The 243,793-nt window shown below is 40.8% G+C and overlaps 6 protein-coding genes, 2 long non-coding RNA genes and 1 pseudogene across 11 annotated transcripts; 3 read left to right on the forward strand and 6 right to left on the reverse strand.

The window, feature by feature from the left end:
- Positions 1 to 30,072: 30,072 nt before the first annotated feature.
- Positions 30,073 to 31,986, reverse strand: LOC119740490 (G-protein coupled receptor 84-like). Its single transcript, XM_038215812.1, has one exon. The coding sequence runs from the start codon at positions 31,389 to 31,391 to the stop codon at positions 30,282 to 30,284; it is 1,110 nt and encodes a 369-aa protein (XP_038071740.1). The 5' UTR covers positions 31,392 to 31,986; the 3' UTR covers positions 30,073 to 30,281.
- Positions 31,987 to 36,875: 4,889 nt separating this feature from the next.
- Positions 36,876 to 55,560, reverse strand: LOC119741288 (annotated as a pseudogene).
- Positions 55,561 to 60,448: 4,888 nt separating this feature from the next.
- LOC119742099 lies at positions 60,449 to 69,967 on the reverse strand. Of its 3 annotated transcripts, none has more exons than XR_005272813.1 (5): positions 69,754 to 69,967; positions 64,815 to 64,888; positions 64,337 to 64,405; positions 61,580 to 61,719; positions 60,449 to 61,382 (listed from the first exon to the last, which is right to left on the reverse strand). It is a non-coding gene; the product is annotated as an uncharacterized LOC119742099 (long non-coding RNA). The 3 variants fall into 3 exon arrangements; XR_005272811.1 differs by lacking the exon at positions 69,754 to 69,967 and adding an exon at positions 65,153 to 65,406; XR_005272812.1 differs by lacking the exon at positions 69,754 to 69,967 and adding an exon at positions 65,089 to 65,158.
- Positions 69,968 to 78,720: 8,753 nt separating this feature from the next.
- LOC119741289 lies at positions 78,721 to 101,326 on the reverse strand. Its single transcript, XM_038217041.1, has 13 exons — positions 101,293 to 101,326; positions 94,210 to 94,344; positions 92,963 to 93,085; positions 92,314 to 92,463; positions 91,435 to 91,557; positions 90,770 to 90,934; positions 89,565 to 89,810; positions 86,713 to 86,847; positions 84,818 to 84,928; positions 83,834 to 84,019; positions 81,279 to 81,462; positions 80,262 to 80,473; positions 78,721 to 79,239 (listed from the first exon to the last, which is right to left on the reverse strand). Exons 1-13 carry the CDS (start codon positions 101,324 to 101,326, stop codon positions 79,004 to 79,006), a joined length of 2,040 nt encoding a protein of 679 aa, XP_038072969.1. The 3' UTR covers positions 78,721 to 79,003.
- Positions 82,177 to 83,672, forward strand: LOC119740907. Its single transcript, XR_005272707.1, has 2 exons — positions 82,177 to 82,670; positions 83,502 to 83,672. It is a non-coding gene; the product is annotated as an uncharacterized LOC119740907 (long non-coding RNA).
- Positions 101,327 to 119,623: 18,297 nt separating the features above from the next.
- On the reverse strand, positions 119,624 to 192,153 carry LOC119740268 (multidrug resistance-associated protein 7-like). Its single transcript, XM_038215529.1, has 19 exons — positions 192,006 to 192,153; positions 170,021 to 171,610; positions 168,857 to 168,960; positions 167,169 to 167,396; positions 165,566 to 165,722; positions 164,022 to 164,236; positions 163,516 to 163,767; positions 153,036 to 153,134; positions 151,279 to 151,468; positions 149,847 to 150,104; positions 136,015 to 136,129; positions 134,503 to 134,704; positions 131,540 to 131,755; positions 130,399 to 130,526; positions 128,719 to 128,888; positions 127,120 to 127,280; positions 125,822 to 126,075; positions 124,421 to 124,664; positions 119,624 to 121,839 (listed from the first exon to the last, which is right to left on the reverse strand). The coding sequence occupies exons 2-19, from the start codon at positions 171,597 to 171,599 to the stop codon at positions 121,573 to 121,575; spliced, it is 4,839 nt and encodes a 1,612-aa protein (XP_038071457.1). The 5' UTR covers positions 171,600 to 171,610; positions 192,006 to 192,153; the 3' UTR covers positions 119,624 to 121,572.
- On the forward strand, positions 139,532 to 148,435 carry LOC119740266. 2 transcript variants are annotated; one of them, XM_038215528.1, is made up of 3 exons: positions 139,532 to 140,090; positions 140,352 to 148,103; positions 148,365 to 148,435. In XM_038215528.1, the coding sequence occupies exon 2, from the start codon at positions 141,340 to 141,342 to the stop codon at positions 147,325 to 147,327; it is 5,988 nt and encodes a 1,995-aa protein (XP_038071456.1). In that variant the 5' UTR covers positions 139,532 to 140,090; positions 140,352 to 141,339; the 3' UTR covers positions 147,328 to 148,103; positions 148,365 to 148,435. The 2 variants fall into 2 exon arrangements, with proteins under 2 accessions (XP_038071456.1, XP_038071455.1); XM_038215527.1 differs by having other exon boundaries at positions 139,532 to 148,103.
- Positions 192,154 to 200,887: 8,734 nt separating the features above from the next.
- LOC119741527 (mediator of RNA polymerase II transcription subunit 6-like) lies at positions 200,888 to 213,796 on the reverse strand. Its single transcript, XM_038217319.1, has 6 exons — positions 213,692 to 213,796; positions 210,701 to 210,860; positions 204,313 to 204,487; positions 203,222 to 203,336; positions 202,534 to 202,652; positions 200,888 to 201,179 (listed from the first exon to the last, which is right to left on the reverse strand). The coding sequence occupies exons 1-6, from the start codon at positions 213,708 to 213,710 to the stop codon at positions 200,952 to 200,954; spliced, it is 816 nt and encodes a 271-aa protein (XP_038073247.1). The 5' UTR covers positions 213,711 to 213,796; the 3' UTR covers positions 200,888 to 200,951.
- A 1,829-nt stretch (positions 213,797 to 215,625) lies between these two features.
- Positions 215,626 to 234,762, forward strand: LOC119742004. The gene is made up of 12 exons (XM_038217998.1): positions 215,626 to 215,761; positions 221,194 to 221,322; positions 226,208 to 226,360; positions 226,915 to 227,105; positions 227,909 to 228,086; positions 228,749 to 228,946; positions 229,457 to 229,705; positions 230,107 to 230,291; positions 230,728 to 230,960; positions 232,044 to 232,345; positions 232,759 to 232,993; positions 233,548 to 234,762. Exons 1-12 carry the CDS (start codon positions 215,698 to 215,700, stop codon positions 233,978 to 233,980), a joined length of 2,550 nt encoding a protein of 849 aa, XP_038073926.1. The 5' UTR covers positions 215,626 to 215,697; the 3' UTR covers positions 233,981 to 234,762.
- Positions 234,763 to 243,793: the final 9,031 nt, after the last annotated feature.

The raw sequence follows: 243,793 nt of genomic DNA on the forward strand, positions 1-243,793 counted from the left end.
TGATGTGTGTCCCGAACACCTTCGAGAGTTGTGAGTATTTCTCCCAAATTTCTGAAGTAGGAACATAATACCATTGGGGTCTATGGAAGTTTATTTACTGGTCTGCAACCTATAAGCACAAAACACTGCATAGCGAAGTAACGGATTTAGCTGTCACCGGCTTCATTTGCCAACAGGGCGATGGGGATGAGCGAACGTCAGGGATGACTATCCCGGAGTTTTTTCTTTATCATTCCCCATTGGTCAAAACAAATCTCAAGCAAATCTCAATTTCACTCTGGGCTCGAACGACACTGTATCGCTGTCAAGTTCGACGCTGTGATTGCATTACGTATAATACACGCAATTACAGAGCTACAATCGAATTTCCCCGAGCAACTGAAAAAGCCAATAACGTTTCCATTGTTGTACGGGACATTCACCCTTGTAGTTGACAATAGCATTTTTTTTAGTGAGTGTACAAATAAATATTTTCTGCAAAATCGCAACAGCAAGCAATTAAAGTGCAGATTTAAGGAACTGTTGACGGTCTAGCCGTTGGCTACCAAATGTTTACCGGAAAACGAGGAGGAAGAACACAGGCAAAATATTCTCAGCAGAATCAAAATAACTTGCAGAAACGTCCGTAAACTACAATGCTCTTGTCACGTGTTGTATCATGTAGGCCTATACAGGGTGGGTAAAAAAAAAAAAAAATGAAGAATTTTTTTAAAAAGGAAACTGAAACCAAGATTAGGTAAAGTAGTTTTTGTTCTAGAGCCTATTTTGTGAAGTAAGGTTGGGATAAGTTTTGTCCCGATGAATTACTAAACCGCGCCCGGGAATTTGAGTTACATTTTAGCCTAATTGATAGAGGGATAGGGTCCGCTCATAAGTCCGACGCCTCATAGGGGCTAGGTCCGACGCCTCATAAGTCCGACAAAATCGCATCCCCCAGCCAAATAAAGGCCCATAAGTCCGACGCCTCATAGGTCCGACAGCTCATAAGTCCGACGCCTCTTAAGTCCGACGCCTCATAGGCAGGGCGTAGCCAGGAATTGTTCAGTGGGGGGGGGGGGGGGGGGGGGGGGGGGGGGGACATTTCATGGGGGGGCGTCAATCGCTTTTCAAGAGTGTGGGGGGGGGGGACATACCTTGATCATAACTGATGCAAGCGCGAAGCCCTTACGGCGTGGGGTTCGGGGCCCGCTTAAGGGCCCCGAAAAAAAATGGATTCTAGATATTCTGTGGTGTGATTTGAAGCAATTTCTTACGACTTTCCTCCATGCTTTAACTAATATTTTCTTGGCAAAAGATAATTATTTGAACATCGTTTTCGAGGTTGGAGACATTGAATCAGCTATCGGTATTCTGAGCTATAGGCGTGGGGTTCGGGGCCCGCTTAAGGCCCCGAAAAAAAAATATTGGATTTTCGATGCTCTGTGGTGTGATCTGAGGCAATTATTTCTTACCACTTTAACCAATAATTATCTTAGCACAAAAGATAATAATTTAAACATAATTTTCGAGGTTTTCTCAGCTAAAGGCATAAGAACATTTTGTGAACATTGTTTTCGAGGTTGGAGTCATTGAATCAGCTACCAGAATTCTGAGCTATAGGCGTGGGGTTCGGGGCCCGCTTAAGGGCCCCGAAAAATTTTGGATTCTAAATGCTCTGTGATGCTATCTGAGGCAATTTCTGACCACTTTAACCAATATTTTCTAAGCAAAAGATACATTGTAGTACATAATAGGGCCCATGGCGTCATGTAGATCAATGATAATTGTTTTAGAAACTCAAAATCTCAGTTGGGGGGGGGGGGGGTCGACAAGGTTTCATGGGGGGGGGGGGGGGCGGTCGCCCCCACGCCCCCCCCCCCCCCCCGGTGGCTACGCCACTGCTCATAGGTCCGATGCCTCATAGGTCCGACGCCTCACACGCTTCGTTTATCCGACGTCGGACTTATGAGGCGTCTGACTTATGAGGCGTCGGACCTATGAGGCGAAATATATAAATTATTGTATGCCTCATAAGTCCGACGCCTCAAAAGTCCGAAATTTTGGACCTATGAGGCGTCGGACTTATGATACGGCCCCGTTATCTACCCACATGATGGAAGAAGTATCTTAGGCTCAGCAGCAAAAACTATTGGACCGAATCAGCATATTTTGGTATCATAATTCTTCTAAAAGGATTCTCCATCAATCGGTAGGCCTACAGGTGGTTTGAGTCTCAAGGTAGTGGAAGTATGCCGTTCCGGGTTTTTTCTTTTGGGGGGGGGGGAACCACCCTGTATAGTGCGAAGGGAAATCCCCCTACAGAGTATGATGGTGGCGTAAAATTTGCGGAGGGTTGGGGAAATTGATAATCTAGAAGAACACAATTTTGGCTGAAAATGACAACAGGGAACACTCTCGAGGAATAAAATTGCTCGCCAATGCTATACTCAATGCTTAGCCCTTGTTTGTAAAGGAGGTATTTTTGACGAACCGCGCCTTGACCGCGAGCGCACGTTTAAAGGTTACCATGACAACCGTAGGAAATCAATTCCTGCTGCTTTAAAAAAGCGCTACCCGTCAATGTATGTAAAAGTGCAATGGCATCCTTGCATGAAGAGATGGCAAAACAATATGGCAATTAATGAGGATGAATTAATTTCCGTTTTAGTCATCATTGTTGCACTAATTGAAAACACGTGAAAAAAAGCAAGCTGCGCACGCTTTTCTATATTGTACAAAAGTATCAGCCAGGCTGAAAAACCGTAAATAATTGAGATCTGACTTCATAATAAGCTCGTAATGGGAATAGCATTGTCAAAAGCGGGCTAGTGCCAAAAGGCCTTTATACAATTTTAATAGATGATACGTTTCCTTATTTCGCTTTCTGTATATTTTTGGAGGGGAAAATGAACTTGGCTAATTTTCATGTGGTAAATACAATCTTTGCAATAAATTCAGCTCCCAATTTCATGTAATTATACTCAGCCGAAATTATGCCTGGCAACGGTTCTGCTTAGATATTAAAAATAAGGGGGTGTGTTATGATTGAAAAACAATCAATTTATATTGGGTGTCATGTACCATGTTGTTCCTCAGCAAGTCTGGTTGAGCATTAACATTCTTGATTTTTTTTCCTTTTTAGTGATGTTTGGAATCACAATTCCAAAATTGGCGATGCCTTGTCCGAATCGGTCGTTTTGTGACTGTTACTGCTTGATTCTTGCCAATAGTGCGCTGCAGTGAATAGTCGCAGCCGTGCATGGTCAATGCTTGCCATTTCGGTCCCCGGAAAAAAAAAAGCTTTAGGTTTGGGCGCCCTATCGACGTACAGAATCGACCGCGTGTTCGCTTTGCAGCATGCCAAAACAGAGACCTAGTCTAATGGATGGCCAATTATTCAAACATTTCGATCTTTGGAATAGGAAAGCTTAATTATCTCTAGTCCATTAATGATAGTTATCATAAGTGCTCCATATACGCTGCGAAAACAACCAATTAAGGTCTAATCCTCTCTTAATTGCAACTCAGCACTGAACTACAGCTTTATCCTCTGCAAATTAAAGATCTGCGCTGGATTCCCCCTCCCCACCCGCCCCAACCGGAAAAAAAGACTAGATACAATAAAAAAAATGGACATTTAATGACTTAAAATTATTTCTACTAATAAAGAATGGCACCTTGCCAGCTCGGCTTTTATCCTTATCATGAAAGCTCTTTTTGGGGGGTCAACCTCATAACACTATAGGGTATTGGATAATTTGGCTCCCTTTTAAAATTCACTTCAGTGACTGAACACTTTAAAGGTATAGTCCATCATTTGTAATTTGTGCATTTAGTTCGTTTGAAGCAACAAACATGCTTAAAATCTAAAGAAGGGTATATTGAACAACTAACCTGATGAGGTTTCAGCTCAGCTTCAGTTGTATATTCCGAGAAAAACGGTATTCTAGGATCTTGATTTCAAATCAAAAGTTGCTGAATCATGTTTAGAATTGGGCCTGAATTCAGCGTCCGAGACACGTTCTCAATGAGCCGATTGCAGCTACGCAATGTCGCGCACTGATCCGACGAATTATAGCAACCGTGCCTATGCTTGCGCGCGCTTCGCTGCAAAACAAAACAAACTACTAATTTAAATTTCCTACGGTGCGTCTTAAGAAGCAACGTTGGAAAGGCCTTCTTTTGTTGATTTCTTCAAAATGACAGCATTCCAGAAAGAACAATTTCACAGGGAGATTAGTCCTCTTACTATCTTTCAACCAAGTATGTTTTTTTAACAAGAATTACCCCAATTACTCTTTGGATAGCTGCAAATGATGGACTCCAGCTTTAATAATACCCTGGAATGAAATTGTGACTTCTCATCATGCATGTGAAATGGGCCCTTGATCTCCATATATTGAATTGAAATTTAGGTAAAATCTTAATTTTTTGGAACTTGCCAAGAGAAATGAAAGCAAGTTAATAACTAATTAATTCCTTTCTGCTTCAATGAATAATTTAAAATGTGTAATTATACATTCCCTAATGTTTTAAGCCGTATTTAAAAAAGAATAATGACAGTAAAATAAGGCTGTGCCTGCATATATAGTCTGGCGCCATCCCATTTAACAGTTAACAATTAATGAAATACATAGGGAACTAAACAAAAATGACCAACTCGTGAAAAAGGCCAATTAAGCTTTACTTCGTGCAGGGTAATTAAACACACAAGCTGAGATTCCATATAAGGTCAAACGGGATATTCCAAAGGAGTCAAAAGTGCATATGACACCAAAATGAACAAACAACGGATGCCTTTAGCAATTTTAGCAATTTCAAGCACGCAGAAATATTTCCGTCTTGCATATTTCCAAATGAACTGTGAAATGTCAATTACTGTTGTCGTTCACTTGTCTTCAAGGTCACTCCTCGCAGGATGACACTGTGATACAAAATAATATCCAGCCTATAAATTAAGCGGGGAAAATTAATAAAGAATATGAACACTAATGGTTCAAGGAGGTCGTCAACACGACGCGGAAATAATAACCGTGTTCTGGCTGAATGCCGTTGGTAATTGTATTATTTTTTCGACCTTATTTTTATCTCTCGTGAATTTGTTTGTCATGATTAATTTCATTATGTTTATTTCTAAAGTCCGGGTTCAAACGATACATGTCGTGAAGCGTCAGTACCTTAAAGTATAGCCTAGACTGTATTTAGAATCGATGGATCTTTTTGTCAATGTCCACTTTTTTTTGGCAATTTCTGTTTATTTGCAAAGCTGGCGTTTTTCATGTAGTGCGTTCGGGTGACGGGTCTAAAAACGATCCCTTCTTGCAGCAAGTACAATAATTATGTGCCATGGGTAAATACATTTCATCGGATTTTTTAATGCTATACTGAGACAGTAGTCTTGCAGAAGAACGCATTCCTTGCACTTTGACATTCAAGTCATTAAAGGTTCCGGGTTTTACTTTGTAGTTCGTGGATCAGTATTAGCTACAATTTATTTCACGGTAAAGACATAAAGACGCCAACGGCCGTACATTGCCTATGAACAACTGAAATTGTGGGACCTTTTATGCTACATTTAATTGCCGGGTCGCAGTTAAACGATCGGTGTACCGTGCAATATGACTTGCAATAGATGGGAACAACGATATATTACTTGAATTAAATGTTTCACATTGGTTTGAGAAGCCCGGGCCAATGTCCAAATAAAAGCCTTAGTAATTTAAACATCATATAGGTATACACTTATTTCCATCCCTAATCATCAACTAAAAGTGGTTTATGCTGATTTAAATCATCAAATCGTTGTGCAATCGCTTCCTAGTACTAACTCTAACCCTATAACCCTAACCTGAAACTTACCCTAACCCTATAACCCCAACCCTTGACCTATCCATTTGATCCTTAACACCTTTACCGTTACGGTTAGCCTAGCCCTAACTCTAAACCCAACCGTACCCCGACCCCAAACCTACCCTTACCCCTTAATCTTTGTACCTATACACTGATAATAATCCAGATTTCTGTGTGTGCTAAAGACTGGAAATAATTACGTCATATCGACAATACAGATGGGGCTTGCGCATGTTCCCCCTAGCTATGGCACAAAGAAATGTGTCCGTTTAAACTATTTTTGAAATAACTACAAAAAAAAAGCCAATTTTGAAAAGTTTTATTTAGGTAGCGCTGCAAATTGACAACATTTTTGGACACTGTGACGAAGTTCCTTGCCTAAATCAAGTTCAATGCTGTGTTATGTAAGCTGTGTAAAATCATGCATGCTGTGAAAAAAAAAGGCTGATGTGGTTTGGGATTGGAATCATTTGCCCTTGAGCATTAAACTGAGGTCTTGCCACGATGACTGCTAGCCAGGCAAATAATTCCAATCGCAATCGCAGCACTTTTCACAACATGCAGGATTTTACACAGCTTACATAACACAGCACTGAAATTCGTTAAGGCAAGGAACTTGGTCACAGGATCTAATATTAGCATGAATCCCGCTATAGGGGGACAAGTTGTGCGGGACTTCCTCTACATTAGGGCGACACACCGCAATAGGGCGACAATTTTGGTGTCGCCCTATTGAGGTAACTACCCTTTAGCGAAGGAATGTTGATGTCGCAAATGGGCTAGATCGATTGCTCATGGTCCAAAACGTACACATACCAAACTTGGTTGGGATCAGATAAGGTGTGCACGTTTCTGTGGAAGTGTCGCCCTATCAAATGTTGTTGTGATCAATTGACAATATTGTGCAGTGATGTAGTGACTGAAATTCAATGAAGCTCATGGGGTTTAGACCAAAGATAAAGAGTATCTGCACAATTAGACAATTTCAAAATCGACTTCATGGTTTTGTGGTTATTTCAAAAATAGTCAAACGGACACCTGTTTGACATTATAATTACACCCTAGATTGTGCAAAATCACAATCGTAACTGCCTTAAAAATTTCTCTCTAAAATGTTTTAGTTCTCGTTTATGCGGGCACTCGGTCTGGATTGACATTCGAGGATACTATTTTGTCAGTACTCGTACTTCTCTCAGACTTTGGTATCTAAATACTCGAACCAATAACTTGTCGTTCTCGACATTATCAGGTACACGATACAGTCATTCTGTGCCAACAGGGCAACGAACAGACCTAATAACAAAGATATGACAGTTTCAAGTAAAAATACAGTACCAATTAGTAACACAATTTTCTTCAAAACTCTAATGTGCCAATGTGTTATCAAATTCCCCTATTCATAAAACTGAAGTCTGCGTTTAAAAATGCGCCTGTTTTTACTGCAAAAGAATCCATTAATCTGACCCCTGAATAAAACACAAATGATCTTGCACTTTTGTACACTGTGACATAATGGTTTCATTATCTCGAACCAGTAACCTTCAGAGTATGGACATCATTTTATTATCAGTTACACCTGGCCATTACTTTTTCAGTACGGTTTCATTGTTGCACTTTTTCCCGAGGTGAGCTTATTACCTGAGGCAAATATGCTTGTCTCCCTCCGATCCCCCGGGAACCCATTGAGTGTTATGACGAGGCCGGTGTAGGAGCAGCTCAGGCGAGTTGATAGTTAACCGAAAGTGAGTGGTAAAAAAAGAGACATCTAAAAGCAATGCAATATGTATAGCACCCACATTTCTACCTCTTAGAAGGAATATGTTTTATTGCGAAATGGAAGTCTGGGTTTTTTTGGTGGTTTTTTTAATAAAAATGTGTCAGCACAGATGGGAGTCAGGTCTGTTGACCAACTGAACCACGTTGCGTATTTCAGTTAAAGCAGATTTAACTGGATTTAACTTTAACGTGGATTCATTACAATTTACAAAGAGTGGAACATACAATTATGCCTGTGTGTTCTTTCAGCAAAACGACAACAATTCACACACATCCCTTGGTGAATTGTTTTCTTTTTGCTGAAAGAACACTTACCTATTTTGTGATCCGTGGACAGAACTTTAAAACGGTGGTTGTGTTTAACATTCATTCCGTAACTTAAAAAGTACATGAGTGATTTGAATGATTCTTGTACTAAAAGAAAGCTTATTAACTGGGCTTTCATATAGTCTAGATTTTTATAGTGCTACATGCAGAACTTTATTTTTTTTTAAAATGAGTCTGCCATTTGGGTTCCCTTCCCCCCCCCCCTCACCCTGTGTTCACTGTGTGGACCTAACAAAAGAGGTCCACATACTCCATGTAGCAGCGACGTTGTGTGGACTTGCCCACGTCCACACAAGGTTTCCCCCTCTGGAAAACAGTTTTAGAGGTATTTGTTTTTCCGCTTAGAAGCGGAAAAGCATTGTTTTTGTTCTGATTTTGTTGGCTTTTAACTTGGTGCACATCAAGACCACAATAAAAATATTTGCATTGACAGGTGTTGTTACGATGACAGCATCATGGGACACGTGACGTCATCAAAAACGTGCATATTTTGAATTCCTATATCTACAGAACAGTAAGTCCGATTGGGTTGAAACTCGGTATATAGGTAGACCGGGATGTGTTATAGGTAAAAAATTGAGATGACGTCATGATGACGTAATCTTGCGATTTAATATGAATTTTTAAATGTTTCGACCTTTAAGCGGTATCTCACAAACGCAACATGCAAAATTCAAAAATCCTTTTGTAGTTGGCTTGTCAGGTAATAGGTGACGTCGCGATGACGTCACCAAAAACGCGATTTTTCCAAACGCATATAACAGAAGCTCCCATCGTCATGAAACTTTCTGGATAGGTAGATAATGTCACAAGTATGCAAAATTTGAAATGATGTCACCATGACGTCATCGGTTGATATTTTATGATTTTCTTAATATTTAAGGTTTTATTCCGCTTACACAATTTTACACTTTCTTTCATAAAGACCACAATGAAAAAAATGTGCATTGACATTAATAGCTATAAGACACGGTTGGTTTACTAGATTTGGCAGCCAAATTGATGACGAATCACACATTTTCACACGAATTTTGATGCACGTTTACATCAACATTCAACTAACTAAAATGTAGAGCGTTCAATTTAAATCTAAAAGCACATGCGATTCCACTTTTCAACGATTCAATTTCAAAAATAATGCGTTCAAATTAAAATTTTATATTGGGTCATTCAAATTCACAGGAGCTTCAGCTTCACGTTGCGTCAGTTTGGTGGTTCGATTTTGTCATTAAGTAGGCCTAAGCATTGGTGAAATGTAAGCAAAGGAATTCGAAACCGTTTATGTCATTAATTTGTTGGTCAGAATTCAATGAGGTGTCTTTGTTCGAATTGAAAAAAAAATACAAAACAGCTGTTTCCCACAACATTCAGCCACAAAGCAGCAGTCAACAAAAATAACCATTATATTGATCACTTTTTTGCATAAAAAGAAAGCAGATGTTACTGAAATGAAGCATGTTTACGATAAAGCTTACTGAGAAAAGAGCAAAGGTAAATAATTACGAGCATAATTATAACAAAAAATAAACATGTATGTGAACATGATATGTCAAATCACTCATGTACATTTCAAGTTACGGAATTCTAAACACAACCACCGTTTTAAAGTTCTGTCCACGGATCACAAAAAGTGTGCGTTCTTTCAGCAAAACGAATCCAATTCACACACATCCCTATAGCCTTTCTTTTTGTTCTGATTTTTGGCTTTTCGCAATTTGCGAAAAAGCCTTTGTTTTTGTGCTGATTGAGCGGAAAGCCTTTGTTTTTGTTCTGATTTTTTTTTCTTCGCTTTTTCGCAATTTGCAAAAAGCCTCTCTTTTTGTTCTTATTTTTTGGGGGGGGGGGGGGGGTCTTCTTTTTGTGCCCAAAACCCCATAGACTTTGTACACGATTTTTGTACACGCCACTTTTGGCATTGAACTTCGTCACACATCATTCAAATTAAGCATATGCATTGTCCTTATGGCAAAGTTGTGTCCCGAAGAGTGACGTCATGATAACGTCATCAGGGGTCACGTGACGTCAATACAAACGTGCATATTTTGAAGTCCTATATCTACAGAACTGTAAGTCTGATTGGGTTTAAACTTGGTATGTTGGTAGACCGGGATGTGTTATAGATAAAAAATAAGGTGACGTCATGATGACGTCATCATGCGATTTTCTTTGAATAATTAAATGTTTGGACCTTTTAGGTATATCTCACAAACGCTACATGCAAAATTCAAAATTCTTTTCGTATTTGGTTTGTTATGTAATAGGTATTTGCACAAAATTTTGAAAAAAATGTATGACGTCATCATGACGTCATCAAAAATGCGATTTTTCAAAACACATAAGGAAAGGTCTGATCGTCATGAAACTTGGTGGGTAGGTAGATAATAGTACTAGTATGCAAAGTCCGAAGTGACGTCACGATGACGTCATCGTTTGATTTTTTTAAGATTATTTAATATTGATAATTTTATCCTGGTTCCAAAATTGCACCCTTCCTTACATCAGATTGACTTTAAACTTGGTTAAATGACAAAATGTGCAATGAGAAGGGTTTTCAAGATGACGTCGTCGCAGGGTATGTGACGTCATAAAGTGATAAAGCTCTATTTTTGGAACTATTCTAAGCATTTTGAACAACCTTTAACTGTAACAAAAAGTGACTGCAAAAGGACAAACATATCATAAACATTTATTAAATGCGAGAAAGCCCTATGTTCTGTTTGAACAGACATAGCTCTAGTTTTTCCTCTTTTTGATCTTTTTGGGTCCACCCCAAATTCCATTGACTTTGTACACGTTTTTCGCCAGCCCCCCTCCCCCACTTTTTAAAGTGGGAGGGCCGGGAATGGGGATATCATATCATTTGCCCCCCCCCCCCCACTGTTCTCGTCCCCGAATCAAAATTGTAGCCTACTTGAATGATTATATAGCTCAGATCGAATAGCTGATTAAATGACTCCAAACTCGAAAATGATGTTAAATGATGTCAGAAATTGCCTCAGATCGCACCACAGAGCGTCTAGAATCCAAAATTGTTCAGGGCTCTCTGAAGCGGGCCCCGAACCCCTCGCCGTTAGGGGCTTCGTGCTTCCTTTAGTACTCATCAAGGTACACACACACTTTTGAGAAGCGATTGACGCCCTTGCTCACCGAAGCTTGTGTAATATTATGGAGCATTATAGCCTTATTACAGGGAATGAAATTCACAAGCAGCGATTTCCTTTACCCCATTTGCTTAGCAATAAGGAGCCAGTGCAGAGAATGCTAAATTTGAGGGGAAATACCATAATAATATCACTCATTTTATTTATGGCATGTAGTCCTTTTCACGCCTTTCAGCTCCTTAACTGCCAGGCAAGGTTAATCAATAATTAGTTGGGAGAGTTATACGAGCTGTTGAAGTTCTCTGGAGACGAGCAAGTTGGATTTCTGGTAACGCATAACAGGACGTGTGTTGCACCGTAAAGACGATGGAAGTAAAAAGTCAGTATAAATTTGATCCCCTCGATGTTGGTCATGCACTCATTTCTCATGCAGGAGTATAAAATGAAATGCTGATGTTTATAACTAACAAAGAGAATCGGGTAAAGTAAAGATGTCACATATTTTAATGGCATATACAGGGTGAGTAAAAAAAAGAAACCCAAATGTCGGAACCATTGTTTTAGTGAAGTTCTTCATGTAGCACTTTCGAAATCTGTAATATGAAAGCCCAATTCATTCATACTCTTTTTTAGTACAAGAATCATTCATATCACTCATGTAATTTTCAAGCTTCGGAGTGTTAACACAACCACCGTGTTAACGTTCTGTCTACGGATCACAAAAAGTTCAGTGTCCCTTCACCAAAACGAAAGCAAATCACATAAGTATATGTGTGTGAATTGTTTTCGTTTTGCTGGAAGAACACACACACCTTTTTGTGATCCGTGGACAGAACCACGGTGGATGTGTTTAAAACTCCGTAACTTGAACAGTACATGAGTGATTTGAATGATTCTTTTACTAAAAGAAAGCTTATGAATTGGGTTTTCATATCCTAGATTTTGAAAATGCTACATGCAGAACTTCACTAAAACAATGGTCCCGACATTTGGGTTTCGTTTATTTGACTCGCCCTGTATTTGAAAACTTGTTTACGTGTTCGAGGACCACATCATCCCGTCTCTTTGTAAAATTCCTCGTCATGCTTTTTTTTTTATTAAAGACAGGATGTCCTTTTAAAGAAATTTCATCAGCATACGCATCTCTCTTGTCAAAATAATGTACGTACTCTTGATAAATACTTCCAATCTTTTTTAAACCCAATTGTGAGTTCGACGTTCTAGAGCAAAGTAAAATTTGCCCTCTACAAATCTAATTGTCTAGCTTTATCAAAATATCACGGAAAACATCGCCAAACCTTAATGCGATTTCGGCCTGAGTTGTTCATACTGATTCGAAAATTTTCAAGAGCGCTCTGGATAACGGTTTTGCCATCACAAAAGAAACAAACCAAGTTATAGAGAGACGACGGTGTGAACGTCTCCTCACGAATCCCATGACATTTACGACTCGGTTTTTTTTCTTTTCAAGACTGAGAACGATTACGGATTACATTGATGTGCGTATGTCATTCACGTACAGCCTGCAGTGAAACCGAGTCTGCGCATTTTGGGAATTCCGTGGACAACTTTGTTTCACCACTATTTTTTTCGAAACATTGTAACTTTCAGGAATGTTGTCGTATCGTGTTGCCCATTGCACCAGATGACAGCTAAGTAACAGGGTTTCCACTGATGCACTATTTTAAACTCCATGTCTTCAAAAAATGTTATAAATATTTTTTTTTGATTCGGGCACCCATCTTTCTGACTCTCCCTGTATGCCTAATGTAACAAAGAAATTGAAAAGCCCGTCATCTGCTGTGTATATTATGTTGCTCAGTCGGCATCGATCATTTGTTTTCGGATTCGATATATATGGCATGTATAGCATGTTTCCCAACACATGGAACATTGCAAGCAGGCAGGACGTGCTCTAAATAGACGTACAGGAACACTGGTAATTAGCCGGAAACGCACCTACCAATTTAATGAGAATAACCTTGCTACAAATGAAGAAAAGACTAGCACCATATACCATGTGAAATTATCCCACCTGAAATGGTATCGCTCGGGAGAAAGCAATCATTGAAGATGGCTTCAAAAATATGGTGCCCGCGGGCGTTTCTTTTTTCACGTGTGGTAGCATCGGAATCAGGTTAAAAGACCAAAAAGTTGTGCATTGTGTTTTCTGTTCTTTCAAAAAGTTTTTTTTTCCAAACAGGGTAGTTTTATCTTGCCGCTTTGTATGGCATAGACAATCCAGGCACGCTATCAATTCCATCACGGAGGCCCCCTATTTTGGCGTAAACATTGTGCTATAGCTATGGTTGAGATAATCCATCATGGAGCTCAGTGTTGCTTTGTACAATAGCGTGATAATGGTTTCTCCATTGAAGGGGGCCTTGTGAGTACATGTTCGGATTCGTCTACGGACCCGTTGGAATTTGGTGCTGGAAAAAAAGATGCGATGGCAAGATTAGGCCACTAACACGCAACAGCTCAGGAACCTAGACAACAGTCTTTGTTTCGCAACTACAGTCTCGCTTTTGAGCCACTTTGTGGATTCCGTGCGGAGAGCAATATTAACTATACCTCCTTAGTTCCCCGGGAAATCGGAGCGTTCATCCGGCGAAGAGCTGCCACTCATCGTCGTCTCTTACCAAGAGCGGGCTTGAAAGTGTAGTCGATGTTTGCGTGTGTAATTTTCCTTCTTTAAACGAATAAGAGAAGCTGTGACGAGTGATCCATCACTCTGCCATGGGTCTGTACTCTCTCGACAACAACTTTGCCAAATCGTCAATTTCACACCGGCGCTGCGAGTAAAAGCCTCACTTCCGATAACTAGATTTATTTTCAGTCACTCGAATATCGCCAGGGTAGTATTTGTCCTGTTCGATGAAAACACAGGTTCTCTCTCTACTCCGACTACTCGCATGACGAAACCGAGCCAGGCAGAGTGTACAAGAGGGCAGCTAAGCAAATTCATCAAAGTGAGCAAAGTTTACGTTAGCGATTGCGTCGTTCCATATTGCTTAAGCAGTTCTGTAAATACTCGCAACGAAGCGGTTGGGAGGAGCTAAAAAAATAAGGCAACTATTGACGTTAGTGTAGGGCTTTTTCGCCGAAGGAACATTTAAAACACCAATTATACAGGGTGAGTAAAACTTAACAGCGGCACCCAGACCAAAAGAATTATATTTCATATTGAAAAAAAATTGAGCACCAAAACGAATTATGATTGATAAGACAATAAATAAACTACTCTTAAATAAAAAAAAAAAATCTTCACTTGCTCCCTCCGTTCAAATTACATCACCATTTAAACGAAATGACCATAAAATCAGTTTCGTCCTAAAAAAAAACCCAAACAATTTATTGTGTGTTCTGATGACTGTTTGGAACAACAAAGAAAATGACACAAAATACTTGTTTCAAGAACAGTACGCAATAACCCTGCTTTGGCTAAAAATATGATCTCTAAAATCCACTTTTTTAAAGACAGGCCTTTAAAAGGACTTTGTTGAATAATTATTTTTAACTTTTAAACCGAGGTTTGTATCGCTAGTGATGTTTGCAGACAATTGTAACGACAACTCTCGAAATCGCATTTTTGGACGAAGCAGATTTTGGGGTCATTCGTTTAAATGGTATTATAACACCTCACCCACAGATTCTGTGTCTTGATTGGCCGAGAGCGAGTCACATGTTACTTTCTAATTTTGCTATCTTTCTGTGCACGGCCAAAAGTACTATGCGCATAACAACCAAAGTACTATACCATTAGCAACCAAAGTACTATTTCCACGGCGCGGTATTCGTGTGCAAATGCATGCTGGTGTGTGCGTTGCGCGTTGTGCGTAGCGCGTATTATTCCAAATAGAGCGCACCGCAGACTTGGGTTCAAACATTTCGTGAAGGGTTAGTTTTTAAGAGAGAAATACAAATTTTCAACCAATTTTGTATTGAAATTGAAGTTTATTTCAACTGTGTTCAGATTTAAATAATGTAAAATATTAAAATCAAGCAGAATCTGTGGGTGAAGTGTTATAAAACAAATATTGAATGCTTTATCTCGTGGTGAAGTAAAACTAGCCTCCCTCGGTGATCCATGGACCATTCTATTTTCCCTCGGCTTCGCCTCGGGAAAATAGAATGGTCCATGGATCACCTCGGGAGGCTAGTTTTACTACACCACTCGAAGCATTCAATATTTGTATAATATAATTTGAACGGATAGAGCAATTGAACTAATATTTTCATTTAAAAGTAGTTTACTTAACAGTCATAATTACTGTTGGAGCTACAAAGTTTTTAAATATGAAACATATTTCACTGGGTTTGGGTTCCGGTTTTTTTTTACTCACCCTGTATAGTTTTAAGCCAAAAGAAATGGATTTTTCGGTGTACAACTAAACTAATGTTTCCAGGTATTCTCTACGTCTATTCTAGAAAGCTGGTAATATTCGACGAACAGTACTAGCTCAAAATTGTTGTGTATTTCATGGGGAGGGGCATAGTCTTTCGAGGTTTTATTGTATACACAGTGTTTAAAAAAACTAAGTAACCATCGTTCGTATACATGTGGGCTGTAGATTTTACTGCCTCGTAACCGAAATGTCATAGCTCACTTTCCTTCAGAAAGAAAAACACAAAACCACCTGAAAAACAAGCAAACATCTGCCAACTATATCGATTTTTTTCCCATTTCTGGAAATCAGGAAGCGAAACACACAAGTTTTGTAATACGAGATTTAATGCACGTACATGTATTCTAAAGGAAACATCCTTCAATCGAATTACCGATCGAAACATCTACGTACAAACAATGTGAAACATTTTACTCGTAGGCCTATGCATTGTATTGTCAATCTCGGGACATTTCTACAAACAAATCTTTACTATGTGCAGGAAGAACATTACATGTATGCCTGTGTGGAAAAGAAACGTTTTGAATAATTGTAAAGACTTTTTTAAAAGAGACTGAAAGAAAGACAATTTGGGAATGGGATGAAGTAAGGCACATTTCCTTCGGGACGGATATTTCAATTAGTCTTCATGTAGATTGATTTGAGACGCTTTTATGAAGAGTGTGCATGACTGCACAACGCTCAACCAAATTAAAAAGAACGCGATAACCTTGATGCCCTAATAATAAGGGGATTGATAGCCTGTATTGTATACCTGATTCAAAATTTGAAATCTAATTGAAACCGATTTCTTTGCAATGACTCATTGGAAAGTTTTAGTTCGTTAGTCATAATACTAACAGTGAAATTCATTTTAAAATTACTTTTAGGGCGCCGAACCCCAAAAACACGGATATTGTAACTTTAGATTATGGAATGTATTTATATTCACGAACAAACAAACCAATCTAAACAGTGTTATGAATCTATGCAATCTACATGAGTATATATATTAGGCCAATGCAGTTTTTGAAAAATCCATTAAGATTCCCCTCACAAACAAAATTGAAATAGCTTCCCAGCCTGATCGTTCACCGAAACGACGCTGTTCAAAGGCATTACAAAACGTAGGCTATTATTAAGAGCTAAGCGCACATCGATGTGGAAAATCTAGTCCATTGAAATATGACCTTCAAGTTAATGTGTTTAGAATGGGAATTCGTCGGGAAGAGAAACCAAACCTAAATAAATACAAAGTAGGACACGGACCAATTTCATCTTATCATCCGTGGATGTTATTAATAAGAAAAAAACTGTGACACGAAGAGAATGCTCACATTTTCCTGACATCTATTCTTTTGTTTACGCAAACCATGATCGAGAGAATTAGTAGTATACATTAACTTTTACAACCCAATTCTTTGTAAACAACATAATAATGGAGTATAGATTTTAAAAACACATTGAATGTTTCCTAGAAATAATGACTACACTTTAATTTAAGAAGGAAAAATGAAATTCTTTGTTGACAACATAATAAAGGAGTAGATTTTAAAACTGTTTCCCTAGAAATAATGACTATATTTTTATATAAGAACGAAAAAATATATTCGCAAATTTATTGACCTATACAGTCTCTTTTGCCTTAAGTGACTGTTAAAACAGCACAGGAGGATTATATTGTTCTTCCCGACCTGAAAGATAATACTTATTATTCCTTCAAGATATATATGCACTTGTCCCCGAAACGTATACACGCACAAATACCCTAGCCCCGAGTATAAGCACGGTATTCAGCGTAGCCTCACAGCTGAATGTTCACTCCGTTTTCACGAAAATCCAGAGCACGGGGTAAAGTATGTACCGTACGTGACTTGTTTCGGTCTCCGACAATGCTGTCAAAAATGGCCAGACGGGCTGTCAAGTCACGACATTTTCGATTAATCGATCAGAAGAATTACCGGTACCGGAACCTCGACTGAAAACTCCCACACGCATCATTCGGTCATGTTCGGTCGTGCATGGAGAAAACATGCACACGCAACCAACATTATTACTTTCGTTTGTTTCAATTTTTTTTCGTTCACGTGTTGCTTGTTTATGTCGGCAGCCTTCACATTTTCTTTACCCACTCTCAATAACCTGAGCAACAAACATCTTGGCCTTGTCTAGCCCTGTGGTTACTGCGTGTTCCGTATCTCGCTCGCTTTGCAATAAATCGGTTCGTCGATCACAGAAACCCCTACGCCTAGTCTGTCCAGTCTGTGTTTATACGTTGGTTGTGGACCCGTTCCTCTCTAAAAAAAAAAAAAAAAAAAAAACTGGTTGACGGACGTCACATGCTCCCTGAAAAGAGGATGACATGACTTTCTATTATGAGGAATTTCTATTACGAGGACTCCACTGCCTCCAAAAATCAAAAATTAAATCTCAATTAATTATGTCCACATAGGTAGTAAATGGGCCTCCCTTTAACACTTTAATAACTGTATGCCCCGCTCCTCTTGCTACAACCTCATTCGATCTGTACCGAGAACTGGAGAATTGAAGTTTTTCATTAAAAAAGGAGTAGCAGTAATAATAGTATATGGAAGAGGATGAGAGATATGAGCTTCATTTTTGATTCATTGTACCTGTCTGTAGAGCAAATTTAATACTCTCTTCAATTGTGTTGATACACCAAACACCATGTCTACTGCAGACGCTCTAGTGCAATCTCTGTAACGACGAGACATGCCCACAGTAGCAATATTGATCCAAATTTAAAAGCAATCGTGAAATTTATTCTGGCGAGTGTTTATTTTTTTCCATATTGCTCTTAAGTTCTTTGATCATACAAGAAGTTAAATGATCCTTTAAGAACGAATATGCAGGAAGTCGTCTACAATTTCGCCTCGCCTCGCCTCTGTGCAAATACCGTAATGCAGCGCTTCTATGAACATCCGATAATGTTACAGTCTTGCCAATTCGAGATCGAATATTCCGGCAGTCCCTGCAGGATTTCTCGACTCACAGGATAAGGATCAACATCAATATTAAGACGCTTTCTGACCGCTATTGCTCCTGCAACAAAGCGGGATATCAGATGGCCATGAAAAATGTTTGTTTAAGCAGCCAGAAACGGCATCCTAAACAGCTGCGTTCCCTGATAAACACGAACGCGTTGAACACAAATAACTCTAAAATGGTAACAAACATGCTCTTACATCGATCCTTCAATTTTGAATACGCCTTTCTGCGTTATTGACACTCTCGTGAATTTATAACTAACTCTGTAGGCTATATCTTTCTTTGTAGGCTATATCACTTTCTTAATGCGGTGCGGGATGTTTCAGTCGCATCTTGTTCATGCCGCATATTTTATACCCTACTCGAATCATACAAGGTGGACGCTTAGTTTTATCTGGCCATTTGAAAAATCCAAACAGAAACCTACAAATATCACTGCGAGAGACTTTTAAGTAGTCTCGTTGTGATGTTTGTAGTTTGCAGAACTTTACCAAACTTAAAGTAGGAAAACCTTAGGTGTAACCTAATAAAGTAGTGATATCCTTTCTTGTCGGAATACGCAATGCACTGATGCTGCTTGAATTCATTCATAATGTATGAAATGCAAATGGTCTAGGCCTACAATGGCGTCCAAACCATTCGGGAAAGAAGTTTGAGCAAAAGTACACTATGATGTAAAAGTACACCAGTAATTCACTTAAAGTTTCCCCTTTGAATTGACGTCACACCCACGTGGTACAAAGAATGTAGGCCTACAACTAATCATGTGCTGTACAAAAGTCAACTTCGTTTAATTGGTATATAAAGAAGGATATTAAACATTTAGACGAAAATCAATGCAATCGTGATTAACATTGCCCTTATTTAAGCGCTCAAAGAATTTAAATATTAACAAAAAAAAATCATAAAATGCGAATGCGAAGTCATCTTTTGCTGCCTCCGGGGGATTTTATCCATCTTGCATCTTTCATGCGTCGGTTGTCTCAAAACAGCTCCAAATTTTTGAAGTATGTTCAAGTTACACGAGTGTTCTCCGTATCTTTATTTCTTCTCGGTCTATTTGATATCGCGTTTTGCTTGGCCCCCAGGGCCCTGGCACCATTTTACCCTTCCTGCACTATGAGCGTGCCGTCTCCCACGCGAGACACCTTTCAGGCAGGGGAAGAACCAGGTTAAGCATTCACATCAAAGTACGTGTCTGATGGGATTCGGTAGATATCAGCCGAGAGCCCATAATGTTCTTGGATGACAGGTAACGTGACTTAGAGATTCTGATTTTTTTGTTGAGTGATCTGTTTTGTATCCCCATGCAGCAACGGCTCAATCAAAATACAAACGAAAATCAAAAGTCTGAGAATTAGTTTTGCCGCAACCACGGGAGTGGGTAAGGATGACACATAATCCATTAAAAGAATACCTTCTTCAGGGACAAAGGTGAAGAGTTAGATCAGCAATTACACGGTTGTTTGGCGTGCAGGCGTCTTGCACCACTTAAGGTTATAAAACGTTACCTGTGGGATTCAATTTGATGGTTTTGACCCAAAATTGCTTGACTATGATCGCGCATGCGCGTCGATACTCCCGCGCCGATACACATATACCGATGAATCGGTATATATTGCAAAAACACTCCCCTTTCCATTTTGCTTATAATAATATGTAATGGATACGATTGAAAAAAAAATTAACTTAAAAAACCCCCGTGTTTTCGTAACTCTCGTCGCGACGAATTGGTTCTGTTTTTACCCCAAACACCTCACACAAAATCAAACGCTGATGCATGAACGACCAGGCACCAGACTATTGGATATGTAAATGATCCAATACCAGGGTAAGAGAGCAAGCAGTGGCAGTGGGAGCTTATAACACTGTGGGAACGAGATTGCTATTCTCATTCCCCGACCTCTTCTCATTTTCATCTCACATAGTGATGCTCCATTGGACATAATTTTAGGACCGAATTGTGTAAATCGTACGTAGGTCCTTTCCGAGACCTGAGCCATGATAAAGATTTGTCTATTAAGAAGTATACTGATGTGAATGCCATCCACTCGAATTCACGCAAGCAGACAGACACATTCTGAAATGCAGATGATATTCTACACAAAGATACTTAATTCTACCTCTTCAAAGAAAAATTGCAAGGTCAGTCTTGCCACCTTTTGCAATTCTAGAAGAGGTTTTTAGCGTAACTCTAATTTTGATTCAATTATCTCGCATGCACTTTCATCCCATTATTACTCCACTTTAGTTTCAAATTATGACGTACGCCCGATGGTGGAAGATATGTTTTTATTAGAGTGAACAGCAGTTTCCATTTCTCGTCATGTTTTTATTTCAGATCCTGATAACCAAGTAGTGGTTATCTGAGTTTACTCAACCTTTTTATTGTGAGAGAACTTCCTGAAGATTGCTGACAGTGTCATCACGGTTCCGCAAGAACCATCCATTATAGTACAGAAACTATATACAGAACCTAATACTTTAATGCGCGTGTAAATGGCGTAATGCATCTTCCAAAGGGATAACCTCATTTTGTGAACACGACTTTTTTTCTATACACGAAACTAATAATTTAATATGAGGCTAGAATCGTGGGTGTGTGACGTACACTGGACGAATATCTCTCACTCTTCGTGTTGTTGACATCTACGTGTAATGTTGTCTGCTGGTTGGTTTGACGACACACCTGCCTTCGAACTGAACGGCACTGGTTGCCTTTATTTCATTGGTTGACGACTATCGTAACTCTTTACTTCATACTGCAGCAGTTTGGCCACTGAAATCCCTACTCCAGTTTTTAGATTGAAACCTATTAAAGCATGATACAAGGCAACGATTCATTTGGATTAACTAAATCGTTCATGTAAGTAACATCGTCTCTGAAAAATTCTTGTACCCGGTAACTCATCCCTCGGGCTGAACATGTCACATTCCGTGTTCTGAAATTGAGTCCAATTATGATAGTTTCTGTCAAACAAGCGTGTTCGTCCTTACAATATTCGTTTGACAAATGAAACACAGACGTATATTCACAATGACTATTGTATAAAGTGGTGTGGAGATAATGGCAGGCAAGCTATGCGTGAATTTAGACGTCACAGACAGAGAGGTGTTTTGGGGAAGTAAGGGCATATATGAAGAAAGATTTTTTTTTCACTCTGACGTTTGGAGCATTTACTTAAATATACAAAATATCCTCCAGCCTCTGTATGCAATACTCTTTGTTTCAGAACTATGTGTATCATTTTCCAAATACTATTCCTAAAACTCAAACGTATAACAATGTAGTTTTTGGCAGTGTATTATTCTTAATCAATATCCTAACCCAAGGAGTGCAGTGAAACAAAGGTTTATGTCATACATTGTATTGACATTCTGTTCCGTACGCAGGGCCTTGGGGCCATTATTATGGTGTAATTCGGAGATGTACATGTAGGCTGTCCGTCGATATTGAATAATAATATCCTTTAAAGCGCCATATCCTCAATGTTGGCGTAAACATGCCGATACCGGTATAATTAACCAATAGTGTCACCGACTGCTTGCAGGACACGTTTGATCTCATCAGGTCTGCGCATTCATTACCTAGCTGTATTGGACCGATATATACACCAATTAGTGAATGAAGCGAAACAGTGTGACGAAGAACTTACAGTCGTTATACCTAGATTCCATGGTAACGTGGGAATGCAATTATTTGCGTCGTACTGGCAATTAATCTCAACGCAGTGGGTTCCATTGAGTTGATTGTTTTCCTGACCTTTTACTGGACAGGTAAAAAGCCTGACGCATAAATGGACATGGCATATTGAGATGCAATAACATGACGACGGATCCATAAAAACTCAGCCTATTGTGACGAATCTGACATGATTACCAAGCCATCTGCGAGGGAATTCGCAAATGACCTGAAATCTTCCGCTTGTCAATCCCGATCGGAGGCAAATTAATGATCCGAATGAAAACAGCGTGCAAAGGGTTGAGCTGGAATCAATTGCGTGCATGCCGCAAACGATCCCCGCAAAATCGCTCCATAATACTGACATCATCGGTGTACGGTTGATGTAAACACCTCTTTTTATTGAATTTTATTCTCATAAATTCCCCATCTCTTGTTTCCTTTTAAAACTGTTTCATGACTGGATGTTGGGTTCAATCGACCTATTATGTTTATCGTCTGCACATAAAGAGTGCGCCAACATGATATTGTGCTCTTTTAATAGATTCTGCTACATAATATTTTGCAAACATTTTGCTATTCCTTAAGACATTATGCACGCTTTTATATCAGTCATTGACTCCACTCAGCTTCATTTCGATTTGAATTTTCAGTTAACGGTGTCTTGTGACGAACTTCCCATTCCTTTTAACTATACTTTCATTCAATCAGGATTCTAGAAGCAACCTTGACCGTAGCCCTTCTCGATGGGGGACGGTTCGATAATCTGGTTTATGGGTAGTCTGGTTCCCTGTTCTGACGATCACCCAGGATTGTGAGTCAGGTATAAACCGTTGTATTATCTGGTCCTGCCCTCGTCCGAGAGCACTCTCGAGGTACAAGAGACGTTAAATATAGACACTCGCATTACGCCTGTAGTCGAACTTTGCAAATGCGAGCCTTCATTTTGGTAAACTCCAAATTGTCAGTTCTGATAACAAGCATACAATCCATTTTAAATCCGGATATACCCGGGCTATTGCGAACTTGTATGCGTCCACAAACAAAATCTTTGGCAAACGTCAGACATTTTTGAAACGGGCAGGATCCTGCCTGTTTTTTTCATTGATAATGGCACCTAGGCCTATACTTGACTTTAGATTCGCCAGAATAATTTGAATCTAGTCAGGGAACCAGACTACTTGATGAGGCGCATGCTAGGGGCAAGGATTGAGTTGTCAATGATTAGTTAAAATAATATCATTCGGATTTGTTTTGTCCCTCCATTGCGGTTACTAATTGGCTGGTGGCTTTGTTTAATAGTCAGATTATTGATTCATTGATTAAGCCCTGGCCTACAGTTGGTTCGTCGGTTCAAACAGTGGCTAGTTTATTGATTGAAAACCCGATTGATGGTATAATTGATGACTTCATTAATATTTCTGATTGGGATATAGCACACCTTGCCAAGAGGTCATGCCGAACATTGTTGCTCTTCAGATGCGATGTTGTAGCTTCTGTGATTACACACCTGCATGAAATGCGCCCTGAAGCACGTCTGGTACGGTGTTCTGGACCAGAAACGAAATAACTGCCGGAGAATGTTTGCACTCTTCGCCCCTTTCCGTCAGACTGATGTAGGCCCTACTCTGCTATATTTTACCAACCTCAGTTTCCCGTGGAGCATTCAGTCATCTTGGCTCTGGAGAAGTTGGGTGATCTGCATGGTTTAAATGCGGTAGATTTAAAAGGGGAGCCGCTTGGGAACCAAAGCTGGATTTTTTTTCAAGGTAATTACATTGACTGCACTGATAATACGAGTCGCCCCCGCGAAATGCAGAATAGGACTGTAGAAACACACACGGGTGTCGTGTAGCCTTGTGCGCTGATATGATGATGTACTGTCAGCTTTTAATACGATTAGGTATTTACAATCGGGTTGCGGAAAATTAGCTTGAAGCTTAAAGTGAAATAGCGAATACACAAACAAGTATTTCCGCGTTTGGCGCATTCTAAACCACCTAAAAAGGAACAACTTCAAACTTAAAATGTAACAGAAATGCTAAGTTTTGGACAAAATGGCTGAAATTTACGCACGATTTTTGTCCATTCATTGATGGTTCTGCTCACCATTGTGAATTTCAGACAATCTCTATGATGAACACTATAGACCAAACTTTCCCGTTTGTTATTTCAATCAATGAAGATGATGGATGTGTACTGTAGTTGATGGAACAGGCAAACAAAAATATCCAAAATGAGTTGAAATTTCGTGCCGCACAAAAAGACAATTTCTTTAGTTTTTGCTGGTACCCGCTATGATTTTGTACACAAACGGCGAATTGTTTATCCCCAAAGGAAAATCGTCAAATGTCGGTATGCACATGCGCAGTTGGAATACCGAACTGGATTTATTATATAATATCAACGACCTGGACGCTACTATTTATAGTTCCAGTGCCTCTTTCGTAAGCCAACTTAATTATTAAAACACAATTACAGCAGCAACTTGCTTGAATGAAGACGAAATCACATGTCAACAATATCCGGGAAGCCTAGGCTTTACATGCACTTCAAAGTGTATTCACTCGCAAATACTCAGGCTAGTGCCATTATCGGTCATGGTGTAGGTAGGATGGGTGTGTTGACATAATTTAGAATGTGTGTATTCTCCTTTTCGATCCATTACCAAAGACAACAAATATAAAAGTATACACGAAAACTGTTATTATATATAGTGGACCCAAATATGCAAGTGATAACAATCGAATAATAATTACAGACAGCAACTGTAAGTTATTTCAACGCTACGTTTTGTTTTCGATTTAAGCGATAGCACTGCAAATACAAGTGTGACCTTCAGCCTGACGTAAAGCGGGAAAATAGATATGTGTTCAATATGTTAAATATATACACAAATTAGTACATTGAAAAATATACAACTTTTTTGTTATCTCTTTAGAGTGATATGCTTGAATAGTACGAATTGTTTTACCCATCGATTCACAGTATTAAAAAAAAAGTCCAAAAACTGAATGAGGCCAGATTATCTCCTGATTTTCATCAAGAGCCCTTCAATATTAAAGTTTTTCATGATTTGGATTAAGCAATTTAATTCAGGGAGAAAATAATAACGCCCAGAATGAAAATGATTATAACCTTGCCAATACCTTTACTGAAAGTGGGTCTACCCGTGTTCCCCAATGTTCCCAATACTAGTTCCTCATCCGTAGGGTTAGGGTTAGATTAGATGGTTGGTTTTTTTTGTAATTTTATTTTTTAGTCCTACGACTTGACCTTGGTGATTATGTATGTGGCCTATTTTCGAGTAGTATAATAGGGGTGTAAGTGTCGCCACCAACGTAAAAATAGTCCGCCCCACCCCCACCCCCCCCCCCCCCCCCCCACAAAAACCTCCAATTTTTTTCTGCGGCCAAAATTTGGGGCAACAAATCCTGGGTGCGCCACTAGGGTTAGGGTTAGGGTTTGGGAACATTGGGGAACATAGGTATGCACCCATGGAGAGTAACGCATAACCTGCGCGTTTTGGGGTTAAAAAGTCTTCATTCTACATACAATGTACAACATTACGTATAGACTTTAAAGGCACGTATAGGAACATTGGTACATACGGAGCCGGAAACGTGCCTACCGATGTAACAAGAAATAATTTGCTCAAAGTGAAGACAGGACTGGTACCGAGTACCGCTGTGAAATTATTCCACCTGAAATGGTGGGTGCCCACGGGCACATTTTTTTACGTACTTTAAAAACGGAATCCATTTTAAGCATGGAGGAATAAGAACACTGACCCAATATAATGTGTGTCTCTGTTTTCTGAAAACGTAAAATAGCCACTCAGCTAAAAATTCAGCAGGTTAGTTGTTATGCACACCAAAACAGATTTTTGAGCAATTGAGTTTCTTCAAACCAACACAAATATACTCAAAAAAAGCAAATTGCACTATTACCTTTAAAGTGGACCATATAATAATTACACACTATACATTGTCGCAAGCAGACTAGACTTGCAACAAGATCCAGCTGTTTCCCCGCGAGGGTATACCGTGACAAGGCGCCAATTACGCAATTTGAATGTGTCAAAGTATACTGTTTAGGAGCAAAGTGGAGAACCAGGTGCCGTAATATCTATACGCCAACAAAATGAAAGCAGCACCATCTCGAGTTCAAATCAAATCTATTTACATCCTGCATTTTTTAAATTCAATAATTTAAGGAATCCTGCACATTCCATGACATCACATCGTTTGGACGGGAACAGCGGATTCAATTTATACCAGGAGGCAAGTTATCGACCGAGGTTTTACAAGAGAACTGTCGATGCTTCAATTAATGCTACTTTATAACAAAATAAGCTATACTAAAAAAACAAAATGTTTTCCTTTTCCCTCTTTCACGCTGTGTTTTTCAAACACTGGGACCCAGGGGCACTACTTGCACCATTTCAACCTTTAGACAGATTTGACGGGAAACAGTCAAATTTAACTCCAATGGGGTCGGCCGAGTGCAACTGACTTATATGAATAACGTTTAATCAGGATTGTTGTAATATCCGTGTTAGCTCCGATAAGCGTGTTTCCCCCTCAGCTATAAAAATAGAGCTATACATACAGAATTTCAGTAATTATCTATGTTGTTTTAACAGCATACCTTTTTGATACCACATTAGTTTGATCATTTTGATGACAATGTGCCGATGTTATTTTCTATTTCTACATACAAATTTGGACATAATTATTCTTGTGCCGGTAATGTTGGGTGATTTATACACTGCTTGCAATAACATAGAACAACTAAATAAATGTGATAACCATCATTAATACAGGTGACCAGAAATGTTATTGATAAAAAAAAATCAGTACAGGAATTTTTTGTTAATGGGCTATACTGTGCAGCAAATGACACTTTTTACATATTCTCTTTGGCGTACTGTTTTCAGCCCAATTAAGCATAAACACATTACGAATATCGAATATACAAATTTCTCTGGCGGCATATCCGCGCGTTTATTCGTCATATGAACCACTCGCTGATGCTATTAATACCCATTAGTTTCCCACATTCGGAACTTGCCCGAAATTTCTGCTGAGGGGTGATGGATCTTCTTTGCTTTATCCTAGCAACGTCTACGGGCCCATCAGGCAAATCAATTATCTAAAAACAAGTTACCAAAAGTGGACGCTATACCCTCGGTCCATAAAAGGCCTAACCATTATACCCTTGGTATAATTACTGCAATATATCACCATTGTTCCGCCTTGACGCCACCGAAGTCGCCCTGGGATCCCGGCTCATCTATATCTGTATATATGATAGTCTATTGATATAGGCGCGAGTTCACATAAAAGCCCGAGCGTTCAATATCTCGTTTGCGGGCCAGTCTGCCACTGGGGGATTCAAAATTGGGAAATCAATCCGCACGAGGTTGAACAAATTTGGTGGAATTGCAAATGAATATAAAGAGTCAATACTGTACAGTGGCACATTAATCTCTTTGGAAGAAAACCTTAAACAATTCTAACTTTATGAAGCATCTATTTTGCAATAAATTATCATCTGCAGCTGCATTCAAAAAGGCATCATCTTTTCTCCATCGGCGTGAATGATTAATTATTATACTATAGTGTTCAATTAAAATAGAAATTACGACAATGATGATGAGGATACTGGTATAGCCATTTGTCGTGGGCTCGATTGCCACCAGAGTATACAGAGTGATATTTTCTCGAAAGGTTTCGAGCAGCACCGAGTAAAGTGCTTATAAAAACTACGACGGCGAAGGACAGAACCGAATATTAAATAACCATCGATTCCTTTATACGACAGTTGTCGTTAAACCTCTTTTGCAAGAGCCTTGACATAAAAATGTTAGGCAAACCGAAATGTTTCTTTGAAACCGTAAACAAAAGTGTCCGACATTTTTAATGCTTGCTTCTATTTTTGTAATCACAAATCTATTTTTGTAATCACAAATTTGAAATCACTTTCCTCTTGGTATACAACCTGTGATATTTTGGCCCTTTTTTGTGCTCAGTTAGATGCGACCGGAACATTGTATAAACAATTAGCTGTCCTTATATCATTTTCCCCCTTTTACTAAGTGGTACTTGTGTATGGAGACAAGTATGTAGTATTTTAGCACTTTGTGAGTACAGACATGCTATTCGCCTATTTGTGAAAGACCTTCAGTCGCGTAGAACAAGTACTTATCGAGTCATGAGGTCTGTGAGCGCCGAAACACCTAACTGACACTTCAATGTCATTTCAGACTTATTCACGTTTTCCGCATGAGCAATAAATTGCGTTTTCATTTTCGTTGCTTTGAAAGCAAGACCTTCGACTTCAGTATCCACTTCGAATGACGCGCGTGCAGAGGCGGAACAGCTAATCCAGGACCTCTCATTATGTCTGTTTAACGAGTCATGAGGTCTGTGAGCGCCGAAACACCTAACTGACACTTCAATGTCATTTCAGACTTATTCACGTTTTCCGCATGAGCAATAAATTGCGTTTTCATTTTCGTTGCTTTGAAAGCAAGACCTTCGACTTCAGTATCCACTTCGAATGACGCGCGTGCAGAGGCGGAACAGCTAATCCAGGACCTCTCATTATGTCTGTTTAAAATATTGTCTTATCATTTAAGGCCCGGTTCAAAGCGAAATTCGTGACGTCAACAATACATTCGAAGCGCGTCCGCCATTGTTGACGACATGAATTTCGCTTCGCACATGCTTTCGCGTGAAGTATGAACTGGGCTTAAATGTACAGTAAATTTCGCACAAATATCACATCCGGGCCCAATTTCACGGCGCTGTTATTAAGCACAACAATTTGTTTAGCACAAAAAGTCTAGCTTACAAAAGCAGGTTACCAGCCAAAACTCCATGTGATTTTCATGCTAAGCAAACAACAGCTGAATACTAGAATACTTATCACGAGCAAACAACAGCTGAATACTAGAATGCTTATCACGAGCAATATACATCACGTGGAGTTTTGGCTAATAAGCTGCTTTTATAAGCCAGACTTTTTTTGTGCTAAGCAAATGTTTGTGCTTAGCAGCGCCGTGAAATTTGCCCCTGATCTGTCTGAAAATAGTGTAACCAAACTTTCAATTTGCTGAAAAACATGCACTGACCTCTCGTGCGAGACTGCATTATTCACACGAATGTGAATTTAGCATTGATATAATTAAAATAATGAAATAATAATGAACGAATAATATTTATATGGAATCTATATACGGTTTCACATATTTTTCTCGAGTTGTTTTATCAGCTGCGCGAAATGAGATTCATTGTGAGAAAAAAGTCTCGTATGGTCTGCATGATTCTTGCCATTAATATCCTGCTTTTACCGCAGGTCATTCGAATCAACCAACAACAAAGGAACATTCTTTTAGTGAACTTCATACAAACTGTAGGCCCTACGTTTTCATTTAAGAGTAGCTTTTAAATGCAGAAATCCCCTTACCTCTTTGTTTTAGTAACACTCAAAATACTTGCAAGCCACTACCATTTCAATGAAGCTAGTAACGACCAAGAAGGTACACATGAGGTTAAGGTTAGAATTATATCTTATATAGCGCACGTATCTACCAACAATTAGATTCTCAAGGCGCTGGCGATTATGTCTATTATTAAAGAAAGGTAAATAAAGTTTATGAGAAGTATGAGACCCATTATGTAGCATCTTATAATGGTTTACAAGGTGGTGCGGCGCACATTGCAGCTGCTGCCAGAAACACCGGGGCAGGCAACCCCTTCTCTTAGCGATACGTGTTACTGGGTTCTTTAACGTGCATTACACAACACACGGGACCTACGGCTTTACGTCCCATCCGAAGGACGAAGCAATAATGGTAAAGTGCCTTGATCAAGAGCACAAGCACCATGTTCCTACGGTCAGGATTCGAACCCATGTATCACGGCACACGAGTCGAACACCGTAACCATTGGACCACAGCACCCCAATGATTTACAGCATTTTACCTGCTCATGTCGTGAAGAGGCTTCTTGACGCCCATAGCAAAGTGAAGTCTGTTTCCTGTTCACTTGTGCGTCACACTTGGCTGTATCACACTATAAATTTGCCCTCTATTTTCATAACAAACATGTCTTTTTTTATCAATAAACCCAATGGTTAAGAGTCTAGCCATATAATTTTGTTTTAGAGTCTAGCCTTGCAATTTGACTTCAAGTTCTTCAGAATCCTCCGGTAAGCTTGTCTGAAGTTTCGGTTGGACCACGCGTACAGGTACGGATTGATGGCGCAGTTGACCCATATAAAGAGCGAGGCAACCTTACGGTAATAGACGGATACTTTCATGAAGCGACTGCAGATGTGGTTAATGAGCTGTGGCGTCCAACACACGGCGAAGACAATGAAAATCAGGATGGGGAGCCGGGTCAGGTTGATATCTCGCTTGCTGATGGAGCGGGGATGCCTCGCCGCGTTATCGTCCAGATTGTTGTTCACGGAGTTCGACACGGTGGAGACCAAGCTGACGTCCCCGTCATGTCCAGGCGGGAGCGCCGAGGGCTGCTCGCCCACACCACCGGCAGTGCTACGGGCGTGCACCCGCCGGTGGCTGGCCTTCACCGCGCAGATGGTCAACCCGTACAGCAATGGTACGACCACGAACGCAGGAACAACGACGTAAAAGGACATCATGATTGTGCCAACCAACCAGTTGGTTTCGGCGTGGCAGCCCTGGACTTCGCGGTCGTAAACCACCTCCCGTGTACCGGTGATAGATGGCAGGATGAAAATCATGAAATTGATGAGCCAGATCAGAGCGATGATGAGTACCACCTGTTTGCTACCGCAGCAGGCCCGGTAGCAGGTGCGCGGACGGGTGATCAGGAGGTACCTGTTGAAGGCGATGAACATGAGAGTTGTCAGCGACACGCTGTAGGTGGTGGTGGGCAGGTACACGACCGCCGTGCACAGCGGCAAGTTCTCGGGGAAACCTTTGAGGAGTTGGGTTGGAGTCATCATGAACAGCAGCTGGAGACTGGTAATTAGGTCCGTCACGCACAGATTGCCGATGAGTGCCGTGCAGGTGTTACGAAGCTTGGGAGTCGTAGCCAGGGCCACCAGAGCGATGCAGTTACCAAAGACGCCCAGGAATCCCACCACGATGTAGAAGACGCACATGGTAGCGATCCAGACTGGATGCATCTCCACAAACATCTCCACCTCACCAGTCATGGTTACGTTCGGTAACGTGTCGTTATAATACATAGGTACCCAACCCATTGCGTCATTTGCCTCCATTTTGCTTACAAACGGGGGACCTTACAAACACTGGGTTTTCACTTTGAAGTGACCAAATAGAAACCAAGAAATCGTTTTCACGTTTGCAGGGGAAAAGACAAGCCCGTTGTCCAACTAACGAAATCTCACCTTGATGGAAGTACTACTTGAGATGGCGCGTGTATTATTTTCTTGATTACTTCATCTGCATGGAAAGTGCAGTAGTGATAAATGAAGAAAAATTTCAGTTTTCGGAACATTCATCCGATCGTCGGCAGGCGGGAAGAAGAGTCGTTACTTGAAGTTTGCGTGCCCCTCGATATTCTCAGGTTCTCCCGGTTCACCGGGGAAAAGTAGTACACTTTAGATCTCCGTGCGCCTTTCGCTGATAACGTCCTTAAATTACGGGTACAGTGTCAGCTTGTGAGCACACGAACCGTGGTTGTGACTCCGCAGCAAATGACCAAGAAAAGCCACCCACGTGTATTGTGTAAGTTGTCTCTGAACATTACCACCGAGGAAATTCTCCACAAATCGGTGCAGACGCTTCCTTTCCACGCGCAGATTGCCCGCAACTGCTAATTTCCCAGTCTTTTGACCATCGCATCATTTGATGATGTGCACTATCACGCACGCTGGCTATTCGGATCAACGACGCAATCATCCATGCATCCCGCCGCCCTATCACTGCTTCCATATCCTCACCGACCAATCAAACAAGGCAGGTAACAGACTCTGAAGAGTCGTCAAACGTTGAGGGCGTCATGCATCTCAAAAGTACAGGCACGACGCGACTTTTAATATTTGGAAACCGCATGCCTCAACGCACATTTGGACAGGTTGAAACTTGACTGGCTCGTTCCGGTGTTGCTTTACTCTTCATAAAACGGCCGCTGACAGTATTGAAGCCTCGGTCATTGCTCCTAGTCTTCACAACATCGCGAAAGGACCGGACATTAGCATTTCGCCAAGGCCATCGTGGCTTAGAGCGGCGGAGCTGCGAAGGCACAAAGCGACTGGAGCAAAGATTAAGTCAGCACACACGAGTGGCGAAGCCACGAGGCCTTTTCCAACTTGATTTTGTTGAATTATTCATAGTTTTTTATGCAAATAAGAAGAGTGCTGAAAGGTTATCACACTGACGCGGATTTTGCCTAGTTGCTTCCATTTGTGAAAGAAGGGTGAGTAAGGAAAACGTAAGAGCAAATAACTGTAAGTTCAGATGAAAAATAAGTTCATACACTTAATAATTTCTTGAAATACTTTCATAAGTAAAATTTAAATAAGATAATGTAAGAACAATTACGCGATTATGATCTCGTGGAAAACTAGACTCACATTTCTTGTTTTTAAATTTTGTGCAAGCATCCGGGCGTGTCGACGCGTCTGGGTATAGTAGCAACACGCGCACTAAAAGGCTGATGATTGGTTGGAATTTTGCTACCCTTTTGGGGTAGCAAATCTCGAGATTAAAAAGAAAAACATAAGAAATTCTTTACAAGTTGGAAAAGGCCCTCGTGGCTTCGCCACTCGCGTGTTTGGTCTTCCGCTCCAGTCGCCTCGAGTTTCGCAACTTTGTCTAATGCAGACAAGTTAAGCCACGATGGCCTTGGCGAAAGGCTAACCGGACATAGGCCCTACTACTTTCTGTCTAAAAATAAACGTACTGCTACTTACAAACACACACACACAATCTTTACCAAATAAGCGTTCTCGACATGCATGACGAATTATCGTCGTATGTCATATGACGCCATCGTATTATTGTTGTTACTCAACACGCGTCAACAAAGTTGTAACGGATTGATGAAGTTACAGATTGATCAAATAAAACCATTGGAAATAAATAAAAACCCGACATGACTCAGGGCTGCCAGTCACTATGGCGGGCGCACTCAACATCTTTGGAATAAATGCATTAGCCCGTGATCGCTGTATGCGCAAGGAACACCGCAGTTTTTAACCGACGGATTGTCTCAGTCATCTTGAAATTACTAAGACAAGATAAGTTTGCGGTAGCACCATGTGAATAAATCTCTTTTGTGAGTATGTGTGGTTCTGAAAAGAACCGGAGGGACTCAACGTTTCGAACAGTATGCTCTGCCCGTCGTCAGGAGCATACTGTTCGAAACGTTGAGTCCCTCCGGTTCTTTTCAGAACCACACATACTCACAAAAGAGATTTTTTCACATGGTGCTACCGCAAACTTATCTTGTCTTGGTATCTTTCCACCATGCAAACCTTCAAATCTCATCTTGGAATTACTTTTCATTCAATGCTCCAATGCAAAACTAATCGGGTATGCATAGAAGATGACTGAGGTAATTGATTTTGCAGTCAATCTGCAGAGTTAGGTTTTTTTTATCCAAGTTGCACAAACAGTCCAACGTCTGCTTTCCGCCTTTAGAGAAAACGAATATTTAAAATACATGTATATACCTCAAAGACTGTATAATAGACCCAAATTACAGTGTTTGGAATCCTATGAAGAGTCGTGCAGTTTGTTTCTGAAAATTCGTACTGACAAATTTTCAGCGGAGGTTTGGATGTCAACAAATTTGCAAGCAGGCCTACTTGACATCTTTGGGCTTATCTTCACTTTCCAATCTAACCATGTCCAATCATAACTATAATGCATCATTTTTGTGGAAAATATCATGAAAACCATGCGTTTTCTGATTGTGAATGTGCCACCGTACACCAATCCTGTCAGACCTCCTTTGTTTTATAAATCCTTTAATTTTAAAAATTAAAGTATTCTTTAATTTTAAAAATTAAAGTATTGAGGTGTACGGACATGACCCAATTCAATGAGCCCATTACAAGTACATGTACCGACTCCCATCAAAGGACTCAGGAATCACGGCGGTCCCAGCCCACACACTTCCTTCCCTGTACATAACCCGATGGCCAGGCACCATGCAAAAGGGAGGGCCAACAGGGGCAGGAATTTTTGCGGTGGGGTGTTTCATCAGCAAATCAATGCTGAAATGTAGGCAGTATTTTTGTCCGGACACTTGGCCTCCGTGAAATCAATAGGCGGGGATCGGAGGGGGAGGGGGGGGGGGCGTACCATAGTTCCACTGGGGGCGCTGCTCAAATCCGACGTACGATTATTAACACCACTTGTTTGTGTTGTTGAGCGTTGTGATGTTTGACATGACGTTTTGAACACCCGAGGGGCGCATAGCACCCGAGGCGAATACCCCGTAACTCAGCAGGCTCTGAACGTATTTTGGGCCCATTGGCACTGGCGTATTATGAATACCAGTATAATTGTTTTCTGGTTTCAGAACAGAAGGGCGGGGCCCGTTAGCATATTTTTTTTCAAAAAAAATCTATGGAAAAACTGACGGAGCTGGGGGGGGGGGGGGGGGGGGTTTGACCCCTTGAAGCACCCCCCCCCATCTGCGCTAGAACAAGGTGGCACCCTAAGCCCTTGTCCCCCAAGTGGACGGCCACAAACCTTGAACCTGTGCGAAGATTCCAACCTGGACTTCGCAGACAGTACCAGCACACAAATTAATAAAACAATAAACAAAAATTCATAATTTTAAATAAACATAAATTTTGCGGGTAACACCATGTGGAAGGAAATTTCTTCATGGAGGAAGTGTACATGTAGTTCTGAAAAGAACCGGTTGGTTGAGTGTAGAACTCGACGGACAGAGCACACTGTCTTACCCGCAAGCTTTATAATCTCATCCGCCATGCTAAGCTTCAAGTTTAAATAATTTTATCAAATGCACATAATACATACGGTTCCAAAATACATGTTTTCACTTAATATTTCAATGAATTTTGTTGCAGATTGTATTATAGGCTTAATGCGGATACTGTTTTTGTTTCTTTCCTGCATTAAAAAAAAAAGCGTAAAAAATATTCCGTGAATTAATACTTGCAAGTGTCTGTGATGAATAAAACAAAAAGTTATGTGCTAGTCAAGCTTTCAGGGATCGGTCTGAGCCATAACAATGCCCCAGCATATCCCTTAGTTCTCTTCCGGGGTCTCGGCGTCCCCGACCAATACACACTTCCTTCCCTATCCATCCATATAACCCCGGAGGGCCAGGCACCATGTAAAAGCAAAGAGCTAAGGGAGGAACAGGGCGGCACCCTAAGCCCTGACCCCCGAGTGGTCAGTACGTGCCCTGAACCTGTACGAAGGCGCCAACCTGGAACTCACGGACAGTACCAGCAGCAGTGCTTACCGGTTAAGCTAAGGTACTGTTGGTGATTTACGATGGGAAATTAAATCTCTTATAGTCAATGGCTGAATGCGTACGTTAAAAACCAAAATGACCCCGGCGGGATTCGAACCCGGGGCCCCGCTTACTGTGAACAGCGTATCTAACCGTTAGGCCACTCGGTTACCTTGGAGTCATCGTCTAACCAATGTGTCTTAATGAGCGAGGACACGTGCAGGTTGTTGAGAAATAAGAGTCTTTTGTTTGGAACGACAAAAGAGAAACCGCAGTCTTTAGTTAGCGGTTACTAAACAAATTGTTATGCAACAATTTACACTATACAATACGTACGTCTTGGGTTGAGTTAGGCTATTCCTTCCTCCATGGTTAGGCCATATGCAACGATACACAAGTCTTAGAATGATACGATACATGTGCAGCAGAGCAACACCAGTATAAGATTACGAAGTTTGTGCGCATGTTTCTTTCACAAGCAAATTCATTTCCGAATACATGTAACTGTTAGTTCCATTGAGAGGGCGCTGTTTTCCATCGGCAAACAGGCGCGGATCCAGGGAGAGTGGGTCCCATGTACTGTGTCAAAAACAAAAAACCCAATTCATAGAAGTTCCTTAAAAATAATGCGACACCCCCTCTACCCCATGCTGTGAAACCCTGAAAAATTATAATGGTAATATAATGTCCGCCAGTGCACAACTACCTCCGAGCCAGCTTGGTTAGGGATTATTACATGTACATGTAGTCGGATTTGAACAGCGCCGACACTAAAAGTATTGTACGAGGCGCCCCCCCCCCCCCCCCATTTGATTTTCGGAAGCCAAGGGTCCGGAGAAAAAAAAGCTGTCTACAATTCAGAATGTTTTGCTGATGACCCCCCCCCCCCCCCCCTGCAAAATTCCTGGATTTGCCCTTGGAGGGGCACAGTTGTAATGTTGTGAGCGGGGCACCAATAAAATTGTGCCATCAAGGGGCAGTTTTACTAGATGCTGGATGCTCTGTGGCGCGATCTGAGGCAATTTCTGACCACTTCAACCAATTTTCTTTTCCTTCTTTTTCAGGAAAAAGATCATTTAGAAATCATTTCGAGATTGGGTGATTTCGAGTAATTAATAATCAAATATAGGCTACATGGGAGACAAACCATACATATCTCCTACTTTAAACAAGTGGGGGGGGGGGGAGACATGTCCCCCCCCCCCATTGATTGACGCCCATGATGACGGACACGGCACTAGGTAAAACGCGTGCGTTGTGGGGAATCAATGACGCAAAAGCTAAAGAAATCCGGGAAACAGCGTTTACTCTTTCCAAATTATTCTTCTTTTATTGCATACACAATCTGCAAAACAAATTTAGAATTAGTTTCATCAAGATTGGATGTGCGCACAGAAACACCAGGTATAGCCCGGTAAGCTGACCATCTGTCTTTTCAGTGCTTTATGACTGGAGTATGGACACACATCAGGAAAAAACAATCCTCCAGTACTTCAATACAAAGCTTTACGAATGGTTTTGTGATTATTTTTGTTTACAGTGTGTGAGGTTATAATTTTTTGGCAATAGAGCGAGGTTTAAAAAAGCCAAAAGTAACTGCTATAGAAGGTCGACAAAATTAAATAATAGTAGGCCTACACTCACTACTATCTCAGCCCAACAATGCAAAAGTAAAGTGTAATGATGCAAGTTTTGTTTCTTAAACATTGTGGACTGCATTATTTTTTAATGGCACGAACACATAAAAACATCAGGATGGTTCTCATTCAGCTCAGTTAACCTAAATTATAAAAAAAATGTTTTACTAACAACACTACTTGAAGTTAATAAATATTTACATATTTCTCCAGATTTCAAGTACATGTACTTTCAATGAAGAGCAATTTAAAGAACGCGCTGACAAGTGGCAGAGTATTTTTAACGATTTAAATTTCTCAGAGATCTCGGTACATGTACCCACTATTTTCGTCAAAGCGTTTAAGGCCTGATTAGCTTTTGTCTCTGTGTCAACACTTTAATAACTTTCAATTGATTATTTTATGCTGATCACGAACAGCTGCAAATATTTAAGAAAAAAGTACAAAACGACTTTCAAAGCTTGAAAAAAAGACCAGCATTTACTCACACAAAAATGTGACCTTTGCGCATGGTCAATAACCCTTCACATTGTACTCCAATTCGTTTCAATGCATAAAACATCCTTTAAAAACAACTGTTTTGCTAATCACAGGTTCGACACATGATTATTAAGGTACATTGAAAGTTTGACACGGCATAACAATGAAATATGTACAATTACGAGAACATGTCCGCGTCTGTGATACATGTGCACAGCAAATACAAATGCTGTCCCTTCTGTGCGAATTCTTCGCAGTTTTGGTGTGCATTTCTGTATAAGCTGAAAAGCAAAATGCAATGTTCACGTACATTGTACATGTACATGTATTCATGTAATATGTACACTGCAAACTATTCGTCATCACTTATGGCGTTGTCTCGATATCATGGGTACATTTCTATCTGTATCTAAGATAAACAGGATTTTAAACAGGATTAGGGCATTCGTCGTAATTGCATATAATAATTGGGGAAAACCAGAAAAGCGTACATACGTGTATGTGTATGTTTATTCTTACACAAGGAGGTTGTTTAATCTTTGAAATTACGAAGTATGCTTTTTTACGTATGTGTGCACATGAATGTTTAACACGCAAAAACAGGCAAGTTATTAAACTTTTACATATTTCACCTCCATTGTAGACTCGAAGAAATTCACAGACATGTGAGGCAAACATTGTGTTAACAATACGTTTATGTAAACTTCCATTGATCAAAACTGAAATTCACCCTCAATTTACAATTCGGATATACACGTGAATACAACAACATGACAACATTGCCAAATTCATATTACCATATAAAATTACAAAACCAACGAGATAGAGTCCAGAGTTAAAGTGGAACACATCTTTATAATGGGGTTTAATAATAAAATAATACCGATTGAGGACTCATGGGTAAAAAATCTTTTAAAACAATCATAGAAACACCTTTACCTTTAAAAGACAAACATAAATGTATCAAACGACATAACCTTTAAAAAAAATATCAATCCTGCAGAAAAACAACACTTTTTTTTGTTTTCAAATGTCGCTAGAAGATTCCAAGTATGTTACAAATTAACACTTTTCTACCTATCGGCAACATTTAGTCCAATGTACTCGATCCAAGTCCAGCAGGTACCTATTGAAGTAAACAATAAAACTGATGTTCCTGTCCTTTAGCACGAGGTTCAGCTTTCCGTCCGAGTAACTGCAAGGTTGCTGCATCAATGAATTCGTTTCAATTCAATGACTTTTACAAATCACATCTTGCCGCGCAACACCGAATTACATGTACGTGCATGTGGATTACATTATGCAAGAAAAGTCTTAGGCCGGACCTTGTGTTGTTAATGCTCAGCCAATCATGAATTTAAGCGTAGATGATACTTGGAACCCTCTGCACGGCTCAAGGATGTCACCAGCTATGCCTATGTGATTGCTAGATTTTGCAGGATCGAGGCAGTGGTCAAGGACCACATTCAAGAAATAACGGATGATTATTGAGGATTTTGCAGGATTCATGTTGCATCCTAGCAAAAATGCCTAGGGAGTTTGGGTTAAGGAATTGATCGTCATGAGGAATCCAATAGCAACTTCATATAGTTGTCCTTCCTGTGATAAAAATGAAGATAGAGAACATATGAGTATCACTTCAAAAAAGTGAAAATCATACGTTTATACATGCGTGTACACGCGTAGTGATTATCATTTCAAAGTCACAATTAAATCTCAATCTAATAGTGACGATCAGTGACGCTAGGGTATGGCTGGGATGTATTTTGGATATTCACATTAAAAAAGGGGTCTACGGTGTTCTCCGTTTTGACACTTGTCTGGAAATAACCAATACAATTATGCCATTCAAATTCCACAAGTTGACAACCAGTCTGCCCTCGAAAATTGATTGAAGGGGTTGGTTTTTTTATTTTATAAAAAATATGATTTTAACGAACATGGGTTTGCTCTCAGCTGGTGAAATGCCCAGCATAGTGCTGACCACCATCATACCCTTAATTAATACACAATCTTTTGTGTGATCCTGGAGATAGATATCCTCCTTTCGTGGACTCCAGACACATGCCCAGCAACATTTTAAAACGTGAGAGTTGGGGGAGACCACGGGGAGGGACATTTGAATGCAATGCTGTAAGTGCCTGATGCTCACGCGAAAACGCTATGGGTTTGTGCACATTCAGAGCAAATCGAGTCTCGATTATTTCATACCATACATGTACCAGTGTGTACAGTCCGTGTCTCCCTCCCACTTGGGCTCTTGAAAGTAGTCATAAAGGGCTAAAATTTCTTCAGACACTAAGTCAATATGCAGAGGTTACGGGTTCAGGTCCCACCCTTCGGTAAAGCAAAAAGTGTAAATGTACAATTGTACATGTATCCTGCAGATGATATGATCAGAAAGGGGATCCCCTATCATCAGTTGAACAAAACGACACTTGAAGCAATCTCGTATTCTGGGCCGTCAAGATCATCTCTTGTAGTACATTGTGATGACATTCAAGCCAAAAGATGATTCCATCCCCCCCCCCCACCTCCCATAAAATTAAAACAAAGAATTGGTGAGACTCCATTTGTGGAGAAAAAATAAGTTTGAAAGAAAAAAACCTATCCAGCCATCTGTTCATCTTGGACTAGCACCAAACTATTGTATTAAAGGTATAGTCCATCATTTGTAATTTGTGCATTTTGTTCGTTTGAAAAGCAACAAAAGTGTTAAAAATCTAAAGAAGGGTGCTGAATCACTAACCTGATTAAGTTTCAGCTCAGCTTCAGCTGTATATTTTGACATTAAAAGCATTCTAGGATCTCGATTTCAAATCAAAAGTTGCAGAATCATGTAATGAATTGGGCCTGGATTCAGCGTCCGAGACACGTTCTCACTGAGCCGATTGAAGTTACGCGATGTCACGCACTGATCCCACGAATTATAGCTACCGTGCGGGCGTGTGTCGTGCCAACGCTTGCGCGCACTTTGCAAATAAAAAAAGAACTATTAACAGAAATTTTGAATGGTGCATCTTAAGACGCACCGTTGGAAAGGCCTTCTTTCGTTTATTTCTTCAAAATGACGGCTTGCCAGAGAGAATAATTTCACAGGGAGTTTAGCCCCGTTATTATCTTTCAACCAAGTTTGTTTGTCAACAATAATTACGCCAGTTACTTTTCGGATAGCTGCAAATGATGGACTATAGCTTTAAATGTTATGTTTTGTATTTGAGTTATGTTTATTCTTACCCTCTGATACTTGCTCTTTCAGTCATCAGGCTTGTAGAATATATTGTACAGGTTGCTAGCTGTTGATGATGCAAACGCAGATGTTGAAGATGAAACAGGTGCAGAAGTGGTGGCGGAGACAGGTGGTGGGGGTTTCGGTTTGGGTAGAAAATCTGGTACAGCGTGGATATCATCATCCATCCCAGGAACACAGACATCTTCCTCGTCCATGTCTTCAAGAGACACCCTTTGAGGTGGCGGGAGTGCCGGTCCGAATATATCAGTCCCCTCGGCTTTTGATGATACGGCCTGTTTAACAGGGGGTATTTGCTTGGGCTGCAAAGACTTATCTTTAGCTTTGTCATTAGGAGCAGCATATGAACCTGATCTGAACTGGTCCTTAGGAGAAACGTAAGAACCGGATCTGAACTGGTCCTTAGGAGAAACATATGAACTTGATCTGGTAACAACTGTGCTCGGTTTCACTTGGGCTGTTGACCTGGGAGGCTGTGGTTTTTCTTCAACACTTTTGCCTCCGAATGCATCGGCAATGTCAGACTGGGTCAGTAAGTTCTGCTTGCCGTCATCTTTCTTGACGTCCTTGACGACGGGCAGCGTGTCAAAGGTCAGGGACTTCTTAGAGGAATCTGAGAAGACGTTCTGTGGGACTAGTTTACTGGGCTGAGGGAATTTTGGGGTTGCCGTTTTACGCAGAAGGAACTTGCTAGAGCCTGGTCCCCTCATCTTGCCCACCATTGGAGCCAGTTTAGCAGCCAAGGCTGCTTTCTTTTCAGCAGCTGTTTGGGGAGCACTAGAATCTGGCGCAGGTGGTGCAACTGGCTTGGGTGGTGCAACTGGCTTGGGTGGTTTGGTGTCAGGAGGTGGAGGTGCCTTCTCCGGCTTGCTCTGTGATTGGCTCACGGTTTCACTCTCTATTTTGGGTTTCATGACCTCGCTCTCTTCCTCAGCTTTGCTGAAGTTAAAGACCCCAAATCCCCTCTGTCCTTTGTTGCCCACCATCTTGATGTCTTGTTCCTCAGTCTTGGCCTTCTTGGACTGCACTTCGGTTTCTTCATCCTGATCACTGCCTCCATCCTGTTTACGTTTCTGCTCCCTCTCTTGGTTGACAGCCAACTTCAGCTTCTGCGCTCGTCCAGCTGCTTTCTCAATCTTCAGGCGCTTCTCATAGTAGGTGTTTTCCTCAAGGAATTTCTAGAAGGAAATATGATGTACATGTATGTGTCTGATACATTCTACAATCAATAAAAAAAACCATGCTGTCCCCTTTCCTTTGAACATAAATTACAATATTCGTGACTGCCAACATTCAAAAGAGGATGTCTGCACAGTGATAAATTATTCCTACAAGCTCTCAACATTTTCTTATTTTACAGAATGTCTTCTCAGATTACTCTGGAGTGCTGTGGCATCGTGGTTAAGGGCATTGGATTCGTGGTCTGCAGGTAAAGCTGCGAGTTGTGGGCTCAAGTCCAGCCTGGGGTCGTGGTGCATGTGCCCTTGGGCAAGGCACTTTGTCACGCATTGCTTCTCTCCACCCAGGAGTAAATTGGGTACCTGTGAAGGTACGGGCCATATGCGCTGATATTGAGCTGCTGCAGAAGTGGTCTCGTGGCCTGATGTACAGGGGTAATAATTGTAAAGCGCTTTGAGACCTTTGGTATAAGACGCTATATAAGCACCACATTACTATCACAGTATTACTGTTCAGGCAGCAAATTGTAACTAACAAGCAGGAATCACATCTCAGACAAAATGCAAATACATGCATGCCAGTATTCTGTATGAGTTAAGAGCCCTTTGTCGATGTCCGAAAAGGCGACATAAATGAAAAAAAATTGTTTGAGTTCTTGCTACGCTTAGTAATAAAGTGGTAACTTGTGTGTACCCACAGACTTGCCACTTCCTATTCAATTCCAGCATGCAGCACTTCTCACACATTTACTTGTTGTAAAGTGGCCAACACATGGAGAAGTAAACATCTGTCATTTCTTAGAAGGTTGATCATACCTCGTAGTCGTGATTGTGTTTGGAGGTCTTAAGATGCTCAGTAGCACAGACGCCATCCCCGAAGAACTCCTTGCAGAGTCGGCAGAAGAATCCGTTGACTGGCATCATGAACTCTGTGCCTGGATGCAAGCATAAAAAACACCAAGTGAAATGGGGAAGCTAAAGATAGACTACCTGAGTTCTTTATCAATATCTGATTTTTTTCTCCAAACAAACTTTTAAACTAGATATCTCTGTATCTATCTTTGGCATGTGTAACCCTTGGTGGGAGGAGGGGGCCCTACATGCATTAATATCGGTTGCCTTTGAACACACTCAAAACAAATCCACCATCTGATGAAACTGGTGCGCAGTTCCTACATGTACATTATCAGTTCTGACAGGGGCAGGAACCAGTTATTTTTTTTGGGCGGAACATTTTTGAAAATAATTTAAATAACTGTTCCATAACAACCAATCTGTCTTTCAATGTCTCATTCATAAGTGAATAACTACATTTACTTTGTACTAGAAAAATAGAAATCTGAAATATATATGTCTTTTTCGGGGTAAAACTTTAAAATAGCATAGAAATGTACATTTAAATGCAGAAAATAAATGCTGATATACTGTGACATAAATTTGAATTGTACGCAAACTTATTACAAATATGTGAACTTGTAAAATGCTTATTACAATAAAACTGCTGCCACATATGGCATTTCTTGCATTGGTGTGAATGATGTGACATTTCCAGCAGTATTGGCTAGACACTTAGAATTTTCAATTTCTTTAACCAGTTCAGGCTGGGATTATTTTGACAAAAACGGAACAAGTCACGGGATTACTTTTCACTCGGACCTCAAGCCAGGCGGATTGAAGCCATCACCCTCGGGCAGCACACTCATATTTCGCTGCAAGCGGATCACTGATAGATATTTTCGGCCACGCTCACTGCGTATTTACAAATGTATCTGTCATTCGTTCCGAATACTGCAAAACCTTTGCGTGTATACACGGCCTCTGGCCCGAACTGGTTAATAACTGAAATGTGCAAGATTAAAAATGGATATAGCATTTAGAACACACTCAAATTTGGTTACCTCTAATTGGGGCGTCGATTGTGTTTGCAGCTTTTTTCTTGGTTTTCATGAGGGTGTCTTGCATCCACGGCCGATCGTACGGGTCACAATTCTGGTTGTTACAAGCATCAACACAGACCAGCAACCAAGGGAAAAGAGATGTTGAAAACAAAAGGAGTAGAAAAACATTTTAACTCAGGAATCCATAAAAACAACATACACAAAGCAACACAATTAATTTTGAAACCAAAAAACAAAAAAACAAAATAGAAAAAAAGAATGACATCCATATGAAAGCTTCACTATTCTTCAGAAAGTTTGTAGTGTACAATGCTGCAAATGTTTTTACCTTGTTGGGCACATTTGGTGAATCATCTACATCTTCCATTGTCAGTAGAATTTTACTGTTGTTTTACTGTTGCTGCTGAATGTGTTCCAAAGTTCAATTTCGGCCAGAATTTGGTACAAGGTGTACAATACTGAACCTTGCGATGAGGTGGCTTTTATAGTTTTCCACATGGAGAAAATTAGTGTGGAATTGTTTACATCGTACCTCTAATTTTTGGGGGGTTTTCCAAGTGATGCACTGCACAATTAATACATGTATGTATATTCACAAATGTAAACATTCACAAGTATTTGACATTCACGCCATAACTGGAAAATCATCAAAAAATATCTGACATGGACATTCCCATTCACATCTAAAATAAAAACATGTCGCAAGTTTGATGAGTTTTAACCAGTTTAGGATTCATGGTTGCTGCAATGTCTATCTGAGACCATACAACCAGGATGTTTTCAAAAATTCATTTCCAATAGTGGCACATATTTTGTGACTATTTTTCCATTGATTGTTGGCACTTAAATATTAGCTTTTCAATGAAAAGTTAACGGACAGTCCTTGATTGAACTTGCCTTGGCATCCATGTACATGTACACTTTTTTACACATAACAAATTATTGGAAAATTCAAGGTTAAGTTGTGATTGCAACATGTACAGTGTGTTTGCATTCAACTCCGAAAAAGCCCACTACTGCTGACAATACTTTGCTGTTATCTGCCACAATTGGTAATTAGCTACAATCCCGGCCAAAATGGTTGGGACACTTACTGAGCCTGCCACGGTCACCCACTCCCCCGGTCAATGTTGTTCTCTCCAGCTGATGGAGCACACACCGCGCAATGAGAGACAACATTGAACCGGGGCCGGGGGGTTGGAGGCCCAGCGAGATTTGGCCAGGATTGTAGATTATGATGGAGTTTCGATGACAATCTCTTTCCTGGAAATACATGTACCTCATATATCATCAACAAATGATCACAAATGTATTGTCGACAGATGTTCAGTGACTTTAAAATATTGAAACATTCTCTTGAAGTGGCAGAACCCTTTGCAGATTTGTCAATCGTGTTTCTTTGCAGTTGGACAGCGACACGTTTCTCTGTAAAATTCAAAAAGTGAGTTCATGTTTACACCGAAGACCCTCTCACTGCAAGAGGACGAAGACACCAAGAAATCTGTGCATCGATTCATCAACCACTTGGAAAGAGCCATTCCTAGAGAAAATAAATTCAAAAAATTGAAAGAAAGGGCAAATCAAATCAGCCATTTCCAAGCTTTTAATCAAAAACTTGTAAACTAAATTCAATCTACGAAATGCCATGGCCACCTTACCTTAGCATGCATTTTTGCATGCAAGTGGATGAAAAGTTCATTCAGGGTGCCAGACTGGATGTTACACAGTTTACACCAGTGCTCTCCTGGGTCGTAGTAGTTGAACTCAAAGCGAAGCAGCTTGTCTGATTTCTCACTCGATTCTACCACCTTCTCAACTTTTGGCTTCACATCCTTAGAGGGGGAAAACGGTGAAAGAGAATTGTGACAAATTGTTTAGGGTCGTATAAAGAACCCATTTACTCTAGTCTTTGAAGTCCAATTTTGAAATCTCAAAGCATTCAGGGATAACCTAGAGTTGAATGTCAGATTTAACGCTTTGTAGAATGGAAAATCACCATTTCTGTAAAATAACAGGGGGAAAAAAGAGATGTACATGGGGAACAAGATAATAAATGAAACTTTTGATATCAGGTGGATAGCCAATATTTGATCAATGAATGGCTGCCCTACAGCTTCCAATCCCTTGAAGAAAACCACTTATCCTCCCAAACACGAAGTGCAAGCACTTACCTGCCGGTCCTCTGATTTCTTGTCCTTTAGACCTTTGCTTGAATCCTTGTCCTTGCTTGAAGTCCTTGTAGACTCTTTTGAAGCTTCTTTGGGTATTGTGCGTTCTTTGGAGTCCCGCGAAGAACGTTCAGGCTTGGAAGATTTGGAGCTATCTTTCGACAGCCTCCTCTCCGGTGTTCTACTGCGACTTCTTTCGTTGCTTCCACTCTCCTTTTTCTTTTCGGCCTCCTCACGGTGCTGGTTCAATCTCCGCCTTAGAGCTCTCAACTGATCGCAGATCTTGTCCTGCTGAAGATTATTTTCTGACAAGAGTGAATCTTTGTGGCCAGAGGTAATGTACGTCTGGCGCTTTATTTCTGCATTCTTCTTGTTGAGTTTTTCCAGTTCAGTTTCAAGGGAATCTATCTTGTCCCGAAAGACTTCAACATCTATTGACTCTGCCTCCACGAGCCTCTGAAACTCCCTTTCTTTTTCCTTCTGAGCATCTTTTTTCCTTTTCTCTTCTTCCTCTTTTCTCCTGCGTTCTTCATCCCTCCTCTTACGCTCTTCCTCTTTTTTCTTACGTTCTTCTTCCTTCACTTTTCTTTCCTCTTCTTCTTTACGCTTACGTTCTTCTTCCTCTTTACGCTTTCTTTCCTCCCGTCTACGCTGCTTTTCCTTTTCGATAAGTTCTTCTGCTTCCTGACGTAGCCGTCGCTCTTTCTCTCGCTCTGTCTCAATTATCTGCTTCACCTCATCTGGATTTCTTCCCTGTTGGTAACGACGTTCAATTTCAAGTATTCTCCTCTGCCTTTCAGTCATTTCTGGATCTGATTTTGGAAGCAGAACTACACGGTTAGAGCCCGATGAAGAGTCCCCAGCTGTGTTTACTGAAATGAAGATATTCTCTGGTTGAAAACTCTGGTTGTCTCTGGTTACGTTGGGAGCAGCCACAGGAAAGGAATCATGAGCAGAGCTTACAAACTGCACAGTCTGTTGGATGGGTGGGTATTGCTGGCTATGCTGCGGTGTACTAATCTGAGGCCCCCGTTGGTCTTGGGAAATCTGATAGTGTCCTTCATGAGACTGACCAATTGGATAAGATTCTTGTGTCTGCTGGTCAGCGACTTCATGTGGAAGGTACTGACTATAATCATGCCTTGATGCTTCTTGTCCTGTAATATACTTGTCTTCCACTGACGATCTCTGGGTGCCCATGTGAGTTTGAATTTTCTCTGGTCGTGTCTTTTGCCTTTCTGAAGATTTGTTGTCAGACCGTGTTCCCGAGGAACCAGATATTTGATCTTTACTCTCAGAAACTTGACGTTTGTGTTTTGAGACATTCTTTTTAGCATCACGTATGAAGTCATCCAACTCTTGATCTGTTTTCAGTTTTATACCGCTGTCCAGAAAGGATGCTGTTTTATCAAACCCTTTAAGGTTATCCTCCATAGCAGGTACAGCTGCTGCCTGCACAGGTTCCAGTTTTTCCCTGTCAGAGGAACGAGCTGGCCCTGTTTTTTCAACTGGGTTTGGTTTCTTTGTCTTGGAGGCTTTGCTACTTTTCGTTTTTTCTTTCTGTTCCTTCTGCTCCTGAATTTTCTGTGCGAGACCAAAATCAAAACCAATAGCTGAAAGAATGTTCTTTATTTGATCCTCACTTGGAGCTTCAACTTTGGGTTCTGAGGTAACGGGGTCAGAGGTTCCAGGTTGAGAGGGCTTGGTTACTGTGGAAGCCTGGTCTGGTTGGCTGTGTTTTTCTTCCTCATCCACATCACCATACAAGAAGCGGTCTTCATCATCTACTGAAACGAAACCAGTGTGTGTTGATTTTATTGGCTCAGGTGGCTTTTCCACAGATTGGGCCATGTATGGGTTTGATTGATTGTATTGACGAGGCATCTCTGAATAAGAGATATTTTGCATCTGAGGCTTTTCCTGTACTGGTTGGGTCATGGGTTGAGGCTGATACTCAGTGTGTCCAGGCATCTGTGTAAGATAACTTGATTGTGATTCTGGTTCTCCTTTTGGAAACATTGTTGGGATGCTGGGTTGTAAGCTTGCAGTACCCATGCCCTGGCGAAGACTCTGGGCAAGATCCCTTATCTTACTGGCTGTAAAGTCATCTAGGGCCAATGTAGGAGTAGGTGCAGCTGACTGTTGAGAAAATACTGGATAGGACTGACCAGTATTAGTGGGAAAGATCTGGTGGGAAACAGCAGGATGAGACGGTTGAGACGACACAGTATATGTCTGTGCAGACACATCTGGATGTGATTGATGAGTGATGGGGGAAACATTTGTTGTGATGGGATAGGATTCAGTTGCTGAATGGAAGCTGCGGAAACTGCCTGGGGTACCAAGTGATGCATCTGTTGAGAAACCACAGGATTAGACTGCTGAAACATGTCAGGGTGCAGCTGCTGCGAACTTGCAGGGTATTGATGTTGTGGCATTTGCAGTTGAGACAGTGACTGACTAAATGCAGTCGGCTGCTGCACTGGCAGCTGCACTGGCTGCTGCACTGGCTGCTGCATTTGCTGCTGCATTTGCTGCTGTAGTGGCTGCAATGTTGGCTGCTGCATCTGTTGCTGTTGCATCTGCTGTTGGTATCCAACATTCTCACTCTGACTTTGGTATCCAACATTCTCACTCTGACTGACAAACAGAGCAGCAGGTGCTGCTCCCTGGGGAAGGCCAGTCAGACTACTCAGTAAACTGCTTATTTTCTCAGTGGATAGTTCCAAGGGCAGCGCTGGCTTCTCAGCCACACTTTGGAGAGGGTCATGCAGCTGCATAGGTTGCTGAACCTCAGGAACATGTTGCTGAACCACAGGAACATGTTGCTGAACCACAGGAACATGTTGAGGTTGCACAGCCATGGGTATATATTCCAATTGGCTAGACATGGGCAACGGCTCAGGTTGAAACGGTATGGGCGACTGTGCGGGTGTGGGTGATTGTGTTTGTCTGGGAAGATCAAGTAAGTGCTCCCGCTGGGGAGACTGAGGCGGCTGTTTTTGAACAGTGACAGGAGACTGGCGAGGGGCAGTGGTTGGGGATTGGCTAGGGGCAGCAGTGGGAGACTGTTTAGTGGTGCTCCGTGAAGACTGCTGTACAGGTGCTTCTTTGCTTTCTTCTGGGGCCACTTTAGGCTTCTTCAGAATGGACTTCTTCAAGATTGATTTCAATGCTTTTGGTGGCTCCATCACTTCAGGTGCACTCTCAATAGGTTTGGTTTGGCTCGGATGAGATGATGCTGTGGATGATGCATGTCTTGATTTAGTTGGTGGGGGTATACCAGGTCTTTGAGAGGTAGAACGCTTCTTGTCATCATCCTTTACAGAGCTCTGTTTTCTAGATTCACTTTTGCCAAGGAAATGGAAGAGTGGGGAAACATCGCTTGGTGCCAAGGGAGAAGGTGGATTTTTGCTCCTCTCTGCCAAAAAATCTTTATCTCTTCGTGGGTCTCGGGGTCGGGGGGGCTCCATAGGTTTCTCATCCCGCCAGCTTCTGTCGGGGTCCTTTCCTTTTTCTTTCCCTCTGTTCTTCTCCTTCCAATTATCATCTGGGTGAGATCTGTACTGGCCTCTCTCTCTGCTATTGCTGCCTTCTTCCCTGGCAACATCATAACGGCTTTGTCGACGCTCATAATCCATCTCCTTCTCCTTGCTGTTGTCTCTCCTGGAGGTTCCCCTCATCATGGAAGCAGCCATCTCTTCATGTGCTTTGCCATCTTTGGGAGAGGGTGATGCTGAATCGAATCTGGGCTTTTCAAGAGAACTGCTTCGACTGTGATGCATGTGGTCAGCAACTGGGTCAGCAGGTGTATCTCTATAGTGCTGTTCTTTTTCCAAGCTAAATTTGAAGAAAAAAAAAACAATAAAATAAAAAAAAATATTAGTTTTAGCTTCAATAGCCTGAAGTTGGTCTGTACAGACATATAAATTGCTAAATCGTATCTATTATCTCTCCTGTAGCCAAATACTTGATCGGGAAATATTCTGAAATAATTCTGGCAAGATAATGCCTCCGCATCATGTTACAAACTGCACGAATAATATGTTCTGTGAAAATAACTAGAAAATAAATTATAACTTCCTTGTCCATTTACTTGATGGAAACACTGATTTTGGTACTTTTTAATCTTTAAAAGTAGCTTTTTATATTACTTCATGCTTTTCCATTGATTAAAAAAAAAAAAAAAATCACTGTCACACACCCAGAAACATCTACAGAATCATTGTAAGCATCATATCTCCGAAGCACAGCTTGAGTAACTGACAACAGTTTCCACCACAATCAGTAGAGGAGCAGCAGCGGGACCACTGTCAAACATATTCACTGTACCTTGACGGTCGCTGATGCTGGTTATAGTCTTGAGCACCCACTGGATGCCCGACAGCCATCGGACCAAGTCTGTCCATAGCGGTTGGTTTCTGATCAAGGGGTGCCCGAGAGCTGAAGAAGAGTTCATTGCCAACGGTGATGCGCAATGACTCTGTGTCTACCATCGAAGAACCAACCTGCTGTGCTTGCTGGAAAAAATATTCACATTGAAAAACGATTTACATTTTGATGACACTCTATTCATCAAATCAAAAATACCTTTAGTTAAAGAACTTCAATATATTTAAGATACCTACGCAGTCAAATTTTAAAAACATGAAGACAAATACAAGAACCCTAACAACAATGTGAACTTCCTCAGTCAAATTTCATGGTTTCCATCACATATACATTAAATAAAATTTCATGGAGAAATATGCACAAGCCTGAAGTCATATGCAACATAATAAAAGTTGGAGTGGAAGTAGGCTGATGGAGAGATAAACAGAATTACAAAATGTTCACCTCATCCAAGTGACGGTCTGGTCTACCTCGGTGGATTCCTTCACCAAACGAGGGATGATTACCAACATCACGCCTGGGTGATAAAGATCTGCGGGTCCCAGGACCCCTGTTTCCTTGCTCCATTCCCGGAGGCTGCCTCGGGTGCCTGTCGGAAGGACCCGCTTGGAACATATCAATTGGCTCACGCGGAGGCTGCTCTTTGCGTGCCCTGCGATCATCTTGGTCAGGTGGACCGCGGCGGGGCGACACAGGGCGAGGCTGTTCAGGGAATCTCTCCTCAGCAGGACCGGGCTGAGACTCATCGCCCGGGGGCCACTGGTAGTCAGGGGGCGGCCACTGGTAGTCTGGTATATCCTGCTCAGGAGCCTGCTGAGAGAACCCCATCTCTTGATGATGCGGCGGGTTCTTGTCACCGGGTCCTGGGGTCTGTATAATGACACAGATACATCGATGGGTTTTATCAGTTGCTCCAAAATGTCATCTCCCCCAAAAAGGCATTACTTTCTTCTTCGGTAAATATTTCAGCAGTTACATGTAAATTCATACTTCATGGGGTCTACCTTTTTGGTTTCTGCACAGGTTTGTTCAAATAACTTCGTCCTGGTCCTGATAAAATGGTAATAAAAAACATATTGATCAATTTACGTTTCGTTCTTTGATTGTTCTTAATCACTCCAAAACCTTGTGAATCTTGTACTTACCTCAATAACCAGTGAAATGAAAATGTATGCTTCCAGAACTTCCCTTTTAATTATTTATTTTCACTTTTTGTTTCAGCCATGATTTTGTTCATGGTACACTGTTTCTCTTTCTTTAATAGTATGAATCTGAAGGATCAGATCATACATTGTGCGTGTACTTGATCTTCCCCATATGGCGGTGGTTGGGACCAAAGCACATACATACCGGGGTACATGTACATTAACCCTAACCGCCCTGAATCCTCCAAAATCCTTTTTGCCAATTGGAGGAATTTGCAGGATTGAGGTTACATGGCAAAAGTGCATTGCTGATTTCGGAGTACGCACTGTGTCAAGGTCTTGGGCCGGACCTTGTGTTGTTTATGCTCAGCCGTGCATAAATTTAGTCCTTGATTATACTTGACATCCTCCGCACTGCTCCAGGATGTCACTGCCTCTGCCTCAGCCTATTGACAGTTATAGCCGGAGGATTTTGCAGGATTCAGGCAGTGGTCACCCCTCCATGGACCATATTCAAGAAATAACGGAGGAATTTGCAGGATTGAGGCTACATGCTATTTTTCCATGAGGCCAATTGGAGGATTTTGCAGGATTGAGGCTACATCCTAGCAAAAAGGCCTAGGGAGTTAGGGTTAAACCATCTTGCATAACAATCATTTGTTTTGTTATATTGGAAACTCAACAAAACACTGGTATTTGATCATAAATTGAATAGTCTATCATCCAACAAATATCAAAATGTGTAACGATTTTCCCGATTCGAATATTCAAAAAACATTTAGCAGTTTCGAAAACATGACGAAAGATCAGCTGTGGTGATCTTTTTATCGATATAGTTGCGTGATTCAATTGTTTGTCATCGGCAACACATTCTTGTCAGCAGTCACTTTTGATGGTTTACTTGATCACCACATTTTCAATTTTCAACAGGGCACACCAATACTGATCTGCAGTCGATTAAATTGCCGATCAGCGCGTGCACATTTCAACCAGCACACGTATGCAGAACCTGACCAATTGCAGAACACGCAATTCCTGTCTGGTGCAAGCAATTTAGGCCGACACAACTACAGGTAAAACTTGATCAACACAATCTGAATATTTCAATATTTGATCGAAACAAAGTTTGAAAAGTAGAATATTACTGTAAAGTGAGTGATTGTGCTGGAAACAAAATATGTGTCAGTTTTTTCCTCGGTGAAGCTTACATGTTTATGTACATGTTTTACATAATCCTGAGGACCAACACACAAACGGAGAACAACAAATCCTTTCAGTCCTCGGGTGTTAGGTCTCTTGTTGAAAACGGTCCTCTATCGTACGGTTATGTGCTTAGTTTATGGGAGAGTGTTATAGTACAGGGACGAAGAGAAACACAAAGCACTGTCCTCGTGAGTATAGTGAAACACAACTGTCTGTTCATGTAGGTATGTTAACACATGTATCCTCAAATCAGAGGTGTGGGTTTAATGACTCAAATGGTCATTTTTCCTTTCAAAAACTTCAACAAGAAATTTGCTGTATTCCAAACCTTTCGTATGTACAAATTGTACAGTGGCAAGTTACTTAGCGGCTTTGAGACAAATTTTGAGACGGACACCTTGCGATGTAGAGACGCCACAGATGACTTGAAGTAACTGTACATCTGTCGCATCGCACCTCACTGAAGGCTACTAAATTCTTCACGGAGATGAAACTGGCCTTGGCAAAAAAATCTGAAATTGGACCTTGGATCGGAGCTGCCAGTGTCGCAGTGCAGTGCAGCGCAGCGCAGCGCATCAACGTGGGACCCAGTGAATTTGTCCATGTCATAGGTCAGTATTTAACCATTTCTCTAGCCGGGAAAGGATCTGATCAGCATTGGTCTAGGTGTTTTACACTTGTGCAAATTTTTACTTGCCGTTTTCATCGACTTTTCATGGGCTTTTTTTGAAATTATAATGAAAAAAAAAAGAATTTGTGGAAAAATCGTTATATAATCAGTTTTGTGGGATCGTTAAAAGAATCTGAAATTTCATTGGAAAAGTAAAAGAAATCGGATTTCATATTAAAATCTGAAAAGTTTCATCTCTGTCTTCATTATTAGGAAGCAAAACTCAATGCTGCTTTTAATGCTCTTTGGCATTATAAATGTTGTGCTCTGACATATTGGGTTTTTTTTTAAATAAAAATCCAAATTAATTAATTGAATTGCATTTAAAGTGCTCTCTCTGCAGTACCAAACTGTTTAAGAGTGCATCAAAATAAAAAAATAAACTACATAGAATGGTTATATCCAAATCACATCAAAATATTAATTAGATTTTGCAGAGGCATTGAAAGCAAAAAAATAAATAAATAAAAATACAAACAAAACAACACTACAGCACAAACTAATTTACTCATGAGGAAAACAAAATGAAAAACAACAAAAGCAGACACTATTGATGGCAAATTTGATGATGAAGGACTTACTTAAATTTCCAAACTACATGTCTGCTTATCTGTACTGAGTTTGGTTAAGTGAGTCAAAATTTTGTTGTGTGTTTCATGTACACATGTACAGAAGTTACAACACTAATGGCAAACATACTGTACAACGTGTACATGTACATCAATGTTTTCTAACACATTTCCCTACTTTCCAGGGATAAAGCAATATATTTTATGTACTTACATGTAGGCCTATACAATGTAGTCAATGTACATGCATGCTAGTGTGTGTGTGCACATGTAAATGTATTGATGATAAAATACTAAACTACCTCTAGGCCTAATGTCCACTATGGTTACCATATTCTACAATAATTTCCAGAACAAATGTCCAAACTTTAAGCCTACTACAATTTGATGTGTCATTCCCAATTGTTCATTGAACCATAAATAATAAGACTTCTTTTTCCTCTCTTGCATGTCTTATTTTCCTTTTTTTCAACGTTTTCATAATAACTGACAATATATGGCCTACTATAGTATTTGTAGGATAGTGTATCCTTCTGACATTCCACCACACAAATAGCTTGAAATGTGTACAGCCATGAAAGCAAGTTTTATTTGCACCACGTTTTATTTGCGCCACGTTAGGGAACACCACCATAGGAGTGGGCAGTAGACACAAAATCAAAAACTTCCATTCTCAAGGGCCTCAAATCATGATGTATTTCATCATGTTCATGTGCTGGGTAGGCTATAAATTGTAAAAAATTGAACATTTCCATCAAATTAAATATTCATGACATTTGCTGATCCGAATCTCTCAATCAACAGGGGTAGACTGACGATTTCCAAACCATCTGACCATGCATGGTCACATTTGTTTACTTCCTTGACCACGTTGACCCTTAAGTTGAATTTCATGCTGCGCGCACAGCGCCCTCTACGGCTCTATATCACGGCCGGTTCAGTCGAATTTTGTTCGCATGGTTTTGTAACTTTCCACCATCATGACCATGGCCTACCTGAAAGTCATTCCTTTCCATTGGTCCTCCAGCACCTCCGTGTTGGAATCTTTGATTTTGCGGAGGCCGATCGCCGACATGTCCGCCCCTTTGCTCGCTGCGGTGCCCGCCATCGTGGCTGCCACCGGCACCACCCCGTCCACCACGCGGGGCAAAGCCGCCAGCTCCACCGCCGCCGCGATTCCCTCGATTCGGGCCGCCGTGGAATCCACGATTTCCTCGGGGATGTCGTCCACCTCGCCCTCTCCAACCCCTGTTCATCTTATCTATGAAACCAAATGGTTTAATCGTACGAAAATAACAAGATATATTTGCAGCAAAGCTTGTTATTTCATGTCATTTGCGCAAAGCAAAATGTCAGCGTTGTTTGACAAGACAGCCGCCATCTTGATTCTCGCTTACTTACTTTTAAAAACGTGTAGTTCATGTAACTGCTGGCCGGCGCGTTATTGTGACTCGACCATGCATCAGCAGTCGGCGGATCCAGGAATTGTGGCGAGTGGGGGGTGTCAGACATGTTGGAGCAAAGGCTTTGACCCTCAAGGCCAAGGCTTTATTAACCCTCAAGGCCAAGGCTTTGACCCTTAAGGCCAAGGCCAAGGCTTTGACCCTCAAGCCTTAAAGGGAATGTACAACATTTGCTTTTGCTGCAAGTTTCAGAAATGAATGGATTTGGAGGATTAGTATGTTATAGCAAATATTGTTAAAATGACTTGTTTCGCGATTTGGGCTTGTAGATGCTGGAAAAACCAAGAAAACCAATCATGTTCTTGTAGTCTGGTTCCCTGACCCCACTTAAGATGAAACAGAGCAATGTATAACCTTTGCGGAATTGTAAGGTCAGAGAATCAGTCTAGCAGGCTTGTACCACTTCACAGGTGTGTAATCAATTGCAAAGAAAACGCGGCATAACTAATTATGAAAAATTAGAAGCACTTTTTGAAAAAAAGCCAGGTCGGCCGACCAGCGTTGGAAAAAATCCCATTTTTCTTGAAAATGACAGCACACTATAGGAGCCACGATTTTACAGAATGTTTGAGACTGTCATTCCCTAACAATCCAGTAAGGTATTTCGTGATAATTCGATCATTTCGTTTTGTGATGTTTGCAAATATTGTACATTGTATATTCCCTTTAAGGCTAAGGCCAAGGCTTACCCCTCAAGGCCCTGTTTTATAAAATGACCACTAATTTAGAACTAATTATGGTCACATGACACATCATCACGAATCGCTCATTAAGAAGAACAACTTGTCTTTAATTGCAATCAAAATGCTCACATGCAATGTTTTATGACTGCATTGTATCTATAAGTTCAGGTCTTCATGGATATGGTTTAACTAAAACAAAACAAAATAATGATTTACTTCTATATTGACGCACAATTCTCCCGAGTGTAACAAAAGAGGGATCCAAGAAACCGATTTGGGGAATTTTTATTTGCCGGGGCCAACATGGTCAGAAATATTAGCATTACCTAAACAAACAGATACATGCAAATCTTTAGCACTTATCAGGGAGACGTATATACAACCAATCAGATTGATCATCAGTTAGAAAACAGGTAGCTCACTAAAACTTTTTGTGGCTTTACTTATATAATTCTCTAAGTCCCATCATATTCACTTACAAAAAGTTAACTGACTGAATAAAGACTCCTATATACAGGCTCAGTTATCTGTTCAGTTATCCGTAGTGCAGAATTCGCAGCGGGCTGTTTGTTTCTGCTTCCCATTTGAAGCTTTAAGATCCGTGTAGTCCTTAAAACCAAACTTGATTATCGCTGAATCGGCAGACATTTTAATGTCATACTGTTTATCTGTTTCAGTGATCTAAAATCCAGTGATAGGTGATCAGTTCAATTCTGTATGATGTGCTCAAGATCAAACCATGTGGAAAGCGACCCCAAATCTGACCTCAAATTACATGTAGCATAGTACCAGTTATTGAGGGCAGTGTCTATATTCCATAATTGTACGCAATTTAAGTGATTATCTCCTTAGCCCACAGAAAATTATTGCAGCAAAATGTACTACAATGGTAACAAAATGTGATGCTATCAAAGTGAAAGTGTGCCCAACACACAAATCTAAAGGGTACGTGTTTCCCTCCTCCATGGTAACACGATTAAAATGGTAACAGCAAAATTTCAAACAGATTTATCTGGAAAATGCAAAAATCTATGGGCCTTGAAGAGCCTTGACTCAAAATTGCAAGGCACTGGCCCCTCAAGGTCAAGGCCAAGGCCAAGGCTTTTGCTCTCAAGCCTCGAGGCCAAGGCCAAGGCCCTAAAGTCCAGCCTTAAGGTAGCCTTAAGGCCAAGGCCCAGCATCAAGGCACTACATTCTGGACTGTCAGGCTCGCTAGATTTTTATATCGGATCTTATCATTATTAGAATTTTTAGCCTATTAGAAACGTTATTATTATTTGTATTTTACGGATTTCTTTGTGAACACGGTAAATTCCATTCGCTGTTCCCAATTCGGGCGTTTCACAATATACAGTGCGCCAACAAGAGTTTGCCACGGAGAGTCCATTTTTTAAGTGTACGGTCGAGAAAACAAGGCTCAATTGAACGAGTGTCATGCAGTAGACAACTTGAACTAATTTGTTATAGATTGGGGCATATAGCGTTGTGCCGCCTTTAAACAACCCACCAAATTGATAATAAGAAAAGAAAACAAAAGGACAAACATATACTCGAATCATACACGCTTACGAACTGAACTACTGACCGAACAAACTAACAATGTCAAATATCCGCCGCGCTGCAACCTCGTCCCCAGAGCCGGGCTTATTAATTATTTCCCGAGCCAGGAACTTGATTCCTGTATTCTAATTCTATAGCCCAATTAGCAGGTAATGGATTTATATCGTGTACTTGGTGTTGTTATTTCGTTTATTACGTGTTTTCACCTTCAACTTAATTATAATATCCACAACTCCTTCTGAATAATCCTTTCTTAAGTTGCTCATATTAATACGCAACCCCCATACCGCATATTGGCTGGATACGATTGTAACACTTTAACTTGAAAAACAACAAATGCTGATTTAACGCAAAGCCAGGCACCAGACTATTCCTAATTATCATATGTGTGCAAGAATTTTGAACATGCAAATGATCCAGTGAGAGAGTATAGTAATGGTAGGAGCGTACTGCTCGACTCCCTTGGAACGAGTATGTCCGCGCTGCCAATTTGTCGACAATCCCCCCCCCCCCAAATTAGTGCGCTGGGAAAAATGAATTCTCCGAGGCAAACTCTAGGTGGCGCACTGCATTGTGAATCGCCCGAATTCATGCAACATGTTTATGGTAGCAGACCAGTAAATAAACTTCCATAGACCCCAATGGTAAATGCTCCCACTTCAAAAATTCGGGAAAAATACTCACAACTCTCCAAGGTGTTCGAGACGCACATCAAATTAAAGCTTATTTCATCATCTTTCATTTTCTTTTCAATTTTCGGGGGGTCAACTGATGACTTTTAGGAGAAATTTCCATCTGAAGATGATCACCCCTGAAAAAAGTCCTGAAGCCCATCGCCATTTTGAAAAACGATGCCTACACTCCATTGCAAAATAGAGCGCTCTTAGGGTCCAGATTACATCAAAATTACACAGAACTGCAAGCTCCCAGTCCTGTGCACGGCTTCCACCCATATTTTTTACAAACCCTCAAGTTCATGGCCCAAAGCATGCCCAAATACCGAAGATTTTGAGGGCATGCAAATCGTGATTTGGCCGGCGCAGGCAATTTCGGACCGATTTACTGGTCTGCACCCTATAGAGAAGCGAGGTTTTGAAAAATTTCCCCAAACCACTTGTACGGCACGAGGAAGGATGGATGACTCATATTTCATCAAAAAATTGCAAGAAAAAAAATCTCTGACTGCGATTTCTGGCCTGAAAACAAGCCCTCTGTTTGCGGCTACCTTACTGTAGGGCGCCCCCAACGGGCGTTAATTGAGTTTTTGCTCCTTCCGACCCCAAATTACCCCCCCCCCCCCTTGTTCGCTCGAAATTGCTGTGATCGGACGACGGTCCATCGGCCCTATTCAGATTTTGGGCGCATTTGTTGCGGAACCGCCATTGGTGACCCCTTTTGAAACGCTGCCCCCCCCCCCCAGGTTCCGCCCCCCTGAAAAAAAACACTCCGCAAACATTTGACAACAAACGATGGAAGGCGCCATTTTGAAACTACAGGTAGCAGACCAGTAAATAAACTTCCATAGACCCCAATGGTAAATGCTCCCACTTCAAAAATTCGGGAAAAATACTCACAACTCTCTAAGGTGTTCGAGACGCACATCAAATTAAAGCTTATTTCATCATCTTTCATTTTCTTTTCAATTTTCGGGGGGGTCAACTGATGACTTTTAGGAGAAATTTCCATCTGAAGATGATCACCCCTGAAAAAAGTCCTGAAGCCCATCGCCATTTTGAAAAACGATGCCTACACTCCATTGCAAAATAGAGCGCTCTTAGGGTCCAGATTACATCAAAATTACACAGAACTGCAAGCTCCCAGTCCTGTGCACGGCTTCCACCCATATTTTTTTACAAACCCTCAAGTTCATGGCCCAAAGCATGCCCAAATACCGAAGATTTTGAGGGCATGCAAATCGTGATTTGGCCGGCGCAGGCAATTTCGGACCGATTTACTGGTCTGCACCCTTATCTAAAAAAAAAAATGCTGCTTTTCTGTATTTGCATCATTGCATGCATGGGCAAAATAAAATGCTGCACTGCGCTGTAGAACGATGGCTTCGCTGTTCGGAGCATTACTTTTCTGCATTAAAATATGAGAGGAAAGCTGAGGTGCGATTGCAATCAATTGTGGCGAACGTAATCACAAAATGGACTGGGACATTGCTTGTTATGATAAACGTGATATATATTTTTTCTGTTTGTAGGAAACGTGTTCTCATTCTCTTAAAGCATGGACTGCTATTGGTTGAGCTTCCCATTGCTTTCATAGCCCAAGGGAACACCATAATATTATATCTAGGATTTGAACCAGTATAATGGCGGCAAAGGCTCGCACATCCTCAAAAACAGATGCACTTCTTGACTAGGTAGGGGTCATGATAAAATGACAATAATGCACAGGCCTCCACACACGGATTGTGTACAAAGAGGGCGTCCCTTTTACCTTTTCATGACCAATTTTGTTTCTACTTTTTTCAAGTATGGAAGAAATGAGCCAGAGGTTTGAAAACACAATCAAATAACATGGATGACTATGACAGACAGACGTCTAGAAAATTCATTCATGGACACTGATGAATTATTATGCATGCAAGGGTCAATTTATTTTGCCAAGACGATGTATCATTCACAGTACGTTTACGAAAGAGAAAGCATCGAAGGATGAAAAAGGATAAGACATAGCCTACGTTCACAAGTAATAACAAATGATTTCAAAGTCCTATTTGAAGGATCTTCTTTTACAGTGAACAAACACCTTTTATATGAGAATAAATTCCATCAAGGACAACCTATCTGCGATTGGTAACAAAGATCTACATAATTTATGGCTGAGTATTTTACACAACAAAATGGCAGGTTTTAATCGATAAGGCAACAATCATTCTTTTAAGGAATAGTATCACTTAATATTAGTCCTCAGCGAGAAAAATAAGATTGCATGTGAACATCTTCCTGTATTATAGAACCAGTATAGCTTTTGTGCACCCTTGAACTTTACGGTATTTTCAAAAGTGGATTTTACCCATCATCACGGATAATGATAACCACGCAACACTGATACCCCAAGAGCCCAAGAACAAAAACCATTACAGACAGGAACAAACGTATATTGTTTTAAGACAAATAACAGTGGAAATAATAATTAAGTCCGTATTCGAGCTCACTTTTCGTGCCATTTAAATGACGAGAAGAATTTATCTTTAGGATTTGTATGCGTTCTGTAAAAAAAATCAAATGTACCGATCGTTTAATATATGTCCGTATTCACGGATCGATTATATATATTTTTGTTTCATTTTGATTTCAAAAGTGCTCTTTAAATTCAGAGTGAGCAGCCTTTACACGTGAACAGCACTGTCACAGAATCAATGAAAAAAAAACTGGCTGGAACACGGACCCAGTATCGTAAACAAAAATGAGACAATCTTATCAGGAAAGAAAAAAGCTGAATTAAAGTCAAATCATTTTATTTAATCAGACTAAGGCCTTGCTGTCGGTTAACCATTGACGATCTGCACGGAGATAATAAAATAAAAACACCATGATTATTTCAAGGACTTACAATGGACTTACGAGGACAAAAAGTTTAGACACTACTAATAATTGTTATGTTTGCATTTAAATGTCGTAAAGAGAGAGGTTTTGCAACGCTAGACCTACTTTAGAGAAAAGATGGGAAAAGTTCATCAATTGATAATGATGGGCTTACCATGGTTTAATTCATTCATGTTGATTGTCCGAATTCCTAACGTCCCGGGTTTCCAACCCGCCAGCACATGCCCGTACCTCCCTCGTAGGGAGGGAAAGAACAATATAGTCCTCGACCACATTCGGCACTAGAATCGCAAACTAAAACAGAAACCAACATGGAAGTGAATGACTCGTATAGAAATATTTGTGTGGATAATCTGTTGAAGGAAGCTTTAAAGAGACTGTTCATGTTTAACGTTTACAGGCACCCAGAATAAATTACCATAAAGTAAAAGCCTCAAAATACTTCTTTTTATACCACAAAGAAAAGGGACTTACAGGGCTCTGGAGGTGCCATTCAAGATATTGAGATACTGTGATAACCTTTCACGGGATGACGACATCCTACACGTATTTTTTTTGTCAACGTCCTAAGATGTTTTATCACAAGATGACGACATCCTGAAAGCAGGATTGCTTTCTCATAACTACTTAACAGCATTGGAAGGTATCTGGGGATGTCGACATTCTACTTTCAAGATGTCGTCATCCCGTGATATTATTGTCTCACGATGTCGGGATCCTACTTTCGGGATTGTGCTACCCGTGATAGATCTATCCGAGGATGTTGTCATCCCTCTTAAAACATGTCGTCATAAACGTCATCCCGTGATAAACTATCTCATCAGGATGTCGACGTTTTACGTGTACGATATTGTCATCCCGTGATAAATTATGACAAGATCTCAACATCTAGGATGGCACCTCTGGAGTTCCGTAGGGACTAGTTCCGAACTTCAGATATCGCTATTTCTCAGAATTATGATCTTAGAAAGATATAACTATGGAATATCGGATTTCGGCAAATTTCACCCCCCCCCCCAAAAAAAAAGGTCGTTCAATTTAAAACTCGTCTTTTTCAATCAGTTTCATTTGAAAATTAATACATTTAGTCCCCAACAAACTCTTCCCTATGTTTAGCAATAGCGTTGGCATGACAAATAATTTGGTTCAACTTCAAATTCATTTATTCGAACGAATTCAATTTCCTCAATGGACACACATGATTGATTCACATATTTGCATTCTTTTTTTCTGTGCTATTTGCTTTCAGATTTCAACATGTTCCGAGTGAACAGAAATTAACCAAAAACTAGACTGAATTAAACATGAATTACAAAGTCTACGGGATTGGGGGAGAACTAAAAGCTTTTTTTTTAAGCGGAAAAGCCAATTATAAACGGACCCGTTCAAAGATTAACAATGCAAATAAACAACAAAACATCTTGTTTTCATTTCCATTGAAGATTCATAAGATTCACTTTTCGATTTTCAGAATTTTTGTTATACTGTCTTCCGATTCAAAACAATGCAAATGTTTGTTTATTTTTTAGATTAAGGCAAACAACAGGATAAAACTGATTTAACAAGCAGCAAACGCCAAGAACTTGTGCCCACTGAAAGGAGAATTGTACACTCAGTGTGTGAATAATCAATCTTGATATTTATAAATGAACCATTTGACGGTAGCAATTGATTGCCTATAAACGAAGTAGAACCACGGATCTTACACACAAGGATAAACGACTGTTCTGAGCTCTAGTACAAAATGCACTGAGCGGACTTGCCTTAATTGGTTAGACGCGTGATAACAGGCATGAATACCCTTTGGCTTGTAATCGCGAATTGTCCAGGTGTGCAATTTTGTCGGTTATTTTGCATGACATCTAAAACGAAAATATTCATAAAACTGTAAGCAAAACTACTCCTTAAGATATATTTGTTCCAAAAATTGTTAAAAAATTTAATACTTCATGATATAACAGATGGTATTGTGCAGTTTTTGTTGTCATAGATGAAGTATTTACCCGGAAAATAAATATCAAATTTCAAGAAGAACACCGTTACCCAAATTTCGTTTTTAATGAGGCTTTCATACAAAAGTTTTTTGAGAGATGTGGTCCCGAACCGATGAAATGTGCTCGGCCTTTCACAATTCAAAAATAAAGACCAAAAACGCAGACTCATGAATATTCAAATATATAATTAGCTGGCTTGACCGACTTCGACACCAGATCGGGCGCAGAGCTCTGCAAATAAAGCCACCGCGCGCAGGGGTCTTTGTTGACAAGTATTCATGGTATTTGCCATCAGTACGGGCCGTTATCACGCGTCTAACCAGAAGTTTGGCCGTTCTGACCATACCACCCTTGTGGGGTGATGTTCCTTTCAGGACACATCACCCCACTTTTTTCACAATAGAAAAACATCACCCCAGAAGGGAATCTTTAGAAAAAGGGATAATGGGAACACAATGCTATCACCCCACAATTCCGTCTGGCTGGAACGCCCGAGTCGTTGATCCTTGTAGGATCTGTGGTTGAACAAGCACAAAATGCTATGTTCTTAATTTGATGATTGTCAGATATTTCATTGAACTGGTGGACAGTCAGAAGTGAAATGTCGCCATGAATGCATTTCGAAGAAAATAGAATACTAGTGTGCACACAAACGAAATTTACTGTTTCAATGCAAGAAAACCCTTTTGATTTAACGGGGACAATTTTGTGAATATGAGAGCTTGCTGCATGAAAATGAACAAAACTTCGTTGACATTTCTAACAAAAACAACGGCATTCTCTGGGACAGCATGCAATTGCAACCCAAACACGTGTGACCAATAATATTGTGCCTATTAGCTTTGATTTATGTCGTATAGTGCCAACCTGCGTCAAGTTATTATTACAAACTTATTATGAAAGACCACAGAACTTACAAATCTCATCCATTATCCCGCGACTGCGGCGAGATTTCAGTTCTTGCCTCAACTTCTCGGTAGGCGAGTCTGCATGATATTAAAAAGGTTTTTGCTGCTGAATTCATGAATTGCATCTGCACAGGTATTGAATAAAAAACTAACAGTTGATGTGTCATAGCGTTGAACATTTGTAAAGACACCGAACTTTTTTACACTAATAAGGAGGCCCCTAAGCCTTCGGGAACATGCAAGTTTCGTACGTTTAGGGGAAAATCAACAACAGTCAAACGTGTTTTCTCCTCTACCATGGAAACTTAAACGTTCATTTTAATGTGCGACTATCGTAATTATCAAAACTCGATTCAAAATATATTTACTCCAAGCATGATGTGCGACAGGCCCAAAGGGCTGTGCGAATGTGGTTATAACGTATAAGAATACTTGTATGTCGGAACGGTAGGGATAATGGAACACTGGACAAATTTACGGCACTTACTCTCTGCAAAACACAAGGCACATCCAACGACCATCAGGAGAAGCAGGCACACGTAAACCTTCATTCTGGCTAATCTAGAAAGTGAGGAAGAAAATGAATGACAGTAAGATACTTGTAATGATACCCCCCCCCCCCCGCAGATTAATTCGGCTGTTGCGCGATTTGCACTTTTCATGAAATTGGCACAGGAGCAGCAGTAAAAGTATATCACGGTCGTCATATCGACGTGTATATTCGTGACAAATTATCGTTAAAAATGAAAACATTCAATTACCAGGACGTTTTTACTTTCAAAGCAACTGACATATCCAATCTGGCCACGTTTATGCAAAGCTTACATTTCAGGTTGAAACGAAACTTGAAACCAAATCAAAGCTAGGAGGCGGAAATGCACTGGATGGTTTCAACTTGGTATCTACTGAACAAATGCGCTACAACAGCGCTGAGTACACGTCTTTGTAATAACTGGGTCCAGGCCTATCACAGAACCGTTGTCTATTGCAAGTTTTGTTGAAACACGTACATCTGTATATTATGTACAGACGTTTAAATTAAAGACTACGTGGCTCTAGGGGCGTTGTTTATGTTTGTACCAATCACATCTTGATGTCTACTGAACAACGCCGAGAACACTTCTTTGTAGTAGCTGGGTTCAAGTGTCAGAGAAAAGTTATCTACAGTTATGTTGAAACACGTACATCTACAGAAGTTTAAATTAAAGACCATGTAACTCTATAGTGGCGTTGCTCATGTTTGGACACATCATGCACATCATAAACGCAAAAAAAGGGGAAACTTACAAACAACCCCCCCCCCCCTCAGAAAAAGAAGTTCGCTCGTGGAGGTGGAGCCATAAAATAGAACTAACACACGCATGCGCACAAGCGATTATCGGATGTAAGAAGTAAATATCATTGGTAAACCATGACAGAACGGGGGAAAGGGGGGGGGGGCGTGGGGTCCTATTTTTAAATTTGGTCTTTTTTTCCTGGCAGTTTGAAGGATGTAAACCTTGCAACAGGTGTCGATAAACTGTCAAAATGGATGGAAAAAAGTTAAAAAAAATAATCGAAGTAATTGGTAGACGCTTTCGGTCAGGAGTTTATGTTTAAACCAGGTTTTATCTACATCCCGATGTCACGGTCTCACTTCTCCGGCGTGCCAGCTTCTCCGGGTGGATTTGGCGGATAATTGAGCACGTTACAGTGCACGTTACATGAGCACTATTCATGCTCATGTGTCCGCTGTGCTAACTTTTCCTTGGGCTGAGTTGGTGGTGGTGGTGGTGTTGTAAAGTCTACCGGTCCATACAGACAGTAAAGGACACCCAAGAATGCGTTATGTAACACTTCCTGTTGGTCAAGTCATATTGCAAGCATTCTGAAGTTGTGTTCCCATCGTCATTGCGTGTGCATTTAGGAAAAATTAAGAAGCGTGTTCCTTGCTCGGTCGTGGTCCATCACATACATGTCCAATTTGCAACCACGTTCAACCACGGTTTAAAGTAAATGTGCATCCTTAAAGTCTTGTTGGTTATTAGGATGTTGGGAGTTAATATTGCGCACCCCAACCTCGTCCCCAGGGTGTCGAGCAGTACGCGCCCACCACTACCTGCTCTCTCACCCTGGTATTGGATCATTTGCATGTGCAAGATTTTTGCACACGTATGCAAATGAGGAACAGTCTGGTGCCTGGATATGCGTGACACATAAGCGTTTGTTTTTGTATGGGGTGTCTGGGGTAAAAACAGAGTCAATTCGTAGCAGCGCGAGCACGGCGTGAGTTACGAAAACACGATTTTTGAAATCAAACTGTTACGATCTTATCGAGACAACATGCAGTATCATATTTCATATTAATATGAGCAAATTGGAAAGGAAATTAGTATTTTCGAGAAGGCGTGGACGAATGATCGCGAAAACACGTACTGCACGTTGTGAATATATAGCACCAAGTACACGATAAAAATCCATTACTAGCCAATTGCGGCATCCAATCAGGATACAGGAAGAAAGTTTCCTATCCAGGGTTTAATATTGGAAACGCGGTTGGAAATAAAGTAAGCACTGGGGACGAGGTTGTGCGCACCCCACCATGGCCATAATGCCTAGGTCTGGATTCGATGGTACCCTGTGACGTATACATACACACATCCTAACTTCTTACGTGCACCAGTGCAACCCCAAAGAACTCAGCACACACATAAAGTTGTCGAAAGTGAACACTACTGCGCAATTTTGTGCATGCGTGTTGGAGCGAAATTTCCAATTTGGAGAAGCTAGCACGCCGGAGAAGTGAGACCGTGACACCGGCCTTGACCCGTTTCGGAGAAAATGGTGTTGCTTTTATTTTAAAGGTTCTGTCTGCATTTTGAATTCTCCCTAGCTTAACATTCTGGTATCAACCCGGAATTTCAAGGAAAGCTCAAGCAACTCTTATCAAGGTATGGTCTATCAGACACAAGGTACGAACGTGATTGCTGATTGTGTTCATAGTTGAAGCATGGCCATTTTTGAACTAACAATTACTTGTAACTTGATACTGTTGATGTCGTCGTGTATCATGTTAATATGCACACCACTGTAAAGTCTGTATATCAGGGTTGATGTTTCAAGTTCAAGCAGCTGTGAAAATTTTGAAGAAAATTATTTTAAGGAAAAGGAAACTTAAGAAAGAAATTAAAACTCGAACAATTCTAAAACGGTGGGCAGGTGGTGACCAGCCACGCAACGAAAAAAATGTCCTACTTTTGATCCTAAATAACTCTGTTGTTTACCAATGGAATTAAACCAAAATTTTAGAATATTTAAAACAAAAAACATGACAAATTTAAATATGCAAATTTCATCAGCTTTGTGCTAGAGGATGAGATTTAAACGCCATACGAAAAAAAATACTCATTTTCAGAATCTGCCACTTTCGACTTGACGACCTCCATCCAATGTCGACACAGCGCTTGTGACGGTGGCGGAAGACGCGTGCTCCGGCCGGAAGCTTTTGAAGGAAAACAGGATCATTTCTGATGTCATTGGAGGAGATGTGCAATGACATTAGGGTTGACCCTGCATTTCTTAAGAAGCTTTCGGCCGCAGCACGCGCGCTCCCGAATCCGCCACCATATCCAGCGCTGTATCGTCATTCTGAAAGTGAGGTGTTTTTTTTAGTATGGCGTTTAAATCTCACCCTCTTGCACAAAGCTGATGAAACTCGCTACATAAAATTTGTCATGCCATAATGTGAAATTGTGGTTTAATTTCATTGGTAAACAACAGAGTTATTTAGGATCAAATTTATGAAATTTTGTTGACACGTAGGTAGCTGTTTACTTTATTTGAACTTTGTTGTTGCCTAAACCAATGGAAGTTTATACGTGGCAGACGTGGTCTAATGTTTTGAAGCGCATTCTTGTACAGCAAATAGCTACTCAAAAATAAAATCGGTATCGATAGACTTCAATATTGAGATTGACGGAGCCTCTAACGTCCTTGGATTTAATGCCACATTATGCTTATCTAAAAATAAACGTTTTACGTTTTTGTTATCGCTGCATGGGCATAATAAAATTCTGCTCTCAGCTAACAAAAGAATGGTTATTGGTTCTTCTTGGCTAGACTGTACAAAATATGATTTTTGTTTTTGCATTAAGATGTGGGAGGAAAATTGGCGAGGTATGATTTCAATCAATGAGACGGGAAAAGAAATAAGATAATAGCTTAGAGTGTTAGTGAATGTTTTGTGTGATTTAACACAAACACTAGCCTTCCGAGGTAATCCCAAGAAGACTGGGGTTCTATTTTGGAAAATTGAACGCACCCTAAAAAACTTACACTGTACCCCAAGACTGTTTATATTCTGCCTATTTTCTAGAGATTTCTGATTAATTAAACAAAATCCAATTCAAATGTCTCCATTTTAGGAATTTTCATATGAGCAAAGGCGGAAGTAAAATATTTTATGTTTAAATCTAAAGTAACGGTGCACCAATGATTCTGTTCTTAGCCTCAGAACAGAATTGTGTTATCAGCAAGCAAAGACAAAAATGGCAATTCACTATTTATTTTCGATGAACATAATGTTGCATAAACTCAGAAGTTGTATGTGCAAACACCAGCAATAGCTAGCTATTGAGAACATCGTATCAATGTTATTAATATTCATGAGTATAAAGCCGTAAAGAGAATGCAATGAAATTCTGATGTTGCGGGACTACCGCCGGTAGTCTTTGTCACGGTGACGAGAATGTAAAATAATTTATGTACTGGATATGTGCATAACAGAATGTAAGTGGAACACAGAAGTATTTTACCACCGTACCGCCAAAGAAATATTCAAATGTTCGGTGGGGGGTAGCCTAAACCTGGTCATGAACACCCCCCACCCCCACCCCCTGCTGGCTATGTCACTGCATTAGGCCATCAGCTAGGGGGCTTGGTCAGTATCAAATCAGAGCATAAATGATTATAGTGCGCATGCTCAAGGTATATCGCCCCTAGAATGGTAACAAGCATTTTGATGAACATTTTGAAAAAAAGGGTGATAACACCTAAAAAGCTGCCACCGCTGCAATGCTATCACATATTTTCCAACTCTGGAGATGAATACCTTGCCAAAAATCGCTATGACGATTATTCCCCTCACTTGATACCGGTTGCCAAAAGTTTGGACCGAAGCTGATGGCCTACATCATAAACAGCTTCTGCGACATATGTTTGTCTAAAAATACATGTTTTATTGCTTTTTGGTCTTTGCATGGGCATAATAAAATTCTGCTCTGAGCTAAGGTAGGAATGATGGTTACACTGTTGGGAAGATTACTTTTCTGCATTTAAATATGAGAGGAAAACTGAGGTACGATTGCAATCAATTATTGCGAACGTAATCACAAAATGGACTAGGATATTTGTATTGAGTGCTAAGTGTGATATAGTACAAAACTAACCTTCCAAGGTGATCCCTTGAAGAGTACTATCTGGAGAAATAGAACGCTCCCTTGATCACAGATTTTACTCTTCCCCGCGTCAGAGCAGTCTGTATTCGTTTCATAACGCCTCACCCACAAATTCTGCTTATTTCTGCATTTAAATATGAGAGGAAAACTGAGCTACGACTGCAATCAATTATGGGCGAACGTAATCACAAAATGGACGAGGACATAGTATTGAATGCCATGTGTGATTTAGTCCAAACGAGCATTCATCAGAGGTTCCCTTGTTTTCTCGAGCGTCCCTGCTGCCAGGAAATCGCCACCTATTGTCTGATGGTGCCCATCGTCGTTTTGAACAGCCCCCCCCCCAACTTTTTTGGTTTTTCGGAAGCTGGCTGACCGGTTATAAAATCCAAGTTTATCTGTCAGCATGGATCAGGCGAGTGCCAACACTGAAAAAAATGTAATGCCTGGGTTAATTTTATCCAAGAAAGGGTGAAAACTGCAACTACCCATTGTTCTGTAACCAATTGTTTAATTGGGTTAGAATTTATGTTACATTCAACCAAAAGTTGTAGTTATTCAAGACCAAATTAAATTTGGTCTAATTTAGCTGAAACTCTAACCCAAACAATTGGTTATAGAACAACCCAAGTTTGGGTAGTTGCAGTTGTCACCCTTTCTTGGGTAAAATTAACCCAGGCATTTTTCAGTGAACCTTCCCCCCCCCCCACCTCCCCTCCCCCTCTCATCAAAATGACCTTGCTACGCAACTGCTATACATGTATGTGCAGCACCAGAAATGCGTTGACTGGCTTTCTTTTGAGATCAATGTATCAATGTTATTAATATTCATGTGTATAAAGCAGGAAGAACAATACTTTGAAATCATTTTCAGCAAGTTCGTGGACAATTACCCTTTCATTTATAATATGCCTTCCTGGTGTTGCGGATAGTCTTTCATCATGGTGACGAGAACGTAAAATAGCTTAAGAAGTTGTACAGGAAGTGCAAGGATGTAACCTGAAAACGGAAGTCCTTTACCATCGTCCAAAAAAATTCCAATGTTCGGTGGGGGCGCTTGACATTGGGGTTGACATTGACATTAGGGTTGACCCTGCATTATTCCTTCAGAAGCTTTCGGCCGCAGCACGCGCGTTCCCGAATCCGCCACCGTCTCCAGCGCTGTATCGTTATTCTGAAAGTGAGGGTTTTTCAGTATGGCGTTTACTGCACAAAGCTGATGAAACTCGCTTCATAAAATTTGTCATGCCATATAATCTGAAATTGTGGTTTAATTCCATTGGTAAACAACAGAGTTATGTAGGATCAAATTTATGAAATTTTGTTGACACGTAGGTAGCTGTTTACTTTATTTTGTTGTTGTCTAAACCAATGGAGGTTTATACGTGGCAGACGTGGTCTAATGTTTTGAAGCGCATTCTTGTGCTGCAAATAGCTACTCAAAAATAAAATCGGTATCGATAGACTTCAAAATGGAGATTGACGGAGCCTCTAACGTCCTTGGAGTTTATGCCACATTATGCTTATCTAAAAATAAACGTTTTACGTTTTTGTTATCGCTGCATGGGCATAATAAAATTCTGCTCTCAGCTAACAAAAAAATGGTCATTGGTTCTTCTTGGCTAGACTGTACAAAATATGATTTTTGTTTTTGCATTAAGATGTGAGAGGAAAATTGGTGAGGTATGATTTCAATCAATAAGACGGGAAAAGAAATAAGATAATAGATTAGAATGTTAGTGAATGTTTTGTGTGATTTAATACAAGCACTAGCCTTCCGAGGTAATCCCGAGAAGATCGGGGGTTCTATTTTGAAAAGTTGAACGCACCTTGAAAAAACTTACACGGTACCCCACGACTGTTTATATTCTGCCTACTTTCTAGAGATTTCTGATTAATTAAACAAAATCAAATTCAAATGTCTCCGTTTAGGAATACATTTTCATATGAGCAAAGGCATGAAGTAAAATATTTTATTTCGAATAATTCTTGTATCTAAAGTAACGGTGCACCAACGATTCTGTTCTTGGCTAAGAACAGAATTGTATTATCAGCAAGCAAAGACAAAAAAGCAATAGGCCTACACTATTTATTTTCGATGAACATAATGTTGCATAAACTCCAGGAGAGGCCCGTCAATGAAGTCTATTATCCATACAGATTCTGTCTTGGAGAAGTTGTATGTGCAACACCAGCAGTAGCTAGCTATTGAGATCAACGTTTCAATGTTATTAATATTCATGAGTATAAAGCTGTAAGGAGAATTCAATGAAATTCTGATGTTGCGGTAGTCTTTGTCACGGTGACGAGAATGTAAAATAATTTATGTACTGGATATGTGCATAAAAGAATGTAAGTGGAACACGGAAGTCTTTTACCACCGTACCGCCAAAGAAATATTCAAATGTTCGGTGGGGGTAGCTTAAACCTGGTCATGAACACCCACACACCCACGGAAGAACAAGGCGGAAACAGTATGCCCCTTCGGCTTCGCCGCGGGGCATAAAAAGTAAGTCCTTTGGGTTGCTCAATTTACGCAAATTACTGTGTCGGGGGAAAAAAAATAATTACAATGATTAAGATTTTTTCCCCCGATGTTAAGAAGCCCGTGTCGGGAATAAAATATCCCTAATTTTCTCATTGTATTTTTTTCTAAAATTGTCATGTTTAGAGTCGGCTGGTTCGTACATAATCCAACAATTTTTTTAAATGCTGGCCTAAGGAATTGGAGCATGGGGTGGAGGGTTAAATAAGGTGTTTCACGGTAATATGCGTCATCTTGCCTGCAGGGCAATTTTACACGCGTTGTTGTGTACGCATCGTCATTGACAAGTTTTGGTGCTTCCAAGTCATCATGCATTCATTCCAAAATGCACCCGTGTCTAGCAACGCGTGATCTTTTTGAACCGCGAACAAGACGGCACATATTACCGTTAAACACCTTACTGGGAAAGGGTGGAGGGTTAAATTGGGATAGGGTGTAGAGTAGGGGTGTTGGCATGGAGGTTGGGGTAGGGGTGTAGGAGATATAGAGTGTGAGGGTGAGGATAGGGTGTGGTATGGAAAAGGGGCAAGGGTTGAGGGTGGGAATGGGTGGCTCGGTGTGGACATCCCTGCAACCGAGCCCTCAGTTGTTTGAAAACTGTTTGAAAAACAATGGACAATTTGGAGTGTTTAGTGCACTTTGCAATAAATTTAACCAAAAAGCGATGTCAAATAGTTTCCTTAATTAATTTTAAAGAGGAGAAAGTTGCACAAAATATGTTCCTACGAAAAATTCATTGCATATAGACCCTTTAAACATGGACTTCATCCTTAGTATACACAGCACAACGGTGATTAATGTGGCCCCAAAGATGCAATTTGAGCCACAATATTTCTCAGTAGCTCTTTAGTCATGTGTGTATAAATGACAACCAAAATGTTGCATCCGCCAACTAACCATGCAACTATACAATTTGAATACAGGGGTGTGAGTGACCACTGATAAAAATAGCTGGAAACAGCTGAAAAAGGTGTAAAAAGCTGAACTTTGGGAAAACTACAATGTACTTTTGTACACAGCAAGTGAGAGAAAAAAGCTGAAATAACCTATTAAGCTGACATTTCACACCCCTGTGAATAACACGGACGGTTTTCTTCATCTCCCCGCCTCCCCCCCCCCCCCCACCCCCACCCCCGACCTGGATGTCCATGCCAACAGGGTGCTCCCGATTTGGAATCTTGAACATAAAAATCTACACTGCACCTTTTAAATGATACATTTTGTTTGCATTTCCTGCTTTAGTGCCACTTGAAAAGTTATTGCAACATCAGGTCACCCTAGTTATGCAATGGTGGAACACGTATGTTTCTTTTTGTTCCATATTCTGGCCAACATGTACGTCCCCCCTCCAAGTGGCGTATCCAGAGGGAAGGGGGGGGGGGCCACAGGGGGGCACCTGCACTTTGGTACTGGACAGTCATCTGCAAAAGTCAGTTTTGAACAGAACTCGTACAATATAGAGGTGTCCTAAAAGTAAGGATTACCAAAGTTATCTTATAAGTTTGGGACCCACTTTCACCTCCACGTGAAGGTTACAAAGATACAGTTAATTATATTGGAACAGTACTGATGAAAATGGTAACAATTACCTGTGAAAAACGCACCCTAAATCATGCTTCACCAAGGCATTCAGATCACGGCGCGAAAAAAATCTGCCGTCTATTGAGGGCGCCCTCGATGATAAAAGTAAACGCGCCAGCAGCATCATCAGCCTGGCAAAATATGGATCTAATATTAAACAAAAACATTGTTAAACGTCTCCTGAGAGAGGCTACTAGTTTCATATTTTGTTGGAAGGCAGTCATATACGCATTCAACCCAATAAAAGGTCAAATTTGTCCAAAATTTATATTTGCCTGCAATTTCCTGTGATATTTCACGAGATGGCGCTCCAACCTGGCACATATTTGAAACTATACCCAAAAAAACCCCACCTTGCTACACAACCAGCTAATTGCACGAAGAAAGGACAGAAACAAAAAGTTTCTTTTGCCGAAAGTTCCGACATGATAGCCCTTTACAAAAAAGTTTGAACTTTTGTTTTTAGTCGTAACTGGAATTATTCTCCTGACAAAAATATAGCTGTGTTTCTTCTGAGATTTGACTTGCATATCATGATATGAGTGAACTGCATTCTAGCATTCTTTTTCATTACTTATTTTCGAACTACTTTGACAGGGCAACACTATCTCTAAAATAAAACAATTATGATAAGTGTATTTCGTAAATCTAATATTTATGGAGATTTACATAATAATGCAATTTTTAATGAGACACGATAAAACTGATAAAGAATTAATGAATTAGGAGTTCCATTGAATGGTTCATTTCCGAATAATTGAAATGGACGTCCAAAAACTGCGGTCAAAAGACAGGTCTTCTTGTCACTTTTTAGTTTAGTAAAACTTGTATTTTACCGATTTTTGTTTTGCTTCAGTGTTGCATTGCTAACTGACAGTAAGAATCTTATTTTCTAATTACTATTATCCAAGCGTGGTTTTATCTTTTTAGAATAATGGATTGTTGTTGTGGATTTTGTAAGTTTTAATTTTTCGTGAAATGTGTTTATTTTTTAATTCATTTTATCTTTTTATTGAAAATCACTGTGCAATTCAGCTTTTGAGCTGCTAAATGGCGATAATAAACCCAAATAATAATAAAAAAATAATATCATTAGAACCCTTTGCACATTTCTTCCCCCGAAAATGAATAACTCCTAAAATTGCCCAATATTCCCGTCCTCAAAACATAATCTCTGATTAAGCTTTTCCCAATTATGCACAAAGTTGGGTTGTAATATTTACCTCCAAAAATATAAATTGAAAGTTGAGTTTCGAGCGTTGAAAAAAACCCTGGTAAATATGCTACCACCGTTTTCGCGGTCAATATTGCAATCTTATACATAAAATAGAAAGACACCAAAATAACAAAAACCTTTACTACAATTCTGGCTTTCAGCCATCATTGTAATTTCAATTTATTGAACAAAAATCCAAATCTACTTATTCAACAATAATGTTAACATGAAATAAATTGTAAACAGATTCACACTGTGCAGTGAGTGCAGTTTCAGGGAGTGACTATAAAGCCTACATTTACCAAATTATATACAAAAACCCAAATAAGGAGAAAAATGTTCGAAAGCACTAACATTTATAGCATTTCTAACAATCTTAAGCTACAGTGTTTCAAAAATAGCATTTTTGATGTACAATATATCATTAAAGTTGCTAACAATCGGAGCAAACTTTCTTTGTAAAGATCCCCAACCAGAGCAAAACAATTCAAACATTTTGCGTCCGCAATGCCTTCAAAATCCCAAAAGGGAAGTATGAAAACAAAATTGGAAAATTCAACTTTTGCCTAGTTCTACTACAGTTCTATTCGTCTAAACTAAAAAAACATGCTGTTTCTTCGCATCCTACATGTAATACGGCATTAGTCTGTTAGGCCCCAAAAAAAAAATATTCGGTCTCTGGTCAGACCAAAGTTCCGGAATTGACGCGGCCACGCGGCTTTTTTTTTTTTTTTGGCTTTTTTTTTTTTCTTCAAGCTTGGATTGCACAGACAAGGTGGGTACTATTTTGCTTTTTTGGTGTCCTCATGTACATTGGTGTCCTCCATAATTTGCCTTGGTGCTTTCAATCATTTGCCTTGGTGCAATTTCCCATTCCTTGGTGCTCTTTGGTAAAAAAATTTGAGGAGGTGCGGAAATAGAGGTCGCTGTTGGAGCTACCGCGGAACATTTTGGAAAAAAAAAGATCGACGCGCATGGTTAAAATCGACGCGCGCGCTGACCAGAGACCAACTTATTTTTTTTTTGGCCTTACTTTGAATTTTTGACAATTTTGATAATTTTTGCCAAAAATTAGTCCTAATTCGAAAATACAGATGGAAAAAATATTCATTTAACGGGGTCTATGAAATCAATAAGCATCTTAAAATCTTATCATTATTTTAGTTTAATTCTACTATTATTTCCACATATTAGTCCACTTTTTTTTTTTTTTTAATAAGTGCAGCAAAATAAATTTCTCTAAAATTATTTGACTGTTTATAGTTTGCTAAAAATTACAATTTTAAAACTGGATAAATATAATATATCTGAAGGATTGTTAAACCTTGGCAGTTTATGTGCTCTGAAAGTTGTTATAGGACCGATTTTAGTTCTTTTAAAAGTCTGGTTTGAATGGTGTTGAAGTTTTCAATTATCTTTAAAAAAAAAATATAGACAAATTTAAATTTAACAGTTTAAAGAAATTCTTAAATGTCATTAGTGAAGTGCTGTGGTCCAGTGGTTATGGTGTTCAATTCACGTGCTGTGGTACATGGGGTTCGAACCCTGACAGGGAACATGGTGCTTGTGCTCTTGGGCAAGACATTTACTACAGTTGCCTCTCCCCACTCAGGAGTATAAATGGGTACCTGTGAAGGTAGAGACTAGAATGCGCTGATCTTAAGCTGCTGCAGAAACTGGTCTCATGGCCTGATGAACAGGGTAATAGTTGTGAAGCGCTTTGAGACCTTTTGTTTAAAGCGCTTTTATATAAGCACCACATATTATTATCATCAGAAAGTTGTACATGTATTTTTTTTTAATGGCTGGCAGGTGTCATTCGCATTTTAAGGAGTTGGTCATCAACAGAGAAAAACAGCATATAGGGTAAGTCAGAATGATCAGGACCTAAGTTCACCATTAGAGTATAGGTTGAGAAAAAGCTGAGTGTTTCATATGAATGGTTATTACCTTGTCTTCCCACAGGAATTTTGAAATATTTCGAATGAGTGGCTGTGGTGAGGAGTTATGCCATTTTCATTGAAGTGGCTCATTTTCCAGTCTGCACACGGAATTGGTTTTGCTTTTTTTTAATGTGTCAATGATAACTTCAAGTGAGTCAGTCACCATGACTAGGTTTTTATTATTACACTGCTTCGCATCAGTACGCGATTTCAATACATTTTTAACCATGGAACCGTGGTCAGAGTGTTTTTTTAGCGTGTGTTCTAACTTCTTTGCTAGCGCTTTTCTTCAAAATGGTACAATGGATATACATGAAACTTTCACCAAATATATCTAAGATACCAGCCTAAAACATCTCATTTGCACTTGTTTTGATATTTGCTCCATGTTTTTGATAATTTTCTTTAATCTGGGTCCAGATCATTCTGAATCACCCGGTATGTACTTGAGAAAGATAGAATATCCACACTTGATATACTGAATTCAGCAATTCACAATTGTTATTCAACTCCAAGAAATGTACAATGAGACTTGATAAAAGTCCACTGTGAGGAGACACTTTATGGCCTAAAATTAATCCATTACAATGTTTTCGTCCAGACATGAGATAAAAATAACAGCATTCTATAAACCTTCAACGTTGATTCATTCATTTGTTGACTTAGAAGAGCACAGCCAATCGTTCTAATACAATCTAGAAACAACATTCAAACGTGAACACGCGAGTTCTTGACATTAGGATTACTTGTCAAATATATATATACCTCCTAAATCTGTTAGTTGCGTTTTAATATATAGTCAGAAGTGTTCCTTTGATACAAGGCATAGCACACACACGTCAGGGTTTCGAACTTTTCGATCAGGATCTACAACTACGTATATTTATACCAATATTTAGGGAACTTTTTTTCCAAGTCAGAAATGCCTTGCCTCTGTAAATAAGGTGCCATGGAAAGTGAAAATTGCTAACATTTGTTACAAAGACAATACTGATTGGAATTGTTATTGTTTTTTTTTTTCTGTGAAATCCACGGTTGATTTCAAGACTGCTTTTCCCATTTAGCAATCACTGTTCTTAAACGCTGTCAAACATGTCATGTGACCATTTCTTCCAAGGACACTTGGACAAGCAAAACTAACTTTCGCTAAACTTATTATTTACTGCGCACTAAATTGTCTATCACTTGAAAATATAGGTGGTTTAAAAATATAGACGTTTACTCTGTCATCTAGAGCTGGATGTGATACATTAAATGGTCTATAGGGTGGCCCTAAATGGAACAGCGTACTTCCACCACCCTGAGACTCAAACAACCTATGCCAATGCAGTGGGAATTCTGTTAAAACAAAAATGATAGCAAGATCGCCCGATTCGGTCCAGTAGTTTTTGTTCTAGAGCCTAGTTTGTGAAACAAAGTTGGGAGTCATTTTGTCCTGATGAACTACTAAACCGTGTGGCTTAATTGGACAGAGGGATTCATTGTCATGCAATAGTAACCACATGACAGATGTAAGCTTCACAAAATAGGCTCTGCTGCAAAAACTACTGGACCGAATCGGGAGATCTTGGTAGCATATTTCTTCTAAAAAGATTCTCCATCCATTGGTACAGGTGGTTTGCGTCTCAAGGTAGTGGAAGCATGCCGTTCTGGTTTTTTTTTGTGGGCAATCCTGTATAGGCAAATTCTGCGAATTACAAGCCATTACTCAAGATGAACCACACTCGCACGTTTTCGTAGATGACCTTGTGGTAACCATTTCGGTTGACATAGCATTGAGTGCACGCATACGACCTGCAAGTGAGCATGGTTTCACCACAGTAATGACTTGTAATTGGAGGTTGCTGAATGAGTCTGTTCCGGATACTTCACCAACTGCGTTACCGAGATTTACCTATTACCCCGACACTGCATGACGACCGGGAAGGTCTGGTTTTGGACCTCTTTCTTTTTTGTTTAAATGGAGCTGTCGCCACTGCCAAAGGAGCTGTCGCTGCCCTCGTTGGCCAGCGTGCAGAAAGGTTGGAACCCGCTCCACCTGCCGCACTGCTGGCACACGCGCTGCGAGTTGCCATTGACCCGGTAGGCGGGGTCGCAGAAGAATGAGACTTGATCGCCAAGGCCAAAGCTGTTGCCCGAGCGCACGCCGTTCAGGGGCTCTCCGGGGTTGGGGCACACTCCAGACACACCTTCTGCAAAAGAACAGGTGAGAAAGTCCATATCAATCGAGAGGGTCTCAGTTTATTAAAGCCATGAGAATGCAAATTTGAAGCAAATTTGACGTCACAAAAATGTATTCCTTCCTTCCTTGAAAGTGCAGCCTCATTATGTATGAGAATAAATGCACTTGCCAGAAACACCAGGGCGAACCCCTTCTCTTAGCGAAAAGTGTTAATAGGTTCTTTTACGTGCATTATACAACACACAGGACCTACGGCTTTACGTCCCATCCGAAGGACGAAGCAATGGTTAAGTGCCTTGCTGAAGGGCACAATGTCCAGACCCAAGCTTGAACCCACACCACTGTTGCCCCTGAAACACCAGAGCATGAGTTCGGTGCTCTTAACAAGGCCTTGACACTCACGGTGAAATTAGCCGGAGTCTAAGTACGTCCAACTTTGGCAAATTCAGAGCACAAATACCTGCCGGGGAGTCACACACCTTTATAAAGGTCCTTGGGATTTTACAAATTACCTTGTTATAACAGGTACCTTGTATTATCAGTACTAGAAAACAAAGAAACACAAAGACTTGGGACCTAAAGTTTTGCTTGCTATGAGCAGGATGTTGTATTAACAGTACTCTTCTTATCAGGGTTCGACTGTACGTACTCGTGTTCACTTTCCAAACAAGTATAAACTGGCCTTGATACCTCGAAACCGTCAGTAATGTAGTTCCAAAATATTTTGTACCAATGCAGTATGACTAACTGAATCGTGACTGTCCACCACAAACTGACTGTAACATTAATAAACTTCAAATTTTGAGGTTAATGCTTATTTGGAAGAGTACAACACCAGGTTTAAAATGAAATTGATTGGACAACTACTTTCCCACTGGAAATTATTGTTTTTCATTGTCGATAAAAACGAATTCTTAGTGCAAAATCGACAGCCTAAAAGTACTGGAAGCTCCCAGTTTTGGACTTGAATTTAGTACGGACTTAACTATGGGAATATCTGCAATTCATGATTGTTGTTGACGGATAGCTTACCGGGTATGATGAAGGTGACAACTTCGCAACCGTTGCTTCCGTCGCCGCACTGCGCGTCCCGGGCCGTACTGGCTGTCACCAGTTGCGATTCCCCGGTGCAGTTCTGCAGCACGCCCACCTGGCTCATTCTGTCACTCAAGACGTTGGCGCAGATGGAGCCCGACGCCCCAGTTGTGTATTCTTCGTACAGGAAGAAGTTCTCTCCGTAAATTCTGGAGAGAAAAAAAGAGAAGGAAAAAAAAAAGAAGAAAGTCTGAAATTATTTCACAGCTATTTTAAAATTACCAACTTGGTGCATAAAAACTGTGGTCCCTGTTCATGAATGGTAGATTGCGTTTCGTGACGGATTGTGAGAGCTCCATTTGTGGAACGCACTGAGTGTCTGTGTAGTCTTTGGGCGAGACTGGATTTTGGATTATGTTTGTGTAACGTACAGCCAGTCCCCAGCGGTGATGCATGGCGCAGCTGGCAAGCGCAGGCAACGGACATCAATAGTAGAGGGTGCTATCGACGAGACAAATCAAATTCACTCTTGGCGAATTCGGCATGCCTCCCTGACAAATTACGAGCATACCTCACATGCTCGCTTTAGCCCAAGACTATGCAGACAGGAACATAATCCAAAATCCAAATGCACGATGTCATACCAAAATGTGTCATAGTAAATCGTGACGTAGTAAGCAGGACTTCCGATGCAGCGTAGTATAAACGAGTCCTGTTTATTACGTCACGATTTACTATGTTTTGTTTGCTGCCCCCAACGACGACTTTTACACAAATTGCACGTTCAGGTCAAAACAGGACCTGATAAACAGCTCTCAAAAGTACCTTTGTACTCATTTCATGACAGACACAATAGTCGTTTTTATTTCATCACACCTTCGGCTACATATACCCGAAACATGACGGAAATGTCTTCGAGCATTCCACAACCTCTTTAAAACCCTCCCGATCTTTTTGTGCGTTTTAAATACACAATCACGTGGGAAAAAAAAAATTGTCCTTGCTGCGACTTACATGATGGGTATCTGTGCAGCCGGTCGCGTGCAGCCAGCATCGTAGCAAGTCCTGACCTTCAGGCATTTAGTTGGAGTGTACATGACGGCAACGATCCACCAAGTGAAGTGGTCGGTGTCGTAGGTCCAAGCGGGTCCGTCTACGCTATCCCTGATCGTGCCCGTACCATCCTTGATCCACTTGCCTGCAAAATCAAAATAAGCAAATTCAAGAAAAATAACCGAATGCGTATGCCAGCAGTGAAGAACCACTACAGGGAGAGTAAAATATAACGAAACCCAAATGGCAGGACCAATTTTTGAATGAAGTTTTGCCTGTAGCATTTTCAATATCTAAGATATGAAAGTCCAGTCAATAAGCTTTCTCATAGTACAAGAATCATTCAATTGTACCTTTCAAGTTACGGAACTTTTGAATGCAAACACCGTTTTAAAGTTCTGTCCACGGATCACAAAACAAGTAAGGCGTTCTTTCAGCAAATGGAAAACAATTCTCACACGGATGTATGTGAATTGTTTTCGTTTTTGCTAAAAGAACACTTACCTTTCTTGTGATCCGTGAACAGAACTTTAAAACGGCGTTTGTGTTCAACATTCCGTAACTTGAAAAATACATGAGTGATTTGAATGATTCTTATACTAAAAGAAAGCTCACTGACTGGGCTTTCACATCCTAGATTTTGAAAGTGCAACAGGCACCCAGTAAAGTACGATCTATCTCAACTAATTTGCAGCGCCCACTGCTATGCCAGATTCAAAATGACCAGGGTCCCATTTCATCACACTGCTAAGCACACAATTTTCTGCTAACTGAGCCTCTATCGATTTCATGGCGACCATTAAAAACAGTAAGCACGGCTAAAGGAATTTTCACCAGTACATACTGTAACCAGGTCGGGTTGCAGTACTTACTTTTCCCCGACTGGTTCCTTACTCCAGCATTATTTCATACCAAACTTTTGTAACTTCGTGTTTGTGTAGATTCACATGTGAGCAGCCATTGCGATCATGCTTTTTGCCTAGCGCCCTCTCGCGGCCAACTAAACTTTTTTTAACAGCGCGCGCCGCCTAGAATTTGGCTCAACTATGCGATGGGCGTAGCGAGCGTGCAAGTTTTGCATTCCAACGCGCTTTGTTTAAGCGGAATAGTTGACATTCCGGGCGTTTTGGTATAGTTTTCTTGTAGGGCCTGCTGCGGAATATTGTTGATTTCGATCCAACACATCGTTGAATTCAGACCATCTATTACGAGCGCTTACACTCTCCACTTTTATTGCAATTTTGAGAGAGGCTCCCTATACTAGCAGTAAAATATTTACATCTACATTGTATTTTCACTGCTGATCGTCGATTTTCACATCGGAGTAGGCATGAACGTAGATCTTCCCAAGTGGTGAGTAAATCCTTTGTCTGATATTTCACATTTTTATGCCTGAAACATTTTTATGCCTCAAACATTTTTATGCCTAAAATCTTTTTATGCCATCATGTATGAAACATTCTGGTCTTTTGTATGTTGGTTTATTGCCAGAATTAAAGGCCGTCAAAACGGACACGGCCGGAAATTTGTCTTGTAATCACGACTGATTATTAACTTTTGAAACAAATCTGTCGTCGTGATTTGCAAGTATTTTTGAGAATGATTTTAATGATTCTCTATTTAATTCTTGCATGAGATGGCAAAAAGGATTTTTTGTTGACTTTATTTTATACTTTAAACATTTCGGGTAAACACCGTCCATTTATTTTAACACAATCTCCTACTATTTTAATATTTTTCGGCATTTCGGAAAACAATGTTATTAAGCACTTTATTTTTGTGAACTTCAAATTTTCCTTTTGAAACAAACACAAATTGGAACTTATGAGCAACACAAGTACACTAACTTCAACTGAAATTTTAGTGTTGCCATAATATTTACGTTCTCATTTATCTTTTGAAATAGACTTTTCCCATTTCCCCAAAACTATCAGTTTTCTATTGCTATGATCATTCGGGAATTTGTTATTAGGGCATGGTATTATATTCTGATTTCATTTTATAACATAACTTGGCGAATAATTCATTTCTATTTTTCGGATTTAAAATTACATTATATGTACATAAAATATCCATATTCTTGCATAATTGCCATTTAAATAATTCTCCATTTGGGCAACAGTCATTTTATGCCACAGTAATTCCCATAATTCATTAGACATTTATTGTTTTTATGCATTTCAGATTAATATCCTTGGAGCTACTTCATTAGCCATTTCCCTTTTGACTGTCGTTTTTTATACACCCAACCAAGTTTCTAATATAATTCTTGTGTAAATACCTAATAATTTGTATATATATTGTCTCTATTTGTATTATAAATAAACCATTTCATATTTGTGAGACAACAGAAAACATTCGCTCTACCCAAATCATTTTTTAGTGGAACCCCTCGGACAGAAGGAGAGTGCCACATTTTAAAAACTAACTAATTCCACTCTCCCCGGTTACACATACCTCAGAGAAAAATGTGGTTATTAAATTAGTGCCGTAACAATAAAAGTTAAGATACCCACCTTGCTCCTCATCGAAGTAGTACGCTGCCAGAGTCTCACCGACACCCAGCTGCTCCATGTACATGTACATGTAATCCTTCAGGAGGAACGTCATGGAGGCAGGCCTCCTCAGGTTAACCCTGCGGCCTTGCTCGTCGAGTAAGGACAACTCCGCAGCCCCTAGAGGGATCAAGCGCTGACCTGGCTCTGTGTGGCACAAAGACACAATCACCAATGTGAGTTATTGCAGAGTGAAGTAAGTAAACGGAGCAGTATGGCTCATCAGGCCAGCATTTATCTCCGGTTTCCTTTGTGTGAAACGACCGAGAACATTTCTATTCTACCTGGGTGTGATACCAGTCCATTGCAGGTTGCTTGTAAGGCAATGTTGCATGGCCGTTGATGGATGAGAACCGGGGGGGGGGGGGGGGGGGGGGGGGGGGGGGGGGGGGGAAGAGGAGGAGACATGTGCAATCCCCCCACTTTTTAAAGTGGGTGGAAAGACACATGTCATATTGTTTGTCCCCCCACCTTTTTTGGTCCCTGAATAACAATTGTGGCCTACATTTTATCCTATAACTCAGAAGAGCTGATTCAGTGACTCTTAACTCGAAAATGTTGTTTAAATGATGAAAATATGCCCAAAATATTTGTTAAAGTGATCAGAAATTGCTTCACCTCGCACTACAGAGTGTCTCAAATCCAACATTTTCCAGGGCCCGCTTGTAATTTAGCCCGAATCACACACTACAAGGGTTACTTCTGATCAAGGTATGTCCCCCTCAATGTCCCCTTCCCCGCAGCGATTGACGCCCTTGTAATGTTTGTACCGATTTATACTCCTGGGTGGAGAGAGGGAAGTGGGGGTAAAGTGGCTTGCCCAAGAACACAACACATGCATGTATCAGCAGCAAGTTCTGAACCACTGACCATCTGATCGTGATTCGTAAACTCTACCAACTAGACCCCACTCCCCACAACCACAATTAACGGCAGATAGAGTACCTCCTTCGACTTTGCCAAGGTCCGGCAACGCTGCCAGGGCGTCGGGGCTAGAGACGTCTACTCCTTTGTAGTTGACTTCGACCAAGGTGCGGTCACGTGCTCTCAGGGCTCCTGTACGAACAAGGAGAAGACCAGAAACAAGACCATTTAATTTCAATACATATGGTCCCCAACGGTTCTTTGATTCATTTCCCATTCAGTCTGTCACACAGTTAAATTACTGAAAACCACTGTGTAAAAATGAAACCTTACATTCAAAATACGCAACAGTACTTGCCAAGTAAAACTTTTAGCCAATAAAGTGATAATGGAAAAAGTTTAAGGGAGAAAACAAGGTTTGGGGAGTGTTGCGAACTGATAAACGATCGCTGCCGTGGCTGATTATGCCTTGAATCCCTCCCCATCTGTGAGCCAGACAAACTGCTCTGACATAGTAATCCGGAGTTATTTTTAGGCTTGTACCATGGGGCAAAATCTTCATATTTGATTCAGTTGGTCACATCAAGAGCAAATAGTCTTGTCAGTGAATCTTTTGCAGTGCTGTTCCCGTCTTACTGAGTTGAATTTGTGGAAGGGCAAACAGTTAAGTTTTGAGACCTGACAATAACGCACTACAGGGCAAGTAAAAAAAAAACGCATCCCAAATGGCAGGACCAATTTGGAATGAAGTTTTGCCTGAAGCACTTTCAAAATCTAGGATATGAAAGCCCAATTCATAAGCTTTCTTTTAGCACAAGAATAATTTCAAATCACTCATGTACTTTTCAAGTTACAGCATTATGAACACATGCCACTGTTTAAAGTTCATTGCACGGATCACAAAAAGTGCTCTTTCACTAAAAGTTTTCTTTCAGCAAAACAAATACAATTGACATGCATGAGAATTGTTTTCGTTTTGCTGAAAGAACACGTGTGTTTTTGGTGATACGCGGAATGAACTTTAAAATGGTGTCATGTGTTCAAAATGCCGTAACTTGAAAAGTACATGACTGATGTTAATGATTGTTGTACTAAAAGAAAGCTCATTGATTGGGATTTCTTATTCTACATTTTGAATGTTCCGACAGGCAAAACTTCATTCCAAAATTGGTCCTGCCATTTCAGATGCGTTTTTTTTTTTTTACTCACCCTGTAGGACAACATTGATAAACCTTGGTTACCATTGGTCATTGGTCATCACAACGTTTTAAATAATCTAAATATCTTGGACGAGGATAATAACAGCATTAACGACGGCTGTTTGTGTGAGATTTTGTTCGTTCATGAAACAGTCGTTGAATCAGCTCCGCCCATCATTTTGAAAATAATTTTTGTCCGACTTTCCTCTGAATTGTGCGGCAATTCTAAACACTTTGTCACAAGTAAAATTGCAATTTCATGCTACTTTGCGCACAAAGCTGTGAGTGTCTTGTATCAGCCTTGATAATAACCGACTCCAAAACAATCATGGGATTTACTGGTAAAATAAAGGTCGTTTTTAGTCGCTTCGCCACAACCTACGCCGCCTAAAATGATTGTGCATTAGTTATGTCATAATTTGTAGCGCAAAGTCGCTGACTTACCCACTGAGAAACTTTCATGAAATTGTCATAATTGAAATGTTCCGCATCCAAATTTAGCGCAACTTACGAAATAAATTGGGGTCCAAGTGGAAGCAGGCTGCTCGTGGCTTAATTGTTTTTAGAATTAAAATACAGGGTGGGTTTAAAAAAACTGCAATAATGTAAAGGATCCATTTTTGTTTTAAAAACCAAGTTGAAGTTTTTAACTTTTTTTTACTGATGGTAATGCACAATGCAACAGCAACCAAGTCCTGCAATATGGCTTTGATACAGTGGAGACCATTATTTTAGATTAAGTGAAAGAAAAAAAAAAAGGACAAAATCAAAACCTACCCTCAGGTAAACTCAGTCGGAAGCCAGATTTGTCCTCGTCGATGTTGCCAAACTCAAAGTACTTGGAGGTGTCCTTATTGTAGCGGAAAGCCGCATACTCATCAAAGCTCTTCATGGGAATCGGGACAACGTTCCCTGTGGTGAGTCACAAAAAGCAAGTAAATGAATGTTAAACACCAATAACATTAACGGTATACAAATGCTTCAAAGCTCTTCCAAATTATTACCCTTGATTATCGGGCCGTGAGATTAGTTTTTGGCAGCATTTTGAGATCAACTCAACCTGGTCTCTACCCTCAATGTAACCAGTTTTACCCCTGGCTGGACGGGGAGAGGCAATTACAGTAAAGTGTCTTGCCCATGAACACAAAAATCAAGAGCCCAATTAGACATCGTAACTACACATATATGAACCTCCTTCTGGTTGAACATGATAGAAATTGACGCTGTACGCACATTTTCTTTAAACTCCTTGGTGGAGAGAGGCACTTACAGTAAATTATCTTGCCCAAGAATACAAAAATCAAGAGCCCAATCAGACACCATAACTACACATACATGAACCTCTTTCTGGTTGAACATGGTAGACATTGTCGCTGTCCACACATTTCCATTATACTACTGGGCGGAGAGCAATTGAAGTAAAGTGTCTTGCCCAAGAACACAAACATCATACTTCCCATTTTAAACCACAACTATAACTACCTCCTTCTGGATGAACATAGTAGGACTATTCGCTTTCCACAAAATTTACTTACACTCCTTGGTGGAGAGAAGCCATTGTAGTAAAGTGTCTTGCCCAAGAACACAAACACAATGATTCCCATTTTGTACCATAACTATATGTACCTCCTTCTGCCTCAACACAGTAAAACCTGTTGGTGTCCACAACACCCTTACCAAACTAGACTGCTATAATAGCATGTGCATAGCAGTTCAATAGCATTTAAACAGCATGTGCATGCTATTATAGCATCCACATAGCATTCACAAAAAATGATGACTGGATGACTGCTAACTTAAGCAGTCCATATAGCATTCTCAATAGCATGCAGAATGAAAATAGCATTCCAAATAGCATGCGAGCTTCAAAGCATTCTGCATAGCATGCAAGTGAAAGAGGGAGGACTGCAAATTGAGTACAGCATTCCAATTTAGCAGTCAATTGTAAAATAATTTTAAAGTATAGCATTCCATGGCTAAACATAGCCTGCACAATAGCATTTCAATATAAAAGCCAATCATATCATGGACTACAAGTCACATGATCAGTGATGGCCTTGTGCATTCCACAGATTAACAGTCAGTGTGGGAAATTTGAAAACTGCAGTCAGTTGAATATTGTCAGTGCAGAGTGCAGTATAGGCTGCACTTAGTTTTGCAAGAAATTGTAGAAAGCATGGACATTACCTTATGGCATGAATGCTTGTGGATATAATTTCATGTTCACATGCATGCACTCAACCTGTACATTGTTGTACATGTACATGACAAAATACACTGGATGACTGGCTGAAAGTCTTTGGAATTGACAACTTAAAAGCAACAGTTGAACCAAGCAATATGGAGCCTCCATACACATGTATGCAACACACTCACAAACTGCTTGTATTTGGTAAGTCTACAGTTTGTACTACCAATGGGTCTATATTCCTACATGGTGGGTATTCAGTTTTTGGCTAGATGAAGACAATTTTATTCTGGCTTTGAGTATGTTAGTGTTCATGGTGTATGTGATGTTGAACATTCCTTCATCCAATTGATTGAATTTTTGAATCAGCTGGATATCGGATGATAACTGTTTTTAATTGTGATGCCAACTGGAATAAAAGTGACTACTGGTTGCTTCAAAGATAATTCAAATTATAAGCAGAGAATTGTTGCATTAAATTTCTGGCCATTGCTTTTATAAGCATGACAATGTTAAACAAAAACAAAGAGTGTCCCCATGTTTGTACAGCAATTCTGAGGCTGATAAAGTCTTAAAGAACAATTTTCTTATTTCATATATTGTGATCACAGTCTGTATACATAGGTCTATTAAATTTCAAAATGGTGTTAGCTGTGTTAAATATGGTTCAATACATGAAATTATTAAAGCTGATATAACACAAGTAATTTTTGGTATAAATTGTGACATTGAAAATGTATGTTGTAGGATGCCCGTGTCCATGTCACGGTATAGCAGTCATGATAGCATTCACATAGCATGCATCATAGCATGCGAATGCTATTCTCATAGCATGCGAATGCTATTCTCATAGCATGCGAATGCTATTCTCATAGCATGCGAATGCTATTCTCATAGCATGCGAATGCTATTCTCATAGCATGTGAATGCTGTTATAGCATTCACGTTTGCATGCCTAAATAGCATTCTCCATAGCATGCGAATGCTATAGCTCATTTACATAATTCGGGCTTCTGACATGCTATAAAACTGCTATCTGATTGCTATCCTCAAGGAATGCTATGAAAAATGCTTTAGGAAGTACAGACATGGTTTTTTGTGAATGCTATCAAATGGCAGTTCTCATAGCATTCGCATGTTAATTGCATGCTAAAGGAATGCTAAATGACTGCAGTCAAGTTTGGTAAGGGCTTTTCTTTATTCTCCCGGATGGAGAGAGGCAATTGTAGTAAAGTTTCTTGCCCAAGGACACAAACATCATGATTCCCATTTCCATTTACACCATAAATATATGTACCTCCTTCTGCCTAAACATAGTAAACCTTGTCCCTGTCCACAAATTTTCTTTATACTCCCGGACGGAGAGAGGCAATTGTAGTAAAGTGTCTTGCCCAAGAACACAAACATGAACCCCAGTCAGACATTGTAAGTATACACATACCTCCTTCTGGTTGAACAAAGTAGGACTTAATACTGTGCACAAATCTGTCTTTGGTAGCTACTAGCTGCAGGGTGATGCCGGAGGGGACCTGCAACGTCGCGAGACCGTTAAGATCCGTTGTGGCCTCTGCTATGATAACGGTCTGTCCGTCGCTGCGCTCCACCTGGGCCTTGACGCTGACCTCACTGAGCGGAAGGTCACCCTCACCCTTGTCGACGACGACAATCATGACAGAAATGGTTGAGGCTACGTTGAGAGAGATATATACAATCCATGCATTCATAAAATGAGATTCGTCTGTTGACGTTTGTTATAAATTTTGTTACGGTAATACAAGCATGTCATTTACAGTAAAAAACAAAGCTGTGAATTCCTTGTTTCATTCTTGATAATTTGTGCAACGACAGATTCCATGACAGTCAGTAAAATTTTGCATTTTCACTTTGTATGCCTTAAAGGTAGGGTACATTTACATTGTATATTGTCATTTGTGAATTTTTTTTCGTTTAAAGCTGCAAAAGTGCTAACAATTATACAAGTGCTCAAAAACTAACCTGATGAAGTTTTAGCACAGTGAATGCTGTACATTCTAAGAACGCAATATTCTAAGAGCTCGGTTTCAATTCAAAAATTTCCAGGTCATATTTTGAATTGCGACTGAAATCAGCATCTGGGATACGTTCTCATTGCAGTTACGCGATGTCACGCACTTAACTGACGAATAAGAGCAACCGCGCTCGTGTGTGCGTCGTGTAAACGTTTGCGCCTACCCATACACGGATACCCCAAATTACAAACAAACCACTAAAGAAAATGTCCAAAAATGTGTCACTTGACATATCTTTGGAAATGGCCTTCTTTTATTGTTTTCTTCAAAATGACAGCATGCCAGAAAGAATACTTTTTGGATAGCTGCAAATGATATACTCTACTATACGCCGTTTGAAATGACAGGGCAGACATATACTCAAAACATACGCTTACAAAACTACGGAGGGAAAAACAAACAAGTTCAAATGTCCCCCTCTGCGAATTTGTCTACCATCTCCCACAATGCGCTGGGAAAAATGAACTCTCCGTGGCAAACTCTTGGTGGCACACTGCATTGTGAATCGCCCGAATTAAATCACTGACAAAACGTGAAATGCGTCATGACTGAAACGTTGAACAACTATATCCTATTCAGAGCTACCGGGAGTACATACGATTGCAAGTTTCACCGTCCCCAACAAACGTCGGTGGACACGGCCCGCACTGATACTGCTTGATAGAGGTGACGCCCTCTCTTGGTAGTTCGCGTTCAGCACTGACGGGCATGTCGGTACACTCCACATCTTGGAAGCAAGGTTTGTCCAAGCAAGTCGTGGTATCTGAGTAAAAGATAGAACATGCCAGGGATTTAGTTAAGATGCACAAGTATGCCCAAACCATACAGAATTGTTCTAAATGCCCTGAAATTATTTGGAGGGAAGACTTCAGGTTTATTGCTTAAAGTCTTTGTTCAAAGCATAAATGTTATAAGATCAATTCCCTCAATAAAAATTTCAAAAATCACTATAAGATAATTGGAACAAGTTTTTGTTGCAACAAATTCATTGCAATTACTTGTGATGGGTCTTTAACTAGCAGTGTCTTTTAATTTTCTGTCTGAAGACATATCTTCAGCCATTTTTGTTTGGGGATTTTGAAAGCGTTTCCAGAAAAAATTCAATGACTCTTTACAGGATATCTGATCAATCATTCATTGCTCAAAAAGCAAAGATGTGAAACAGTCTTTGCATTATGCCACACGTTCATTTTTAGTTCATTGAAATACTTTCGAGAAACCCGTCTCCATGTGTGAGATTTCAATCGACCTTTGAGTACCTACCAATTGGAACGCATTTGTTTCCGTCGCCCTGAAAGCCATCATTGCATCTGCATTGGAATCCCCCGACAACATTGACGCAGTAAGCGTTAGGGTCACAGCGATTATTGCCACATTCGTTCTCATCTGGAAAAAAAAAAAAAAAAAAACCTTGAAAATAAAGCTCCAAGCATGCCAAAGCTGATAAACAGGCTTTCAATATTCACACTTTTGTAAAGTTTTGGACAGACTTTATATTGATTAGACAAGACTTTAGACAGACTTCGGGTTTTGCCCCAGGATTGGGCTCATCACATTAGCAGCCAACCAAACTCAAGATGTGCGACAAGTTTGTGGATCTGACTGAAGGTCACAGGTTAAAACCCCGCTCCAGTCAATTTCTTTGCTCAAGTGTGAAAAAAAAATGAATAGACTTATAATTGGAGGCAAACTGAAAAGGTCTTCAAAACCCAAGTAAGGATGAAGCAATTGAGACAAGATAAGACAAGACAGGACTGTACGCGATGATTTTGAATGAGAAGCCAAAGACTTGTGACTTAAAAAAAAAACACTCAAAATGAGACAAAATGATTGAGACAAGATAAGATAAGACTTGATACAAGACTTGTGATTGTTAAGACAAGATTCTGAACTAGAAATAAGCTCATTACTCCCAACAGACTCAATAACTGGAGTGGCGAACTGACTAAAAAGGACTTAAGAACAGACCAAGAAATTGAGACAATGAACTCTCTGTGGCAAACTCTTGGTGGCACACTGCATTGTGAATCGCCCGAATTAAATCACTGACAAAACGTGAAATGCGTCATGACTGAAACATTGTACAACTATATCCTGTTCAGAGCTACTGGGAGTACATACATGTACGATTGCAAGTTTCACCGTCCCCAACAAACGTCGGTGGACACGGCCCGCACTGATACTGCTTGATAGAGGTGACGCCCTCTGCTGGTAGTTCGCGTTCAGCACTGATGGGTACGTCGCTACACTCCACATCTTGGAAGCAAGGTTTGTCCAAGCAAGTCGTGGTATCTGAGTAAAAGACAGAACATTCCAGGGATTTAGTTAAGATGCACAAGTATGCCCAAACCATACAGAATTGTTCTAAATGCCCTGAAATTATTTGGAGGGAAGACTTCAGGTTTATTGCTTAAAGTCTTTGTTCAAAGCATAAATGTTATAAGATCAGTTCCCTCAATAAAAATTTCAAAAATCACTATAAGATAATTGGAACAAGTTTTTGTTGCAACAAATTCATTGCAATTACTTGTGACGGGTCTTTAACTAGCAGTGTCTTTTAATTTTCTGTCTGAAGACATATCTTCAGCCATTTTTGTTTGGGGATTTTGAAAGCGTTTCCAGAAAAATTCAATGACTCTTTACAGGATATCTGATCAATCATTCATTGCTCAAAAAGCAAAGATGTGAAACAGTCTTTGCATTATGCCACACGTTCATTTTTAGTTCATTGAAATACTTTCGAGAAACCCGTCTCCATGTTTGAGATTTCAATCGACCTTTGAGTACCTACCAATTGGAACGCATTTGTTTCCGTCGCCCTGAAAACCATCATTGCATCTGCATTGGAATCCCCCGACAACATTGACGCAGTAGGCGTTAGGGTCACAGCGATTGTTGCCACATTCGTTCTCATCTGAAAAATAAAAAAAAAAATACCTTGAAAATAAAGCTCCAAGTATGCCAAAGCTGATAAACAGGCTTTCAATACTCACACTTTTGTAAAGTTTTGGACAGACTTTATATTGATTAGACAAGACTTCAGACAGACTTCGGGTTTTGCCCCAGGATTGGGCTCATCACATTAGGAGCCAACCAAACTCAAGATGTGCGACAAGTTTGTGGATCTGACTGAAGGTCACAGGTTAAAACCCCGCTCCAGTCAATTTCTTTGCTCAAGTTTGAAAAAAAAATGAATAGACTTATAATTGGAGGCAAACTGAAAAGGTCTTCAAAACCCAAGTAAGGACGAAGCAATTGAGACAAGATAAGACAAGACAGGACTGTACGCGATGATTTTGAATGAGAAGCCAAAGACTTGTGACTTAAAAAAAAAACACTCAAAATGAGACAAAATGATTGAGACAAGATAAGATAAGACTTGATACAAGACTTGTGATTGTTAAGACAAGATTCTGAACTAGAAATAAGCTCATTACTCCCAACAGACTCAATAACTGGAGTGGCGAACAGACTAAAAAGGACTTAAGAACAGACCAAGAAATTGAGACAAGACAAGAAATGAGATTCAGGACTTATTTAATTTGAGTAAACTTCAGAACACTGTTAGGACAAGATTCTGAACGAAAAATAAGTAGGCCTACCTTTACTTGAAACTGACCCAATAAACGGAGATATAATAGGGACTTGAGTACAGAATAAGGACTTAACAACGGACCAGAAATTGAGACAAGACAAGAATTAAGATTCTGGACTTAATTTGCGTTTCAGAACTCTGTTAAGATTCTGAACTGAAAATAAGTACATTACTTCGAACAGACCCAATAAATGGAGACATAATGAGGACTTGAGAACAGAGTCTAAACAGACCAAGAAATTGAGACTTTTGGAAGTCTGTTAAGACAAGATTCCGATTTCATCCGGACTCGATAATATTCTGCAGTTGGATGAAATCTAACACTGCAAAGAACTTTAGGGAAAGACAGAAATTGGGAATGACCCCAGACAAATTGAGACAAAATTCTCAACTTCATTCCAAGACTATCTGGGGCTTCAGGGCATCATCGACGGGTAACTTACCCACGCAATCCAGCTTCCCATTGACGTAGGCAAACTTGTAGCCGACTGGACAAAGACGCATGTAGTTACTGTAGGTATTTTTGCATTGCCTGTCCTGTGGGCAATTAGCAGTGCCCAACGTGCATTCATCAACATCTGTCAGAAAAAATTCCAGACACAGAGAAACACAGAGAAATGGCAAAAGCATTGTGCTAGCTATTGTTCAGATTTCCATCATGAGGTAGTCGCTACAAAAACGCGATGGTTTCTCCATTGATGGGGGCCTTGTGAGAGCACAGTGATCGCTAGTACTTGTCCAGATTCCTCTGTGAAGGAAATGAGCTGGCCCGAGGCTATTTACGGCGCTGGCTATTAAAGCCAAGATGTACACGTTTGCAAGTCTACAAGTTGTTCCTTCTGATAAGGAAGGTCAACTCGTGGTTCATAATCCACAAGCAGACTTATCCTGATGGCCCAATCTTACTGCATCAAGTTCAGTTAGTTTTGACAGGCATCAATAGTATATTAAAGTTACATGTATGCATTTAACATTGCATTTGGTAATACTGCATTGGCTTTATAGATCGGGCCGCGGGGCGGAGTAGCTTCAGTTTTCATCGGTTGCTATGTGTTGACCATTCAGTTTTCACTGGTTGCTAGGTATTACAAACCAGCACTTCATAAAAGAAGCATTGAGTTTCAAGAACATTGGTCTGGGAGAAAGATAAGTAAAAATTTGCCGGATGTCAGCGCCTACCTGTAGCTAATGTGTTGGGCGGTTTTATATTCTAATTTAATTAAAATGGTGTAACTTTTTATTCCACAGCACAATCTTTATTATGTTCAAAATACGAAATTAATAATACATGAATACAGATATTTCAAAACAAAAAAAGGTTGACATTATTTTGCACCTCTGTGTGTGTGCAGTGGAAATTCAACACGACAGTACAGCAAATGATCAACATTTTTTGTGTGTAGTAAGCATGATGTGATCAAGTTTAAAATAAATGGGAAAGAATCAAAGATTCCCATATCTGGTCATCAGTAATTTTTCCCTTAAATGACCTATAGTATCAGCCATCGGAAAGTGATAATTCGTCCTAAAAAGTCAAACTTAGCAGGGACAAATTTTGAGTTTTTACTGAGATTTTCAGACTAGTCCCATGGGTTTGTGCACAGGGTGACAAGTGATGGCCAGATATGGGAATCTTCATGTTGGAAATAATGAAATGTGTCTAAGGGGGCACACAAAAGAGCATTAGGCACAGAAAAATTGAGGCTAAACTGTAACAAACATTGAATTTGATGAACGTATCGATATACAACGACATGATACAGCGCACACTGCATGTCATATTCCTGTGCAGGCGCAGGCCGTGTCAAATTATTATTTTTGTACAGCGATTTCTAAGGTTTTCAAGAGATCGACACGCACAATCGTGAAAGTACAATGCTACTTACTAACGTTGTCATCATGGATAGTTTCACCATCTTATCTGACGATCTGAACGCAGATATTTTTCCTTCCGAAAGTCGAAGACGAGCGAGGTTCCCGAGTAGCAGACGATGCTTATTTTGTGCATTTCGAAATCAACCTGACAAAGAGGGCGCTATTTAATCAGGAAAGAGGGCGCTATATTCATCAGGAAAAATCAGGTTATGTACGGTCCTTTGGTTTTATTGTTGACTTGACATGGTGTATGTATCTTGGCATTTCTCGCTAGTTACAGACCATGTGCCTTTTGTTTACCAATTGGATGTTGTGGTCATGTGAATTTATAACTTATTGTTTGATTTTTTAACTAATTGTTTTATTTTTTTATCATTTGTTGCGTGTTTATTAAATTTATAACTCGAGTGAAAGTGTGCATAGGCTTTCGTAGCTACCACTTTTATAAATAAGATAATTTTGTTGATGCTGTTCTTGGATTTTTTTAAATCCCATTTCCCATAGAAACGCCGAAGGATAAGTTCATAATCTTACTTCATCTCAGAACTTCCGCAGCGCACAACAATTCAGTCATCTTCACCCATAAATAAGTACTCACATACATCCCCACCCGCGCCCGCCGTCCAAAAGTCATACGTACTCATCCGATATAATTGCAAACACATAACCCCATCAAACGTCAAGTACAATCACTAGTAGACACGTTTCCTAAAAAGATTCGCCCTTGTCTCCTCTTGCTGTCTTTATTAAATAAAGGCGGGAATTATCAACGGAGACCTTGACATTTCACTCAAAGGTCCCAAAATGAAACAAATCAATTGCTTCCCCTCTGTGTAGGAGATCGATTCGTATTTGACTTGATTTGTCAATGTTGGAAGGAAATTAACTGGGGAAGAAATTTGGGGAAGAAACTGTGTCTTTTTTTAAAAGAAAAAAGGAGGAAAACATCCGGGGTGCTTTTAAGGGTACACCCTATTAAATAGGCCACAAATCAGTCCGCTTAGCTCATGATGAATACACTCAAATTATATTCTATATAGGAATTTGGGAATTATTATGGCACTGCATCTCTGGCCTGAACTTGGACTTGGGACACTTCTGAGCATTTTGGATGCAATAATGGGTCCAAAGGTGGCGCTATTTAGCCATGTTGTGGATGGAGGGGTGCACACCTGCATTAAAATTCCCATAAACACTAGTGCTAAATGGTCATACTTCAAAATTCTTTTGCATTTTTAAAATTGTGGACATGCACGATTCAAATTCAAAAGGACACTGTAGGGCTATGGGCTTCGGGCACAGGTACCCCCTCAATGGTTGTTGGCGGGAGACCACTACGAGTTTCGAATGCATTGCATACAACGGCTGATGCTCATGCGAAGACACTATGGATTTTTTTAATTGTGCACATTCATAATAACATTAATTGTGCGTGCTTTGCGCTATGCGCGCGAACCAGTACGGACACGAGGTGCGTCATTTGCACATGTATTTAGGTGAAATCTGACGGCGCGCGCTAAGTTCACCGTTAATGTTCTAAACTAGTGCAGACATGCACATTTCTTGGCTTTAGAAATAAATTATGATTTCTAGGCCAGTACAGTGAAAATATACATTTCTAGGAGTCTATCCTGAGTGGCCAATCAGCAAAGATTATCTAGAACCAGAAGTTGAGTAGAGTGAGAACTTGTGATATGCATGTAATTAAAAAAGGATTCTTCGATTTTTGTTTAAAACTGGAAGTGGATCTCAGTACAAACTGGATGTATTGTAATCAATTAAATTAAGTTTAAAGTAACTTTCTTTCCATAGTAGTAGGCACAATTTCTAATGTGACAAAGTCAAAGACATACGTGCTGAATGCTCAGACTCGATCGAGTCGTGAAACTCAAACTGAACAATGCTTTGAACTGCGAACTTTTCAAGCTCTTGATTTCATGCAACCCAAATTCCACAGGAAAATATCAATTTGTGATCAAAACTTTTGAAACTATAAACCATTTTTTTTTGGTTCCAACACCTTGAAATGGCCTTCCTCATAACCATCACCACCAACTGAGCATCACTACTATTGATGGGCAGTAAAACAAAAATAACAAGTCAGGTGTGTTTACAAACACAAATGCCCCGCAACCGTAACTGTTCCCATGACATAACACCACTCTTTTAACATCAACTTACATTTACCTTGGTCACATGGAACGTTCATTGACAGCATAAGTGTCTTCTGTAGGTTTTATATGAATTAATCCCTAATCCCTATGATCTCAGAATAAATACAAGATTTCTATTGTTTTAGCCACTGTGACATTGACCCTTATACCTTTCGACCCCCAATGCGATAGGCCTATTTGGATTACCAAGAACGATCCACAAACCAAATTTGAAGTTCACATGTAAAACATTTCTCAAGTTATCCCCGGCTGAAAAAAATCTTTTGTTTTAGCCACTGTGACCTTGACCCTTGACCCTTCGGCCCCAAATGCAATAGGCTTTTAAGGATTGCCAAGGACAATCCACAAACCAAATTTGAAGTTCACATGTAAAGTATATCTCAAGTTATCACGCTGACAAAATTTCTTTTGTTTCAGCCACTGTGACCTTGACCCTTGACCTTTCGGCCCCAAATGCAATAGGCTTCTTAGGATTGCCTAGGACAATCTACAAACCAAATTTGAAGTTCATATATAAAGTATTTCTCAAGTTATCGCGCTGACAAAATTTCTATTGTTTCAGCCACTGTGACCTTGACCCTTGACCTTATGGCCCCAAATGCAATAGGCTTCTTAGGATTGCCAAGGACAATCCACAAACCAAATTTGAAGTTCATATATAAAGTATATCTCAAGTTATCACGCTGTCAAAATTTCTTTTGTTTTAGCCACTGTGACCCAACCTCGTGCCCCGTGGGTACGATCTTGCAGCGCCATGTTGTTTCCCATCATGCCTTGCGCGATCGTAACCCCTGGAATTGTGTAATTTAAATATACCAAAATACGGTACATTATAATTAGGGCTGCATTTTATCCGTTTTACGTGCCGACGCCATCTTTAAATTGTTAAAAGTTGTGATTTTGAAGAATCAATCCTTTCAAACACAACGTTTGGACGTTGTGTTAATTAGCAAAGATTTGTATTCAATGTACGTACCCCTTTTGGCCTTTACAACCACAGATACAGGGTTTTTTTGGCGAAAAACGCGGCTGACATAATTCATATCGTACAGGCTTCGCGACTTTTGAATCATATTTTTTTTTTCGTACGTGACGTTACGTGCAAAGCTAAGCACGCGAGCGCGAGCGCATTATGGGTGCGCCCGGCGAGCAATCTTCGAAATGCCCGCGCAGCACGCTGTGAATAGCCATTCAGTGTCATTTACGTCATCATCACAGCCATTAGTGTAAGGAACGAGCACGCGCCCCTGGAGTCGAGGCTGGCTTCTTAGGATTACCAAAAACAATGCACAAACCAAATTTGAAGTTCATATGTTAAGTATTTCTCAAGTTATCGCGCTGACAAGATTTGTCCGGACACACCTCCCCCCCCCCCCACCCCCTGCTGGCTATGTCACTGCATTAGGCCATCAGCTTGGGGGTTTGGTCAGTATCAAATCAGGGCATAAATGATTATAGTGCGCATGCACAAGGTATACCGCCCCTAGAGTGGTAACAAGCATTTTGATGAACATTTTTATAAAAAGGGTGATAACACCTAAAAAGCTGCCACCGCTGCAATGCTATCACATATTTTCCAACTCTGGAGATGAATACCTTGCCAAAAATCGCTATGACCATTATTCCCCTCATTTGATACCGGTTGCCAAAATTTGGACCGAGGCTGATGGCCTACATCATAAACAGCTTCTGCGACATATGTTTGTCTAAAAATACATGTTTTATTGCTTTTTGGTCTTTGCATGGGCATAATAAAATTCTGCTCTGAGCTAAGGAAGGAATGATGCTTACACTGTTGGGAAGATTACTTTTCTGCATTTATATATGAGGAAAATTGAGGTACTACAATAGCAATCAATTATGGCGAACGTAATCACAAAATGGACGAAGACATTGTATTGAATGCCACGTGTGATTTAGTCCAAACGAGCATTCAGAGGTTCCCTTGTTTTCTGGAGCATCCCTGCTGCCAAGAAAAGCGCCACCTATTGTTTGATGGTGCCCATCGTTCGCTTTGAACAGCCCCCCCCCCCCCCCCCCCCCCCACCTTTCTGATTTTTCGGAAGCCGGCTGACCGGTTATAAAATCCATGTTTATCTTTCAGCATGGATCAGGCGAGTGGCAACACTGAAAAAAATGCTTGGGTTAATTTTATCCAAGAAAGGGTGAAAACTGCAACTACCCATTGGTCTATAACCAATTGTTTGGGTTAGAATTTATTTTAAATTCAACCAAAAGTTGTAGTCATTCAAGACCAAATTAAATTTGGTCTAATTTTAGCAGAAATCCTAACCCAAACAATTGGTTATAGAACAACCCAAGTTTGGGTAGTTGCAGTTTCCACCCTTTCTTGGGTGAAATTAACCCAGGCAATTTTTCAGTGGACCTCCCCCCCCCCCACCTCCCCTCCCCCTCTCATCAAAATGACCTTGCTACGCAACTGCTATACATGCATGTGCAGCACCAGAAATGCGTTGACTGGCTTTCTTTTGAAATCAATGTATCAATGTTATTAATATTCATGTGCATCAAGCAGAAAGAACAATACTGAAATTGAAATCATTTTCAGCAAAGATTCGCGGACAATTCACCCTTTCATTTATAATATGCCTTCCTGGTGTTGCGGATAGTCTTTCATCATGGTGACGAGAACGTAAAATAGTTCAAGAAGTTGTACACGTACACGAGGTGCAAGGATGTAACCTGAAAACGGAAGTCCTTTACCCGTCGTCCAAAAATATTCCAATGTTCGGTGGGGGCGCTTGACTCTTTAGTCATGATGACGATGTCAGTCGAGAGGGCGCCCCAAGGGGCCCTTTAAAGTTTGAAAAATTGAAAACCATTTGCCAAAATTGCGATCACAATGCACCCAAACATTCTTTGAACATTAACAAAGTAATCTGCAAAGAATTTAAATGATGACTTCGTAGAGACGGCATTTTGTCCGTTTTTGGAGAGATTTGAAAAGGATCATTTTTTACCTGTTGGATTCACACTCATTCAGTGCCCAGTACCGATGATTGTTGCACAATAATTCCTGATGTTATCGGGTTTTAAAAAAAAAAATTATATATGCATCCGGATACTGTGATGACATTAAACCAAAAGTTAAATGTCAATTAATTCATACAAATAAACTTAAAATTCACCCAGTTACTTGTTACCCTAATAAACTATACAGAAAATCATGTGATAACACAATGATAACACCATGATATTTAGCCAAGAAAAAAAGAGAAAAGGAGGTGTCCGTAAATGGGGCTAAACATTAGGCGAAGGGTTGCCTAACGTGGAGGCTTGAACAAGTTCAAAGAAATCCCCCAAAATAAGAGATTATGGTTATGTTTTTTTTTATAACAATATTATGTCTACGTCAAAAAGTTTTTGTTTACAGGTAAACTTCTTTGATTCAAGTCCCCCGCGTTAGGCAACCCTTCGCCTAATTTCAGCCCAATTTACGGACACTCTTTTTCCTACCTTTTTTGTAATCTGGGCTGAAGAACACTGCCATGATCGTTATGGAATGACCTTTTCTTGGTAAGATTGGGGGAAGGGCCACTATATGTGTGGATTTTAAAGGGAAAAAAAAACAACTGAAAGTGGGCGTTGCAAAGGGGAGGGGCAGCTGAATGCCATCTGATTCAAGGGGGGCCCTGTAAAATTAAACATCAAATACATAAACTAATGAAAACAATCAAATAAGTAACATCAATCCATTTAGAATAATTCTCGGTTTATTGAATTCATTTGGTATTCATTTGTACAAAAAGTCGTCAGTTCTCTGTTTGGCACAAGGAGTTATTTCCTGCATAATATGTCACATAATTATGGCGTAATCAAATGGCGTTCCCGGTGCATTTCCATGGAGGTAGCTAACATGTTCCAGGTTTAGGTGAGCCCTGCTGGAAGTTCCTGTTCCCAATAATGCAGGAACACTCAAGGCAAACATTCCGTTTTGGGAATATGGAATACCACCTGTTAAAAATACCATGTGTTGAAGAAACACCTGGTATTTTGAAATTGTGGTATTCCATATTCCCAAAACAGGTGGTATTCTATATAGAATGGAATGTTTTGAAACTCTCACAAAACCCAATTTTTTTTGTATGCAAAATCCGCTTGGATAAAAAAAAAAGGTTAAAATAAACACAGTATTCCAGAATTTCAGCAACTGTTGAGATCTGTCACACAAATTTGGCATTAATTCATACATATCCACTCATTAATTTCATAAAATTTACCTAAGTGCTATTTCGCACTATACTGATTCATTCATAAACAGAAATTGTGTATCAATTTTATTGATGAAAATTGTTCAGAAATGATTAAAAGGGAAATTTGATCCATCATAAAACTTAATTATACCTTAGATAAATAAATATAACATATAACCCTCAAATGAACAAAATATATTGTTTACTTGGGTCATATCCACCTATTCAGAAAGTCTTTAAAATCAGTTTTGTGATACATTAAAACGAATGATATTTGAAATGACATGTTCACAGTATATACACCATTGATTTTATTAGACTTTTAATATGTGCACAATGTTTACACATAATTACGACAAATTAAAACATTTATTTCCATTTTGGTAATACATTTGTTAAAACATAAAAGAATAAAGATATGTTAAAGTACAAACTTATCAAGGAAACTGATAATTTTGTCATGTCACCAAAAGGCAAAACCTACTATTAAAATTTACATCTCCCCAGCACAAAATTACATTATACAAGTCATTAACTGCTGTTAATCTATTGCTGTGTAGATTTGAAACAGCCAGCAAACCCTGGCAGGCTTATAGTAGTTGAGAGGTTAAAACATCTGTACAGTGATTCATTAAAAAAAAATGGACTGCGGGTTTATTGTACATTATATATATATAAACGCGAAAATAATTGTTTTGCAGACAAATAAAGGCCTGTAAGCAAATTCCGATCCTGTTTGTATGTAATTGTTTATCGTTTAATCCCCATGGAGTATTTATTGCGAGTTCCCCCTTATTCCAGGTTACATCAGCCTGTCTCAGTCGTTCCATACAACTTGACAGAGTACAAACACACACAAGTTCCTCACAGGGATCCTTCGAGACATGTTCACGGTGGACCTGTTTTAAAAAAATGTCTATCACCATGTAGAACCCCTCTGTAGAAGAACCCCTCCAGAGTGATGTTTCTCCTGAAGTTTAGTATTGGCCGTACTGATTTAATGGGTTGGTATTGAGGAAACTGACTTTTTTTGTTAATTATGATGTTTGAATAAACACTTTCACATATTTTGGCAAAGTGATCAGAACTACTCACAACAGTCTACACTGTAAAAAATTTGCCCGTAATTTTACGGTAAAAGCACTGTCAAACGGGTTGCCAACAAAAGACCGTAAAATTACGGTCAGTTACGGGTTTCCAAAAATGACGGTGACCGTAATTTTAACGCGAATTTCCCGTAAATTTAACGGCAATTTGCCGTAAAGTAATGGAATACAAAGTGGGTGGCGTCAGAGCTGAGTGTAGGGGTAGGGAGGGGGGTAGGTTCCAGTTGCAGCAGCTGGGAGTGGGGTATGCATACGTCTTGCAGCTTGTCTTTTACACGCATAGTGGTTTTCAAATCACTTAAGGTGAAATTATCTTTAAGTTGTCATTTTCATTTACAACTTTTTACCGATCCCACAGAAAGGGGTCAACCTATTGCTGGTCAACACCGCAGGATTAGCTGCTTGACTCTTCAAATTTCGCAATACCAAAGCTTTGACGTCCCAATGATCAGCACGTAGCGAACGTTGCGTGAGTGCACACGAATCACAGCTTTAAAAACTAGGCGGTTGTGAGGGTTTGAAAGGGGAGGGGTTTTGAAAAGTTACGAATACAAACCATTGTGAATCCCAGCCTGCGTCAGGGCACCAAGTTTTACTGGAAATGCACGTAGCACGTTCTTTCTTGTGACGGTTCGAGCAATAACGGTACTAAACCGTAAACAATACGGGAAATGGACAGTGTTTTTACGGGTTTTGTTTACAGTGTACTCTTTTGTCTTTGCCCAATATAGAACTAACTTTATACCACTATGAAGCCACTGTGCGATGTTACCAGGCACTTTCAGAGCACTGCCCCTTTAAGACTAGTTCATCTCAGTGGTTCAAGGAAGGCCCACTGGTTGCCCTTGCAACAGCCACCCGCTGGGGTTCCTATAGGCCCTGCGATGTGGTCAGTGTGGTCAGTCTGAACTTTCAGCATTTCATTCTTAGCCATCATTGTGAAAGCATCCCACTTTTCTCAAGCTCCAGTCCTAGTCAAGTACTCGGTGCTCTTTTCCCATCCTTGTTCTGCTTACCCGTCACCCCTTTTACTGCTGTTAATTTTAAATAAACTTGTATAAAGAACCAATATCGGGATCACAAGCGTCGTAGACAGGATCAAGTTTACTGTTTCTCAGTGGCCTGGCACTGTGGCCAGCGCTGAAGGGATGGCAAAATTCCATGGACATGATACAGTATAGTATTTGAACTTGAGGCAAGAGATCGAGCCAGAAGTAGACGATGACCAAGGATGGGCTCAAGTGTAAGCAGCCGAGGGCATCCACTACCAGCAGTGGTGAGGCAATTGGTGGTTGGTGTTGGGAACCAGGGTGCACCGCCGGTTTGAACAGAGCCATGTAGTATGGGTCTAACTGAGAAGAAATTCAGGGCCCTGACACCGCCATGATGCAGTATATGCATCATCCTGCCCCTGAGTGTCATGTGGACAGCCTGGAGCAGACAGGGCTGGAGTGTGAAGTTGAAGGCGTTGCTGAGTAAGCTGTGATGAGGGGCAGCCTATAGCCTGGTGTTGGGAACCATCTGCATGGAGGGTGCACCAACGGTTGAAAAGACCTGTCAAGGGATTCAACAAATTAAGTGCAGCCATGCAGGATGGATCTACCTGAGACGCAACTTCAGCCATTTTTTTCAGGGCCCCAGCATCTGGATACACTGTCTGCAAGATTCCCTACTGGGGATGTAGTGAACTTCAATGATATACGCGACCAGCCATAAGATGAGAGAGAAAGAGAGCTGAGAGTGAGTATGCCGTCATGGTCCATCTTGATTTTTGCTGAGCCCCCTGCTTCGTCTGACGAATAATCCAGTCCCCAGTCCCCACCATTGCCAATAACTAGTCGACCCAGTTCTTCCACACAACCCAGGACTCCAACAAGCAATGGAGACCCCATCCCCCATAAGCACATGAGAAGCCGCCATCACTTCGCAGTCAACCTGTCACACCAATAAACCCAGGACCTGGCAGTTGATGAGACCCCGTCCCACATGAACACTGAACCCTTGACACTGTCTGACACTCTTATAAAGATGGTTGACCGAGCTAGACTTCACCACTACGAGCGTACCAACTACCACCAGGTGAATTCTCAACAGGATTGGCAACTGCTGTCTTGCAGTATGTATGTTTATCCGTTTGTTGTGGGTGTACCTCGGTGAGGTACACCCACAACAAACGGATAAACAAACAAACACAAAATCTCTTCTTTATTGCCAAAATCATGAGTACAACGAAATCACAGATTATCCCACTTCTGACACCATTTGTGGCGGAATTAGCTATACATGTACACCCTTTGTGGCGGGAATAACTAGGTGAACTTTTAAAGAGGTTCGGTCCTGGTCGACAGGCTGAAAATTATTTGGGTGGGTTAAGGCCAGGTCCAGTTCCATTCTTCGATCAGGTCAGACTGTCGGGTCACCTAGTTATTCCCGCCACAAAGGGTGTATAGCTCGTTTCGCCACAAATGGTGTCAGAAGTGGGATCAGTTGAAGGTGCGGGACGGTGTCCTATATAGAAGGTGGGAGTCTGAGGATGGAAAGTTGATCAGGTGGCGGCTGGTTCTTCCTGGGAAATTGAAGGAAGTTATACTGCCAAAACTACATAGTGGTGTGACTAGTGGCTATCTGGGCGTCAAGAAGACTTTGGCCAAAGTCAAGTCACGGTACTATTGGCCGGTAATGACCGCAGATGTGAGGTCGTTCATAAGGTGCGGCGAGTTGTGTTGTAGGAGGAAATCTCCTGCAAATAGGAGAATTTCTCCACTACAACAATACCTAGTTGGCGAGCCCATGGACAGAGTGGCCGTGGACTTGCTGGGGCCACTGCCCCGCAGTGACAGTGGTAACGCCTGGATCATGGTAGTCGGGGACTACTGTTCCATATGGATGGAGGTGTACACTCTGCCTGATGCTAAGGCAGAGACAGTGGCAAACAAGCTTGTCTCTGAGTTTGTCTGTCGGTTCGGAATTCCTCTGGAATTGCATTCCGATCAGGGGACAAACTTCGAGTCAGGTGTGTTTGCCGAAATGTGTGAAGTCCTGGGGATTTCCAAAATGAGAAACACAGCGTACAACCCGAAGTCCGATGGACTGGTTGAACGGTTCAACAAAACACTGATCAACATGGTCGCTGTTATGATTGAACCGCGGAGGAGACAGCGTGACTGAGATGATTGTTTACCATATGCATGTTTTGCATACCGGTGCACTCCCCAAGAGTCAACTGGCGAGTCTCCAAACATGATGATGCTTGGTAGGGAGACGAGACTTCCCGTCGATCTGCTGGTGGAGTGTCCTGCAGTAGAGGACGCTACAGCGACAGATTTCACTCACAGGTTACAGCAGAATCTGCAAGAGGCACATGGCAAGGCCAGAGAGTGCCTGAGGCAGAGTGCACGTAACCAAAAGCGAAATTACGATCGACGAGCACATGGCGAAGGCCTGCAGCAAGGCCAGTTCGCCTGGTTGTTCGACAAGTCAAGGAAAAAGGGGAGATCTCAGAAACTTGAACTTAGGTCTCCGATGTCACCTACCGCATCCAGCTAAAGCCTAAGGGTAAGGCTTTTGTAGTCCATGCGGACCGGCTGAAGCTGTACACTGGGGAAGCTCTGGAGGCTTGGGGATACAAGCCTGACATGGTTGAGGAACAACTGGTGGAACCAGAAGAGATTTCTGATTGTACTGAAGTTAGCCACAGGAGGCTTGTTGCTGAAGAACCTGTATTTGAAGTTCAGGAGATCGAGGCTGGGGAAGAGGAACAAATGGGTGTTGAACTTCCTGAGGCTGAGGTTGATCTTAGCACTAAGGAGGAGGTGGTAGTAGATGTTCCTCAAGAAATTCAAAGGAGATATCCCAAGAGGGAACATAGACTCCCAGTGAGATATCGGTAAACTAGGTTAGTCGCTTGACAAAACGCGTTACTAACCAAGTGGTTTTGTTTGTGTTTTTCTTAACAGATCTCTTGATAGCGGTGCGTTGCTACCGGTGTGCCTACCAATTCACGAGTAAGCAGGGTCTGTGGAGACATCTGAGGATAGTACACGGACCACCACTGTTCCTGTGTTGCAGCCACTGTAACTACAAGAATAAACGCCATGATAATCTACGACGACACTACAAGACCTGCCATCTGGCTCACATGGAGAAATGCGGCAGAGTACCCAAGGAGACGCTGGCGAAGATGCCCGTTTCGATTGACCACAGATTGTTGACCGGGAGGTGGGGGCCTGCATCAGCAGCAAGCACCCAGGCATCGGACATCAGCAGACCACCCGATAGCCCGGTGAGGGAGACGGTAATTTCCCTTTCCCCCCAACGCCCATCTCGCCTTTGGTAGGCCGTAGTTCCCCGATCCCTCCCCCCAGTTGGAAGCCGCGATCCTTCCTTACCGTGGAGAGTAGCAGTCCTGGCGAATACCCCCCAGATTCCCCGTCCATGCCGCCCCTCAGCCCCATATAACAGTGGCCAGCCTGGAGGAAGAAGACGATGCCATGGCCGACGTTGCTGAAGAACCCCCGTCCAAGAGGAAGAGGCTTGCGGTTGTGGAGGAGAGAATCGTCTGCAACATCTATCTGGATGGCAATTTGGTTCATGAAGAAGTCAGCCGGCACAAGTTTCGCAAGCCAGTGGACGCGAACCTCTACTGCATCGACTCAGGCAAGAAGTAAGACCGACACCAAGAGGAAACAAGTGAACTCTAATCATATCCTTAGAAGAAAAAAGGAAAATTACTTATATTAAACCTATATTACTTGGAATAACTGGTCACTGAGAAGCTTATGTAGCCCCGCTCTCTGCTGGATATATCTGAATAAGTTAGTCCCCTCTTTTGTCAATAAAGTCAAGTACTTAGTCGCAGATCGGTGGTATATTTCCGCCAAACGAACAGCCCCTAGGCTTAGTCCGCCGTTCGTTAACTATATCCCCTGTTAGGGTAACTGCTCATCCTTGCGCAAGGTTTATAAATATTTTTGTGGGTTAAGGCCAGGTCCAATTCCATTCTTCGATCAAGTGAGACTGTCGGGTAACCTAGTTATTCCCGCCACAAAGGGTGTATAGCTAATTCCGCCACAATATGCCACTTGCTTTTCTTAAAACTTAGATGTTTTTTGTACTTTTTACTGATTTAATCATATTTAGCCTTTAGTTAAATGGTTTTCGCATCATTGTTTCAGAGTTGTTTGGACACTGTTTGAAGAACAGTCACTTAAAAAAATTGTTTTCTTGGCATAATTTGTGTTGATGTGGAACCCAACAATTTAGCAGTGGAGAGATGCAACCAGTGAAATATTTAAAACATATTTCAATCACATTTTTTGGCACGCTTTGGTTTTTCCTATTTTTTTACTGAAAGTTTATTCAATCACCCAATAGTTGGTACTTGGCATTGCTTTTTTCATAAGTTTTGGACTGTTTTCATTTTCAAGCATTTTCCAAGTTTTGAAATTATTATTATCTTCATTGTTTTATGTACATTTGTACATGTTATGCAGTTTTACTTTTGTTCATTCACCTTTTTAGCTCTGTTTATTCATGATCTGTGTGGTTTACCCAGGAATGTGAGGCACTTATGGCCAACATCCTGTGGTTTAGATTAGCTTGATTCAGTCTTGTGTTAGCCACTGACAAGAACACACGTTGTAAAGTCTGTTAAAAGATGAAAGTTTTCACAGCGCTGGTTGCGCACAGCTGCCATGCGGCCACTGAGGAATAAAAGTTATTTTCCATCTCAAACTTGAAGAGCCTGTATTTTCCCGATCACAAGACACCCAATATATGATGAGGAAAATGTTAAAGACCAACTCCAACGATTTTCAAATGTTTTTATATCAATGTTCTATTGAGTAAAGCTATGTCTAATAAAACAGGAAATGTGCATATCCCTCTTGTTACGCTCATTTTTGTGTAAGAAAAAATGATTCTTTTGTCGATCAATACCACTTTTGTGAAAAGGAGCGTGACGTCATGGCTGATTATCATCTTATGAATAGCGAATTCTGTGACGTATAACCGTGGAGAGAGCGCTGCATGCAGCGCAGCAACGCTGGGCGGCCGTACGTGTGCTCTATACATGTACTACTAGTATGCACATGTGCGCGCATATACTGCATGACGAGTGCATACTATTAATGTACAGGATATAACTACCGAAATGCCAAAAGCAACGACTTGTGGGAACAGCACAGCTTTGATGAAGAAGAACTGTATCCTAATCAAGATGAATCAAGTTCAGACAGAAGTTCGGCCGGTTCATCATACGGCGAGAACGTCGATTCTGAGAGTGATGAGGCTCACAGCAAAATATGTGGTGTGGAGCCTTATCGGTACGAGCCCATCATTAAAGTATTAAACTTACCTTCGCCCATTCCTTCAAGGACTATTATTTTGTTCTTGGAAGCATGACGTGGAATCTGGTGCTCTTAAACGAGAACATTTTGTATACTTGCACCAAGTAACAAGGAAGATGTCCACATTTCTTTACCTCCAAGACTGAACCAAACTCACACCTAATATATATAATTCATTATGTAGGGACCCGATCTGCTCTTCCCTACACAAAATTGTTGCACCCCTATTTTTATTTTTGGAATAGTCTTTCTAGCTAGTACTTGTACCTGCTTAACATGTGGTCCATGTGTGGTCATTCTTGAATAAGATCACACTGAGAGAACATCATATTCATCTCTCCCTGTTGCAGGTGTAACATTTGGCGACCTTGCCAGGACGGGTTGTAATTGGTAAGTCTCTTTTGAGAGGAGCCAGTTACACACCCATGCCTGCCTGTACACAAACCTACATGTAACCAAGGCGACGGAGCTGGAAGCAGTCCATAAGGAAGTTAACAGTGCCCTCTACCTTTTGAAGACAGCACAACTCAAGGAGGTTGTGGGTAGCTTTGACGTAATTGGCTTTCAGCCTGGCCTGTCTCACCTAAGGCTGGTGAAGCTCATCACGCGCCATCTAAACCGTGATGAGGTGGACGAGCAGACCTTTCTGATTCGCGCTCTGGTATGGAGCTGCGCCAAAGAGTGATCTTTGCCTCTCAAGAAGCGGGTTCGACCTTCTCTTATGAGCCAGCACTGGTCCAGGGTGTCTTCCGCCACTCGGTGCTTACGGGCCTGCGGGATGCCAGTGTCAGGGCAGAGATGCGTTCTCATCTTGTCAACAAGAGTATCTCTGATGAGGACCTGTTTGAGCTTCTTAACATTGCGGCTACCAACAAAGAAGAAAGCCGGTCGAAACTCCGCAAAGGCAGTGCTTCTCAGGATGCCCGTGTTGATGTGATTGAAGTGCAGAGTGAGCAGAAGAGTCCCCCAAAAAAGTCCAATCCCCTTTTCCAGGAGGTCCGTGACAGCGCAGCTGATATAAATCTGCTAAAGGTCCAGATTGCAGAGATCCGGAAGGCTGTGACATGATGAGTCTGAGACCTGGTCAAGCCCCAAGCCATTCAAGCCCTCCGCCCGGCCTTATGGATGCCGGTCCTGTAGGCAGAATGGGAATGGGCCATCCTGCTCACACTGTTTTAAGTGTGGCTCATCGGAGCACTTTGCAAGGGGTTGTCATCAAAAGAGAGGACCTCCAGGAAATGCCAGTGGACTACTTCCGAGGGATGAGCAGTAGTCTGAGAAGTTCAGGAGTCCCAGGGTACAGGAAAGGCAAAGTCATCCCTTTGTCCAGAAAACCAGGTGCGGGTCTGCCATCTTACACCTAGACTACAGACTACAACTAATCCATTCCATCATCCCCAGTGAGATACAGCCTGACGTCCCAGCCACGACTGACCAAACAAAAGTAGAAGTGTCCTCTGTCCAAACCAGTGGGGACAAGTGGAATTCAGAAGTAGATCTCCTTCATTTCCCTGAGAAACAGCGAAAAGTTGCAGAAAAGATGTTGGAAGATGAGTGTCAAGCCTTTGGAAGAGATAAGAGCGACACTGGATGTGCGCCCAACTTAAAGATGCAGATCCGCGTACATGATTAATAGCCAGTGCTGCGCAATTACTCCTCCATACCAAGTCCCTTGTACAGTGAGGTTAAAAATTACATTCTTGACCTCCTCAGCAAAGGCTGGATCACCAAATCTCAGTCACGCTATTCACGGCTTTATAGTTTGCATACGTAATAAGGATGGAACACTCTGATTGTGTGTTGACTACAGAGAACTCAACAAGAAAACCATCCCTGACAGACAGCCAATTCCGAGAGTACGTGATGTTCTGAATAGCCTGGCTGGGAACACTTGGTTTTCCACATTGGACCAAGGGAAGGCCTACCATCAAGGGTTCATTGACGAGGTCAGCCGACCACCTTGACCAAGGACATTTGTGTACAGAGGAACAGTTTGTGTCGTGAAACAATGTTGCTAGTGATTATGCCTCAGGCAATTACATGTTGAGCATGGCCATGGTGCATAAATAATTAGTTGGCCAGAAACCCTTGCTGGGGTGGACCACTACTGTGTATAGAGGATTTCGGTCCAGCACCAGATGTTAAATCCATTAGCTAAGACACACTTTGTTTATATAAGCAGACCAGTGATCAGTGCTACCAATGCTCTAGGCAATGTTTCCATTGAAACAAGACTTTTGGCCAGAAGAATTCTGAAAGTTGTTACTCAATTGCTAAATAGGCTAGTCTTGTTGTATATACTATGGTCACATCAGTTATTTTAGTTGTTTCCATTAGTTATGTACGTCTGTTATATGTTTAAATATTATTGGATAATGTTATTTTTTATTGTATATCATTGCAAAATGATTGATTCTTGAATAAGACCACACTGAGAGAACATCATATTCATCTCTCCCTGTTGCAGAAGTAACGATTATAAATCCGTATAATTTTCCATTTTGAGGACAGTCGATCGCAGCTACAGTCGAACTCACGGACAAGCAAACCAAGCAATGGATGCCAGAGCTCACAGGACTCTCAACCTTGGAGCTTGTGCCAAGAATGTGAATGCATACACCGGGAACACATGCACCGCAGCATGGGGAGTGTTTTGCTGCAGGTGATCGGGACATCTCGCTAAAGATGGCAACTGCCTAGCAAAGAACAAGGAGTGTAACAAGTGTGGACTCGCCGGAACTTTGCTTCTCCTTGCAAGACAAAACGAGAAACCGGCAAAAGACATGACGGAAGGGAACTAGGCAAGTCAAGTGGACAAGGAAGAAAACCAGGACATGGGAAACTATTGGTCAAGAAAGAGTGAACTCAGTAGACAATGAAAGTGACTCTGTGATCTGGCAGGTTGTAACAGATGTCTGGTGGCCAAACATCTTTCACACCAGTAGCAGTACACCTCCCTGTACCATCCAAAAGCAGTTGGAAAAATGGGTGACTGCCTGGACTACTTGAAAGACCTCATGCATGAAGAAGTACTCCAACATGTACAGACTTAATGATGCACTCTTTCCAACCTGCCATGACTCCACAGTATTCCAGTACCTCAAGGATGAATGCATTAATTAGCAACAGTCCCTAAAGCTACTCACCAGAAAAATTGTTTTCATCTCGGAATGCAAGTTAAGGTAGGGAACACAAGGACAGTTCCATCAGAGAGCATGTCCGAACTCGCTGATGGTAAAAAGTCGATAAAGAAATTTCACTACCTAGGCATACAGATGAAGAGGAACCAAAGAAGCTGAAACACGTGGACAATTGGACAACAGTGCATGGACTATAAAATTCAGAGCAGGACGGATTACTGCTTTAAATGTGCAGTGTGTGGTAACAAGAAATAGCATATTATACGATTATTCTCTTAACAGCTGATTGCAAGCATGATTATGGAGATGCTGCTTCTTCTTGCCCCATGGTCAGCTTTTCTGGATGACAACAACCCTGAAGCCTCATGGAATGGATTCATGCACATATCAGATGCTGCTATTAAAGACTGCATTCAAAGGAAGAAGTGTCGCCAAACTTGATCTCCTTGGATTTTATTGTGGGAGTCCCGATATGATAGGACACCGCCATTGTGTATGGTGTGTTTGTCGTGAGGGAATTTTCCCCTACGACCATGATGACACCGCTATTGCGTGCGGAGGGACTTTCCCTCAATGAGAAATAATTTTGCGTAGAGTGGACGATGAGAAATTCGGACACATGCATGAGAATACGCCAATGTCAGGAACTCGGGAGTGACAACCATGCATCCTAAAATGGGACGGAATAGTGGGATTTTTGGCGATTAAAGTTCCAGGAATGACATGCATACAAAACGTGCAGTCTCCACTCCATTTATGAGACAACAATGAACATCAAATTGGCTTGACTGACCCTGGGGTAAGGTTTTCATATATACATTTTTTGTATTTATTAGTATTTATGAAGACAATTATTGAACTAAAAGTGTGTTTAAGAACCAGGAATGGTTATCAAGCTTTGTGTATCTTTATATACAATGTCATCATGGTCATGTATAGGCACTACTTATTTGTCATTTCAGGGTTTTTGGTTTTCTATATGACCTAGCATCAGATTCATAATAAACAATGAGAAGTGACTGATTGGTGTCAGACTCCAGCTTCATCCCTGTTTAAGTATATGGACGGACCCCAACCCTAGAATAACAGTAGGGTACGTATACCAGCACATTATCACCTGAACTGAAAAAAGCTCATTCGGTTAAAGCATCAGTTATTTGTCAATGCTATGCAATCCGGTCCAGGTACTTAATGGCAATACTATAAACAAATTCACAACAAGGTGCAAATTATGTTGAAATCTTCTTTACCGGAAACACGACAATGATCTGCTCATGGTAGATGTGAGGGATTACAAAAAACCTCGGTGCTCTCCTTCCATCTAGACAGTTGACAAACTCATCAACAAACCTGCTGATATCTGCCAAGCCTTCAATGAGTTATTCATTTCAGTTCATTTGCCACATACATGTACAACACCTCCGCAGACTCCACCCCTTCAATACCTTAACTTCCCCCAAGTTCGATACTTAAGTCAGGTGTCAAACTCATCAACAGCCCTGCCGATATTAGCCAAGCCTTCAACCAGTTCTTTACCTCAGTTCACTCACAGCCTACACCGCCTCCGCAGACTCCACCCCCTAGTTCGCGTCCAATACCTGAACTTCCCCCTGTTTTGATAAGCCTCGGATGGTTGCAGAAAACTATGCTCAATCTCACCCCACACAAAGCTCCGGGATATGATGGTATTTCACATTCTTTACTCGACAAGCAATTTGAAGAGACATCTACAGATGACCTGTGAGGTGCTGCATCCAGACCATCTCTAACCATGTGCAAGGGGTCTAGCAACGCGACGAGAGAGGCACCACCACTTTTGCCAGAGAGTCCTTGTGGGCATGGTCGGTGTAGGGGAAGCGGATGTGTTGGACGTCCATGCAAGCAACAGGGTGCTCGAGGGTGATCCAAGCCCTACGACTCAGTCACCCTCTCCACCTAACCTCTCTTGGCAGGGGACCCTTGACCCTCTGTCTTCTGAAGGGGACACAGCACTGCAGGACGGTCCCCGTCATCACCCCCACAGAAGAAGCGGCGGAGTCCGGAGTCGAGTAGGCTGGAGGACCGTGGCCACTCAGAGGGTCGTAAACCTACGGAATGACCCCAAATGCCTCCACCGCGAGCGGCTGCAACACCGTAAGGACCGTGGAACCTGAGTCAACATCAGACACTGATTTGGCCAGGCCGGAGGAGGGAATGCAGACAGAGTCCCCTGCGTCCACCGAGACCCCATTCCACTGTGGAATGGGCACTCGAGTTCTCCCTGCCAGGTCTTCAGCTGGAGATGGCCGTCACAATCAGGCAACCAAGCGCCACCAGAGAGGCCCCACACACATATGGCTAGTCTTGGTGGAAGACCTTCTCGTGTTGATTTGTCACAATTTTCCCCACGAGAGGGCGCCACCATACACGAACCACTCCAGTACACGAACCGCTCCCACGAGGAGGTCTTGGACCGTGTGCATGATATGCTCGCGAAATTCCGAGCACATTCCAACCATGTCGCTGCAGGGGGCCTGCATAAACTCTGACGTAGCAGTATTAGCATAATTTATCACAGTCTGGTGTCTGTACGTCCAGAAACAGCTAGGCATCCATGCATTGTACAATGTACAGTACATAACGACGACAACAAACGCGTCGATCGTGCTAACACAAAAATGGCATCCGACAGAGTAGATGATGCTATTGATTTTGCTGCAAGAAAGTTAGGTCTAGATAAGTGTAAAAGCCAACAAGTTAACGCTCTTCGGCAATTCGCCCAGGGTAATGATATATTTATCAATTTACCAACTGGGTTTGAAAAAAGCTTGATCTTCCAAGCTTCCACAGTTGTTGTGGACTATTTGAAAGGTAGTGACCGTGTTCGTGGAAACGACAACACCAGCGATTGCGACAAATCATTGGTTATTGTCGTCCTGCCGCTAAAGGCTCTGGCAGTAGATCAGTTAGACCGAGTTTGCAAACTCGGTCTGGAGGCTGCTGATATTACTTCGGATATCCCAGACCATGTTTTGGAACAATCGCCTAAATACTCGATCTTGTTTGCCAGTCCAGAGAGTCTTTGCTCAAGCAAAGGGAAGGAACTACTGCTGTTGGTCAAAAACAGATGCTGTGGATTGTTTGTTGACGAAAGTCATTGCGTATCGAAATGGTATGTACCTTCTTTTTTTTTTTTTAATATTCGGCCATTCCTAATCCTAGGCATATTTTGCAGAACAAAATTAAATAACATTATTAAACAAAATCTGTTCCAACTGATCTGCATAAAAGCCTGGTTTCACAAAAACCTAAGATTGATCTTAAAGAAGTGTGTAGCAAACATGGCTAGCCTAAGGAAAATGTGATTGCCACATAAATATAAATCACAAAGGGGTGGGGGGGGGTAAGTAAGTTGTTTTGTTGGTCATGTAGATAAACTTGAAAGCCAATAGGAAGTTATCAACAGCATAAGAAATGTACACATATTTTTTCAAGTTTTTGTCATTGGCTAACTAGGTAGACATGGTGTCTACACAATAATGGATGTTCTATTCATTGCTCATGAGAGTCGGTGTTGTTTTCAAAGAATTGTTCTGTGTCTGCTTTTATTGCTCTATTTACCAATTGAATATAGGAGTGCCTACCTAAGAGTTTAGAGGGTTATTCCTTTATGTTAAGAGTAAGACCACTTGGGGTTTATGACAGACCTGTGAATGGCTTCTTTGAAAAGCTTTGTCAAGTAATACCCTGCCAAGCTCTTTGCATGCCCATTCATCTTCTTCCTTTCATGTTTTTATGACCTATTCACATGGGTGGCTGAGCTTGTGAACCATCCTTAAACAATAATCTCTTCTTATGGCTTTAGCTTATTAATTCCAAGGATGTGCAAATGAACATTCATTACCCATAGGCCATAAAAGTTTATTTATTTAATTTTGTTTTAGTGCCAAAAATAAGACTTGAGATAAATATCCCGCTTGGATAGAGTCCAAAACAATATATAAAGAAAAAAGAAAAAAAAAGAAGTAAGAGTTAAAGTGACAATCAAGCATTACAAAGTGTTTTTTCCCCCAACTTTTTAAAATACTTGTACATGTAATGGTTTGCAGCAATATCATGGAAGTGATGTTTTTCATTTAAAACCACTACAAAGAGAGCTAGATTATCTCCATGATGTTATTGCAAAGATCACTACATTGTAATTGTAATAGTAGTTTCAAATCCTACTGTAAAAGCCAAAAACTTGTATTATAAAATTAATGGATAATCCACATTTTTTTAATTATCATAATATCCTTTTGTCATAATTCACAGGGGTCATTCATCAAGTCAGAGTACAGTTTTTCGGAAGTGCTATGGCCAGTTATGAGAGTTACGCTCCATCTTGAACCAATCAACGTGCGTTGTAGCGATGACAGCAACTGCAACAACCACAATGAGGCAAACAATTGTTGACAGTTTGGGGCTGAGGAACTACAGCTTAATAGAAGTAAGTCCTGAACGTCATAACATTAAATATGTGATTGTCAAGACAGCTGACAAGAACTTTGAAGCCATCTTCAAGTGGATTGCGGATGAGATCTCGGAGAAGGGCCGTTCGACAGAGAGAGTTATATTGTACTGTCAGTCACGGAAGAATGTCAGTGAACTATACTCCTTATTCTGCTCTCTTCTTCCAAAGGAGTCGCATGCATTCTTCGATATGTATCATACTAACACTGAAGGAGATGTTCAAAGGAAAATTATTAATAGCTTTGCACTAGAGGACGGCGAGGTTCGAGTACTGTTTGCCACCATTGCATTTGGCCTTGGAATTGATGTACGTGGGCTTCATACTGTTATATTGGTAGGTCAACCAACAGAATTAGATGACCTAATGCAGTTGAGTGGGCGGGCAGGTCGTGATGGCAACCAGAGTGTGGCACTCGTTGTAAACTATCCCGGTGCTAGCGCTGGTTTGAAAACTATAGAGGGCATGAAAGCATTCATGAAAGGAGAAGAATGTAGACGGCTAGCCATCAAGAACAACTTCCCATCTAGTGGTGATAAAAGAGTCATACCTAAACACAACTGCTGTGACATTTGTGCAAAAACATGTTCATGTGATGAAAACACATGCTCAGCTGAACCATCACATGCTGAACAGCAGATACGGGATATCATGCTGCATGGGCTAGGATCAGCTGAATGCCAAGTTGTTACTGTGACAGACAGTGCTGTTTCCGAACTAAAGTGCAAGCTGCAAGAATACAAAGAAACATTACTGACAGACAGTAGTGACCACTTGTATACAAGTCAAGATATAGCATGTGGACTTTCCGACTTGACACTAAAAGAAATAGTCAATGAGTGTCACATTGTTTTTCCCTTCAGTGAGTTTTGTGAGCGATACGCATTTGGACGCAAGGAAATCGCCTTTGAAGTATGGACAACGGATGCATGCAAGTTTCCAGGCTGGCCTGCTTATTATGCGGAGAGCGGTTTCCAGTTTTGCGCGTGCGTAGTATTCTGTTGACCCACACGTTGAATATGAATATCAGGTCACATAACTCAATCATGCACACGGCCCAAGACCTTCTCGCGGGAGCGGTTCGTGTCGAGGGAGCGGTTCGTGTATGATAGCGCCCTCTCATGGGGAAAATTGTGACAAATCAACGCGAGAAGGTCTTCCACCAAGACTAACATATGGCCCATAGGGATGAGTGGCACCTGGAATGGACGGTTCACGGGTGGTCCACACCTACGAGGTCACTGGGTGTCTTCTTCAGACATACCAGGGACAGCAGTATGCCCAGTATTACGTGGACATGTGTCTACACAAACCTCACTTGGGAGACTACCCCCACCTCCGCCCACAAGCAACCCTTCCTATGTCCCTCAGGCTTTCTGGGACCAACTGTTGCGGCAGCTTGACAAAGGTACAGCGAGGACCACTGCCTGCCACAAGACCCTAACCATCTACGAACATTATTTTTTTGGTGGTTTTCATTGTTTTTGTGGTTCTCATTTCTTTTCCAGCTTTCTGTATATGAAGACCTGTGTGCGCTTCCCGGACCGGAGTCTCCCTGGTTGTCCGGTTGCCAATGTTCGCCGCCTTTAACAAGGGTCCTCGGAGGGAGCGGTGTGGCATCGGGCGGCCTGCAGAGGGCGTCAGCATGGCACCGCAGTGGAGCTGTGCAGTGGAGCCCTGCTGGTCGGCCTGGGAGACAGTGCTAACTCAAAAGGAAGAAGAACAAAATCAAGCAACACGTTCTCAAAACCCCCACAGTCGGTACCCAAAGCGATAGTGGAAACACCCCGCTAGACTACAGGATTATGAAGTCTAATTCCCGCCAATAAAAGGTCAAGAAAATCTCCAAATGGTTGTGGCAAGGGCGCCACCTATCGGCAACACATGAAAAACTCAAAAACTTCTAACTGGTTCCCGGTCCACTGGTGCCAAACGTTTCACAATGGATGTCCAGCGGCTAACACCGCGCTGCATAGCAACCACGAACACACATAATCACGTGCACGAAACCTAATGGTGAAATATGCGGTGAACGTACGAACGTGTACGTACATACATGTACTGTACGTGTCAACATCACCTCCTGCATTCTCTATCCACCGGTTATCCACCAGTTATCCACCGGTTATCATTTTTCCGCCACTGTGTTTGAAATAAGCCTAGATCATGCCAGGTGGAACCAAGGCGGCGACCACCATTGTCGTGATACAAACCACGGGCAGGCAAGGAGAGGGAATACCCCGACCGAAAACGAGGACAACAACCGGACACCACACCACACCACACAAACACAAGAAACAAAGGAAGGAGCAGAACAGCAGCAGCAGATTCTTGATGTGTTGCAAAGGCTCCTGACAGTTAAATGTTATATTTAAAATGTCTGCATGATTTATAGATCCAAGACAAAATAAATCCCCAAATCCCCAAACAATGGGGAAAATGTAGAAAAAAAAAAGGAATTATACAGTTGAAATGTATTTACATTTCTTTCTTCCTGTTTGTTTTTTCCTTCCACAAATGCAGGTAAACAGGATGTGCTGACCTTCAAAAAAACAAATTCCCCGAAGTCCTTAGTTACGTTTCCTGCCTCAATGAAAGAGTAGCACTTATCGAGACCAAAGTCTTCAATGAGCGTGGCAAGGCAAGAAAAAAAGCGACTCAATTGTTCAAGCAAATATAAACAAAAACCTGATTTAGTAAATACAAATTATTAAACATGCATGGTATTTGTATGTTAGGATGTAGCAAACACTGTGTTTTATTTTGATATCAACGAGGACTTTCCGGAAAGGAACGACTGGCTTTGGTGCAGGGATGGTCTCCATCTCAGCAATGACTACAAATCACCGATGTACAAATTATTTCTGCTGTAATTGTGGAGAGGAGTCATGCCCAAGGAAGCACCAAGTGCCAACTGATCAGGGCACAGTCAGGAGCCTCAGTCTAAACATTTGGTCCCATGGAACTGATTTCTAGCCTGAAACAGACATACCAGTTGGTTTGGTTGGTGGTAATGTAGTGGAGAACTGTTGTGTAGATGGCATTTAGACCCATGGACAAAGTGTTTGCTGGATATCACAGGTGACTCTGACAGTTTCTTCCGACGTCTGGGAACGAAGTTACATACATCCCCTGGGTGATTAATAAACTGGCACTGTAGGGGAGGTCAGACACCATACTTGGGGTGGACAGAAGTTCATGACTTGTAGACATAGGATTCCTTGCTGATATCAACTAGAATGCGAAACCACGGATAGCAGGCTTCATATATAAGTGACGACAAGCCATGCTAACAAATGTGAATAGGTGACCTAAAAGATGGCCTAAATCAAGTTGATGTCAATTCTAGCAAAAGAGAAAATAGCATAGGAGACATAGCACCTACTTCAGGGCCCAGATTGCTTATCGGTGCTTCCACAACTGCCTCTGAACAAAACAGAAGATGTTCAATTAGAGGGTTATTAATATGCTAAGTGATCGTCCACTGTACATATCAGAAAAACTGAAAGGGATGCATACTGAAACAAGAATGACCGGAAACTGGTATATCTTTACACGAAGGATTAACGGCCCTGAATTTAAAAACATATCAACTTTGGACTTTCAGAGCTAGCTATTGCGTGCAAAAACACTCATGGAAAATACAGGGGTGCATCTCCACAATAGAGGTGGAAAAAACGGATCTATGACTTTTTTTAATGAAACACTGTACCGGGGGAGATGTAAATTTTAATATGGAATTTTGTCCTTCCTCGTCGACTCGAATAAAATACTTCAGGCATTGCTGACCTGACCAATGAAAAAGCTACAATGACACAGTTTCACTTTCACATAAAATTGGGAATATATTTCGAAAGACCCTTTTTTAACTTGCAAAGTTTTGTTTGGTGAAACCCTTATTAATGAAAGATAAAATGGATTCTCATTCAAGAAATTAAAAGTAAACATTTTCCTTTAAATGTATTAAAATTTCCATTGTTCACTGAATCTAATCAATGTATAAAATTGCAAACACAAGAATGGTCCACTGTTTAAACAGTTGCTAAACCCTTTGATGCCAGATGACGGCTATAGACGCAGCTCGATGAAAGCAGATAATCTGGGGGACTGCTGTAGCCGCATTCCTGCTGCATAGCCGCATTCATTCATAGACAATGGCCGAATGCCTGCATGTACACATTCCACTCACAGTGCAGCTGTCCGTGGCCGAACAATACGGGCGTAAAGGGTTAATATAATCCCATTATTTTGTTTACATTGTATTACATTATCAAACGGTAATACCCGGATACAAGTGGTGCCCTAATTGCTTTTAGAATGATTGAAGTTATTTTGACAATTTCATGAATAGAAAAATACAGCATTATAAGAATCTGATACAAATTCTTGGGTGGATATTCAAAGGAAAATAAAATACTGTAACTGTAATATTTTACTGACCCTGAGTATTGGATCCTTGTATTATACAAACCTATCAGCTGAATTAGAACCGCTATTAACAAGGCCATAAAACACTGAGGTAGGATCTTCTAGAAGTTCCCCTGGGCTGGCCAGCTCAGCCACCCGGCCAGCACTCATGACCAGCACCCGGTCACTGTCCATGATGGTGTCCAGTCGGTGAGCGATGGTCAGTACGGTGCTGGACGCAAACTCCTGCCGGATGGTCTGCTGGAGGAGGCGATCCGTTGCCATGTCCACGCTGGCCGTGGCTTCATCAATACACAGGACCTAGGGCAGACAGAGAGGGGATAGAGAGGATTATGGAAAATGCATGCCTGACTCGGCAAGAACCAGGGTCTTTCCATACCAGTACAGTAAACTCCGGCTAAACCGACGTCGTACAACTCGTCAAATCGCTCAAGTCAGCCGTCTGAATAAAGTCCCGATTGTCCCTTATGCATTTCCATTGAATTTTTTATTTCTAAGTCGGCTTTTATAAGTCGCCATTTCGCTCAAGTCGTCGTGTTACTGTCAGTCCCCTTTCCATAAAAAGCATTACAAAATCCTTTGCATAAGTCGGCATTCAACAAATCACGCATTGGCATCGACTTCCTGTACTGCGGTTCTAGTCTCGAGTGAAAAGTGGTTTGGCACGGATCATGATCGCTGAATGTATGGGTGTCGAAAAAGGGTGTCCTACTGCATACATCGCATATGCATCGTGAGCATATCAATACCAATACCCCCTCTAGTCTATATGCATGCGCTCTGTCCATTTTGGGGGTCGTCTTATTGAATGACTAGTGCTGCAGTCAATGCGTGCATGGTATACATTGTATACCGCGACCACGAACGCATTTAATTCGTTACTTTGCACGTACATATGCGTCGTGGTCTCCACTATCAATACTCCAAACGTGATGATACAATTTGAGGATTATTTTGCTGGATTCAACTCAAGCATTAAGGAGATAAACCAGGGTAAATCAAAGCCAATTAGCGCAATGAATCTTGTGTGCAAAAGGCCATTCATGAAAGTTGGCAAAATGACGACTTACAGCAGATGTCGGCATTCGCCTAAGTCGTCACAAATTCTCGGGTCTCGAGAATTCCGACTTTGCCGGAGTTTACTGTATTTCATTGTTATCTTTTATCCAGCCCACTGTAACAGTATCTGGTAAATCCCGTCAAGCAAATGGCCAAAACCACAGGTGGCCAGTGACAAACTCTGGATGTACATTTGTACGTGTTCTACATAACCCCTGAGGACCGACACACAACGGGAGAACAACAGATCCTTTTAGTCCTCGGGCGTTGGGTCTTTTGTTCAAAACAGTCCTCGGTAGTAGGTTTGTGTGCTTAGTCTATGGTAGAATGTTATATTTAAAGACAAAGGGAAACACAACAAAGCATTGTCCTTAGGAGTATAGTAAAACAAGAGGGTGTGTCTGTACAAACAGTCGTGTTTTACTATACTCTCAAGGGCAATGCTTTGTGTTTCCCTTTGTCCCTGTAAAATAACACTCTCCCTTAGACTAAGCACACAACCGTATGATGGAGGACCCTTTTCAACAAAGGACCCAAAGCCTGATAGGACTGAAAGGATCTGTTGTTCTCCCTTTGTGTGTCAGTCCTCGGGGGTTATGTAGAACCATGGAGGAAGGAATAGACGTACACACATACACCATGTATGCACACTGCAGGTGTGGATATAGATTCCCACAATTCAGAATTTCCATTGTTCATGCACCATTTTCAACAATTACAAAAATAATAGATGATTTCATTACTTGATAAAACAAATATTACATTGGCTGTTAAATTTTTGAAAATCTGCATGTATTAAAAAGATATAGGCATGTCCCACACATCATTCAGTCTAGGATACTAATCGTTCCCTGCTGCTGTTGGGCATTCATCCGGTACTAAATTCCCCCAAGGGGATTACAGCTTGAGATAAGAGAGGCTTGAAATCCTGGTACCAACTCCGGCGAAAACCCGAATATAAGCCCTATACTTGGGTATTAGTGGGGAGTGTGTGGCTTAGTGGTTAGGGTTCGTGACTCATGATCAGAGGATCTGGGGTTCGAATCGAGCTGCTGGTCATATGTTGTGTCCTTGGGCAAGCCACTTCACCCCCACTTGCCCCTCTCCACCCAGGAGTATAAATGGGTACCAGCATCACCGGCATTAACTGGGGAGTAACCTGCGATGGACTAGCATCCCATCCAGGGGGAGTAGAAATATTCTCAGTCGTTTCATGCTACTGAAACCGGAGATAAACGCCGGCCTGATGAGCTCGCGACAGACTTTACTTTACTACTTTACTCGGGTATTCTGGTATAAGAGGATTCACGGCATGACAAGTTGGTTCAACTTTTCCAGACAAATGCCTTGTAAATTATATTATTCAGATTCGGAGAATAATGAGACATGCCTGCTGTTGACAGGATGGTCTAGTGTAAGGGCCATTTTGTCCTGCCTGTATATCAAACAATCTTTCAGAATAAACTGTGACTGGATTGATGGGAAACCTAAGAGGAAATGTGTTACAGAATTATTTGCATTAGATTGGGGGAATAGTTTAAAAGTAAGCTTTGTCTGAATTCTGCCATCACAAAACATCTGTGAATCCATCTCCAACCCTTCTCTTAAAACAGAAGCATCAAATCCTTCAAATTCCAACACTGTGCAGTACTCAATCAAAATTGGGGCGTCTTAAGGCAGTTGATTGTAATGCACAGTGCTGAGCCCATCAACATACTGCCAAACCAGGTGCTGACTAGGGCAGTTTTGCGACAGTTCATAGTTCATTCTAACTGAATCAAATGAAATCACTTTGTTACTTTCTCTCCATTTCACTTCTCACCTTAGCACCGGTCAGCATGGCTCTGGCTAAGCACACCAGCTGTCTTTGACCAACTGAAAACTTGCGGCCTTTCTCCCCGGCTTGAGCCTCTAAACCTCCCAGGCTCTGAACCGCAGACTTCAGGTGACATTTCTCCAGCACTGACCAGAGATCAGCATCTGAGAATTGTCCCGTTGGGTCCAGGTTTTCCTTGATTGAGCCGATGAAGAGGAAGGGATCTTGGGGTATGATGGCAAGCTTGGATCTGACATTAGGAGAAAGAAAAAAAGAAGAAGTTGTAACACAAGGGTATACATACATCATAGAGCTATATTAAATTACTAGAGCGCTTACTTCGTGTACAAAGTAATGCCTGCTGGGTGCATCCATGTTTGTGCACAAACCTATGGAGACCTAGAAATTTTGTAAGGCTTTTGTACGGTCATTTGCATATCTGCGTTTGTATTCCATACCGGTGCGTTATCAAAGCCAGTACGCCAAAACCGAAACGCATGATCAGCAAATGAGCGTGTCATGTTGCTCTACGCAAACAGCGCATCGCGTGCGCGTATTTGCTGCAGATGCTTTTTGCCGTCACGTTTTTTTAACCGTCAATGACACGCTTAAGTTGTTTGCGTATGTTCTTCTTTCGCGTTGCATGTAGAGTACACTTTCAAAATTCAATCCATCTAATTTCATTATGTTCTACGAACACGTACATGAATTCAAAATGTCTGCGCCCAGGACGGCTTCAAAGCGTCTCCGCGTGCAGAATGACGAGTTAGCACTCTGGTAGTTTAATATAGCTCTATGACATACATCAACTCTTATGCGTAGTGGCCATCTAGGAGGTTGTTACGGTAGTTGTTCCTTTGATTAAGTGTACAAGTTACTTTGATTGGGAATGACTTCTTAGAGGGTGCAGACCAGTAAATTGGTCTGAAATTGCCTACGCCGGCCAAATCACGATTTGCATGCCCTCAAAATCTTCAGTATTTGAGCATGCTGTGGGCCATGAACTTGAGGGTTTGTAAAAAATTTGGGTGGAAGCCGTGCATAGGATTGGGAACTTGCAGTTCTGTGTAATTTGGATGTAATTTGGACCCTAAAAGTGCTCTATTTTGCAATGGAGTGTAGGCATCGTTTTTCAAAATGGCGATGGGCTTCAGGACTATTTTCAGGGGTGATCATCTTCAGATGGAAATCTCTCCTAAAAGTCATCAGTTGACCCCCCGAAAATTGAAAAGAAAATGAAAGATGATGAAATAAGCTTTAATTTGATGTGTGTCTCGAACTCCTTGGAGAGTTGTGAGTATTTTTCCCGAATTTCTGAAGTGGGAGCATTTACCATTGGGGTCTATGGAAGTTTATTTACTGGTCTGCTACCTTCACAGCAGAGTCTGGTGTCCAATCTCCTCTTACCTGAGCTCCTCCAGCGACAAGTGTGCTGAATCGACTCCATCGACAGTCACCTGACCACCTTGTATTTCCACCATTCTAAACAGGACCAGTAATAGTGACGACTTCCCAGATCCTGTCCTTCCCACAATGCCAAGCTTCTCTGAGGGTTGTATGTCAAAGGTCACTCCATCCAGCGCATTCGGGAGGTTTGGTCGATAGGCAAAGGAGATATTCTTGAAGGACACTTGACCATGCTGGGGCCAGGAAGGTGGTGCCTATGTGTAAACATGAGGAATTACGCTATCATAAATAAAACTAGCAATAACAGCAAATGTGAATCCAAACTTCAGGATTGAGCTGAGAGTCTTCAGTGAGAATACTCAGGTTTTGGAATTGAGTGGCCCTTATTTTACTTGTTGCTATTGTTATGATAATGATAATGACGTGCTTATATCTAGCGCTTTATACCGAGGGAGCTAAAGCCCTTCACAATTATTACACCTGTTCATCAGGACACGATGCCATTTTTCTGCAGCAGCTCAAGATAAGCGCAACCTGATCTTTACCCTCACAGGTAACCATTCATACTCCTGGGTGGAGAGAGGCAATTGTAGTAAAGTGTCTTGCCCGTGAACACAAGCACCATGTTCCCTGTAAGGGTTCGAACTCACGTACCACAGCACATGAGTCTAACATGGTGCATCATGGAAGACTCTATGAAAAACACTACATGTACATGTACTTCAAGCAAGTCCAATTAACTGCACTGCAAAACGTCTTTGCGTTTAAGTTTGCAAACGTTTAGCAAATATTTGAAGAACCGTTTAAACTTTTATACGTTTAGCCATTTACAAAGGTTGACACTTGCCCATTATGTCTGCAGATCGGCATGATTGACAAGATAAATCAACAATGTCAGTCATTAAAAAATCTTTGAAGTTTTTGAAACTTAACAATGTGTACCGCTAACGTAATCAAGTACTGTGGTGCTTATAAGGTTTTGTAAATTAAATAGGTTTGAAAACATCGTTAATTACTTGTGCTATGTAGGTTTAACTCAAATCGCGTGAACGCAGGTCCCTTTTTTATAATGCAGGTTTCCTTTAAATGTTTTGGAAAAATTTATAAACGGATTTAAAATTGTTTTCATTTAAACCTTCAATTGGTAAACGTCACATCCTTACCTCACACTAGAACTCTTGTGAGATATCACAATGTGCCATTTTATACCTCTTATGCCTGGAGTCCAAAGACTTTTTATGCTATTATATGCATGACTCACAGGTATAACAGGTGTCCTGACCACACAATCAATTTACCTTGTACATTCCATGCTGCTGCTCCGTGGGTAGGCCTGTGATATACTGCTGAGCTCTCTCCATACTGACCATGTTCTTCTCTGTGTCAGTGAAAGTTGTGATCATGGATTGAAGCAAGGAGCTAATGGACAGGGTGTAAGAGATGGCCAACCCAACCAAACCTGCACAGAAACACACATAATTCATAAAATTCTCTGAATGAGTGTGCAGCCATTTTCCGACAAACATTGTGCATGCATAATTAACCAGTTCGCACCGGGATTATTTTGACAAGAATGGAATGAGGCGCAGGATTACTTTACACTCGACCTCAAGCCAGCGGGTCGCTGACGCAGCCTCGCTCCCTGCGTGTTTATCTGTCATCCGTTCCTAATACCGCAAAACCTTTGTGTGTATACACGTCATCCGGCGCGAACTGGTTAATATTGTATCCCGAGTGTGATTCAATTCGCACTTTGGCAATCCCTCTGGGGTGTTATATCATGCTCATGCTATTTTTCTGTTTGCGTAAGTTTCTTTGCCTAGCTTACTTGTTTCTTATCTTCGTTTGTCAATTTACTTGTTTTGTATTAACTTCACTAGATTGTGTGTGTTTTACATGTTCCCTGTAAAAAATGAATGAAAAATCCCATATAGAACTTTTAATTTCTACTGAGGTTTTCTTTTCAAGAATCACTCTTAAAAAAAAACATTCCTCTTCGGAACATAAAATCTATTTACACCATATGTCAACCTCTGTTTGAACTGAATAACAGGTGAAGCAAGTAGGGTATCCCATATAATACATGAGTATCATAAGGGTAAAAATTATCTGAAATGATGTCGGTAATGAACCAAAAGTGTGTAATTGTTACACTTCGACTATAACTCCATTGGAACTTTTGTTGGGAGTCTTCAGTGATTCCACATAATTTACATCAAGACAAGAATCAGTACATGTACATTTGTACCTAAAACTAAGGGGCATCCAGTCTTGTGTAAAGTATATTGGCCTTGCTCTAACCTTCCTCATAAAATCCTCCCAAACCTGTTGATGGATATTGAAGTACATTGTGTCTGGGAGTGTTCAGGTTAAAGCCAGAGGCCATCATTTGCAGCTATCCAAAAAGTAAAAGATAGTAAGGGGACTAAACTCCCAGTGACATTATTCTTTCTGGCAAGCTGTCATATTGAAGAAATCAACAAAAGAAGGCCCGTAGGAAATTCCAATTAGTAGTTCGTTTTGTTATTCGGCGAAGCACGCGCAAGCATTGGCACGACGCACACGCGCGCGCGGTTGCTTTAATTCGTCTGATCAGTGCGCGATATCGCGTAGCTGCAATCGGCTCAGTGAGAATGTGTCTCGGATGCTGAATTCAGGCCCAATTTAAAACATGATTCAGCAACTTTTGATTTGAAATTGAGATCCTAGAATGCTGTTTTTCTCGGAATATACAGCTAAAGCTGAGCTGAAACTCCATCAGGTTAGTTGTTCAGTGCCCTTCTTTACATCTTGAGCATTTTTGTTGCTTCAAACGAACAAAATGCACAAATTACAAATGATGGACTATACCTTTAATATAATCTTCCCAGCCCATTAGGCTTATCATCAGTGCGTACCTGGACTAACGGTCTGAAATCTATGCTCCAAGACAGATATAACTGCTACAGCAGTAATGATCCCAACGCCTAGCATCTGCAGGCAGACTGACAGCCAGCATGTCACGGCAAAGCTGCAGAAACGCACCCTCTGATTGGTCTCCAACTTGGAGGCATTCTCCAAACGAAACCTGAAGGTCAACAAAAACAAAAACAAACAATGATTTGAAATATGTGACCTGTCACCACGAAATGAGCTCAAATTGAAAATTGCCTTTTTGCAGTACAGTGGGGTAAAGCCAAAATATGAAGGGGCCGGTGGTTGATTTTTTGTTTTTAGGTTAAACCTTATACCTTTTTCCAATTTCTTTGTTCCATCAAACATCTAAAAACCTATTTTCATCTCATTTATTAGTTGACTGTTCAGTTACTGTAACACAACTGCAAAATATTTAAATGCCATTTTCTCAGGAATCCGTATTACAACTTCAAGTAAGTAGGTGGTCTATATTTCCGCTAGTGAACTCGGTACCCCTTAATGTTGTATAGCTCTTGTTCTGCAGAATCCGGATACATAAATATCTCAACTCTTAAAAAGTGCGACTTGAAGCAACGACTGGTCACTCACATATACCTCGGTACAAAACAACAATGCGACTTGAGTAGGAAGGTTATCTGCTTATTATTTTTTTCAACAAACATCAGTGTCAAGCAAACATACCATCTTCGATCTCCACTGACCACATCTGAAAGTGTCGCACATGTATATCCATCGAAAATAGCTAAATGGAATGGACTTGATATTCCACTTCCAAATTCTGTTACACGTGATTGGTTGTTAGATCCCACATACTTCGAATGTACAGTAAACTCCGGCTAAGTCGGCACTCTCGGGACCCAAGAATTTGTGACGACTTACGCGAATGCCGACATCTGCTGTAAGTCGTCATTTTGCCGACTTACATGAATGGCCTTATTGCACACATGATTCATTGCACTAATTGGCTTCGATTTTATCTGGTTTATCTTTTTAATGCTTGAGTAGAATCCAGCAAATTAATCCTCAAATTGTATCATCACGTTTGGGGTATTGATAGTGGAGATCACTAACGACCGTAATGTACGTGCACATTAACAAATAAAATGCGTGCGTGGTCCGGAATATATCACGCGCGCATTGACAGCAGCACCAGTCATTCAATAAGACGACCCCCAAAATGGACAGAGCGCATGCGTACAGCCTAGAGGTATTGATATGCTCATGATACATGCGATGTACATTGCATGCAGTATATTAGTAGGACACCCTTTTGCGACACCGATGCTTGGAACAGGAACAGAACAGGAAGTCGATGCCAATGTGTGATTTGTTGAATGCCGACTTACACTTGGGATTTTGTAATGCTTTTTATGGAAAGGGGACCGAGAACAACACGACGACTTGAGCGAAATGGCTACTTATACCAGCCGACTTAGAAATAAAAAAAATTCAATGGAAATGCATTACGGACAATCGGGACTTAAGTCAGACGGCCGACTTGAGCGATTTGACAAGTTTTACGATGTTGGTTTAGCCGGAGTTTACTGTACATCAACAGGGCCAGAGATAACTGCAAAGTTCTAAATCTGAAGGCAGGACAGCACGTCCCAGATATATTGCAGGAAAAATAACAGAAACCTTCCTGTTTTTGGGTGACCTACCTTTCAGTGGCTCTCAGTGCCCTGATGGTTGGCAGCCCTGCCAAGGTCTCTGAGAAGTGGGCATAGACTGGAGACATTGTCACACTTTCAATCCTCCTCAATTCACGAGAAGTCTTCCTGTAGTAGTTCTGATGAACAAACAAAGGTAAGTAATGATGAAGTGATGTATCAACAAAATAATTAGTTTCCAATTTATTGCGGGAAAAAATGAAACTAGGCATTTTTTTGACATTCTGCCATTCTATTCAACAAAAAAGACCGAACAGTTATATTGTTAAAGTAGCCAACAGACCTCAACTTTGAGTCCGATATTACAATTTCCATGTTGTTGTCTCCACAACAAAACTTTGTATCACTAAGCCTCCATTCGCTGTGAACTGTGGCTACAAATTATTGTTATTATTAGTATTTATTATAAGTACTATTTGTTTAGTGCCACATGTTTGCAGCCAGAAAGCTGAATTGCACAGTGGTTGCAGAAAATAAAAAGGAGACAAATTTGTTGAAATTAAGATAAGACACATCAAGCACACTTGTGTATGTACATTGTGTAAAATAATGCAATAACAACATTTGACCCCCCCCCCCAAAAAAAATAGAGTAATAATAAAACACACAGAGATCACAATATTACAAACAGTTAGCAGAAACGAATGACTACAAATACTGAACATAACATAAAAATTAGGAGCGGCGATAACCAGAAGAGTATAGGCATGCAACTGGGATTTCAGGAAAAAAAACAAGGAAACTCATATCCATACAAGACTTTGTACAGTATTTTTCAATTTGTAATGGCATTCATGAGAAGTAAACAACAAGGAAATCAGTGAATCCGAGGAAAAGTTGCATGCCTGGCACTGAGGAGCCCCCTCCCCAGGTTATAGCATATATACAGATTGGCTAAAATTAAGATTAGACACATCAGGTGGGTTGGCATATACAAAATAATTGGTGTAAGCTGACATTAAGATGGAAATATTTTGTGCACAAGTCTATGGGAATGTCCCCAAATAACCTTAATAATAAATATTACTAACAGGTCTCACAAAATAACAATGATATTCATAAGCATAAGAAATATTTGTAAAAATGTTACAACAAAAGACAAAACTTGATCAAGAGGGTTTTTATTTGGTACCTGGATGTAGATGTAGAGTATAAACATTGGGAGCAGCACGATGGCAAACCAGGGCAGACCATAACAGACTAAAGCAAAGGCTCCCACTGTGCTGAAGAGAGATGCCAGGAAGATGTTGAAGACAAACGGGAGATCGTTGTCGATGGTGTAAACGTCAGAGGAGAAACGATTGATGATGCGGCCAATGGGCGTCGTGTCAAAGAAAGAGACAGGGGCCTGCAATGAAAGTATCGCAGTAAACGGTTCAAATAAGGTAGTCTATAGACTACGTCAATGATTTTTCCACATCTCAACGATTATGTTTCATGAGTTCATCCCATGTATTCATCCCATGTATGGTGTAAAATTGATAAACAGACTTGATGCAAATATGACCTGCTCTGCAAAAATGACTCAACTCACTTGTTGAGATAGTTTTTTAGATGTCAATATTTAATCCTTTTAAGTTCTGGGTAAATTTTGAAAAGCTTTATCATGAAAACCAGACAAAATGAATCAAAAGTTGACTGGTGATTCATTTTCTGAACACGTGTTGAGATAGTTGGGTGAAACAAGGTATGTTCATGGTATATTCGCAGACAGGAACTGGAGAAAAAAGTTGGGCGATCCCCTGACTCCACTCCTACGCACATGTTTAAAGTAGTTTGTTTTTACCTCGTCTGACATTAAAATAATTGACAAAAGATCGGACACTGTTCAGGACAACTCAAACACTAGACAATACTTGAAAATCCCGAAGTCTTGAAATCACAAGATCAGAGATGCCACAGGGTCTGCTTGAAAAAAAAGGAACTGGGTCTGCTTCAAAAAAAACCGGAACTTTTGTGTGTGTGAAAAAGCCACTCCGTGTCCGACACAAAGTCCCTGTTGCCATCTTTATCTTGTAGCCAAGCCAAGTTCTGTTTATTTTTAAATTTTGCTTCTATGGCCTTTAAAGCTGTTGGTTCGTTCAATCACTTTGACTTTTTCCATATTCCTAATATTTATTCTGCCTACCCAAATTTCCAACGTAATATTCGACACGAAACATGCACGATTCCACAACACTGCTGTCGGTGTACATGATCCTTGCACTACGCGATGGGCTCAACGAAAACATGGTTGGTACCCGCATTTTTTGTATTCACATAAATCACTGCGATCGGAAACCACCGATAGCTGAAATGATAGACTTGATTTTCAGGCTGAATGCTATGTGTGCTTAGCACACAACACGCCCGCACGCGGTGAAGCACGCGCGAGGCGCCGTTGTATACTGCGTGCAAGTACATGTATGTTGGCCGCTTGTATCGCACACAGGCTCGGCAACAACATACACAATGACTGTGTTTAAGACTTCTTCAACGAACAATGTTGTGCCATGCGTGCGCCTAAATGTACTAAATCGAGGTAAAAATCAACGCATTTCCACAGTTTTTCTTCTCTTTTTCTGGTTAATTTGACAGCCGGAAAAACCGGAATTTTGTGAGATTTTTTTTAAAAAACAGAATTCCGGTTAAAACCGGAAAAGTGGCATCTCTGCAAGATGTATCTGCTGGGTGATTTTACAAATCAATGTCTTAATTTTCAAAAGTTTCTTCATAGCAGTTTTTTTTAGCTGCTGGACATGCTGGAAGGCAGCTTAACAAGTCATCCTGTGTCTCTGTTCCTCAGTTAGTTAGTTAGTTAGTTAGTTAATAGTTATTTTGTTAGTAACACACGTTGACATTGTCTACTGCTCCTACATATTTTGACCGATTTCAACCAAACTTTGTCAAAAGTGTCAGTAGCCCAGCCCCAACATGTCACATGACCAAACTGGTGTCGGGTCACTGGGGTCAAAAACCTGAGTTTTTAACTCAAAACACTACTCCTTCCAGCAATAACATGGCACAATCACATGACTCGTGCATGAACACGCATTCGTTGGCCCGCAGCTTCCGAGATCCGATCGAGCTTGTTTTTGAAATCAAATAAACCAAAATAAACCAAAAAACACTTTCGTTCTCAGGCTGTGCTCCGTGGTCATATATGGGTCGATGTGGCCGGCAGCCATAGGCGCCTTTACGTGCCAGCGGCCCGACCACGTTGTAGCCGCGTCCTTCGCAATTCAGCATACCAGCTGCGAGTAAGGATGATTAGCCTCCCAAATTATTATTATTATATCATAAAATGAAACAAAGGCACAAGTCCTTTTAAAGGAACAGTGATGTGCTCATACTGGTTTATGGCTTCTGACGAGCGCCCCTTGAACAAAGACAATGACAAATTGGGATACCACCAACATGGGGCTGGACAGCTCAGTTGGTAGAGCACCTCTATGGTATTCCTGGTTCAAATCCTGCTACAACTCTTTGTTCAAACATATAGGTATTATACAGGGTGGATAAAAAAAACCAAAACCGAGATATCATTGCTTATTGGAACAGAAGTTAGGCACATGTGAATCAAAGGATGATATCCTCTGTTAGGGTTGAATCTCCTCTTTAAAATGACACCCTGGTCATGTCATTACATTCACGGTTGACTGAGCAGTGAGCAATTTTATGAAAGGGTCTATTTAGAGACTTGCGCCACTTTTCATGGTGAGATCTCTTTTTTCCCATTGGCAACCATAGACTTTCACTCTGTGACAAATGACACAACAAAAACCACAATGGAAAAAGTGGCGCAGTTCTCTAAATAGACCCTTTCATAAAATTGGTCACTGCTCAGTCAACCGTGAATGTAAGGACATGATCAGGGTGTCATTTTAAAGAGGAGATTCAATCCTAACAGAGGATATCTCCATTTGATTCACATGTGCCCTACTTCTGTTTCAAAAAGCAATAATATCTCGGTTTCGTTTTTTTTTTTTATCCACCCTGTATATACCTAGCCAAATTCCATTAGATGAAAACTGACTTAAACAGGATTTAGACTTTCAAACTTAATATAATCCACTTCAATTTGCTTCAGTTGATTTCCGATATTCTTTTTTTTACCTTAAAAATGCTGGCCAAGAGTTTCTTGTGCACGACTCTGGTAGCACACAGGCCGCCATAAGCAAACAGGAAGGCTCTGAACAAAGTGAAGATGCTGTTTGCTCCTACTATGCCACCATAGATGCCCAGGTAGAATACAAGATTGTCACCGCTAGTCAGGTTCGTCCTGGTCCAAGGAAGTTCCATAACACTATTCCGTTCCCTTGTAGGCAAGTAGAGGAAAAAGAGTTAGGTAAACTGGAGTTTTGTAAGCGACAAATTAGTTTTAAAAATCTTGGAAAGTGGCAAATATATGCACTACTACCCGCTCACTCGGTAACACAGCATGTAGAAAGGACTTGAACATATTGCAAATGTCCCTTTAGGCGCCCCCCCCCCCAAAAAAAGTCTCCGGTTTCTGGTATGCGCGCGCGCGTCGGCAAAATTTTAAAAAAAACTTTTCAATGTAAGATGATGTCTCAAAAACTGCCATACTCACTGGTTTGACTGGAATCCTGCTGCTGCACAATTTTAACGTGTTTTTAGATGGGGTTACGATCGAGTATAAGCTTTATGTGGCCTCTCTGGGCTCCAATACATTTTGCACTAAATTTAGTCGGGCACCATTTGCAGTCATCAGCCGACATTTGAAGGAAAAAAAAGTAAAAAATAAATTTAAAAAAGACGCTTCACCGCACCACTTTTGGGGCAAGCTCCATACCAGAAACCGGAGACTTTTTTGGCCTTATTTCCCCTGCAAAATTATGTTAACTTTAATTCACAATCCCCTCCCAACTTTCTTGTTCAACAAATCTAGAAACCTACTCCTATCCCGAGAGATGTACATTGTAAAGAACCCTGAAAATGTTGCTGTTTACCAGTGCGTCTCAATAAGTCCTCAAAAGTCCATCGAAACTCAATCACAAGTCATTCAGATTTATAAGTCAAGTCGCATGACTTTAAAATGATTTGGGACAACAGTCTTGTGCACTGACTTGTGATTTACTTGTAACCCAACTTGTGACGTACTCAACTACAAAGTAAACAAAGTAAAGTAAATCAAACTAGGTTTTTGCCCTTCACCGACGTTTTAAACACTGTATACTCAGTGTGTTACCTCCCAAGTGAAAGTTGGGAAAAAAAACATTTGGGTGGGACTCGAACCCACGACCTCCTGCTTTCTAGTGCAGACGTCTTACCACTCGACCACCGAGCTAACGGGATCAGTTGGCTGGTTCGAATCTGATGTACATAGCAGCAGGTACCGCATAAACTATTATAAGATGTAACACACTGAGTATACAGTGTTTAAACGTCGGTGAGGGGCAAAACCTAGTTTGATTTATATCACCCCGACGCAAAATTCCATCTTACAAATTAAAGTATTTTTGAATATGTTTTACAATTTTGAAATTGTTTTAGATTTTTCCCTTTTATCATATTGAACCTGAGGGAGCCCCTCACATATATTCCCCAGAACTTTCCCAGACTGCATGATCCTCAACCGCACTGCAGTATTAAAAATACACTAACCTAATAATGCCTCCCTGCAGAAGAACACCAGGGCTGGAGCTTGCATTGATCGGAACAGAGCTGTGGGTGTGACTGACCCAATAGGACAGCCACCAATCCGTCATATTCCTTGAAGCTGGAGAGTAACGAAGAATTATGTTTTAGCCTCTGAAGAAGAACTTGCTAAGTTCGCAACGTCAGGCCACAGTAATTTTAAGATTTATATATTTCAGGTCCATCCAGTCAGTAAGCAGTTTGCAGCAGTTTTACTTGTTTTCTTCTTCTTTTTTTTCTTTTTTTCACGAAGAATTATATGTGTTAGATTTACAAATCACTTTGCTTAATACAGTGGAACGCCACTATAACGAACACCGCAGGATCCACACAAATTGTTTGTAATAGCGATCGTTCGGTATAGCGATTTTAAGCTGGTACGATGGTACTATACTTTTCAATAAATAGCGCGCTTCAGAACTGCACCCTGCATGCCCTGGTACATGTACATGTACATACTGAAAGACGACTCTTTGAACTCATGCCAGCTATTGAATTACATGTATATAATTACACAGTTTTTGAGCTTACTACCTACAGCAAAAGGTGTACTGCCCCTTTTATTCCTTGGGGAAATGATAGCCACTTGTCACTTTCTGTTTATATTTTTCAACAACAATGTTCAGTACGTTATGTACACAAAAATCAAGAGCCAAGGACGATGTTCGGTATAGCGGTGTTCGGTATAGCGGTGTTTGGTCTAGCCACGTTCCACTGTACAAGTCTGTCTGCATATATTGACAAGACATATCCGTCATTGCTCATTAGTTGTAAGCCAATGATGAATACATGTAGGTAAGATGAACAGATTTTGGTGAACAGATGTTTGTGTTTTATTGACTGGTCAAGACTTTGGGACAAAAAAAAATAATCCTTTCTGGTTGTGACGTTATTGGAGTCCCAATTTCTTATGTATTCATCAGCATTCAATATCTTTAGACCTTTGACACAATGTTTGAGGGTATGAGTAATGTACAGGGATTGATAGCTGTGGCCCAACACACAACAAAGTGTCAACATGTCAGCAACTCAACTTGCATTTTGGAACACAGCCATCACAACACTGAATGTTACGTTTTTTAAATGGAGATCATCCAATACAAGATTAGAATGTCAGACAAAGTACGAGTAATGTACATGTATTGGTGTACAACATACCTTAAAGTAACAGACATCTTAGCAACTTTTGTTTGCAATATGAACATAGCCATCACAACACTGAATGTCACATTGTGATTTTCATGGATATCAATACCAGTTTGCAATGTAAGTCAAAGCATGAGTAATGTTGAGATTTGCATGGTGGAAAGATACTAAGACAAGATAATTTTGCGGTATCACCATGTGAACAAATCTCTTTTGTGAGTATGTGTGGTTCTGAAAAGAAGTAATGTTGTGCCGCAACACACCACACAGTGGCAACACGTCAGCAACTCACCTTGCAGTAGGAACATACATGTACATGTAGAAACCACAACACTGAATGCTACGTTGTGTTTTTCATGGATATCGTCCAATACAAGTTTGGAATGTCAGTCAAAGCATGATAATAATAATAATAATAATAATAATAACTGTATTTATATAGCGCTTTTTGCCAGAGGATACAAAGCGCTGGGGAGAATGCAACCAAAGCCAGGTAAATGAAGTACATGTATATGAACATTATGAGACCCATTATGCAGCACCTTTTTGCTAGGTGCTGCGGCGCATAATTGCTGCCACTGCCAGAAACACTGGGGCAAACCCCTCCTCTTAGCGACAAGTGTTACTGGGTTCTTTAACGTGCATTACACAACGCACGGGACCTACGGCTTAACGTCCCATCCGAAGAACGAAGCAATAATGGTAAAGTGCCTTGCTCAAGAGCACAAGCACCATGTTCCCACGGTCAGGATTCGAACCCGTGTACCACGGCACACAAGTCGAACACCGTAACCATTGGACCACAGCGCCCCACATTGCATGAGCAATGTACATGGTACCTCTGGTTATACCGCAACACAACACACAGCAGCAACACCTCAGCAACTCACCTTGCAGTAGGAACATACACGTAGAAACCACAACACTGAATACTGCGTTGTGTTTTTCATGGATATCATCCAATACAAGTTTAGAATGTTAGTCAAAGCATAAACAATGTACATGGTACATGTACCTCTGGTTATACCGCAACACACCACACATAGTGGCAACACCTCAGCAACTCACCTTGCAGTAGAAACATACAAAAAGTATACACTTAGAGAAATGTATCAAAAACGGATGTTTTATAATTTTCCAAAAATCTGTCACTAATGATTGATGGACCAAGGTCTTATGCTTTAATTGCCACCATTTCAATCCTCAGCTGTTCCGCATGAGTGAACACTAGCTATTCACTTTCATCAGATTTGAATTGGCTTGCGCACAAAAGTGCAAGGGTTAAACCAGAATCAAACAACGTGGAAGGGAAGTTTAGGCATGTGATTTGTTGTTAGACTTAAGATGGCCCCACAAGAAAAAGTCCAGTGGGGTAAGATCGGGCGATCTTGGTGGCCACTCGACGGGCCGGTTCAATGCGATGACGCGATCGCCAAACAATTCGGCGAGACGTTCAGTCACGATCCTTCTCCTGTGCGGTGGTGCCCCATCTTGCGCCCACCAGGCACGCCTAAACTGTCCATTTCTTCTGCCAGGACGATATCGACGAAAATCATTTATGGCTGGCACGACATCTTCATTAATCATGTGCAGGTATTCATCACCATTGATGTTGTTCCTGAAGAAGAAGGGGCCAATGATTGACCCATTTCCAAGCAAACCAATCCAGACTGTCAGTTTGTGCCTGTCGTTATTTCGTTGGTAGTCAAAATCAACAGGTTTTTGTCCACGTGGCTGATACTCCCTTACGTTGTGGGAATTCACCATGGCGTTCAAGGAAAATCCGGCCTCGTCACCGATGATTAAATCATCAAGGAACTGTGGACCCTGTGCCAGAAGCCATGTACAAAATTGACGCCTCCTCTGTGGATCACCGGGCAGGAGTTGATGCCGTTTGATGATTTGGTAAGGGTGTAGATGCAGATCAAGGTGAGTAATCCTGTTGAAGGTTGCCGGGGCCAACCCTACCCCATTACGACGACAGCTTATCCTCCCGTCATGCCTGCCACCTGCATCTGCTTCTTGCTGTGCCTCCAGGACATCACGGACAGATTGGATGTTTGCAGCAGATCGACCAGTTCTGGGTCGACCAGAATGTTCCTTGTTCAGATTCCGACTTGTCCCAGTAGCCTGGTACTTCCTAAAATTTTTGTAAACTGTTACTCGTGTTGGACAGCGTACATTTGGGTACTCTTGGCGGAACCTTCGAAGCACTGCAGAGACACTGTTAGTACGGTGGTACTCTGTTACCAAAAATGATCTCTGTTGTGGTGTGTTCTGTGGACGAACCATGTTGTACTTAATTCAAAGCAGAAATGTAGGGATGTACAAGGTGTAACAGAATCTGACAAAGTTTCCATTTTTTATTGACACTTTTTCCCTCTAATTACTTACATTTACATGTACTTGTTTATAGGGCCTAGAATTATGCTAGCCACAATATGCTGTTGAAGGAAGTTTCATTCCATTGTGCATGTAGATAAGACATTGTATGTGTTTGGTGAACTGGCCTAGGTACTTGCTGCACACACTGGGTTGTTTATGTGGACAGCCATCTTTGTTATTGTTCAGTACATGTGCATTCTTAAGGAGGCAGCCATGTTTGTTTGGTCATGTGATCAAAGTTTTCTACATGTAAAATAGTCCAAACATTAAGTGAGAGGTCTTTTGTGATATTGTGATACTTTAGTTTGATTGTAATTTAGTTTTTGTTGTAGACTATAGTAACTTTGAGGAAAATTGTGCAACTTTTACTTTTCCCATAATGCATTGCTTCTTGCACATGGCCTGATTCTCCAACAATGTGCTCAGCAGTTTGCTGCGCTGAGGATGATTTAATCCGCCTTTTTCTGCAACCATCCTAAGATTATTAAGCACACCCACTACAGGCCCACGAGGTAAATATCCTACTTAGTAATATTGGATCAGTTTTACTCTCTTAAATGTAGGATTAAGTTAGAAAATAATGGTTTATTAAGTCAAAGTAATTGTGTCTTTTATGCATGCATGTTATAGTATAGTAATGTAGATGTCCATTGTCATTTCTGTAGGTCATATGAGTCTCATTGAATAATTCCTTGTGAAGACTAAATTTACCACATTAACCTTCAAATTGTTGAGATCTATACTTATGATTATCATTGTTATTTGCTTGTCAGATCTCACGGTGTTCATCTTTGGAGACAGTTCATTGTCAACATTAAAGACAGACATGACAGAGACATCAGTACAGATCGTGTCCGCCTACATTTTGCTTTGGTAGTTGGGTGCAGCTACAGTGAGATCTCCACGCCATCTAGTCTAGATGTAGAGATTTCTTGAGCGAAGCGTGGAACGGAAACCAGAGAGCTGTCGTCTTGCTTACAGCTGGCCCATGAGGAACGGAACGAGGCTAGCCCATGACGAACGGAACGAGGCTAGGCGAAGGACGAGTAGCACAGACGGAATGCAGCAGATTCGAGATTCGAGCACGGGAACAGCATGCAGTACGTGAACCACCGGATCAGCGGATACCCGGTAAGACAGCGACGGAACCAGTCAAGGAGACGAGAGAGCTGATCCACATCGTCATGATTGTGCACAAGAAATGTCAGCCATGTCAGCAGGACTAAACGCTAAACGAACTGTATAAGGAACTGTGAGCGGAATCCTTTAAAGAACAGTTGGTCATTGACGGTTTCATAACCAAATAATGTTGTGAATGTATTTTATCTGGAACAAACGAATGTAAAGAGTGTACTTTATATTGTTGGGATCAGAGTTTCTAGATAATCTACCCTTGTTCAGACTTGCATGAAGTCAGCTGTGTATACATTAATGTCTGCTCTGTGTGATATATTGCTATAGTGTGCGAAAATCATTTGCATTTGTTGTTCACTGTTCGACATCATTGTTTGCTAATCGATTTCTCCTCATTGCTCAATTTCACCCAATGGTGTAGTGTTGAATGCGTGTGTTGACAAGCTATTATTTCGTATGTATTGCAATTCACTTGAAGCTTGTTATACACAAAACTAATACCATGTCATTTCATGAAATTGTTGTATTTTCATCTTGCATCAATCATGTGGCATTTGTAATGTAAGCCACATGCTCATGTCATTTACGAATTCTATTTCTGCCAAGTACTATTCCTAAGGTCCCAAAATGTCGAGTAATGAAGTGGAGGATCAAGCTAAGGAGTTAGAAGAAGGAATAGAAGAATGTACTGCAGCTCTAGAGTCAGTAGATGATCCTGTAGAAAGAGAGAGCATTTTGAAAGATGTCAGCAGCAAGCAAGAAGAACTCTTCAAACTAAGCAAACCTTCCGAGAGTGAAACCCGGAAAAGCAGCAGAACGAGACACCCCACGACCAAGATGGCGGAGCTTCAAGAAGCAGATAAAGTCAAAAGAGAAGGAAAACTAAAGAAAGTCTTCGTCCAAAATTACGAGTCGTGGAAGGAATGCTGTAAAAATGCAAGACAGAAGTTGAAGGGTTACTGCACAGGCTTCACACTGAATGACATTTCTTCATCGCTACACATCGCACGAGATGAGCTGATCGATGCATATGATGCTTGTCGACAACTTGGGCCCCCTGAACAGGAAATGCGACGCCGGGTCGACACATGCTCAGCTATAACACAACAGCTACTGAAGGTTGTCGTCGCCAAAGAAGATGCAGACACAACACACATTTCTAGTGAGTTGAGACGGCTTCTGCACACCGATGACAACGCATCAATTTTCTCTTCGAAAGCGTCAAGCCAAGCGTCATCGCGCCGGTCTGAAAGTTCATCTGCCAGGCGGGCTAAGGCTGCTGCCGAATTAGCAGCCAGAAAGGCAGAAATCAAAATGCTGGAAGTCAAACAACAAAAGCAAGCAGAGCTAGATGAACTACAACGGCAACAAGAAGAAATGCAACGACTGCAGGAGAAGAAAAGGAGAGAAATAGAACGACTGGAAAAGGAAAAGGAGTTGGAGACGGCCCGTGCCCAATTTGAAGTGTATGACCAGGAGTGCAAAGGCAGTCGAGAGAAGAGTCACAGCGGTGACTCTTCTGATGAGCCATCCCCTTGGCCAACCGAGGTGAAACACGAGGCTCAAAAGAAACAACCAAGTCCAGTCCAAGCATCAGAAGGCGGTGAAGTAGCAGCTCTAGCCCGCAGTCTCCGAGATTGTATGACAATCCATAAGTTGCCTCCCCCAGAACCCAGCGTGTTTACGGGAGATCCCATCCGCTATGTTGAGTGGAAGGCGAGCTTCAAGACACTTATCGAGTCAAAGGCAATCTCCACACCAGAAAGAGTGTATTACCTTAAACGATACCTGGGTGGAGATGCACAGAAGGCTGTGGAAGGTTTCTTCTACAGCACATCAGACGAGAGCTATGAAGGTGCATGGCGTCTACTCGAGGAACGTTACGGACATCCTTTCAAAGTTCAGAAGGCCTTCCGTGATAAATTATCAAAGTGGCAAAAGATAGGCCCAAAGGATGCCAACAGTTTGCAGCAGTTTGCAGACTTTCTTAAAGCATGCAAGGACGCCATCCCCCATGTCCCTGCTCTGAAGATACTTGATGATTGTGAGGAGAACAGGCGTCTGCTCTCCAAATTGCCAGACTGGGCTGCAGCTCGATGGAATAGACAAGTTACAAAGAAACTTGACGAAACACTCAACTACCCTGGTTTTGAAGAGTTTGTCGAGTTTGTACGCAAGGAGGCCCGGGTAGCATGCAATCCAATCTCATCATTGCATGCACTGAAGGCAACAGACGAATCAGAGACAGAGCAGACACAAGGCGGCAGTAGAAGAGCCAACCGAAGCAGGGGCACAGCACTAACAGTTGGATCAAATGAGATCAACAAGATGCCCAAGGAAGGCCAGACATCAACCAAGAGCATGTTCCAACCAAAACCATGCCAGAATTGCAGGAAGACAGATCACCACATCGATAAATGCCCTGGCTTTGGCACTAAGTCTCTTGCTGAAAGAAGAAAATTCATCCAAGAAAACAGATTGTGCTTTGGCTGCCTCAAGAAAGGTCACCTGTCCAAGGAATGCCGACGGAAACTGACTTGCGATAAGTGCAAGAGAAGGCACCCTACAATCCTGCATGACGATGCACTGATGCGGAGCGATGACTCCAACCACGTGGAGAAGTCGCCAAAGGGAGAGAAACCCAAAGAAGTTGCGGTTGTGTCATGTGGCGTCCAGATGGGAAGTGGATGGGGGACTTCAATGATAGTCCCAGTGTGGGTGTCGTCTGTGGAATCTCCTTCAATGGAAGTCTTGACGTATGCCCTACTAGACACTCAGAGTGACTGCACATTCATTTTAGACAACACTGCCAGTTCTATTGCGGCGCGTTGTGAGTCAGTTCGACTTAAACTTGCTACGATGACTTCGGCGTCCTCCATGATTGATTGCAGTGCAGTCACCAACCTAATAGTCAGAGGTATGCATTCATCTAACAGAATACGAATTCCACGGGCATACACGAGAGAGTTCATCCCAGTCAACAAGTCCACCATCCCGACGACGGACACAGCAAGAAGATGGCCACACCTTGAAAGAATAACCCATGAGATGGCGCCCCTGCAGAACTGCGAGGTTGGAATGCTCATTGGTTACAATTGTCCACAAGCTTTGGCACCACGAGACACAATAGTTGGACAAGATGATGAACCGTATGCTGTCAAGACTGATCTTGGTTGGACCATCGTCGGTTATGATGATCCAAGCGCCAATAGTTATGCCACAAGTGTCTGCCACCGAGTTTCAGCGACGGAGGCCCCATGTATACCTCCTTCAAATGTAATCAGAGCATTAGAAGCCGACTTTTCGGAGAAACGCCATGCAGAGAAAACCGTATCCCAAGAAGATATTCAGTTTCTTAACATCATGGAAAAAAACATTCACCAGACCAGCAGTGGTCACTACACCATGCCACTTCCATTCAGAGATGGCAAGCCAACGCTGCCAAACAACAAGAAGACGGCTATAGTTCGTCTCAATCATCTAAACAGGAAGTTTAGCACCAACCAGAAGTACCATGCTGACTACACAAAGTTCATGGAAGATGTAATAGAGAAAGGTGATGCTGAGAAGGTTGAGAGCCACGGAGAGGAAGGAAGGGTTTGGTACATCCCACATCACGGCGTGTATCACCCTCGGAAGCCTGGGAAGATCAGAGTTGTATTTGACTGTTCAGCGCGACATGCCGGAACTTCTCTGAATGGTCATCTTCTCACCGGACCTGACCTGATCAACAACTTGACTGGGGTTCTACTTCGATTTAGAGAACATCCCATAGCTGTCATGTGTGACATTGAGAGGATGTTCCATCAATTCCTTGTGAACGAAGAAGACCGTGACTACTTGCGGTTTCTATGGTGGGAAAATGGCGACCCAAGCAATGGTCCAGCGGAGTATCGCATGAAAGTGCACCTATTTGGTGCAGCTTCTTCGCCGGGATGTGCCAACTATGGCTTGAAACATTTGGCCAGTCAGCATGAGAACGAGTTCCCACTAGCAGCAACCTTTGTCAAGAGGAACTTCTACGTCGATGATGGTCTCAAAAGTACTGAAACGGAAGACGAAGCAAAGAGATTAGTGGCCGAGGCCCAAGAGTTATGTGCCAGAGGAGGGCTACGACTACATAAATTCATCTCAACCAGTAGAGAAGTCATGGAGGCCATTCCAGTGGATGAACGTGCCGCTGGAGTAAAGGATGTGGATCTTAGCCGAGATGATCTCCCCACAGAGAGGGCTCTCGGCATTCAATGGTGTGTAGAGGCAGACATGTTCAACTTCCACATCGAAGCTAAGGATCAGTCACTAACACGTCGGGGAATCCTGTCCACGGTTGCCTCCATATATGACCCTCTTGGGTTCCTTGCCCCATTTGTACTCATTGGCAAGGGAATTCTCCAAGAAATGTGCCACAGCGGATCGGATTGGGATGATCCACTTCCTGATAAGCTGCACCCACGGTGGGAGAAGTGGAAGGATGACCTTCTAAATCTGAAGCAAATCCAGATACCCAGGTGCTACAAGCCAAGTGACTTTGGGAAGGTCATCGCGGTGGAGCTCCATCATTTCTGTGACGCCAGTACAAGAGGATATGGCCAGTGTTCATATTTGCGATTCATCGGAGAAGATAAGGTGCATTGCACACTGGTGTCAGGAAAGGCCAGAGTTGCTCCGATCAAAGTTGTCACCATTCCCCGCCTCGAGTTGACAGCCGCAGTAGTGTCGGTACAGATAAGCCACATGCTAAAGGAGGAATTAGAGCTAGTCATCGACAGGGAATACTTCTGGACAGACTCTCAAGTCGTCCTTGGATATATATGTAATGAGGCAAGACGGTTCCATGTATTTGTGGCCAACAGGGTCCAGAAAATCAGGCAGTACTCAGAGCCCAGTCAGTGGCACTACGTGCCGACGGAAGTGAACCCTGCTGATCATGCCTCAAGAGGAGTCCTTGCCAAAGAGTTGGTGGCCTCAAACTGGTTCAGAGGCCCAGAATTCCTGTGGAACAAAGAGATGGTGATTGCAGAAGAGCCAGTCCGTGAATTAAGCGTCGGTGATCCAGAAGTAAAGAGTGTGACGTCCCTGCAAAGTGCTGTTACACCAGAGGTATTTGACTGGGAGGATCGCCTGTCTCGCTTCTCAGATTGGTCAAAGGTATTGGGAGCTGTGGCACGCATAAGACGACTGAATCGGAAAGAAAAGGATAACAGCCTCTCTACCCCGCAAGAACAAACAGAGGCAGAAATGCACATCGTACGATCAGTACAGAGGCAAGCCTTCCCACAGGAAATTCAGTCATTGAGGAACTCAAGCAGAGTGAAGGCAACTAGTAAAATCTGCAGCCTGAATCCATTCCTGGACAGTGACGGAATTCTAAGAGTCGGTGGACGTCTGAGAAATGCAGAAGTTCCAGACAGCGTCAAACATCCAGCCATTCTTCCAAAAGATGGGCAAGTAACGAGGTTGCTCATCTCGTACTTCCACAACAAAGTCCAACACCAGGGAAGAGGAATGACCTTCAATGAAGTAAGAGCTGGTGGATACTGGATAATCGGAGGAGTGAAGGTAGTTGCCACTCACATCCACAAGTGCGCAACTTGTCGTCGTCTGCGGCGCCCAGTGGAAGAACAGAAGATGGCCGACCTTCCAAAGGATAGAGTAGAGCCTTCCCCACCGTTTACATTTTGTGGCATGGACTGCTTCGGACCATTCACCGTCAGGGAAGGCAGGAAGGAGATCAAGAAGTATGGAGTCATATTCACATGCATGTCCTCACGTGCTGTACACATTGAAATGGTGGACGACATGACCACCGATTGCTTCATCAATTCACTTCGATGCTTCATTGCCTTGAGAGGTCCTGTACAGCAGTTGCGTTCTGACCAGGGATCCAATTTTGTCGGAGCTAAGAACGAATTTCGAGAGGCATTGAAGGAACTGGATATGGAGAGAGTTCAAGGCTTCTTGGCAAAGGGGCAATGTCAATTTGTCATGAACGCTCCACACTCAAGTCATGTTGGTGGCGTGTGGGAGCGTCAAATCAAGACGGTCAGAAGCGTTCTCTCATCCATAATCCAGCAGTCTCCAGGTAGACTTGACGCTGCAACCTTGCGTACATTTCTCTACGAAGCCATGGCTATTGTGAACAGTCGTCCACTCACAACAGTTAATCTTCACGATCCACTCAGCCCTGAACCACTTACACCTAATCACCTTCTCACCATGAAGTCTACAGCAGCCTTACCACCTCCTGGAAAATTCGTGAAGGAAGACCTGTACATCAGGAAACGCTGGAGGAGGGTTCAGTATCTGGCTGAACAGTTTTGGGGAAGATGGAGGAAGGAATACCTCTCTTCTCTCACTTCACGTCAAAAGTGGCACACACCAAGACGAAACATCAAGGTGGGAGATGTGGTGCTGCTGAAAGACGAAGAGGCCCCTCGAATGGAATGGCCATTGGCTATTGTGATCGAAACCATAGAAAATGATGACGGCCTTGTCAGGAGAGCCAGAGTAAGGGTTGGCACTAAGCATCTGGACAAAGAAGGGAGACGAACAGGCAAACCGTCCATTCTTGAGCGACCAATCCAGAAGCTAATTCTCCTTCTTGAGACGAAGTAGATGGATTACCCTTCTGGCGATATATTCATATCTTCATCTTGACAGTTTAATATAAGGACTTTGTATGTTAACCAAAACTGTTCTGTTAGTTTGTAGTCGAAAGTAGTTTTGAAATTACCATGATATACTACAATTGTTGTTTCTAATTGCTAATTTGTGTAGTTGTAGTATCTTGCCATGTTGTTACATAGATCAGTGGTAATTTGGTGGGAGTGTAACAGAATCTGACAAAGTTTCCATTTTTATTGACACTTTTTCCCTCTAATTACTTACATTTACATGTACTTGTTTATAGGGCCTAGAATTATGCTAGCCACAATATGCTGTTGAAGGAAGTTTCATTCCATTGTGCATGTAGATAAGACATTGTATGTGTTTGGTGAACTGGCCTAGGTACTTGCTGCACACACTGGGTTGTTTATGTGGACAGCCATCTTTGTTATTGTTCAGTACATGTGCATTCTTAAGGAGGCAGCCATGTTTGTTTGGTCATGTGATCAAAGTTTTCTACATGTAAAATAGTCCAAACATTAAGTGAGAGGTCTTTTGTGATATTGTGATACTTTAGTTTGATTGTAATTTAGTTTTTGTTGTAGACTATAGTAACTTTGAGGAAAATTGTGCAACTTTTACTTTTCCCATAATGCATTGCTTCTTGCACATGGCCTGATTCTCCAACAATGTGCTCAGCAGTTTGCTGCGCTGAGGATGATTTAATCCGCCTTTTTCTGCAACCATCCTAAGATTATTAAGCACACCCACTACAGGCCCACGAGGTAAATATCCTACTTAGTAATATTGGATCAGTTTTACTCTCTTAAATGTAGGATTAAGTTAGAAAATAATGGTTTATTAAGTCAAAGTAATTGTGTCTTTTATGCATGCATGTTATAGTATAGTAATGTAGATGTCCATTGTCATTTCTGTAGGTCATATGAGTCTCATTGAATAATTCCTTGTGAAGACTAAATTTACCACATTAACCTTCAAATTGTTGAGATCTATACTTATGATTATCATTGTTATTTGCTTGTCAGATCTCACGGTGTTCATCTTTGGAGACAGTTCATTGTCAACATTAAAGACAGACATGACAGAGACATCAGTACAGATCGTGTCCGCCTACATTTTGCTTTGGTAGTTGGGTGCAGCTACACAAGGTGGACCCTCAGTTTTATGCCATAGCATGACACTCTGTTATGTAACATCTGTTATGTCACGGTTCCTTGATGATTTAATCATCGGTGACGAGGCCGGATTTTCCTTGAACGCTTTGAAATGGGTCAATCATTGGCCCTTTCTTCAGGAATTACATCAATGGTGATGAATACCTGCACATGATTAATGAAAATGTCGTACCAGCCGTCAATGATTTTCATAGTTATCGTCCTGGAAGAAGAAATGGGCAGTTTAGGCATGTCTGGTGGGCGCAAGATGGGGCACCACCGCACAGGAGAAGGATCGTGACTGAACTGTTGGCAATCGCGTCATCGCGTTGAACCGGCCCGTCGAGTGGCCACCAAGATCGCCCGATCTTACCCCACTGGACTTTTTCTTGTGGGGCCATCTTAAGTCTAAGGTGTACACCACTCCACCAAGAGACCTGGATGACCTGCAAGAACGTGTTACTGCCGAGGTTGCTGTTGTGAGGCAGGATGCCGCAATGATTAGTCGTGCTGTTTATGACATGCTGAGGAGGGCAGAAGTCTGTGTGCAAAGAAATGGAGGCCACGTCGAAGACTGAATGCTTGAAGTGCAAACGTTGCATTCCCTTGTGACGATTACCATTAGACCTAATTATTGACTTGTTTTGAGGAAGGCGCATCCTGAGTTCAAACTTGGTGGGCTTATGGAGGTCTTGGGGTTAATCCAATTTCCTTGAAAGTTTGTGCGCAACAAATCACATGCCTAAACTTCCCTTCCACGTTGTTTGATTCTGGTTTAACCCTTGCACTTTTGTGCGCAAGCCAATTCAAATCTGATGAAAGTGAATAGCTAGTATTCACTCATGCGGAACAGCTGAGGATTGAAATGGTGGCAATTAAAGCATAAGACCTTGGTCCATCAATCATTAGTGACAGATTTTTGGAAAATTATAAAACATCCGTTTTTGATACATTTCTCTAAGTGTATACTTTTTTTTGAGACACCCTGTATAGCCTTCACAACACTGAATGTCACTTTGTGATTTTCATGGATATCATCCAATACAAGCTTAGAATGTTTGTAGTCAAATCATGAGTAATGTACATGGTACCTCTGGTTGTAACGCAACACACCACACACAGTGGCAACACCTCAGCAACTCACCTTGCAGTAGGAACATACATTGTAGCCATCACAACACTGTTTGTCACGTTGTAATTTTTATCACGTTGTAGTTTTTCATGGATATTATCCAACACAAGTCCATATGAGATACAATAATATCACTCAACTGTGCATGGCATACAATTTATATTAAATTATTACTGTATTGTCGGTACAGCAATAAAGTGGCAGACATCTCACTGACTCACCTTGCATCAGGAACATGGCAATCAGGACACTGGACGCCAGGACGCAACCCACGGCATTCCAGTACGCCTTATAAACCTTCAGCTTGACCACGCCCACGTCTTGCTCCTCCTCTTCGACCAGCTTGCCATCCTCCTCTTCATTCTTTTTCTCTTCCCACTCTTCTGGGTTTTGTGTGCCATCTTTGTTGGAGTCCTCTGGGTCGTCGTACTGCAACGTGGTCAGCAGATCTTTGTTCTTCAGAATCAGCGAGGGATGTCCTGTCATTAAGACAGTTGAGGATATTCATTGGCAATTTCTCTTATGACAGAATTATGATAATTGATATTGTAATTACGGGAAATTGTTGGGAGACATTTTCACATAGATAACAAAATGGGGTGCTGCGTAGCACTTATGAAGAAGTAAATGAAAATGTAAATTTAAGTAGTGCTCACCAGTTATTAATTTGGCAAAGCAATAACTGGTGAGCACTACTTAAATTTACATTTTCATTTACATTCCCACATAGAGTTGTGCACAAAATTTTTCAAACTTTAATGACCCCTTTACCAATCGATCTAGTGCAGACGGTGAAACTTTGCGGTAAATAGGCATTGTGAAATTAGGAAGACATTGAAAATGTCTCCCTAACTGATCTGTTAACTGATCCCTAAGGAATAACTAATGATGAAAAAATGTCTCCTCAACGGTACATTTAAGGAATTAAGAATTGCATTTCATTATTAAAATCCAAGTTGATAAGAACTGATTTTAAGGAGAGTTTTCATTAAAAAAAATGCCAGTGAAAATTTCCTGTTTTAAATTTTGTTTCCTTTGAGGATATGATACAAACTCTTCATGTAACTGAAAAAAATATTCTTTTTCATGGTTAGGCAATCCAATAATACACCATCTGATTCAAACATTGAAGTCACACAATACAAATAGGACAGATGTAGTTTTGAAGTAAGCCTCTAGTAGTTATGGGGATGAAACATTTACAATGACTTTTTACAGATATAGTTGGAATGATGGACTCTGTATAGTATACAAAATGCTACTGAAATAGTACATGGTATTTGTATACATGTACATGTTAGTAGACTTGCAACAAAATGCATGTAATTTTCTTTTTAACCCTAACGTACCTGAATCCATCAAAATCCACACCCCTGTTTCGGGGGATTTTGGCGGATTCAGGATACCTCCACATTGAAAAAGTTGGGGGATCTTGATGGATTCAGGACATGAAACCTTGCGGTACTGCAGGACTATGATGGATTCAGGATCTCAACAGATTTACTCCCGCCTAACTGGTGGATTCTGATGGATTTTGGCAGATTCAGGATACTTTCTAGTAAATATACCCAAGGGGTTAGGGTTAAACCACTGAAAAGCAACACAATTCCTGCCAAAGCGTTTACATCAAATTTAGTATCAATTTACACTTGCCAACATTGGTAATTTCTCCGCCTTCCATCACTACAACCAGGTCGGCCTCCTGAAGGAACTTGGTGTGGTGGGTGCAAAGGATTCTGGTCTTGTTTCTCAGCAGTCCCATGATGCACTGGGAAAAGATGTGCGCCCCTACGTGTACATCGACCGCAGCCATTGGATCGTCCAGCAGATATAGGTCTTTATCCTGCCAAACGAAATGAGAGATTTGTAAAGCTAAAATGATTAGTGTTAGGCTATTCCTTTGCATATTCTCTTGGTATCCTTCCAAATGATTCCAAAAGTTTATACTTGACTCGGTTGAATCCAAGTGTTTGATCTTGGTACATTTGTGTACATGTCCTTGTCATGGCAGGAGCATTATGCCAGCTATTAACCCTAACCGCCCTGAATCCTTCAATATCCTCTTTGCCAAAGTGGAGGAATTTTGAGGATTGAGGTTACATGGCAAACTTTGCATTACTGATTTCGTAGGATGCACTTTGTCAAGGTCTTGGGCCGGACCTTGTGTTGTTTTTGCTCAGCCATGCATAAATATAGGCCTAGATTATGCTTGAAATCCTCCATTGCTCCAGGATGCCACTGGCCAAGCCTCAACATATTGACAGTCACTGCCGCAGGATTTTGCAGGATTCAGGCAGTGGTCACCCCTCCATGGATTATATACAAGAAATAATGGAGGAATTTGCAGGATTTAGGTTATATGCTATTTTCCATGCTCATTGGAGGATTTTGCAGGATTGAGGCTACATCCTAGCATAAAGGCCTAGGGAGTTTGGGTTTAAAAAGAAAAAAACACCTGCTCGATGATGGTTTTCCTCCACAATAGCTTGCACAATGCTTGCACATGAGTACTAGGATATTTCTAAGAGTACAGTGATTTTATGCACTCGGATTGGTCCAAACTGCATTACTGACTAAGAGATAGAACAAGACCGATACTCTGATAAAACAATGCAACCGATACTGTGGTGGCTGTAGTTAGGTTCAGTGGGCAAATGAGCAATGTTTGAAACCTGGACAAATGAGCAATGCTTAAAGTTGAACTAAAGTGCATTCACTAGTGGTACAGAAGTCTATTTATTGCACAATTGCTACTGTGATTTTGCAGGCCTGAGAAGGAAAATTGGCAAGAGGCAAATTCCTACTTTTGCAAACTCAAAGCAAAAGTACTCCTCAGTGGTGACAAACAGAGAGATATGAAAGAAAGCTGAATATCAAAGATTGTGAGCAATATTGCACATTCAGAGGAACATTCCTAATGTGTACTACAGTACAAGCACTACATTCACTGTGTGGACTTTTGAACAAAAGATGTCCACATAAACCAGGTTTCAGATACGTTGCGTGGACTTGCCCATGTCCACACGTTTCCCCCTCTCTGGAAAACAGGTTTAGAGGCATTTTTGGGTTACATGTAGGTTGATCTCTGGCAAAATGAAGAGAAACACTCAACAAACTGGGTTGAAAGAGTTTTCACACTTTGAGTCAAACAAGTTTTGTTCACAGGTTTTTTTTAACTACACGAAATCAAAGGAATGTCCACACTAGATATGTAACGTAAACATGTGTGGCTTCAAACAAGTTTTGTTCACAGGTTTTTTTTAACTACACGAAATCAAAGGAATGTCCACACTAGATATGTAACGTAAACATGTGTGGCTGTACACGTGCATAACATTAACAGCACACAAGCAATATATCTTGCCAACTGAGTGGATACAATTTGCCATCTTCTGTTCATGCACACTGACCTGATAAACAGCCCTGGCCAGGGCAACCCTCGCCTTCTGTCCCCCGCTTAGCGTCACTCCATTCTCTCCAATCTCAGTCTGGTCTCCAGCTGGCAGAATCTTTGAGAGATGAATATCACACACGAATCATGTACATAAAGGCCGAAAAAATAGTTCTGCTTAACTAGTTATCCAACCTATTCTATTTTTTTCGGACAAGTTTGACACCTATAAGGGTGAAGACAATCGTCCCAAACCTAGGCTTTTCCCTAGACAAGGGACCAATCAGAGCGACCTCAAGGCTAAGGGTGCAGGTCTATTTTGATTGTAAATGATTGTTATTATTTACTCTATGTTAATTACACATTAAACATTGTGGGAAAGGTGTTTTATTATCTGCGTCTTTTTTTAATGGGGAGATGACCCAAACCTACTGCTCGCAGCAGCAATACATAGCAGCATCAACAAAGCATCAGCAATGTACAACAGCATAAGCAATGTACAACAAACATCAGCAATGTACAACAGCATCAAGCAATGTACAGTAGTACAGCTTTGTACTTGCTACTCATCAACCATGCAAGCCAGTATTAGAAACATACAGCTATGACAGCCTTATACTTGCAGCACATCAGCTACGGTACACATGCCAGTATAACCTCAGCACAGTTCATACGACTTTGTACCGTAATTTTCGGAATATAAGCCGCGGCTTATACGTTGATTTTGCCCATGAAAATGTTTACTGCGGCTTATACACAGGGCGGCTTATACGCCGAGCCTTATAGAATAAAAATGAAATTCACATGTGTATTTAATGTACTGGTATAAGAAGAGATATGTTGCTGAAATGAATTATAAATTAAGAAAGTCATTAACAAACCAAAACCACGTCTCACGTAAAGGTACCGAGCGGTAAAAAAGTACGGTGATGAAAGCTGTCTTCGACACTTGCCACCAGCCGTACGTGATACTGGTACAGTGCAGCAGCGATATGCAGGCATGCTTTCCCAACAGCGGACCACACCATTTGTGGTAACAAAGGGGTGTTCTTTCTTGGGAACAATAATTACCAATATTTTCGCTGTTTAAAAAAAAAGAAAAAAGACCACTACAAATTTTATGGCGTTGGAAACATTTTTTATTACATAATCAGTTGTTCAACGTCACAATATATTTTGTTTTCTTGAAATGTATTCAAGAAACGATGTAAAACTCAAAAGAGAGACTAAATCACCCCTTACAAAATTAATGGAATCGTCTATTAAAATGTCCGCTTCGTTTTGACTATTTCCAAAGAAAGTTACGATCGAAACTTGAATTTTTCTCGCAACTAATCGCAACAATTTGATAAGTTTTGAGGTAAAAACGGACCTGTTTATTCTTAGGACAAAACAAATCAGCATCTGTTGCCACAAAGCAAGATCTGTAGCGCTCCAGTCAGACAACACACGGTGGGTTTCATACTCTCTCACGTGCTGTGGGAAAATGTTGTCATTCACGTCACCGGCGTGCGTGGCGCAGGCTGCCGGGCTATGACGGGGCAGCCGGCAGCAGTTCCTGGTGTTTATTTCTCATCAATTCCCATATTTGTTTGTAAAAGTATCAATTGTAAATGATTTGATATAACTTTTGTGGTCCTTTTAATAGCTTCTGTAGGGTGAATGGAACTGGTTCAGAGCATTTTGACTAGAATTTGGAGGCCTTACAAAATTGAAACCGCAGCGGTAGGTGCGGCTTATACGCCGGTGCGGCTTATACGCCGACTTCAAATCTTAATTTGCAGATTTTTGCGTGCTGCGGCTTATACGCCGCGCGGCTTATATTCCGAAAATTACGGTACATATCGCACATAAGCTCTTCACAAATGCAGAGCACAAGTAATCTGCCTACTTCCTCTCTGCTCCCTTTCCACAGCTCATTTAACCAAGAGGGTGTATCTGACGATGATGATGATGGTTTGTTCCTTGCTTGCGAGGATCGGGGAGGATGGTCTGTCTATCTTTTGCAGGCTCGGAGGTGGCTGTAGAGTCCGATCCGTGCAGCACAGACCTTTCCGCCTTTGGGAAAAGGGAAGCCCTGGGCTGAAGATGTCTGAGAGGAAGTCCGCTCCTTTCGTCTCTTCCTCTTGTCCTCAGCAGCTGCTCGACGGTCATCTTCAAATTTCTGGCTGCCTGTGATGATGCTGTGGCGCCAACCTATTCTGTTCGTTGCTTCCTGGTGCTACGATTGGTGATGAATGCCAGCTAGTGAAAGCTGCTTCTTGAGTTGGTCCTTGTAGCACTTTTTTGGGGCCCCTCGATTTCGCTTTCCTTCGCGAAGTACGCCAAAAAAGACAGCCTTTGGAAGACGTGAGCTCTCCATCCTTGCGACATGGCATACCCATCGCAGCTGGTGCTTCAGTACCATGGCTTCGATGCTCGGCAGATGTGCTTTCTTTAGCACCTCCTTGTTGGAAATATAGTCCTGCCACTTGATGTTGAGGATGGTACGCAAGCAGCGTTGGTGGAAGCGCTCGAGCAGCCGCACCTGTTTTCTGTACAGGACCCATGTCTCTGCTCCATGTAAGAGGGTAGGGACCACAACTGCTCTGTACACCTTCAGCTTCGTGGAGAGGCCCAAAGTGTGGTCTTGCCACACTCTCTTAGCAAGGCGCCCAAAGGAGCCGCTGGCTTTAGATAGGCGGTTGTCCAGGTCTTTATTGGTTGTGGCATCATTTGACATGACACTGCCTAGGTAGGTGAAGTGCTCCACTGCGTTGAGCTTGGTACTGTCGATGGTGATGTGCGGGGTGCTGTAGAGTTCACCAGGTGGAGGCTGGTACAGCACTTCCGTCTTCTTCAGACTGATTGCGAGGCCAAAGGTCTTTGCTGCCTTCGCAAAGCCTGATCAGGCACTATACTCAAAATTTTTGACTGGTTACAGTGCCCTCTAAAAAACTCAAACTCAACAACTGAATCTAGGGAAACTAAAACCATTCCTTTAATTGTTGAATTGCTCATAGTTGATTTGCTCATTAGCTAATTGTTGAATTAAAACAGTTGAATAATAAAACTCTGAAAAGTTTGTTTTCTTATTTCTTTTTATTTTGGACAGTGGTGAGTTATACATGTAAAACACATATGGACTGGCATAATTCGGTAACGGGAAATAGGACCCTCTTCTGGTCACTCACAGTCACTCGGGGCGCATAGACGTGCACTTAGTGACCTCAGTGCCAGTCTATTTGTGTAAAACTTAAGGGGGGGGGCTGACTTCAAAGCTCATTAAATATTCACAAAGTCTAGTTCACAGTATAAGGGGATCTGACTTGTAAAAGTACATGTTCAAGAACACTAAAATTGAGCTCATTAAATACACTGTAATCACAAGATTTCACAGAGGAAAGATAACAAAAAATCTGAATCAAACCTTGCTCATTAAATATTCACAAGAAATTTTACGGACAATTTGCACTAATTTTACACAGATAAAATATATCCCAGAATTTTAAGAATAATTTTGAGACTTAGTAAAGGTACACTGAATTTAACTGTATATAAAACTTGTTTTGAAAGCTGTCAAGTTCTAAACACGTGTTTCGCTGGATATCCTTGTGACGATGTCGCATCCTCATACACAAATATCCCCTATTCATCGTAATCTTCACGGGCTCTCTATCAAGCTCAGGATAATCTTCAAACTGCTTCTCCTCACCTACAAATGTCTTCATGGTCTCTCATCCTCCAGGAACTGATCAATAGATATGAACCACGAAGAAACCTCCGCTCCAGCTCCCAGTCCTTGCTCACCTGTCTCCCCATCTACAAGATCGAACGGTCATCAGTCAATTTCCGTTGCTCTCCTGCCCTGTGGAATAAACTACCCTCTCACATCAAAGAAGCTTCAACCCTTGGAACATTCAAAACAGCCGTAACACACTCGTTCAAAAGAAACTCTTAGTAATCTTTGTCTGTACTGTCTTGTATTGTTCAGCGCACTTTGGGATTTTTGTAAAATGCGCTATTTATTAAAAGCACCGTTTATTATTATTATTTTTATTATTATTATCATGGTTCATCAAAATGACCTAGGCTAGACCTGCTTGAAGTACACCCTATCATGCTCCTCGGTGGTGACTTTGTTGCCATCCAGCCTCATCTGGGTCAAAGTACATTCATGCAAGGCCGCAGTCTTTTCCTGGGTGGAGTCCTCCTTAGCATGGGTCTCTGCTGTGTTCCCACCCTGCATGGGCATGCTAGGCCGGTTCGTCCCCCTTTTGTAGACGACCTTGTCATCCACGCCTAACTCCGCTTGGATAACCATACCGATGCCAAGCTAATTAGCACATTTGCCGATGCTGGTTCACCATAGGATGAAAAAATGCAGGACTCCCAAGGTCAAGCAGAATAAAACACAACACCTAACAATTGGTCCATACCTTTTCGATTTATTTTTCCACGACTTTTTGTTCAGCTTTACCAGTGACCAGTATTGATGTTTCTGCATCACTAAAGACAATTTTGTCACTGACATGAAGTTTAGGTTTTGATAATTTAACATTAAACTTTTTGATAATTTAACATTAAACTCTTACCGGTACTTAGCAAAGTTTTTTTTTTCAAAACAGATAATTCTATTATAAACAGTGATTTTTTGGGTACGATCAGTTCACTGCTCTGTCTGCGGCATCCAGCTGCGTAATCGGATAAACTTTGCCTATCAACGCATGACAAAACGCCTTGGCAACCGTAAGGTTATTTAAGGATAATTTTGAGACTTAGAAAAGGCACACTGAATTTAACCATTTATAAAACTTATTTTAAAAACACTAAAATTCTTATCACGTTGCTCGCTGGGTACATCCTTGTCCACCAAGACTAGACCTGCTTGAAGTGCACCCTGTCGTGCTCCTCGGTGGCTGGGTCTAAGTACATTCATGCATGGCTGCCGTCTTTTCCTGGGTGGGGTCCTCCTTAGCATGGGTCTCTGCTACGTTCTCACCCTGGGCATGCTGGACAAGTTCGTCCCTCATTAGAGGACCTGGTCATCCATGCCTAGCTCCGCCTGGATAACCATACTGACGCCAAGCTTAGCACATTTGCAGATGCCAATTCACCATAGGATGAAAAAATGCAGGACTCCTGAGCTCAAACAGAATAAAACAGTAACCAGAAAAACACAACACCTAACAATTACCATTTTCCATGATGGGCATTGGTCCGTACGTTTTTGATCTGTTTTCCACGACTTTTTGATCAGCTTTACCAGTGTCCAGTATTGACTTTTATTTGCATCAATAGCGACAATTTTGTCACTGACATGAAGTTTAGGATTTGATTATTAACATTAAAATCATACCGGTACTTACATGTAGCATATTTTTATCAAAAACAGAACATTCAAAAAGCGATTTTTTGGGGGGTACAATCAGTTCACTGCTCTGTCTGCAGCATCCAGTTGCATGATTGGATTGACTTTGCTTATCAACGCATGACGCAAAGCCTTGGCAACCGTAAGGTAAAGTACACTGAATTTAACCGTTTATAAAACTTGTTTAAAAAAAAACACTCAAGTTCTCAACATGTTGCTCACTGGGTAGGGCCTATATCCTGGTCCACCAAGACTAGACTTGCTTGAAGTGCACCCTATCATGCTCTTCGTGGGCAGGATCTTAAAGTACATTCATGCACGGCTGCCATCTTTTCCTGGTGGGGTCCGCCTTAGCATGGGTTTCCGCTGCGTTCTTGCCCTTGGCCGGTTTGTCCCTCCTTAGACGACCTGGTCATCAACGCCTAGCTCCGCCTGGATAACCATACCCTGCTGTCTGCAGCTCAACTCACCTAGAACATGCATCACGTATCTACCTTCCAGGTAAACACATACACGCACACTGTACAAACACGCATGCATGTACTTTATCTGTGTACATGTACTTTATTGGAGAACACTGGATGAAGCTCCGCCCAGTAACACACGCATGCACTAAAGCTACTGCCATACAAATGCATTGGGAACTGGCACCAAGTCCGTACACTTTCCGTTACACGAGCCCGAGCATGGCAGGGTATGACCTCATACTCCATAAGCCATAAAAAAATAAAAGCGAAGTGTGCCTATTCCTTAACTTTTTCTTTATTATTCAATATAGACCTGGGGGGGGGGGCTGATTTCAAAGCTCATTAAATATTCACAATAGTACATGTACACAGTTTAAGGGGACTTGACTTGCAAAAGTACATGAACAAGCCCACTAAATTTGAGCTCATTAAATATTCACAAAATTTCACAGGGAAAGATTATACAGAATCTGAATCAAACTTTGGTCATTAAATATTCACAGGATTTGCACTGATTAACACAGTTTTAAATAAAAACCCTAAATTTTAAGGACAATTTTGAGACGTAACACTGAATTAATTAAGTTTGTTTTAAAAACACTGAAGTTCTGAATACGTTGCTGGCTATATCCTCATCCACCAAGACTAGACCTGCTTGAAGTACATGTACATCCTGTCGTGCTCCTTTTTGGTGACTCCGTTGCCATCAAGCCTTGTCTGGGTCTAAATACATTCACACATGGCCGCCGTCTTTTCCTGGGTGGGGTCCTCCTTAGCATGGGCCTCTGGTGCGTTCTTGCCCTGGGCCAGTTTGTCCCTCCTTAGACGATCTAGTCATCCACGCCTAGTTCCACCTGGATAACCATACCAATGTCAAACTTGCCGCATCTGCAGACGCCTGTTCACCATAGGATGCAGAAATGCAAGATTCCCGAGCTGAAACAGAATAAAGCAATAAACAGAAAAACACAACACCTAACAATTACAATTGTCCATGATGAGCACTGGTCCGAGCAAGTCTACTGCTTGAAAACCGCTGTAAAGGTGCAACCGTTTTCTAAGCAGCCGACCTCCTCCTGGCACGCACATCACATCCTCGCAGGAATGACCGTATGCCTGCAGACGTACTGGCCAGATGTACATGTACCTGGCTTTCAATTTGGCCAGAGTTTTGCTGACCCCAAGTGACCACTAAACGGAACTTTGATGGCACTTCCAATAGCCACTGTATGAACCTTCCGTAACCGGAATCCGCACCTCGTATGCAAAACTTGTTTATGGTCCTCCAACTAGTCCCACTGTGACCAATAGGTCTTGCAGGATGTTGACAAGTGGGAAACTGTCTTCCACTCAGATAGACCATTACCCTCCTTCTTCAAACTTATGAGCCAACTCATGGTGCTATCCTGCAACTGTGCTTCTCTAAAAGCACTTCGAGACACGATTGGTTGGGCGGCCACGCCCCTTGCCACAAACGCACCACCCTGAAGTTTCCCCTACGAGACCTCACCAGTTAGTTGCCTCGTCCTCGCTTTGTGGTGCTTGACCACATCCATATGACCACTGTCATGGTCACCCTTGGACAACACATCCTGGAAGTCTAAAAAACACTTCCGGGCATCCCCATGGTACCTAGCCTTTATATTGGCTGTACCCCTGTTATAGAGATCTTGCAAATACTCGGGCAACTCCTTGCTCTTATTTGCCACCACGTCCAACTCATCATGAATTGAACTGGCCTCAAACTGGGAGATCACTGTCATCCCCTTAGCGGAACAACAGCGACCCGAGTCTCAACCAAAGATCTGGCCATAGCGCCAATACCAAACCTTTCATGGTTAAATCGCCACCAACTTCCATTGATTTGCTCACCACTAAGCCTCCACTCTCTCAACTGGAAATCTAAATTTTCACAAGTGGACACCAGATAAATATCCATGCTCAGGATACTACAGCACTTCATTTTAGCAAAGACTGCCCTCAGTCTGTGCATGGTCTGACCAACTTGCACCTCTACCCAAGCTATGCCCGGCACAGCTAATTAACTACTGTCAACTTGTTTCACCTGCGCATCTTCCGTCTCCAAGACAGGTCTCTTCTCCTTTGGGATTTGGTAATACACCTAAAAAACAAAATCCGCCGGGGGGGGGGGGGGGGGGGGCACAGTGCCCCCTCTGGATACGCCACTGGTCTTGGGAGAAGACACGCCCTTGCCCTGACCATGACCCTTGATCTGAGTAAACAACTACTCTTATACCAACACGGCCACAGACTTCAGACTTTCCTCTGAAGTCACCAACCTCTGCTCCCTTCCAGAGTCAACAGCTCTCATCAACTTGGAGGGCTTTTCGTCCAGCAACCTCTGCTGCTCAACCTGCTGACCCACATCACCATGGACACATGATTCTTGTTTCAGTGTCCAAGGACCCACTAATGAGCTGTCCTCATGAGATGAACTGTTGCTTTTTGTCCCGACTGGTCGAGCAGCAAAACTTAACAGTTCGCTATGTACCGGTGAAGGGGTCACCATCCCCATATCACGAACGAACAGGTTGGTACTCACCTTACCCCGTTCCATGCCACTTCCCTCAGGGATGAACGACATCAGATCATCATCTGGGCTGTCTGAATCCCTGGCAATAGGCATCGACTGCTCTTGGGGAAATATCCCTGAGCTCTGTCCTTTCCAAAGTGTACTTTCCATAAAGCTCACCTCCCTCCCTACTTTAGGGGCCAACTCAGGCACCACACTTGCGCCCGACACTCTCCCTGTTGCTCCAAAGACATACCCAGAAGTCTCTTCAGGCAACCTAAGCTCAACATTGGAATCAACCCAATGGAGCACATGCCGACTCTCAGCCGGTGTGCCCGTGTTCCCTCCCTTCAGGAAAGAGCCGACTGTAATTCCATGGCAGCCTCCAATTTCTTTGCAATGAGATCCTTCTTCCACTGCAGAAATTGGGCTTCCATTCGCAGTCGTTGCACTTCGGCCTCAGCACTTGAGATGGCCACGAGATCCTTTGAGCCTTCGCTCATACTTGAGCAACCTCAAGGCAAAGGGTGCATGTGTGTTTTGTTAGAAAATACCGCCGATTGTGAATGATTGCTAATTATTCTGTTAATTACACATTAAACCTGTAACAAAGACACCTTAAAACACTGTCGGTAACCTCAAGCAACAATGATAATTTATTCAACAATAATCAACAAATGTGCAGTAAATGGGATTTTTATTTGGGATGATTGTTTTATTATCCGAGTCCTTTCTTATTGGGGAGATGACCCAAACTTACTGTTCGCAGTAGCGATGCGTAGCTGCATCAACAAAGCATCAGCAATGTACAACAGCATAAGCAATGTACAACAGCATCAGCACTGTACAACAGTACAGCTTTGTACTTGCTTCGCATCAACCATCATCATCATCATCATTCTCAGTATCCATCATGGGGGACGTTGAGCCGCCAAGACCAAGCGATCAGATGCAGACTGCCACAGCTGATGTGCACGTGTCTTGTAGTCAACTTCTAGCTGGTGCACCCAGGTGTTGCGAGGTCGGCCCCTGGGTCTCTTCCAGGCACTGTCAGGCTGGAGTCCCCCTAGTGCGTCGACACTCAGCTTAAGAGCGGCATGGGCGGGCGTGTCATCCGGTAGCCGTCGGACGTGACCGAAGATGGTAACACAGATATCCTCGAGACCAGTGGTCCCCATGATAGTGGTGTTGGCGACAAAGTCGGACCACCGGACACCAAGGAAGTGCCGTTGGCACCTCATATTGAAGGCTTGAAGCCGTCGCCTATCCTCAGTTAGGGGCGTCCACGTCTCCGACCCATATAGAAGCCAGTAATAGCAATGTACAGCTAAGACAGGCTTTTACTTGCAACACATCAGCTATACATGCCAGCGTAACCTCAGCACAGACCATACGACTTTTCATAAGCATTTCACAAACGCAGAGCACAAGTAATCCAACTACATGTTCTTCCTCTCTGCTCGCTGTCCCAAGCTCAACTCACCTAGAGCGTCACGTATCTACCTCACAGGTAAACACGTACACACACACTGTACAAACAGGCATGCATGTACTTTATCCATGGCGCTTTGTTAACCAATGCCATGCACGCAGCAGCTCCTAGATGCTAAGCTACGCCCAGTCACACACGCATACACTTTAATACACTAATGCTACTACAATACAAATGCATTGGGAATAAACTGGCCATAAGTCCACACACTTTCCGATACACTATGTTCCATTTTCATGAATTTATTTCGAGGTTGTACCACTCGTACTTGAAGCGTTACAGCCAGCTAGCACGTTTCCCTGAAATTTCCTGCTGTAGCACTTGGCTCGTCGCCCGCTACACAGTGCATTCACGCTGCTCATGCAAGCTGTCTAACACGCATCCCGCGCGATACACAGCGGGGTTGGCCAGTTTCCCGTTGTGACTAGCATTGACTAGCATGTTGTGTGCACGACCTGAACCGACATTTAATATTTTTTACATTAACTGAGGCAAGTTTTTTCCCCTATACACAGGTTTGTCACAGGGTAGGCCTACTGCGCTTGTACTTTGTTTTGGAAGATTCTGTGCTCACAGGGAATACGCACACTTGCTGTTCCAGTGCTGCAAGCACAGAATGGTAATAATACATGAAGAGCTATGGGTTTTTTGACTTACTCTAATATCTTCCAGGAGAGCGCATGCCTCCATGACTGCCCGGTACCTCTTGGCGATGTACTCCATGCCAAACAGGACGTTATCCCTCAGCGTAGCGTGCTGCACCCAGGCTTCCTGGGGGGACAGACCAAAGCCACCGATGAGATCCGTCATGCCAATAGACCCACCCGTTTTGGTCATCTCGGCAGTGATCGCAGACAAGAGAGAGCTCTTTCCGGATCCCACACATCCTATGACACCGACTAACTGGCCCTGTGGATCCGACAAATGCACAGTATTCAAACATTTCAATGAACTTCATAGATGATGCTTCGTGACTGCTCCATATGTTCGCACACACGTGCAAAGTTCAGCAAGTCAAGAAGCTGCTATGAGGAGTTTGCTGGTCTCTAACTCAATATTTGAGATAGTTGAGGTGGTCAGACTAGATTCTGATTTGCTAATATGCCTGAAACGTTCCTAATTCATGCAGTACATGTACATCTGACATTAGTCAGTATACCTACCCTGCCAACACGTAGATTCAAATTGGACAGTTTTAGGGTACCAGCCCCATCCTCCTCCTCCTCCTGCTCCATCCCTTCTGCGTCGTTTCCACTGGGTTTGCTAGCCTTAGTCTTTGAATCGTCTTTCTCGGGGGTGCTTTCTGTCTTCCTTGGATGGTCCCACTGGAAACCGCCATGCTTGATCTCAAGGTAGGAGTTGGGGTCCATTGTGCCTTCTGGATATTTCAGATATTGATCTTTAATGAGAAGCTTGTCCTTTCAAAGACATTCAGCTTTAAATTTAGAGAACATGAGCAATATACAAAAATATATACATACTCCATTTTCACTACATGTCATATGATTATTTTATAATGCATCACATTAAAGAAATGAATCGGTAGAGAAAAAGAGCATCAACCAATCTGTTAGAGACTCACATATTAGCAAGTTTCTTTACTCATTTGGTGCATTCAAGGAATCTTTTTTGTAAGACAGTGGATATATTGCTGGATCCGGCTTTCTTTTAGTAAACGATATTGAGTTGGAGAGATCTAACAGCGCTCTCTTTGATGCATAGACGAGTTGGCCTACATTAAAACCATTAAATTACCACCATCGTTCGAGCAGCAAGTGCGGCAGAATGGATGGCGCGTCTGATATGTGAGCGCGCCATCCCAGGTTCCGCAAAAACTGATATACATGTACGCAAAGTCTTTAAGTATTTTAAATTGACTCCTACATTAATTTTTAAAGTATTACAAAATGTACACTTCCTTTTTCTGATCTGTGGCTTTGGAGGATTTTTTTTCAACGGGAAATACAATCCGAAATTGTAAATAGTCTGATTCCCATTTCGTGGATGAGAAGTCACAAGGACAATGTTGGCAGGAACCAGACTATTTGTCATAGTAAAAATTTCTAAGTCAAAAAAAAAATAGTCACTGCACACGTTCAGTGCCGTTCCGGCTTAATATCATTCACTTTAAATAAGTAAAGTCGGATCCGGCTAAATATCTAATGCCTTTTTGTAGCACACACACATTCAAGCAAAAAGAGACAGACGAATCAACAGTTCTGGACCAGCTCGTTCTTAAATGCAATTTGCCAACTTGCTAGAGGCAAATTACAAGTGGCTTTAACCCTAACCCCACCTCACTCCTCCAAAATCCTCCTGGCGGTTTTGGAGGTTTCTAGAGGATTGAGGATGAATGGTGATTGAATCAAATGAGGATTCTGGAGAATTGAGGATGAATGGTGATTGAAGCACATGAGGATTTTGGAGGATTGAGGATGAATGCTTTTTGAGGCAGGACTGTCTTATGATTTTGAAGGATTTGGCGTTGGTTATCCTTCATTTAAACACGAGTGAAACATTTTGGGATGAGGAGGATTTTGGAGGATTGACGATGAACGCATTTTGAGGCAGGACTGTCTGACAATTTTGAAAAATTTAGGCGGAGTTGCAAAATTTTGGAGGATTTTGGAGGATTGAGGATGGTTCTTAGCAAAAAGAGCCTAGGGGGTTAGGGTTAAAGGTGAATTGGGGTGGTCATGGTGGCTACCTGGGTTGTAGTAGCTTGAGGGATCCAGTTCCTGTAGCTCCAGGTAACCCTTGACCCTTTTGAGAGACACCCATGCCTGGATGACAGCGTTCAGAACCCAGGGAAAACTGTTCAGGGGACCAATCAGCATGTTGAATAGGGCCAAGCTGGTGAAAATCTAGATTGGGAAAAATGAGGTCATGTCTTCAGTGTTTTGTAACAGTAACTCCGATCATCGTGCCGCTACACCTTTCAGACACCATCTCAGGTAAGTGTGTATTTCTGGGTCACGGCACCGTTGTTGTACATCTGATAGTGCAATCACCTGCCGCTAGAGGGCGTTATCTCAATGAATCAGTATCTCCCATGTACCGCTATTATAACGTCTTGGAAATCTTGTTCAATTTAACCCTTAAAAATGTACGGTCACTTTAGTTCGCACGCGTACTACATCCGGCAATAGGGCTTCCATGAAGTTGCACAAAAATCTGGCTGCATCCTGTATGGTACTGGCTGAAATTTCAGAGATTGGTTCGGGGCTAATATGCAAGGTGTTGAAACTACACTGCATACGTGAGTGCGTGTATGACACAACTGCTACAAGATTCCAAAAACGTTAGCAGTTTGTGACAGCAGTTCGTGACAGCGATTTTCTTTTGATAACACCCTCTTTCGGGGGGTGATCGTGCTCTTAATATACAATGTCTCGACCCAAGACTAGTCAGTATGGAGCACAGATCAAAGCCTAACAAGGGAATCAAGACTACACTCATGTCTGACCTGTTAAAGGTTGAAAGGCAAAAAGCAATGGAGTCAAATTATTTCGCTCAAGGACAGTTTGGCAATTACATTCTGCACAGATTTGACCGTAGCTTGTGAAACAAAACTTGTCAACAAAATTCATAGGCGGTTACAACGTTAAAGGGAAGATACAGCATTTGCAAACATCAAAAAAGAAAATGATCCAATTATCACGATATACCTGACTGGAATGTTAGGGAATGACAGTCTAAAGTATCCTGTAAAATTGTGGCTCCTGATGTGCTGACATTTTCAAGAAAAATTGTATTTTTCCAACGCTGGTAGTCCGACCAGTGTTGGAGAAAACTGGCTTATTTCAAAAAACTGCTCCTAATTATTTATATTTAGTTATTCCGCATTTTCTTTGCAATTGATTACACATTGATTGAAGGGGTGCAAGCCTGCTAGACGGATTCTCTGACCTTACAATTCCCTGATGTCTATAAATTGCTTCTTTCATCTTAAGTGGGGTCAGGGAACCAGACTACAAGAGCATGATTGGTTTTCTTGGTTTTTCCAGCATCTACAAGCCCGAAACGTGAAACAAGTCAGTTTAACAATATTTTCTATAACATACTAATCCTCCAAATCTATTTATTTCTGAAAATTGCAGCAAAAGCAGATGTTGTACATTCTCTTTTATGTAAATCACTGTAATAATAAACAGAGCTCCAAGTTGGTGTACTGAACAACTAACAAGACTGAAGTCAGCACTGGTTACAATTCTTGACTTATACAAATCCAAACTTACATTTCTTACAGAAAATCGCTTGTTCGCATCGTGAGAAAATCTCATGCACATGTATGAGAGCGAGCCACATACCTTGGCAGCTGTCAGCTGGTTCCCTAGAAGTGAGTAGGTGGCAAAGGACAGCACAGATATCAGTATGGGTGTGGTGGCCCAGAAGTACACGCACATAGCATCAAGGTATTTGACGCCCTTCAGACTGCCCAGCTCCAGGTCTCGTAGCTCCTTGATCCTGCGCATGAAGTGCTTCTCCCAGGCATAGAACTTGATGACGCGTATGCCATACAGGATCTCACTCATGACCTGTTCATGTGCAGAGGGTGAAATCAGTTTGGTTGATGTATAATCTTCTCAATTATACATATACAGGGTGAGTAAAAAAAACATGAAACCAAAATGTCTGAACCATTGTTTTAGTGAAGTTATGCATGTAGCAATTCCAAAATCTAGGATATGAAAGCCCAATTCATAAGCTTTCTTTTAGTACAAGAATCATTCAAATCACTCGTGTACTTTTGAAGTTACGGAATTTTAAACACAACAACCGATTATAGTTCTGTCCACGGATCAACAGAAGGTAAGTGTTCTTTCAGCAAAATGAAAAACAAATCACACAGGGATGTGTGTGAATTGTTTCATTTTGCTGAAAGAACACACACCTTCTTTGTGATCCGTGGACAGAACTTTGAAACGGTGGTTGTGTTTAAAATTCTGTAACTTTAAAAGTACATGAGTGATTTGAATGATTCTTGTACTAAAAGAAAGCTTATGAGTTGGGCTTTCATATCCTAGATGTTGGAAGTGCTACATGCAGAACTTCACTATAAACAGAAGTCCCGAAATATGGCATTTCACTTTTTTTGACTCACCCTGTATGTACATGTAGGTGGTGACAAATTTCATGACTCTGTTAACTACACCTCAGTAGTGAAACTGTGAGAACTGATGTGGTGATGGTTAGTGCATTATTGTCCTCATGACCTTTGATGGTGCCATTTGCTTTTAATATTCACATCCCCACAGATGCACTGTGTTCCGTGTGTACGCGTGTGTAAGCAGACTGTACGGAAGCAACAAATTTCAAAAGTTTTTAGGGCATTGCATGTCCTCAAAAACTGCAGGATAAGTCACGAGCCAAATTGTATAAACAGCCCTCAAAACAAAATCCATTCATGCACTGTGCTGTCTAAAATCAGTTGAAGTTTTAATACCACATGTAAAAGATGAAAATATCTGTGCTTTCTGAGGCTGGTTGTTACTTTCTTTTTTAAACAACCTCAACACCAAATATAACAAGTTCCTCAAGATTTGTCTTAAAATGGCTTTAATGCAGAAACACCATATTCAATCATCGTATTCTTAAAAAAAACCACTTAATTCTGTGAAGAGTTTTCTTGGTACTTGGTACTTGGTTGGTTCTTCTCGTAAGGAAATCCACAAGGGAAGGGAGTATCACTAGGAGACCAGAAACACCGGGGCAAACCCCTTCTCTTAGCGATAAGTGTTACTGAGTTCTTTTACGTGCGTTAAGCCTGATACATCACACGGGACCTCCGGCTTAACGTCCCATCCGAAGGATGAAGCAATAATGGTTAAGTGCCTTGCTTAAGGGCACAAGTGTCCGGGCCCGGGCTCGAACCCACGCCACTGTTGCCTCTGAAACACCAGAGCATGAGTCCGGTGCTCTTAACCGCTAGGTCATGACACTCCACTGGTTTTCACAGGTCATGCAAAAATGATGTGTCGCTTCTCAGTGGACTCACCTTTATCCTGCCATCTTTGTGCTTCATCAGATCCTCAAAGTACTTCTGGATCTTGACAGTCAGCCATTTGGTCATAGCAATCAACAGCAGAGTGAAGGCAACTCCTACATAAGCAGAAGAACAAAATAAACACCATTCACTGCAATAATGCTGACTCTTATTAAACCTAACTCCCTAGCATGATTTACTAGAGCCATACCCATCCTGGCAAATTCCAACACCATATGGGAAACTGCACACACACTTTTTTTCTGACTTTGATTCTGCTGGTATGCCAACCAAGTGTAAAAGACTGTCAGTTTAGGGATACTGTACCCTTCCTGACAGATTCCAACAAAACATGCCGTTGGGGTTTGATGAGCGGAGTTCTGTTATGGGCAATTCCACGCTTACTCACGTTACATTTTCGATGTACTTTTGAGTTTCCTTGGGCTGTAATTACCTTACTGAAAAGGTTTAATAACTGTTATCCCCATGGTAGATAGAGTAGACCTAGACCTACCTACTGTAAGCACCAAAGATGACATCCAGAAAAATGTGTTGTATGACAAACAAGACGCACAAAATCGGTTACTCACGTTACGAAAATGTAACGTGAGTAACTGATATTGTGCGTCTTGTCTATCATACATAACACATTTTTCTGGATGTCATCTTTGGTGCTTAGGTAGGTCTAGGTCTACTCTATCTACCATGGGGATAACAGTTATTAAACCTTTTCAGTAAGGTAATTACAGCCCAAGGAAACTCAAAAGTACATCAAAAATGTAACGTGAGTAACCGTGGAATTGCCCTTATGGTTAATGCAGCTCATCATGCATGTTTAAATAATTTTGAAATTTGTGTGTGCGATATTTTCTTGATTTCGTCAAGCCTTTATACAACTCTATTATAATCTATTTATCAATTTCTTGAAGGAACTGAGAGATTCTTAACATTGTTCTTCACTCGGTTTTACAGGTGTATCTTGTTTTTTTGGTTTTTTTTAAAGGACCAATAATTATTGGCCGTAAATATTAATGAAGATCTTGGCAAATAAATGCGGAGGGTCCAGAATTCACAACATCTTGGGTCTAGCTAGTTTGCATATTCAGTGGCTGAAGGTTATTAAAAGTGAAATGATTGCTATGACAATTAAATTGATCACCGTTTCTGGAAACTGACCTGTGAGAAATGCCAGTCCCAGCTGCTGATGCAAGAAAAACAGCGATACGGCAATCTTGACCGGGAGGCTCCACAACTCATGAAAGCTCCGGCAGACGTTGATGATCCTTTCCGAATCCACGCTCATGAAGTTCACAATCTCTCCGGTGGTGAACTGCGACACGGCTGTGGAGCTCACCACGAGGGCCTTGCGGTAAGTTGTGGTCACCAGGGCTGCCCGCATGCGAATCAAGATCTTAAAGATCTGGTAGTTGTAGTGGATCGACAAGAAAGCGCCAATCAGAGAAGAGAGGAAGAGGCCCAGGGCGTACAGCCAACCATTCACGACTGGTTCTTTCTCGGTTTCCATGAAAGTCACCAGGGCATTGAGCAAGAGCGGTCCAGCGAATGTCAACATATCGCAGATGAATTTTACAATACCAAGAGAGAAGAAGCGAACCCCAAAAGCTCTCAGAAGTGCCCTCAGGAGGGTGGGTCTTGCAGACTTAGACTTGGGGTTCCTGACTTCGTAAGACGGCACTTCATCATCGTACTGGCTGCTATAACTGGTTCCCATAAAGCTGTGCAGTGGCTCGTCAGTGAAGAGAGAGCCTGCTGGCATATGGGGATCTTCCCCACGAGATGCGTCGTAAGCTCCGCTGTAGTCCGTGACTCCCTGGGCCAGGTTCCCGCGGAAGAAGATCCTGCCGAATGCGTTTTCCACATGGTGGGTTTGTAGCGACTTGGGCAGCCGGAACACGTCCTCAGGGTTTCGCAGCTCGCCCTGAGCTCCTCGTTTCATCAGGGGCTGAATCCACCACAAGAACAACTTAGAGAGGAAGCTGCCCTGTTCCTCAGCGATGCCAAGATCCGAAATGAGACCGTACTCATCTAGAGTGTACGACCGTCTATGTCGTCCCACCAAAGGTGAGGTCTCATCCGTGGCATCGTCATTGATGCTAGGAAAGATCGGCCTTCCTCGATTTCTCTCGTAGTTCTTCCGGGCGTGTCTTCGGGATGGCAACAGTGACACCAGGTACAACAGTTGTAAACCAAATTCTACAAATGCAACAATTCTGGCAATCTCGTCCAACTCGACCCTGTCTTTGTGTGCAAGGTTACGAAAAACTCTTGCCACCTTTACAACAGAAGACAGCAAGGTAAGAGGCCACATGAGCAAGACTGGTAAGTGACCCCTCACATGTTTTGTCCCTGTTCTCCGAAGCTTTACCAGGTATAGAGAATGAACAACCCATGCAAAGAAGGTACAACTGTCTGTGAGATACTGAACAGGTGCAAGTCGTTTTTTGGCATGAGTTAAGCTCAGAATTACCCCTAATACTGGCAAAAAGCTGGTGACTACTGACACGGAAAGCCTTCCTCGAACAGCAAGGGATCTCTTCAAGTTCTCATGCTCCGTGTACTGGATTTGTCCAATGTAGAGACCACTAGCGACGGCAAGCAAGGCATAACTGGTGACATCAAAGACCAGAAGCTCCTTGCAATAGCCGTAGGCTTTGTCTGGCCAGATGAGAGAGTCATTATTAGGTGGCCCACAAAAGTCTTGCAGAACACCTTCCCGGGTCGTCATGGTGGGCATGCAGCATGTACCTGTGTTGGACATGAAATTCCAGATACACATTGAGATAAAAAGTCAACTGATCAGTGGAGTGTTGCTGGTGTCAACCATCTGGGCACTAGAATTGGTGCCAAGTCGGTAAGTGTTTCGTGTATGGTAGCCGGTTACCATACTGGCTCCACGCACACAAAATATCGCTGTGGCTGCAATGCTCATACTCTGGTTACGTTTCCAGACCAAATGATGCTATTTCTGATACAATTACCGACTTGAAGAAAACATTTTCAATTTTGTACCCAACACCTGGTGTATTTTGAATCGCTAGTGAATTTTATGCGAGCACTTAGTCCCTAACTAGGACTCTACGGATCGCTTTTTTAACATTTGGACATGGTCGGGCGATTATTAGTAGATCGCCCGACCATGTCCAAATGTTACAAAAGTGATCCGTAGAGTCCTAGTTACTCGGACTAGTGAGCACTCTGATATTGGTTCAGATTCCAGAGTGTATTCTAGGCCGCCACAGAAGATCATTCTCATCACTTCGAGGGTTTTTACGTTGTGTTGTGTAAAATTACAAAAATCATAGCACATAGGCCTACACCACCATGTACACGACTCAAATAAATCAAGTATATCACTAGCTTGAGTAACTCATGGAGGTAGAATAGCTGACAATACATGTACATGCTCATGCATGTCAGCTGGAGTTACTCAAGCTAAATCTAGGCCGTATTGGACTCTAATTTGATCAAAACAAAACAGGGGCCCTAGGCTACACTTCACGATCGCCCATAACCTGATAACTTTAGTCCCTAGGCTGCTACATGTAAGCCTTACTCTTTTTTTTTTTGGTGTGTCACTTAGCCCAGGTGGACTCCCTTTCCTCCCTACGTTAACCTGGGCTAGTGTGTCACTGTGTGTTTATTCATTTGAAGTGGCTATCGTTACGGCAGCCGTTGTTTAGCGCCCTCTACGATACTTTGTTGATACGCACGCAGGTATATAATTATTTGTTTCCCCACATTTTAGCGAGCAGTGCGGCAGCTCAGTCGACTCGATAGAGGATAGGATTTTGCACCGCGAGGTTGCGGGTTCGCATCTCAGACTAGAACTTTTTGCACTCAAATTTTTTCCTTTTTCTAACCTGAGGCTTTGGAGGTTTTTTTTTAAAAGGGAAATAAAGTCCGAATTTCATAACGTTCAAATTCACTTTTTTTCCTTCTAATTTTATATTTCCTTCTCATGTTTTTATAAAAGTTGCAGTAAGCCCTAGTAGGATGGGTTGCCCTATTATCGCGGTACTTATCACGTTTCTCGTTCGGAATAGAGATTGCCCACTAACCTTCCTGAATTGTCCTGTCTTTTGTGTAGTATAACTCTTCCTTTTTAAATTAATATAAAAAAATCCGACGGTGGTGTGATCTATTCCGTGTTCGATGCCTGTGAAAAATAGACATGCGCAGCGTGTGCGAACGGAGGTGGACTCCCTATTATCGCGGTATGCGGGAAGTGGTTTTTATAATGATCCCAACTTTTTTGTTCATAGTTAATGTTTGACCAAAACATCCCCTGAATAAAGTCTGATATTTTCCCTGTAACCTTCAAGTTGATTAAAGATTATATTTCTGCAGGATGTTTTCTTAAGACCCTGCCCTACCAGGCTGATCTTGGCACGAAAATTGGGCCGGATTTTCGGCTGGCCGGATTTTCGGATAGGTACTATTTTTACGGCGGCGCGCCGCCGTGAAGATTACCACTACGGTGGCCCTAGACAGCCATTGCAAATCCTTAGGAGAAAACGAATTATAAAGAAAGTTCAACTTCTTATCACAGTAAGTTACCTTAAATAACTGAAACTGTTGTTTATTCGACTCTAAAGTAAATCGTAATGAAAACTGTGGCAATTTATTTTCAGAATTGGGAATGTTAATGTTATGAATTTTAACGTTACTGAATAAAGGTTCTGCCTTATAGCCTAGGAGAGGGCGCTATATCCGCCAGACTGCCACTCAAGTAGTGGTGCGTTGCGGGAAAGACCGGGTCTCAGGCATGAGAATCCTGTTTAAACAGGAATTCCTATTTGTTTTTTTGCCAAAATGTCCCGGGGGTGCCTCATTTCACATTTTTCTTTCTTTTTTTTCATAAAAATTAATGTTCAAACGGCCCTGCCGCAATTTCTTTTCCCAAACTACAGGGTTGTTTAGCGCCCTCTACGATACCTTTATGACACGTACGTACGCAGGTAAAGAAAATACGGATATCCCATTTTGAAATGATTTTGTACCATCCTAAATGTCCGAAATGTCCCGTTCCGATTGCATACACGGATTAAGGGACATCCAAAGTGTATTCTATTTGCGCCCCGCATAAATCAGTATTGAAACAGAGTCAGCCCAATTAAATTAATCAAACGATTGTTAATTACGATACAAAAGACCGGTTTTTGCAAAGAAAATACGGATATCCCATTTTGAAATGATTTTGTACCATCCTAAATGTCTGAAATGTCCCGATCCAATTGCATACACGGGTTCAGGGACTCTCAAAGTGTATTCTATTCGCGCCCCGAATAAATCGGTATTGAAACAGAGTCAGCCAAAGTAAATTAATCCAACGATTGTTAATTACGATACAAAAGACCGGTTTTTGCAAAGAAAATACGGATATCCCATTTTGAAATGATTTTGTACCATCCTAAATGTCCGAAATGTCCCGATCCAATTGCATACACGGGTTCACGGACTCTCAAAGTGTATTCTATTCGCGCCCCGAATAAATCGGTATTGAAACAGAGTCAGCCCAATTAAATTAATCCAACGATTGATAATTAACGTACAAAACAGCCGTTTTACAACGAAAATACGGATATCCCATTTTGAAATGATTTTGTACCATCCTAAATGTCCGAAATGTCCCGTTCCGATTGCATACACGGATTAAGGGACATCCAAAGTGTATTCTATTTGCGCCCCGAATAAATCGGTATTGAAACAGAGTCAGCCCAAGTAAATTAATCCAACGATTGTTAATTACGATACAAAAGACCGGTTTTTGCAAAGAAAATACGGATATCCCATTTTGAAATGATTTTGTACCATCCCAAATGTCCGAAATGTCCCGATCCAATTGCATACACGGGTTCAGGGACTCTCAAAGTGTATTCTATTCGCGCCCCGAATAAATCGGTATTGAAACAGAGTCAGCCCAATTAAATTAATCCAACGATTGATAATTAACGTACAAAACAGCCGTTTTACAACGAAAATACGGATATCCCATTTTGAAATGATTTTGTAACATCCTAAATGTCCGAAATGTCCCGATCCAATTGCATACACGGGTTCAGGGACTCTCAAAGTGTATTCTATTCGCGCCCCGAATAAATCGGTATTGAAACAGAGTCAGCCCAATTAAATTAATCCAACGATTGTTAATTACGATACAAAAGACCGGTTTTTGCAAAGAAAATACGGATATCCCATTTTGAAATGATTTTGTACCATCCTAAATGTCCGAAATGTCCCATTCCACTTGTAATACAAGGGTTCAGGGACTCTCAAAGTGTATTCTATTCGCGCCCCGAATAAATCGGTATTGAAACAGAGTCAGCCTAATTAAATTAATCCAACGATTGATAATTAACGTACAAAACAGCCGTTTTACATAGAAAATACGGATATCCCATTTTGCTATGATTTTGTACCATCCTAAATGTCCGAAATGTCCCGTTCCAATTGCATACACGGGTTGAGGGACATCCAAAGTGTATTCTATTCGCGCCCCGAATCAATCGGTATTGAAACAGAGTCAGCCCAATTAAATTAATCCAACGATTGTTAATTACGATACAAAAGACCGGTTTTTGCAAAGAAAATGCGGATATCCCATTTTGAAATGATTTTGTACCATCCTAAATGTCCAAAATGTCCCGATCCAATTGCATACACGGGTTCAGGGGCTCTCAAAGTGTATTCTATTCGCGCCCCGAATAAATCGGTATTGAAACAGAGTCAGCCTAAATAAATTAATCCAACGATTGATAATTAACGTACAAAACAGCCGTTTTACATAGAAAATACGGATATCCCATTTTGCTATGATTTTGTACCATCCTAAATGTCCGAAATGTCCCGTTCCAATTGCATACACGGGTTCAGGGACATCCAAAGTGTATTCTATTCGCGCCCCGAATAAATCAGTATTGAAACAGAGTCAGCCCAATTAAATTAATCCAACGATTGATAATTAACGTACAAAACAGCCGTGTTACGACGAAAATACGGATATCCCATTTTGAAATGATGTTGTACCCTCCTAAATGTCCGAAATGTCCCGTTCCAATTGCATACACGGGTTGGGGGACATCAAAAGTGTATTCTATTCGCGCCCCGAATAAATTGGTATTGAAACAGAGTCAGCCTAATTAAATTAATCCAACGATTGATAATTACGATACAAAAGACCGGTTTTTGCAAAGAAAATACGGATGTTCCATTTTGAAATGATTTTGTACCATCCTAAATGTCCGAAATGTCCCGTTCCACTTGTATACACGGGTTTAGGGACTCTCAAAGTGTATTCTATTCGCGCCCCGAATAAATCGGTATTGAAACAGAGTCAGCCCAATTAAATTAATCCAACGATTGTTAATTACGATACAAAAGACCGGTTTTTGCAAAGAAAATACGGATATCCCATTTTGAAATGATTTTGTACCATCCTAAATGTCCGAAATGTCCCGATCCAATTGCATACACGGGTTCAGGGACTCTCAAAGTGTATTCTATTCGCGCCCCGAATAAATCGGTATTGAAACAGAGCCAGCCCAATTAAATAAATCCGACGATTGATCATTACGATACAAAAGACCGGTTTTTGCAAAGAAATGCGGATATCCCATTTTGAAATGATTTTGTACCACCCTAAATGTCCGAAATGTCCCGTTCCAATTGCATACACGGGTTGGGGGACATCCAAAGTGTATTCTATTCGCGCCCCGAATAAATCGGTATTGAAACAGAGTCAGCCCAATTAAATTAATCCAACAATTGATAATTACGATACAAAAGACCGGTTTTTGCAAAGAAAATACGGATGTTCCATTTTGAAATGATTTTGTACCATCCTAAATGTCCGAAATGTCCCGTTCCAATTGCATACACGGGTTCAGTGACTCTCAAAGTGTTTTCTATTCGCGCCCCGAATAAATCGGTAATGAAACAGAGTCAGCCCAATTAAATTAATCCAACGATTGATAATTAACGTACAGAACAGCCGTTTTACAACGAAAATACGGATATCCCATTTTGAAATGATTTTGTACCATCCTAAATGTCCGAAATGTCCCATTCCACTTGTATACACGGGTTCAGGGACTCTCAAAGTGTATTCTATTCCCGCCCCGAATAAATCAGTATTGAAATAGAGCCAGCCCAATTAAATTAATCCAACGATTGATCATTACGATACAAAAGACCGGTTTTTGCAAAGAAAATGCGAATATACCATTTTGAAATGATTTGTACCATCCTAAATGTCCAAAATGTCCCGATCCAATTGCATACACGGGTTCAGGGACTCTCAAAGTGTATTCTATTCGCGCCCCGAATAAATGGGTATTGAAACAGAGTCAGCCTAATTAAATTAATCCAACGATTCAAATTAACGTACAGAACAGCCGTTTAACAACGAAAATACGGATATCCCATTTTGATATGATTTTGTACCATCCTAAATGTCCGAAATGTCCCGTTCCAATTGCATACACGGGTTGAGGGACATCCAAAGCGTATTCTATTCCCGCCCCGAATAAATCAGTATTGAAACAGAGTCAGCCCAATTAAATTAATCCAACGATTGATAATTAACGTACAAAACAGCCGTGTTACAACGAAAATACGGATATCCCATTTTGAAATGATGTTGTACCATCCTAAATGTCCGAAATGTCCCGTTCCAATTGCATACACGGGTTGGGGGACATCCAAAGTGTATTCTATTCGCGCCCCGAATAAATTGGTATTGAAACAGAGTCAGCCCAATTAAATTAATCCAACGATTGTTAATTACGATACAAAAGACCGGTTTTTGCATAGAAAATACGGATATCCCATTTTGAAATGATTTTGTACCATCCTAAATGTCCGAAATGTCCCGATCCAATTGCATACACGGGTTCAGGGACTCTCAAAGTGTATTCTATTCGCGCCCCGAATAAATCGGTATTGAAACAGAGTCAGCCCAATTAAATTAATCCAACGATTGATAATTAACGTACAAAACAGCCGTTTTACAACGAAAATACGGATATCCCATTTTGAATTTATTTTGTACCATCCTAAATGTCCAAAATGTCCCGTTTCAATTGCATACAGGGATTAAGGGACTCTCAAAGTGTATTCTATTCGCGCCACGAATAAATCGGTATTGAAACAGAGCCAGCCCAATTAAATAAATCCGACGATTGATCATTACGATACAAAAGACCGGTTTTTGCAAAGAAAATGCGGATATCCCATTTTGAAATGATTTTGTACCATCCTAAATGTCCGAAATGTCCCGTTCCAATTGCATACACGGGTTGGGGGACATCCAAAGTGTATTCTATTCGCGCCCCGAATAAATCGGTATTGAAACAGAGTCAGCCCAATTAAATTAATCCAACAATTGATAATTACGATACAAAAGACCGGTTTTTGCAAAGAAAATACGGATGTTCCATTTTGAAATGATTTTGTACCATCCTAAATGTCCAAAATGTCCCGTTCCACTTGTATACACGGGTTCAGGGACTCTCAAACTGTATTCTATTCGCGCCCCGAATAAATCGGTATTGAAACAGAGTCAGCCCAATTAAATTAATCCGACGATTGATCATCACGATACAAAAGACCGGTTTTTGCAAAGAAAATACGGATATCCCATTTTGAATTGATTTTGTACCATCCTAAATGTCCGAAATGTCCCGTTCCAATTGCATACACGGGTTGAGGGACATCCAAAGTGTTTTCTATTCGCGCCCCGAATAAATCGGTATTGAAACAGAGTCAGCCCAATTAAATTAATCCAACGATTGATAATTAACGTACAAAACAGCCGTTTTACAACGAAAATACGGATATCCCATTTTGAAATGATTTTGTACCATCCTAAATGTCTGAAATGTCCCGTTGCAATTGCATACACGGGTTGGGGGACATCCAAAGTGTATTCTATTCGCGCCCCGAATAAATCGGTATTGAAACAGAGCCAGCCTAATTAAATTAATCCAACGATTGTTAATTACGATACAAAAGACCGGTTTTTGCAAAGAAAATAAGGATATCCCATTTTGAAATGATTTTGTACCATACTAAATGTCCGAAATGTCCCGTTCCACTTGTATACACGGGTTTAGAGACTCTCAAAGTGTATTCTATTCGCGCCCCGAATAAATCGGTATTGAAACAGAGTCAGCCCAATTAAATTAATCCAACGATTGTTAATTACGATACAAAAGACCGGTTTTTGCAAAGAAAATGCGGATATCCCATTTTGAAATGATTTTGTACCATCCTAAATGTCCGAAATGTCCCGATCCAATTGCATACACGGGTTCAGGGACTCTCAAAGTGTATTCTATTGGCGCCCCGAATAAATCAGTATTGAAATAGAGCCAGCCCAATTAAATTATTCCGACGATTGATCATTACGATACAAAAGACCGGTTTTTGCAAAGAAAATGCGGATATCCCATTTTGAAATGATTTTGTACCATCCTAAATGTCCGAAATGTCCCGATCCAATTGCATACACGGGTTCAGGGACTCTCAAAGTGTATTCTATTCGCGCCCCGAATAAATCGGTATTGAAACAGAGTCAGCCTAATTAAATTAATCCAACGATTGATAATTAACTTACAAAACAGCCGTTTAACAACGAAAATACGGATATCCCATTTTGATATGATTTTGTACCATCCTAAATGTCCGAAATGTCCCGTTCCAATTGCATACACGGGTTGAGGGACATCCAAAGTGTATTCTATTCGCGCCCCGAATAAATTGGTATTGAAACAGAGTCAGCCCAATTAAATTAATCCAACGATTGATAATTAACGTACAAAACAGCCGTTTTACAACGAAAATACGGATATCCCATTTTGAAATGATTTTGTACCATCCTAAATGTCTGAAATGTCCCGTTCCAATTGCATACACGGGTTGGGGGACATCCAAAGTGTATTCTATTCGCGCCCCGAATAAATCGGTATTCAAACAGAGCCAGCCTAATTAAATTAATCCAACGATTGTTAATTACGATACAAAAGACCGGTTTTTGCAAAGAAATTACGGATATCCCATTTTGAAATGATTTTGTACCATACTAAATGTCCGAAATGTCCCGTTCCACTTGTATACACGGGTTTAGGGACTCTCAAAGTGTATTCTATTCGCGCCCCGAATAAATCGGTATTGAAACAGAGTCAGCCCAATTAAAATAATCCAACGATTGTTAATTACGATACAAAAGACCGTTTTTTGCAAAGAAAATACGGATATCCCATTTTGAAATGATTTTGTACCATCCTAAATGTCCGAAATGTCCCGATCCAATTGCATACACGGGTTCAGGGACTCTCAAACTGTATTCTATTCGCGCCCCGAATAAATTGGTATTGAAACAGAGTCAGCCTAATTAAATTAATCCAACGATTGTTAATTACGATACAAAAGACCGGTTTTTGCAAAGAAAATACGGATATCCCATTTTGAAATGATTTTGTACCATCCTTAATGTCCGAAATGTCCCGTTCCACTTGTATACTAGGGTTCAGGGACTCTCAAAGTGTATTCTATTCGCGCCCCGAATAAATCGGTATTGAAACAGAGTCAGCCCAATTAAAATAATCCAACGATTGATAATTAACGTACAAAACAGCCGTTTTACAACGAAAATACGGATATCCCATTTTGAAATGATTTTGTACTATCCTAAATGTCTGAAATGACCCTTTCAAATTGCATACATGGTTAAAGGACATCCAAATTGTATTCTATTCTCGCCCAGAATAAATAAGTATTTTAACAGTGTCAGCTCAATTAAATTAACCCAACAATTGCTATAAATTAACATATAAAACACCGTTTTTGCAAAGAAAATACGGATATCCCATTTTAAAATGATTTGCCTTCAAAGGGATAATCGAAAAATATTTCATATAAAGCGCCCCGAGAAAATCTGTTGACTGAAAAACCCAGCCCAATTTTTTTCTAATGCAGTTGGAGGAATTGGGCAGACTTGTAAGGACACACCGCAGACCTCACACCGGGAAACACTGTTCTATCAATCAACATGCAGATAAGATAATTGACCTCACAAATAAGTCCCCAGCGGCCAGCCTGGCCACTGCCAGCCACATGGTCGTAAAATTAATGGTTCCCATGTGGATGGCCTGCCCGAGCTGAGGCGTATGTATCAGCCCATAGATCAGCCACCAGCCAATCCAAATACAAGTAGTGTGGTTTCGCTATATGGTATGGAGCGATTGTGTGCTGAAATATAGGTGGACAGTTTTTTTTGGAACACAATACATACGGAGTATTAGTTTTTCCTTCCTATGGTATACCACACTAATCCACAAACTGTCCCTGATTATGTTTTAATAAATCATGCTGAACAAGGCAAGGGCAAATTCACCAAAATGTTCCCTACTGTTCAGACATATTTCAGCACGATAATTTTATCTGCACGCTCATCAAAGTGTCAGGTTTATTTGGAGTGAGGAATGGCATTCATAATTATATTACAAGATAAGCGCCGGGGGGGGGGGGGTGATTTTATCTATACTCATCAAAGTGTCGGGTTTATTTGGTATGGTGTGATGAATGCCATTTCACATACAAGATAATGAAAAGCGTATACATGTATGTTTCTGTAATGTAAGTGATTTTAGTTTCCATATTGAGCAACATGCAATTTTTAAGGTTGGCATATTATTGTAATTTCATTGATCTTATGGGTATTGAAATACGAAATCTAATACACACCGCTATTGGTATTTACCCACATGAGTGAATTTGTCCATGTCCATGATTTGACCACACTGTAATGAAGTCAAACCCTATTTCTATCGACTATGTGCAACCTCTTCAACTATAGTCGTGTTCCCTAACGAGGCGCACTTCGAAGCTTACCCAACTTTCCTCGTGAAGTGCTGCCAACCCTCTTTGTTGATAAACCTCAAATTCATGCAGTAAAATACTGGTACTTTGACCTTATTAATGCATGCTATTTAACCTCTTTGAACTATTTCGGTTTCATAAAATTTAATCCGAAATTTAAAAACGGTGGCGTCCGGAAATTGGGCACAAATTCGCGGAGTGTTCCCTAACGTGGCACACTTAAATAAATCTCGGAAAATTCCAAATTAACATTTAAGAATTTCTGTAAACTTGATAAATTCTGATAAATCATTATTATCTCTACTTACATACCCAGCCAGATGTTCGTCAGAAAATGATTTTCTTATTTTTCGGGGCATTTTCAAAGTGTTCACTTTGCACTTGAAAAAAAAATCGAAAATCACGCCAAAATATTTGTTTCTTCTAACTTTGTAACGGGTGAATAAAATCACGATTTATGAACGGGAGTGTTTAGAACTTGATGAAATGTCACTTTCTGTGAAATTTCAGTTAAAACTTTTGCTCTAGCTAGGCGCTACAGGCGAAAAATCAAAGTGCGCCACGTTGGGGGCCGCGCCACGTTAGGTACCCTATAGGGTACATCAACAATATTAAAAGTGCAGGGGATGCATTTTGTTGTTCTGATAAACAAGATGGGAAATTGGACTAGGGTACATGATTATATTTCGACTGACTTCTGATGCAGCTTATAAAAAATCAAATGGTCGAGGCCGATTGATGAATGACGGAACTTTCACGTTAATCATTACATTTGGTATCTTTCATTTACTATCCGCTCCGTGCACAAGTAGTACCCCATTAACGGCCAGAAAAGGAGAGTTTGGGGTGATCTAGACTGGTTCCTGATCCATCCACTGCGTATTTCGAATGTCTCCAAAGTTATTGGAGGCGGAGATTAGTCTCAGAGACCCTTGCAAGTTGAATTCGAATGTATTCGCGCGCCGACGACGCCTGACGCTCTTGCGAAGACACGGTTGTTATAGCTTTTGCACACTCAGGAAGTCGTGCGTACTTTGCGCACGAACCAGTACACACCGTACGCGCACGCTGTGTCCCCCGTCCACGGAGGTATCAAAAGAGGTAAAAACGTGCCCTCTTTTGGTCGCGCACGGAGCCCATACTGGGCCCAATTTCATAGAGCTGCTTAAGCAGAAAATTTGCTTAAGCACGGAAAAACATTGCTTAGTAAAATTAGGTTACCGGACAAAACTCCATGTGATGTACATTGCTTGTGACTGGTATTTAGCTGTTGTTTACTTAGCATAACAATCGCATGGAGTTTTGGCCGGTAACCTGATTTTATTAAGCAAGACGTTTTTGTGCTTAAGCAAATTTTGTGCTTAAGCAGCTCTATGAAATTGGCCCCTGGTGCTTCTTGGATTAATACATTCAAGGTCATCCAACCCTTACATATTTTTAAAACAATGGATAGCAAAAATGGTAAAAGTAAAAGGGTGACAGAAGAGGAATTTTTGTCATTAACAAATTCATTCCAATTAAATCTAAAGCCAGAAATCACTATTTCTGATGAAAAAAATGTTTGTTTTGCCCGAATTTTAGCCTCGGTATGAAATTAATTGGGCTCAGAGACTGTTTCAATACCAATTTATTCGGGCGCTTAAAAAATAAATTTTGAAAGACATTTCACCCCCTATCCATTCAGATCTGAATTCTTTTGTAATTAACGATTGAACAAAATCGTTTGAAAATACGGCTTTCCGTTTCAATCAATGTCAATGGATGGCAAAAAGCCTGATCTCCGTCTCATAATTAAATTAATTGGGCGGTGCTTTTTAACGAACAGATTTTCTCGGTGCGCTTATAAAATCTTTGTTGATCATCTCTTTGAAGGATTGTTAAAAAAAATAGAATTTCTGTCACTAACGATGGAACAAATTCATTCCAAAGCCGGAAATCGGTATTTCTGATGAAAAATGGTGCTGTTTTTTTTTGTCTGAATTTTGGCCTAGGTATAAAATTAATTGGGCTGAAACTAAGTCATCACCAATTAATTCGGGGCGCTTATGAAATAGACTTTGGAAGTCACTTTACTGAAGTATCGAATTAGATCTGGAAATTTATGACATTTACGATCGAACAAAATCGTTTGAATATACGGTTTCCGTCTTACTTTTATCCCAATGGTGGGCTGCGTCCGCCTTATATTGATCACGGGGAGACAGGGCTCAACGGTCGGCCGGTGCGCAGCGGTCCGCGCCTGCTAGCGCCGGACGGGCTGTGACTGGAACAATATTGGCCGCCGTACTCGGTAAAAAATTATTTTAAATTGGGATATCCGTATTTTCGTTGTAACACGGCTGTTTTGTACGTTAATTATCAATCGTTGGATTAATTTAATTGGGCTGACTCTGTTTGAATACCGATTTATTCGGGGCGCGAATAGAATACACTTTGGATGTCGTTCAACCCGTGTGTGCAATTGGAACGGGACATTTCGGACATTTAGGATGGTACAAAATCATTTCAAAATGGGATATCCGTATTAACTTTGGAATACGGCTCTTTTGTACGTTAATTATCAATCGTTGGATTAATTTAATTGGGCCGACTCTGTTTCATTACCGATTTATTCGGGGCGCGAATAGAACACACTTTGGATGTCCCTCAAACCGTGTATGCAATTGGAACGGGACATTTCGGAAATTTAGGGTGGTACAAAATCATTTCAAAATGGGATATCCGCATTTTCTTTGCAAAAACCGGTCTTTTGTATCGTAATTATCAATCGTCGGATAAATTTAATTGGGCTGGCTCTGTTTCAATACCGATTTATTCGGGGCGCGAATAGAATACACTTTGGATGTCCCTCAACCCGTGTATGCAATTGGAACGGGACATTTCGGACATTTAGGATGGTACAAAATCATTTTAATTTGGGATATCCGTATTTTCGTTGGAAAACGGCTTTTTTGTACGTTAATTATCAATCGTTGGATTAATTTGATTGGGCTGACTCTGTTTCAATACCGATTTATTCGGGGCGCGAATAGAATACACTTTGGATGTCCCTCAACCGTAGTATGCAATTGGAACGGGACATTTCGGACATTTAGGATGGTACAAAATCTTTTCAAAATGGGATATCCGTATTATCTTTGGAAAACGGCTGTTTTGTACGTTAATTATCAACCGTCGGATTAATTTAATTGGGCTGACTCTGTTTCAATACCGATTTACTCGAGGCGCGAATAGAATACACTTTGGATGTCCCTCAACCCGTGTATGCAATTGGAACGGGACATTTCGGACATTTAGGATGGTACAAAATCAATTTAATTTGGGATATCCGTATTTTCGTTGGAAAACGGCTGTTTTGTACGTTAATTATCAATCGTTGGATTAATTCAATTCGGCCGACTCTGTTTCAATACCGATTTATTCGGGGCGCGAATAGAATACACTTTGGATGTCCCTCAACCCGTGTATGCAATTGGAACGGGACATTTCGGACATTTAGGATGGTACAAAATCTTTTCAAAATGGGATATCCGTATTATCTTTGGAAAACGGCTGTTTTGTACGTTAATTATCAACCGTCGGATTAATTTAATTGGGCTGACTCTGTTTCAATACCGATTTATTCGGGGCGCGAATAGAATACACTTTGGATGTCCCTCAACCCGTGTATGCAATTGGAACGGGACATTTCGGACATTTAGGATGGTACAAAATCTTTTCAAAATGGGATATCCGTATTATTTTTGGAAAACGGCTGTTTTGTACGTTAATTATCAACCGTCGGATTAATTTAATTGGGCTGACTCTGTTTCAATACCGATTTATTCGTGGCGCGAATAGAATACACTTTGAGAGTCCCTTAACCCGTGTATGCAATTGGAATGGGACATTTCGGACATTTAGGATGGTACAAAATCATTTCAAAATGGGATATCCGTATTTTCGTTGGAAAACGGCTCTTTTGTATCGTTATTATCAATCGTTGGATTAATTTAATTGGGCTGACTCTGTTTGAATACCGATTTATTCGGGGCGCGAATAGAATACACTTTGGATGTCCCTCAACCCGTGTATGCAATTGGAACGGGACATTTCGGACATTTTGGATGGTACAAAATCTTTTCAAAATGGGATATCCGTATTATCTTTGGAAAACGGCTGTTTTGTACGTTAATTATCAATCGTTGGATTAATTTGATTGGGCTGACTCTGTTTCAATACCGATTTATTCGGGGCGCAAATAGAATACACTTGGGATGTCCCCCAACCCGTGTATGCCATTGGAACGGGACATTTCGGACATTTTGGATGGTACAAAATCTTTTCAAAATGGGATATCCGTATTATCTTTGGAAAACGGCTGTTTTGTACGTTAATTATCAATCGTTGGATTAATTTGATTGGGCTGACTCTGTTTCAATACCGATTTATTCGGGGCGCAAATAGAATACACTTGGGATGTCCCCCAACTCGTGTATGTAATTGGAATGGGACATTTCGGACATTTAGGATGGTACAAAATCTTTTCAAAATGGGATATCCGTATTATCTTTGGAAAACGGCTGTTTTGTAAGTTAATTATCAACCGTCGGATTAATTTAATTGGGCTGACTCTGTTTCAATACCGATTTATTCGTGGCGCGAATAGAATACACTTTGAGAGTCCCTTAACCCGTGTATGCAATTGGAATGGGACATTTCGGACATTTAGGATGGTACAAAATCATTTCAAAATGGGATATCCGTATTTTCGTTGGAAAACGGCTCTTTTGTATCGTTATTATCAATCGTTGGATTAATTTAATTGGGCTGACTCTGTTTGAATACCGATTTATTCGGGGCGCGAATAGAATACACTTTGGATGTCCCTCAACCCGTGTATGCAATTGGAACGGGACATTTCGGACATTTTGGATGGTACAAAATCTTTTCAAAATGGGATATCCGTATTATCTTTGGAAAACGGCTGTTTTGTACGTTAATTATCAATCGTTGGATTAATTTGATTGGGCTGACTCTGTTTCAATACCTATTTATTCGGGGCGCAAATAGAATACACTTGGGATGTCCCCCAACCCGTGTATGCAATTGGAACGGGACATTTCGGACATTTTGGATGGTACAAAATCTTTTCAAAATGGGATATCCGTATTATCTTTGGAAAACGGCTGTTTTGTACGTTAATTATCAATCGTTGGATTAATTTGATTGGGCTGACTCTGTTTCAATACCGATTTATTCGGGGCGCAAATAGAATACACTTGGGATGTCCCCCAACTCGTGTATGTAATTGGAATGGGACATTTCGGACATTTAGGATGGTACAAAACTTTTTCAAAATGGGATATCCGTATTATCTTTGGAAAACGGCTGTTTTGTACGTTAATTATCAACCGTCGGATTATTTTAATTGGGCTGACTCTGTTTCAATACCGATTTATTCGGGGCGCGAATAGAATACACTTCGGATGTCCCTCAACCCGTGTATGTAATTGGAATGGGACATTTCGTAAATTTAGGGTGGTACAAAATCAATTTAATTTGGGATATCCGTATTTTCGTTGGAAAACGGCTGTTTTGTACGTTAATTATCAATCGTTGGATTAATTCAATTCGGCCGACTCTGTTTCAATACCGATTTATTCGGGGCGCGAATAGAATACACTTTGGATGTCCCTCAACCCGTGTATGCAATTGGAACGGGACATTTCGGACATTTAGGATGGTACAAAATCTTTTCAAAATGGGATATCCGTATTATCTTTGGAAAACGGCTGTTTTGTACGTTAATTATCAACCGTCGGATTAATTTAATTGGGCTGACTCTGTTTCAATACCGATTTATTCGGGGCGCGAATAGAATACACTTTGGATGTCCCTCAACCCGTGTATGCAATTGGAACGGGACATTTCGGACATTTAGGATGGTACAAAATCTTTTCAAAATGGGATATCCGTATTATTTTTGGAAAACGGCTGTTTTGTACGTTAATTATCAACCGTCGGATTAATTTAATTGGGCTGACTCTGTTTCAATACCGATTTATTCGTGGCGCGAATAGAATACACTTTGAGAGTCCCTTAACCCGTGTATGCAATTGGAATGGGACATTTCGGACATTTAGGATGGTACAAAATCATTTCAAAATGGGATATCCGTATTTTCGTTGGAAAACGGCTCTTTTGTATCGTTATTATCAATCGTTGGATTAATTTAATTGGGCTGACTCTGTTTGAATACCGATTTATTCGGGGCGCGAATAGAATACACTTTGGATGTCCCTCAACCCGTGTATGCAATTGGAACGGGACATTTCGGACATTTTGGATGGTACAAAATCTTTTCAAAATGGGATATCCGTATTATCTTTGGAAAACGGCTGTTTTGTACGTTAATTATCAATCGTTGGATTAATTTGATTGGGCTGACTCTGTTTCAATACCGATTTATTCGGGGCGCAAATAGAATACACTTGGGATGTCCCCCAACCCGTGTATGCCATTGGAACGGGACATTTCGGACATTTTGGATGGTACAAAATCTTTTCAAAATGGGATATCCGTATTATCTTTGGAAAACGGCTGTTTTGTACGTTAATTATCAATCGTTGGATTAATTTGATTGGGCTGACTCTGTTTCAATACCGATTTATTCGGGGCGCAAATAGAATACACTTGGGATGTGTCCCAACTCGTGTATGTAATTGGAATGGGACATTTCGGACATTTAGGATGGTACAAAATCTTTTCAAAATGGGATATCCGTATTATCTTTGGAAAACGGCTGTTTTGTACGTTAATTATCAACCGTCGGATTATTTTAATTGGGCTGACTCTGTTTCAATACCGATTTATTCGGGGCGCGAATAGAATACACTTCGGATGTCCCTCAACCCGTGTATGTAATTGGAATGGGACATTTCGTAAATTTAGGGTGGTACAAAATCATTTCAAAATGGGATATCCGCATTTTCTTTGCAAAAACCGGTCTTTTGTATCGTAATTATCAATCGTCGGATTAATTTAATTGGGCTGACTCTGTTTCAATACCGATTTAATCGGGGCGCGAATAGAATACACTTTGGATGTCCCTCAACCCGTGTATGCCATTGGAACGGGACATTTCGGACATTTAGGATGGTACAAAATCATTTTAATTTGGGATATCCGTATTTTCGTTGGAAAACGGCTGTTTTGTACGTTAATTATCAATCGTCGGATTAATTTAATTGGGCTGACTCTGTTTCAATACCGATTTATTCGGGGCGCGAATAGAATACACTTTGGATGTCCCTCAACCCGTGTATGCCATTGGAACGGGACATTTCGGACATTTAGGATGGTACAAAATCTTTTCAAAATGGGATATCCGTATTATCTTTGGAAAACGGCTGTTTTGTACGTTAATTATCAACCGTCGGATTAATTTAATTGGGCTGACTCTGTTTCAATACCGATTTATTCGGGGCGCGAATAGAATACACTTTGGATGTCCCTCAACCCGTGTATGCAATTGGAACGGGACATTTCGGACATTTAGGATGGTACAAAATCTTTTCAAAATGGGATATCCGTATTATTTTTGGAAAACGGCTGTTTTGTACGTTAATTATCAACCGTCGGATTAATTTAATTGGGCTGACTCTGTTTCAATACCGATTTATTCGTGGCGCGAATAGAATACACTTTGAGAGTCCCTTAACCCGTGTATGCAATTGGAATGGGACATTTCGGACATTTAGGATGGTACAAAATCATTTCAAAATGGGATATCCGCATTTTCTTTGCAAAAACCGGTCTTTTGTATCGTAATTATCAATCGTCGGATTAATTTAATTGGGCTGACTCTGTTTCAATACCGATTAATTCGGGGCGCGAATAGAATACACTTTGGATGTCCCTCAACCCGTGTATGCAATTGGAACGGGACATTTCGGGCATTTAGGATGGTACAAAATCATTTTAATTTGGGATATCCGTATTTTCGTTGGAAAACGGCTGTTTTGTACGTTAAGTATCGATCGTCGGATTAATTTAATTGGGCTGACTCTGTTTCAGTACCGATTTATTCGGGGCGCGAATAGAATACACTTTGGATGTCCCTCAACCCGTGTATGCAATTGGAACGGGACATTTCGGACATTTAGGATGGTACAAAATCATTTTAAATTGGGATATCCGAATTTTCGTTGTAAACTGGCTGTTTTGTACGTTAATTATCAATCGTCGGATTAATCTAATTGGGCTGACTCTGTTTCAATACCGATTTATTCGGGGCGCGAATAGAATACACTTTGGATATCCCTCAACCCGTGTATGTAATTGGAACAGGACATTTCGGGCATTTAGGATGGTACAAAATCATTTCAAAATGGGATATCCGCATTTTCTTTGCAAAAGCCGGTCTTTTGTATCGTAACTATCAATCGTTGGATTAATTTAATTTGGCTGACTCTGTTTCAATACCGATTTATTCGTGGCGCGAATAGAATACACTTTGAGAGTCCCTTAACCCGTGTATGCAATTGGAACGGGACATTTCGGACATTTAGGATGGTACAAAATCATTTCAAAATGGGATATCCGTATTATCTTTGGAAAACGGCTGTTTTGTACGTTAATTATCAACCGTCTGATTAATTTAATTGGGCTGACTCTGTTTCAATACCGATTTATTCGGGGCGCGAATAGAATACACTTCGGATGTCCCTCAACCCGTGTATGTAATTGGAATGGGACATTACGGACATTTAGGATGGTACAAAATCATTTCAAAATGGGATATCCGCATTTTCGTTGTAAACGGCTGTTTCGTACGTTAATTATCAATCGTCGGATTAATTGAATTGGGCTGACTCTGTTTCAATACCGATTTATTCGGGGTGCGAATAGAATACACTTTGGATGTCCCTTAACCCGTGTATGCAAATGGAACGGGACATTTCGGACATTTAGGATGGTACAAAATCTTTTCAAAATGGGATATCCGTATTTTCTTTTCAAAAACCGGTCTTTTGTATCGTAATTATCAATTGTATGATTAATTTAATTGGGCTGACTCTGTTTCAATACAACTTTATTCGGGGTGCGAATAGAATACACTTTGGATGTCTTTCAACCCGTGTATGTTATTGGAACGGGAAATTGCTGGCATTTAGGAGGGTACAGAATCATTTTACATTAAATACCTGCGTACGTACGTGTCATAAAAGTATCGTAGAGGGCGCTAAACAACCCTGTAGTTTGGGAAAAGAAAATTGCGGCCGGGCCGTTTGACTTTGAGCATTCATTTTGATTACGATTTACTTTAGAGTCGAATAAACACCGCCATACACAAAATATTGTTAAGAACATCATCCTTTATTGATTTAAGCAAAAAAATGCAATCAAAATTTTATTGCATGTTCCCTTTAAGGTAATTCACTGTGATAAGAAGTTGAACTATCTTTATAATTCGTTTTCTCCTAAGGTTTATTTGCAATGGCTGTCTAGGGCCACCGTAGTGGTAATCTTCACGGCGGCGCGCCGCCGTAAAAATAGTGCCTAGCCGAAAATCCGGCCAGCCGAAAATCTGGCCTGATTTTCGTGCCAAGATCAGCCTGGTCCTGCCCTTCCCCCGAAAGGAGAACACAAATCCCTGAGGCAAGTCTACTGATCGGCGATTGAGGGCGCCATTCACTTTACACGGTGTGCCGTTTTATTTTCGCTAACGCGCGGTGCTTATTTTGATCCCGTAAAAGTTGCGATTTCGCGCTGCAAATATCGTCGTTCGACTTCATTTTACATTTGCAGCTGAAGAATGGAAACCAGGCAATGGAACTTTCATGGACAGAGCGCAATTAAAGATTTATGTTAAAATATAAGCGGTATCTTTTAGCAGACACGGTGAGGGAAAATTTTGCAAGTTTTGGAAAACGTTAATATTTATTAAAATCGTTAAAAGTCCCGAAAGACACAACATTTTTTAATCGTCCTTTTTATACAACTCGGTAGAAAATCCTTGATGACTGGTGAACTGGATAAAAATCGCCACTTGAAGGAGTTTTGACACTGTAAAAAGAGAAATTTCCCATGCCGCGATAATAGGGATGCCGCGATAATAGGGAGTCCGACTATACTACCGCAACGATAGAAAATGGGAAATGCGTTAGCCTACGGCTGCCATAACGACGAAGCCACTGCGTTATTGTGAGCAGTTAATTGGCACTTGGCAGTCACTTTTTCCGTGTGCAAAAACTGTACTACAGCTTCAAATTCCTACCTCTGTCCAAAGAATGCTGAAGCTTATATTCACTTATTTACAGTCAAATTACAGAGCTGTTCTGGAAAAAAAAGATAAAAAATAAAAATCGACACGGACAGGGCGAATTAATGACGGAACTAGACTGCAAAACGTACGGCGATTGAGGGCGGGCTTCTAGTCAGCAGCTGAGAGCAGAAGTGGTCTTTTTCAAACCTCGGCTTCGTCCCCGGTTCGGCTTTGCCTAAGGATCCGGCAGCATGTCATATCAAAACCTGAGGAAATACTCTTTAAACGTTTGCCTAATTCCACAGAATTTAAACTCACTGAAGCAGAAAGGGGTCATATCGCAGTCCCTCAATTCAAAGCTTGTAACAAACTGTCTCAAAGCTTATAAATGGAGACGAAGCCTATGAACTCACTTGGTTAACATTATGTGATGTCTAGGGCGTCGACGCGACGGTGTGCTCGTGTCGGACAGTAAATTTGAATTCAACCGTAAATCGGATTGACCAGCAAGCTGGCAGGCCTGTAGTCTCGTGTCAGACCAAAATCAGCAGTCTTACAAAAAGCAAATAAATTTGTGTTCCGGCATGGGCGCTTGCAGAAGGTCTACCGTCTTATGTTATAGGCAGAATACTTGGTCACTTAATTGTGTTAAAGGGAATGTTACAACATTTGCTTTTGCTGCAAATTTCAGAAATAAATAGATTTGGAGGATTAGTATGTTATAGAAAATAAACTTACTTGTTTCACGTTTTGGGCTTGTAGATGCTGGAAAAACCAAAAGAAAACCAAACCAATCATGCTCTTGTAGTCTGGTTCCCTGACCCCACTTAAGATGAAAGAAGCAATTTATAAACATCAGGGAATTGTAAGGTCAGATGATCAGTCTAGCAGGCTTGCACCCCTTCAATCAATTGCAAAGAAAATGCGGAATAACTAAATATGATTAATTTGGAGCAGTTTTTGAAATAAGCCAGTTTTCTCCAATGCTGATCGGACGACCAGTGTTGGAAAAATACAATTTTTCTTGAAAATGTCAGCACACCAGGAGCCATGATTTTACCGGATGCTTTAGACTGTCATTCCCTAAGAATCTAGTCGGGTGTATCGTGATAGTTGGATCATTTTCATTTTTGATGTTTGCAAATGTTGTATCTTCCCTTTAACGGCTTATAGTTTTCCCTTCTCTCAATAGCTCCATGTCCGATCCGAGCTTACGATTAAACACTGACAGGGTGGTGCAAAAAGATGGAAACCCACTTTTGACAGCGATTTTAACCTACTTGTTGAGCATATTTCAAACATTCAATTTATGGTATTCAAACATTGATCTTTAAACATAAGTGACGGAAAAAATGATTGCAAATGCATATTTTGTCTCTTTAAAACTTTTTTTAAGTTTAAAAATTTCATGTGCCAAACCTGTTTGTCCACGGACGGCTTTATTCAATCCGCTTGACTGAGCTCCGGAGCTTGATTTGAAGACAAAAACAATACACTAGACTTACACGTGGACAACAGTGATTTTGGTGACTTGTATTCAAATCAGCACTAATATCACTATTCTTGCCAATTTTTTAAAAGATTTTTTTTTTTCACCACGTACATTTTGGTTGAAGAGCTAGCTATAGGCATTATTCACTTCATTATAAACAACAGTTCAAGTAAGTTAAGTAAGAAGGTTATCATTACTGTCAAAAGTGGATTTCCTTCTTTTCCTGTACACCGAAATCCTTTCCTCTGGATTCGGCTAAAACTACATTCACTCAAAACCTATAATGCACAAACTATTATTGATTTTACTTTTTAATGTTTCATTTATCTTGTGGTGTATGATATATTTATATAAATACTTGAAGCAGACTTCCAAAATCATTAAAATGATTTACCGCTCTTGGCTTTATTATTGTAGTATATAGGCTAAAGGTATTGTACACACAAATACAAAAAAATCTAATAACTGATTGGAATGTTGGTCATGTGGTATGAAATACTTGGACAACGGGACCTGTGAATGCAACAGGACCTATGCATGAGTTTTCAAGCGAATAAAGTTTCACTTTTTATTTCAAAAAATCGTAAACAAGTTTGTTTTTGCCTATCAGGCAGTTGCTGTGACGGTGTAACCGCTTGCCTTCCCCTATTTTGAAAGTTGCCAAAGTTTAAGTTTCACTTTTTCTTTTATGAATAGGGAGCTATTGCATTTTTGTTTTTAAATCTGTGCCAAAAGTTGAAGAAATTCTCAGAGCAATGGCGTTCACCTTGATGTAGAAGGAAAATTCAATCATCTGCAAAGCTGGGAAAGTAAAAAAAAAAAAAAAAAAATCCCCAAAACAAGGATGTTTGTCAAAAATTCATTTGTATGTAAAGGTGAAAGTTAAACCATGCATGTCAGTAGATCAGCTTTGCCTATTTTTTATTTCATATCAGTCCCCAATGCTGAAATAATTTTTCAATCTACCCATTAACTTATCTTCATTCAGTACAATTAGTACCGCAAATATAGAAATGGGATCGTGACTTTGATGATACAAGCATGGAATTTGGCACACAGTCAGAGTATGTCATGAGAAAGATATTTGTACAGGGGCATCGCAGATTTGTCCTTTGAAAAAAATTAAGGTATCAAGCAAAAGCAGCCATTTTGAAAATTGTGAAAATCGCTTGTTATTCTACCAATATTTTTTCAAAGGACAAATCTGCGATGGCCCTAGAGCCAAAATCATCAAAGGTACAATTTCCCCCAAATATTTCCCCTATCTGCCCCACTAAATGTAGTATTATATTGATTTTGTTATTTTGCAAAAAACAACAAAATTAAAAAGGGTGAAATGTGTTAGTTTATGTGCGGTGCATTTCTAAATCTACTGGGATTTACGCTACCACAACTTATTGTTACTTGGCTTGACTTTATTTCCATTCCAGGGCAACGGTACATATAAATTAGCCACTTGAGTACAAGGCGAGTCACAAAAAAGCGGAGCCTCGAAACAAAGAAAGAAAGTTCGTTTAGAACTTACAGCAGGACTGTTCTTATCAGAACAAAAAAAAACTACTTAGCAAAGTTGATAATAAGCAGGGCAAGTTCTTTTCAGAACTAATATCTTCTAAGCAGTAGTTATTACCACATGGTGTTACCGCAAACCGAAACGATAAAGAAAGAATCTATTTCATATAAAAAAAACTATGTAGCATAGATTATTATAATTTAGTTGGAAGCCCATTTATAAAACTACTTTGAAGTGAAAAAAAAAATTACAATTGCTCTACGTGTTAACATTGTATCACTGTATAAACGACGTAACCCTAAATTCAGTTTAGTAAAAAAAAAAGCTATTTATTGTGTGTTCTTTGCTGTTTGGAAAAAAACAAAGAAAATGACACAGAATACTCGTTTCAACAACTGTAGTACACAATATCTTTATTAACAACCCTGCTTTGGCTAACAATGTTTTTGATAGACGGGCCTTCAAAAGAACTTTATTGAATACGTTTAACTCTTAAACTAAGGTTTTATCACTGGTGGTGTTTGAAGACAATTGTAACGACAATTTTTGAAATCGCATTTTAGGAAGAAACAGATGTTAGTGTCACTTCGTTTAAATGGTGATATAATTTGAACGAATTGAGCAATTTAGGTAATTTTTGTCCTCTAAAAATAGTCTTTAAATTGGCTTACAAGTCATAATTATATTTTGGTGCTAGCGCTACATATTTTTTTCAATATGAAATAAATTTCTTTGGGTTTGGGTCCTGCTTTTTTGTACTCACCCTGTAAAAACGAAACCCAAATGGCGGACCAATTTTTGAATGACGTTTTGCCTGTAGCACTATCAAAATCTAGGATATGAAAGCCCTGCCATTAAGCTTTCTTTAGTACAGGAATCATTTAAATCACTCTTGCACTTTTCAAATTACGGAATTTTGAACACAAACACCGTTTTTAACGTTCTGTCCACGGATCACTAAAAAGGTAAGTGTTCTTTCAGCAAAACGAAAACACTTCAAATGCATTGCATCTCTGGCCCTTTGAGAATTGTTTTCGTTTTGCTGAAAGAACATTAACTTCTTTTGTGATCCGTGGACAGAACTTTAAAACATTGTGTTCAAAATTTCGTAACTTGAAAAGTACGTGTGACCTGAATGATTCTTGTTCTAAATGAAAGCTCATATGTTGGGCTTTCATTTCGTAGCATTTCGTAACAGGCAAAGCTTCATTCAAAAATTGGTCCTGCCATTTGGGTTTCGGTTTTTTTTATTTGACTCGCCCTGTATAATACAAAACCATGACAAAATAAAAAATTTAAAAAAATAGTTTTCATGGAGTTAAGAATTATAAAGCAGGGATGGAGGGGACCGCAAGAAACCATGGCTTCATTCAAAAATTGGTCCTGCCATTTGGGTTTCGTTTTTTTTTTATTTGACTCACCCTGTATACTACAAAACCATGACAAAATAAAAAATATAATAAAATAGTTTTCATGGAGTTAAGAATTATAAAGCGGGGATGGAGGGGACCGCAAAAAGCCATGGCTTGTTGAGTGCGAGTCCCCTGTATTTGAATAACCACAACAGTTACAGTATGTTTGCAATACAGTTAAATGAACTGCCCCGACAGTAAACTGATGCTGATCACGATCCAGCACTGTACACTGTCTATGAAGATTCCATCCCTTTTGCTTTGTACAAGCAAGTCAGCATCTGTGGGACTTGAATCGCAAAATGCACCCATACTGGAACTTGTATCATTGTGGAGACATCTCGTTGTTCTCGTGAACTAACAGTTTAGAGTGTGAAAATGTAGTTTGAAAATGCTCTTATTTTATTCAGAATGAATTTCTTGGGCTGAAATTCGGACCAACTATCCCTTAGGCCAAAAAAAAAAGTCTCCGGTTTCTGGTATGCGCGCGCGTCGCCGTAGCCATGCGCGTCGGCAAAATGAAAAAGGTTTTTTTTCAATACAAGATGATGTCTCAAAACCGCCAAACTCACTGGTTTGACTGGAATCCTGCTGCTGCACAATTTTAACGTGTTTTTAGATGGGGTTATGATCGAGAATAAGCTTTATGTGGCCTCTCTGGACTCCCATATATTTGCACTAAGTTTAGTCGGGCACCATTTGCAGTCATCAGCCGACATTTGAAGCCAAAAAAAAAAAAAAAAAGCCGCGTCGCCGCACCACTTTTGGGGCAAGCTCCATACCAGAAACCGGAGACTTTTTTTTTTGGCCTTACATAAAATACTTCAATTTGCGACCGTTAAACACACCTTGGAAAATCCACATTTCGTGAAAACCTTGTGGAAACTATTCACCTTGTGGAGACCTTTACAATCTTTTGTTCCATATTGGACACAGTTTCCATAAGTTTGCGGTGAATTATTGTATACGACCATACGCGATGTGTATGAGAAGTGTCAGAGTAAAAACATTTTGTGAGCAGACAACTATAATACTCCACCATGGAGGGATGTACTCACTGGAAGATAGATAGATGATGTATCAAGTTGTGATTAGTAAAACCAGACATGATAATAACCCATTCTAAACCGAAGCAAGGAAGTAAACACATAATGGTTGCGTTCAGTCTCAAAAAGTTTTGAGTGGTTTTTTTTTTAACCACAGCCAAAGTTTTGTCGTTATGACTGATGTGACCACGTAAAAAAAAGCACCTGATCGGTAATTTTATCATGTGATGAGGAACTTTATATTGCTGCGGGCACAAATTAGTCAAAGCGAGCTTTTCAAAGCATCTGGGGCATTTACTATCAAACATTTCCTGATGAGGTTTTGTTCCAGTTGCAAAGCTAACAGTCAAGTTGACTGTGAAGTTTCTATAGTATACTTCCCAAAACTATAGGGAAAATCCCAGAATGTGGCAATTTTATTGAAGTGTGAATGTGCATACAATGATCCCCTCTTGTCAACAATGAAATGCCCACAACTTGGACCAGATTTTCAAACACGGGAAGGAACTTTCCAGCCGAGTTAAAAACACACACACACACACACAAAACAAGAGATTTAACTACAAAATGAGGTAACTACCAAAGTATGGGCATAAAATGACCAAACTTCTGTGTAGACGTCACATACAGAAATTGAAATTTTGTAGGAAAAAAAAGGGAAAAAAACCCAAAGAGATTGAACTACAAAATGATGTAACTACCAAAGTATGGGAATAAAGTGACTCAACTTCTGTGCAGACGTCACATACAGAAATTGATATTTGTAGAAATGAGCTGACAAAGTTATACTATTGTTTTATCTTTTAATCGACCATATTTTACTGCTGTGTATGTTTATAATCGAATAGTCTTGCAAACCTGTTACAATGTACGCGTATCATGTGTATTGGGATACCTTATAATAACCATTGTGTGCAAGGTTGTTAAAATCAAGGTTGTTCACAATCATATTAGGAATAAGCAATTCCACATATTAAAAAAATGGTCAATTCCTGACAATTTACAGTATCTGATGATTGTGAGAAATGTTCTCAACGTGGTACAGTATATATGTTTATGTTCTCTTCATAAAACTTATTCCATTTATGTGAAAGTATTTTATATTTTCTGCAACATGTCGAACATAGTCCTCCTTCACATGTACATGTATATTTATAATTTTCCTCACAAGGGTAGTGAATAAAGAACCATTTTTTTTTGCAAGAGTAAGTAGTTTGTAGAATAAAGGTTCTTTTAAAACAGTAATCTTTACAGTATTACACATTCAGGATTGTTTTTTTGTGTTATTGATTGATGAAAATTCATGAGATTTAAAATAACCAGCGTGATTCAGCACTGTTGGAAAGTTCTACTTGGAATCTCCCGTTTTAATTTTAGACATATTGCCGTTTGGACCACTGGGAATTTCCAAGTGGGAAATTTTGCCGATGTGCAAGCAATGTTTAATCAGAGACATCCTGATTCAGCAAGGAACACATTGTGAACACTGCTTGTTTCTGCCAAGAAGTGGCCTGATGGATTGAATAGGGACATTCCAAGTCTGAAAACCCATAACATAATTTAGCCAGTAGTAAGAAGACAGCATTTTCTGGATACGTGCCATACACAGAAATTGGGACCTCAGCCTTAATCGGTATTAAGAAAAAGGTTTCACAAATACAAAGCTTTCAATTAATATAACTCCTAAGATTTCAGAGTGGGTTTGTTCTTAGTTTCACTCCTGTTTTGTTTTGGAGTATTGTGGTTGTTTTTGTGGTTTTGTGGGTAAGATTTGTTTACGTTCATCTAAACCCTTTGTATTTCCTCCACAGGGTACTGAACTGTTTACAAAACAAGCGTTTGTATTACCTCTGCCAAGGAGATTATGTTTTCATCGGATTTGGTTAGTTTGTTTGTCGGTTGGTTTAGTTGGTTGGTTTGTCTGTCAACAAGATAACTAAAAAACTTATGGACGAATTTTCATGAATTTTCTTTTAGGGGTGGTCCTTGGTACAAGTACAAATCGATTAGATATTGGAAGTGATCCGGATCTGGGTCTGGATCCAGGATTTTTTTTGAAGGATGCTTCACCATTTATGCGAGTATTTCTTTTGGGTGTACTGACAATATGGCGGGGAATTGTTAAGACTTGGCGGAGGTTTGCGCTCTCAGTGTGCTTTCTAGTTGTTTCTAGTTTGAGAGTGTTTTGGCCCGTTTCTTTAAAGGGTTCATGAGATGATTTTTTTTTCTTAGGAACACATTTTGTGCAACTTTCCATTCCTCTATGTATGATAACTAGTTGACATCCCTTTTTTGGGGTAATTAATTTTATTGAAAAGTGCACTTCTTTAAGCATTTTTTAAAAATTCCATGCTTTTCTGGAAACTGTGGGTGCTGTTGCTGGGATGTCATTTCAGGAAGACACTGTTCGGTTTAGGGGTTTTCAGTTCATATTGTGAACCCACAAATTGGCTCATTGAAAACGTGTTTGCGGAAATTTTGCTCACTGGATTACTGCCATGTACTGACACAACAATGAATCAGCAAACAAAAGAAAATTTACAACAGCAAAATATCCACAATTCTGGCAACTTCTGGTTCTGAAAAAGCTGTAACACTGAAAGTTTCTGCCTGAAATGACATCACAATTTTGTTCATGAATATGTAAATTTGCATTGGCATAAAAACCAACAAACCCTTCAAAATGGCAAAACGAAAATTGAAAATTGAAAATATGGTTAAATGGGACACAAAGGTGCACTTTCAAGGATTGCATTAAAAAAACTACATTGCATGGCCCTTTAATTTTTTTAAGAGAACATTCTAATACATATCGGTAAATAAGAAATTGTACTGCATGGAGACAACCCTCATCAGGAACAGTCAAGAGAGCAATTATAATTGTACATCGATGAGCACAGGACCTTTTGGCTCTCAAATCACTTCCAGCATGTCATTTCTACAGGGAAGCTTCTCCAATTCCACTTCAAATGCAGGTTCACTAACACAAAACGATCTACATTTACACTGGCCCTTTGCATGTACAAGTATCACCTTGCCCATCGACAAATGATACTTTTCCCTTGATGAAACAGGTGGCAAGCAAGCTACCATAAGTACACCGCCAAATGGGGTCGCTTGAGTACTCGACTGCAGGCTACCGTTTACCCTCACTGGTATCCACTCTCACTATTGTGTTGATAGAAACACAATCCTGTTTGCTAGTGTGAAGTTACTCCAGTTTACACCACGCCCACTGCACACTGAGTAGCATTGAAACCACCGAAACCGGAAGTGAACGCAACTTGAGTGTCTATCCAATGGGCGCTAGTAATCAGTGCTACGCGCGTACGTGTGACAAAGTCACCAATGCACCGGATACGCTAAAAGAGCGCAGCCAATACATGGATGCAACATCGTTCATGGAACCCTGCTACTCTTCATCAGCATGCTGCGCAAACTTTCCACACATGGTCCACGCGAAAATCAAAACAACATTTCAGTCCCAAATCGGCATCATTTCACCAGTTTCCTCTTTTTCACCATCGGGGGTTTCATACCCCCTGAGAAGAAGGCGCCTGCATTTGGGGCGCCGATGGTCCCTGCTCCTGTCACTGAGTTGCTGTTGGCTTGCTGCTGCTGCTGCTGCTGTTGTCCTGGTTCTTCTTTTACCTCCTCCTTGATGGAAACGGTGCCGTTCTGATGCTCTGAGACTACCGGGATGGGTTTCTCGCCAGGTTTGGCCTGTGGTATTCGGAAGACGAGAAGAGAATTTGCCATTTAACACATGGCACATAACAGTTGCAATCCTTCTGCAGGATGTAACTGAACTATTATCCTGCAATACACCCACTGATGACAATGGCTGACCTACTTAAGGAAGGACACATTGCATATGCTGTGCATGAGTGCTGCATTTGAACACGGACCTCTACACAAGGATAAGCAACTCATCTGAGCTTGTGTACAAACTGTACGAAACGGTTTGTCTACATGCGTGATATGTCGCGTCCGCACATAGAGCAACGCATAGAACATGTAGAACAATACGCGCACACGCCATGATCACCGACAGAGGGCGTCCTGACAGAAACTTGACCACTGAAAGACTGCAGTCGCACGCCGAGTCACGCACGCACGACGCGGGAGTGCCATATCACGCCTCTAACCAGCAATTTGGGAAGTCGTTTATCCTTGTGTATACATGTAGGATCCCTGATTTGATTGACCCAGAAGATGCACCTCCTACTGAGTGTGCACAAACCTAAAGTGAGAGGAACTCACATGGGCATGGGTGTATGAAGCAAACAGCGCTCTGTGTCCGTCAATGACAGTAATGTTTTGCATTATTACTGTTAAACGCATATGATCTATACGTGGGCAATTCCAGCACCATGGAAGAAAATGTAATGTCGGTGACGCGGCCACTTAAAGGGAAAATACAACATTTGCAAACATCAAAAAATAAAACTACCAAATCATTTTGAAATACCTTGCTGGACTGTTAGTGAATGACAGTGTAAAGCATCCTGTAAAATCGTGGCACCTGGTATACTGTCATTTTCAAGAAAAGTGGCATTTTTGTATCAATTTCCAACGCTGGTCGGCCGACCAGTGTTGGAAAAAACTGGCTTTTTTTCACATACTGGCCCCAATTGACCATCGCACTTGTTTGCAATCGATTACACACCTATGAAAGGGTACAAGCCAGCTAGACTGGTTCCCTGACCTTACAATTCCCCAATGTATGTAAACTGCTCTGTTTCTTCTTATATGGAGTCAGGGAACCAGACTACAGGAAAACGATTGTTTTTCTTGGTTTTTATAGCATTTTCAAACCCAAAACCTCAAAAAAGTCAGTGTAACTATATTTGCTATATATTTCCAACCCCCCAATTCCATCCATTTCTGAAAATTACAGCAAAAGCAAATGATGTATATTCCCTTTAACCATGATCTAATAAATGATTCAGAAATGATACCAAACTCAGAGTCAGTAATCTCCTTGATCGGTGTTTCACAGGTAGAAGGTTCAGATCCCACCCCTGTATATTTCCTTGTTCACTCTTATGTAGTTTGAAGCAAGTTAGCTACCAACCTGGATAACTTTTGGAGGGAATTTTCTGGCCAGTTCTAGGAGGAGAACATCAACTCGTTGCCTCTGGAACATTGAGCTGGCTGCCTCTTCTTTCTTCTTCTTATTCTTCAGCTTCTCCTCTGCACAAACACGATAACAAAAAATTGGAGATAAAAATGGTGACTTCCCTTTTTATTCCATTTCGGTAAATTCTACGCTAAAGTGGATGTGGCTGAAAAGTGGAAAATTTGTGAAATCTCCAGAACTACAAGCATCCCGACCTCAAATGTGGCATCAAACGAAAGGGGACAACAAGGCCTTTTATTTGAGTGGTATGTCAGTGAGATAGAATATGGTTAAATGAATTTGGTTGTAAAAAAAAACTGGTTTTGGGCCAAAATTATAGGCTTGGAGCATTGGAGTAGAAAAGTTATTGGAGTAGAAAAGTTACTAAAATAATAAAATCTTTAAAAAAAAAACCTCTTTCACTGTGGTCCTCATTGTAATGATTCAGAAAAGAGTTCTCATTGTTATTTCATTTTCTAGTAGGCACATCTATTGGGCAACAAATGGTGTTTCCAATAGGCCTGTGTAGTGCTGTCTTTAAACAGATGATCCTCAGTGTCCAACAATGGTTTTGCACTGAGGGCCTTGGCTTAGATGTTAATTGAAATGAATCTTAACAGGGCGGACTGGTGCTTGTAAGTACCTGCTTGTTCTTGTTCTTTATCTTTAAACTCCCACCAGTAACCCTTGCTGGGGCTGTAACGGGAGAAGGACTGCGCCTCTTCAAATGCCGACTCGATGTGATGCAAGCCAGTCAGCTAAATAGCAGAAACATTGGTGTGAAAGGAAGACAAAAGATCATTGGTTTGACAGCCGATAGCAGTTGCCACCAGAGCAAACGTCACTCAGATCACTGTGAGGCCCGAAGATGTGAAAACCTTTTGTTGGAACAAAAAACATGAAAACTTAACAATAGGCTTATTTTTCATGCATTAAAAACGTGATAAGTCCACTTTTAACGTATGTTTTCATGTCTTTGGGGCTCAAAGTGTATATTATTCAGATGGTACCAAATCAGCCTACAGTACACCTATTGAATGAAGTCACTTGCTTCAGCAAAACATTTGGTTCAGTAACATTTATGGAAACACAGGTGGCTATGGAAGCACAGGTGGCCACAAAAGCACTAAGAATAACTATTACAGGGACATCTTTCATTCTCTTTTATTGAAAGGATACAGCATTTATCCAACCCTCCCCCCTCCCCCTGAATCCACTACACCTGTACACTATCCTACTACCACCTCCCTATAGCTACACTGTATGAACTCCTTCTTTTTGGATATTTTGACCAAGTGGAAATTGTGTAAATATTTTGCAATTTAGCCACAAATTATACGGTTTCTGAATTTTTCCCACAGCATTGCACTTCTGTTCTCTTATTCTGATATATACTACATGTACTTCCATCCATGTCCCTAAGAGGACCACTACCGAAAATCCCCACCACTAGTCCTATCTCCAACCCCACACCAGTGGCATTTGGGGCTATAGGTCAATTGACGCAAGAGGCTCAGGCCTGATTGAAACTTTAACATATACATGTATATGAAATGTTCATGTAGGTAAATTGTATAGATCAAATACACATTACAATACTAGCTTGATTGGAGCCATTTTTTGGTTTTTAATTACATTCCTTCCCCCCCCCCCCCCCCGCTCCTTTTTTTAGTAATGGGCTGCTTAAACAAAACAAAGTTCCCCTCCCTATGTCACTCCAGCCCTGCCCCTCACCATTCTGGAGTTGAGCACTGAGCAGAGGTCAGGAGCCTGGTAGACAACGCCTGCAATGATGTAGTAGTTGGCAAGGGGTGTGGTGTGCTCCACTGAATGCCGGTGTTGCTTCCTGATCACGTAGAGGATCGGTTCCTGGACATGAAGCAGCTCATATTCCAGCCCCGTCATTGTCCTGAGTTAGAAACAAAATACATGTACATAGCCAAATGAAAACATAATGATAACGGTTACGAACTTGCAGAGAAGCTAACATTGTGCTTTGCCTCATCAGTACATCATGGGAAAAGTTGACATGCATTTGTACATACATACATGTATTTCCATGTTATTATTGTTATGATTTTTTTTTTTGGCGGAGGGTTCTTACATTTTTTGATGCACATGCATGCTTTTAGATTGTAAGAAGGGTACATGTGCATGCGGCATCTTTGTTAGCCCTTTCTAAACAATTTTTGTGTAAATTAATAAAAAAAAAAAATTTAAATGAAAAAAATAAATAATGAACTATTATCATATTGCAAAGCGTACATGGCATGCAATTGAATAGCCCTGTTGTTTTAGCAACTCCTTTTTTCTTTACTTTAAATGGGTTGTTACATGTAAGAGTTAAACTTGCCGAACATGGCTGAATACAAACATTTTGTTGAAATTAAAAGATTGAACTCAATGCAGATTTTCAAGGGAAGAGTTGTGCCTTATCTAGCTTTTCAGAAATTTCACAATGTCCATAATAAAGGATAGTTACATGTAACTACGTTCATGTTCATGGATCAATGCATACTGTTTGGGCACTTTCATTTTGTACAATATCATATGAATTTGCTGTTGTGTGACCACTTTTACTTTAATGCCGTCCAATCCGGTGAGGGAATTTGTTCTCTTGTCTTTTATTTGCAGTATGAAAACAGTATCAAGTTCAAAAAAAAAAATAAGTACATGTACATGTTTATTAAATCCCAAAGCATTTTTGTTAGAAACCTTCCTATTGAAATTCTCTACCTATTAAAATTCTCAAAAACTGTAATCTACATGTATGACAGTGTAAATATTCACATTTGAACTCAGAACATTTCCTTTAACAGTTTAATGTTCCAATGCATGTGTCACCTCCAAATTGCAGCCATAAAAGTTCAGCATGATTTGCAGCTTAGGCCAAAAAAAAAAGTCTCCAGTTTCTGGTATGCGCGCGCGTCGCCGTAGCCAAAGTTTTTTTTTCAATGAAAGATGATGTCTCAAAACCGCCAAACTCACTGGTTTGACTGGAATCCTGCTGCTGCACAATTTTAATGTGTTTGTGGATAGGGTTATGATCGAGAATAAGCTTTATGTGGCCTCTCTAGACTCCCATATAATTGCACTAAGTTTAGTCGGGCACCATTTGCAGTCATCAGCCGACATTTGAGGCAAAACAAATCAGGAAAAAAAAAAAAAAAGCCGCGTCGCCGCACCAATTTTTGGGCAAACTAGAAACCGAAGACTTTTTTTTGTTAGCCTTACTAGATTTCAGCTTACTAAACCAAAGTTGAAGTGTTGTAATTAGATACACATTGAGAATGGAACGAACAAAGTTTGCTGGGGGGAAATCAGTAACTAGCATCTTTAGTCTTTTTACATGTCTTTTACAGTTTTTTACATGCTGTGCAATGCAATGTAGTCAACAAGCAGTGCAATTTCAACGCACTACATGTACATGTACATGTACGCACTTCTCCCTTTATTGAATGGATTCTATTCACGACCTGATTTACAGTGTATCTTTATCAAGAGGGAAAGTACCTATCCCACCCCCCTTCCCATTATATATCAGTGTGCCTCCCTTTTCATTTATCTGATTCTATAATCATCCCATAACTAGAGGGCAAAGGCTGAAGGCCAAGCTAAACATAGAGATTGTTGTTGTTCTTGTTCTTGTTGCTGTTTATAGCATGTATAGAGGGGGAAATTTAGGGGGTGCTGTCTTCCTCTTTTAGGGCTTGGAAATCCTGAATGTACCCATTTCCGGGTTCTTTTCAAAGCAGTCTAGTTTCCTCCACAAAATAACAAAAGGTTCTATTCTTTGAAATAGTCGTGGGGACTTTACCGGACACTTACACCAGGGGAAAACATTTATGACACTCATTTTTTCCTGAAGTTTAGTAATATAGTAATAATCATGTGCCTCTGCGAGATTTTTCCTGTTCAAAGCAATTATAAGCAATCATTTACATGTAGGCCTGTATGTTCCCAATTTCTTGCAATTTTTTTTTCCCACAAGTTTTATTTGTACTTCTATGACTCATGCAGTTTAGTTTTAAATCAAAGGCCCGATGAATAATGGCCTTGTTGGGTCGTGTTGCCACTTTATTGCCATTTTAAGCACATCCTGAAGAAATCTATATGGTTTGATGTTACATGTAAACCACATGTATCATAAATTTATACGACGTCTTCAGTCAAGAACTTTAGAGTCATTAAGATTTGCACTCTGTGTTTGAGGCCAATATTCAAATTTGGTCTACTTTGCTTATGAATCCACTAATTGGAAATTGTTTTTCAGGCTCATAATTTGTACAGAATGGGTAAACTGTACAAAAAATGACAGCAGGGGGAGGGGGGAGGGGCAAACAAGACAAAAACAAGTCAGGTGTGTTTACAAACACAAATGCCCCGCAACCGTGACTGTTTCCATGACATAACACCACTCTAACATCAACTTACATGTACCTTGGTCACATGGAACGTTCATTGACAGCATTAGTGTCTTCTGTAGGTTTTATATGAATTAATCCCTAATCCCTATGATCTCAAAATAAATACAAGATTTCTATTGTTTTAGCCACTGTGAACTTGACCCTTGACCTTTTGGCCCCAAATGCAATAGGCTTCTTAGGATTACCAAGAACAATCCACAAACCAAATTTGAAGTTCACATGTTAAGTATTTCTCAAGTTATCGCGCTGACAAGATTTCTATTGTTTTAGCCACTGTGAACTTGACCCTTGACCTTTTGGCCCCAAATGCAATAGGCTTCTTAGGATTGCCAAGAACAATCCACAAACCAAATTTGAAGTTCACATGTTAAGTATTTCTCAAGTTATCGCGCTGACAAGATTTCTATTGTTTTAGCCACTGTGAACTTGACCCTTGACCCCAAATGCAATAGGCTTCTTAGGATTGCCAAGAACAATCCACAAACCAAATTTGAAGTTCACATGTAAAGTATTTCTCAAGTTATCGCGCTGACAAGATTTCTATTGTTTTAGCCACTGTGAACTTGACCCTTGACCTTTTGGCCCCAAATGCAATAGGCTTCTTAGGATTGCCAAGAACAATCCACAAACCAAATTTGAAGTTCACATGTAAAGTATTTCTCAAGTTATCGCGCTGACAAGATTTCTATTGTTTTAGCCACTGTGAACTTGACCCTTGACCTTTTGGCCCGAAATGCAATAGGCTTCTTAGGATTACCAAGAACAATCCACAAACCAAATTTGAAGTTCATATGTTAAGTATTTCTCAAGTTATCGCGCTGACAAGATTTATCCGGACACACACACCCACACACACACCCATACTTGTTTCACATGACTAGTGTGGACTTTCCATTGCTTTCGTGTAGTTAAGAAAAACCAGTGAAAAAACTCATTTTTCTCAAACTGTGAAAACTCTTTCAACCCAATTTTTTTTCTATGATTCCCTTTAGTGTTTCTCTTCATTCTGCTACAGATAAACCTAACCCAAAAATGCCTCTAAACCTGTTTTCCAGAAATGGGGAAACACTGTGTGGACGTGGGGTAAGTCCACACAACGTCGGTGCTACCTACATTATGTGGACGTCTTTTGTTCGGAAGTCCACACTGCGTATGTAAGACAAACTCACCCACCCACCCACACACACACCCACACACCCACCCACCCACCCACCCACCCACCCACCCACGGAAGGACAAGGCGGAAACAGTATGCCCCTTCGGCTTCGCCGCGGGGCATAAAAAAAGAGAGGGAAAAAATCCAAAACCCAACAGACCCCCCCTCAAAAAAGGACACTTTAAGGATGGTCCAATAACAAAATGATTCTCCATTGTTTAATAAGATTTAGAGGTAAAGATAAAAATTTTATGGAAGTCAATTTGATCATGGAAATGTCCAGTGCAAGATTTATTCGTGTCTCATCTTCAACAAAAAAGCTAAATCTCTTCACAGCATGAGCGCAAGGGGAATTAATTAGCAGTGGTCGGGGAAGCGACTCCACGAGTTTTGTCGGACATATACTGCATCCACTGCCCTTTTTGCATTGTTCCTAGTTCAGTGGTGTTCAGAAGGCCAGTGTCTTAAGAACCCAGTAACACTTATCGCTAAGAGAAGGGGTTCGCCGTGGTGTTACTGGCAGTGCTATTATCCTCATACATATGAGGCTGCACTTTGAAGGAAGGAAGGATGGAAGGAAGGAAGTGTCTCATCTGCGGGTATCAACATCAGTTAGTTTTGCCCTCGTCCTTGATATACACCCAAGTTGCGGTTCCCAAAGAACTAGTTTGCTTGACGTTAATTAATAATACTAATAATAACTGTATTTATATAGCGCTTTTTGCCAGAGGATACAAAGCGCTGGAGGAGAATGCAACCAAAGCCAGGTAAATGAAGTATATGAACATATATGAACATATGAGACCCATTATGTAGCACCTTTTTGCTAGGTGCTGAGGCGCATAATTGCTGCCACTGCCAGAAACACCGGGGCAAACCCCTCCTCTTAGCGACAAGTGTTGTGTTACTGGGTTCTTTAACGTGCATTACACAACACACGGGACCTACGGCTTAACGTCCCATCCGAAGGACGAAGCAATAATGGTAAAGTACCTTGCTCAAGAGCACAAGCACCATGTTCCCACAGTCAGGATTCGAACCCGCGTACCACGGCACACGAGACGAACACCGTAACCATTAGACCACAGCGCCCCACGGTAGAATTCAGAATTCTGTATCCTCACCCCACTATTTTAAATACATGTATGTGAATTTGCCGCTGAGAAAATTTTGAAATTTGCTGGAAAAGCCTAAGTAAATTTACATTTCTGATTAGGGTCTGTGCACACAACCAGCAGAGACCGTTTCAAGGATACTGCCATGTTTTTAGAAAGCATTTCATTGAAGGAACATATATGTTCCGTCATGCAATAATTAACAATTGTTGACTGCTGTGATGTGCGATATGACGTTTTGAACGCCCGAGGGGCGCATAGCATGTCATATCCCACATCACAGCACTCAACAATTGTTTTGTTGTACCTCTTGGATTCTTTGGATTTTGATGTAAAAATAACGAAAACAAATAGCGGTAAAAACACAACAATCATTCAGCAACTCACATGCATGTCACGTGCTCGAAACAGCTGATCGTCTGCTAGTTCACTGCTCCCACTCATGCGTGAAAACATGGTGAAAATAGCGTGGGTACCAACGATACAAGCGTTTCACACCGTATACGTACCGTACGTACAAAGTCATAGCACACTCCTGCCTCACGTACGTGATATCCCACGGGGACTGTGCCATGACTTTTTAAAAACTTGACACGTAAGCATTCTAGGCCAATGAAAATACAGTATTCAAGACAGAGGTACAGGGTGAGTAAAAAAAAAAGCAGAACCCAAACCCCAAACAATATTTTTTTTTATATTTAACAAAATATGTAGCACCAAAAATAATAACGACTGGAAAGCCAATTTCAAAAGCTACTTTTAGATGAAAAAATTACTGAAATTGCTCAATCCGTTCAAAGAATATCACCATTTAAACACAATGACCCTAAAACCTGTCTCGTCCAAAAAAGCAATTTATTGTGTGTTTTGACTGTTTGGAACAACAAAGAAAATGACACAGAATACTTGTTTCAACAACTGTCACCAACTGTAGTACACAATATTTTGATTAACAACCATGGTTAGGCAAACAATATGATTTATAAAATCTACTTTTTTAAAAGACGGGCCTTCAAAAGGACTTTGTTGCATAGTGTTAACGTTTAAACTAAGATTTCATCGCTGGTGATGTTTGAAGACAATTGTGACGACGATTGTTGAAATCGCATTTTTGGACGAGACAGGTTTTAGGGTCAATGTGTTTAAATGGTGATATTCTTTGAACAGATTGACCAATTTCAGTAATTTTTTCATCTAAAAGTAGCCTATGAAATTGGCTTTCCAGTCATTATTGTTTTTGGTGCTACATTTTTTTTAAAATATGAAATATACTATTTGGGGTTTGGGTTCCGCTTTTTTTTTACTCACCCTGTATAACACTGAATTCAATTTGTGAAACAGTTTACAGTTATGTCAGGATGCTACACTCTTTGTGGCAATTGTACAATGAGGCTTGGGGGGGAACTCCCTAAATAATGACTTACTTGAGTTGCTCAGGGTTGACCCTCTGCATCTTGATGATCTCATTGTTGCAGGTTCGATCATAGAAGGGATTACTCCTGTCTGCAAAGTAGTCCATGATGTTGGCCCGACTCAGGTGTGGAATCCAGGCACTGTTGTGCCATGACATAAACAGAGGGTTTTCTGTAGGGAAAAAAACAACTGCAAATAAATATATGTGGATTTACGCAGGTAAAAACAACTGCAAATAAATATGTAGATTTACACAGGTTCATTTCGTTACATTTACAATATAATTTCTTACTTACTTACTTACTTAGGTAAGTACAACTGCAAATTAATATGTAGATTTACACGGGTTCATTTTGTTACATTTACAATAGGCCTATACTTTCTTACACAAAAGAAAATAATAGGCCCCTACATCTTTTGAATTCATGAGCATGCGCAAGAAAATAATGCAACTATTCGGAAAAAAATTAAAGCATTTTTAAAATCGTTCCTTTTTTAAGTATATTGGGTTTTGGAACTAGAGGTACATCTGTTTTGATCTATTTTGGTGGTTGTGTACAAAGTCTATGGGGAAATCATGATTTAAATAAAACTTATTTTTACAAAAATGTTTCATCACATTCCCAAAATCACATTTTTCCCAACAACATTTAAATTTGTGACAGTGAAGCTACAGGCCTCAACCCTATACACGTACCAACATTTTTTTTTGGTCTGAGCCTTTAAAAAAAATGGAGGCGGGCGCTTTTTTTTCCAATGATGGTGGATTATCCAAGATGGCTACCATTTTGCTTGATTCTTTTGCTGATACAAATTTGTGTCCAAAAGAGCCATATAACCCTTTCCACAGGGTTGTGCAAAAAGAAGTAAACCCACTTTTGGCAGGAATTTTAACCTACTTAACTTATTTGAACTTTTTTTTATTATAATGTAGTGAAAAATATAGCTCTTCCACCATACGTGGTAAAAATAACTTTTACAAAGTTGCAAGAATAGTGTTAAATATTTGAATACAAGTCACCAAAATCACTGTTGTCCACGTGCAAGTCTAGTGTAGTGTTTTTTGTCTTCAAATCAAGATTCACAGCTCAGTCAAGCAGACAAGAAGTCAAGTCAGTCAAGAACCTGTCCATGGACAAACAGGTTTGGCACATGACATGTTTAAACTACCCTATCTTGTGAATATTTCATAAAACAAAGGATCGACTTAAAACAGAACAAAACTGAGTTTGATATGCAAAAAATGGTGATTTTGGCGGGGCCGTATCATAAGTCCAACGCCTCATACATGTAGGTCCGACGCCTCATAAGTCCAAAATTTCGGACGTATGAGGCGTCAGACTTATGAGGCACAACATTTATTTATTCTGCCCAAGGCCAAAAAAAAAAAACCACTCGGTCTCTGATCAGCGTGCGCGTCGATTTTAATTATGCGCGTCAACCTTTTTTTTCTTCAAATTAACACGGAAGGTACAACAGCGCCCTCTATTGCCGCACCTCCTCAAATTTTTGTACCAAGGAACACCAAGGAATGGGGAAATTGCACCAAGGCAAATGATAAAGGGCACCAAGGCAAATTATGGAGGACACCAATGTATAATGAGGACACAAAAAAGCAAAATAGTACCCACCTTGTCTGTACAATTCAAGCTTGAAAAAAAAAAAAAGCCACCAAAAAAACCCCCAAAAAACCCACGTCGCCGCATCAATTCCGGAACTTCGGTCTGACCAGAGACCAACAGTTTTTTTGGGGGGGGGGGGGGGGTCTAATAGGTCCGACGCCTCATAAGTCCGACGTCGGAAAAACGAGGCGTTTAATTTCTCGGACTTATGAAGCATCGGAGCTACATGTACATGTACAGTGAGTATGAGGCATCGGACCTAATGAGGCGTCGGACTTATGAGGCATCGGACCTATGAAACGTCGGACTTATGGGCCTTTATTTGGTTAGGGGATGCGATTTTGTCAGACTTATGAGGCGTCGGACCTATGAGGCGTCGGATTTATGAGCGGACCCCATTTTGGCGGCTGTGTTGAGATCAAATTTCACGGCCTCTTAACGTTCATGTGTGTAGATTGACCTCCAGCTCTATATGTCCAATTCCCGATGAGCATTGGAGCTGGAGTTTCTCAACCTACTTGACGACCAGTTTCGAGCTAAACAAAGCAGATAAATGCACTGAAGTCTATGGGAGACGTGATAACCAAATCTGCATTTTGCAATTTGTTCAGCTAGTGAAAAAGAAGATGGAAACTATTTTTTTTTTGCACAAAAGTTGCATACTGGTGCCATTAAAAACAATCAAAATTTTGCATCTACCGGTACTCGGTTCTTCTCCTATTTCCTAATTACTCTGCAGCCTCCGCAGGCATGGCAGGGAAGTTTGAACAGGTACTTCATGACAAGAACTTTGATTTGATTTCTTTGAATCTGGGACTGAAATTGAAAAACATTTCCAATTTTGGCAAAAAATGTTGCAATCTGACGTCACTTTTTTCTTCATATATCATCTCAATGAAGCCTTGAACTTGAAGGTCATTCATTGCAAAAATGATGATAAGACATGAATCTGGGACTGAGAAATATTTCCAATTTTGTTAGGAAATACTAGGGCCTATTCCTTAGAATTTTGTTTTGACTCTCCATAGACTTTGTACACAGTCGCAGAAGTGGCGTCAGGTTGGAACATTTTTCCCCCAATTTTGTTCCAATAGCCTACTTAGAAAATGCACTCAACTCTCCACAGACATTGTACACAAACCAAAGAAGTGGCGTCTGGATACTAGCCCTACATTCTTTCCTCATGTTATGCCTGCTTTTTCACGAATTAAATGCAGTAGCAACAAAACGAACAAGATGTACCGGTCAAAACAGCCACCGATAACACCAAAACTGAAGAACAAAAGGGTGAGCAGGTACTTTACAAGTACCACGTTACAGTGGATTTAAGAAAAGCATATTTTCCATATTTAACCAACAAATATTTATACTTTCATTTACCTTTCTCAAGCGTAGCCATCGATCCCGATGTTTAATTTTCGATGTCACATTCTGTTAGTACAAAGAAAACAGAGGGCGCACTCTCTTGGGGAATCCCCGGGGAAACCCCTAATTCATAAATAGTGCTTCCGGGGCGGGAATACCCCACGGAATTCCCCAATACTCTCTTCACACAATTAACAGAAATTCGTTACAAAAGGTTATTTTTGTTGTGTCTCGTTTCCCCCTTTTTTGGCCGGGGTAAGGAGGTGGGGGTTGAGTACATCGCACGATATGCCTTATGCGTAAACTCCACTTCCCTCAACTTCCGCAACATGACACATGAAGTAAACGTTAAAGCTTGCAAGCGATTGTAGTAAATCGTTTAATTTAATACAGTTGCGATTATCTTCAACAATTTATTCCTTGGTATATGCTAGGATACTGAAAGCTTTACTTTCAGAAAATCCGAAGTCCATTTTCCACTTTCAAATCCCCATTAATTAAACGTGTGTTTCCTAGGCCTACATGACATTTTTTTTCGTCGCGAGTGAAGTACAAATTAGTATCTCAGTAATATTTGCCAGTAGTAGTAGTAGTGTCAGGAAATGATTGGACAAGTTTGGTATGGTTAACAGTCGACTGACGTGAATGAGATGGAATAAAGAATATTGATGTTCATGTATAAGCCTAATTAACCATCGAAATAAAAATTCAGTTTTGGAGACAAGTCAGACTTCTTCGGTTTCCCGCATCATCAGTACCGTTTAATAGTTCGTCGTCACCCTCGTGTTCAACGTCGTTTGAGGTCAAATCACGCCTTTCGGAGGCCCGTCACACTGAACGGACCACCGGCTACATTTATTTTCATACTAGGGTTTTTCCAGGATTTCATTACCTTGGATTTTCCCTACTTTACAAAATGATAATGGCAAAATAATAACAATTGTGAAACAACAACTTGTATACCAGACGGATCCAAACCCTGGGCATATATCCAGGTACCGCAAACTATATCTGGAAAACTTCCTTTTTTCATTTCAACCCATGATGAGCACAGTAAGGGTTTTTTTTTTTCAAAGGATGTAGGAGGATTTACCAACACTCGCGCGAATGTTTCTTCTCTCTGAGGTATATTTTTTTTAAGCGATATTTGTTTTCCCCCGCAAGAATATTCCCGTATGGAGGGGTTGGGGTAGATAGTAGCAATCACCCAGTGTCAAAGTCGAGTCGATCAACGCGTCTAATTCGTTGCCCAGTGTCACGGAGAAATCCAGTCCCACGTCGAAAATAACTGCCAATATTTTTTGGCTCATTGGAACATTTCGGATAGGGAGTGAGTGCAGCCCTTCCAACATGTGTATATCTGGGCAGTCTAGCGGGAAAGAGGATCGGCAGAAATCACTCCCGAGTTGGTGCTTCAAGGATTCAGGTTGGATGACATAGCTTTTATTTCAGTGCTGCACTTGTGGAATGAGTCCACCGACTGCGTTTTAAGAGAAACATGACAAATTACCATGACAGGTAAGTACATGACAAGAGAAATTTGGTGAGAAAGATCCTGTTAGTTTGAGAATATATATTTTTTTTCAGCAAACGGAAATTAGGGTTCAGAACAGGAGGGAATGAGGGAGTATCTGGATTCGGTGCTTTTTTAAACTGATGTATCATTATTCATATGAAGGTGATTGAGAACAAGCAAGCTCGCCAATAATGATTTTATTATACATACTAACTTGGAAAAGCAAGTTGGGGCCAGTCCCAAAAAGTTTGCTAAGTACATGTATAAGAGACTAGTGTAGGCCTATACCCTAGCCTGTGTGTGTGCTTCTTCGCACGTGACCGAAGTATAGGCTATTCTTTATCATCTATTTTTGGAAGTGATGTAATGGGATTCTCCATTTAAAAGGTTTGGCAACTTTTTCTCGAAATATATCAAACGCAACCATCAAACGTCCAACTCCTCCATAAAGTGCCCTCCTTACCTATACGTCTTCGAAAGAAATTTGTTTGATCACGTGGTGGACATGACGTTATTTTTGGCCGGTTTCACCTTTGTTCTTGTCATAACGACGTTGGACAAAGCGCAAGGTACGTAACTAAATTAATATTATCACTGTTTTGAAGCGGCTGATCTGTGGGAAATGTTTTTTCCATGCACAGCACAAGTTTTATGTACTTTGAGAAGCGTTTATAAAACTGGTCATTCTTATCTGTAAAGAGGATGTTTCAATGATATGGAATCGATCTTTAAATACATTTCTAAAAAAGAAAACGATTTTCAGCTACTTTTAATATTGCGTTTTCACATCACACTCAGAATTTAAAAAAGAAAAAGAAAAAGGACTTTTAATGTCAACTTATTTTTTTTTAATGTTAGGATGAGATTTGAGTGATGGTTTTTGCGCACATTTCATGATGGATTTTGAAGACCCATAAATTGTATAATTTGTTTTCGGATGAATTTTTTTTGTCAGATGCTCCGTTTGTGCGTCTTCAAACAATCTCGTCGATTGTCCCTTTTTACTTCTATGGGTTTAATATTTGTTGGCCTCTGAACTAAGGTCGGTCGGTCGGTCGGTCGGTCGGGAAAAAATATTAAAAATATAAAGCAAAAGAATTGCAGTTCCACCCGTGCAGATTGCTAAATTAAATGATGTCAAGTGCGTATTTTCTATATAGTGTTGCTTATTGTATGAGTTATTCATTAGTTGATATCACTGGATAAAATAAAACCATTTTTGGTAAGATGTAGTTGTACATTATACCTTCACCGAGCAGTTCGCTAACGTTTTGGATGTAATGACAGCCATGACATACCAGTATACAGACACCCAATGTAATGAGAGGCAATATATCATCTCATCTCACTGGATTCAACTGTTTGCTGTACGCGGAAACTGAGAGAACCAAAGAAATGAAAAGGGATGTCGTGATGCCCATGTGGTTTGAATTCAACCATTCGCCTTCTGCCTCAAGTTTAACTGGAGACTTGGTCTTTATGCGCGGTTCAAGTGTTGGGACTGTGATCGATTAAAAAAACATAATGCCTGAAGGATTTTGCAAGTTTCGCAAAAGGCCCCACCTCTTGCGCAATGCACTCTGGACTTGAATGTACTTGGTAGTTGAATGTACTCGGTAGTTGAATGTACTCCTTTGAAACAACGTTGACACACTCGGTCAAAAGTCTGACTCTGGAGAACTGAGTGAAAATATATTCGCTGCGTAGAACACGTGGCGATCGTTCCAGCTTTCGACTAGCCTACTCCCATTTTTCAACCAATAGTCCTGACTAGAAAAAATATGATCGACTTATCCCTCAAATGCACCGAACTTACCAAAATGCCTGGTAAAGTTTGACTTTCCTCGATCAAATCTAACGACACTTTTAACGAGTTTTTGCGAGTTTTGCTACTCATTTCGACAAGCCACTCGATCCCTCCTATGTTTATTCTTGTTCCCATTTGCGACGTCACATCATGGCACGGTTTGCGAATTCAAAAGGCAAAATCAATTCCATCCAACATGGCAAACTACAGGGGCGGTACACTCAGTGACTGGCATGATCTTGTACAAACTATTATGTAAATATTACTATACGTTATAGGAAGTAGTTTTATGCCTTTATGATTTTGGAAAAAAAGCCCAATATTTCCATTACTTCCACAATACCCTTTCTTAGTCATTTCTGTGGAAAAGCGGAAATGATGAAAAACTCGCCGGAAATAGAAAGGTAAAGGTTCCATTTTTATCAGACAAACATTACGAAATATTCATTTATACGTATTTGTCACGAGTACTCAATTCAAACTATAAACCAACATAGGGCTCTATCAACCATGTCCACGTGCTGTACTTGTCAAGTACTTTGAAGGTTACTTTCTGTTTGCATCACAAAGAGTATGGTTTATTTTTTGATAACTGCTCCATCAGCACATTTTTTTTCTTCGTCCGTGCTAATGATCTTTGACCAGTTTCATAGAGGCACTTGAAAACGGTAAATTGAAATGTTGCCCATTAAAACCGGAAATTCGTCTGACGCTCGCTCACGTGCATGTAGAATTTCAGTTGTCTTTCGTTGCGTAATTATTTTTGGCAAACATTGCCTCTGAAGTAAGCTTTAATACTCTTGATATGCTTATTTACGGTGGGTCTAGCCATTATTTGTATTATTATCATTTTAAGTTCCGACAATGGCTGCACAGTATGAATGAATGGAATGTTAGCTTTTACTTTCTCTTTTAAGATCCATCACAAACTGACACCGTGGAAAAACTGCCAGTAAATATGACATATAGGTGAGGCATGCCGCACGTTTTAGGTCGCTCACGCCCCCTCAAATGCATGGAGTTGGAAATCTCATCAGTCACCAAAATGATGATCCTTTCTGAGAACCGTTGTAATCGAGGATCGGAGTATTCGGGGAAACTCACAGTCGAATACGTGGAAGAAAATTGATGACCTTTTCCTTGGTAAAATAAAATGAAGATCTTAATTATTTTCCACCATATTAATCAGAATATATGTTGCATTAGTTATGATTTAACCGCGGTACGAAACATCGCTGATGAAATTTTTACAAGAGTTTGTATACTGAACGGAAAGTACTGTACTGAAATTTCTTTGTATTTTATACCAATGTCCAAAGATATAAAATGAACAATTGTCATGGGGCATTAATGGCGGCGGAAAGGCAGTAGCTGTGTCAAGGATAGTCCATTAACCAAGCGGGCATATAGCATCTCGTTATCGCCAATAATCATGAGCGTAAATTGGGGTGGGGTGGGTAGGATATCACCCCCCCCCCCTCACACTGACACACACGCCTTTTGACCGGATCATCCCCCAAATATTGTGGAATTTAAGAATACAAGAAATGGTATTTTGAGTTTTGTAAACTTTCGAACAGTCAAAAGAACATCAAGCTCTGTACAAACGCTTAAACTGTACCTTTCGGATGTACGGTAGGAGGTAACAGAACAAGTTTGCATGACATGTATACATTGGTATCATGAACGGTGCTCCCTTGTGTCATCAGGGGCCAACTCCACGGCGCTGCTAAGCACAAAAACTTGCTTAGCACAAAAAAGTCTGGCTTATTGACAAGCAGGTTATCAGCCAAAACTCCACGTGATGTATATTGCTCGTGATTAGTATTCAGCTGTTGTTTGCTTAGCATGAAAAATCACGTGGAGTTTTGGCTGCCATAACCTGCTTTTATAAGCCAGACTTTTTTGTGATAAGCAAATTGTTTTGCTTAGCGGCGCCGTGAAATTGGGCTGGTCTCAACCCCCCCCCCCCGCCGCTTTTTCGAATGTCGATGGCGGGGCCGGATTTGTAACATCCGCCCCCCCCCCCCCCCCCCCCACACACACACACCCACGCAGACACGGATTTACGTCATTGCCAATGATGCTTTAATAAAACACTATACACGAGTGTATATGCATTCTACCGAACACAACTGAATACTAGCTGTTCGTGGCTAAAATACCAAATCATTTTTATTAGGGTCCGTGTTCTTCGAACACAAGAGAACACTGGCGACCTCAGGGCCGGCTGCATGCACCGCCCAGTATGCCAAACCCATGGACTTCCTTTTAAAATGGGTGTGTTCAAGAGAGGAACACGAAAACTATTAATATCCGGGTGAATCTACTAGTTCCTACTACGTCATTGTATGTAAACATAATACCTCGAAACCGCTATTCGATCGATGGCACATTATACACGTACAGGCCTACTCGTATTATACTTGACGCTGAAGTAGGCCGCATGTCGTCACACTCCTGTTTCGTAGTAAAACAGGGTATATTAATTCAGTATGTTATTCCGTCGTGACAAATGCCACTTATAAGCACACTAATCGAAATCCTTACTTGGCTGAATGTATTGCATTGTTTCAAAAGTCTATGCCGATTCGACGAACTGAAGTGAACATTTACGTCAGAAATACTTTACTGGATTTCAGCCTACGCTGGACCAAGGGTAGATCTAAGGGGCGGTTGGGCGGCCCTCCGATAGACAAAGATTAATTGGTCACATATTGATTTAAGATAATTATATTATCACACATTCATAAATACCTCAGACAGTTTAGCCATTCCTATTGGTCGAGAGCCCGTCACGTGGCCGGTATTAAACGGACGATAAAGACATGGCTAGCTGGTCTTAAACACTTTTCCAGTGTCACAATAAAATGTGGACTCCTAAAAATCCAGTGCCTCTTATCGTTTCATTGGTTGAACGTTCACAATCCTCACGTAGGCATGCGCAACACTACCAGGGAGTTAGAATTTCATAGTTCTAAATTCAAAACGCAACGCGCCAGGTGCGTTCTGCGCGACATCGCATAGAACATGATACGCGCGCGTCAATCTCCATAAAAGGGTTGTTTTCATCTTACTCGCCAGCTGAACACTCCATTATTTTGCAGGAGGGATGATTCAAAAAGCATAAGGTGAATTTGTTGAACAAAATCGGGATGTTTTGAACGAATTATAAGATTTTTTTTTACCGAAAAGGTATTTATGAATGGGAATAAATATGTACTCCGTCGGTATTTATCACTCTGTTTAATACCACTTAGAGTCTGGGTGCTGATAATTACCCTCGCCTCCGGCTCGGGTAATTATCAGCACCCAGACTCTAAGTGGTATTAAACAGAGTGATAAAAACCTCCGGAGCACACATTTATTCCCTTAATATTACTTTAGTTTCCTGAACGAGGTCGTCACTCAGTATTGCACACCTTGATTCACTGCTTTATCAGGCATTTGGAAGTTTACTAATGAATCCACAAGCGCGCCCTCAACATTGGACTTCATTATTCCAACCACCCCCAGGGAAAAATCTGGATCCGTTATTATTTTATTATTATGTGGTTATTATTTTCAGTGGCATGGCCTGCTTAATTTTGTTTCCAACCCATAAAATGAGTCAAAAAACCTTTGCCACGGAGACATTAAAATTCTCCAACATTTTTGAATGAGGGGTGGGGAAGTATTAAGTGTTCTGTTGGCAAGAGCAGACTTGGAAATCATGTGAAAACCTTTGGTTATTCTTCCTAAATGAAACCTACCATAAACTGATCCGAGCACAAGTCGGCTACTGGGGGATAAACCAAGGTCTTTAAAATAGCCGCAACAATAAAGTCGAACAGTCATCTTAGATTAATGTTCAAAAATGCAAACTGTCCTGTTATTAATTTTTCAGGTAAAAATCGAAACAAACATTTTCGTCTATGAAGCCAATGACTGCCAATCCGAAATGTTCAAATCCGAGAGATTTTCAACATGAAATATCTAGCACTTTAGTGGATGACGATAAAATTAGAATCTTGAGTAAACTAACCTGGAAAAAGTCATATGTTTCATTTGCGAACAGGTGAAAAGAACAAGTTGATGAAAAAAATTATAAGGGCAGGAAATATGAATAGTCCATTGAAAAGATCAACGTTTTTCCGTGTCGAGTGCTTAGGAGACAACATTACGAAAACTTTTGGGGTTTTTTCACCATTGCAGGGGAACCTCTAATTGCACCACTTTGCGTAAACCCAGTCACGTCTGACATGGTAGCATACGACCCGACACGAGAGATGTGCTGCGATGGAACGCTCCACGATGTACGTACCACCACCGGACAAAACTGCTGTAAGTATGCAATCATAACTTGGATATCTCAATTTTAGTAAACTAGCTGTTCCGAACCCGTCAAGTTTCTTTGATATCCATCACCGAATAATTAGCCGTAACACTAAAAGATCAAATACATCATACTAAAATCGCCATTAATAATTCACAGTACGATTCCATCTTACTCTTTACACGGTTAATGAAAAACGGACTCTTTTACGGCAATATAATATCAGCGAGAACACTAACGCGTTACGTCCGAATTTGATTACGTGTCAAAACTTGCACAATATACATCAACAGTAAAAGACATTCCACCGGATACGTAAAGGTAGGGTTAACCTTTAGGGTAGGGTTAAAAAAACAATAGATAGATTCTGTAATGATGTAAATAGTAGACATAACGGGAGACAAACAGGCAACTGTAGAGAAAAGTAAATATGCACCGACTTCTAAACACAATAGACGGAAAAGGGAAAGAATGAGATGGAAGTGGGAGCGTGTGTGATATACCGGAACTAGGGCTTTGCTTCCCCCACCCCATTTGTGAAATATGCCGAGTAAGGTATTCAGCATAACGTTCGCTATTAATCCCACAAACCCCAGGTATGTGGACAGATAACAAACAATTTCTAAGGAGATCAAAAGTGTATAAACTATATGACGTCCGCTTTGACGTTGACGTTGGTGTGTTTTCCATGGAATGTTGAGGGGTTCGCTTGTCCCCACCACCCACGGTTGAATGACATTTAGAGTGTTGACGTCACTATGTGCATTATTATTTCGATCACATACAGGGTGATGCAAAAAGAAGGAAACTCACTTTTGACAGCAATTGTCACCTATACTTGTTGAGCATGTTTTCATACATTCAGTGTAATGGTATTAAAATATTGATCTTTAAACATAAGTGACGAAAAAATGACTGCAAATGCCTATTTTGTCTCTGAGATATGGTAGTTAAATGTTCATGTGCCAAACCTGTTCGTCCACGGACGGCTTTATTTATATCCACTTGACTGAGCTCCGGAGCTTGATTTGAAGACAAAAAAAACACTTAGAAAAACAACGAAACCCAAATGTCGGGACTATTGTTTTAGTAAAGTTCTACGTGTAGCACTTTCAAAATCGAGGATATGAAAGCCCAATTCATAAGGGTTTTTTTAAGTACAAGAATAATTCAAATCGCTCATGTATTTTCAAGTTACGGGATTTTAAACACAACCACCATTTTAAAGTTCTGTCCACGGATCACAAAAAAGGTGTGCGTTCTTTCTGCAAAACGAAAACAATTCACACACATCTATGTGTGATTTGTTTTCGTTTTGCTGAAAGAACACTTATTTTTTTGTGATCCGTGGACAAAACTTTAAAACGGTGGTTTGTTTAAAATTCCGTAACTTGAAAAGTACATAAGTGATTTGAATGATTCTTGTATTAAAAGAAAGCTTATGAATTGGACTTTTGTATCCTTGATTTTGAAAGTGCTACACGCAGAACTTCCCTAAAACAATGGTCCCGACATTTGGGTTTCGTGTTTTTTACTCACCCTGTACTTCACTACATTATATTAAAAAAACAAGCTCAAATAAGTTAAGTAAGTGGGTTAAAATTCCTGTCAAAAGTGGGATTCCTTCTTTTTGCACCACCCTGAAGAATAGTAGTGTGTTACGCAGGGGGTTGCCAGGATTTTACAGTTTCTGCCTGGGCATATACACTTGGAAGATGGGAGTGGGGGACGCACATGGTTTGTTCATGATTCGAATTTGTACTTGCAAAATATTGAATTAGCTCGTTTTAGGCCCCTTCTCTTTTGACCATTCTATTGGTGAATAATTCGTTTAGGTCTTGTTCTTGTTCCCTTTCTTTTTTTGCCGGTTGGTTTATTGACAATATTTTGCAGTGATCGAATTTTCCGATGAATGACCCACGCAATTCCTCTGAAAAAGGAAAGAAAAAGGAAAGAACAGAAAGAAAAGAGAAAGATTCAAATTGCGAATCAGAAATTAAGAAAGTTGAAAAGTAAAATGAAAACAATTAAGAGACCCTTGAGTTGTTTACTTTCCATTTTGTACAAAAGCAAACGAGGAAACTTGTAAGCACTCGGGCTGAAAAATGCAAAGTCATTTTTATTTGTTACAGAAGGAAGTGCACAGACATCACTCAGGCTGATGAAAAACAGCGCCCCCTCAATAGAACTCTCAGTTATTAGGGTGTATACAAATATGAACTTGCGCCCTCAATGTCGGTCGACTATATTTTTGAAGAAACGTCTTAATTAGTCTCTAAACTTGGTATCTAGAGATTTAGTGGTCTTAGTTTGCATGTTTAAAAAAAATGCGCTTAAAGACATTTTCATTTCAAACGCGCATGGGATGATGAAGTCTTATACTACTCTGCTGCACACGTAACGTCAAATTATTAAAATTGTGCATGGCTGCCTTCGCCTAACTCAACCCAAGACGTACGTATTGTAGTAAATTGTTGCGTAACGATTAGTTTAGTAACCGCGAACTATAGAATGCTGTTTCTATTGTATCGTTCCAATCAAAAGAGCTCTTATTTCTCAACAAACCTCCACGCCCATTAAGACACATCGCCCATTAAGACACATTGGTTTGAAGATGCCTCCAAGGTAACCGAATGGCCTAACGGTTTGATGCGTCGTCCACAGTCGCGGCGCCCCGGGTTCGAATCCCGCTGGTGTCTTTTTGGTTTTTAACGTACGCGTTCAGTCACTGACTATAAGAGATTTAATTTCCCGTCGTAAAGCACCAACAGTACCTTAGCTTAACCGGTAAGCACTGCTGCTGGTACTGTCCGCGAATTCCAGGTTGGCGCCTTCGTACAGGTTCAGGGCATGTGGTCCACTCGGAGGATCAGGGCTTAGGGGCCGCCCTGTTCCTCCCTTAGCTCTTTGCTTTTACATGGTGCCTGGCCCTCCGGGGTTATATGGATGGATAGGGAAGGAAGTGTGTATTGGTCGGGGACGCCGAGACCCCGGAAGAGAACTAAGGGATTGGCTGGGGCATTGTTATGGCTCAGACCGATCCCTGAAAGCTTGACTAGCACATAACTTTTTGCATTTTATTTTATTTTATTTTATTATTAGCATGTTGTGTGTGTGTTTATTTTAAATTTTCCAGCATTAAAATAGTTGTAAATAATCGTTCAATTTGCGAGACTGAAGTATATCAAAATGAATAAGTGACTACATGTAATCCATTAAAGGAGTTTGGAATTGTTTTAATTTTTTAATTTTTTTTTGACACTTTACGAAACGAAGGTTTGGTACGTGGGCATTGCCGTACTTCATGACCATAATGTACATGAACGATTTCAGGCCATAGCGGAATTGCCGTTTCTTTGTCCATGGTTTCATAAAGGCCGCGCAGTCTATTTTCGGTAATTTTTGGAATTTTATTTTTTATTTTTTTTTGGGGGGGGGAGTTTTTTTTTTAGTTAGAATTTCTTTTTTTTGGTAAGGTTTTTTTTTTTTTTTTATCTACCTGCCGTCAGCGACGCCCTTCCCCTGAGTAGTCTAGTTCCAGATTCATCAGGAATAGTCAGAATTAGTCTGGACTATTCTTGATGAATCTTAGGTCAGGCAGCCTCCGTGGCTAAAAATAAACATGACGACATTGATGGCTCTTTTTCAAAGCTCTCCTTCGTTTCCGATTTCGCTTTATCGCTTGTAGCTTTTAATGTTCTGATCAAATTTTTAAATAAATCACTTGTTTCATAATATCATACAGTTATGATAATACAGTTTGATGATGCTGTAAGATAACATTGACTAATGTTGATCTGGAATCTTCAAAATTAGGCACCCACATAGCACTGTTAGTAGGCGGAGCCGAATGAAGACCAAGCTTTGGAAAATCTCGGTAGTGGTCGTCCGTTCAAAATTGTACATGACGCAGCAAAAAGTTCGCCCATACGATCCGAGTATATTTGATGCACAAAATCGTCGTTCAATTTCAAGTAGTCTAAATGAAAGCAATGAATATAAATTATCAACTCATTTAAAATAAAATTAATAAGCAATTAGCAGTTAATCAAACCTATATTATATACTTCGGAAATTTTCGGAAAAAGGAGGAATTCCTCCCGTTTTAGTCACGTGACGTAAATTGTAATACAATGTATTACCGGTGGCTACCGGATCTAAGATTCATCAGAATAGTCAGAATCTTTTGGTCTGGGAACCAGACTAAGTCAGAATCTTAGGCTGCATCCGAATCCGTTGTCTAGAGCTAGGTCTAGGTCTTCGCTCCATTAGAAATACGCGGAGACGCGCTGACAATAGACGTAGCCGTAGCTCTGGAAGCCCGTTTCGGACACGGCCTCAGATTCATCAGGAATAGTCAGAATCTTTTGGTCGGTGAACCAAACTACTCAGTGGAAGGGCGCCGCTGACGGCAGGGAGGTAAAAAAAATTTCAAAAAAATAAAAAAATAAAAAAAAAAATAACTTTTTCCAAAAAAAAAATTCACCCCCTCAAAATTAAAAAAAAAAAAAAAAAATTACAAAAAAAAAAAAAAATTAAAAAAAAAAGATTTTCCAAAAAAACAACAAAAATTCAAAAAAAAAATGCAAAAAGTTACTAAAAATAGACTGTGCGGCCTTTATGAAACCATGGACCAAGAAACGGCACTTCCGCTATGGCCTGAAATCGTTCTTGTACATTATGGACATGAAGTACGGCAATGCCCGCGTACCAAACCTTTGTTTCGTAAAGTAAAAAAAAAAATAAAATAAAAAAAAAATAAAAAAAAAATATAAATTAAAAAAAAAAAAAATTCCCCCCAAAAAATAAAAAAAAAAGTGGGTACTAACGGGCTTTCTTAATATGCCGTCTTTGAAATATATTTTTAATTTTTAGTTTTCGTTTTCTCCAAAGGCGGAAAGCAGATTTTGGACAATTTGTCTCACATGTGTTGTGGTCAAGAGGCCATTCCTATCTACGATAAGAAGCGGTGCTGCGGCGGGACGATCGTGTACGACTCCGAAACGCAAATGTGCTGCGGCAACAATGTGTACGCCAAATCTGATGGTAGGTGCTTAAACAAAACCTAAAACAATTCTGTTCCAAACTTGCAGACATTGTTCGGCCTGTTTTATTATTCTTGGCAATAAATTCGTATGCCCTGGATAAATGTCCACTGCAAATCTGGTAAAATCGTTAACAAGATGTTTTTAACCAGATTGTTTCCGGCTTCGGCCTAAAGAGATTCGAGGCTCTTGACTTTGAGGACTCCCTCTCAATTCACAACCACTTTATAGTTTCAGGAAAGTTGCATTAAAATCAGACCATAGTTATATCGTTCCTTTTGAGACGGCACATACAGAGGGCCAGCCTAGCATATTTATAGCTACAGTCATCTGTTCCAATCTCCTATCTGATAGGCTGACACACTGATTAACTCATTGACTGATGTCACTTCTGAGTCTGGCAGTGCGATCGTATAGGATCACCCTGTAACTCCAATGAATCGGCCAATCCGACCTATGCTGTGCATGTAGACCAGATGCATAAATTAACTCGAAGTTAGACACGAGAGTAATGCGGTGAAAACTCAAAAATATCATCTCATATCATCAAAACAGATTACAATATGTGCTGTGGCAACTACCCAATGAATACCCTCCAGGACACGTGCTGCCATGTGATTGGCTCATCGGGGTTGACGTCACTACCAAGCAAGGGCAGAGGTCAGTGTTGTGGTCTGGACCTGACCTATGACCCCGAGACTCAGATGTGCTGCCAGGGTCAGACTGAAGATGCAATAGTCAGTGAGGTAAAATTTTAACTGTATAGTGGTTAACGATTCATGAACTGTCTTGCGCCTGCGCGGAGTGCGCGCTAATTTGGACACAAAACTTTACGGTCCTGTAAATCGCGCAGGTCCAAAAAAGAAAATTATTCTGAACTGTTCCAACTTACCTGACCAAACTTTTTGTTGGGTAATCTACAGTATCGTCAAGATCATACTTTCCAAATACACCAAAAGTCAGGTGAAGTGGGTTTTTTCCTTAAAATAAATGAAAAACATTTATAAGTGCATGAATAGAACGATCCATTTCCCGTCATCAAATATTTTTCAATTTAGCCACATGCTGATGATCAATGTCGCCCTCTGTACATATAGGAACACAATCTGCTCTGTGACGTACCTCTGTGAGAAGTTGAACACTGCCCTCAATGTTAATTGCGATATAACAAACTTCCACTTTCTTCTTTTGTGTTAAAGCGGAAAAAGTCCTGCCAAAACTGCTCTATAATGTTCATAGAGTAAAGTAAGAAAAAATAAGGCGACCACTCTTTCCACTTCAGTATTTAAGAACTCACAAATCATCCGAAAACTATTCTGATTAAGAAAAAAGCCGATTAAGAAAAAAAGCCTTGATGATAAAAACAAAATCGATCATAAGAAGTATGCACGGAATTAACGACATCTTGTTCAAATCATCAGGTGTCTGAGCCTAATTACCCAAAGGAGGGTGATTTTTAAGGAGATTCTTACGCAAGTTCTGTCACTTGTCTGTTGAGTCTTTCTCTTAAAAGTTGTCTTTGATTTGGTAATATTGCTTCCTCTATCAGGTTGTGCCCAAGAACGACGAAGTTGCGTGCTGCGGTGGTAGGGCTTACAGCACATCGCACCAACTCTGCTGCGCGGGTATCGTGCTGAACGCAACATCGGGCCGAACCGAGTGTTGTGGCAACACAGCGTACAATCCTGACAACGAACACTGTTGTGCTGAAACAGTGTTTCCTATTGGTACTGAAATGAATTTGTGTCTATTTTACTATTATTTGGGAATTTAGCTATACATTGTGTATTCCTGATTCTGATTGTGAATACTGTACAATTTGGTTCATCTGCCCAGAATATTGAGGTAAAAATATTGACTCAAGGTTGATTGAAACTTGCGACTGTTGGAAGACCATACTGGTTCCTCGTACCAAACGAGATATGTCGTCGAGATATGTGTCGAGATATCGTCAATGTATCTCTAGAGTGACTGTCAGAAACCATAATGAAATCCAAGTTCTCCTAGTTATTTACATTTAAGAAAAAAACCCAGAATGCATATAAATAGTAGTTAAAAATAATGCATACATTTTGAACAGTATTATAAAGTGTTGATATAAGGGTTTAATGATAGATTCATCACCGACCAAATATCTTCGGTGGCAAAACGCTCGCTAACAGGTGGTACTCGCGCACTCACGTGCTCCATCGACCAATTATGGTTGATTTTTCTTTCAAATTACAACCGCAAATCATTCTAAGAACTCGTGCGACATGTCGTGATTGTGATGCCACCTCAGATGTATCCTGTAAGCAAGGGCTGGTATGATTTCCCCGAATGAAATGCTCCCCCAACAATAACAACAACAACAACAACAACAATAAAACCATTTCTTGTTCGGATATAGGACACGGCAAATGTTGTGGCGACCGAGCCTACCATCCCAGTGGAGCCTCCTGTTGCCAAGGAGTGTTGCATGATGGGATACCTGAGGTTACCGGAGTCCAGGCATGCTGCGGTCCTCTATCATATCTGGAGAGCGAGTCCATCTGCTGTGCCGGGGAGATTCACGACAAGGCACCCGGTCTAGAATGCTGCGGCAAGGGTAAGGCGATGATATAGAAATTCGAAAAAAAATCTGAGAGCTGCAGACCGACGTATGACGATAGGAATGAAAAGGGAGCAATGGGACTTCATGTTGAGCTTGCAAACAAAAATTTAATGGTTAAAATGACTTTAAAGCTTTGGAATTTATCACAATAACCTCTCGCATATGATTTTATAAACTTAATTTCAAATTACAGGGATGCCCCTGCGAAAGACTATCAATCCCATAACTCAAAAGGCACTTTGGAATTTGTAATTGCTTGGACCTCTCACTGAAAACATCATGAGTAAAACGTTTTCACTTATTGAATCTACTTTTGGAGGTATTAACATATCTCTAGTACTCCCGTCGAAAATAAAATACTAGCATTGTCAAAATGCCTCTGACGAGTTATATGAAAGTAGGCTAAACTTCCAGTCAAATCCTCGTGAGTTTTGTTTTTAACACTTCAAAAGCCACCGTCGAATCCAATGCCAAATTAATTCATGCCATTCTTGTTTTCCTTAGACGCATTCAACAGCAACACCCAGCTATGTTGTGCCGGCAACATCCTGCCCAAATCCTCTCAAAATGACGCGTGCTGCGGTCGAGCCTCCTACGACCTGAGCACGGAGACATGCTGCACCGGCGGAGATGGCGAGAGCGATGGGCAGACATTTCCCCTGGCGGGCGGACGGTGCTGCCACACCGAGCACGGCAACGTGGTAGCCTACGACCCCAGCAAAGCGACATGTTGCACAGCAGGCAACAGAAATGGTGAGGATGCAATTTTGGGATGATTTTTTTTCCTCGATGGTACAAGAAGAGGAAAATGGCAGTCCTGCACTGATCAGGATTAAATCTTGTTTCTCAAAAAGAACTATGCGCTGTCTGATAACAAATGTTATCCTTCGGTTCTTCATTAATTAAAGCCATGGAATCGTCACATGCACCAAACACAATTGACCGGTTGATTGTCGATCAATTTTGAATCAGGTGTCCGATATAATGACACCGCATGGTATTACTTATTGTAGTTTTGAAGTGTAAGGACAAGGAAAGCTGCGATATTTTTCCCTTTGAGGAAGGTACAGAGAGTGTTCCTGTCATTTTGTATCCTTCATCATTTTGTCCATCTCACTTCACTATCTTCTCATCCCCACTATCACACCAAACAGGAATCCTGTACACGGAGGTAGCAGCGAACGCCAGCGTGTGTTGTGGCCGGTATCTCCTGGACGAGAGCACGCACCTATGCGACCCCAACGCTGGGCACCCCATCAGAAAAGCCACCCCAGCTGACAACCATGTCTGCAGCAACACAAACTGGCGTCGATCCAGGACCTACAATTCCATCACTCAGGTATTAAAGTTGCAGCCTCCACTAAAATTAACCACTAGAGAAACTTGCTCGGGAGATAATAAAATATCAAACGGGGCCACTAGAAACTCTCAGTTTGAAACTGCAAAGATTCAGGACTTCGAAATAACACACTTGTCACTCCAATTGAATATGTGTATTCATTTTTCAAAAGGGTGAATCAAAGACAATGAACCGTCTTACACTATATAGGCATCCCAATAGTATTTTAGGTTTAGGGAGTGTTTGCCAATCAGTTGTCGTTTAAACACTTCAACATTATTTTGTCAGCTTTTTGGTTACAAGATTTCTGCATGATTTCGAACTAACGACGTCTGTCATCATAATCACGCTTATTTGGACAAATGGTAAAGTCTGTGAGTAATTGACAACGAAAAAAATGGTAAACATAAAAGTTACTGATGCTCTCCATTTGTAGGTTTGCAGCCGAGGGAGAATCAGGTCCAAGAATCGTGTGGTGAACCTGAATGGCTGCGGTCCGTTCACCCGAGACCCTGACACGCAGATCTGCTGCATGGGCAGGATCCATCCCAACGAGGACAGACACGGTAATCCGCGGTTCTGCTGTCGTCACAGCATACGTTCCTATGTGCCGCAGCACCAGACCTGCTGCAGTGGCCGTGTGGATAACATCCCAGCACAGACTTCAAAGTACGTGGAGTAACTATTAAGTAGTGTTCATCCTGCTACAATTCAAACGGTCGTGATTCACATTCAATACTTGAATATTGTATTGCATTCTTCAAAGTGAAGAACCTTTTGGTACCCACAGACCGACATCAAAGCACCACACCAAAATATAATTATTAAGCAAGAAACACATTCGACAATTAAATAGTCAAAGGAGTATAACTATATAGGATCATTTGCTTTTCACGCATTTTTTTTCGTTTCCTGAAGTTCCAGCCCAAGTTGATATTAGACTTTTTGAGAAAAACAGTGAAAAATCATACTGAACCTTTTGATCACAGAACGCCATTTCGTCAATAGCACTCTGTTTGTTCCAATTATCAGTCAATCGACTGATCGTTGGAAATCACCGACATTTCTTAATTTCTTGGAAACGAAAGCAAGCCAGACGGACTAAATTTCGGGGTGTTTAGTGCCAGTACGATCTTTATAATCTTTCTGCCTTCGGTAGGTTAGTTGTTGGATAAATGCAAACTATCCCATATTTCTTTAAATACAATTAGGCCTAACCGGCGTTGAAAAACAGGACAGGTTTAATTCGCCGTGGTTCAGTTTCATGTCGTAGTTCACTTTCCGTACGCCGTAGTGCACTATTTATATTTTAAAAAAAGTGAACCACGTCTATTTGAAATGTGAATCACGACCGTTTGAAAAGAGAACCTCAACGTTTCGAAAAGGAAATCACGACGTCTTAAAACAGATACCAGGCGTCTTATTTTAGAACACCATACTGTCAAGATGCCGAAAGCAATTTAGAAACAATCATTATTACCAAATAGTAGAAATACATGTTTGTTGATATAGTTGTACTTTCCCTTTTCACACAAAACCTACAAATAATATTTAAACTATGTTCATTTCAAAAGAATAAAGTTTCACATCTTTCACAATCGACGTAACAGATTGTTGTTTTCAGATACACTTCTAAGATATTCTATATACGTCTTAAAAACACACAGGTTTAGAAATAGGCCAATCTTTTCACAATAGAAGCATATTACTTCACAGTTGATTACATTAAAATGATATTCTCTTAATGTTAAGATGCTGCAGAAACAAAGCGTACAACACCGCAACGCACACCTGTGATCGCAATGGAATAGTCCGGCAAACTTCGGAGATGGCCCTTTTCCCATTGCTGTGTGGCAGTAAGCCCTACCATCCCTCGGAACACGAGTGTTGCGGGGGAGTCCTAATCGGGCCTGGCCAGACTTGCTGCCGAGGGGCTGTTTATGAGACCAGTGACAGCCTCCTGGGTGAAGGACGGTGCTGTGGTGGGGTCAAAGGTTACAACCCAGGTCGTGACCTCTGCTGTGGGGACATCATACACGAAAATGTTAACCAAGGTAGAGTTTTGTGAGCTCATTATTATAACTTTATCCCCTGTGCAGAATATGCATATATCGCAAGGCATCCTATTGGGCCCATAATGCCTCGCTATATCCATTGACATAAGAAATTGTAAACAGAAATCCTTTGGCTAACTGAAAAAAATACAACTTACAAAAACTCTTTTTGGTTAAGTAGGGAAAAGGCGCATTATCAGTATTTTGGTGGGGGGGGGGGCACGGAACATTGTGGGGGGGGGGGGGCACGTGTCCACCTCCTCCCGTGGCTACGCCACTGCTATAGAGAAAAAAAGGGCAGTAGCACCTAAATGTTGAGTTCAGGCCATTTTATTTTAATTATGCTCTTTGAGTATCACGATAGCGGGGAGCTGCTCATGTCTAATTTTCCAACTTGATGTTCTTGTTTAAAGGCACACTTTGCTGTGGCTCTGAAACTTGGCATCCTCAAGACTCCGACCACATTTGCTGTGACGGAAGGCTCCAATCAACATCCGGGGGCGTCAGGAGGAGCTGCAGTGGAGGGACAGCATACAACATCATGACAGAGACGGTGTGCGATGGGGTTGTCCACCCTCAATCGAATGGTATCTGCTGCGGGAAGTTCGTGTACGACGACAGCAGGGAGATTTGCTGTCGAGAAAATGTGTAAGTCCAACAGTCGCGGTGATGTCATCGTCAATGATTTATTTTTAGGTCGGTCGTTTGTTGTTCGACTTTTGTGACGAACTTCATTGGAAAAGTATTGATTACGAAATAATTATATTGATTACTAGCTGTTTTGGGCTGGAAAACGAAACTATATAATCTTTTGTTTGGGATCTTTTGTTTGGGGATCATCTATTGTGACGTATATGAAAAGGGTAGGAAAGCTTTCTGAGAGCCTTTTCAAGTAATCTTTCGTTCGGAACGTTAATATTGTGACGTCAAATGATGAATTTTTGTCTGATAGGGAAAATGAATCACTATTTTTTTCTAATAACTTCCTGATTTGAGCAAGCAAAGAATTCAAAATCTTTTCAAGCGTGCACTAGGTGTTTTACACTTTCGTTTTCTTTGAATGTAGAAACAGACTTTGAACTACTCCTTTTCGTGCCTTAGCTACCAAACACAGCTATGGCTCGGCTGTCCTGTACTGGAACGATAGTTCGAAGTATTACTTTTAAATTTTAGGAGATTTGATTTATGCTATCTCATTTCAGATATCCCAAAGAGACGCCACACACTCTGTGCTGCGGCGCGCTGACCTACGACCCAACAGATTCCCAGCAAAGATGCTGCGATGGTAGCCTGCACAGAGATACCAGCGGCTCCCGTTGCTGTGGCAACCAACTCTTTCACCCTAGCAACCAGTTGTGTTGTTTCCACACGGCATCACACAGTGCGTCATACATACTGAGCGCCAATGGGAACCGGAACTGCGGCAGTTTGCTTGACGCCCGTGGCACGATGCACGTTAACTGTAGTGGAACGATGCACGTCGCTACGGAAAATGGGGAGTGTTGCCGAGACGCGTACATATCGGACGCCCAGACTCAGATGTGTTGCGAAGGCAATATCGTGCCAAAACTCTACGGAGCGAACTCTATATGTTGTGGTGGTGCTGTTGTTGATTCAGCAGTGACACGATGCTAGGTGCGAAATTCTGAGGTACTCTACCAGAGTTGGTAGAATGCTTACCGTAAATTGGGATAGTCTTAAAGAAAATAATATAGTTACTCACGTCCTATACTTTGCTGCCAAACTGCTGTTGCTTTCCATTAATTCAATCAAAATTAAATGTACTTTGCACATCCGCAGAGCTACGTCCCTAAATGTCAAATACGTCGAGCAAACATCCTTGTCCTTTGTTTTTGTTTATCCAGGACAAACATAAATCCAAGACAGAGTTTAATTTTCGTATGGATTATCTGCAAATCTAAATTCGGTATCTCATGTTGAGAAATGTGTGTAATGTATATGCATTGGTGCATCCTCGACCCAAATAAAATTCATTTTGAACATGGCACACAAAACACAGTCTGTGCATGGCTGACAACAGTTCAACTGTATTTTCAATATTTTATTTATAGTATTTAATACATTTATTAGGCCCTATAACCTGTTTTTATAACGAGAAACTTCAAGGCCAGATAATTTTTATTAGCATAATATTTCAGAAAGCACAAATGATAATATATAACTTAAAAGTTTTTAGGTTTAAATTATTGTTTCTGTATTACAATAGGCCAACCATATAAGCGCGTTTTCTGAGGACTGACAATTTTCTTAAGAGTAACCAGTTTGCGATTTTTTCAAATTGTTGTTACATATTTGTATACAATCTAATTTCGCTTATATACTGCACTATTTCTGCTACTTGTAGCTCTTATAATTTGTACCATATAATGAAGGGCACCAATTTCGGTATTAAAAATACAGTGAAAATGTTTTGTTACGATTATTCCTTTTATTTATTTAATGATTGGTGTTAATCGAGGATTTGTTTATTGTTCCTCATCATCGATCTTTTGTTTATATACTCAACTTTTTTGCAACAGCTCCAGTTGGTTTTGTACACGTTTTCTAATCGAGGTCATCATCGATTTGACCCCTGTTTGACTCTCGATCCTGTTTGACTCTCGATGATTCGTCACGTGTGTCCTCGATTTACGCCATAAACATGCACGATCACACATACTGGAATTTGTATCCTTGTGGAGACATTTCTTTGATCTGATACACCGTGCCCTCTGGAGACATGCACACAATAGGGAACATGCACACAAATAGGGAACAAAAGATTGTATACGTCTCCACAGGGCAATATAATACGAAACCTTGTCTCCACAAGGTTATCACGAATTAGATATATGGACTAGCTTTACTCAAAAACTAAGAATTTCCAAGGTATGTTGATCCGTCGCAAATGGAAGAGTTTTAGAAAAGGGATATTAAGTCCGAATTTCAGCCATGGGAATTAATTCTGGTTAAAATAAGAGCATTTTGAAACTACACTTTCAAACTCGAAAACTTTACTACATGAGAACGCCCCCCCCCCCCCCCCCACACACACAAACACGCACGCTGACAAGTGGTTGGATGGTAAGATCACCCCTGTGAACAAAAACATACTACCGATTATATATATGTACACACAAAGAAGTATACAAAAACAAGCAATGGAAAGAAATTCACTTTTTTTTCCCAAAGTTCCACAGCCTCCGGAAAAGTTCCAGGATTTTTCCATCACCCCCTAATCGTCCTCCAAAATCGTCCTTAACAAAAAACGTCACCAGGAAGTTCAGTGACTTGATAAGACTGCTTAATAGAGACTTCCGTTCTTATATTTAAATATCACATGAGGCTTGAATAATTCTTATTGAACATTATAAATCCGTGCATTTTTTTCAAGATAAAACTGAATTGAACTGATCACAATTTAGCGATTCCCTTTAACCGAAAATGACGTATTGCCTGACCCCACTGTATTATTCAGGACACCATGAATGGCATTCCACACGGAGTGAGTCATCCATTCATAACAACTGCAGCTAGCTTTCATCATCGAAGTGGGGAAATCCCTACTATTCCCATTTGATGTCGCAACATGTACACTGTGTACGTCACGCCGCACCTGTGTGATGTCAATAGCCAATTCGACATCCGTGATGCAATTTTTGGATGAACAAACCCAGGTGACTGCTGTACTGTAGCTTGCTATATCTATTAAAGGGATTTTGCTTTTGCTGTAATTTTCAAGGACCGTGGTGACGTGTGTTGTTATCCAAAAATTGCATTGTTCAAATGTCGAATGACCTTCGTGCAGTTCCTCCGAACCAACCAGGCAGTACCCTACCGAATCATTTATGGGGCCTATAGCCTACTAGTAATAAACACCCCATGAAATAATTCTGTCTGGCTTGCTGTCATTACAAAGAAATCAAGAAATGTGGGTGATTTTAGACGATCAATGACTGAGGTTTAGGAATAAAGAGTTCTGTTGACGAAAAGGCTGTTACTGTTTTCTCGAAAGGTGTTTTCCATTGAAATGTCTACATTAAAGGGAATATACATCATTTGCTTTTACTGTAATTTTCAGAAATGGATGGAATTGGGGGGTTGGAAATATATAGCAAATATAGTTTCACTGACTTTTTTGAGGTTTTGGGTTCGAAAATGCTATAAAAACCAAGAAAAACAATCATTTTCCTAGTAGGCTGGTTCCCTGACTCCATATAAGAAGAAACAGAGCAGTTTACATACATTGGGGAATTGTAAGGTCAGGGAACCAGTCTAGCTGGCTCGTACTCGTTCATAGGTTTGTAATCGATTGCAAACAAGTGCAATGGTCAATTGGGGCCAGTATTTGAAAAAAGCCAGTTTTTTCCTACGCTGATCGGCCGATCAGCGTTGGAAATTGATACAAAAATACCACTTTTCTTGAAAATGACAGTATACCAGGTGCCATGATTTTACAGGATGATTTACACTGTCATTCACTAACAGTCCAGCAAGGTATTTCAAAATGATTTGGTAGTTTTATTTTTTGATGTTTGCAAATGTTGTATTTTCCCTTTAAAAGGTTGGGTTTTGATATCCTTCCGAAGTTTAGGTTTAGAGTGGTGTTTTTATTGGAAACGAGCACAATGCACGAAAAGCAAATGATCCTACACTCTAAAAAACAACTCATTCAAATATTGACTGGAGTTTTCCTAGTTATTGAAAATTGACCTGGAATTTAGTTAAACGTGCAAAGTTTCATACTACGCTAGAAAAAGTAGTTGGATTTGACTGTTAATTTGGATTTTGTTATTAATTTTGAATAACTATTTTTGCTATACTAGTCAATAAAACTGACTGGAGAAATCTAGTCAGATTTTTAAAGTGTATATTATGCAAAGTGGCGTATATAGGTGTCGGGCAGACAATTTTTGTTCTGACACCTGTCGAAGGTTATTGTAATTAATAAAGGGATGCAAAAGGAGGGGTCGGAATGGGGTACTGGCGCTTTTACCGGTTGAGTACTTGATGGAGTGAACACTAAAAAAGCAAAGTTTCAGCTGGGAAAAGATGCCCCTCTCGCCCCCAAGACATGGCAATGCTTAATTATAACAACATAACGTAAAACTGAGATAGAAATAGATAGAAACAACGCCCAACATGTGATATTGAAATGGAAAATATGCAACCGGATCAACCGTTTTCGATTTATGTGACATGGTCATCGTTATTACAGCAATAAAGGAAAAGGAAATGTTTGTATCTCAATTAAATCGTACATTACTTTGTTTTGTTTTACCGCCCAAAATGACTCAGCATTAATAGTGAAAGTTTACATCGAAAGTATAAAACAGTGTACATGGGATGCAGTTGAAAATATCTACTGACAATCTTTCTACGGGCGTTTAAGTATCCTTCGGGTTTAAAGCGTTTTCATCTGCCAGTGATGTATCTCCGAAACAACCAGTTGCTAGAATTTTGGATATTTTGCTGTCGTGAAGTTTCTTTTCTTTGGCGATTCGTACGTTGTTGTGTAAATACAAGGCAGTAAGCCAATGTTGTCAATGAACAAATTTGGGGTTCACAATTTGAACAGAAAAGCCCTAAACTTAATAGTATCTTCCTGGAATGACATCACAGCAACAGCGACCCCAGTTGTCCAGAAAAACATATACAATTTTTTAAAGTTGAAAGAAATGCACTTCTCAATAAATTAACCGAAAAGGGATGTCAAATAGTTTTCACACATTTAAGAGGAGTAAAAAATTGCACAAATATGTTTCTCATAAAATTCATCTCATGAATCCTTTATATTTCATGGATGGGACGGTGTGCATATACTCAAAGAAGACAAGGATGGGGTGGGGAGGGAGGGAGGGGGGCTTGAAAAGTACTTGATTCTCGTCAAAACGTAAAAAGGATCAGAGCATTTCAAGTGTAAACAGTCATTCTTGCCCCACAAAATGCAAGAGCTACTGGCCCTGCCCAGGAAGAAATTATTCAATTAGATATAAAAATGTACAGAAAGAGTAAAAAAGAAAGTGACTAGGATTAAAGATTTGTCCACCTTAAAAAGCAATTGAATTTGACACATCAACGAAGCACATAATTGTATTAAACGAGCATGTTCTGTCACTCTTTAAAAAAATAAGGTAATACTGAAATTGATCCATACTACGAGAAGATATATTTTACTGAAATACTCCAGTAAACAGCTGTCCAGGGAATGCAATTTGAAGCTATTATGAGCTGTGTGAGAACAAGGGGTTACACACATCAGGCATTTCGATGCAATGAGATTGTTATAATTTTTGTTAAGACTGACATAGTATTTTCAGCTGCGGGATGGCAGCTCAACAAATCATCACGTCTCTCCATTTAATCCGTTTGTTAGTTAGTAACAAACGTTGACATTGTCTATTGCTCCTTCATATTTTGACCGTTAAGTTCACTAACAAAACTGTGTCAAAAGTATCAGTAGAACAGCCCCAACATGGCACATAGCCAAACTAGGTTCAAAGGGCATCATGGGGTCACTGGGGTCAAAAATCTGATCTTGTTGTACTCGAAACACTACTCCTTCCAGAAATTACATGGCACATCACGAGACTCATGCATGAACACGAATTCGTTGGCCCGCAGCCTCCGGAGTTGTTTCTGATCGAGCTTGTTACTGTCAGATTTCGTGTTTTGAATTTGAGGAAACTTTTCTGAAACAATGATGGTGATTTGTGCCAATTTTGTGTGTGTGTGCAAATCTGCGTTCATTCACGAAGTCAGGAAACTGCCCTTGTTTCATCGGATTTGAACGGTAAGTGCGGATCATCGGTGGACAGATAATTTTGTGATGTTTGTATAAAAACAAACGGACACAACTTGTGAACGCAGTACGCACATTGCGTGAAAAATTCTCAGTTAGGGCCTACTAGTCAATAATTTGTACTTAATCCCTATGTTATTTTGATTAAATTGGGCGAGCCACATATTTTGTATTTTTTTCATTAGGTCACTGGTTTTTTTTATACTGTACATGTATAGGAGGTGTAAGATAAAATACACATTAGCCAAAAATCACTTGCCAAAACAAATATCTAATCACCATGTGAGCTAGGTCCCTTTCAAACTTCTTGACAAAAGGCATTTTCCATTAATATAGCAATATACACGAGACTGTTACACTGGTTTAGAATTGGTTCCATAATATTTCTTGAACTTCCTTGATACCTTTGTTTCGGTGCTAGTGTCTTTTATGTTTCATTCTCTTTTTTTTATGACTCTGTAGTCCAGTGGATAAGTAGGAGGTTTAAGATAAAATACCCATTCGAAAAAAAGATCACTTGCCAAAACAAATATCTAATCACCATGTGAGCTAGGGCCCTTTGAAACTTCTTGACAAAAGGCATTTTCAATTAAAGGGAAAATGCAATATTTGCAAACATTGAAAAATAAAACTACAAAGTTGTTACGAAATACCTTACTAGGATGTTGGTAAATGACAGTCTAAAGCATCATGTAAAATTAGGGCACCTGGTGTGAAGACATTTTCAAGAGAAATTGTACTTTTGTATACATTTCAAATAGTGGTCGGCCGACCACCATTGGAAAAACCTAACTATTTTTCAACTACTGCTCCAAATTTACCAATTTTTTTCAGTCCAAATTGTGTTTGCTATTGGTTCCACGGGTCATGAACGGGTGCAGACCAGCTAGACTAGTTCCCTTACCTTACAATTTTCCGGCATTTTTTTTTATCCATTTCATCTTTATAGTGGAGTCAGGGAACGAGACTACCTGAACATTTTTGTTTTTCATGGTTTTTCCAGCATTTTCGAACACAAAACTTCAAACATGTCAGCAGTGTAACAATATTTGATCTACAATACTAACCCCACAAATAGTTAATCTCTGAAAATTACAGCAAAAGCCAATAATGTATATACATTCCCTTTAATATAGCAATATACACGAGACTGTTACACTGGTTGAGAATTGGTTCCATAATATTTCTTGAACTTCCTTGATACCTTTGTTTCGGTGCTAGTGTCTTTTATGTTTCATTCTCCTCTTTTTATTACCCTGTTGTCCAGTGGATAAGTAGGAGGTTTAAGATAAAATACCCATTCGCTAAAGATCACCTGCCAAAACAAATATCTAATCACCATGTGAGCTAGGTCCCTTTCAAACTTCTTGACAAAAGGCATTTTTTATTAATAAAGCAATATACACGAGACTGTGCTAGTGTCTATATGTTTCATTCCCCTTCTTGTATGACCCTGTAGTCCAGTGGATAAGTAGGAGGTTTCAGATAAAATACCCATTCGCCAAAGATCACCTGCCAAAACAAATATCTAATCACCATGTGAGCTAGGTCCCTTTCAAACTTCTTGACAAAAGGCATTTTCCATTAATAAAGCAATATACACGAGACTGTTACACTGGTTTAGAATTGGTTCCATAATATTTCTTGAACTTCCTTGATACCTTTGTTTCGGTGCTAGTGTTTTTTTAATGTTTTATTCCCTTTTTTATTGACCCTATTGTCCAGCAGATGAGTAGGAAGGTGTAAGACCATTTAACAAATATCTAATCACCATGTGAGGTCCCTTTTAAAACTATTTGACAAAAGGCAGTGTCCATGAAGAAAACAGAAAAGGTATTGTCGCAAGTTTCCTGTTTACGATTCATTCACGTGGCTGTTACACTTCCTCAGAATTGGTTCCACAATTTTTCTTGAACTTCCTTGATCACCTTTGCTTTACGACAGTGTCTTTCATGTTATCTTTTTTATTCACTAGATGTTCGGCGACATTTTTGTTGGCCTTTTTTTAATGCTTTTTTTTTCAACCATTATGTCGATATGTACTATTTATAATGCATTGTGGGGATTAATGCATTTAGTTTAAAGGGAATATACATCATTTGCTTCATACATCTTTTGTTGTAATTTTCAGAAATGGATGGATTTGGGAGGTTAGTATTTTATAGCAAATATTGTTACACTGACTTTTTTGACGTTTTGGGTTCTTTGATGCTATAAAAACCAATAAAAACAATCATTTTCCTGTAGTCTGGTTCTCTGACTCCATTTAAAATGAAACTGAGCAATATATAGTAGACGTTGGGGAATTGTGAGGTCAGGGAACCAGTCTGACTGGCTTGTACCCATTCACAGGTGTGTAATCGATTGCAAACAAATGCAGACTTAGAATTAAATATGGTCAATTGGGGCAAGTATTTGAAAAAAAACCCAGGTTTTTCCAACGCTGGTCGGCCGACCAGCAATTGAAATTGATACAAAATATCGCTTTTCGGGATAAAAGGGCTAGAGAATAGCACACTTGCTTGTCAAGTCTAGCCATTGACATGCTGCAAGTCCTAACATTAATGTCGTGCTATGTTTTATTAATGGAATACGCACATCCTCCGCTGATCGGTTAACAACAGTGTCACTTGTACGAAACCAATTGCATCACATTACTATTAAAACAGTGGAGCGAAACACTTGTGCAGTTTCGACTTTTCTAGTCAGCAGCGGACGGAGTTTCCACTCAAATACAGAAATGAAACTGACAACCGATATGTTTAAATTGAAACAAACTGTTCACATGACGTGAACAGCATAAAAAAATATTCTACTTCTGTCCGGAAGTAATACTGTCTACACTTTCCTGCCACAGGGGCCTTGCTTTGACATCCCCTTTTTGGAATGACGAATTATGTTACAAATGAAAGTGTACATGTTTGTCTTCGGCCAAAAAAAAGTCTCCGGTTTCTGGTATGCGCGCGCGTCGCCGTAGCCATGCGCGTCGGCAAAATGAAAAAGTTTTTTTTTTCAATGAAAGATGATGTCTCAAAACCGCCAAACTCACTGGTTTGACTGGAATCCTGCTGCTGCACAATTTTAACGTGTTTTTAGATTGGGTTATGGTCGAGAATAAGCTTTATGTGGCCTCTCTGGACTCCCATACATTTGCACGAAGTTTAGTCGGGCACCATTTGCAGTCATCAGCCGACATTTGAAGCAAAAAAATCAGGTAAAAAAAAAAAAGCCGCGTCGCCGCACCACTTTTTGGGCAAGCTCCATACCAGAAACCGGAGACTTTTTTTTTTGGCCTTAGCTTACTGTTCGGATAAAAGCAGATGGGATATAACCCTTTATTGGGTGATCAGCGATGACCCAATGACCATTTTAAAACGGGAAGAATTAATCTTCTCCCCTTCTTTCCCTCTTTTTTTTTCTTTCTATTTTTTTTCTCCAGAAAAGAATTATTCTCCGCGGTTTTTTTTCTCAACGGTTATATAAACTTGGGACTTTGAACTAACATCATGCCATCATCACTGATCCAAAGGTGTGCATATTACTCGGACGTCATGATAACGCCATCATATATCAAATTACAAGCGAATTTAGAACAAATGATCAGCTTCTTTACTTATAACTCTTGAACCAAATAATCGCTGATGTTCGTACTTTGCAATCACAATCATAGGTCATTAATGATAAACATTTTTGTCCTCTACGTGAAGTCGCTTGCCCTTTACAAACGCATACAAAATGCTGTAGATAAACATGATAGTTTAGAAAGAAGTTGTATCAACTTTAGCTATTTTTGACATAATTTTTTTTTTTCTTTAATATTGTTACCCCCGCAACGTAATCATGATGCCGAAATAGCTATACTTATGCACTTTCATAATGATGGCTTGTTCCTCGCTTGCGAGGATTGGGGAGGATGGTCTGTCCTTTTGCAGGCTCGGAGGTGGCTGTGGAGTCCGATCCGTGCGGCGCAGACCTTTCCGCCCATGGGACAAGGGTAGCCCTGGGCCGAGGGTGTCTGAGAGGCAGCCCGCTCCTTACGCAATTTTCTGGATGTGGCACCAAATGGGGCTGAACAGCACAGCTCGTTTTTGCTCCCCCTCCCCCCTCCGACAAAACAATTAAAGTCTGAGCCGTGGGGGGGGGGGGGGAGGGCAAAAGAGTAGTCACCGCCCTCGAGCAGGGACTGTGTCCCACCCCTCCCCCGCCACTAATCTTACGTCACCCTATTCAGTTCTCATGGATTAAGAAAGTTTGAGAATTTTAGCATTCAATTTAGTATTTTTGCCCCCTTTTTACTATAGTATCATAGCATAAGTCGAAAGTAGTGCAGGACCCCCCTCCCCCAGATCCACTACTGCCATAGCTGTACCCATAGCTGTACCCATAGACTAAAGGGGCGGACGGCAAAGGAAGGTAACGAGCATAGTAAGCTATCCCCAGTGAATATCACACGCAGCTTCTCATACCTTTTCCCACATAAGACCATTAATTAATCTATCTGTTGTAAAATAATGAAGTGGGTATCTCTCATTAAAATATTTCTTATACATGTATTGTAATATTATTTCCCATTATTGGGTTGTTTTTTTTTCACCCAAAACCACCATCCACACTTTTCATTGGTAAAGATTGGATCATGTTGCAAT

Source organism: Patiria miniata, unplaced genomic scaffold (genome assembly GCF_015706575.1).
Source record: "Patiria miniata isolate m_02_andy unplaced genomic scaffold, ASM1570657v1 HiC_scaffold_5, whole genome shotgun sequence".
In the NCBI taxonomy this organism is placed as follows: Eukaryota; Metazoa; Echinodermata; class Asteroidea; order Valvatida; family Asterinidae; genus Patiria; species Patiria miniata.

Coding starts and splice junctions, on each gene's coding strand:
- LOC119740268 (XM_038215529.1), bottom strand. CDS start 171,599: ATGCCCACCATGACGACCCGGGAAGGTGTTCTGCAAGACTTTTGTGGG. Junction 134,705..136,014: donor CTGCAGGGAGGCATTATTAG/GTTAGTGTATTT, acceptor CTTGCCTACAAG/GGAACGGAATAGTGTTATGG. Junction 131,756..134,502: donor TCTTGGCCAGCATTTTTAAG/GTAAAAAAAAGA, acceptor CTTTCATTGCAG/GCCCCTGTCTCTTTCTTTGA.
- LOC119740266 (XM_038215527.1), top strand. CDS start 141,340: ATGTCGAGTAATGAAGTGGAGGATCAAGCTAAGGAGTTAGAAGAAGGA.
- LOC119740490 (XM_038215812.1), bottom strand. CDS start 31,391: ATGGAGGCAAATGACGCAATGGGTTGGGTACCTATGTATTATAACGAC.
- LOC119742004 (XM_038217998.1), top strand. CDS start 215,698: ATGACGTTATTTTTGGCCGGTTTCACCTTTGTTCTTGTCATAACGACG. Junction 228,087..228,748: donor TGAAACAGTGTTTCCTATTG/GTACTGAAATGA, acceptor GTTCGGATATAG/GACACGGCAAATGTTGTGGC. Junction 232,346..232,758: donor ACACGAAAATGTTAACCAAG/GTAGAGTTTTGT, acceptor TCTTGTTTAAAG/GCACACTTTGCTGTGGCTCT.
- LOC119741527 (XM_038217319.1), bottom strand. Junction 204,488..210,700: donor GTCAACCCTGAGCAACTCAA/GTAAGTCATTAT, acceptor TTTCTAACTCAG/GACAATGACGGGGCTGGAAT. Junction 202,653..203,221: donor TAAAGAACAAGAACAAGCAG/GTACTTACAAGC, acceptor GTGTTTGTGCAG/AGGAGAAGCTGAAGAATAAG.
- LOC119741289 (XM_038217041.1), bottom strand. CDS start 101,326: ATGGCAGTGTTCTTCAGCCCAGATTACAAAAAAG. Junction 84,929..86,712: donor CCGACTGAGTTTACCTGAGG/GTAGGTTTTGAT, acceptor TTGTTCGTACAG/GAGCCCTGAGAGCACGTGAC. Junction 84,020..84,817: donor CCTTGGCAAAGTCGAAGGAG/GTACTCTATCTG, acceptor TGTGCCACACAG/AGCCAGGTCAGCGCTTGATC.